The following is a 202,915-nucleotide window of genomic DNA, read 5'->3' on the forward strand; positions in this document are numbered from 1 at the left end:
GTGCGTTCTGTGAACTCACTCCGACATGAGAGCGCACTTTGGCGAGTGCACTTATGTTGCGCCGTTTAGCTGTGCTAGAGCGCACTTTTAGAAAGTGACACTCTTCGTAAGTGCACTTTATTTTGCGCGCTTGACAGGGGTTTTAGAGTGAACCCAACTCTCAGAGTGTTTAGTGTCTGCCTCCATCTAACCCGTGGTGCTCTGCGAAGCCAAAGGTATGCCACTATGCGACCGCTCACCAAGCGACGGTCGTCCCTCTTCTATTCGCCTCACGCCCCCTTTTGGGGGGTCCCAGAGGCACACAAGAGAGTCAAGCGGATGTCAATCAGCGGCTTCCCCCTCTGCCATGGCATGCAGCAGCCGATGAGCTTCCGCAAAGCAGAGCGCGGATCGCTGATGAAGACGTCACGCGTCTGCCTCTCCGTGTGCTTGTGGCTCCGCTGCTGTGACGACGTCCTCCATTGTTCGAAAGCGTCGCCCGGTTCTCGGTCTGAAAGCGGGCGGGGGCGTTGCGTGCCGCAACAGTGCGGCCCCGCCCACCACCTCTGGCGGCCGGTAATTAATTAACAGGCTGGGGCGCTCGCTATTCAAAGCACCCGGGCGCCCATAGCGGCGACGTCGCCGTCGGGCCTGCCCGCGATGTGCCTGGGGTGAGGTGCTGAAAAGAATGCTCTAGCGCTGGAGAGCACACGTGGCAAAACATTTTATTCGACCTCGTCGACCTCGGAGCCAAACTTGCTTACAGCCCTTTTAAAATTAAATAGGCGTTGTATAAGTCATGCGGTCTGGTATAATGCGGTATGGTATGGCAAGGCATGGCATGGCATGGCATGGCATGGCGTGGCGTGGCGTGGCGTGGCGTGGCGTGGCGTGGCGTGGCGTGGCGTGGCGTGGCGTGGCGTGGCACGGCACGGCAGGGCACAGTATGGTATTATGATATGATATGGTGTGGTAAACATATATGGCACCTCACCGAAGCGGAGGGTGGGCTACGAGAGACGCTTCAGTGGAGGGATCCGAAATACATATCGGTGAGCCGCCGCGGTGGCTCAGTGGTTATGGTGCTCAGCTGCTGATCCGAAAGACGCGGGTTCGACCCCGGCCGCGGGGTTCGAATTTCGATGGAGGAGAAATTCAAGAGGCCCGTGTGCTGTGCGATGTCACTGCACGTTAAAGAACCCCAGGTGGTCGAAATTTCCGTGGCGCTTCACTACGGCGTCCCTCATAACCTGAGTCGCTTTGGGACGTTGAAACCCATAAACCAAACCATAAACCAAACATAGCGGCGACCTCAGGTTATTCAATTTCCGAACATCGCACACATGTGGATGCTTTTTACGCTTCGCCTCCACGCGGCCGTCGGCACTGGGATTCAGTCTTATTTGCAATGAAGGAAACGTTACTCCTCTTGAGACGTAATTTTATTTGGTCCCAGGGAACCAAAGATAGCATAAAACAAAGCATTTGGCATTTATGCCGCCCATTCTGGCCGGGCCTCTCAGGCAGCGCTGCGCGAAGTCCACAGTGCACATGCACCCATGTTCATTTTCATAATCCGCGACTGTGTACTCCACACGTTAAACATTTATGCCAAAAAAGGAGGCATGTTCTGCGGCAGATGTGTTGACTCTCGAGGAAGCAATGACACTTTTTTTTCCACGCACAGCCCTCTCTCCTATGTCACGTTAGACAAGCGCGCCACACGAAACCGCACTCGACGGTGACCAAAAAAGCTAAGCGCCGGCTGATTACTGACTGAATGGAGAGACCATGCACAGCATTCACAACCACACACGACAGCTAGTGGCGTATGCAAAGGCGAGCGATGCTCGAACAATGAGCGGTGGATATACAATGCCGAACAATGCGCTTCGTCGAACAATGCTCCCCACTGCGCGCTCGGTGTGCCAAACAGACGGCCGGGTGTGCGGGGCTAATACGCCCCGTCGTCGGCTGTCGTCGCCTCCGATGTAATGTGGGCGGGCGCGAGTTTCAATAAAGCCGTGTGTCCCTGGGGCGCCTTGGCTGATTAAGACGTAATTCGGTCCGTTGCGCATGCGCACATTTGCGCCTCGGTGCTCCCATTCTGTTGCTCCCGCCCCTTTTGAATGGCACGCGTAGATGACCGGATGCTCAGCAATGCTCTGAGTACGTTATTGCAAGCATCCTGATATGAACGTACAGCTTGCGTCAGAAGTTCACAGGCCGCACAGCAGTATGTTTTGGCACTTAAGATGAAGCTACCAAAGTTGTAAGAGGCGAAAATGAGTCTTCCCCTATCCCCTACAGAGATTGCATGGTTAGTCGGTCTCCCAAATGCCATATACCACTCAAAGTACACCCTGTGGTCCGAAAACCACCGACGCAGACTAAATTGGCGAAGCTTTCTTCAAAAACAATAAAAAGTTACCACTTCCTGTGTCCAATGGATTACCTACACATTTAGCACCAGGCAAAAATGGCAGAAGGTAATGGGCATAAAAAATATATATGTATCGAGTGTTCTCTGCAGCCCACGTACATTTTTTTTATATGAAGGAAGCCAACAGCTCCGAAACCAAGGAGCATAGGAGAATGTTTCCTTTTTTTAATTTGTTGTGTCCATCAATGACAAATTAGCAGTGTAGGTATTTTTGAAAAATCACACTATTATCTGCCATTGACGAAGACCGCAATTTTTAAAAAATGACTCTTGGCTTCCTACATATGTATTTCATAACGGGCTCCTCATTTCGTTTTCCTTGTTTGCTCAGACACTTTTAGTGATCATGGAATGCGTCATAAAACGAGGCAGCAAATGCTTGTGAGATCTCCAAAAAACAGGAAAGAAATTATTTCTAGGGCAGCGTTTACTGTTCGCATTTATTTAATAGTATAAACTCATTTGAACCCCAATCGAACGCCCCTCAGAAGTTTGAAGCAGCTCCGCAAGTAATATATATATACATGAAGTCAGCCACTGTGTACAAGCCAGTTCGAATCAACAGACCCTCTCCACAAGAAAGGAAAGAAAAATCGTGCCACAGGAAGCGTGATCTCAGTCTGTTTATTACAGGTGGAAGGAAAAACCCTGCAAATTTAAAATCCTCGGAGAAATAGAAACTTGACAGCACACTCTCCACATCCCTTTGCGGACTGGCTCCAGGATTAGCCATGATTGGACTCTCTGAAAAAAGAAAAAGAGGTCAGGTGTGAGTTTTCGACAAAGTTTGATTACTTCTTTAACCTCTCAAAACCTTGTCTGACTTCACAATACAACGCGCTGTAGAAAACCTCTAAAACAGACTCCGCACTTCTACCAACTGTGCGAATACATGACAACGATACATCACAGATTACATGGCCGCCTATATCATACAGGCAACCTGCAATCAGGCTTGCCGTGTCAACCGCAAAGCCGTAGCAGACAGGTTGAAGAGAACAGGAAGCATTTTTTTTTGCGGAAACGTAGATTATAGTGCTTTTTCACGCAACCTTCCTAAATTTTAGGCATGTGCAAAATTTTAGGCAAGGTCGTACCTGCGTCATTAGCAGTGTAAGTTTTAGTTACCTGCGATTTTCTTCAACAAAAAAAATTAACAAACAGGTAAGGGCGCATGATGAACAGGTGCGCGCACAAAATGGGAAATAGAAAGGTTACAGATGGTAGTTGTTGTAGTAAAATGTATTTATTAAATAGTTATGAATTAAATAAACCCAAAGAAAAGGAAGTGCATGCAGTAAAACCTTGCATTTTACTTCCTGTCGGTCCGGACAGGTGAAAACACATTAGCTTGATATGGTCTTGTCGGCTCTAAATTTGGTTTCGCTCCTGTCCCGTTTTATCCTTGCATTACCATCTGTCGAAACGCTAGTCAGCCCAGCCTTGCATTTCGGTCACAACTATGACAACACTGTCTCTTATGACCTCTCTTTAATGAATGATACCATTAACCCTCGGTTGAGACGTCCGGTGTAAAATACTTTGGCGCGTGCCAGAGGGCCCTCTTCGTATATCATATTTTTCTCTTCAATATCTTCCGCTACTTCGAACGCCATCATGTTGTTCGCCGTGAGCACCTTGACTGATGGCAACGAGCCTAAATAGCCATGAGTAGAGTTGTATTGCACAAGGTTCGAAACCACCAGCGAGATGAACTGTCTGCTCCTCCAGCCGAAATGCGGATAAAAGCCGTTTTTGATATTTTGGTGACGGGAAGAAAAAAGATCAGGTTGAAGTTGGGAAATAAAAGGAGGAAGGAGGCAGAAGGAAAGAGGGTATATATTTATATACATATATATATATATATATATAAGATATCGAGATTCTTCAAGGCAATTGACAAAAAAAAAAGATTGCTTTATGGGGGTTTAACGTCCCAAAGCAACTCAGACTATGAGGGACGCCGTAGTGAAGGGCTCCGGAAATTTCGGTCACCTGGGGTTCTTTACCGTACTCTGACATCGCACAGTACACGGGCCTCTAGAATTTCGATCCCGCGTCTTTCGGGCCAGGACTAAAAAAGAGTAAGTTCAGGAAGTCACATTGAACCTCTAACGGAGTTATTCAACGTTTAGACCGGAGATCGACCTTGAAAATGGTCGTTCTCCTATATAAAAGTTGAATAAATCCGGTACGTTTTTCAATGGGGTTTCCTCAACTTAAATAATAAATCTCCACCAAAATGAAGTACTTCTCAACCTCGCATTTTACCTCAACGTTCCAACTGAGCAGTGGGAATTGAATAGAGTTCTCCAAAGGCGACTGAAGGAGGCAAACAAATGTTTAGAATTAGAAAATGTTTCCGCACTCGTTATTATATGTGACTGTGAAAGCAGTGGTGAAACAGCAGCACCATCCCGTGTTCCAAGCTTGCCTCTCCCGGCAGTGCTAGGTCACGGCCTTAGGGCTCATGGCGAGACAGGGTTCCTGACGGCCGGGTACGGTGGGGGTGGGGGTGAAGGCGCTGGCGGGGGCGAGGGAGGATGCTGTAAAGAAGGCAGGCGAGGAGGTGGGGGGGGGGAGAAACCAGTTTGGTGAGTCGTGCTAGTGGGGAGGGGGTGTCTGCCTGCCCCGCCGAGCGCCATGTGGGACCGCCCTTGCTCAAGAAGCAACTCTTCTCCTTGGCCGAACGACTTCGTGCCTGCAGCACTTCATTGGCTGTCCGCCTCGGATGGGTGGGTTTATGGGGGGAGCGGGACGCTGCCATCCCAGGGAGGAGAGCTGTTTGCCTGCCTGTCTGACGCACGTTGCACTCGCGACGACCCCCCTTCCCATTTAGACCAGACGCCACGATGGCAACTGTTGCCGGCAGACCGCTTGAAAGAAACGGAAAAAGGACAAGGAAAGAATGAATGGAAATGAGAGAATGCACGTGGTTGGTCGTGTCTGTTTCCACAGCTGTCTCGGCTTTGGAGAAGTGCAAATGTCGTAGTTGCGTAACCTGTCGCGCAAATTCCTTCTAGTCTGTTTCCCTATGCACGCTGCCGCCTCAGGCTCACTCAGCAGTCTTGGAAAGATGTCAAGGGATGTTGAGAAATAAGAGCGCTTTCTTTACTTTCTAAGTTTTTTTTTTTTTTTGCGCCACCGTTTCCTCTTTCACTTACGTTTCACTTCGTCCAAAGCTCTTCGCACTTCCTTCACGCTTTAGCTAAGTGTGCTGTCAAGCTGTCTTGTTTGCAACTCAGTGGCTTAATGGCCGTTTCAGAAGACCACTTGTTCAGCCAGTTGCTCGTATCCTTTTTCCCGGGCCCTAAATTGCTGAGTTGTTTGAAAATAAACTAAACGAGGTACAGGCGTAGAGGAAAGTAGAACACGCTACTGCCTTGTTTTCATGTCCGATAGGGAAGGCAGGATTGCAATAAAAAGGAAAAAGTGTGCTCCGTTTACTGGAATCCGAACATGTATTTTACTGTATTGATGTAAACAATTACAGTAATGTACGCACATCACTTTGCTTTCTTTCATGTTCTCTGAAGTTTACACAGTGTATATAGGCCCACTCATACGTGATAAACCGTGAACTCTTGCGCTATACTATTTGTTATCGGCACTCCATTTTTAAGCAATGAGTAAAGCTTTGCCTTTGCAGTCGCTCTCTATGTGGCATGCTGGAAGTCGCATTCAGATGCTTGCCCAAAGGTTTTTTTGTCACCACATGAACACTTGTCTAATAGACTCTTCCTTCTTAACATTTTGCCGCCGCGGTGGCTCAGTGGTTATGGTGCTCGGCTGCTGACCCGAAAGACGCGGGTTCGATCCCGGCCGCGGCGGTTGAATTTCTTTGGAGGAGAAATTCTAGAGGCCCGTGTACTGTGCATTGTCAGTGCACGTTGAAGAACCCCAGGAGGGTGAAATTTCCGGAGCCCTCCACTACGGCGTCTCTCATAGCCTTAGTCGCTTTGGGACGTTAAACCACATAAACCAGACCAAACCTTCTTAACATTTTAATAGGAATTGTTAAGTACCTCTGCCGTTAAACTTTGCGACCAGCTAAAATTTCGTCTGTCTTTCTACGTGCTGTTTCCGCTCCGCTGGCGCATGCGACAGGATTATGTTAATGGCGCAGTCGACAGGACGGAAACATAAGTGGCGTCTCTTTTTCTTAACACGCGTACTGTAGTTTTAAAATTACTTGTTGCACTTATTGCCCAAATTTTCGTTTATTACTGGTCAATGTCTTACAGCTGCGCGTTCAGAAGGAAATGTTATCAAGGATAAAAAAAGTAACGGAAGGTAAGTGATGGCACCGTAATACAAAAACGCTAGTGGAAGTTGGTTCTAAAAGGCAGGTTGCCATGACGTATAGCTGAGTTGTTCCGCTAGGCTAATCGAGAGGGCGGGGCATCATGTGACTGCGTGTTGACTACAGCAGGTGAGTTGCCGTTTAACCGCAGATATAGCCAGAACATGCTAATATTTTGTGACGCTCATGTATGGCTTAAAGTGTCCTTATGCGCAGAACAGAAACATGCTTTACCGAACAGTACACTGCAGCACCAGGCCCATAGCCCTCGCCCTTTGATATTTTTTCTCCTATGCCTGGAGTGTAACGATCCTGCTCTATAGCCAGCTATAGGTGCGGTGTAGATTTCAAGGAATACTGACCTTTTGTGCAGCTAAATCCGAATTAAAAAATTCAAATTCGGCGTATTTTTATCGTTTCTTCTCAGTCAAAACCGAAAAATCCACCCCTTTAAAACACAAAAAATTGATTTGCACAATTCTACATTTAATATATGGTTATTCAGCCTTTGCTAAGCCTAAAGAGACATGTTTTCATGGCCGGTAATGATTTCGGTTTTTGCGCATCTGAGGCTTATGCTATCGCTACTTTCGCCCATGCACGCTTTACTAATCGTGCTCATGGGACGTACAGTGTAAGGTTGTTGAAATTGCTTTTATGTATACCATAAACACGTGAACACTATTCTAAATCTGAGTGCATAGTTATCACGTTGGACTATGAGGGGCACGAAATGTACGTTTTGATGGGAGCCAAACAGCCACCATTGTTCAAAAAAATGGCTGAGGCTTAACTTGGTTAAGCCTGGAGAATGCGAAGCATCATCGTGTCGCGTAATTTGGAGGCGCACAAACACAGCGACGGCGCGAGGTGGGACCCCCTTTTTCCACTGCCGTGACGTCATCGTGTCACGTGGTGTGACGTCATGTATCACGTGATTTGGAGGCGCACAACCACAGCGACAGCGCGAGGTGGGCCCCCGTTTCTCTACTGTCGTGGCGTCATCGTGTCACGTGGTGTGACGTCATGTATCACGTGATTTGGAGGCGCATAACCACGGTGAAGGGCTGAAGTGGTAGCTAAAGTAGTATGCTTCGCATAAAAACATGCAATATTCGGAGATCAATGGCAAGTCCTCTATCTGCAGCTGACTCGCATCGACGTCATAGCTGTCGGCATGTTGGCGTACCAGGACCACCGCGAAAGCCTGAGCCCTTATGCTAACCGCTCATCGCCATCTTCTTCAATGCGCCCAGACAAACGATCCGTGACGTCACATGCAAGTGATGTCATGCGCAAGCCATCTATAAACCTGGCTGTCGATGATGGTGAGGTCTGTGGTTAAGGTAGGCGTAAGTATGACCCAAGGCCTGCATCTCGACCACTGCTGTACTGTCGAGTATAACCACGCGCTATTCATGCTCATTGACTCGATACGCAGCCGCACAGCACCATAGTGCGCTGAGGGCGCGAGCTCATGAGTGCCCTCCCTCAGGGCACGGAGTGCCCCAGCGGAGCGGCTGCGTGACTTGAAAACGAATCGGTGCAGCGCGAGAGCTACGGCGGTGCCCCTCTCGAATATATGCATGCACGCATACGTAACACGTGCACGCGCACTCGAGGGCGGGGCCACGCGATGGATGCGTTCCGTGCCAGGCGCTGGCGCACTGCGGAGCAGCGCTGCTCTCGTATGCGAGCTTTCCGGCAGGGTCCTCCTCGCCAGTGCTGCAAGAACTGGCAGGACTGAGCATGCGCACTCGCATCAACACGTACTCTGAACGCGTGCAATGAAACGAACAACTATGTGCGTAACTAATGAAGCAGACGGATACGGAACCAACCGGTCGCTGCCTATGCGAGTTCAACAAAAACGCAGCTACAGCTGGCGGTTACCCCATGTTTGTAAGCCCGTTAGAGCTGGCCATCGTATAAGAAAACCCTTGTATTACCTACCAGATAAAGAGCAAATGCACGATACCAGCGTGTGGTTTTTAACGATGAGACTGCGAGCTCATAAAGAAGATAAAGAACAAGACTCTCTGCCCCCTCCTCACCACCACCAACCCACTGCCTCGTTCTTTTTCACGGATGTATTTGATAGTGGTAGTAGCTCCATACTATTCCATTTTGGGCTTCCTTCATAGCTTCAAAATGTGGTAATAAATTGGCAAGACGATCATGAAACCTTCTGTGAGGAAGCTGTGAAAGCAGTTGAATTCACCCTCGTCGATTACTTTGGTCATTTTACACTACTAATGACTGCTTTTGCTCTGAAACTAGGCTTCACACACGCGACAGAATTTTTCAAGGGGATGAAGTTGGGAGGAGGCGGGTACTCCGAGGCGCTTTTGCAGGGTATTTGGATGAAGAGCCGCGTCGAGGGTGGGTGGAAAGGTATACCCTCTTAGATAGGGGGTTGTGACGAGGAAGTGGCTGGCGGGTGACGCTTCTGTCGGGTTGAGGCTTCATTCACTCAGGCTTCAGCCAGACAATGCTCGCGTTTTCAGCAACTGCTACTGCCACTGCTATCGCAGCAGAGAAAACCATTAACGTTCAGAATAACGCCTATATATACACAAAATGCAACAATTGTTTCTTCTCACTCGACATCGTGCAACCTTATAACTGAAGCACTACGCGGAGTTCCAGGACCATAAAATCTCATACTGTTCACCAATTACTTACATAACATTAAAGAGCCTGTTTGTTTATTGTAGCCTACGGCCAAGAATAACAGTTGATATTTATTTCCGCAGGCTGTACCAGACTCTTAGCCCTTTAACCGCCAAACTAATTCCGGAAAAAAGGAATCGAAATCGCGAAAATGACTTGTAAGGCTAAAAACACGCGCTAATGACTCAAAACGCAGTTTCAAGGGACAACTGCCATCCTCTAGTGCTAAAAATTGCAATCAATGCAATTGCCGACCATTCCTCGTTTTTGGTAATATTGGTACAATTTCCCGTGACGATTGTTGTAGGTACGAATTGCGCACAAAAGACACACACAGGAAAAACACGAGGGAGACTGAAAGAGCCTATAAAGCCTATAAAGCGGCACTGAATCAAATAAACACCAGTTGACAGTTTGCGCTCTTTCAGTCTCCCTCGTGTTTTTCCTGTGTGTGTCTTCTGTGCGCAATTCGTTCCTACAACAGTATGCACCAACTCGCCCAACAAGAAGTTCTTAACTACCTCCCATGACGAGTACAGCTCGGGGTTATAGGTGTAGGGAACACATAGGACAACTCCACAGAATTATATATAATTCTCAACAAAAACTGATTTCCTGGCTCTCTCTGCATATGAAAACTTTTGTCCGGCAAGAACGCGCATTTGTCGCTGAGAAAACTCAAAAATTTTGGCGAAAATCGATTGAAATTTGTGACATCTACAGCAAGAAGAACTGGGTGCCGCAGCTTCGAAGTTAATGGCTGCGCATATATTCTCTGGTATCCGCGAATTAAATTTTTGTCTTTTCTAGCTTATGAAAGCTCCCCTTTCGATTAGAGAGTCCTCATTTTCTTTAGAATGCCGCAGTCTGTTGATGCAGAAAAACTTTAGTATGTCCTCAGGGTACAGTTAAGACCCGTTACTCTAAACAGAAAAGTGTAAAAAAGCACGTGTCCTTTAGCGTACTCCCTTTTCTTAAAGGTGCACTAAAGAGGAATCTGAACCGCGGGAACTCGGTCTACACGTTCCGAACAGACTTAGAAACTTCGAAGTATTGCCCTGAGCGTCCGGTTCCCCTCATTTAAATTGTATTAAACGTCCCGGCTCTCGTCTTTTTTTGAACTCGCCGCTGACGGTGGGAGGAGTCAACCGATCTTTCAGCCAATCCCGTGGCGGCATGCCGCTCTCCAATCGGCGGAGTGGTACATAGCGATCGGCGAAAGCAAACAGTCCACGAGTATTTTTTTATTTCCGTGGGCCTAATTTGCAGCTATGCTGTCTCTGACTGGATCTATTTATTCCCGGAAACCTAAAAAACAAAATAAAACTTAAAGCAAAGCGAAGTAGCCACACGACTGCGTGAAAGGCACTCCTCGCGTTCATTGACTCCTCCTGCCTTCAGCGGTGAGGTAAAAAAAAGGCGGGAGCTTAGACGTTTAACCCGATTTTAATTATGGAAATCGGCCGCACAGGACAAAAATTGTTGGTTTCGAAGATTGCTAGGAATGTGTAGATCGAGTTCCAGAGGTAAAAAGACAAGTTCAGAGTCCTCTTCAGTGCAACATTAAAGAGGAAAGGGGGGGGGGGGGTGGCTACAGGACAGCTTACTCTCGCATAGGCGTATTCATGTATAGAGTACTGGTTCATGTCACTTTGGACACCTTAGAGAGAATAAAGAAAGTCAACATGCTGCTTTTAGATTACAACACTCCTTACCATTTTACAATGAAATAAGAAATGAGATATGCAATTTTTCGCCAGCAGCTAGACTGCGAAAACAGATACATACTATAATAACCTCGTTCACAGGAACACCTTTGGCTGCCGCTAGCACGTAGTTTGAATTTTGGACGCCTGCACATCGAATGTTGCCTTGAAAGATTCTTTTATTTATTTAAATCAATGCAACACAGCTCTTCAGCAGTAAGGCACGCACCAATGCAGGAATTTTGTATACTCAAAACATGAATGCGCCTGTAAGGGAGTAGAAAGAGGGTAAGCTGTCCTCTGCTGCCTTACCTAAAGTAACCTCCATATTTCCAAAGCACGGTTGCCTTCGGCGCTGTATGGACCAACGAATTCTGCCTACATTGTGCCAAAACACATGCGCTTCCCGGAAGCTTGCAGGCGAAGCAATCTCTCCAGTGCACTGCACTAACTCGCCGAAATAGCCAAATTTTGTTGGTCCACAGCACCCAGGGTGACGGAACTTTCGAAATTCTAAAAAAACTGATATAGATATTACTAACTGTGGGCTACATGCGCCTGTGTAATTATTCAGCCAAACAGTAACAGTGAAAAAGTAAACTATTGGTTTGGTTTGGTTTGGTTTGGTTTGGTTTGGTTTGGTTTGGTTTATAGGGTTTAACGTCCCAAAGCGACTAAGGGTATGAGAGACGCCGTAGTGGAGGGCTCCGGAAATTTCGACCACCTGGGGTTCTTTAACGCGCACTGGCATCGCACAGTACACGGACCTCTAGAATTTCTCCTCCAAAGAAATTCAACCGCCGCGGCCGGGATCGAACCCGCGTCTTTCGGGTCAGCAGCCGAGCCCCATAACCACAGAGCCACCGCGGCGGAGACTAGCTCAAGAAGCCTATTTCTAAAAATTGTGTACCGTCTTAGGTGAAACACCCTGTATTTGGATCCGCCAGGCAGCAGTGACTGTCATAAACGCACAACACAGCGCCCTAGACAGGCCTCTGGACGGCTGCACTAATAGATTTCTTCTCTACAAACTTTCTTAAGCAATTAACCAGCAGCAAGCGCACATAAAGCAAACAGGTTTGCTTAAACCAGCAGCAAGCGCACATGAGGCAAACAGGTTAAACAAATTAAATCAGAAACCGCAGCCTAATCCGCCGGAAAACCTTCCGGACGCGTGAAGGTGAGTGACGGTGAAACAGTGGCTCCTTTGAGAATCGCACCCGCAATAAAACAAAGCACGAAGCAGTCGTCGTGAATCATGGATATCAGGCACGTCGATGTCACCGCGTGACCGACGTGCGGGGAATATCGAACAACCACCCTTGCGGCCCCCGGAATTATGCAAAGGGCGAGGCAGACCTCCAGCACGTGCGGCCTACATTCGAGTCGGCATACTCGCCTGCGTGTTCTGCCTACGTAGGTTTCCTTTTTTCTTTTTTACCCTGTGGGTAAGGAGAAGGGGAGCGTGCGTGGGCGCAAGAAATAATGTAAACTGCGTTTTAATTTCCGTAAAGATAAACCCGAATAACTGCCACGTAGACGAAGGTTTTTTTTACACTCTCCTCGCAATATGGCGCCCGCTGCTTTTCTTTATATAAGCTCGCAGCGCACAGGTTTATAAAATTAGGCGTTCAGCGTTGCTCGTTGAAGTTGCCCTAAAGACACACAAAGACAGCTATTTAGGTATTGAAATTACACAGCTTATTACAGTGATTATATGATTGCATATAATCCCCCCCCCCCCACTCCCCCGAGTCTGTTGCATCAGCGTCGCCTATGACTAGAGTGCCTTTTTTTTTGTAATTTTGTGCACCAAAACAGCAGTGCCTATCAGAGAGTGAGCGAGTGCATTGATACGCGGCAGTTTACGGCAACAAAAAATTCTATCCATGGCAAATTCGAATTTTGAACATGAGCTCAAAAGTTCGAACTCCGCGGTAATGAGTTCCGTCAGCATAACGGAATACGTGTTCAATTACCATCTATTTTCAGAATCTTTCTAGCGCTATATGTCACCCTGCAACCTTTCTGTTCGTTAGTTTGGCAACTGTGTTGGTATTAAGGTATAAGAAAGGACTATTCTTTCAAGATAACGACTCTAATAATCCTTCCCTTGTCGCGTAGTGAGAAAAAAGTATCATTTACCACTGGCCCAGAGGGTCAATGTCCTATAAAATTTCCCATGTATAGCCTCGCTACCACTCGTGGGCTCTCAGCGAAGCATGAACCATCCGTGAGCGGCATCGCTACCACAAGGGCGCCACCGGAGGCCCTTCTGCAGGAACAGGCTTCTGCTGTATGCCATCATTCTTCCCATGCCTTCATTTATTTCCTTTTTGTAGCTTCCAATCCCTGCATCTTTCCCAGTAACTTCTGCATACACTTCTCTTTATATTTCCGTCGATGCAGCCCCCCCCTACACACTTGCCCATGATCGCCCCTGCTATAGCCACAGGCAGGGAGCTCCCCGAGCGAAAATTCGTCTTCAGTTATAATTGCCGCCGGTCTCGAAAGCAGGAAAGGTCAGCAGACGCGGCGGAACCCGGCGCATACGAGGGAGCCGCGGTGCCGAAGACTGTTGTGCAGTCAAGCCGTTTCCAAAGCACAGTCGAAGCCGCAACGATGGGGAGGGAGGAGGAGGGGGGGGGAATAGAAGAAGAAAGGAAACTACAGGAGCACAAGAAAAAGTAAGACAGCGCAGAGGAAACCCTTCAAGCATGGAACGCGAGCTCTGGCTAACTCCCGCCTTGGCGCTGTTGTATAGCTATATACCAAACCGGCGATATAGCCCGAGGAACATAGAAATAGCTGCCGGCAGAAGCGCAACGGCGTGCTGTAGCTGTTGCTGGGTTTGCAGGAGTGGAGTTGTCTAGAAGGAAGGAGTCAGGAGAAAAAAAAGGGGGGGGGGGTGCCTCCTCAGACATAATGAATAAGGCAGCACACATATCGGGCCGTGGAGTCATAAAATATGCCCCGCAACAAGAAGAAGCGTGGCTTCACTCCGTCTCTTCTCTTCCCTCCTTTCCCCTTCGTATTTGCTTTGTTTATCGTTTTTTTTTTCTTTTCGGGCGTGCCCACGGACGGCGCCTATAGCAAGCCCGCTAGCAGAGCGGCCGCCAGCTAGCAGCGTTATGTAGCCTTTCGTGCACGAACAAGGCTGCACGTGCGCGCGTGCGTGCGTGAGTGAGTGTGGCCACGTACGAGCATCAAGCGAGTGCACGAAACGTGATTGGAGTTCCCGGGGCGGTGCTTCGACGAAGCTCCGGGCAGTCCTGCGTCGGCTGCTGCTGCGGTCCATGCAGCGGGCAGTCCAGAGCGCGCCCACAAGCAAAGTCGAATCACGACTTTACGCCCGGTGCAACAGGGCCTGCGAGGCCTGCGGGCTTGAGCCGGTCCACTCGCGATGCCGCAGTGGGCGAAGAAAAGCAAAAACGGAAAGGAACGAAAGAAAAAGCTGGGAAAAAGAAAGCCCTCCTCTTCGACCAAGCGAATGCTCCCTGCGTATAACGTGATGCTTGGAAGGAATGCCCGGTGTTTTTCCGTTTTATTTGGTTTACTTCGTTATTAGATTTATCTTTGTGACGTTGTTCTGCGTTTAATCGTCACTTTCGTCTTTCTAGCCAGCTTATACATTTTTCTTTCTTGATATTTTTGGACGGTGAGGCCTCGCCTGATCTGTGAGACGAGTGCATATTTCTAATAACCGATCACCCTTTTTGGGATGGGAAGACCTGTCGGCTGCACAGGCGCCCTCATTGGCTACCTGTGAAGTCTACAGGCGTAGCCGATGACGTCACGCGAGTATCCTCGGTTGGGTTAGGCAGAGCGTGGGAGGTGTCTGATCTGGAGGAAAGAAACCACTTCAAGAATTTTCCCGCAAAAATCTCAAGTTTAATTTAGCTTAATATTCCTTTATTTAGTATTGCTTTCAGGCTAAATTCGTAGAAATACTTGCTTTCTGTGCCCTTACACAATACGGCTGAGGATAGAGATTATTTTCATCATGGTACTCAGTTTCTCCCATAATCCATTTCGGTCGCTCGAGTCTCTACCACCATATATACTTTCTGCCGCGCACACATTACACATATTGAGAAGCGCTTCATTTAGGTAAACATTTATTTCTAGTCGTTTCGGGACCGAGCCTGTCCTTTTTCAAGACTGAAGATACCTCTAGCAACCAAGTACGTTTATCTTTTCGTGCTATATATATATATATATATATATATATATATATATATATATATATATATATATATATATATATATATATATATATATATATATATATATATATATATATATATATATATATATACACACACACACACACACACACACACACACACACACACATTGTGCATGCCGTCCTGGAGCCGATTTAGTCATCCTTGGAGCGTTTGGTTGGTGCGGTTCCTTCTGAGCCATGCATTCTGACTTTTTGGGCAAAAAATCGGGTTCGGCATGGTTTTTCTATGCAGAATTTCTCGCTTAACGGGGAATGGGGCGGGGGGGGGGGGGAACCGCCCTCGTCCACAAATCAGCTCCTGATGACGTCCAGGTGTGGCGATATTCCGGTTGACCTTGAAGCTATCTTTTCAATTGAAATTTTCACGCAGTCCTCGAACGTTCAAAGAAATTTTGTGTTTTTTTTTTTGCGCAGGTCCAGGCGCTCTCAACACCCGCTGCGCAGTTTGTGAGTTCGACCAGCAACTCGAGCACCGATCGAACACCACGCGAGGTAAAGCATCCTCTTCTACGCACGGGGTCGCGGAAACGGAGGCAAACACGAAATCAATTTGAAGCGCGCGTTGGCGTCACGGCCGAGGAAACAGCACTGCACTTACAGCAGGGCGGCGTAGTCTCCGAAAGAAGAGTAAAATCGACTCAAGTGAGGCGAAGCGACGTGTCAGGGCATGAGAGACGGGACGGCCAGGCGTAGCGGCCGTACGGGACAAACTTAGGCAAAGTGAAAAAAAAAAAGATATATACCGTATTATCCACATTACAGTCCGTGTATCACATCTGTTTAACGGACAAGTTTTCGTCGTGCATTTTAATAGGACATTAGAACTAGAACTACTATACCACGCACTCCAAACAAGAAGATGCCTATACTGGTTTAAAAAGGGAGTCAGCTGACCTTAGTACACTCACTTTTAAGGGCACGGTATGCTGACCAAGTTCCGGAGCAGATTTTAATCACTATATATATATATATATATATATATATATATATATATATATATATATATATATATATATATATATATATATATATATATATATATATATATATATATATATGAAATGCTTACCCTTCGCAACGTAAGTATATTTTCACTGAAAGCATCGTAGCTTGGTGCGGTTAGCAATGGGAGCAGGCTTTTAAACCTGGCACCGGACGTCTTGAGGCGAGCAAATAAAGGAGGCTGTAAACTAGCTCGGTTAAAATCTTCGTAATTTTAGAACTTTGCACGTTTTGAAGAGGGAACTTGTTTCGTTGCCAACAGTAAGTATTCGGTATATTTGGTGATGGAAATCTACCCGCAAAGGGAGTGCGCTAGAGGTCAACTTGGTTCATTTTTACTCCTTTCGTGTTTAGAGTTTAGCGGGTGTGGTACAGATGTTATTAAACGCCAGAACATTTCCTGTGGATATAGTCCAGCCGGATTTGAACATGAAGGCGAAACACGCACCCCCAAAGAAATGTTTGGATGTTTCGGCTAAGCAGGTGTTCAACTGTAAAAAAAAAAATAGAAGTTATACAGCCGGATATAATTGATTCGAACACACCGTCAACATCAGGCTGCCAACATCCACGGCCGAACAAATTCCTGTCCCATTCACCTCCAATCAATTGCAACCCCCCTTATCCTCGCTAACTGCGTAATCTGATCTCCCTGCTTTACTCCTCCTTCCTTAATTTCCTGCTGCTAATTCAAACTCTCACACACTGACTATGAATTAGGTACCTTCAACGTGTAGCGTATTAAGGGGAACCGGGTCAGTATTCTCTTATTTCGAACTCTGCTTGGTTAGAACAATTTTTCCGTCCCGGTCGTGTTCGAATTAGGCAACTTCGACTGTGTTCACTTGCACAAGCGTCACAGAAACGAAAACTGACTAAAGTCATGGAAAATCTACCCATCTAACGCTGCTGTTAACGGTTTCGCCAAAGGCAAACCTAATTTTTCTGGTTTCGACGCAGATGAAAACGGTGACCTATTACTTCTGTATAACTTCTGCTGTCTGCCTGACATGTTTTTCTCGACAGACCCGGAGATAAACAATATAAAGTATTTTAGTACCATTTCCTACATGCATTAGTTAAATAACTTTGTTGCCAAGTCCTTCTGATTCGGTTGCTATCAGCGCATTTTACAGCAAGTGCATGCAAAATTGAAGGAATATTCTCTCTTCATTTTTTTTTTTTTTTCCCCAAATAGACTGTTCCAAACTGCACCTCCATAGGCGGTCTGTAGTCCGCGATATACGGTAAGTAACAACGTGCGAAAAAGTGAAAATAAGGAAAGGAGTAAGGTACGGAAAGCCGTACCAGCGAGCCGTGCGCAACAGACCCGACGACAAAGCGAGCAGCGAACGGCGGCAGTACTGGGCAGGCGAGCGCTTCGATCGAGCGCTGCGCCACCTCTTGAGCGGGACGCGAAGCGAGAGCGTAGCGGGTGAAGGCTGGTGGTAGGGGGGAGGCGCGTTGTCGGCAGTGCTGCACCATGTAATTTACTCGCGTGCGGGACAGATACGGATCGGTCGACGCCATCCGGGCCTGCCTTCCAGCGTGCCTGCTGCAGCTCTAGCGTAGCGCGGCCATAGCTGAGCAGAGACACACAAACGGCGCTTCTCTCAGCGAAGCCGCTATGGTACATCGGCTGGCTGCAAACCCCCTCCCCGCCACCCGCCCCTTTTATTTTTCTATGGCCACTGAAGGAGCTCTGTTTTCCGGCATATCATTTTATTTTTTCAAACAGGTTCAATAATGCTGCTTTACTGGGTCGACTCGAATTGTGCATCTGAGTGCCTGCTGCGCTGTTCAGCTCTGTTGTGTTGCTCGGGAGTCGGAACTGCTCTCAGTTTTCGGATTGAAATTTATGTCTTTTGTTCATCTTCGCTCTGTTTTCGCGTTCTCCTAAGCGGCATTTTTCTGCCCTGTCCACCCTTTCCGTATAGTTTCCTTTCTCAGTATATACAGTTTAAACTTCAGCGCGCTTTATTTGCTTGAATTTCAGTTCTGCTCCTTGACCAAAATTATCTTTTGCCATTGTTGTTTATTGAAGGGAATATTGGCTACAGGATTGCGTGTTAGTGTTTCATCGACGGCAATGGGTATAAGCGTAAATAGAGCTTGGTCCCATTGTAAAGTGGACTGGTAATATTAATAACAATAACATTGACCTCAGAGTCGCGTTTACGGGGTGAATTTGCACGTACCAGTGAGTTACAATGCGATATAATGGCCAGAGGTACACAGCCATAAATGCTGTCATAAACTGAGTGGCTCACGGCAATAGCGAATCGACCACAACATTGAAGAATTGAAGGTTACATTGCGCCTGAGGCCCTAGACGCAGAACTCAATGAAGGTTACGTTCTACAAATGAATCAGTCACGAAGGTATTTATTTCAGCGATTACACTCTCTCGGTGAAATGTCCTTTTAAAAAATGTTTCCAATTGCCTTGAGAAATAAATAAAATGAATGACTACTCCTGATCAAAAGAGGTCAACTGTGAACAGACAGACAGCAAGGTCTCCTTTTGCAGTGAATGCCATATGCAGTCACTGATGATCAAAAACTTCTCGGCATATTCGCGAAACCGCCTCTATCCACGCTCCACGGGTGCTTGAGATGGCTCTCAACTGAATGTCGCTCCACCCAGCTGAAAGACTTGTGCTCATGCGCAATAGTCTTTTATGGCATTGATTCAAATGTCATTCTAGTCCACGGAACGCCGCGAAGATATTCGAGGATTTAAAATCCCTTCCAGACGTGAGTGAGTGTACACATCCTCTTGTGCGGCGCCTTTAAGCCACTATTTGTGCAACGTGTATGTGTGCTCTAATTCAATAAAGTTTAACAAAGACTACATGCAATATGTTTCCTTTTCTTTGCTGAATACGACTTAAGTGGCCACACGGCGCCCGTGCCGGTCATGCAGGCGAAGAAATGTGCTTTAATTTTGTGGCCTTCGCCTTTGTAGCCCGATGTTAGGAGTCTGTCCGTATAGTAGAAGCCATCTGTACAAGTTAACGCCTTCACCAGCGGCGCCTCCTTCGACAATGTTTACATTTGTAAAACAGCAGAGCTTAAAAAAAAAGCGAACCGGCAACGACGCGGATAGAGAGATAATAAAAGTCAATGTGGCCACAAACTATAATAAATGCGCCTGGATGACAGCAAGACTTTCCAACCTTAATTTCCAACCAAGTAAAGCAATTACCAAATTATATAAAATAACTTCATTATCGCCACCCTTGATGCCTGGGTAGTTCTTCTGTATGGTTCAAAATTTCAACTATAGAGTTATCAAAACAAATCTTGGCGAGTACACATCAACACGGCAAGTGAATGCTGAAGCTTTGCCTGTCTTAATAAATTCTTGTGAAACACTGAGGAACTCTGTTGAGTAGGAATGTTATTCCATGCTTCAACTGTCAGTCGGCTGTACTAGAGTTAACGTGTCTATGCATAAGACTACCAGACCGTTGCAATGTTCTATATGTAATCAAAATGTGTAGGCTGGGCGAACAGAAACTGCGAACAAACCGCCGAATACAATACGGCCTGAATAGCCCAGCATTACCTCGACAAACGAGTCCAACAAAGTCGTCTCCTGGCTGTTTACAAGCCGTTAGGAGTTTGAGAAAGATGATCTGTTGGGTGGGCCCACGCATCTGACCGAATCTTGTCACGACGCTGTTCCCCGAACACACCTCTTCGCTTCTCCTTCGAAACTCCCACCCCCCTCTCCAATTTACAAAGCATTTCGCATCTTCCACACCTCCTCTTTGTTTCCGGGCGCCCAAAAGTCCTCGCCACCCCGTCGCCTCCGCACCTCTTCCCCTCAGCAGCGCAGAGAGCAACGGCAAAGCTGACGTCGGTGGTCCGAGGAAGCGAAAACCTTCCTCGCATCCTCACCACGCAACAAGCCCCGAAGCCACGCCGACGCTACAAGAATACAACCAAAAACAGAAGAGCGGCTCGCAGAAATCATCCCCTCAGGGCCCACAACCAGAGCGGCAGATGCGCCGACGGGGACCATGGAAGGGGGATGGAGGGGATGCTGGAAGGGGAGGGGGGGGGGGGGGGGGTTATATACGGGCGGCTGTGTTAGCCCCCCCCCCCCCCCCCTCCCCTCCTCAACTAGGCACTACAGAAGTAAGAAAAGCAATACAGCAAGCGGGAGCCCTCCGCCGTACCCGCCCATTTCGGCGCCGTCGGAGGAACGGACCTAGTCGCCGACAAAGACCTGACGGCGCCACCGTGTCTTGCCGCTCGCGCCGTGGAGACTGCGCCGACTTCCGACGTGGCCGCGGCAGACGCGCTCCGAAAATGAGGCAGAGGTGTTGTTACTGGCAGCAGCGGCGGCGGTCATTGTTCTTCGCCTGCTGCAGCCCCCTCTCCCGCCAGGCCCGGCGCAGAGGAGCTGTGCAGGACGCCTCCCGAGCGCTACCCCCCAAAGAACCGGTGGCGTTGCAAAACAGAGAAGGGAGAAAGAGGTGTTTCCTTTTGAAGCTGTCAGTGGGAAATTCGGGCCGGCTTCGGCAAACACGCTGCCCTACGCGCACACACACACTACGTGCTGAAAACCGCCCAACACCGGTAGTAGTGGAGGTGGAACGGCGGCGTGCGCGTCCAGTTTTGAGAACAGTGCGTGCGTACGGGCAGCGGCAGAGTTTCCTGAGACAAGCGTCGCTGTTTCATTATTCTTGTTTTGTTACTTTGAGAGATGCCGCCGCAGTCGGCAACACGCTCTCGTTACGTGCGCTAGGCCTAGCGCTGATGTCCTGGAACGGACACGAGAGATGGACCAGACATGCGTGCGCACAGCATCAAACTGATTCAGCGCCACTGTTGACCGCGCGCGGAGCAGACCATGTTCTGCCGAACACTGCGTGTCTGACGTCGCGGTTGGAATTCAGATCGTCAAGTGGCGCCGCAACCGGCGCTCGGGGCGCCGTCCTTTTGACCTGCCACTGTTCAACGCCGGCCGGCGGTAGTTTGCCAACGTCGCCCAGTCGACTGGGCGCCTTCCCTTTCCCACCCCACCGGCTATTACCGTTGGCTGGCTCCTGACAGGCCTGACAGCTTTTCGTGGTCTTCGATCACTAGAGAGTCCTGCGCTTCGCCTGGCTGATATGGTAGCAGTGTTATACCATGTCTTAGACGGGGATTGAATGCAGTACACTATAAGGCAGGATGAAAAGGGCACAGAGTCAGACACAGCGCCGAAACGCAACTCAAGATTTTTATTGACTGTGCGAAATAAAGAGGAAAAGAAAGCAGACAAATAATGTTCTTTCTGATTCCTCATTTTAATTCGTGCGTGCCAGAAGAATCAAAGCGATTAAGCGCTGTGCATATATAGGTCGTTCGTGCCTCATCTTAGAGCGCTTTTCAGTTTTCGTCGAATAACTTGCAAACAAGCTCCGCAAGACACCATTTTGCAGTTCATAACATCGCTTGTGAAACAAAGAGGAATAATTCTGGGATGCTTGACTGATTGGCTGCGACAGGAATTATCTCTGTAGACTATAGATGTTGCACCAGTGCGTCTCATCAAATTTGCATTGTCCCAGTTTCTAACACCTAACTGGAGTAATGGTTTCAAGTAAATTGGAATGCACGAACAAGCAAACGGTGCTCATGCGTGTGAATGTATTCAGTTCTTTGCATCAATTTGCAACTTTCGTGTGGATACAGCTAATGTTTGCGAACTCTATTCAAACAGTCAGGTCAGCAAGAACTGATATCAAGCGCAGTTGTTTAAGGACGAGCTTGAAAAAAACTTTAGGACGCGTACTTTAATTCCACCGCCCTCCGATACATAGGCTATACACATGTATAGCCCCCTTACATAGCCCTAACGATCAACGTCAACAATGACAACAAGCCCAAACACGAATTGGCTATGAGATTTCCAGTCTTTCCGGATGTTTTGAGCCGTATTCATTTGTAATGGCCGGGGCAAAGACGGGTCGTACACTTGTATAGAATGCTTTCTTTTCTGAAGGAGTCCAGATGAATGCGTCTTGCACTCACCAGAGCATGCATGGAACGAGAGCATCGCGTAATTTTTACTTTCTTAAAAGAATCTTCGCACTTCGAACAAACGAACGGTAAAGAGAACTATAAGAAAAAAAAAAGATGAAGACAAGCAAGGACAACAAAAGATGGAGGTAAGAGGAGGAGGATGAGGTGGTGTGAGCGGTGTGAGCAGTTCGGCGGCAGCCTATAGTCCTCCGGTGCTAGTGCCTCTCCAGCGAACTTTCCATTCAATCAATACCGGCTCGGAGCTCATCAATAACCAGCCGACGCCGCCACCGCCGCTGGCGCCACACGGACGAAGCACGCACGCACGCATCCGCCAGCGACGCCTCGGGTCTTCTTCTCGAGGATGGCAGCAGTCCACGATGCTCCCCGGCGCCGCCGCCATTGTTGGCGTCGTCGTCGGCGCCACGGCAACCCTCGACTTGGCCTCGTGACGTGTCAGACTGTACGGACGGACAGTGCCGCCAAAGTCGTCAGCAATAAGGTATCAGAAGAAGAAAAGAAGGAACAATGAATAGAAAAAGCAAGAACAAATGATTCGGCGCGCACGAAGAGGATCTCGCCTCGCGTCACGCGCTTCTACTCTCTGCCAAAGGAGGGCGGACTGCAGACGCACACACACACGTTCCGTGTCCGACGCTCCGTCCGTCCGTCCGTCACTCGGTCCGGAGCCGTTCCGCCTTCGCCCTTCAAGAAGGCAGCCAGAGATCTGTCTCTGCTGCTCGCACGGAAAGCCGCCGCCGTCGGCTGCGCCACCGAGACTGGCGGGCGATTTTCTTTTCTCGGCCAGCCTGAAAACCGGTGCGGTCTCGAGAAGACCAGACGCTTCGCGAGGACTCTCGCGGAAGCGGAGAAAGCGACGACGCTGCTGTATTGGAGCTGGGACGTGGAAGAGAGAGGGGGGGATGCATGGGAGGAATGAAGGTTCGGTAGAATGGCAGCTCGAGCATATTGCTTTGCTGCGCTTTCTTTCGCTTGTTCTGGAGTCTCGCTTTATATTTTTCCTTCTCTTTTCTTTTTCTCTGACGCCGCCTTCCGACCGAGGCTATCCCGTGGACGCCTCAAAGACAAGCCGTGAGCGCGGTGCCGCGGTCTATCTTGTGCGCTGTAAGGCGAGCGGTGGTGGTCTCCAGCTATAGCTGCTGCGGTCGCCACGCATCACAGGCTCCCAGGAATGTTAGCGCCAGCGCGCAAGCTGCGGCCGCTGTTGCTCTTGAGGTTGTTTTCTCCTACTGCGGCTGCGTGTGTGCAGGTATTACGCTTCGCGCCAAAGCTCCGCGCGTCAGCGGCAGGAAACGTCGAGAAGGGCCGACACCTTCTACGGCGAATCTGGGACGCCATCCAGTGTCAGCCGGCGGTGGGCAGAGGCGGCGGCCTGCATGCCGTTGCAAACGCGAATACCGGACCGGGCTAGGTCGACACAGCATACGCGTTGGCACGCGGGAACACTTTGCTCGACTGTTGTACATGGTCTGTTCTGAAAGTAGTAGGACTCATTTTTTTAAACAAAATTTATTCAAGAGAATAGTACAAACGATTACAATTTTTCAAGGTAGCGCCCTTCCGCACCTACTCGGGAATTTTATTCTCGGGAATAGAAAAAAGTCTGGCAGGGTCAAGTCCAGGCTGTAGGGGGGCTGAGACAGCGTTGCCACCTTGTGCGGGACAAAAAATCAGGGTCCCCATTCAGATGACGAAGAAGATCCTACCGGTTGGCCTTTTCCTCCTCTGACAACACTCCCGGCACCAACTTCGCGCACGCTTTCCTCATGGGTAAGTTTTCTGTCACGATCCCAAAAACTTGGGTTTGAGGAATGCTCAAGTCATCAGCAATCATTCTGATAGATCACTGTTAAGTAAATGTTTCCCTCGCTACACGTTTTAGTTGGTCTTGCTGGTCGAAGGGCGTCTGAAGCGGTCGTCTTCCTCCACTCTTTCCTTACCTTCTCGGAAAAGCTTGTGCCTATCAAAAACACCTGATCTACCCATGGAAGCGTCACCGTAGGCCTCCTTAATCATGTTTCGAGTCTCTTTGCCCGTTTTACCAAGATTTACTCAAAATTTGATCGCGTATCGCTGATGCAGTAAACGCTCGACGATTCTGCGTGACGAGACGTTTCGACAGGGGTTCACAGTACAAGCGACCTCCTCTTTTTAACGGCCGAGAGCCGACTGCCGATTTTCCACAGCATTCCCAATATCCCCCTTCAACGATCCTGCACGCGCAGACCACCTCTCGTCCGCCCGTTCGCCCAGGAAAAAACCAGTCCTACTACTTTCAGAACAGACCATGTATCAAGCGAGCCTCTGCTTTTCCATTGCCCCCCTCCACCTTTCAAACATACACATGCCCATGTATTTCGTTTCGTTTGTGGAGTTCAACACTGCAAAGCGACTCAAGCGATATATGAGGGATGCCGTAGTGGAGGGCTCCGGAAATTTCGACCACCTGGGGTTCTTTAACGTGCACTGACATCGCACAGTACACGGGCCTCTGACACTTCGAATCCATCGAAATGTGACCTCCATCACCTGGAACGAACCCGCGTATTGCGGGTCACCAGCCGGGCAATGTAACTATTCAGCCACCACGGAGGCATATGTTTACTATTCCTTCGCATACTGCCGCCATAGACATGGTTGTCAATGTTCGTCCAGGCTTTCTATCTGACGGCTGCGGTTTGCATGTCGCGGGGCCCGTGAGAAGCGGAACTGCGACGCGTAAGTCTCAATTGGAGTCAACTGACGCGTCTACAGCGCGCACACTTGACATGTGTGGAGCGACTATACTGTTCCCAAAAAATGCTCGCCAGAACACTTTGCAGTGATGCAGCCTGTCCTATTGCATGCCTTTAACCTTTAACAGAGTGTTTGTATCTATAAAATGCACCTTATAAGCACCGTGCTTATACTTTGAGCATAATCATCCCGAATGACTGCCAGAGACCTCTATTGAACCCTGTCTTGTGCCACCCTGTTTCCACACATTCCGGATGCTGATCCGAACGTAAAGGGTTCGATCCTTGGCCGCGGCGACCATATTTGGATGGAGACAAAGTACGAGAACGTCCGTGAGCAGTGCGATGTCAATGCATGCATGCAGGTAACATAAAAAATCCCAGGTGTTCTAAATAATTCCGGAGCTCTCCCCCTACGGTGTCCCTCATAGCCGAAGTACCGCTTCGGGACGTTATACACCACAATTTACAAAATGTTACAATTCCGTTGTTACATACTGTTATTGTTAAGTATTCGCATGCGACTCGGTCATTCATCGCTAGGAGCTCGAATTGCACGCGTGGTGTATGCACTGCTCGGTGGGTAACTGTGCACCAAATGAAAGAGTGGTCAGCGCGCCTCCTCCAAGAGCTGGAGCTCAGCGTCTCGTGTATGTGTACTGCAACGAGCCCCACAAGGTCACTAGATTATCCACAGGACAGTTTGTTTCCGGGCCACGGTGTTCCGGCTGACTGCATAATGCCGGCAGTCGTTTGCATAACGTGCTCTTCCCTCGTCTGCCCGCCTTTGCTCTTACCTGGACCGTGAGGAGACCCGCCCAAATTTTTGTTTTTGTATAATTCCGCCTTGTCCATAATCACTGCGTATACAAGATAACCAGTTAGACGAGTTAGTGACTGCCCATATAACGCCCAGCCTCTTTACATAGTGGTGCGAGCTGAAGCAACATTCTTTTCCTTTTTTTTTTTAAAGCTGGCCATACTTTCCGTGTCGTACATCACTGCGAAAAAGTGGAGAGACCACGAGAACTGATAGAACAGTGTGCCAACGCTTTCTCACGGTGCAGCGCACTGTTTTTTAGACATGCATAAGGTGACTGATAAACTTAGTCTGTTTGCCCACACACTTCTGCCAGGCACACAGAAAAATTAAAATCACCCCCACTCGTGCGGTCTCTCTACTTTTGCGCTCGACTGCACACAATGTCGTTTGCACATGGCAAGGAAAGAGAACAGAGACCAGCCTGATCCTTCCGCGTTTATCCCTGCGATATCCGCGGTTTATCCACCTGCGATACGAACAGTAATAACTTGAATAATATCATTTCCTTCTCGCAGAACCACATGAACCTCTAGCATACTTGAAGGAACGGTCTTCTTCAAATGATTTATCAAAGTCAGGCTGATGTGCCATCTGTCAAAGATGCAGGAGGCCTACTGAAAGATAAATTCAATAAAAAGCTAATCCTAACGGAAAAAACAGCCCGAAATTTTCGACAGTTCTAATGCTGCAGTGGCATATGTTGGGGAAGTTATCAAATTAACTCTGAATTTATTGCTCGTATTTCCTTCCGGTTTTACCTTGTTTAGATTTATTCGGAATTCATTAAGCTAGGTAAATTTCATCACGCTGGCCTTCATCATTTTCCCGATATATCGCTAGACAACAGGACGAACTTGAAGAGAGGTAACAGATCGAGGTAACAGACCTCCCGCTGAGCAATGGCAGAGAAACCGAATTTCCATTCCACGACGCGCTCACATCATAACCATCTTTAACAAAAACAACAACAAGAATCGACTTGCGGTGGCATCATTGTTTAAATGTATACCTCTTTTCTTTCGTCCGCTCATATAGCACATCTGGGCGCTTCTCACAAATGCGAACTCAATATGCACTCAAAAGTGCAAAAATATAAGATGAATAAAAAAAGTCACCGCTGGCCCCCAGTTCCATAATAACGGAGACGGCGCGTCTGTGCGTTCAGTTCTCCTAATTATGAAGGTAATAAGGCAGAATTAATCAACGCCACCACCTTTACCGTTCCTTTAATTTTCTTTCCCGCGCTGATTTAATTCCATACGTCTCCTCCGCGAGCTAGGGCGTTCACGCGTACCTACAAAGTAGTGGAGAAGAGGGGGGGGGGGGGGGGGGTTCTTTCATAGCCCCTGCACTTAGGAAGTCCCCACTTTCCCTCCCATCCCCATTAATATACACCTGTGAAACACGTAGCGTGCATCGGGCGTAAGCCACAAGACCCTGCCCCGCGGTTTCCGGCATGCCCTCCATTTGTCCGCATGTAAACATAAGCGCACACCCTGTTTATATACAGTCTCGAGAGGCAGGTACTACATACGACACGCCGGAACCCTTGTTTAACGTGCGGTGACAGGACAGCAGTCATCTTTTTTTCGTATTTGTTTCCTTCTTTGTCTGCCTCAGGTTTCGTGCCCATACCGTTCGTGGCATGCTATACAAGGGACACGTAATCGGCAACGGTGGGGGACACCAAATGGCCATGTACGGTGACGAGTAATTCGCCGACATTAGCGCTGAGATGTGCACTTAAGCAATTAGCCCGGTCGGGTACCGCGCGCCGGTTGTTGTTCGTTAAGTATACATGGCGAAGGGGCGACAGCCAGGCCCTAATTGTCGATATTACTCAACGCCCAGTGCTGGCACGCTGGGCGCGTATGGGAAAAGGACAGGATGACGGAGGAGTCCCTGAATTGAAAGATGTATATACAGAGTACGGCACCACCTGCCTCGTTTTACACGCGAGGAGGAAAACTGGGAAGCACACCTTCTATCACTCTTTCCTATAACTTCATCTCCCAGGCGATTGCGGTGATTTTTTTAAACCCCTTTGATGACGTGCTTTTTTATTCAATTTTTTTCCCGCTGCGCCCGAAGTGCTTGAAAACACTTTCTCTCCGCACTCTAAACAGAAAGGAGTAAAACAGGAGTAAAGCGTACACCCCATTTACTCCCATATAGGCTTATTAGTGTTTAGAGCGTACAATAAACGCTCCAGTCTGAGCTGCCACATGTATAGAGGCACTGCGAATTTTTAACCCTATGAAATGTGCGCTACCATCTACTTGAAGTATACGGCCATACAAACGTCAGTTTAGTTTACCTTGGGCACTGAATACACTCAGACGAAATTAGCTCGTTCACAGAATTGCTAGAAAATGAAAAGTGTAGCAAAGAAAGTTAACCGGTACGACGTTCCGCTTGAAATATCTGGAACGTAGTTTCAGGGGTAATATGTGGGACACCGTTCCAGTCAGAAACTTGAAAAGTGTATTTCACCCATTTTAGGAATATGTGGATCACAGTTCCTGCTATGCAGATGGAACTTTGCAAGAAAGTTCCACCTACTGAGTGGATCCGTAGGTGGAACTAGACTAAGAGTGCACCGTCGACGCAAGGTGTTAATAAATTTAATATTCTCCGAAGGTTCCAGATGGAAAGACATACCTAGAGTCGATCATCACGTACGACTTCATTTTTGGCGACTTTCTCTAAAGATCTTCAATGTTTCCGACGCATAGCTCCATACAGCGCAGGGTATTCGGTATAGACACTGCAAATACTGCAGTGAGGAGTGATTCGGATTGTAGCGAGCATTTCTACTTGGAGAAGTTTTCACCTTTCTATTCTAGCTTTCTTTCACTTGTACCGCGAGTCAAATTGAAGGATTGACGATCTGTATATACTTCCGAGCTCTGTATGCTTACATTAACTCTCGCCTCCCAACTTACCTGGGATTGCTACATCCACTCCACAGCCTACTACTTCAAACAGAGACGTGTTAAGCATTCCGGAGGCCATGTCGAGTAGTCTTATAATCTGTTAATATGTTTTATACTTAGCCCACAATGCTGCTGTTTACACTTAGCCCGCAATGCTGCCCGCAAATCTAAAGCACACCCGTTTTCATTGCCCCCTTTGCGTTCACATAGCATCGCGTCACTTATTCAATGCTTAAGAACTAACCGTTGAATAACTAACAGCAGCAAGTGAAAAAGATTGAGCACGCATGTATTTGCTGTTGAAAATATGCCTAAATGTCGAGCACTGAAAAATTTGCACATTTTAATTTCTACCTGGCTATTTTGCTTTAGCATCTGGCTATGTTTTCTTTTTTTCTGCGACTCTATTCTGAAATGATCACGAAGTTACTCCTGCATGTGTATACGAAACAGTGCACACTGGAGAACAATACTGATAATGCAGACCGCCAGACATGTAGCCAGCGGCGCGGCATTTTCGAATTGACCGTCGAGTACACTCCGTCGAGTTTCAATTAGCGTGGCATTTTCGCATGTAAAAATAGATCCCAAAGACCGTGCAAGCTTCAGAACGAAGACAACAGAATTGCCTAGCAAGTGAGTTCAAATCAATGAGCTTCCACTATAACAATGCAATATGACAATTGTTTATTTTGTCACTCTCAGTAAATAAAAAATGACTTTCTGCCCCGCTTGACAATGTTGTGATTGGCTGAGGCACCGAAAACCTGCCAAATGTGCTTCTTCTCGCGTTACTTACCATGCAAGCAAGTCATTCCAATCACAATTTCATGACCAATGTAAATTACAAAAGAGTAGCGTCACATTTCACCAATCACTACAAATCGGGAAAAATTCCAGAAGCGAGAAAATAAACCAAATATATAGTGTGAAATGGTGTACATTTGTATTTACAATCTATATACATAATTTCGGCGGTGACCTTGGTACGGCTTACGCCTTCGGTGACTGGAACCAAGCGGAACAAACCTGAGTGAGCAAGACGAAGTGGACGGTGCAGGCCCGCTTCCACAACACGAGAGGAGGCCCGGAAGATACGAACTATAACCTTGACTTTGCCTTCCCGCAGTTTCGCATACACAAACACGTGTCAGCGGCCCGGTACTGATTACCCCAGCTCTTCGGCCACGCTTGAACGAACTTCCTTAGAGCCGACGATCGTTCAGCTTCCTTTCGAGCTATACGCACGGTTCCCTTCTGAACAAACTCTCTCTGCATAGCTCTGTACACACAGAGACGAGCGTAAGTGAAGCCGTACACGTTTCAAACACTCACCCCCTGGACCCAGCATAATTGATGCCGCTTCCTGACGAGTTCTCACTACGGCTGCTACCACGGCTGCTCGGTTTGCACAACCAGTGCTTCCTCAGCGGCAGCGCGGCGTCTTCCGTTGACAAGGTGCCGCTCAAGAGAGCTCAAGTACAAGTCCCTTCCCCCGCCAATTACGGACTGACTCGCAGTAGGGCTTCCTGTCGGTCCGTGTGTGTGTGTTCGCGAGTGCCTCGGCTTCAAGTTCCTGCAGTCGAGAAAGGCGCCAGGAACACTGAGTGCGCGTTACCACCACAAACTGAGTGAGAGTCTGTACATGTATACTCGCAGAGCTCGTTTCGCGCTCACTCCCTACCGGCTTTCATCTTCAGTACTTCGCGTGCCTTTGTTGAGAAAACGCAAGACGAAGACTTGCTTGCAAGAAGAATGTCTTGCGTGCGGCTGCGTGTGCGTGTTGCCCTCAAGGAGCTCGCTCATGCGTATGCGTATACCGTCCTAATATCACTGTACTTGTGTGCAGTAGCCGTTCTAGGCTGGTTAAGGGGCTGCGCAGCGGCCTAGCTGCGTTTTAAAGCTGTCGCATTGTACCTGCCAGCGTAACATTAATTGTGCACAGTACTGTTCACTCCGTCGTTGTAGTTTGCGTTTGGACTGTGTAGTTTCGATGACGCCTGCTCCGACCCGCCGCATTATCTTCTTTCTCATTATTTTCCTCCTAAGCCAACGTTTCCGAGTGTTAGGGCGCTTGAACCATCCTTAGCGGCACGCGTGTATATATATACGTACTAGTATCTGCAGCCACAATTGCAGGGGGGACATAGTAGAAAAACATATGGCCGAAATGAGCAGGTTACAAAACAAAACACAAAACGAAGCAAAGAAAGTAATAAAAAATAGGCAACGCCGAGAAGTCAGCGCGGCAACGATAGGCTCACAGGCGCCGTGAATAAACAATCACAATACAGTATAAGGAAAGGTACTCTATCCTATGAAGCGCAATGCCGGCCAAAATAAACAGCGTAGTACGCGTCTACGAAAAATTTACAAGAAATGAAACACTGAAACCGTTTCACATTGGAAAAGGGTACCTGCAAAACCTATTCCATTGTGTGGAAGTATGCGACCGAAATAAATTGTGTAAGACACCAGTCCGACAGCGCGTCTCCATAAGTATCAGCTCGACATCACAGTGTTTAGATATGAAGTGAGGAGATGCAATGTACAAGCTCATGTTTATTCCTGTGAGCTCAGAGTGAATTCGTAGAAAAAGTTCTAAGCTTAAAAGCGTACGTTGTTGGGCTAGTCGGTCAAGCTTGTGGCTAATTCGTGGTGTGCTACATATTTCGATGCACTCGGAATGGCACATTCGGGGCACATTATCCACAGAAAAGGTAAAGCGCTATCAAGCCTGTCTTAATTATTTTTACGGTTGCTTTGGTTTTGCTTTTCCATCGCACAAACGGTTAGAGAGTAAGGGAAAGGAGGTTAACCAGAGGAGGATTTCGGTAGGCTACTCTTCACTTTGGGGAAGGGAAAGAGAAATTTTAAAGAGTAAATTTGAGGGTGAAGAAAGGACTGAAGTAGTTAAATGACTGACTCGAGAACGGTGAAACATAATCACAACTTGTCACGGATACAGCGCCTGCACGACGCTATTAAGAGAGTGCCTAGCAAGCTTTGAGGTCTGGCGCGATCGCTGTGATAACCCACCGAGTATTCGGTCTCTCAGCGCAATGCTTACCCCCCAGCGCAGGACTGTAAAAGTACGAACAGAAACAGTTTTCACGAAAGAACGAATAGTGTGGTTATATCTGCGCTGAAGTGATGTCTTTTCGATATTGTATACGCCCAGAGGAAAACGATTTAGTACGAAGGAAAAAGTGCTTTTGAAACACACTTGTGCAGTAATCATTGCTTGAATTCGGATAATGTGCTGCGTCTCATATTGGATCTTCCTTTAAGTTCACATAATCGCGTTCCGCGCAAACTTCCCCCGTGTTTATAACAGGAAAGTGTTACAAAAACTTTGAGATCACTGCGGCGACCCGCACTAGAGCAATGCGAAAGCAAAACGACCGCGTACTATATCGACGTCCATGGCTTTTTTTAACGTCTGAGTGTATCAGTTTGCGTTTTTTCGCGTTTAAATAATTGACTAATTAAACCTCATCAACCAAATTTTTCTCTCGGCAACATTTTATCAAGCAGTGTCTGTCACAACCACACTTTCAAACATTTGTCCTGAGAGAAGGACGTAATCATGCGGACAGATTTGCGGACACTTTTTAATGACGCGACAGTGCCATATAATGCTCTTGCATTAATAAAGCGCAAATTGTGAGATGTTTCGTTGCGTCACTCGTTACGCCTCCAGGGTTCACTCCGGTGGCACGCACAGATAAAGTATCAGTTGTCAGTTCAACGCCATCTTGCCTCTCCCGTTCCTGCCACACTACTTTCAGCCTCGCGCCCAGCCTGCACGAAACGCCGCAGCAAGTCCACGTTTCCGCCGGTCATCCGGATCAGTCCTCCACTGCATGCAATTGCAGCGCGACGCGTCGGTCTAATTTCACTCGCACACACACACACAGGCGGAGGCGCAGATCGACGCCAGGTCCTTCAAGCAAACGCAACCTCTTCCACACACATGCTTCATATACGATGGCAGACCGGGCCGGGTTGGTCTCTGGCCTGTCAGAACTGAGCTGTAAGGGAGACGGATGGGAGATCCGTTTCGACTGGTCCCTCGGGCTTCGCGAGTCTATGTGTTTGTGTGTGCGTTCGTGAAAGCGTCGTCTGACGCCACGCTCGGAGTCTGGAACAGGTGTGGCTTAACGAAAGTCTATCCTCCGGCCCTTCTCGCTTTCAGCCAAATACGCTTTTACTCTCACCGGAGTCCCTGTCGAGCATTCTGCGGGACTCCTAGCAGCACGCACCTGAGAAAGCACACAAGAAAAAAAAAAAAACTAAGAGAGGAGAGGAAGAGAGTTTGTCCGCAACGAAACCACTCGGCTTTACAGAAACGCACGCGCGTGTATAGGGAAGGAGAGCTTGCGGCAAACGTGTCTACAGACAGTGCAATGAGGAACGTGCAGCGGCGATATTGTGCCTTGTCACTGGAGCGTGACGGCGCGGTGGAGACGCGGTCTCTCCTGCATGTGTACGCTCTATCAATGCGTCTGGAACTTGCGGATGCCTTCGGCTTGCTGGGCCTACAGTTCGACTGAAGTGTATAGCCGACAGGCCAGAAATGGTTTTCCTTCGGAAGAAGGTGCACAGGGTTGGCTTATGTTGTGTTCCTTTAATTCCTTGTTTGTTTTTTCCTTATCACAAAAAGATATAAGCACTTTTTTTTTGTTTTAGGCATGTCGGAACAACCGCATGATGATATACCGCTGCTTTGGGACGCTGTCATGGTCTCACTAGTACGAGTCGTGTATCTGCGCCATGTTCTACAAGTGATCAGCTATAAGAATACAGCTGACAATGTGATCACAGCCATTCCTCTTTCAGGCATCCCTTTGCGTGGTCGCGTATTCTTTGCTTCCATGGATGTTACTGAAGTGTAGCAAAGCAGTACAGTCCGAACGCACCACACAACATTCTGTTTTATCATTCCTTCTGCTTCTTTTGCTTGTTTTGTTTTGTGATATGGTTATTTCTTACACTCTCCCAGTGATTCCAAAACGCCAGCCCGTGACAGCCTAGCATCAGGTAACAGTGTATTTGAGCGGCACAGCAAGAACAGCTGGCACAGATTCATAGCCATAAGGACCAGTAACGCGGAGTAGCTTATATAGGTTAGCACCCATGTCCAAGGCCACATAAACAGGGTGTGCGCATTTGATCAAACGTCTGCACGCAGGTACAATATATCCGTTTCGAGATTAATGGACTCGCGCACTGAAAATATACATGACCAAAACTTTCAACACCTATGCCTTCCGATCAGCCCAGGCTGCTTCAACCGCTGCTCTTGAGGTTGCAACGAAATATTACGCATTGTTTTTAACCAGTCGAGGGCACAATAGCGCCATAAGTCACACGCTTGGAGAGAATAGGATTCTAGCGCCAAGAACGTATAGAAAGGCAAACACACAGAGAGCCATATCCAGAGGAAGGCCTCATGCACTTAACACTTGGGCGCGCATAGTTCGTGTATAGAGACGTATGTATACATAGGGTATACACAGGAACAACGTAATTGTGACGCGTACACAACGCCTTACGCAAGGAAGAAAAATCAATGCCACGAGCATGCATGCGCTCACACACACATACAAAAGCGTTCGGTCACGAGCTGTTCCTGACCCTAATGAACGGAGCGAAGCGTTGGTTGGTCGCCGCGCTGAGCTCTCGATAAGCACTTTCACTTGCTGCCGCTGCGAGTGTTGCGTATCAATAACCGCGTCCCAAGGGCATCGGATTGCGTGGACTCGCAAGGCGGCTGGCGGGAATTATTTGCCTTGTAGCGAGGCCCCCTGTAAGCCTCGAACGAAAGTGAAATGCCTACGCGTGCGACTGCGGAGAAACAAGCAAAAGAGCAACGATTGAAAAGTGCGCGGTGGTACCGGGGAGGCTCGTTGATTGGTTTGCCCTGGATTAGGAGCTGATCGCTGTAGGGGCCTCTATGTGGTTGGGAGCCAATGGGCGACGGCCTTGTGTGATGTGCTGTAGTGTGTGTACACGAAGAGATGCATGCAACGAGAGTGCGCAGTTCGCGTATACAGCAACAGTTCATACAAGAAGTGCATTAAATATTGGTTGGGATTGAGCTATATACAGGACAGCAGCTTGGGCATGTTGGTTATTCATTTGTGACGAAACAGCGCAAAACAGCGGGGCAAGAGACAAGCGCTTGTCTCTTGTCCCGGTGTTTTGCACTGTTCGGTCACAAATGAGCTATATAGTCGGTTAAATACTCACTGTTGTGCATTCGCTGTGAAAAGTTTGTTGAAGGTAATATTTGTGGGGAAAAAAATGGCTTTATTGATCTTTCATGCCTCGTATATCCAGCCTAATAGGTGCGAAATACACAGTAAAGCAATGAAAATCAATCAAAACAGTTTTGGTGCTAAAAATTTAATTTTTGTTTGTCAGAGTCGCCTTTCATACACTCTTGATAAAGGGGGGGGGGGGGGGGGATGGGGGGGAGTCAATTCGTGCGCTGCACGGCAACACTTTTTCAGAGAGTTAGATCGACGCGAGATAGTACACCAACGTTTCATAGCCTATTAAGAGCTCGTCATCAAGTGTTGCAATGAATTAGATTCCTTATTTCATGTTTTCTTTCATGTGAAAGAATCGCGGATTTAAAAAAATAATAATGCATCGAAATTAAAGCAGAGTTATGAATCGCAAGAGGTTTGGCAATGAAGGGAACACACTATGAGCTTTAAAAAAACAGGAAATATAATTAAGCAGGAAAATATACGGACACATCGTCATCAACTTGACTACGCCCACTGCAGGGCAAAGGCATCTCCCATGTCTCTCCAATTAACCCTGTCCTAAGCAGCATAATAAGCAGCATATAGGAATCACAGCATCAATGCAGTTCGCTTTCAGTGTAGACATGACACTGAAAGAAAGTCATGTTTGAGAGAAGGAATCTTTGAGGAGTAGGAACTCTTTACTGCACACTTGCGGTATAAGTTGGAAAACATCTTTTGTCTGCGTTGCCACGAGGTCGTTTAATGTTCGGTAAAAAAAAAAAAAAGGCACTGGTAAGCGAAGGTTCAATCTTGGCACGCTTGCATGTCTTCTGTTACGGACAGCAGTCGTCGCTTAATGATTAGCAAAAATTGGCTGCATCATTCCCTCGCTTACCTTAGAGACGGGCAGGGATACTTGGGTTTAGTTTAGGTTAGGTTTGGTTTTATGGCGTTTAATGTCCCAAAGCAACTTAAGCTATGAGGGACGCCGCAGTGGAGGGCTCCGGATAATTTCGACCACTTGGGTTTCCCTACCATGCACTGACATCGCACAGTACACGGGCCTCTGGCATTTCGCCACCGTCGAAATGCGAACGCCGCAGACGGGATCGAACCGGCGTCATTCGGGTCGGCAGCAGAGCGCCATAACCAGTGAGCCACCACGGCGGCTTTGGGTGACCGTTCTTCGTAAAAGCGCTTAGTTTATTTTATTTCACAAGCGCATTATGCAAAGTAGTCCAGTGAAATTTAATTTATTTACCATATCAGTGGTACACTGAGAAAAAAAATGGCTGAGCTTAACTCGGTCAAGCCTGGAGAATGCGAAGCATCATCGTGTCGCGTAATTTGGAGGCTCACAACCACAGCGACGGCGCGAGGTGGGCCCCCGTTTCTCCACTGCCGTGACGTCATCGTGTCACGTGGTGTGGCATCATCGTGTCACGTGATTTGGAGGCGCACAACCACAGCGACGGCGCGAGGTGGGCCCCCGTTTCTCCACTGCCGTGACGTCATCGTGTCACGTGGTGTGACGTCATGTATCACGTGATTTGGAGGCGCACAACCACAGCGACGGCGCGAGGTGGGCCCCCGTTTCTCCACTGTCGTGACGTCATCGCGTCACGTGGTGTGACGTCATCTATCACGTGATTTGGAGGCGCACAACCACAGCGACGGCGCGAGGTGGGCCCCCGTTTCTCTACTGTCGTGACGTCATCGTGTCACGGGGTGTGACGTCATGTATCACGTGATTTGGAGGCGCATAACCACGGTGAAGGGCTGAAGTGGTAGCTAAAGTAGTATGCTTCGCATAAAAAGGAGATAAATATCAACCCTGGAAGCATGACAGTACACCAAGGCGCTATTCATAACTTTAAAGCAGCATGTACCTTCCTAACAATTGAATTTCGCAAACGCTAAGAGAGTAGGAAAGGGGGTGAGGGGAAGGGCGCTCATATATGGTGTTTTTTCCTCCTTTTCATTGCCGCGTGGCCAGTGGCAGTTCTTTTCCGCAGCCATGTCATAGCGGCTGCAGGTTGTTGCGACATAGCGTCAGAACTCGGGATTTTCCTCGTTGACCTCAGCCCTCATGAATGTCGCTGCTTTCGTCATCCTTCTTGCAGGAGCAGAGATATACCTTCCCTTGCTGCTCGGAGGATTGGATTGGAGGATTGGATTGGATTGCTGCTCGGAGGGCCAGAACGTCGAACGACTGAGACGCCCCCAGAGGGAGCGGCTGACCACTGCGGCACCGGTTAACAACTGTTTAGAGTACAGTACTTTCCGGTATGCAGTCCGTTATATGCAAATATATATAGGACGAAATTCTCAAGGCTCATCTTATAACGAGTTTTGTGATACTTGCGCTGGGCGTGTGCAAACATTGTTGAGTGCGGATGGTAGACTGGTTTCTGGGAGCTACATGGCGCGGACGATCCAGTAAAACAGAAAATTAAAACAGTAAACAGAAAAGTGAAAACTGGGGCCTCCTACTTATATACCGAGTGAGGACTGTATGCCAGAAATTGCGGTGTCCTCTTTTCTCCACAACTACTTATGAATGAAACATACCTGCAGAAATGCCAATTGGCGTGAGGAAATGGGGACAAAACCAAACTCTTCCCGGTATGAGTGAAACACAAACTTGACAATGATTTAGTTTGTGTGAGATTTTTTTCCCCAAGTATCTTGTTCTGTGCCCCTTCATGTGACTTTCATGTCGGTTTATTTCTTTTTCGTACCAATGCAGTTTCGTGTCACGTGATATGCTGATTTGCCACGTCTTCAACTTGCGCTTGTTTCATATTAATCGAGAAGAATACAATTAGTTGTAATTACACACTGCTGGACTCTTATTGCTCTATATATAAGCAAATTAAATATCTCAAAGAAAACAATCGACCTTTTATTCTTATTTCTTATCAGCACGAGAAAAGACACATGTACACGACCGATCCCGCGCAATCAGATATACATGTCTGGTTATTAAACGCTTTCAATACTCATGGGTGTTAACAAGAATTCAGGTAGTGCACATACAGGATGAAGGAAAGAATTCGAAAAAAGCAGCCAACCAGTTAACGAGACCTGCAGGCATGTAGAGTCGAGAGAAGTTCCTAATCGCGAGAAGTGCCTAATCGTGAGAAGTGCCCAAATTTACACCAACTGGATACTGAACTCTTAAGCACGTCGACACAAACAAATCGCGAGCAGCATTTATACAATGAGAATGCGCGGAAAAACAAGAAGGAGTCAGTTCCACCTCACGATAAGAGTATAGAATTCAAGACGTGGGATACATTGCCTCCTGCTTTGAAAATTGAATCAAATAGCCCACGAAGAAGAACGCGTGGGAGCGTTAAGCGTGCGACCGGCTACCAACTCCCACATACGCCATAACCGCTTCTTCAATGTATCTTCTTAGCGAGCTTATTGCAGCTTCCAAGTCTGCGTTGAGCAACAGGCTTCTAATGGGCGAAGCAAGCGCCCTGACCACTTCTTGGCATCTGCCACATTTTTCCTCTTTTAAATCGCTACAATTTTAGAGTCGTGCATCTTCGCATAAGATAAACAGAAATGCAGTAACAGCCATCGCGCAATCTTTATGCTGAACATACAAGGAAAAAAAATAACGTTTCCATGGTTAACATTGCTAGTTTATTTATTGCGTAAAATAATAGCGCAGGTAAGCGAGACGACAGAATGGTAGGCGACCAGGATGCTTCACTTTTACAGGCCTTATCAGGCAGCAAGCGTTATGCAACCTCTTGAATATTTTACTCAAAGCACGTGAATACATGTAACGTAACTAAGGGGAAAAAAACTGCGCTTTCTCTAGTCACTTCGTAGACATCCCTGACACGGACTTGCATGAAAGCGGGTTTAACCACGGAAGGAGCCAGCCAGGCCTGTCCTAGCATTCTGTGCATAATAGTCGTACGAACAAAGCGTGAGCCAGAATTTCTCGAGAGCGGGCAAGAAACCTAAACGACACTTGGGAGCGTGCCGGATTCTGATAGTAGGTGAATCATAAGGCTGCAAAAGCCGGAAAACTGCCAAGCTTTTAGGGAGGGGCTAGAGGAAGGACGGACACCATCGCTCTGACTTTAGCTGATTTGTAAACTGGAAAATAAGTCTAAGTCAGCGCATCGGTGTTCGCCGTCTTCTAATCCTTCTCCTAAAAGTTGGCCAGTTATCATTTTTTCAATGCTGTATAAACGACATGACATTACATTAACTTTCCTTGCATGCGTTTGGGCCACTGTTTAAAAAAGCTACCCGCGAGCCATTTCGGCCGCCCACAACAAATTCCCCCTCATTCCGGAAACAGTGGCTCATGCGTGTCTCGCGACCATTTTTCGCTCTGTTCATTTTTTCCCCCAGAAATCTGCCCCACAGTTCCAGACCAGTGCGCCTCAGGCATGCCGGCGGCACACACACAAGCGACCAGGAGGAGCGTGTCTTCGCTTCGGGCCCAGCCGTCGACGAGGAGACTTTAACATGCGAGGCGGCATCCAGGCTGCATACATTTGCGGCCAACCGGACGGTCGAGGAGCTGCTGGGGCCTAGCCTGCCCTTTCCCTCCCCCTTATTTTCTCCCTCCTCCTCATCGACCGAGCCGGCGAGCGACGACTGCTGCGACGTGGCTCTGTATACGAATGGCATCGCTCTTCTCTGCCGCCGGCCCTGGAGACCCGCAACCTGTAATTACGCGTCCGGACTTCTTTCCGACCCCCCCCCCCCCCCCCCCCCTCTCAAAGCATTCGAGGACCAACCGCGCAGCTTGGCCCGCGTAGCACACACATACACACGCACACACAAACTTCGACAGAGAGCTCTGCCAAAGGTCTGCTCCGCGAGGCAGCCGAGTTCTAGGTTTGCGTGCGTATGGGGGGGGTGTCTCCCGTGTTGCGTTTGTGCATGCGTGTGTTTGTAAGCGTGTGTACGCATTCGCGGAGACTTTTTCGCCAGATGGTCGAATGGGCATGCGACTTCGTGCGTATACGCTACGTGTTGTGAGGTGGCCCTACGGCGTCGACCGAGGATGCCGGGAGAGCTGGTTATGCGGTGTAGCCCGAGAGCTCATAAACATATCTGCAAGATCGCACGTTTGTTTTGGTACAGGTTAGTGGGCGAAGACGCGCGGGAAAGAAAGAAATAAAGAAAAGGCACGCAGAAGGCGCAGAACGTGCCGCACTTCTATAGGGTTGGCCAGAGAAACATGATCCTGCCTGACATGTCTCCGTTAAGAAGAAAGAAGAATCCGAGGAAGACTGATGATCGCATTGCCAGAGGTATTTCGCGAAAAATATGGCGGGTGGGGTGATGGAAGCGTGTACGAAGAAAGCGAAGAGAATGTGCCAGCTGATCATCTCAGGTTGTTCGCTATATGAACTTCCAATGATTTCGGTACAAGAGGGACGCCTCTAGGAACTTGTATTTCAGTTCGCTCGTGCTCTTTTCGCGCGATGCCGATCTGGCGGTTTTTAATCATTACACTCTGTATACAGAAGCGGCCAGCGTACTACGGAGCACACTTCGGCATTCCGACGTTTCCCTCGCATTGTGCAAACGAAATAGCAAGGTTCGCTGCGTGCGCCAGCGCAAGTGCTCAAGCGCCACTTACGTGTCTGGGAAGCAAACTTTCCTTAATTTTTGCTGGGCGATTCATCAGAGCGATATGATCGCCAAAGCGTGCTTCCTGTTATCCTGATCGTCACTATATGTCCTTGGTAAAAAATGAACAGTCAAAAAAGCCTCCTTCTGCACTGTGCCGTGTGGCTCGGTACACACTGACGGTGTTCCACATCTCTTAATGACGAAAGCAGCTCGTGTCCTCCTCCCTGAGAAAGATAAGACACCTACGGTTACTAGAACCCTCATCCCCCCCCCCCCCCCCCCCTTTTGCTTACAGAAGTAAACCACATGGGCTCTATAGTCTGAACAAAAGTTGTCACTGAGTCACTGTGCTAATTGCGGACAACAGACGGAGCATAATTAGAAAACCGAATGAACATGAGGGCTACAAACAACTCTAATGAGTAAGAAGACTCCGCTTTCGATGACTGGTTTATGGTTTATGAGGGTTTAACGTCCCAAAGGGACTCAGGCTATGAGGGACGCCGTAGTGAACGGCTCCGGAAATTTCGACCACCTGGGGTTCGCACAGTACACGGGCACCTCGTAGAATTTCGCCTCCATCGAAATTTGACCGCCGCGGACGGGATCGAACCCGCGTCCTTCGGGTCAGCAGCGGACAGCCATAACCACTGAGCCACCGCGGCGGCGTTGCTGTCCTATAAGAAAGACATGAAACAACTCACTAGACAGCAGAACTGCATGGAAATGAGCTTATTTGAGGTGTAACGTCTAGTCTTTGTAAAGTAAGTGGCGCGAGTGGCCGGGCCTGGAGGAGAGGCGAAATATAATGGGTGTATACATACGAGAAGCAACGATATATCATTGCATGCATGCATGCGTAACACCAATCCCGTATTTTCCTTACAGACGCTAATGATCAATGTCTAACTCGTAATATTTCGCAACATGTTCAGCCTCTGTCAGAAGTAAATAGTCCAGTGGGTTTTGCTTCAAAGTCACGCAACTCTGCTTTTTTAGCATCCGTGGAAGTTCTGACATTCGCATCGGTGAGTGGGACATCAGTTCGTCTCGCCGTCAAGACGTTCGTAACGCTGGCGATGCATAGCGAGCCATGGAGCATGGCCCAAAAAGAAACCCCTTTGTGACCTAAGCCTTTCCAGCTCTAAATATCTTCCCTTTACTCACTTTAGGCCTCACCCGCGAGGCTCAACTCCGCTTGACGCCTGGAGGCGCGTCAGTAACGCCCACACAGTTGCGCACCCTTTTAAAGGGAAGCGACGTTTAATGCCGTTCTGCGGCATCGCTTAAAAAAAAAAAAAATGAGCGACTCGTGGGCGTGTCTTCGCAGGTGCTCACCACCTACATAACCCTCGCAGCATGCGAGCTCAGCAGACCGTAAGACCATTCGGTTAACAACCGCGCTCAACATCGCAGTTCGTTTTGCGCTGGTCCGGTGCTCGCACGCAAGACCTTCCTTCACGCGCCTTTTGGGCATGCAGGCGAAACAAAACCAGACCCCGCAAGCGCTGTTGGCACTGGTGGAAATGCCTCATTAACGACCCCGCAGCTAGCCTAGGCGGCAGCATGGCCTCCGAGACGAGTGTGCGTGTGGTCAACGTCCGATGCGCGCGGAATTTGCGGACATTGTTGCTACTACAATGCGGACACAATGGAAAGCATATCAGCGAAAATTTATGCAATCTAAGCACGCAACTAAAAAAATGTGGAATGGCAGTGTTTTTTTTTCTTCCTTTTTGCCTTTTTGTATGTCTCGAGAATAGAAACCGCGATGATATGCATGTTTACATTAAACATCCACCTGCTTGTCCACGCACGTGACATAAATGCGCATAATATGGGTACCTTCGAAAGTATAGAAGGTGAGAAAGCTAGGGGGGTGATGCGAAATGAACTTTCATCTTGAGTATACGTTCAAAATGAACATAATAATGGACCCTTGCAGACAGATGTACAGTTGTGCGTGAGGGGAACGACGGATGATGTGAACGCAGTAAGACAAGGTACGGTACTCTTGCGCGCCAACTAGCCCAGTAGTGTGGCAAGGATGCCACGACAAACGTATATCCCTGTTGCGTTCGAAGTGCAATCACGCTTTCTCCATTGGTAATGAAGAAGCGTTATTTGTCTACGAGAAAGCCCACCAACCTCCGCTACCAGCATGCACGCACCACTGCTGGAAATTTAAATTAGGTGACGGGTGAAAAATATTCGAAGAAAGTTGCGTGCTCCGTTTACTTTTGTCCGCGCCTGTACATTCCTGAGTAAACAAGATTAGCACGCATGACGGAACACCGGAGCGTCGGAATGGCAACGCGTGGCTCTGCGGGTGACGAAGAGGCTGATAACGAGAGTGCCGGGCCGTTCCCATTCTACATTTTAGGGGGTTCAGCGGACTGCCATGGACTAGCAAACTTTATTTTTCTGTCTCGCCGTCTCTTTTTTTTTTAATACAGCCTATTGTTCCCGCGAGTTCCTTTTGACAAAAATCACGGTCATAGAAAAAATAGTAATAAAAAAGAAGCCACCTTTACTCATGATAACCGAACCAAAATCAATGCCGCATGCAAAGTAACGTAGGGTCGGCACTTCGACGCTCGGGTGGTGGCACGCTTGATAAAGCTCACTACTGCATGCCGTCCCCCCTATGCTGCAAACATGGAAACGGCCCGATCTGCAGATCTGCGAACCGCAGCGCCGCGTGGTGATTTCGCCAGTTCTAATCACCAGTGATTTGTGCTAATATTTTTTACTCGCGACTGTACTTCAGAGAAGTACTTAATATCCCTGCCTTCCTTCTTCCTCTTTATCTATCTCTCTCTCTCTCACTGAAGTGCGCGATGCGTCGCCGAAAGTTAGTGAGCTGTACACTTAAGGAAAGGATTAACATCAGCTGCTGAAACAAGTGGACATGAAACGTACAATGGGCAAGAAAATATAAGCATTCGAGGAATATGGGTGCGTATGTTCCATATTTTCGTATAGCGAATCACGCATCGTTGTACTCCTGTCGGTCTACAGACTGCAACACTTAGTTTTTAAAAGTCTGAACTTTTTTTTTCGAACAAGTACTGAGTTGGCCTGCAAGGTTAATGAGGCTTTGGAGCAGACACATGGAGGAACAGGCATTAACTTTTCGTCGTGCCACAGTGGGTCTGGAGATGAAAACATCTTGCTCATACGTTGTGGAGCCACAGCGCCCCTTGTGATGGATCCTTAATTTTTTAGTACATAACAATAAATTAATTTAAAAGCAGCGGTCAAAAGGGAGAGGGGATTCGTGTTCGGTTCACAATACAAAATTATTCCAATCGCGCACACCTATAGAGTGTCGCAACGTACTCAGGAGTTCGCACAACCTATTCTCGTTTCTGCTTTTTCCTATGGCATACAACAAATTAGCTTTCTGAGACTGCTTACTTGGAGGTATAGCGCTTATAGCTAAACCGCCACCTGCGGGTTATGCAAGCTTCTTCAGGCCGCACAGAATCAAACTATGCGCGAACAAGATACGAACAAGATTAATCTATTGTTACGCAAGAAGAAAAACAAAAATGAAATTGCGATCAAAACGAAAACGCTATAAGCCGTTCACTGCCCAGCGTTGAGAATTCGCTACATACCATTTGCTCATAATGCACTCATTGCCACTACATGGACCTTAGATACCAAGATTTCTGTCGTTATGTTCTCGGCAGAAAAGGCTTTCGAGCCAAACTGTTTGGCGTCACTGTCAGCAAGCTTTGCGAAGAAAATGGGGACACGAATGCGCAAGTTCAGACCAGAGACCAGCAATTCCTCGTCCCTCATTTGCTGACTGAGTGATATTGCGGGGGAAATGGGAAGGTATTTGTTGGATAAAAAAAAATGATTATTGACTTCGTGCTAATAAGTTCGTTCGAGGCCTTCGATGTGGTAGGTTGCATAACTCGCACTAGCTGAACAAAACTGACCAAACGCTAATAGTTTCTAATCGGCGACTTACCGAGTTCGGAAATTTTAGCGGCGCTAACAAAAGTTTTATATCGGCTTTTGAACGCGGGTAGATTAGTTAACGTAATGGGGAAGTCATTAATTTTTTTTCCCTGATTCCTTAGTGATTTGGGCATTAGGTAGTTAAGAAAGCACAAGTGCTTGTAAGTTGTTTGAATTAATTGTTATGACGCTACCCACTTTCGTAATACATTACCAAGGAAAGCTGACATGCCATGCAATATCCACAACAAAAACTCCGCCTAAGGATTACGCTGCAAGTGCACCTGTGGTAAACACGCATAAGAGTCATGCAGAAACAAAAATGAAACAGCGAAAATAGGTCACACATGCAAAACGAAACTACGGTAGAAGGAACATAAAAAAATGCAACAAAATTCCAGCACCGTCTAGCTAGAAAATTTTGACAGTGACGAAAACGATAATATGCGTTAACAGAATAATACGAATAGCAAAAATAAATTTATCGAAATCGACACTTTCATGCACTCCTTCGTAACGCCACAGTAATAACGGAAGTATTTCTAAACTGGCTTCCCAAAACCCTCGTGTTGAATATATGTTCGGAAGCACCACACCCGACTATTTTTTTTTTCCTTCTAGAAAGCTAGAAAAGACACTTCATGTCAGTAGTGCTTAACAATTTACCACGAAACTTCTAGCATGCCAACAATCATTTAAATTACTTTTGCTTATGTGTATTTCGTTTTAATAAACCATAAGCAATGTGCTTGAATCTATTTTTAGGCCCGTAAATGCGAATTATTTGCCTTTACTCAGAGTGAGCCTTCTCCAGCATGCATTATTGCCTATATTGCCCTCGTCTTACTTTTGTTTAGCCTTACGGGGTTATTTACTGGTTGAGTAACAACATGAAAAAGCCACCCAGGGCTGCGCCAAGACATGAAAACCACCCTTCGTTAGTTTTCCTTAAAGTGACGCAACACTCCGGTGGCGGAGACACTGAACAATGCTATTCATAAGTGAACTTCGTGCATTAATAACGGCGGGTCTAAGGGAAAGCACTTGCGAACCGCAAATCAAAACGAATTAGGCACGATAAGGTTTGGGGCGGTCTCTTTAGCGAATCGTATTCTGGCTAATTGCCGCGGACTTTATAGAGCTTAACTCGCGTTGATTTGCTTACTCTTAACGTCTTTGCATTCTTATGCTTTGCTTTGTCGTTGTTATACTTAATGATCGTGCGAAGGAACAAAGATAGAAGAAAGGCCAAGTAGGTAACGTACGATTTCCGTTTCCAATTACGAGCGACGGTGCTTAGATAACGGGTCGATATAATCAAGGTTTATTAGGGAACTGATATGAATCAAAGGGCACCGGTAATAGGTCATTAGCTTATGACATCGGTTTGAATAATGGCATCGTAAATTCTAAGACGCTTTGTGCTGTCGAGTTATCCGCAATCTCCGCTTATTTTATTCTATACTCTGCTTAATTATCTGCTTCACCTGTACATGCAAAACAGCGCAGAATTCAAGTACTGTAAAACAAATCGTGGCGAGCGTATGGAGGTCAGTGCCCAAATACGGCTTAAAGCAGTACAAATTTCGCGACAGTTTCAGAATAAAATTAAGATACCATTGCGAAAATAAAGCTAACTACAACGCCAAATGTTAGTCGAAATGTCATAATTTCCCAGTCTGAACAATCACTAACGATGGCGCTAACTTGAACGCCTGAAAACTACGAAGATGTACGCGTTCGAGGATATACACAAAACTCGTTGCTCCATATATGGAAGTAAAATACCGGATAAAATACATGAACTGGCCTACATCCCAGCTAGCGGTCCCTGTGTAATTCAGAAACGTAAATTAATCACTGTTATATTTACTAAGAAAATTATGATTACTGCATTAGTAAAATTCTCCCACTTATAATATATAACTGTGCAATACTCGTGCCGCACGCCCATAAGGTATAGTAGTAAACGCTTAAGGCCGCAAGTTTGCTATTACAATTTTTTCTGAGTTGTAGCTAGACGTACAGATATAATGCTATTATGACTATAGGGCCTGCAAGTCGATCAGAAATTTTACCTGAATATAAGCAGTGCTAATGAGCGCAAAATTCCGCCAGTGTTGTCCAAACGAATGTTGAAATTGTTATGCATAAAATGCCGCTGTGCTTGATTGATAAGTCGAAAAAGTGGCCAGAAATTATGTGTCGGCCCCCAAGCCGAGAGGATCTGCCAGCAGTGTCGGTAAAAATTGCTCTATACGCATCGAAAATGTAGTAGAGCTGCTTCATATGACTAAAAGCTGGGAATAAAACATTTTCTACTTGATAGCAAGGTGTTTCTAGCAAAGGCGCATGCTTTTCTACGTGTGGAATGGGGACAAGAGTAGGCATTGCTTGGGCGAATGAGTTGTGGCGAACCAGGTAATTTGCGAACAGAAATGAGGCTATAATATCATTAAATGAGTGTGTAGCACCGAATCGTTGCGAAACGAATCCTTAGCAAAACAAACAAATATTCTAAAAAAAAGCATTTCAATTACGGTCTACTTCTGTGCATAGTAGCGGACAATGAAGTAGAAATTGGGCAATCTTGGAACCCCAGGTGCAATATTCTTATCGCGATCATCTTTAAAATAATGCGCTGCAATCAGACAGTTTGAAGCGCCTGGAGGACCATGAGGTTGGTAATGAAGTCTCATGTGATAAACTTCATCCTACTACGACTGTTCACATCACAAGAGCTCTGTGCTCAATGGCTGCTGAATGTAGTTTCCAACTTAGCAAAGGCTGCTAAAGAGATTTTTTTTTTCTCGTAGCCATTAATACAATGCTGCCACTGTAAAGCATGAAACAGCACACACACAATGGCCATCAATACTTTGATTTGAGCTAGTTGGTTGTAGCATGACATGTTTGCGCAAAAAAGCGTAAGCGCCAGTCCTGTCTTGTGTGTATTGTCTCCGTCTTTTAGCGCCAGTACGCTTTTTGCGTAAACATGACAAAGGCGATCATTTGAGCTTCCTCACTGCCTTTCGCAGGTGCCCTGCACTCAAAACACAAGAAACGAACGTTTTTTTCGGGACAGTCTGGATTTTGTTCTCATCGCTGTCCATATTAACGTGATTAAAATACATGGGCACCAAAGGGCGGCGTGAATTTTCACCATGTCCATTGTTCTGACAGCGTTTCCGCGTTAATGATTCGTAAATACATAGAAAAAAATTTGGTCCCTAGATAAACAGTCCGTAATTCGAGTAGTCCGTATTAACGGGGGACATATTAACGGGACTTGACTGCACTGTTCGATCGCCTGCCAACGTAGAAATCCAACCACAGGAATTTTGGGCTGCTCAGGCGTTAGGGATAGCTCTTTCAGTTAGCTGATAAACCGGAGGTCTCTAGCATATCTGAAAGCTAGCACTTTGACATTGATTTGATAATTATATTGGTAAAGACCGATTATTCAATAAAGGGAGAAACTAATATCCTGTAAGCGTAAGTGAAAACCATCTCCATTTTTACGGTGTGCATCGAACGAGATACGCAGCACATTGCAAGATCAAACGCCGTCCTCTTTGCCTACATAAAACATTCTGACGCAGATACAGCATGTGGCCTAAGTGGAAGATTAGTGTGGTTACAGAGCTTATTCTCAATTGTATTGACGAAGGAAGTAATACGTGATCATCATTCGATCAGTGAAAACCGCTCTTTCCAACTACGAAAGCGAATTATATCTATCCAATCGATTGTTCTCCGAAGACGCGCGGCGTTGCCGAATACCTTCTACGCCTACTCGTCCGTAACCATCACTCATGCGCCAGACGGACCGGTGCCGCCATCTAGTGCACGAGAGACGCAACAACGAGCCCTCATCCACCCTCGCCCATGGTGAACGCTCTCGCCCTCTGCAACTTCCTCTCGCCTATGGAGTAGGCCTCCTTCATGATGTACGTATTGCAGCGAAGGAAACTCATTTTGTGCGCTCGCTCACCAAATCTCGATGCTAACTCGCAACGCAACTTGTAGCGTTAATTACAGGTATTCCACTGACGATTACCGCGAGCTTCAGAAGTACTGCTAATGATCACGAAGAATACATAGGCTTTACGAAAGTCAAATGATTGAAAATTAATGAAAACACAAAAACAGGCTGGCAAAAAACCACGTCCATATACTGCAGTGCTTTCTGCGCAGCGCGAGGAACTAGTAATGGTGGTAGCGACTGGTAGAAACCAACTTCGTCAGTGGACGACAGGAGTGCAATTTCTGCATATCTTTTAAAATCCTTGTATTTCAGTTTTTTAAAAGGAATAACCTTCCCTCGCACATGCTGCTTTCTATGATGTTTTTGGCTATGTTCTCGGCAACTCATGAGAAATATTTTGGGCCCGTGTAATAGGCAGTGAAAAAATACCGCAGTGCCCCTTCAACCACCGCCTGGAGCGAACCTCTAAGCTTTTCTTGTAGTTCATTTACAGAACAAATATTATTTACTTTTAAAACACTGGGAAAGCACGAAAGGGGTCACGTAAGAAGTGATCCCACGTGACGCCTGCCATGAACTGCTGCGCATAAAGGAATTGATTTCGAAACACTGCAGTCGGCTGTGTTCAGAACAAGAAAGACCAGGCTGATTTATCACTCAAAGGTTAAGCGTTGCATTGTTCAAACTGCTGAAGGTGGTTAAACGGCTTCTGTTTTTAAGTCGCGGAGCTGCAAAAGAAACCGCCAGTTGCATAATTGTCCTGACAGTATATCGAATACAAATTTTGTCAAGCTTAGGTCAAAGCGCGCGAAATTCCAATTGTCCGCAGCAGGAGCATCTACTCTGAACGTCACGTGCTTGGCAAAGCTCCCCTGCTGGCCCATCGAAGCACCCTAAGCCACATTGTCAGCCATGCTTGCACACAGCGCGCCCTAGCGGCCGTAATCACGCTCCCTGGAGGTGTTTGGCGTGCCTCCTGGCAAGGCTCCAAGGCTAAGTTAAATTGCGCAATTAGTGCGTGGACTTATTCTGCGTTTGCGACCTCCTAACTGAAACCTCTGCGTGCCTCCAGAGGCATAAAAGGCTGAAGTAACGTCATTTAGTAATTAATTTATCTCCATCGCTAGTGATTTTGGCTACATGTAGCCATTTTTTATAAGCCGTCGCGTGCGGCGCCCTTATGTAACGTACAAGTGACTACACAAAGTACAGCAAAACCTACAAAATACGGCTTTGCACGAATACAGCTGTTTCTGCACTGTACGCTCAGGACCATGAAAGTAAAATTCGTTAGCGTGTATATTTGCACTGTTCATCGTAAAGGCCGTATCATTGCACGCGACTCCCTTAGTGTAACTAACGTTAACAGACGTTAACGTAGGTACATATGACATGCAAAGCTGAGGTCATAGGTTGAAAATAATATTAAAAAAACAGGCAACTAAAGGTACTAACCTTGGTCGTATTCCTGCTGATGTCTGAGGCGGTATGGGGGCACTCCATTTTCTCTTCGTTATTCCGCTTGATGACGACGCCATGAACGCAAACACGCTGGTAATCCCACCGCTTTCTCCGACGTCGATCACGTCACGGAATGTTGCTGAGAGAGGGCGCTTACACGTTTTGCAGTATTACTGCAATAACACGCACTTCACACGGGTGAGCTCGCCTCGAATTGAAAGCATTGTCATTTTATCCTAGCGTGTAGGTGATAAACTTGTATTTATAAGTCATATCACCGGTACTTCGAGGACCAGAGACATCTAAATATATTAACAAATATTAAAGCACGCTGGCGATCTAGAACACCAAGTAGCACGTAGCATGCTAAGTTTCCAATGCGAACGCCAGGCGACACTGAGTACAGCTTGAGTTGCGGTAAAGCCCCCTAAGGGCCATTCTCTACCCTCCAATTTCAAAGAAGGTTTCGTCATCACTCATCTATGCACACTCACACGCGCATTCAGGTGACTGAAACTCCTCCGTAGGTCAGCTCCTCCGCAAAGTCTTGTCCAACGGTGGAGTTCGCAAACAGAAGTTCTTGCGCCGCTCATGTGACGGTGTCTGTAATCAGTACTGGATGCAACACGATCGAGATTTGTCTGCTGAAAAATTGCTTTCTTGTAGCAATTTGAAGGACGAAACTGTTGCCTTTTTGCGGCTGGACACAGAACAATTGAAATATCTTTGTTTTTTGGGCCGGCAGTTTGTGCCTCCACAGTGAGGACTACATCAGTGCTGCCACATCACAGCCGCTAGTCCAGCGAGGGTAGAGGTGGCACCCGAGTGTAGTTTCTGTCCTGCCGAGAAGACAGTGGAATGCCAGTTAATAGCAGGAATCGTTAAATGAGTCAGCGGGCTTTGACTCGCATTCGGCGACGTTCTTAGTCTTGTCATGGGGGATTTCAGATGGGATCTCAATTAAAGTGCAAGAAGACGTAGTCGTTTCAGTAGTGTCGTCGCTGTGGTTTTAGTACCTGAAGACTTTCCGCAGCTGTCCGTTTCACATTCCGCACATGACTCCGCATCGCATTCATTTTAAGGTGATGAGCACAGACCATGACAACATAGGTAGGCAGTAAGACGCAAGCGAAGGTTTCAGGTGCCACCGTTCTTCGGTACCAGCCAGTACCGGGAGCCACTGCCCAACCATGCTCCGATTCAGTGCAGAGAAAACGCTTCATCAGTACCTCTGACGCGAGAAGGAGAATCCCTTCCACTGTCTGCGTCGTCAGGATGCCTTCAACACGTTTCGCACAACACACAAGAGCCGTACATTGCTAATTCCACAGCGCAAAGAACTTGTCAGAGTTCTCTATTTCAGAGACTTCGTTAGATGTGGCACAGTCTTTGTGCATATTTCAGACGGCAAGCGACGATCAGGACCCCTTACTTCAATGGTGGGTTCCAGAAGGCGCCATTCTATCGATTCTGGGGAAACTTGCGGAGACGTTTTCAGAACTTGGGTGCTGACAGTTCTTTTGATTGCCCATATTTTAGAACTTGCAAGATAAAATGCCTGGGATGTATATTGACTTCGTCGTGCAGTGCAGCCTCCTTTCCGTGAACGTAACCCATGCTGCCTAAAAAGCACTATCACGGTGATGTATTTTTTTTTGGGGCAACAATTACAAGAAACTGATGAATGCCCTATTGCTTCCTGGCCGGTATATTGGAGACTGGCTTTCCTTCGTCATCTTCTGTGGAAGCAGGAAATTTTTCTCCTCGGCAACCGATACTCCACTGGCGACGTTCGTCCCGTTTTCATGTCCCATTTTCTGACATGAAGTTGTCTCTTGTTATTTTGCTCTTTGCGACGCTTCCTTATAACAAGACCACCGTGATCCCTGCCGATGGGGTGAGAGCCCTCACCTAGATGCTCTAATGACCTCAGGCACAGAGCTCACATATCGAAACTTGTTTCGCTGCCTCGGTTATCAGTTATCAGGTACATGCACATTCATGTGGGTCTAACTTCGGGTCACCGTGAACGGAATTTTCATCGCCTGCTGCATAACTAGTAGTCCGGTATAAAGAACAATAGCTGTGTCGCACGCCAGTCGTTGCTTACTTCAGGACCCTTCATCCGTGGCGCCCTCTTCTCGTATCCTTGGAGAGTCGTCGTTCATTGAAGTAATGCTTTCTTTTTGGTATTGTTGCCGCTGCCTTCACTGACAAGGCATATAAGCTGTCTTCACTGTGACATCCTTGACGTGCTTTTTAAGTCCTCCGTCATGATTTGTTTTCACCAACCACCACCTCTTTTTTTTGCTCCCTAGGCGCTAGAACAGCACATGTCTCTTTAATGTCGTCATACGAGGTTTGGGTCCGCGTTCCATGTGAATCACATTCGACGCTTTTGTCTGGTACGGCTTGCTTGAGAAAGACCCGCAGACGTATATTAATGCAGCAACTTTCCCGCGAGAAGAGCTAAAACCACAGTGATGGGCTGGTCATATAAGCACCGGCATGGTTAACATTCTCGCTGCGTTCTAGCCCAAGTGTTTTTATGCACCCTTTCAGGCCTTGCGCCCCTTGCATGAAGAATCCAGTAGTCTTGTCAGGAACTTGACGCTCCTGACGCAGGCAAATGAGGTCTCCAACTTCTCCGTGCTTTTACGCAGTTGGTCACGGTCACGACTGCGGCGTCGTCACAGTAGCCGAGAAGGAGCTCCAGGAGATAGCTACCGCATCTACGTTGCCTTTGTCTTCAGACTTTACCCCATCACAGAAGTCGGCACCTTCGACACAACACACTTTCTTAAACATGCTCAGGTATCCCAAAGTTCACCACAGCTAGCTTGTAGTCTTACACAAGCAGGCTTACACTCCAGAATGTATGGACCTAACAGGAAAGGCAAGCGGGGGTACGATGTCCATGTGACATCCTTCAGATTCCACTGGATTGTACTGGCTGGCCTGGATCCGGTAATATTTGACATAGTCGGACGTCACTTGAAACAGCAGTAAAGAGTCCTTGAGCGCTCTGTAGAACCTGTGATGGTATCTCTTCCCGTCTGTTATGGTAACAGTACCATGGAGTCTAAGGCGTTGCTCGCACTCACTCTTCAGGCACGACGGAGTCGAGCACAAAAACTTTGTCATCTTGTACTTGATAACCAAAATACCACAAGGCCCGAAGCACAAGAAGACATCTTGGAGCCAGTGAAACAATTCCTGCTTCCTCTTCAGGCACTGCTGATTCTGTCACACCTGGTTTGCAGACTTGAACATCACGGCCGAATTCCACAAGCTCTAGAGGAAAGGTGGACGTCTTGATGATGGCGGAGCGATTCTCTCTTTAGGCTTAGGTAACAACGAAACCATGACGTCTTGTTTGGAGTCTTGCACAGCACGTCCTGAACTCCACGAGATTCGGCCAGAAGATGGAAGTATTGGCGACGACGGAGGGAATCTCACTTCCTTCTTAGGCCACACGGAGTTCAACACCACTAGTTCGTTGCCTTTCACTTCATGGGCCAAGGCCACCTCGTTGGGGTAGGATGTGGTTCATGGGCCAAATCTCACAAGGTGCGGTTCGCAGCTGGACAGGCTTAGAGATGGCGACACTGGTGCAGTGCTGATTTCCCCTTATGGTACGTTGGCGTCCGTCACAGGAGGTTTGTCATCTTCCGCTTCATAACTAGAGTCCCACAAGGTATGGTGAAAAGCATAGCGTCCTGGGTAGGGGAGAACAATTCTTCCTTCCTATTCAGGAACCGCAGAGTTCACTATCACATTTGGTTCGTCGTCTCGCACATCGTTGCCGGAAGAGTCCTCGATGGCCTGGTCCAAGCAGAGCGCCATGGACGACTGCGGCGAGAGAGCCGTGCGTGCCAGATCCGGGGCTCGCCGGAGCCGTGTCTCTTCTCGCGGTGACGGTTCCCGGCTCTGGCGTGTGTCTGCCCGCGGCGCGCTAGAGCCTCGCGCCGGCCGGCAGTGGCGGCGGGCGCGCGCGTGTTACTTCTGCGGGCCCACTCTTCCACTATCATTTGTCCGCTCTTCCCCACGTCCCCGCACTTTTCTTTCCCCCTCGACGTCGCTCAGCGCCGCTTATTTCCACGCGATATCATAAAAGTGCAAATTGCCCGCACGAAAAGTACCGTATAATAATAATCGCGCGCCAGTGCGCTCGCGGGAGAGAGACACGCGAAACGCGTAAGTACACTGCCCCATAGAGAGCTGCCAGCCCGTTTCGTCTCGGCTGGCAAGAGCCACAGAGAGGGGGGGTCCAAAATCGGCCCGTGGATCCTTCCTTCTCGCCATCCTGGAGCCCCGACGTCTTCTCCCTCGACAAAGCAACGCTGGCTGCCTCACTGTCTCCTTCCACCCCGGGCCCTACGCGCTCATCATCTCTTTTCGTGTTCCACAATTAACAATCGTGTCTGCGTGTGTGTGTGCCACGGAACACTATCATTTCGAGGAAACGCCGGTTCTCTCGCCACCATCACCTACATCCCTTTCCCCCTCACTGCCGCCGCTTACCACCCCCTCCCTTCCGCCTACAGCGTTTCCCCCGTGCAGTCTCAATGCCCTCCTCACACCCCCCTTTCCCTCTTTCTAGGCGGAAATTACGGCGCTGCAGCGTCGATATTTCGCCCCGACGGCTCTTTGCGGGCCGCGCGCGCGGCCTCAAATAACGCCAATCGTCGTCGTTTTCCGTTGGTTAGTGTGCGCTGTTCAATTTTTGATCCTCAATAGGCGGAATATCGCCCTCTCCCGAGCGGCGTTCACAGTAAGCGGAGTTTCCGGAGATTCGGGAATTGTCAGCGAAGCGATATTACGAACGGAAATAGGGACTCGTACGCTAGTAATCCTTACATCACATTTTCACTCATTAAACAGTTGCGTCGGAAAAAGCCGTCTAGGAAAGCTGCTAGATACGAGATTTCGCCTGTATCTATCGATGACGAACTAAACGATCGATCAATAGCTACTGTTCACTGTGATCCAGCTAAATGGACGGCACATACAGGGTAATTATGTTGCTAAATTAACTATGTTCGCAGTACTTCCATAACTCGCGCAACTTCTCGAACAAGCGACGCCAGTTTGCGTGTCGGCCAGCAGCAACTCGCGAAATCGGCATTACCTGCCTTACTGCTGCCTGAAGGCAGCCTCACAAAACAAGCTGAACGGAAGTCTCAGCAACCTTCATTATGATGAGTGCATGTTTTGCTGTTTGGCTGTGCATCATCGTGATCGCGCGAAAGTAAAGACGCTGTTCACTTTAGGAATCAACGTTTGCTTCGTTGCCCGCTAAAGTGCTCGCACAAAACAGGTCGCAATAGCAACACTGGTGTTATGAAGGCTTCCAGCAAACCCAGCAACGGTTGCTAAATAGCACCACGAGCGTTTGAGCATGGAGAGACTGTGTCGCACTTACCGCCTTGACTGTGTCACTCTTGCTTCTTTTTGAACGCAGGTACGGATACGAAGAGAGTTGGCACATGCTGCTGACGGCGTCAACACTTTCTCCACAGACTTGAACACCTCCATTGAGTAATCTGCGCACAGAAGCAAGAGGTAGGTATTTATAGTGAGTAAATTCACGTACAGTCACTGACTACAAAGACAACAAATAAAAATGAACATAAGCCTCACACATGTCTCTTTCCTGATGTCTTTTGTGCACTTTTTATGCACACCGGCATCCCGTTTAACGGTTAACAAATGTTTTTGCACAGTGTGCAAAAGCGATAAAGAGCCGAGGATCCAACGAAAGGAGCGACGCATAATTCCGCGCACATACGTAGCAGCCTCTCAGAGCCACTCATTCTTTGCGTGTCCTAGTATAATTTCAGCTGTGATAAGAGAATCGCGTACGTCACAAACGCTGCCGAAAAACTATGCTATGTCCTCTCTCCCTTGACTACACGCAAATCACAGGCGCCTATACAAGTAAGAATTCCCAGAGTGAACGACGCTATTGTAAAGTATCTATGCCCAATTCGTGAATGTTTCAAGTTATCGTAGTTCGCGTTATCGAAGTGCTTGCTACAATGTCACAAGTGTCGCAGTTTGTGCTATGTATAGTTACAGTTTCGACATAAAGCTTGTCGAGAACCTCGAGCGACTTCAGCAATATGCCAAAAGCAGTACCAAGCGGATGACGCAGCTGGTTATGCTAGGGAGTCGAGTAGCGTCTGTGCCTACGTTTACAATAGGCGAACTCGAGTCGCCTTCTCCCAGTGTGGGCAGTGCCTCCATAACGAAAAAATGAAATAAAATTCCGTGGGAGGTGAGGGATGGTGGTTAAAGGGGAGGGGGGCAAAACCGTCGTCTCAAAAGCATGCTCGCCCTCTGCTCGCCGTTTTGCAAATCAACAACCGGCCATTTTGCATCCGCCTATAATTTGACTCGGAGAGGAAAATCGCAAAGGGAGGGGGGGGGGGGGGCAGTCACAAGCCTCGCAATATAAGCACCGCCATCTGCCGCTGGTCTGCCCTCTCCCGAAAGGAGAACACACGAAGAACGGCCCAATCATATTCCCTCTCCCCCTCACGGCGTTTCAAAATTGGATCCTTGACTATCATTACCGCATTACTGCCACCCCTACCTCCCCCCTCCGGGTCGCTTTTCCCCCCGTTTGCTCACACAACAAAGATCTGGGCCTCTGAGCTCGCTTTTCTTTCCCAGTCCCTTTCTGTTTCCCCCCCCCCCCCCCCTCTCTCTCTCTTTCTGCATTTCGTCCAATACCCGCCCGACGCGGTACGCGAAAGGCCCAGCGCACGAGAAATGAAAAAGATGAAGCGAAAGTGTCTCGGGGAAACAGCGAGCGGGTCTCGGGCGATACAGCCGAAGCGTAATCGGCGGATCGAATTCGCCGTCCCGACCGCATACATGCATGAACAGGCGCAGTTGGGAGGAGGAGGGGAAGTTGCGCTGGCAGCGTCGTGCGATATAAGAACGTATACAGCACGCTGTTTCGGGCGCCGTCAAAATGCGGGTAGCTCAAGGGGGGAGCGGTCCACGGCGCTTCAGGGTACAAGACACTTGTTTCATGTTTAGCTCTCTAGCCGCCGCGGTTGCTCAGTGGTTATGACACTCGGCTGCTGATCCGAAAGACGCGGGTTCTATCTCGGCCGCGGCGGACGGATTTCGACGGAGGTAAAACTCCTTAGGCGTGCATACAGTACGATGCCAGTGAACGTTAAAGAACTGCAGGCGGTCGAAATTTCCGGAGCCCTTCACTACGGTGCCCCTGACAACCTCAGTCGTTTTGGGACATTAAACCCCTTTAAAACCATATTTATCTCTTGATGATTAATGAGAAAAAAACGGAAGCTTATAACTAAGGTCCTGAATAGATTGGTTTTGGTTTGGTTTTTGAGGAAAGGAAATGGCGCAGTATCTGTCTCGCATATATCGGCGGATACGTGAACCGCGACGTAAGGGAAGGGAGGAAGGTAGGAATGGAATAGGTAGGAATAAGGTAGTAAGGTGAAGTAAGGTAGTAGGAGTAAGGATTCCTGAAAGGTAGAGAAAGAGGTGCCGTGGTGGAGGTCTCCGGAATAATTTCCACCACCTGGGGATCTTTAAAAGTGCACTGACATCGCACAGCACGCAGGCGCCTCTTCCATTTCGCCTCCATTGAAACGCAGCCGCCGCGGTCGGGTTCGAACCCGGGTTTTTATCAACACATTGGAAGCTTGGCCAAAAAGCGCCTTGGCTGACGTGTTTATCTGATCTGCACAAGATGGGGTCAAATAGTAATGTTTCGAAATATATTAGGCACTTTTATAATAGGGTTACCCTATCGGTTAAGGGTGTAGGGGAATAGCGGGACCAAGTGAGTAGGCGCAGGACACAAATTGCCTGTGGCTTAGCTCTAGTTAAATCTGAAGTGACGCGAGAGCTCCGCCGAGCCACCTACTTACAGAGCTGCGGCACCTCTCCCCCTCTCCACTCCCACTCGACACGGCACATGCGCACAACGGTGGCAGCTCGGTTTCGCCGGCGTTGCTCCGCACCACGTGACCAACCGGCTCAAGGCCACGGCGCCGCCACGGAGCTCAAGGGGTGCCACGCTGGTCGAAGAGCTGGCGTAGTGTAGCTCTCGCTACAGTAACTGGAGGGAGGGGCGTTATTATACTGCGCATGCGTACTGCCGCCCCGCTGTTTCCCTACGCCGTTAACAAATAGGGTTACCCTATTTTAAGAATCTCTATTGCGCCAGCGAAGCCGAGCAACAGGCCAGGGGAATGCTCGTGCCCATTTGAAAACAGTTATTTATAACCCGGCAGCACGGGCGATAAAACCCTGAGCATCTGCATAAGAGGTAGATGCTCAGAAAACAAAACAACCAGTGCAGGTGATTAATACCTGCGTGGCCACATCCTTCAAGAGAAAGTCGTACAATAGTTTTATCTTGAATGCTAGCAGTGACTTGTGGGGCAGAAACTTGGAGAAGGACGGAAAGGCTTGAGATGAATTTTCGGGCACACCAGTGCGCTATGCAAAGAAAAAATGGTAGGGGTTACGATAAAGGCAACGAGAGAGAACAGTGGGCTTGGAAACAAAAGCGAGTTAATGATGAATCCCTGGCTGAATAAGTCTCTCGCCGTCCTGGACGTATGCGCTGTCAGCAAACCTGTTAGTGATACAAGCGACCACCAGTAACATTTTGAAGTATTCATAGAAGAGCTCTTCCAAGCGATATGGCCCCTTAACTTGGTGTAACGGTCGACAATTTGAGAATACATGCTCAGCTCGGGTGATATCGCTGCCCTTCTAAGTGCTCTGAACTCGCATCTGCTGCGTGGACTCTGACCTATAAGTACTGGAGCACCCCGAAGGTTTCGAGCAAGCGTTTCCAACAGTCTACGCGTGCCAGTGGGTTACGGTTGACCACAGTGACGTGTAGTCCGAGGATCTGTGTACGGTCACATTATTGACGTTATACCACTGTATGATACGCATGCGCTGTGTGTACCAGCTAGCCACGCTCCGTATCGCCCGCTGCCGATGACGCCGACACGGTCTGCTTCGGACAGCCCCTGTAAAAACGAACCACGACTACCATTAAACGTTCATTCTCTCCTGACATGTCCTGACTGTAACAAACATGGCCGCCTTCATAAAAAAAAAAAGGAAAGGATTCCTCTGAAGGAAGTCACAGCATTAATTTCAATAAGCTTTTGGAGAAGGCAAGACTGGCAAGGCGGAACAGGTCGTGTCTTCAAACGCGCGCGTTTCAAGGCTTCGGGAGAACAATCTTCGCTTGAATGATTCGTTACACGGGCAACTGACAAGACTCTGGTGAGGAAAAGGTGGTTCTATGAGGTTTTGTAAAGAAACAATCGGGGCTTGTTAAACACCCTACCAGAAATTCCACTGCGATCAATGCTGGAAATGTTGCCAGGTGTTGTGAAAAAGTTGACGGTCGTAATACAAACGATGATGGTGGTAAGGACGGAAATTATGGTGGGCAGGCTGGCAGACGTGATGGACATCATAAAAATTATGGGCACTCTGGAATTCACGGCAGTGGTAATGGCAACAGTGCTGGTAACAATGGATGATTTGGTCGGCACAGCTGAAGTGAGGATGGGCGTGCTCTAAAAGCCATACCGATAATAACTGCAACAAGTCAGCTGCTGGAAGATGTATCAAATTGGGGATGCTGGCTAGCAGAACTGGATTGGTCAAGCGATACTGAATGGTCATTTTTTTTTTTGCATTTAGAACTGTGACTGGGCATCGATACAGCGGTAGCTCGGGCGCGAGCTACCAGCAAACTCCGTTCTCGTCAAGGTCGACCTTAATGTCGCAAGTGTCAACGATATGCAGTTAATAAGTGTCAGCGACATCGTGACATGAAGCGCCACTTTGGGCGCACAGGCGGCCCGTCACCTCTGACAAATCGATGTCAAAAAAAAATAAACTTCACTTCACTACGTTACGTGCACGATACGATTCCCTCTTTTTACCCACTCTTGAACCAATCGCCCTTCACTCACAGCTCGCTGACGCCGTGAAAGAGCTGGCTGCGGAGTAGGCAGTAGAAGCGGTGGCCATGATCGGGAGCAGCATCGGACTCGGGTGACCCACAGGCCTGGCCTTGGCAGGTTCGTGGGCGTCGCCAGGGGTTCGCTGGAGTGCTCTAAGGTCGGCGCAGTGTCTTGCAGTCGGATGGACTAGGCGAGGACTGTTGTCTGCACGACATAGTTTAGCGAAACTTACTGCTGGACTACTTATAGAAGATCGCTATTAAATACGTTACAATGAAACTACTCCGCAAGGGAGCAGGGACGAGGCCGACGGCCTAAGTGCTATACCGTAAACGGGGGTACTACAGACTGCTGCCTTGGAATATGCTGCCCGAGCATGCGCAGAACCGTCCAAAGCGACAGTTTATCAATGACTGTGCGTGTAAGCATGTGCTATCACTATCGCAATAGAATTGGTAGATTATCCAGTCGCCGAGAGTATATGTTAGCATGAAATCATTGCGAATACGAGAACGGCTCATAGACGGTGCGTCCTCAGTCGGGTGTTGGTCAGTCTTTTGGCTCGTAAACGTGCCCTCCCCTTCCCATCCCCCCCCCCCCCCCCCCCTCGCCGCCTCGCTTGTTTTTTCTAGTAGCTGCGGGCAGCGTGCGTGGCTTGATTTCGCGGTATCAGGAGCCTCCGTCATCAGCTGCCTTTCCTGGTTCCACAGCGCGCTCGGCATTCTACTCCGCTTCGGTTTATCAATGTACCGCTGTGTTCAGCAGCTTTTTTTAGTTCTGGGCAGCGTGCTCAAGTCTCTCACTGTCTGATGCGCCATAGCGCTGGCCCGCTCATCAGCAGGCTTGGCAAACATTAGCGGTGCAGAATGAAAGCAAGAACGATGACAATTACTAACACATATAGCGCGAGAGCCTACCGGTTATTACAGAACAGAGGCTTATCACAGTCGCTTGTCATCTAGGCAACACAAAACATACTAAACAGGAAGCATGGCACCTGTATCCTATCTATGCCAAATCACTGAAAGCGCTATTAAGAGCTACAAAACCCAGATGAGTGCAGCTGTTTCTCCAGTGTGTTCGAAGGAGCCGCATATCGCTTCTAAAACTTCGTTTTTTTGTAGCGAAAGCTACACTGGCCACGAACTTGCGATTTCGCTGTGGCGATGCTCCGAGGAGGCACAGAGACCGACCTTGAGACGCTGCCTAGCAACCGCCGCAGCTGGTGGACGCCGCGCTCTCGCGCGCCATCTGGCTTGACGTCACACCGCGCGCCTCGCCGCGGAGCCACCGCCGCCGTTTGTTATGACGTCACGCCGCTTGCCTCGTCGTTGCGCTCGCTTACGCTGCGTATATCTTGGCATAGCCGAGCTAAGCCACTGCCAATTTTTCCTTTTGAGTATGGTCAGCGACCTGCGAAATTCATCTCACAGAACAGAGGCTGCGGCGACAGCCGAGATCATACATGGCCATACGTAATTGCGCTTTTGAAATGACAGGAACAAAACAGGAATGACGCAAACAGTGTTGCCCAATTTGAAACCCTCTTAATGACAGCCGTGATGTTTGCCTTGTATGTTTTTTTTTCTTTCTTTGTAAGAATTGTGCATATAAAACTGTGCATTGAGTGCCTTGTAAACATGTGTGATATGAATCGCATGGGTGTTCTTTTCGTCTTTTTTCGTATTGTCGTTTCATTACCAATGGTTCCATATAAATGTATAACGTTACCTTGCCTCTCTGCTTTTTATCTCGCTGTATATTTGATGACCACGTGCTAACTTTACTCGTTAACCCCCCCCCCCCCTTATGTATTGCCGAACCCAGGGCCCTTAAGGGACGATAAATGATGATGATGATGATGATGATGATGATGTATAGTACGCAGTACGAGGCATGGCCATGGCCGCACCCTCTTGCGCTACTTGCTCTAACTGGCGAGTAAAATGTTACTTTCTGTTGTGTCCCCTTATTGCTTTTGTGTGTGTGCGCCCCCTCCTAACGACCACTCGCATTCCCCTCCTAACGACAGTTCGCATCCTCCTCCTAACGACCACTCAATCCTCCTCCTAACGACCGCTTGCCCTTCGTCGCACGCTGTCGCCAGAGGCCCCCCCACGGTGCGCCCCCGCACCCTCCTCCTGTTCTGGGAAGCCACTCCCTCCCGTGGACGCTTCTCTACTCCCTCCTTTCTTCGGGCGGCCAGTTCGGCTCCTGCCTCGGTCGACGCTGGTCGCACCCTCATCGGCTTTAAATAAACGAGTCTTAAAGTACCGTGTGCGTCTTTCGCTGCATTCAACACAGCGACCGGACACGACACTTTCATCGTGCACCAAGACTTCTACAAGTTGCACATTGAGACATTGCCTGAAAAAGGGCGTTTTTGCGTCGTCGGTTAATAGCGCCGCCTTGTTGAAGTTCCTGAAATAAAGCATCATTCCTTCACCAGTTGTAAATACTCATACTGTTCTGTGATGTTTTACACTGGAGCTTGAAGAAGCGAAATAACTTCGGGTCTCGTACTGTTCGGTACATGACTGTTTTGGAATATGTTGACGAACACCTACACATGTTCATATTTTTCACTGCACGGACTTTTGATAATGGTCTAGCACTGTGTTCTATCAACAAAATCCTTTTTCAGGTAAGTGACTGTTCATCCTATAAGGAATTGTATGACATTATACACTTCGAAACAGAATGGCACTCCCACTGGGCCTCCCTTCTAATATTATGTTGCCTCAACGCGTTTTTTTTTTTTGTCCAAATGCTATCCTTTCGCCCAAATGCTCGTTCGTCCAAATGCTTTGCAAGTGGTTCATGCACGTAGACCGTTAATAAACTCTAATAAACAAAGCAACCTGCGCCGATGGGCCGAACGGTAAGGCATCGGGGAACAAGCCGTGTTTGCGACGCTGCTGGTTTGAATCGCGCTTGAAGCAGTGGTAGGCGATTTTTTTTTCCTGGAAATAATTAGGGCAGAAAATTTCGCAGTATCTCAGAGAAGTTCTGCGTGATTTTCGCATTCATGTTCGGCTTCATGCCGGCATCCTGTCCGGCTTAATGTCGGCTTCATGTCGGCTTCATGCCGGCTTCATGCCGGCTTCATGTCGATGTCATGTTCGGCTTCAAGTTCGGCGTCATGTTCGACTTCAGGCTCGCCGCGGTTTGCGGCAATTGCTCGCTTTGTTTGCCGAAAGAGAGATTAAAGCATTTCATGCTTAAAAATAACCACATCAAGCATTCGATGGCGCACTACTTGGCCTGGCTGCACAAGCTACCACGCCATGGCGTCAAAATCCTAAGAAGTTTGAACGCCAACGAGAGGATAGAATCTTAGTTAAACTGCTTAACCTAGCGCATGACCCTATTTTTATGAGCAGCAATGCTCCCGTCTGGTGCGTCACTTTTATCAAGCCAGTGGGCGGATTTTATGAGCAGCGCCGTATTATACTCCCACAAGGCTTATAATGTTATCCCATTCAAATGGCACGCACACTTTGGACGTAATAGCTCGCCACTGGTCGGAGTGCCGCACTCACACCGGCAAGTGAGGCACGCACCCGCTTCCTGTCGGGGCATGGCAGGAACAATGAATACACTCAGCAGTGTTTTGGCGTAAACTTCCCAAATGTGACCTGACCGAGCTGATATGAAGGAAGCAGGATGGATCTACCGCGACTTGCGTGTGCGGTTGCGGTGGTAAGTTTTGTTTGAGAGGTCTTCAATCGCAGGGGAGGGCTGTAAGGATAAGGCTAGACTTGGACTCCCGAGTGCGATACCTCATTCCGCCAGCTGAAGTTTCTCTTGGCCTCACATCCCTTACTCCGGCATTTCGAGCCCATTGCACCAACAGCAGTTCATACTGATGCTAGTGACGTCGGTATCGGCGCTGTTCTGGTTTAACGCCGCGATGATCGGGGCACACCATTACATACGCGAGCCGCACCCTCAGCAAGCCAGAGTGCAACTTCCACTTCTTCTATCTCCAAAAACAACCCCTCGTCCTTCTACTACCTTGCCTTCGCTCGTCCTGTGCAATATTGCAGATGTTCAATGATAGGTGAAAAGTATAAAACGGGCGGAGTGGTTTTGTACGGCTCCCAGCTTGCTAACGGGCGCAACATCACAGACACACGCCTAAATATTTTGCCAAAAATACAAAAACTGCACTTGCCAATTCTTTGCTTCCTTTGTTTTCTTTAGTAATATTGTTAGCTCTCATGAAGGCAATGAAAGCCGCTGGCTGTGAGCAGCAAAAGTGACTTCCATGTCCAACCTAAAGCGTACATAAAAAGCCGGATGTTCTTCAGTGATATCTTGCCGGGGCTGTAAGGGAGGATTCAGGCCTTTGTCATGCCCCACAAAGTTGAGTTGACTAGTCTTCTCCGCTGCATTCCACACTCGGAGAGTTTTTCTCGGCTCCGCCATTCAACGCTCGCCTTGCTGGTATACTTAGAATTCAAGCAGGCCGCCAACTCTTGTGCGGTTTCGTGCGTGTGCCTATCACCCATTCCTCAGCAGTGATGACGGATTTGGGGCAATACAAACACGACCCAGATTATATGACAGTTTTGAGCACAGTAATGTTACAGAACGCCCTCACTTCCAGCTGCTTGGGTAAAAGTTCAAAGCCCTTTTCACAAAAGCACAAAAGTCCGGCCAAATGATTCATCACTTCCTTAAGCTAGGTGGGATGTGGGAAGACTTGAATTAAACACGAAATTTCGGCGCAGCAGCTCGATTGCGAAACGTTCCGGCCAGCTGCTAGCATTGCCATAAACCCGTGTAAAAAGAACCGACCATGTTTCACATCCTGCTCTTGAAGTCTGAACGCCTCTTGGAGGATACAATCTAGATTGAACTTCTTAATTCTTGTTCATATGGCCTATGATTTGCAGTAAATGCATTCGACACATCAAAAATAAATGCTTTAATGTATCTTTAAGCTGACATTTTTCTCCACGTAAGGAAATGCATCAAGACACTCCTAAGCTGACATTCCTAACCTGCATGTAATAATGTTCTGTGTAAAATTTCAGAACACTGAATTAAAGCTAAACCTTCAGCAGAGAGTTCAGCTGATCTGCCCTTGACAAAAATACATTTTACCCTTCGTTTCTTTTCCTAAGTCATAAAACACATTTCAAATAATGACTTCCTACCCTTCAAAGCGTATTATAAATGTGCGATCTTCCTGCGCGTTTTAATATTTTAAAACCAATGACTCGAAAATTTGATTCTTGCTTAAAATCACTTGAGGGGGGGGGGGGGGGGGGTGAATATACGATGTCACATATTGTTTCAGCATCTTCGAGCGTCTGCAGACTTGCTGGAGAAATGAGATAACGATCTCCCGGGCGGCACTTGTCCTCTGTTTGCTCGCTGCTCTCAGTAGCACCACATTCGTGCCTTATGAAGACAACCCCAAGCACTTTCGCGAGCCACAGATCCGTTTGGTAAGTAGAATAGCACTCGTTAAAATAGGTGCTTATGTGAACTGGGGTTAGTGATAGCAGAAGCAGCTCGAAAGAAGGCACACTGCAGACACAGCAACCGGACACACACAGCTGTGTCCAGCGTGCCTTCTTTTGCGCTGTTTTGGCTATCATAAAATAGCGACTTATCTTTGCATCACATTTTATTTTTCTCGATTCTGCGCTGCAAACTAGAAGTATGCTTTTCAAATCACTTTATGCATGAAATACGCTTTTCAGCGACTGCGGGGTTGCACCGCAGCTATGCTATCTCGCATCGCTTAGTGACTCTAGCCCCGCTTTAGTGTTCATATGCTCCCGCAAGGAGAAGAGTTGCGCGAAGGTTGCGCGAAGAATTGCACCAAGTAGGATAACAAAGCAGACTGCGCTCAAGATGGGAGTGGCTGGCCCCATCTAATTTCCAGGATAATTTCCAGGCTCCGGAGTTCACCCCATCACGGCAAACTCACCGAATGATTGTTTTACAAACCGCATGACATGTACTACAATTTCAGTTACGTTCGTAACCCTCTCCCTAAAATACATGGTGCAAAAAAAAACACCAACTCACTTCAAAAAACCTTAAAAAAAATTCTGCTTAAATGCCATTGGTTAGCGACTGCACCCTGTATTTTTCCGTAAAAATTTTCAGCAGAAAGGTGCATGTTCGGAAATGATTTCAAGTAATAGTGAAACTTTCCACACATTTTCAGAAAAAAATTCTAAGTGAGCTCAATACATTCATAGCCAATCGTTTTCATGTCTTCAGTTCACCAATATCTGAGAGAGGCTGTACGTCAGGAGGGGCAGCTATGCCACTAGAGTCAAAAGCCGTTGCCAATCACTACAGAAGCAATACTACATTTCAGGCCCAACGTTTGTTTACACCGTTCGCAGCAGATACCCAAGTATACGGAATTACATGTGAGTAAAAAAGAAAAGAGAAATGGCGATATGCCTCAGTTGTGAAACCCACTAATTGCAGTGTTCTTGTGCGTGTAGCCTAGCATTCAATACGTCACTGACTGCCTCGACAACCCATCCGCACATGAAACGCAGCAACGTTCAGCAGTGGCAAAGGTAGGCTCACACTTTCCGACTACGGCGTATATGAATGACAGGAATACTAAAAAGTCAGCGTTATGACCAACTTCTGTGGGCCGATCTTCAACGCGCGCTTTCATGGAATATTCGTCGGTGAATGTTGAGGCTCATTCTATTTATGTCGGTCATTGTGACTACAGACCGTTAAATAGAGCACCGCTTCCCCAAGTAATACCATTTTTTTATGCTGCATTATAGGCTCTAGCTACATATGCGGCAACAAGTACAGCATAGCTTAATTCTTCCGCGTAGTTTCACCTTCATGCTTGTTAAAGTTTTTTCATGGTAGGAGCATATCAAATAAAACTTTGCCTTTTTTGCTCCTTCGTACTGAAGACTAATGTTTCTTTTCTTTGAGGTTATCTAATGCGGAAGGTAGAACTAAACAAGCAAGGGGTAAACGATAATGCACTCCGGACAAAAGTAAATGATTCGGTATACGTTGCAAAGTGAACAAAAAATAAAACCCTGTTAACCAGCTCTTTTTTCAAGTACGCTACAATCATTCGTGCGTTCGTGTATTCATGCGCGCGTGCGCGCAGGGGCACGCATGTTTATACGACACAGGAGATAACAGTACAACATTTTTTTCAAGAGCTAATAAAACACAAAAGAGACCTTGAGCTTGGTTGGTCAAGCAGAAATTACAGACAAGCGCTTCTAGTTACCTTGGCTGCCACCACGCGGCGGGCGGCATTTAGCATTCAAAAATAGCACGTTGACGTAATCGGTGACGTAAGAAAGAATGAGAATGACCGAGTGGCTGCAGAACAGAACGTGATAGGCCGCTAGGCTTAGCGGCACTGACTGTGCGCTGTCCCGAGCTAATAATGGGCTGGTAATGGAGACACGAAGGGAGCGGACATCCTTATTACATCTGCCTATACCCTTCCCCTTCTGATTCCGCTTTGACCGCTGCTGTCCCAATCGTCATGCTCTGCACGCGTATCTCTAACGCTGACTTTTTGTCATGAACTGTCGACAGAGGATTAGCGTGTGCAGCCAAGGTACGTCCAAAACGCTGTGCAAAGTTTGTTTCCCGCTCTTCATACACAGGCTGCCCAGGCGTTCTCTACAAGCTTATGCATATCGACAAAATACGCGGCTGCTTGATCCTGGTTCAAGCCCTCAAGGGAAGAAGAGAACGCAAATAAAAAAAATAGATGACAGTTTAGCATTGATAAGTACGAATAATTGTGCGAAAGCACAGCTTTTGCAGGTGGTGGTGAAAAACATTTAGCATCCATTAAATTTTTACAGAGAGCTGATTGGGGTAAGGCCCTATTGGCCCTTTCCCCTGGCAATAGTGGAGCCCCTGTTCCGGGGCCCCATTGGCAAGCCGCCGCCCGCGTCCGTTGAATCAAAGACTTTTGGGTCACCACCACCACGTACCTGAAAGCGCGATTGAGGTGTCCACTTTTTCATCGTCAATGCCAATGTACGCCGGCGAGTATATACTGCAGTGCCGCGTTCCTGCAGTAATGCTGTCAACGCCGACCCGTATTGCTCTATATAGTGTCGTTTCTGCCACAACATTGTCCACGCATGCAGCGCACATCTCTCTGTCACTACCGCCACAGAGCTCGAAGAGCGAATACTAGTTTGATAGTAGTATTAGTTGATGAAGAAGACGATCTGTAAAGCATAGCGCGACAGCGTGTTGCAGTTTAACGCGCCGGCATGTGGATCGCCCTCGGTTTTGACGAGTAGCAGCTGACAGGAACGGCCTTCCCCACGATATCGCTGCCATCACCTTCCCTGGAACATTCATGACTGCAGTGAACGCCTGTACTTCATAAAAACCCACCCCTTATGTAACACCCCGCAAGGGGTCTTTAAGGAAATTAAAGTGATGTGATGTGGTTATGGGTTAGAAAATTTTGACCATCTCGCGCCAAAAGACTCGTGCTTTCGAAAAGACCGGTGCAAAGCCAGGCCACGTCAATCCTTGGAGCGTGTGTCACGTGACGTTCTCTTTCCCGTGCGGGCTGGAGCCATGAAGGAAAAAAAACTAAGGAGGGAGCGGCCGGCGACAACCTTGAAGCCTAGTCTTGACAAGTAAACATATAGTAAAAAAAGAGAGTGTGTCCCCCCGTGATCACACCACGTGATAGCGTGCGGTAAAATCTAGGCCCGCTGCGCGCGCGCATGCGCAGATTAGAGCGGCAGACTGACTGTAGATCACTCTCTCTGCTGTAGACGCCCGCGCCGCGGGTCGCTCATACGCGCGCACTAAAACGTACCAGAATCAAAACATAAAGGACAGACTTGGAGAGCGAAAAACTGAGGGAGAAAACGGCTTCGTAAACACTCGGCTTGCGAACGCTGGCCGTGTGACGTCACGCTCCCTCCTTAGCTTTTTTCCTCCATGGCTGGAGCAGTGAGTAGCGGCGAGCATCGCAGCACTGGCGGGACAGAGGAGGTCACGTGGCACTTGCGTCATGCAGTGCCGTGCGCTGGGGGAGTTGCTTTTGAGGTTGGATTTTCGAAAGCAAATGACTTTCCCGGCGAAGTGGGAAAAATTTGCTGAGCCCCAGCGCACAGGAAAAACGCGGTTTCGAAATTCTAATGACTTCTATGGCTATTACTAACGGCCCTCTAGAAATATCTAATTTCAACCAGGCGACTGACTGAAGTACTAGGAAAGTTTTTTTGCAGAATTTATTTAACCAGCTAACTAATTAACATTATTCAGCTGTTTTTCGTTGACCGCCAACAACTGTAATATCGTGCCCCAGAAGCCACCTTCATATTTTAAAAACCTGTCTTTAAACGTTGTGGTGGGCTTCCTTGAAACACTGGTGTACATAAAAAGCGTGTTCGTGCGTGCGCAGAGAAGGTAACGAGTTAATTGTCATCAGAATTTCTTACTTTTCCTCGCATAGGTTGCCTGCTTCCGCAGACCGCAAGCACCGTAGATGGCCCTGTTCCTTAGGGCTGTCTTGATATATACCACAGTAACTGTAATGGACAAGAAATCACCCTATACGAGAAAAGCTGCAAAACCGCGAATGACTTGGTTATGCTCCGAAGCTACTAAAATCACGCTAGAATGTGATGACCACTTCAACGTCTACGTGATTGGTGAAACACCATGTAAATAAATTATAATGATTTTTTTATGGTGCAAGGGTATCTGTCGCCAAAGAGCGCCGTAGCACAAGGTTGCTTCTTCTACTCAAGGTTGGGTCCAAGACCCATTTCTCAAGCGTTACACACTAAAGAAGCCGAGCACCAGGCAGGGGAAAGCTTGTCCGGCGGTACTGGGGATCGAACCCTGCCCCTCCCGCATGCGAAGCGGCCAATATGATGAATACCTTTTGAAGGGCATTAGCGGCTCGACCTTCCAGGCTATCTCATCTGCCCTTACGCGTTGTAATCGCCAAACATGAGTACACTCAAAGTCGTTTCCTATAATGGACTATAATGGACTATATATTCCTATAATGTCATAAGGAACTACGGTCCAGTGCAATGGCATCGGCCCAGTGCAATGGGAGCGAACTGAACTGGCTGAGAGGTTCCTGAATACCTTCACCGTAGCTTCACGGAGGATGGAGAGAGGAGAAGAGACGAAATAAAGCGTTATTAGAAATAATAACTTGGTGATGCGCTGTACTTAGCCTGCGAAATTTAATTAACGCGAAATTAACGCGGTATTTTTCAGTGAGCGGAAGAAGTGTCTTGAAGCGCTCAGTAATACATAGGCAGAACATTTGATACTTTCCTGTCAGATGTCCATTCTCCATTGTCCGTTGTATCCCCGATATAGAAGAGAAAAATGAGCGAGTTTAAGAAAATAATAGAGGGATGAGACAAGTCTCCTCTCTCCTTCCGAGAAGGGGAAGCGAGGCGGAAGGGTGAAAGCAATGAAATGAAAATAAAGGAGGGGAAGTAGACATCTGCAGGCAAGACGCGTGGGTAGAATGCCGAAAAACTATAGACATCCAATTTTAGTTGCTGGTTTTCTTCTCTGCAGTGATGCATAAGACATTAGAATACATGGGGCATCACGTGGTGCTGGCCAACGATCGCTGAATAGTTTGTCTGACAGTAACCTGCAAGAAGTGCTTATGTCACGTGAGGAACGAAAAAACTGCAGTATGATTGCTGATACGTATAGCTTTAATGCACTATAACGCTTTAGCCAGCCTGCTCAAACAGCTGGAATAGCAACAAACGACGTATCAGAGGTTATATTGGAGTCGCATACATATACTAAACAAAAATCCACTCGTCGTATCGTAGCGGTCGACCCACAATCCCGCACGGGTGAATATTTTAGCGGATTTAATTTAGCTAGTGTACATGATCTATATTTACATACATAGAAAGGCAGGGGTTCTGCACAATTTCTAAGCCGCTGCCTTCGTTCCTGTATAGTCTTTAATCTTTCATTCAGGTACTGGCAGATTTGGCCGTTGTGTTTGTTGCCGCAGGAAAGAGTAAATTTGTACACAAAGTCAGGGCTCGCGGGCGCTTTTTCTTTCTCTGTTTTTGTCTGTGTGTGCTTGATCGTAAACTAAAGGAACGAGCCCACAATCGGGCACCGTTGCGAATTGTTCAGTGTAACGCTGAAAAAGTGGCTCCATTCGATAGCGCATATGTTTACAGGACAGATGAAGTAGATCTTGAAGTACTCATACGTCGTATGTTACAGCGTGGCAGGTTTCATAAAACTTGGGAGGTGAGAGCATTTTTTTTTTTTGCCTCTTGGTCTCTTTGTACTACCAAGCTGATCATAGCAAGCAATGCCATCATTTAATGAAAGTTGGAAAATTAGACCGACACATTTCACCCGAAGAAGGTCACATGTATTAATGTGAGCAATACAAAATGCAGATATGAAAATGGGTGCGACGATTACTTCCTTAATCAGTACGTAACATGGCAGCTAGATATGACTTCACGTTTACTTGCGACCTGTTCTACTTGCGTAGAAAAAAAACACTCGTTTACGCAACTTTTTTCTTTATATTCTCTTTTCCAGCAACACAAGAACAGTTTATGTGTGTGCATAAAAATATAATTACCATTAAACACAAGAGATACAAGAGATAATAGCTAGTTCATGTCGTTTTCGCCTCCCCCTGGTAAAAATGCCACAACAGTGTCGTTGATATAGCGCGCTAGTGCGGTTACAAAGCGAGCCCTAGAAAGCCAAAGAACGTGGTGTTGATCTTCAACAAAACTTGGGTAGGGCCTAGTTGGTACATGATGTTGTGAAGGTAAAGGATGCGCAATCAAATGACGAACCACGAAGAAAGACACAGGGACAAACACAAGCGCTTGTGTTTGTCCCTGTGTCTTTCTTCGTGGTTCGTCATTTGATTGCGCATCCTTTGCCTTCACAACAACGTGGTGTTGGCATTCTCCTATATTTTCTTATGTAAAGCCACTCATTTTAACGCGGTATGCGTAAAAGGAAGGCTTGACAACAATTAGCTTCATTCGCAAACTTTCTCTCTATGGTACGCAAAAGAACAGCTTAATTGGAAAGGCGTGAAATGAACATTCTCGCAGCATGTTGCTTTCCGAGACCCGTCACGCAGGCAAAAGACAAGCAGCGGGCACTTCAGATCGCAAAATGACAATTCTGAAACAGAACACATTGCACAAACCGCCTGTAGCCTTTTTTTCCTCGAGCGCTCATGGATGACTGGATCAGCCACAACTTTGAAAAGCGCGCGGCACACGACGGCGGTAAATCCCCACCTCGTGGGAAAAACCCGAACTCAAGCCTTTCTATATGCTATCCAGAGGGCGCCAGCGCAAAAGAAACTAGCGGCGCGTAGTGGACAGCATGCGAAAAAGCAATTGCGTTTTTCATGCAGCCTAGCAGATGGCGCCACCAGTCCACTAGCCGATAAGTTGACGCGGTTTGTGCAGCGGCGAAATCACGAGTTGTCGATCCCTGGTAATAACGTACTATAAAACAGCACAGAATACGTAACGCGTGACGGTATGCATCAGCAGTAGCATTATCAAACCTGCTATGAACTCTGTGCTTTTCAAAATAAGAAAACAGAAAGCAGCTGCCGCAAACAGCTGTTATGCAAGCTGCAACCACAGTCTATTCTTTGCACACAAAATTCACTCGCAGAACTCACCACAGTATGGCTGCGGCTTTTACGTAATACTAAGAAATTACTGTTGTTTGAATGTGCACAGAAAAATATCGAGATACCACGATTGTCACTGCGAGTATTTAAACTTCGCCAACTGGCCAGTGAACAATTCCCCGAAGGAAAGGTAGAATGATATTTAAGGAAACATAAGCGAAAAGTGATAATGAATAATTTTTATTTTTTCTCATTTTCAAAAAAATAGAAAAAAACATTATCACAGAGGTCCAATATGAAAAAAAAAAGTCTGTTTGATGCCTGAACACATTTTCTTTTTCAAATTTGTTTCCATGTGTAACTATTCCTTTTATGAGCATCACTGTGAAACAATATGCACACTCCAATATTTCAATGAATAGAAATTCCCCTTCACGTAAAACTGAAACACAACACCAAACTTTTGTAAGCGTCCAAACAAGTTATCGACGGTGACAGCACAGCCAAAAATCAAACCACACATTACAAAACATCATTTTCTTGGCAAGAGACGGAAAGTCACTAGAAGATTTCGAACCGCCTCCAAACACACTAGCTGGGTTTCTGTGCAGGAGACATGAACAGCCTGATGTGAACAGCAGACGTCTGTCGAGTTTGTGTCATCGGTTCCAGGTCGTCACCGAGAGGCTCCAAATCATCCACGACGTCGACTGTGGAGGTACGGACATCAAGTTCCACCAAACCTTGATAATGGCTCTCCAGTTGCAGAGCTAGGTTGATTGCTCTGCCCACAGCAGCTCCCATAGCGTGCACAAATAGTTCAGTTTTGCCACTATCAAAGAGCTTACGGCAACGTTCCAGCTGCCCTTTGAAATTTGTAGACATGTTCACATACACGTCATTCTCCCTACGTGGCAGCTGGCCGGATGTCTTGCGCTTTCGCATTTGGTAGTCATCTGGGTCAAACCTCGGCCTTCGAGTCCCAGCAGGGCGCTCACTTGCTGCTTCAGCTCCCTCCATTGTCAGGTCAGTGACGCCTCCAGTGGATATCCTAGGAACAAAATGCTTTCATTACATCATATGCAGGACAGCATACTTGTTTATTCTTTTTAACAAATACGCACACGCACGCATGCTTATGCACACACAGACGAACAAAAGAAAGCACTCACTAAAGTACTTCCTGCTTTGTACAAGCAGCTTCGTTTACTAAGGGATACCTACAAGACGCTAAGTATGCACCTCTGCATGATGAACGTACCAACCCCAGTTTTCTAAGATATTTACCACACACACTGAATGTGTTTACTTAGTTAGCTAACAGACGACAATATTAAGGAACAGCAGCTGCACCACAAAAAGGCACATCACGTTAACTATCATCCACATTAACGTGCCCTACTGGGCAGGTTAGAACATAACTGCACTGAGAATGGGGAGCACCACAAATGCGCTTGAAATGTAAAATAGACGAGCAAAAACGTTTGCACATAAATGCAACAAGTCAGAGCAAAACATCAAAGAGCCCAGCAATAGATGTGCTAAAATTAAACGTATAATCGTGTATGTGCTCAGTAAGTGCACATGTAAGGCTCATCTGCGCTGGCTACACGCTGGGCGCTATAATAAACTTCCGAAAATATGCGGTGCGAACTCTGAATTCATGTGTGTTCACGGCGCCAGCGACTTCACGCACTACTAGGGGTTACGAAGTTGCTGTGCAGTGACAAACAAGCTACGATATCATAAACGTCACACTCGCCTATATACTGCAGAAGAGTAGATGCAGTGCCTCACGCATGCTGCATATTCCTACACCAACAATATACATCACTACGCGCCGAGTTCGCAACTTTACACTGGCCTCAAAAACAAAAACGGGTACCAACACATGCATCCGAGCGTCGCACGACAGCACACACAGAGCACAGGCTATTGGCAAACGAAACTGCCGCAGTGACAACCAGGAAAACAAAAACGGTACGTCACTATACTTACGCTTGTAGGCTTGAGGTTAAGGCGCTGCGAGGCCTTTCTTTTCTTCAATAAACAAAAGCGAATTTAGCTGACGGAGCTTGGAAACATAACAACACGGTTGTAGTGGAAGCGGCCATGTTGAGAATGCTTCCGGTGACGATAGAGCTCTACAAAACGTGAGAGGGCACAGTTCTGGTTTCGGTTTTGCGATGGCTGTCGTAAGGTGCTGTTTCGTTCTGTCAAAAAAGGCAGGATAGAAAAGACGGAGTACTTTAACACAGTGCTGAGGGAAGGAAAATTGCAAGTGGGCTTGGTACCTTTTCCGGGCGGCACAAACAAGTGTGTGGGTGCAAAAAAAAATATATTACTTTGGTCTCTAGCGCAAATATGTACACGTTCTGGTTTTAGGAAATGAACCTGCCATCTTCGAGAAAACTACCAAACAAGCTCCTCTTACAGCTTCGCCATAACAGCACACACTTGCAACTTCCAAGATAGCATTCAAGGACGCCTGCCAGCTGCGATTAGTGCAACTTATACTTGTGTTTGACCATGCGAGAAAAACTGCTCTACTTTTTTTTTTTCATACCGAAGCCTAGGTTTCCAGTGAATTGTCGTATCTTTCCCTTTTGCTGTGGTGACAGTTTCATAATTTGTGTGGTTCGTGCTCACAACTAACTGTGAATTTTTTTTTGTTTTCATGCTGGAGATAAATATAAGAGCGTGGCAATTGGTTCTCGATGTTCTGGCTACATCTGCCACCTAGTCGCTTCTGGACGGAATAAATTAGGATTCAGGTGCAGCCTATTTCCGAGCTGTTTAACGAAGAACTTATGGTGTCTTCGGCTGACGGCACTCGTGGAGTTTTCTACGCACTCGTGCGGTGCCCCACGTTCGGCTGGATGCCACTCGTGCAGTGCCGTACATTCGGGTGGGACGAGCACGACACGCGTGCGCGCCACCGCGCCACCGTGGAGACCGACGGTGGAGCGCGGTGCGATCCCGTCGTCCCGTCGTGCAGCGCGCGCTAGCAGACGACGCTCGTTGGTTGACGCAGCATCGACGAAGACGAAAAACGGGCGAAGCATTACAAGTGGGCACATTTTAAAGAAAGGTTGAAATTATAGCAGCTGCAATACATTTATTCGCGCTGCAATCACGCAGCCACCGGCCGGCGAGCCATGTGCCTTGCGTTATGAGGAAATTAAAGGTTTGTCAATATTTTTAGTCTTTCAAGTTCTGCTGTAGCTCTTGCAGCGAACGGCATATACTGTTCATCCGGCATGCCTGCACTTTACAACATCGTACTTTTTGCCAACGTATGCACAGGTTAAAGGATATCAATAAAGCGACAATGTGGAGCGCTTAGTGGATTGAGAATCACCTGCTGATATCTTCGGAAGTTACTCTAGCTGAAGCTCTAAAGGCGTATGCATCGAAACCGGCAAGCATAACACCTTTGTGTGGTGTCTTGCAAACCTGCGCCCCCATAATTAATCGCAGTATCTCACGAGCAGGCTCGTGGGTCCCGCGTTTCCCGCCGATTCTATCAACGCCAGTAACAAGCGCGTTACTGCACTGTTCTGAAGAGGCTGTTGCTAATTATACAAACTGTTGACTGCGCTCGTTGGCGTCGGCCGATCGTAGGAATAGCCTCTGAGATCATCGAGAGTCTCGGAGGCCTCGGTTAACAGGCGGCAGAAAGAGCAACGGCACTCGGCGAGTGTTTCGCACGTTCAGCTGATGTGCAAGGAGACGTGCCACTCGTGTAGTATTTGACGTCACTTCCTGCGCATCGGCACGGAGGCAGTGCGTGTCAGCCGAAGACACCATTAGTATTATTTGGCAGTATTTCGCAAGCCATTGGCTCACACTTAATATCGCACTCGTATTCAAGAATGTTCCTTATCTAAACACGAAAGTCAGCCTTTCGAAAATAAGACAATTATAAAAAAAAATAAAAGTACGACGACCATTTCAGAAACGCCAGCTCACACATACTTTCGAAAGTCATCCTTTTCTGGTCATATACCCTCTTTCGCTTCAAAGAAAATAATTTTAGTTGAGACCATTTGTAACTCTAACCCTGAATGGCTAGAGTTTGCTCAATATTTGCTGAATGTCTCCCACATCAAGTACTTGGGTGTTGTCTTCGAGTCTGATTATATGCACTGGAAACAACAAATTAAAAAATTTTTGCTCTAAATTAGAGCACGGCTGTCAAATATTTATTAATGGCAAGAGAATGTTTTCGTGGACGAATTTTGCGTATACTGCATTCTTGTTTGTGCTGCTGCCCGGGCACATGGGACAGTACCTAAAAATATTTCTTACAAATCGTTCGCTTGAAGAAACGTGATAACCTTCGCAAAGGCAGATCCCCCTAGCCGGTCACTTTTTCAACAAGTGCGAATATTGCCTATGTTATATATTGCATACAAGCTTAAGATAACTCAAGTAATAAACACAGTAATTACAACTAACGATCAGTTTTCTCTTACACTGTTTAGATCACCAATGAGACAAAGATGAGCCGCTCCTAATAACAGATTTAATATACCACCATGCCACAGCACTTATGGTCATATCCCGGCACTTACGGCCATATCCATATCCCGCCACTTATGGTGCCGGGGTATGGAATTAGGTTCTTAATGACATCAAACTCAAACATATTTTTTCAGCCTTATTGAGACGCATTTTTCTTGACTGCCTGGAATTGTAGGAGTGAATTAGTTTGCGTTGGAATTTGAACGTTCGTAAACTTTTCTTTGATCCTTTTCCTTGCACTCGTCAACTTTTTCCACTACATTTCTGGATTTTGAACATTTGCAATACCCTGACTGTAGTGTTTAACGCCTTTTTGTATTTGTTGCTGGAATGTCTGCCTTTGCTTTTGTGATTATCTTGTATTTGGACCCTGAACTATAGCCAAATGGGCTAGAAGTCCGGTGAAGTTTGTGTGTATTGATCTCACAAAATAAAAACGGAAATGAAATAAAAAAAACTGGCCTGTATTGATAGACTGCCGCACTGTGATGACAAAGGCGATACTTTCACAGCAAGCGGAGGTTTCGTGACACAGTAAATAAAACAAAATAAATTATAAGTGTCGCTATAACCCTGTTTACGTGAACTCCATAGAGTCGAGTCGAGTTTGCTTATCGGGTAAAAAAACCAGTTGTCGGGTTCATGTAAACGCTGTCGGGTCGAGTAAAATAAGCGGCAGAGCCAGTTGAGTTAACTCGCCTGTAGGGGGTAGGTTAACTCGTTTAATTGACCTGCCTTTTCTAAAAACCTCGATGCTAGGCGCCGCTGCGATACTTACGCGTTTGAAACGAGTTCATGTAGACACCAAGCGGGGCGAACCAGGGGCTAGTCACCTAAACCCGACGCTGACTCTACCCGGTCCTGTCGGGTTCATGTAAACAGGGCCTATGACCGGCATATTTCGCAAGCAAACTGTTGTGCGTGAACACTGTGAACGCGAATCTCAGAGCCTATAGGTAAGACAGCCATTCACAGCAAAACTGCAATCACTGAGTCCTTTTCGGCGTAGAGGTCACAAGTTTGAATCGTGTGAAGACAGAGTTTTAAATTGAATTCTCTCAGCAATAAATCTCTCCGTCGCTGCCGGACAAACATCAACTCACCCAGAAATAACCACAAAAGGCGTCATCGCGCCTTTCCCTCTTCTCTCGTCAATTTTTGCACGCTGGAAGGTCGGCGCTCCTCCGCGGCCCCACCTCCGGGGGCGGAGCTTAATTCCTGACCCGCCGGAGCTACGTGGCTTACTGGCCACGGTCATGGCAGCTGCTTGAACTCTGAAAGAATCTATCCAATATAGCCATATCTCAACTTGTATACGCAGGTGCGAGGACGGAGGAGAGTGCGATAGTGATGCAAAACTATCGATAGTACTATCGATATTTGAGTCACTATCGAACTATCGATGGCAAGAAAGGCTATCAATAGTACTATCGATAGTAGCATCGATAGTACTATCGATAGTTCTATTGATAGTACTATCGATAGCCGTATCGATACTACTTGTTATATATAGTACTATCGATATATAAAATCAACCACGTGTACCCACTTCATCCTAAACTTGGTTTCCAGAGTGTGTGGTATGTAGGTGATGCTATGAGTTGCTGACAGGACTCGCCCGTTTTCGCGGCCCACGCGTCACCGAGCTCTGCAGACGTTCCCTACATAAAGTTGCTGGGTAAAATGTTAGCGTGCGAAGTTGCGAAGCATGTGTGCGACAACCATTTCTGCAGTGGTTAAGTCAGCAAGCCAGCACAACTTGTGGTGTTTGTTCTTTCATCGGATGCAGTTCGAGGTATTTTTCGAAGTGTCCCAGTGCTTGCTCTTCCATCGGATGCAGTTCCAAGTGTTCTTTCCGAACTGTCCCACTGCCCGTTAAAGAACCACAGCTGGTAGAAATTTATCCGGAGACCTCTACTACGGCATTCCTCATAGCTTGAGTCTCTTTAGGACATTAAGCCTCATGATACCGTCAAACTAATGAGGTATCGCTAACGTTTTGGTTATATCGCTGGCCAAAAAATGCATAATATCAATATTGTTACCATCAATAGTCTTACCATCGACAGTTTCACTATCAATAGTCTTGCTATCGATAGCGGTACTGTCGCTAGTAGTACTATCGATAGCAACACTATCGATAGCAATACTCTCGATAGTAGAATCGATAGTACTACTATCGATAGTAAACTATCGATAATACTATCGATAGTCTATCGATAGTAGCACTATCGATAGTTTCAAAAAAACTATCGATAGTCTGTTTTTCGATAGTTTTGCATCACTAGGGTGCGAGCATGAAAAAGTCGCCGGGAAGGGCTCGCCAACTTTCGCAAGTGATTGTGGGCACTCTGCTTCGTCTACAAGTGCATAATTTGGCTCAGGTGTTCATGACAACACAACTCAGTACATAATTGAGAGCGCTGACGTGCTCTTCTCGAATGATGTTCCAGAGCCCCTTTAAGCCCAGTTCAGGTGCCCAGTTTTTTCATCGATTTTTAGGAAACTTCGACCGCGTGCCGGGCGCGTCTCTGGAGAAAAGAAACCTCGATCTAATTTCCCTAGATTAAAGCACGCGATAAAGTCATGTGTTTCTGGAGGGACCGAGATTCTTGTAATGCCGACGGCAGATCGAACACAACCAAAATAGGCATCGCTAAAGCTGCATGGATAGAGACTATCACGATACTTACTTATGGTAAAGTCTCCGCAGATGTGAACAAGCCTGATATTACATGTTCACATGACAGCTTCTTGAGCTGCTTGGTGGGACTCTTTCATGGCCAGCAGGTCGGTGCGTCGGGCTTAAAGGTCCACTAAAGAGGATTCTGAGCTCGTCTTTTATTACGGGGGCATGACCTACACGTTCCGAGCATTCTTAGAAACATCCAACTATTGTCCTGTGCGGCCGATTTCCCTATTGTCGTGAAGATGCATCGAAACGTTGCTGTCGCTTCGGGTCTGCTGCTTCCGATCTGGTGACGTCACTTCTGATCCTCCGAATTATGTGATCGACGACTCATTTTTTTATGAGGCTTCTAATGCTATGGGCGTATCGCATTAAAAATTCCTGAATTCAGGTTGAACAAAAGCGCTAGCGCGGATCTGCTGAGGCAGGTAAACACCGACCAGACGCACAGGAAAGAAAGAACCCCAGGTGGTCGAAATTTCCGGAGCCCTTCACTATGGCGTCTCTCATAGCCTGAGTCGCTTTGGGACGTTAAGCCCCAATAAACCAATAATGGCAATCTCCCAATCTCCCGAACAACAACAACGAAAAGAATTGGTGAACCCGAAGTTGGAAGGCGAGATTTTTTCGTACATATGAATAAAGGAAAATAAAGCGAACGTCTCACTCACGAAGTCGGCCCTACTGGCGTCGCGTCCACTTCCGTCGTCAAACGAACGTCCCTTTATGCGTTGCTGCTGCAGTCATGAAAGAAAAAAAAAAGCAAAAGAAAAGAGCAGGGCATTGGACCCAGCAGAAGAAGAGAGAGAGGAGAGGTAAAAAAAACTATCACAGGAGCAAAAGTTTGGCGCGCGGCCACCAATGGCGCACGTCGCCGGAAATTACCGGGGCACTTGAGCTTAATTTCCTGTCCCGACGATTCTCATCAGAGGCCCATTCGCCGAGACTGCCGAGCAAACAGCGCTCCGCGCCTAATTATATTTATCGCTCAGCTCGACAGAGGGCGCTGTAACGCGCGCCGGACAACGAGTGCTGCGGTGCGGTGCCGAGGGAGGGAGGAGGACGGGAGAAAAAGGGAGAGGAGGCCAAGATAGGGAGGATGCCCACACCACCTCCGCCTTTCTCCCCATGCTTCCCCATCTTTTCCCTCAAGTTTTCCCGGCGCTCGGACTTCGATCCCGACGCCACACCCGCGACCAACCAACGGCTCCCCGTTTCCCGTTTTTTTCCTCGCCACTCCCTGATGAAGATTGGGGAAGGCACATTTAGGGACTTCGATGCGCTTTAGAAGGCGTCGTTCGCTTGCTCCCTGTCGTTTATTGTTTCCTCCTTCTTTCACTTTCCCTCCATCGGCACAAATTAACTCTGAGAGAGCCAGTTTGTCGAGACGGTAATGGGCTCGAGCTCAGATGGCTAAGCGAGAATAAGAGGCGCGAAAGACGTGACTCGCCGATTTCCTTGCTCTCATTGGCTGATGGAACCGCAGTCGAGGTGCTTGTTGGTTCGGTGCTGTGGCTGTAGCGGTCTCCATGGCAGGGTGGGCCCGGTTAACGGCTGTCTTCTGACGTGGAAGATGCACTGTCACGAGCGAAGTCATTTGAGACGAGAGGTGTATTGCATCACAGGCTTGGTCTAGCAAATAGCTTGTTTTTAGTTTTTTTTCCTCTTGTGTTGGGTTTCCTACTTTTCGAACTGGTAAACAGGACATGTCCCTGTCGTCTGTAAAAGTACGTCTCAAGCACGAAATGTAATAAGTCGCGGATACATGTTCAGACGCTCCCTATAGGCAGTCATACATTCAGTGAGAAGGCCGCTCCCTAGAGGCAGTCATAGATTCACTGAGATGTCGCCTCGTTGCAGGTCAGTCGGAGACCATGCTGTCTTTTGGGAACGTTACTCATGAGGTCAGAAGTATCCTCTAAAGGGACAGTGAGGCTTCTTTATGGCTATGCTGGCGTCTGTACGGCAGCAGAAGACGCATTTATCGGCGAGAAATTTTGATTTTAAAATCTCACCGCCAGTCGGTTCAAATCCGTGGCATCCCTACCGAAAAGGAAGGGTTGCCACCGCTTTCAAGTCAAGGGCGGTGTAGCGTAGCCTCTGAGATCCGCACTTAAATATCGATGTCGACGCAGGCACTTTACTTGTGGAATCAGCCGATGATAGCGACACCTGTATTTTGTTTATTTTTCTTTTCTTTTCGATAAAGGCTCAGTTTTCGGTTAGTACTCTTGGTACTTAGAACGCTGTAACGTATCGTTAAATGCCATCTTCAGTTTGCCGTCAGCGTTCCATTAGCCGCTTGAACTCCCCGTCCGCACGCACAGCGTAATTTGAGCGAGCGCTTAGCGCCGCTGGAATGTTGCCCATTTTCACTGACGCTGCTACCGATAGGAAGCACCACCGTATGGTTTATGCCTACGGGTGTGCGGAAAACTGCCAGCGCTACGGCCTATTGCTTCCTATCCATTCCTATCTTTTGGTTTGCATATGAACAAAAAATGGGCTATTTAAAAAAAAAAACTATTACTCGCACAATTTAAGTACGGTATGTAGCTGTATCAGGGAGGTTTTCCAAAGTATCCCAACGATTAAAGACACTGTCGAATGAGTCCTCGACAGATGAGTCGTCGTCGAATCAGTTGTAGCTGTATATATGTGTGGTTATATGTGTGGCAATAAGACGCTCCCAGACGCCCCTTCTGTGCATAAACGTGACCAATTCTTGTGGCATGTCCAGCCAGAAAGCTTGTAACAAGAATACGGGCCATTTAGAGAGGCCTAATAAGAATGCGCCGAGTCAGTTTGGTATATCGTGGCCGCCTTTACAGAAATTTCAACTGCCAGTCTACAGGCTCTGTACAGACCGTCTAAAAAATTTGTTGGGGCGAAGACAGGGCTGTCCTTGCACAGGGAGCCTCGCTGTCGCGTCCCAAGCAACACCTGCCCATAATTGGAAACGCATTGGCAAAGGCCGCCCTGCACAGGACCATGAGTGAAACCATCCATTGGGCCGATTACCAGGGCTGCTTAGGGTAGCCTCAATGGTAGCGAACACTTGAGTGTTTTGAAGTTTCAACGAAACAGGCTAGTGACTTTAAATTTGATCACCTGTATTAGGAAGCGTGTGAAATTGGCACTGTTTCCTGAAAACCATGCAGGGAGCTCTCACTGAATTGTTCTGCTGTTTTCATGTGTGTGCGTGTGAGAAGTGATATTCCATACCTGATACCTGATCTTTTGATAAGAAGTGTATAAAATTTATTAATTACGCGTTATGTTAGGAGAGCATTTCTCATTTGGTGCGCTAAGTTTGTTTTTGTTTTACTGTGTTATATATAGCACAGATAAAGACTATTAGACCGGTCTTCATTCAAATATTGTCACGGTCCTAATAATACGTGACACACGATGCGATATACGATTGGAGACCCAACGCGAAATGCGGCATAACTCGTGTTATGAGATAGTCTTTCCCACTTCATTTTTTTCCCAAGCCACTCGCAAAAAAACGGAATAAGAGGAGACGCAAAATTTCATTCCCATCGGCGAAGTAAAACGAAACTGACCGGGCAGCCACCACAAGGGGAGAGGGCGCTGAGAAAAGTCAACATGGGCCGGTCGCCAAATCTGATAGGCGGCGCCTCTCAAACAGAGAGGCTTACGCTCTTATACAACTCGCTGCGACGGCCATAGCGCCGCTTAGAGGCGCTGAGGGCCTCGTAATGGATGAGCGGTCACGGGATACGCTACAGCAAACACTCGTGCGCACGTTCAATGTACTATGGGGGGGGGGGGGGGGGGGGGGGCGACTAGACTGCGCCGACCTTTCACTTTGCACGCAGCGCAGTTACGGGGATCGCACGCCGAGAAACGCGTTCACGACGTAATGCGGTCACTGCACAGTCACACTCAGCCAAAGAATGACTGCCATGCAGCGGAGAGAGAGTTGGTGTGTGTGTGTGTGGGGGGGGGGGGGGGGGGGGGGCGGTGTTCTTAGCGCTGTTGTGTCACTGTTTGACTGAGCAAATTTGTGAGTGTGCGCGCAAGTGCACGAGTTCGCCTGTGATTGTGTGAGTGCTTGATTGCGTTATAAAAACAATAAATAACTGCGCAAATAGGTCGGGACAAGAGAAAAGAAGCACACGGGACAGACGCAGGTCTATATTTCACCCTTCTTGATTGCGTGAAGTGTGATCTCTGTAAATGAGCGGTTGTGTGAGAGACAAAGTGTTTGTTAACGTGATTTTTAAGCGTTGGAGTGTGTGTTTGAGAGAGATAGACCTTAAAACGCATTGCTTGTTATCACACCTCGTTTTCGTGCGAATCATGTTTGTGAAGTTTGAATGCGCGCAGTTTTACAACGGATGGACAAAAAACAACAAGAAGCAAACAAGCTCCCAGACTTTATGCCTTCTCTGGAAGCGCCAGCGATTGCGGTACCATATGGAAGTTAAAGTCAGGCATTGAAGAATCTGAGGACGGGTAATACAATTCCACACTACCAGCTCCCACACTAAAGTGCTTTTTTCTTTGTACAGTCGAGCTGTTGCACTCGAGCTCCTTGCAAGTCAAGTGAAATCACACATTCATTCAAACGACAGTTTCCGGCACGCTTCGCCCACTGGCACATTTCATCACAGTCACATCAGTCAGATTCACAAGTTCTTTTTTCGTAGATAAAAACCTTCTATTAAGCGATTATATGTTGTTTTTTTATCACCTTCCCCATATTGAGCAGAAATGCTCAGTATATGGAGTAGGCCTCTCATTTCCCCCCATACTTATTATAACGTCCGCACTCTGTACACAACGACACGTTCTGAATCAGGAATACTGTACGCAGAAAAAGTGATGGACATTAAGCGCCATTGCGTGGCTCTCTGTACTTGCGCCAAGTTTCGGCGCTTTCGCCAAGCAGGGGTGCCACGGACCAAAACGAGCAAACTTGGCGCCGCAGTGAAGTCTAACCGAAGATAGAGGGGTACTCACCCCTTTTTATTCCCTATAGGGCATACCTTTCTGCCAGCTATGCATTACAAAACGCTTCAAGACTAAGTAAACTTACAGGAACTATGAAGAACAATTACCGCTGGGCTGTATTGATAGAGGACAGCATTCCAAACACAGAGACGATACCTTCACCCAAAACCGAGCATTCATGGGCTAGAAACGTGTCAAAGAAATTAAATGCAGGTGTCGTCTTCATCGGGCGATTTCACAAGCAAAAAATTGCGAAATAATTACAAGTCTCATTACGAGAAAATCTAGGTTAGTGTGTTAGTGTCTGTACTCGAAGATGGCACAGAAAATCCCAGCGACGCCAAGAAAGATAGGGTGACGTCATCAGGCGGCTGTAGGACGCACACAGCATGGCCGAGCACCGCCATTTCAGACTATCATATAGACATGTCCGTCTGTTTATACTCCATACTGACCGACTTCATTGTGGCGCCAGTTTTCCTGACTACATTCGTGACGTAACCGTTTGTCTTACCGCGTGCCGGATGGTGTCGCATGATTTCCAGTTGAATATACCTTACATGCGCTATAGTCAAGTTGGAGGCTAGCTTGTGATAGGGATTCGAACTGACGACATGCGCACCTTCAATTCCTTTCCGAACTTTCATATCAAAACTGTGCTACAACTGTGTGTCGTGCAGCGTTCCGGATGGCGTCATACGAGTTCTCGGTGCACATATAGCATACATCTGCTTGTCAAGTTTGTGGCTATCTCGCGACAGGTATCAGAACCGAGCGTCCGAGTGTTTCACTTGGCTGAAAATATGTAGATTCAGCATTTGTGGAATCAGCGTTCGGAGGCGCATCTTCGTTTCATTTCTAAGGGCGCAATCTGCGACAAGGTTGAATGCCCGCGATGACACACTAATGCATTCGCCTGCACAGCCTGTAAGCAGTCTAAAGTGCCACCTGAACATTTTTTCCGCGTGGATCTCAGAGGCTATTGACTACGCGTTATTCAATTCTCAACGGTGGTCACGAAGTCCTTCTCGGTCTTAAAGTCATGTGTTCGAATCCAGTGAGAGCAAAATTTTCAGATTCATTTTTGCAAGCAATGAATGCGTGTTTTGGTGACGTAGAAAAAAAAAGTGGGACACCTGATTCCATTTTGTGTTGGCAATGCGATAGGAACGAAAGCTGTTGATGCCTTTGCTAGAAGTGGCTGCCGAGGCTTGTGAGATTCAGGTTGCTCTTCCCGTATACCACCCGCCACGCCTGGCAGGAGAAAGCTTCACACGGACGAACCTGTACAGGGGACATCACTGCCGGTCTGACGACGTCGAGTACATCCATCCAATGGTATTTTCCTGCTCTGAAAACGTCACTGCCAGCCAGCCAATCACGAACTTTATGTACGACGCCGGACGGCGCCGGGTTCTTGCTCCGGTGAGGGCTCTATGCTAACGCAGAACTTATCCTAGAAAGATGAACAGATGTCGATTTTGTACTGAAAACAAAAGTTGTGTAGACTTGTTCTTAGTCTTTATTTAAAGAAGTATTATTGCATTCGTGAGGCATTTGAGCAGATGCAGTCAATGTCGTGGACACCACTAGAGACGACACTAACTCACGCAAGGGCACTGAAAGTGCCTGCGCATAACTGCGAGACAGGCAAAACTGTAAGCAGGCTCAAAACAGCCCCAAAAGCAAAAAGGGTGAAAGGTAACAGTTAGAAGTGATGCTAAAACGAAGTACACAAGTTAAGCCGTTCGTAAGAGACGCCGAAACAACGGCCTCGTCACGAGGGTATTCGCCGCCTTGGAAGCGTGACATCAGGCTGCTAACGAGTTAACGCATGCCGCGGGCTAAGTATACGTAAATACTCCTTCCTTAGCCGCTTCCTTCACGCGTCGCGTGCAAATTGTGCATTAGCTTCTCTGTATCGTTAGTATACTGGCCGAATCTCTTAATTAGGTGCGTCGGCACTCATTAGTATACGGACACAGTTTCTTACTGCTCACAACAAAGCGTGATCAGAATCGAATTACGTAAGCAAGGCAATAACAGCGTCTCGCTAAAGGGGTGCAAGCTCCACCTCTCGAAACACGCTACTCGAAAGCTAGAAAGCTGTACAAGGCGCTGGTGCAATTAGCCCCATAAATTGCGTGCAGCAGCGGCTTTGAAAGTTATATAAAACGCAGGCGATCCCTTGCGGGGAGGGGAGGGGGGGGGGTATACTTTACGACGACGAAACTCACGATGTTCTCGCTGAATGACAAGCGCGTATACAAACGTTCGATATTTGAAGGAATAAAAATTGTTCTTACGATAGAAAGAACGCCTTAGACGAAAGGCGAGCATACGCGGAGGAACGGCGAAACGGTACCTGAGCGCTTCTTCCCGCGCCTTCCCATTGGTCCCCCAATATGAGGAAGTGCACGCAACTTGAATGCAACGCAGCTCCTCGCAACAACCTCTCCCTGCGGAGCCCAAGGCGGTTCATTAGCGAGCGGGAGCTGCCGGCAGCGGTGCCGTACTCTCTTGATACGCCGACTCCAGCAGCCTTTATGAAATTGACCCCTTTCTTCCCTCCGCCTCATCCCTAGGTGCCCTTTTCCCCCATAACCCGAAAGTCTTCCCCAATGAAGCGGCCAACCCTTTCCTCGGGCCCCGGCCGTGCTCCGTCTATTTGCATGGGTAACTGCCTGCAAGCGGTTCGGCGAACGCCTTTATGGAATACATTATTGCTCAGTCTCTATGTGTGCCCTAGCCGAGTAGTCTTAGCCTTTTATCTTTTTTTTTCTTGTTTTTAGTTGACGCGATAAGCGGTGCGCTTGGAGCGAGAGCTCCGTGAAAGAGATCGAGTTAAACGTCGGCATATGTACATGCGCGTCTGAATCTTAGATTTTTTTTTCGCGTATAAATTGCGCGATATATATTCAAAGTGCAAAATATAATGTGAATTTCTGGAGCTTCAGAGCAGTCTCGACCCCTAATCAAGTTCTTTCGTCTTTTGTCTCATTGTCATTTTTATCTAATTCGTTGTTCTTGCTCTCGGTTAAAAAAGTGGGAACTGACTTTTGTGAACATTTTCACTATTGACGGGTTATGAGGCGGGAACGAAAAATGACTGGGTTTATATTTATTTATTTGAATTGTCGAAAGTACCCTGGAGGCGTAAAACATATATAGAGGACCACGTTGTTAAGTACGTAATATTCAGTTCCTGGTATCCAACCCGCAAAACTGAGCAGGTGGGGAGAACGGTCGTACCTCCGGCATTTGGGATAGTAATAAATTAGATATCACAGCATTTGCTAGACTTTAGCTTGATGCGAACCTACAGCGAAAACTAGCAGCCAAATATTTCGGATTAACTTAGTGGCAAATAACGCGTCAGTGGATGTAACAGCGTGGTCTTGGTTAGGCCAATGAAAATCACACTTATGCTGGAGCAAGCAAAAAGTAGCAAATTACATGACTACACGGTTACGTTAACCGCGGTTAACTCTGCCTGTGCAAGAAGGTTAGAAATCTGTGCGAACCAGTGCCTCATACATGTATGCTGTATGGCAGCCTTGGGGAGAGAGGAACATGTTAATTCAGTGGTGCTACACCATATCATCTCTATTCCACTACTCCTCAATGGCCGGGTGTATATAAGGTCCAAATGTGACGAGAGCAAGTACATACATGCTGAGAGGATGACTGTATATGGGAAGAAATAAAAAAAATGCATTATTAGAACAGCGCTATATGGATATTATAGCTTAACCAAGTACTTGAAAATGCTAGTCTCCTATTTTCGTGTTTTTGCAGCCATGTTAAAACAGCGCGTGCGGCAGTTCTGACAGCCACGAAAGCTCTCGTGTAGTTGATAAAAGTTTCCAAATATACCGTCACACTGGACAAGAAAAGGTACTTCTTTCTGAAAAATGAAAAGCTGTATATATCCCCGATATTTTCCCTAATTTCCTTATCAAATTTCAGCGCACTTCCCAGAATTGCTCGGCCTCAAAGGCGTATGAATATATGAGACGAGGTCGATTCCGACCTCTCGCACGCCCGGCAAAAAAAAAAAAAGAAAAACAGCACGGACACCTCGCACATTCTCCCTTCGTTATAGCCAATCAGCCGTTATGCTCTGCTGTGCGCCTTTTTTAAACTTCATATATCCTCCCCAAATGAAGTTGGCAACAAAGTGTGCGGGTTCTCGTGAGACTAAGCATCCAAACGAGCTCCTCACAGCCCCGGTGCTCGTAACCCGTGCGCATATGCCTTTCCCCCTCTCCATTTTTCCATCAGCTCCCTCCTTCCTTGATTGGTAACACAGCCCCCGTGCGTTACGCGCCTTTGTATATCCATAGAGGAGTTCACGACAGTGTATCGTTACGTACGTCCCGCAAATGAAGAGGAGCACTCCGTAGGCACAAGCTCTCGCATGAGTCGTTTTCTATTCCATATTTCCATTCATATCTGCTTTAGTCGAGCTGGTACTTTTCAGCGCAGGGAGTCAGGCTGACTCTGTAAAGTAAACGAACCCCCCCACTCGGCGGACCGTAACTCCTTTAAGCCTCGCGAAACGCGCACACGGGAGGCGCCAGAAATGAACACGAAGCACGCTCGAAAAACACAGCGCTGCCATATTCGGATGTGCCTCCCGCCATTGTTCTTCTGGTAGGCATCTTCATCATCGCCGTACCTCAGCGCCTTGTTCGTTTGTGCGCACGCCCCGAGAACTGGATTATATTTCGTTTCGCGCGAGAGCGCCAGAGAGTGAAAAAAAAAAGTAGAGATGCGCGCGCACTGTGTGCAGAGGGCGCTGCGCGCGGTACGGCGCGTATCAAGGCTGCGAGTTCGTTAGTCCTAAAAAGGTGCGAGCGGAGAGGGCACCCCCGCTTCACGCGCGCATTTACATTCGTTTGCATACGAGATACGGGTGCTGCAAGGGGTGCATGCCTTTCCTTCTGCTGTATGCTGCTGCTAGTATAGAAGCAGCGCCGCTGTTTCGTATTCTGGCTCGTGAAGAAATCCCTTTGTTCAGGATTCCGGAAGGTGAATAGCGTCTGTAGCTGGGGCTGCTTGCTGACCTGTGTCCTTATTTTTTTAGTCTAAGTTCGTTGATGTAATGTAAATTATGAGGAAGCGGTTTTGAGTTGAGGATACGTCTGCGCCTTCTGGATTAGTCACCGAGGAAGGAATGGTCTTGTTCCATTAGGCCAGTTGGTCCTCTAACTCTAAGAGGCCAACAATGCACTCCGCGGGAATGGGGTGGGTAGAGAAAGTGGGGCGATATTATGCCGACCAGGTACTTGTAACAGGCAATGCTCCAGGTTTGTGCAGGATTCAGGGCAGTTGGAGAAGGCCAGGGCATTGTGTAAGACGTATAGATCAGGACACAACAAAGGAAATGCTGCGGATTCCAGCGGGCAAAGTACCATCAACGCAGCTTCAACTGGACCTGCAATCACAGCGTCATCTAAAAGCTATACGGTATCGTGTGTGTTCGTTACATGTAAAAAAAAAATGGGACCTACAGCCTCTATTATGCAAAAGGACTATGTCAGTGCTATCCGTACCACCGGTATTGCACAGTAACGAATGAAGGCCATACCAGATCGATCACCGCAACCGACTTGCGTGCCCGATGAGTAAGCAGAAATAACTCATAGTTCAATGTTCTGAGGAATCGGGTGTGTGTGTTTTTTTTATATTAACGCGAAAACGTCAAGGCTCCCGTTATGCAGAAAATCAGGCATTGTCGGCGCTTCTGTCATCGTCGTCGGCGGCGGCGTTGTGAGCTGAAAAGCAGGTGGCCCACCTGCCAACTACGACACGTGACCTTGTGACGTCATCAAAACCTCCCTACCTGTTTGTGAGCGAACAGCGTTAAATTAATGACTGGAGACGAGAGGTTGCTCAGGAACAGCAACCTGGGTCTCACGAGCACCACTATGGAACAGACACCTCTCGGGGCAGTGGAGCAACGCTTAACCGTTGCGCCACTGCACTAGGAGCGGTATGAGGACTCCTCGCGACATATGAATGTAAAGTAGAGAATGGCCGATTCCGCATGTATGGACATGTAGGTAGAACCACCGCCGAGCGGCCGCAGCAGAACCTAGGCGACAAAGAGGAAGCACTTGCACTGGTCGAAACTGTTCCGGAGCCCTCCACTACGGCACCTCTTTCTTCTTTTCTTCTTTCACTCCCTCCTTTATCCCTTCCTTTCAGCGTGGAGCGGGTGTACACAGAGATATGCGAGACAATTAGGACGCCATTTCCGTTCCTCAAGAAAAGAATTTTCAATTTTTCAATTGTCAAAACGAAGACGTCTGCCAGTGACCTCCGGTCAAGTGAACTTCTTCCCTCGCAAGTCTTCTTTATCATTTGTTCCCAGTCGATCTCGGCTAGGTGTCCTTTTTACCATAATTCCCTCTATAAATCTGGGACCACCAGCTGGGTGTCCTGCTCCAATAAAACTCTCCTTTTTAACGTAAAGTTTAGCCTCGGCTTGACCTTGAAACTTTCAGCACCGCATGTGAGTGTGGAGCTGGGAGTATCTCCCACATGCACTCTAAGTAATTCTTGTTTTCATTTTAATTTATTACTCTCGGTTGAGACCAGAAGTGGTGGCTAGGTGTTTTGAGCATCCGCCTCGTATGCGCAACGTTGTGTAGTCGGATACAACTCAAGAACGAAGCCGCTTTTCCCCGTCAAGGGACCCCCCCTTCCATCCAGTGGCGTCGGCCGATTCTCGTGAACCTGCTGGCGTGACAATGCAATGAGGGGACCACCCCCGACCATGGAAGGAGAGAACTATCCCCTTTCATCTGCCACACTGTCGCGCTAGCAGGGTCATGAGAATCGTCCGACGCCATTGGCTGGAAGAGTGTCATTTGACGAAGAAAAGCCGCTTCGTTCTTGAGTTGTACCCCACTGTAGGAGGGAGGGGATGGGCTCGTAGATGGGAGGCGCATTTTTGCCGGTGAGTGTTCGGCGGTGGGTTTGTAGACACCGACACGTACGCCAATGGCACAAAACTGAAGAAAGAGCGAAGAATAGCTAACGCTGAAAAAAAAAAAACTATGGTACTCGCGTCTCTTTCGCACCATTTTGGCCTCTTCTTTCTTCTTCCTACTCTTTTCGAGCGATTTGCTCGCCGTCTCGATGGCGCCTACACTGCAGGTTTTGTAGGCTCAGAGTGTCAACGCCACTGAAGTCCCGCCTGACACATCGAATGTCCAATCTCTCTTCTCTTTTTCTGAAACTAAGCGAGACTCGAGAAGAAAAGCCCCTTCGAAGACTGAAATACTGCCCCGAGGCATCGACTCATGAGTATTCACTTTACAAGCGGTAACAGCGGCCGAAAACAAAAGAAAAAAACAAACGAAATTGAGTCAGAAAGAAAAACAGTGAAAACAAATGAGCACGGGGATTCGCCCGGAGCTCATCTTTGTATACACTGCGCACTGCTTTGCGTCGGGTCGCGCTAGGGGGCGCTGCCGACCGGTGATGGCGGCGGGGGAGAGCGCACGCGAGCGGCTAATTCGATGCTAATCCAATTGAACGAAAAACTCTGTCCTACGATCTCGGTACGCTCTGGGAATTCCGCGTCGACGCCGAAGAGCTAGCTGCCGAAGCGAGATCCCCACGGCTTGGACCTCACGAATCGATGTCGTCCGCGGTGGCGGTTCTAGATGGCGCTGCGAGTGCGAGTCCCCAACCGGCTCGGCTTGACTTGGCCCGGCCAGCCCCTTGTAAACTGGACGCTCGCGCCGCTGTGCCCGCCGCCGGCGCCCGAGGAGGTCCTCGAGTCGAGACCGATCCGATTAGCTTCGATTCCGAGCGCGGCCCCGCTCTCGTCCGGGAAACAATTGGAGAACACATTGCATCAGAAGATGGGGGGCTGATCTCGCCGCTTCTGTGAAACCTTAGAGCTCGCTCTTGGCCTTTTCTTTTTGCTGAAAAAAGAGAGTTCATTATCGATTCCGAAAACTTGGCAGCTGCTTGGAGAACCGGGCCGGTCGCCTCCTAAAAGGAGCAACTCCTGCTCGACTAGTCCACCGTGTTTGCGTCGTCATATATCCGATATAGGACGCCTAGAAGCACGTTCTTGGCGATGGAGGTGACGGCCTGTATTTGGCCTTCCATGTCGAGTGCGGAATGAAGTCTGTATTTAAAAGAACAACCAGCCTCGCGAATAATAATTATGACAGTTAACACTTATGAAGAAAGAATACAAAACCCTACACGAAAAAAAATGTGTAAAGCCGATCGTCAAAGGAAACGTTGGTGTCAGCTTCCCTCTGGTACCCAAGGCAACAAGTACCAATTATGGGATCGCACTGTTTCTTTTACAGCATGCAGACAGGTCACGGATTATTTCTTGTTTCAAAAGAACGTGCCCCTTCATCAACAATATTTCTCACGCCAGCCAATAATGTTACCACCCAGCGCTCTACAAAGACGTTCGGAGGCTCTGCGGCCTTTTTCGCACATTCATGCATAATACATATTTGCCCCCTTTTGAGTGGCAGTGGCTATTTCTGCTCATGATTTTGTGCCGATTCTGTCTCTTCTTCTTCTTTACGTAGCTAACCTCAAACTAAAGGGTTTGCACCTGCCCTAGAGGGAAGTGATTGCCCCCTTGAGTCATACTTAGGTTTATTGTTTACTTAAGAGCTGCAAAGCAGCAAGAATTAAAGTAAGCGAAAGCTTAGTTCGGTATCTGTGTGTTTCTACTTCTTCCTGGCGGGACAAACAAACAAGATGTATATGGGCCGCAAGTAGGCGAATGCAGCCATTATCATCTCCATACAGCCTGTAGACAATGTGAACCGCCTTTCCAAGTGAACTTCCGCATCTTGAGCAAGAACTTCAGCCACCACAATGCGTGGCGCCATTCGTGTTCAAAAGAAGCACGTTTTCCCAGTGCTGTATCGACCCTATTCAAATTATTTGCTTTGTCGTGTGCAGGGTTGGTCAAAAGTTCCCATGCAACAGGTTCTTATGTTTGCTTCGCATTGGGGGAATGTCGACACCCCCAAAGCTCAAGTTCTGTAGAGGGAGTTGCAGCCCCACACGTGATGACCTTGGTAGATTCGCAGGAGCGGTAAGTGCCCGATTATTCTGCTAAAAAGCAGGTCCCATAGCCTGAAAGCTTATTACGTCAACCCTGTACGTCATAAGCACTGTTTATCGTGATCATTATGCCGTATATGAAACGTGTGAAACCTAATCTGTGGACGACTAATGCTCGTCGGTCGACATCAGAGGAATGCGCTCCGCAAAGACAAATACGAGTTTACACTCCGTTCAAAGACGGACAGTCCTCATTAATTTCGATCTCTTTCCTCCTCCTGGGTGCATTCTTAATCCGGTCGCACATAGCTACAGTTAGTAAGTGGAACTTGCGTGGAACCTATTTGATAAAAGTTTACATATACAGTCGTGAGAAAAAATAGTGTACACCACAAGAGCTACGATTGGATTATGCTGCCATGCCACTTTCTGGCAACTCCCGCTGTGGAGACAGGTGTTGAGGTGACCGTTGCTGTCTAGAGGGACGGCCCTTTCCTCGATCATTTCCATTCGCGGCGCTCCTCTTTGGCGAAAACGATGAAACGTCGTTAGAGCAGCCAGTGACTCAAGGGCGCGTGGTATCCACCACTTTTGATCATGACTGCACATCCCTTAAAATTATCTCTAATGTCCGATGACACTGTCCTCAGTCTCCTTGAGGAGTAAATGCCAGTTCTAGCGTAAAGGAGCTTGTTATTGTTGCCTTCACTGGCACTTTAATTTTTCGGATAACCTTCGTTCCTTCGAGGCTATTGTCATGCCTGCCTGGTCGCAGTGAACAGCCATGAACAAAGCTTTCAGCATAAGCCAGGGTAAGTAAGTCTCCAGGATGACAAATACCTCTCCTATAGTGACTTTAAATTACTTTGCTACTGCCTGAACACGGGTCCAGCCAAACATCGTCGCTTTACCCGAGTCTACACTTCCGTCAATGTGCAAAAATGAAAGCGATTCTATTGCTCTCGCGACATACATGTAAGAGAGGGGACGCAATGGAAAATAGCTGCGGTACGCACCTTGAAGATCCACGGAGCCCTATGCAATTTCATTTCTGCAGGGAACCATTTTCGCACTTTGAGGTATTGGTACTGCTACACAAGACGAAAGAGTTGACCAAACATTAGGGTCAACCTAGAGCGACTGCTTTAAAGGGACCCTGAAATGATTTCGATTTCGATTTCGATGAAATGAGACGGAGTTCCGTAGGGTTAAGCCTACGGCTAGGTCGTCTCCACCGTCCTTAGCGACTTCGCGTCAAAAATATGGTATAAAGGTTTAGCGCCTAAAGTCGACACGGGATATTAGGGGCGCCCTAGTAGGGGGCTGCGAATTAATTTCGACCACCCGAGTACTCTAACGCGCACTGGCGGCACACAGGAGATTGGCGCCTTCATGGAATTGAGACCACGTCTTGGGACTCTGCAGCATAGTGCAGCTTAGACACCGCAGCGGGTCAATTCCCTCTATTTAAAATGACAGCGATCATCTTTCGTGCTCATTAAATGGCCTGCTGAGGTCCATTTTCTTCTCTTACCAATTGCACTTGTCTTCTTAACATCAAGGTGACCAGTTGACATTGGTTTCCTATTCCACGCTGTGTTGAAGCACCAATCATGTATACCGTCGTCCGAAACTTGACATGAAGACATGAATGCTAGCGGCTTGGATTAAAATTTGCACCGCGCAGCGCTGGCTGCTAGGTACAACGCTATGCTGGGACGGCTGCAGGACATCCGCAATCGTGAACCGCCACAAACACTTCCGGAATTTCCGGAGGGCTCCGGAAATTACAACCTCATGGGGTTCTTCAACCTACACTGTGCGCATGTGCTTGTGGGTGTGCGTGTGCCTGTAATTGTGCGTGCGCGTGTGTGTGAGCTTGTGCTTGTGCGTGTTTGTGCGTGTTTGCGCGTGTGTGCGCGTGTGTTTAACAGAGAGATTATAATGAGATAGTGAAAGGAAGGACCTGTGCGCTGTCATGTGCATCAGGCTCCGGACGCTGTGCCCACAAGACGCTTGGAACCTGTACCTGCACTGCCGACGACGGTAATACGGCGACTTAATAAACAAATTCCGAACCACTATAAGGCGAAGACAAACACCGCGTGGAGGTGGAAACTCAGGCATTGGCATAAAAACAGCCCACGCTCTCGCTACCCATACACCGGGACGAACAACAAACGCGAGCGAAAGAAAAAGAAACAAGAAGAAGCGGCGACGCTGATTAGCATATAACTGCTAAATGATAACAAACTGTTCCAATCATGTCGGCAGTGGGTGGTCGCCAGCGCTGCATATAAGCGCAGGCTTTCCAGCCCGCCGTTATAAGCCCGCCTCGCGCACAGCAGCAGCAGCAGCAGCCTGACTAATGACGGCAGTCGAGGGAACGTTCGCTAATTGCTAATGAGCTAAGCCTAACCGGCGCTCATTTGCATCAGCGGGACATTACGGGCTCCGCGTACACCGGCACATGAGCGGGCGCTAATGCGTGCGCACCGTGCCGCCGAGTGCGCGGCGGCCAAGGCGGGTCCCCCCGCGACGATTAGCCGGCTCGTTACAAGGCCGGCACATCAGCGCGCGGCCACGATCACGGCGGCCCGCGCGATGGGCTCCGCCAGCGCGGTTCTCTATCACAGGCGATACTAGCGCCACCTACACACACGAAATGCCGGGGGCTCCAAATGCCAGCTCCCACAAACTTGCTGGGGCTATTCGAAGCAGAGTGTCTAAAATAGGCTTAATTATATAACAGTTTAACTATTACCCTAACTATGCTAATAATTCATCTTCATCTTGTGCTGCGGATATTTTTCTGCATTACATATTGTGTAGATGCATGCAACGCCTAGATGGCGCGCTACATACCGAGCATCGTGGCACCTGCCACTGCAACGTTTCAAAGGGGCATATGCAATCTCCGTTTTTTTTCTCCTTCTCTCTTAATTTGCCGCATTGTGTTCGCTGTTTTTTTTATTTTGAGTGCGTTTGCTGTTCGAATATGATTGTGGAAAAATTTATAAATTCAGATAGGAGGTCCCGATACAGCCTTGAGTTCTGGGACCTCCTTCTGTATGGTTTATGTAATACCTGTTTTTACTGAATAAATATTCCTCTTCACACACACACACACACACACACACACACACACACACACACACACACACACACACACACACACACACACACACACACACACACACACACACACACACACACACACACACACACACACACACACACACACACACACACACACACACACACACACACACACACACACACACACACACACACACACACACACACACACACACACACACACACACACACACACACACACACACACACACACACACACACACACACACACACACACACACACACACACACACACACACACACACACACACACACACACACACACACACACACACACACACACACACACACACACACACACACACACACACACACACACACACACACACACACACACACACACACACACACACACACACACACACACACACACACACACACACACACACACACACACACACACACACACACACACACACACACACACACACACACACACACACACACACACACACACACACACACACGGCGTTTCTCATAGCCTCAGTCGCTTTGGGACGTTAAACCCCATAAACCAAACCAAACCAACACACACACACACACACACACACACACACACACACACACACACACACACACACACACACACACACACACACACACACACACACACACACACACACAATCTACAGTATCGGGTGTGGGTGGTTATGCGCGTGTGCTTACACGGGATGTACCGCTTTCTCGATGGTTTTCTTCTGTAAATGTGCCTACTAATTTCCTCTATTCATCGTTCTTTCTCTTACAGGCTGAGACAACTTAGCCATCACATCACCATCATCACCACGCCGCAGGCTCCAAATGCCGACTGTCACAAACTTTCTTAGAATGTACAGATAAGGAAAGTAACTTATAGACTAGCTAAACTAGACCCCGTCATCTTTCTGATCTCGTACCTCCTCCTGAATTACATATTAGTGTGTGCCACAGAATAAAAGTTGAATAAAACAGAAAAACTAAAGCAAGCCTGCCAACTTCAGTGTTGTTCTAACAAGCTAACAACCAAGCTGGCGAACCAAACTAATAGTTTAAAACACGACCTTCAAATGATGCTTAATACAGCCAACAGGTAGTGTGAAACGGACACTGAGGAGAAATTGAAGTTGGCCTCTGTCGATATACTACGGCATCCATTCTGATCAGAGAGAGGTCACTCGCACCGAAAACAGAGCTGCTAAGCTAGAAAAGACCAAAACACTAAATGCAGGTGTCGCCATCACCGGCCGATTTCGCAAGTAAAATGCCTTCGTGAACACGCTGCGGGCGGATCCCAGAGGCTACGCTGCACCACAATTCATTTCATAACGGCGATCATGAAGTCCTTTTCGGTGTAGACGTCACGTGTTTGAATCGATCGGAGAGAAAATTTTTTAATGATATTTCCTCGGCAAGGAAGGAAGGAAGGAAAAACTTTATTTTACTCTAGTCCTTTTTCCTGCGGTTTGGGAGCATCTTCAGAGACGTTTTCTCCTTGATTTTACCCCCAGGAGTCTTCTCTGTCGAAGTCGTCCGCCTCTAATCAGTGGTCGGTTGCCCTCAGTCCAGGGCTCCGCTGGCCACTGCCGCCCGTTGAGCTCGCTGTACCAGACCTTCTTGGTCTTCACAGCGGTCGCTGGACAGCAGAGTCTCCCACTGCTCCGCACTCGGGTTTTGTATTTTGGGGACCACGTCTATCTTTTGGCAGGCCCATGTGATGTGATAGAGAGTAGGTTTTCCGTCGCACCAGGGACATTTGTCCGCGTATATGGTAGGGTGCATTTTGTTTAGTATATGTTGGTTTGGGAAAGAGCCTGTTTGTAATTGTCTCCAAGTGACAGCTTCCTCTCTGCTGAGAGATTTGTGCGGTGGGGGATACCGCAATCTTCTGCCTCTGTAGTTTTGTAGTATGGCCGAGTAATCCCTGGGTGCTGGCGCGAGTTCCGCGGGCTCATCGGATGCTCGGAAAGTAATGTATCCTCGAGCTATCCTGTCGGCCTCTTGGTTCCCTGCCACCCCCGTGTGCCCCGGTACCCACACAATTTTGTGTGGGATCTTGTCGCTTTGTTCTTCCTGGTTTTTAATTCTGTCGCTCGCTGCGAGGAGTATACGGAGCGTGTGACGACCTATCCTGCCATTCATGTAATTTCGGCAGGCTGTTTGAGAGTCGGTGAGTATTGTTAGCGACCGCCCGGTTCTATAGCCCTCCGCCACCGCTAGAGCAACGGCTACTTCCTCGGACTCTGCAGCTGTGCAGCCTCGGAGAGACGCGCTGGTCATTTCGCGTAAAGACGAATCGACCACCGCCGCCACAGCGATTTTGGTGTCTCCTCCTCTCCAAGACGCGTCTGCATACACGGTCGTGGCTTGAGGAGCGTATGTTCTTTCGATGAAGTCGGCCCTCGCTTCTCTTCTGCCTCGATGGAGATTGTGATCCATGTTTTTTGGTATTGGCGCTACCTTGAGGGTCTTGCGAAGCTGGTCGGGGATCGTTGCCGTCCTCGTCATTTCTCGCATCTGCTCGCGGTATCCGAGCCTCTGCAGGAGCGCTCTTCCAGTCGTTGTCTGCAACAGCCTGAGTTTTTGCGACTCAAGCTGCGCCTCTCGTAGCTCCTCAAAGGTGTTATGTAATCCCAGGGCCATGAGTTTTTCGGTTGACGTGTTGCGCGGAAGTCGGAGCGCTGTCTTATACGCTTTGCGTAGCAGGGCATCCGCTTGTTGTATTTCGTTTCTGTTGAGGCACTGGTAGGGTAGGCTGTACGTGATTCTACTAACTACAAGGCTTCTGACTAGTGTGAGTGTGTCCTCTTCACGCATGCCATGTCGCCTGTTGGTGATGCGGGTGATCATGCGTGAGACTTGTAGTGTTGTTGCTTTGAGCAGGGTAAAAGTGTGAGTACTGCGCTGGTTGGATTGAACCCACATGCCTAAAATTCTTATTGTTGTCTTTTCGGGTATGGGTGTCCCGTCAAGGTAGACGTTGAGTTTTAGGTCCTCGTTGGTTGGGACGGTCCGGTTTTGCTTGCCTCTCCAGACTCTCAGCAGTTCCGATTTCTCGGTCGAGCATGCGAGTCCTCTTTCTGCGAGGTATTGCTCTACACAAGAGGCCGCTTGCTGTAGCCTTTCTTCCTTCTCTCCGAGACAACCCGTGTTTGTCCAGAGTGTTATATCGTCAGCATACATTGCATGCCTGATGCCTTCGATGTTCTCTAGTTTTCGAGCTAGGCCTATCATAGCTATGTTGAAAAGTAAGGGGGAGATAACTGACCCTTGGGGTGTTCCCTTATTTGGAGTGCGAATTTTGTCCGATCGAAGGTCTCCTATGCCGATGGTGGCAGTTCTGTCGGACAGGAAGGCTTTGACGAAGCCGTGGATTCTGCGCCCGCAATCCAGCTTGTCTAGGCCCGTAAGGATCGCTTCGTGGCTGACGTTATCGAATGCCCCTTTGATGTCCAGGGCCATTATGACATTTTCTCCCGTCCGAGGTACGTTTCGCAGGACATCTTCTTGTATTTGGAGGAGAACGTCCTGCGTCGAGAGCTTCGCTCTGAAGCCGAACATGGTATGTGGTACACAGTCGTTGTCTTCCATGTAATTTTGCAGTCTTAAAGTTACCACCCGTTCGTAAAGTTTGCCAAGGCACGACGTGAGTGATATGGGCCTGAGGTTTTCAATTTGTAGCTTTTTACCAGGTTTAGGTATCATTATTACTTCGGCGTGTTTCCAATCTTCGGGAACCGTCTCCGCCTCCCAATGTTTGTTAAGAAAGCTGACGAGCTCTTGTATGAGGTCGTCGCTCAGGTTGCGGATTGCGCTCAGGTTGCGCTCAGGTCGCTCAGGTTAGCGCTGGACGGTTGTACGCTTTTTCCCTAATGTTTTCGGTATGTTTTTGTTTTCGAAAAGCGCTTCTGATCTCTGCGATCTGCCCTTGGAATTGTACTTGAATCTGTTGCATTTGCGATTGGATTTGCTGCATGATATCCTGCATCATCTGCTGCATCATCTGTTGCATTCGTGTTTCATGGTCTCCTTCATTCGATGCCTGTGGTTGTTGTTTTGGAAGGGCTCTAGTCGTGTCGAGTTCCCGCTGTTGGTCCTTTAGTGTTTTTGTGAGTTCCTCAACTTTGCGTTCGAGCTCGTTTTGTTTGATTCGAGCGAGTTCTAGCTCGCGTCTGAGCGCATCGCTGTTCGCGTCCTTCGGTTCTGTGACGCGACTGTCTTTGTTGTTTGTGTTGTCTATGTTACTACCCTTTCCTACCGAGTGCGAAGCAGTGGTAGAAGCCCAGCTCACCTTGCTGCCGCTTGTCTGGGAAACCTTCTTCTTTTTCTTTTTCTTTTGCTTCTCCCCCTCCTGTGGGCCGGCTGGTGGTAGAGGCGGGAAGGAGTTGGACCTCGATCGGCTCCTCGATGTCTCTCCCTCTGAGCTGAGCCATCGCTTGGGTGGTCGCCCGCGTTGGTCGCTCCGTCCTCTTTCTCCTGTGGGTTTTGGCCTGGCTTTTTTCAATCTCTCTCGGCACTCCTTGGATCCGGTCCGGTGTGCCTCACCACAGATTATGCACTTGGGCGTGCACTCGTGGTCGGCGGGCGGGTTTGAAACTCCACACAGTCCGCACACAATAATGTTCGGTGTGGGGCACACGTCGGAACGGTGTCCTTGCTGGAAGCAGACGTAACACACTTGCCTAGTGGGGCGGTACTGGTAGCATGGTACTTCACCTCCGTAATAAATGACGAATTTCGGCAAGACTGGGCCGTCGAACGTGAGCACTGCCGTCTTGGATTTTCCGAGCATCCTTGCCTGAAGTATGGTCACTTCTTGAGTTCTGACCCGTAGGTGTGCTTTAAGTTCTTCGGGAGGGGTACCTGGCTCCACACCGTGGATCACGCCGCGCAGGACGTCTTCCGGTGCTGCCACGTAAGCGTTTACATCATAAGGCTTTCCGTCGAATTTGAGACGGGTAATGTGCCGCACTAGCTGAGCCGTTTGCTCGTGCGGAGTGCTAACGATAATGATATTGGATCCGGAATGAAACCTTACAAGTAGGTCCTCGTCCTTACATTGCTGGCCGCACGCCATGACAATTGCGCGCGCTACTTGGTGGGTGGTGAGGGACTTCACCATGAGTCCTTTCTTGGGTCGAATAATGATCTTGTAGTCGCTTCTGGGGAGTGGCGGCATTCTTCGCCTAGGCCTGCTCTGCTCCCTTGATCCATACTTGTTGCAGCCGGTCGCATCACCCGGTAATTTTCCGTCGTGAGGATTGGCGTCCGGGCCGGTTCCCGTGCCTTTGCGTTCCTTTCGCCTTTGAAGTTTTCTCTGGCGCTTGGATTGTACAAGCTCCCAGCTGGCATCGTTGTTGTACCCGGCTGGCTTCGACGAGGAGTCGGACGGGATCTCGTCCTCACTTCCCAAGTCGGCGTCTCCGAAGTCGATAAATGCGTCGTTTGCTGCCGCACAAACGCCAATATATATTCAGAAAGTGCCAGAAAACCAATTCTTACTGAGGACAATAAATAGATGTAGTAGGCACGAAGAGACAAGGAAAGTTTGTGTCAAAAACGACGACGACGACGAGACGATCGATCATGATGATGGCGAATAGTCCAGCTAAACTAACTTAATGACTGAACAGTCCACTAAACTATACCAATAGACAAAGTGACCAAATGAACTAATGGCCAAACAAGACTAACCACGGCACTGGCTCGAATAGTAACAAATTATACGAGCAGTGAAGTACAACGTCGAATCTCAGCGTATCTCTGCGGAGCGTTACATCTTACATTAAAATATATGCATATATTTTCTGAGAAATTTTTAGGACTTCGAATTCTTAATGCCATGTAGTCGCTAGATTGCAGCGGCTGATGAACTTGGTTACTTTATTTAAGCAAGCACCAGCTTCAAAATTTCGACTCCTAGGCTCCTGCAGGACTATTCGATACTTGTAAGCTCAGTTAAACCTCCCTATAACCAATCGAAGTAACGGAACATGGCAATTCCTTAACTATATTAACACTGTTTCGAAATGCTGGTAGGGAATGTCCTTTATGTGTGCAGCGAAATTAGATTTCATTCATTCTAGATGAGCTTCGTCGAAGATTCAAATGCATACCAAAATACACTGTACAGAACACAAATACCCAGCTCACAGCTTACATATTTTCATTTGTTCTTAGAGAATGCGTTACCAGCGAGAGAAAAATGAATATCGATTTGACGAAAAGGGGTCCACTGAGAAGCCAACGGTCTGGTTCTACGTAGAGTGCTGACGTCACCCACAAGCTACTCTTGGCGGCTCGTGCGCAACGGTGACGTTCACCAGTAACGCGTATGCGAAATTGCTTGGCGGTCTGGCAACACCGCGCCCACAACTTCCGGTTTCCATCTTGGTTCGGTCGAGCTCGTCAAGCTGGTGCATCGTTTGCTATGCGTACTTTCTTCTTGCGAGTGGAATTTCGGCAGGCAAGCTTCAGCTGCTGCGTTGTTTTCACAGCTGATCTTTGACCAAATGTAGGTGCTTTCAATAAGCGCCAGCTTACTCGTATACCGCGTCCTCAGCTTCGCTTGAAGTCTGGCGTTGATGGTCGCAATAATCGGCACTCGAAAGTGCGTTGGAAAGTCGAACCGTGACCGTGTGCTGTTGTCGTTTTAATGCTCGCATTAAAGCACCAGTTCAAGCGTCACGCATTATCATGGCTATTTTATTCCCAGGTGGACGCGAATTCATCTGGCAGGGTAGCGAGCGATTATTTTGCGCTGAGTGCACACGTGTGTTGGCAAACTTCTCTGACAGTGCGAACTTTCGTTCGCGCCGACGCCAGGAGCTTCGTGCATTGCAGTATAATCACACAAGACCCTCGACCAGCTGCGTAATTCGATTCCTTTACTGTAATGTGCATTGCGCATCCGCGGTTTTCAACGTCACCGTTTCAGAGCACGGCGTCGGTTGATTTTCGCCACAATTCGTTGCAACCGCGTCCTTCTTAAGACGCAGTCAGTCAGTCGACATTAACAAGAGGAAAGTAGGCATGCACATATAATTCAAATTATTGTAAGCAAAGACGCAGCTTTTTTTTTTTTTTTTTCAGATAAGCACTGAGCCACCGCGGCGGCTTGATTGGAGAAAGATGCTACAGCTGTAGGTGCATGAACGGACTCGATACGCTGGTCAAGCTGTGTGTGCAGGGGCGAAATTAGCATGTTCGGTTGCTTCCGAAACTTAATTAGCTTACTCCCAAACTTGGACAAATGGCTTTGTTGCGAAGAAGCTGTTGGAGCTTGCCACAACGATAATAAAATCTGATGGCCTGAAGGGTTTTCAGAACACTGTTGCACGTACTTTCTAGCTTAGAAATGCGTCCCTCCTTCATAATAAAGTTGGTTTATGGTTTATGGGGTTTAACGTCCCAAAGCGACTAAGGCTATGAGAGACGCCGTAGTGGAGGGCTCCGGAAATTTCGACCACCTGGGGTTCTTTAACGTGCACTGACATCGCACAGTACACGGGCCTCTAGAATTTCTCCTCCAAATTAATTCTAGCCGCCGCGGCCGGGATCGAACCCGCGTCTTTTGGGTCAGCAGCCGAGCACCATAACCGCTAAGCCACCGCGGCGGCCCCTTCATAATAAAGTAGCTATATTATTCGCGGAATCCTCAAGAAATAAAGCATTCGCACCTCAGTTTTTATACGTAGGGTGTATTGCTTCACAAAGACTCCTTAACGCGCATAACATATGCGTATGGTCCAGAGAGTTTGCTCGCCCTTCTAAAACTAGTTTAGTTTAGTTTAGTTTAGTTTATGGGGTTTACCGTCCCAAAGCGACTAAGGCTATGAGAGACGCCGTAGTGAAGGGCTCCGGAAATTTCGACCACCTGGGGTTCTTTAACGTGCACTGACATCGCGCAGTACACGGGCCTCCAGAATTTCTTCTCCAAAGAAATTCTAGCCGCCGCGGCCGGGATCGAACCCGCGTCTTTCGGGTCAGCAGCCGAGCACCATAACCGCCGAGCCACCGCGGCGGCCCTTCTAAAACTAATTGAACACGGGAAAAACTTAACTGAGCACGTAGCAAACTAAGCAGTAATCGGCATATGGTTCTTCGAGTGAACTTATTTCGCTACGGCACGAGCGATTGGCCCGCTCAAAAAAAATTACCTTCTGTATTACCTTGTTCAAGTATGCGTCTATATATATTTACGCCCGACCGGAGACTTGATAAATGCACGAAATCGGCTTCTAATTTTGATCAGAGACAACAAAGGCTGTGGTCCCTATCTTAATTTAAACGCAAATCACCTCGAAAGCTTTGTCAAAAATAAGCGCAGAAAGCGAAAGCTGCGCACTGATCCGCGTGCTGACCTCGCATGGCGTTTTGTGTTACTAAAACGTTGGGACGGAGTAAAAAAATAGAAAAGCGAAAGCTGGAACGCACCTAGTTCTGGCAAGCATCGTAGTGTCTTTTCAAAGTGGACAGGGTAGCGCAACACTGCATCGGCATTTTACTTTTCAAACGAAGCGCAGCCGTTTTAACACAACGCTGAGCAGCGGTTTCGTTTTCTGTACCGAACCAACATGGAGGACTTAGTTCTCGGAGCGCCGAGAAATGGCGCTGCGCATTTCGCATATCGTCTATTGTCAGCCCGCCGTGAAACTGTGTTCGAGTGTCTGTTGTTAGCGAACTGCGGTCGCCGATACTGTTCGCAGTTCAAACCAATATGTCGCATTTGAGCATTTGTCACGCGCCGGAGCATATGGTATACCGCGCCGTAAATTTTGAGTGAGCAGGTGTAGCCATAAAGTACAAAACAACGGCAGGCTTGGCTTAGTATTAGATCATCCGACCTGTACACAAGGTGTTTCAGGGAACACTTTCAAAAATTTTCAAAAATAGGCTTTTTGGGGGTAAAAATACAGCTTTCGCGGCATAGCGCTACCAGTGTTGGCGGAGCATTCAGAGATTTGTAGTCTTCGTTAGTAATAGCCATATTAGTTTTTACAATTTCGAAAACGCGATTACCCTTGCCGCTGTGGCTTGACAAAATATGGCTGCATCGTGCGAAAATACATGCGCTTTCGAAAGCATGCAGGCGAAGCAACCCCTCCAGTGCACGTAACTAGTCGAAAAAGCCAAGTTTCGTAGAGCCACAGAGCCAAGGGTAACCCCGTTTTAGAAATTTTAGAAACTGATATGGCTATTACTAACGACCGGCTAGAAATCTCCAATTGCAACTAGGCGCCTAGCTCTAATAGTTAAAATGTTAATTATTAAAAATTAATTAACCAGCCTATACCCAAGACGATTCACCGGTTTCCTGGTGTCCGCCAATACTGGTAATACTATGCCGTAAAAGTCATCTTTTTGTCCCCAAAATCCTATTTTTTTAATTTTTGAAAGAGTTCGCTGAAACACCCAGTATGTAAGCTGGAGGTAAACACTGGATGAGAATCGTCGTATAGCAAGCGGCTGCCAGGTGCCAGGTACCAGGTGCCAACAGGTGCCAGTGCGAGCCCACGGTTTTACCAGAGGAAAAGCGCGCAGTACAGGTGCCATGTTTGTGCTGAGGCGTGGTCCCTTCGAGACCGCTGGTTACCAGAGTGCCCTCGACATGTACCGCCACCGTCAGACAACCGCTCGATCGCTTTGGCTTGAGTTGACCTCCGAGCATTGGCCAGTGGGTCCATGACCATTTTGCAGGCCGCCCAATATCGCCAGCCGTTGCAAACACACTGTGCAGCATAGTCTCAGACACAGCGGCCAGTGCTCAGTGCTGCTACGCAAGTCCAAGCTAAGCTCTTGAGCGTTCGTGCATGTTTGCGGACGGCGGTACACGTGCAAACGCCGCAGTGTTTCGAACAGTGTAGCAGCGTTTAGTCAATCACCGACATTAAGGCGAAATCCGGCGGATTCCATGAAATCAAGCTAAATACAGGCTCAGTTCATTAAAAGGAGAATCCCATCAGCTTCCCTGTTCTCGCAGTGAAGGTCGCCGACGCCAAGCCGCCGCGAGCTACGTTGTATAATGGTATGGAAATGACATAGGGAAGGAATGCACGTTCCGATGTATCGAGCTATATATATATATATATATATTTATATAATGCAAGTAAAGTTTACAGTTTACATCTGATGAATGAGCTATTCTTGCGCCTAGAATAGATGGTTCAGAGTAGGGCCATCCGCTATGTTCTCTTAAACTGCGACACTGCATGTAAAAATGCAAAACGTATATTACACTGGCCAGTTCTCAGACTTCACAGAGGTCAGAGATCTAAGATATCCAATAATGTGTATTGTTCTAAAACTGGTACAAAAAATAATATGGACTGTGTCACTAAGAAAAAACCACTATTTAAAAATTAATGTATTTTTCTTTCCAGAGTAGCGTTAATCGTTAATGTTTTTTTGTAAGGTCAGTTCTTGAATGCTCCCCGCCCTATTTTGTATGAAGCATTTTCCTCGCACCATGTTCGTTATTTTTCGTTTTGTTTATGTGAAAGAGGCACCCCTGTTGTAATTCCCCTTGGCGATGCAGGTATTAAAAAAAATGAATTACCTAGACAGCCATGTATAGTCTTCGTGCCATTGGCATAAAAAGGGGCGCCCGACAATACTGTATATACTAAGCACCGACTTGCGAAGCACTCTTGTCTCACTCTCTCCTGCGTATACGCCAGCCTCAGGATCACCAAATGGCACACTCTCTAAAGCACCCTCCTCATGCTCACACGTTCCGTTTGCCCAGATCCATACCCTGGTGTGGCTAAGCCCACGTGAAGAACATGCATGGTTTGTGGACATGAGGTGGAAGCGATATTTTTCGATTACAACATACTACGACGCTATCTGCAACATCGTTTGCCGCACTGAAAGTCCCTCGCATGGCTATCACTGGGTCCCTCTGAAATGCGGCCAGCAGTTTGCGTCTCTATTCACTTCCAAGCGCCGCCCTACCGTATCCACGGTTCCCCACCGCAGCTGTTTCCTGCGGCGCATGTGTTTAGAGGCTCGCCAAAACACGAACCAAAGCAGCTGATGTAAGTTGGATCGGCCATGCGTGGTCAGCAGACCTATTATTAACGCGATAGTGTTAAGGCCCCCGTTGTGCAGAAAATAAGGCGTCGTCGTCGCAGTTGTGAGCGAAAAATCCCTGTAGAAGCAACCTGCAGCCTAGGTGAGCAACCTATGTCACTAGACCATGAGGCGTCGTCGCAACCTGCCCACCGGATTGTGAGCAAACTGACCTCCATGTCAGGTGGCAATTAAGCTAATGATTGGTCGATCGGGAAGAGCAACCTGGGCCGCACAAGCCCCACCGGTGGCAGCACCTGACATCGCAGGCAGTGGCCGCTGCACTACTGCTCCAGGAGTGGTCTCCCAGGGATCTGTGAATGTAAAGTCGAGAACGACCCATTCCGCATATAAGGGCATTAACCCACTAAAGCTATCGCGTCATATCCTGAATGACCCCTCCATTTTTTTTGCCTCCCCCCCCCCCCCCCCCCCTCCCACACCCAGGTATTTTCTGTCCCTTTCAAGCCGCGTCGTTACGGTAAACAAAAATGCGTGGTAGATAAAACTGAACCGAATTGAATTAAGGTGCCTACTCTGAGAGGGCCAGTTACCGTACCTGCCCTTTGTTCGTGACCTTTTCGCCTGTCTTCCCCTCCACTTTTACGGAGATTTAATTAAAACTTGGTGCCTACACCGTCGTGCGGCACGTCCTCCTTGAAAGACGCACGCGAAAGCTAACGCATGCACGGAACAAGACAGGATGAGCGGACATGCTATCTGCGCATGCGCACATAGAGACCCTCTCTAAGGAATAGCTAAAGCAACCACAAGAAAGCGTGCAAGAAAGGTCGTGTCTCTTGGGCTTGAGCACAGTCCGTCGGCACTCTACCTTTATTTATGGCCGGCCATAAAGACAAGCTCATGGTCACAACAAGCACGGCACGCGGAAAGTAGGCCATGGACGTCTCCACGGCTCCGCATGTGTCCTTTGGGTGTCTTTATATTGGCTGACTTGTGTGGTGACGCGCCATTCATTACCAGCTATAGCGGTTACGAGGACCCCTCCTCTTATAAACCATGGCTGGGTCGATACGCGTTTGAATACGGATTGCTGGCTGGCTCAGCGCTGTGGGAGAGGCCTAAAGAAACTGAACTGGGCCAATCAATGGTCATGTGGTTGCGGAGATTACGGCCAGCCTATCAAGCCTCCCTCTCTGGCAAATGCCACGTGGTTCACCGTGCGCTGGCGGTGGTAGGAGTCCCGGACGAATGTAGACTCTGCACGCAGTCGCTAATCATGGATGTGTCGAGGTGCTTGATTCGAATCCATCACCCACTCCCGTGATTAGAATCGCTGCATATGTCGGACAGAGCGATATATTATCAGGAACAAAAGTGCCCAGGATGCATGAGCTGCAGACGAATATGGTATTTATGTTAGCCGTGGCTCGCGACCACACTTGTGGGGGTGACAGTCAGACTCATATGCAGGTAGTGAAATGAGGTGGTCACTGAAAAACGTGGTACCTATGCACACTGATTTCTCTTCGCGTGCCCAGGAAACTCTTGTCCCCGCGGTTGTACATTGGCTGTCCAGCCGTCAAGCGGCACGTTGCCCGGTAGCAACTCTATAGGTCTTCATTTCGCCATCATTACAATCTTCTACCTTCTCCCCTTTTTAAAAATCGTAGCAAATTCATCATGTGACTTAGCATCTTTTTGGTTTGGGCGTGCTTGGGCGAACTAAAAGGAAATGACTGCTTGAAAATCCTCTCTAAGAGCTTTACGTGGCAAGTTTTACTGAAAAGTGAAGAAACGAAAATGGGGATTACAAAAAAATATCACGCGCGGTTTAACTTGGGGCTAATCACAAATTATCATCCGATAGCACGGTTAGCATGCGTGGTTTTGCATGGTACGTCTTGAGTTTCTATTGTTCTGCTTGATTTGAACTGGCTTACGTTGGTTGATATATCATATGATGGAAGTTTGCGTGATATTGCGTCATCTAGTACTTGTATTGCAGTAGAATTGGTTATTCTCTTCATTTATAATACCCCTCGGAGTCCTCATACCACCCCAGGCGCAGTGGTGCAGCGGTTAAGCGACGCGCCACTGCCCTGCAATGATGGCAGGTGCTGCCATCGGTGGGGATTGTGAGATCCAGGAGGAGCTTTTCGCGAACAAGCATTAATCTAACTGCCACCTGCCACGGTGGGCAGTTTGCTCATAGTTCGGTGTGCAGGTTTCGCTGTCGTCACAAGGTCACGTGACCAAGATGGCCCACCTGCTGGCCAAGCGGTTGGAACTGTGGGGTTTAAATTTGGGAGTAAACACGTTCTCCCCGTTTAAGCGCGGCTGACACAGTTCAAAGCCGCGCGGACCCCACCCCGTGGTCGCGAGCGCTACCGAGCGCTCGCCGACCACGGCGGGCCTTGCTCTGCGGGAACAAAGGAACGACACACTGGCTGACACAAACAAGGCATTTATTGCTATAACAACAATAACGCCAGCTAGCAACAAAATACACTGAGGAATCGAGGATGTCCGACTCACCAGCACGGTTACGAGCAAACGTTCGCCCACGTTAGGGCAAAGGGAAGCTCCGAGACCGGACGGGACGAGCTGAGGGGAACATGTTTCCACACGAAGTCGCCCGCCGACGAAGAGCGAAGCTGCGCGCGGAAACGTCCGCTTGCGATCCCGGTCCCAAGGAGAAGAGACCCCGTCGCACCCCGCGAGTGCGCAGCAAAATGCCATCCGTGGCGCTGGTGTCGCTGCGACGCGAGCGCCCTCCCCTGTTAGTTACAGTAACCTAACTGAAAAGAGTGCGTTTCGGAGGAGCTAACTACAGTAGGGGGTGCAATGCGGGAAAGTGAACGCAGGGGACGAAAGCGTCCCCACAGCACATAGCTCTTCCTGGTCGCGGAGGGACCAGACAGACAGAAAATGGCTTTTCGGCGGAGTGGAAGCCCTTGTGCTAGCTCCCTAAAAAACCCACAATTCTGTGAAACCACTCGGATTTACCTCAATTATTACTTTTATTCCTTTAGTCTAATGAATGATTTTACTCTCAGCCGATGGTGCATATATGTGCGAGAATTTTTCTGGAGGGTCTCAAGTTTTGCGGAGGTTGGTCTAGGGTGATGGCGGGTGAGTTGGTGGGCCGTCCACTTGCTGGGGGTGGCATGGAGGGGTTTGTGGTGACTCGTGAGTGGCGCTTCTGGAGAGCATGCAGCTAGCTTCCCCACTGCGTCTTTGAATTCGATTTCACTGTTGCTTTATCATTCCACTGCTGCGTGGGCTTCAAGGGGATGGAGGACTTGCGGAGGGAGGATGTTGGTGAATGACGCATCTGGAGTGTAGACTTGGGTGGTTGACTGGCGAATGACGCTTCTGTGTGGCGGTGGATCGAGGGTGTACAGGCCTCTGCCAGGGGAGTGCGGTGGATGGGTGGCTGGTGGGTAATGCTTGTGGAGACACACGCCGAAACTCTGTCGTGTCGGCACTAGTACCGCTTACGCAGTCAAAACAAAAAGTTACGGACTAACCGAAGGGTCTGACCATCCCACCTTGCACCTATATGGGTCTCGATGTTACGTATAACTGACGCTGGCTTATAGGTTCAATATTCGTAGCTGGGTATGGCCTTGCCGCTGCCGCTAGCGGTGCTGCAATCGTGCACTGCACAGCTTTCATCTATTGACTTTAGGGACACGCACTCTCGTGTTTGTTCTTCTCCACTGTCTCCTTCAACGTTGGCAGAGCTGTCACCAGCACGGCGGTCGAAGTAGAGTCCATTGCCTCCTACTTGGAAATACAATTCAACTGCCGCCCTTCACACCAACCTCATCACCACATCTTTACCCTCCTGAAAAATTGTCTCATGTCTGAAGCCTCGGCTTAAAGCAAAATCGTTCATAAGAGACGAAGCATCAAAGGAATCATCGAGGGTAAATCCAACTGCATTCGCAGAATAAGCGCATCATATGTGTGATCGTCTGATAGTTTTTTTTTTACCCCCATTACTACGGAGTTAATGGTACTCGGTGTATCTAGAAGACGGAGAATAACGATGGGAAGGGGTAGGCCAGGGCGCAATCATGAGGGGCTTAAATTTCCCCCCGTGCTCTTGCACCCTCACGTTCGGCACCATGTTCTAAACCATTTCGGTGCCTGGAAATTTTTAGTTCTCATTACACGAGTACAAGATAGTTCTTATTCCCAAGCGGATGTGTCTGCAGCTCAATGGTCCATTTGAGCCGGCAACAAGCCAACAAATGTGGCACTCGCTTGCCTTTGCACGTGTGGAGGTGTGAGCCTTCAGACGCAGTTCTTCTCTTTCAGTTTGAAGAGTTTCCAGTTGGATAGGGTAGTCTTTGTGCAGCATCGCATTTGCAGAAAGTGCAGAAGAACGGCCGCAAGTGCTTTCTTTATAGGCAACATTTACATCGTCATCACCATCTTAATAATGAGAGTTCAGCAGGAGCTGAACGAAAGGGCTAGAGCGGCTGCAAGATCTAGTGGACTCCCGTAATAGGGACATCGACCGACCACCAGTTTTAGTTCAGTCAAAATGTTTTCATCGTCACCACCAGCAGCAGCAGAAGTGGCCGACTGTATACACTATACAAAGGTAGGATCTGGCCAAGTACACAATACAGCAAGGTTGCCATATGTGCACGGTTCCATTTGGTCGCCAAACCATCGAACGTGTGCTTACCCACGTAATGCTAAATAAATAGGCCCACACATTCCCAGTCAAAACGAAATTCCCTATTTCCGTCGTCACTATTTTTCATGCCATCGCTGGGATTGTCAGTACCACCTGTGAGTAATAATACTAACATACGCCGCCGGCTTTTCTCTCAGTGGGATATAGTAAGGCTTTCGTCTTAATATAAGCAGAAATTAAGTTGTTTTAAGCGTATTATCAAAATTAGTACTCCATAATTTCCCTATTCTGTATAAAGCCGAAAAACCTTTGATTATAAAAGGTTCCTGCGAAACCACTATTAGTATGTGTTTTTTTTTACATAAGAAGTTGTTCGAGGATTTCTTCCTCTCCAGATTTAAAACAAAAAAAATCAAGCCTCCTTCTTGCCTTTGTTACATTCATCATGGGGAAAGAAAACGAAGAAGACGCGACCAGGGGGACAAAGAAAACACACAAACGACAAGAACAACGCCAACTTGGAACTGAGTTTTTTTTTGTATTTTCATTCAATTTCAAGCTGTAGCGCTGGTCTCGACGCTTGTGTGCCTTCTTTGTCCCCTTTGGTCGCGCCTTCTTCGTGATTTCATTCACTATGAACCAACTAGCCCAAGCAAGCGTATTACATGAGCATTCGTCACCGACCCACCTTTGTTCAAATAAGCCATTTTTCCGGTGTAACCCTGCGATGTTTTTACTCGCATTTTTTGTCGTTTTAAGCACGCTCTGCGTAATAATACATTTCAGCACTTTTAGAAAATAAATAAGTAAATAAAACTCGCAGAATAAAAAGCCTATTTGTCTTTTACCAGCCAATAAGCTAAGGGCTGCGGCAGTTACAGCTGCTAGGAAACGTAGCTTGGTAAATGCGCAGAGCAGCTCTCTGCAAGGAAGCCAAAAAGAAGAATTGTGAGAGCATAGTAGTACTAAACGACAGTAAAATATCTGTGTGCAGGTTACAGAGGTAAGTGTTAGAAACTATTCAAGTAAGCAAAGAAATAAGCCACTTCCCAGTGGCGAACCCCCTGGAACTGGTGCCGAACGTCTCAGTCTACACCTTATCTATCATCGGCACTGGGACACTGGATGTTATTACGGTGCGACTTGTACATTGCATTTTTTTAATTTTTCGTTTCTAAAAATAAAACATTTTTCGCTCAAGAAGATAAAAGGGGAGAGGTGATATGTGGCGCTTTCTTCTCTTAAATTCTTTCGCGTTATGTGCACTGAATTCGCCTTCATTCTGTGCATTTTGTCGCTACATATACGATCTTATTCAGAAGCATCCAGGTTGCCTTACAACGAGCATTGTATATATCGTAGCATCCAGTTTTTGTCCTCTCGCTTGACAGTCCAGAGCGCTTCCGAGAATCCTTCTTCGAAGCTTCCCAGTGTGGCGTCCCTTTCAGTTTCACAACTGAGTTCATTGCACAGGGTTTTACAACAGAAAAGAGTATACAGGTGGATTCAGCGTAGTTTTAAACAACCCCGTAGAATCAGTTAGGCTTCTTCAATTTAACACATTATTAATGATTCCATGGATGACCATACACAGCTTTAAATATTCACCACTCCAACTCCGCACAATATGGAGTTGGTCAGACAAAAAACAAACTACACCAACTCCATTCAATCGCACTGATAATACTTCGCTTCTCTCAATTCTTTTCTGTTTAGGAAGACCCTGCAGTAAAGTCCATAAAATACCTTGGAACAGTTTAGTTTCTTAATAGATAACAACAAAACAATGTAGAATGATACTACATACGTTAACCAGCACCTGAAGACAGTTTTGAGATAGTGTAGAGAAGCTACTGAACGCATCTTGAGTGGTATAGCGCCTGTAAAAGTGAGGAAAAACGAAAATTAACGGTGGCACAAAATTAGTCATGTCAGATTGTTTTCCGAAGTACGTATGTATTGCTTCTATAACACTCACTACGAGAGCTTGATTGAAAGTATATAACATTATTTAAACCCGCACCACGATGCGACACCACTCAGGAACAACTTTCCCTGCCAATCTGGAATACCGCACAGAGCGTGGCACGGTAACGACCGCTGACGTCACGAACCTTTAATTGGGCTCTTTCTGCCCTTTATCGACGCGACGATAAAAGAGTATATATCTTCCCGTCCCTTTCCTAATCGCGCCAGAAGGCTCGCCGATCTGTGTGTTCAAGAGCGCCAACCGCAACAATCAGCCGAGACCCGGCGCGCTGATCGTCGTTTGTTGCGCTTTCGCTTCTCTCTCGCCCTATCCGTCTCTCCTTTCTTTCTCTTTGCGCGCCTCTTTGCGACTTTTTTCTTCTTTTCTGCCCCTTCCTCCTCTCCGAGCCGTAACCGTTAATCGCGGCCATCTTGGAAAATGAGGCGGGGGCACATTATTGTCCCCGACGCGGAGGAGTCCCCGCCTCCCGCGGGTATCGGCAACGGAGCCCAGGCTCCGCCTCCGGAGAGGTGACGTCACGGAAAAACGCTCCGCCTGCATTTTTTTTTTCTTCCGCTCCGACGGAGACCGCCGACGGATCCGGTCGATGACGCCACGTCTGCCGTTATCCCCCGCCCACACACACATATACAACTCGCTCCGCTTTCAGCTTCGCGCCAAAATCTCTCTCTCTCTCTCTCTGCTTCACTCGCCCGCTCCTTAGAAAAAAATAATACGGGGCTTTCTTTCCTCCGATGCTTTCGGAGCAGCCTGAGCTCTTGCTCGCGTTGACGGCCTGTCTTCTTCATCGTCATCAACTGCATTCCGAAGACGTTTCTCCTTCGCACACCGGCAGAGCTATTTGTGTGGACGTGATGCCGCGCTAAGCAGAAATTTCCTCGGGAAGGGGGAGCACTTTTACTGCTTCCCGTTCGCCATCCCCTCCCCCCCCCCCCCTTCCCCGCAATTTGCCCTCTTCCTCTTACCACCACTAACGCCACACTCTCAGCAGCCATCATCTTATACGGTTATTGTTTCGACGGAGAGGGAAGTGTTTCGTTTCGGCGGCGCGCAAGCGTGCTTTAATGACGTCGACAGCAGTCGTAATGAATGCCCCCTCCTCCTTTCTTCCTCCTCCGGCGCTTCTCTCTTTCCCTCGTTGCCTTTAGACGTGCTCCTTTTCTGGCACGGTGATTTATCGGAAGAGACGAGGAATGAGTGAAAGAAAAATGCCACGATGGTGGCTGGGCCGCTGTGCACTGATGCGTTGTTGAATTTTGTTGATCGCAGGACGCGTACAATATATCCCCATCTGACCTACACTCAGAAAAAAGGGAGATGTTTCTTTTTTTTATCAAACTGGAAATTTCGTTGTTTCCCGGAATAGAAATGATTGGCTTTGGTTTTTCCTAAGTGCATTAGCTCATTGGCTTTTTATTTTGCACTTTTCCTCCTCTAATGTAGGCACAACGTTATAGAGATTTTCGTGTCTTAATGGAAAGTGCGCTTTTTGTATTGTTCTCGGGTACGTTGCTACGCGGTAACAGCCGTAATGAGCGTTGAAGGGAAAAAAACCCCAAAAACTCGGCACTATTTTTCCGGAGGCTGGTACAAAACTACATAGAAGGTTTTAAAAACATAAAACTGCGCGGGGAAAATTTTCGAAACCTTGTAGGTTGCTAGATATGGCCCCGACAAATGTGTCGGCGAGACTACGGTTCAATTATACAAAAAAGAGCTAAGGTTTCTTCGCTTGATACGGTAAATCATTGTGTGAGTTTGAACGGTCACTGCTTGAATTTACAGAAAGATTTGACTGTCAGCAGATGAAGTCGTCACTTTTAAGGGGCGTATCTAAACGTCACCCTGAAAACAATACCGCATATGTATCAAGCGGGAACTAAATAAATCGGAAAAATTTTGGAGAGAAAAAAATTTCTTACGAATATAATCTGCTAAGTGCCCATCTTGTCGTGATTCCGAGATATAAGCGACTACATGGAGACAATGAGGGCATGAAATAGGATCGAAACGCAAGAAGGGTACACTCCGTCGCATTGACAAAACGCGAAAAAACGAGAATTTTCTCATTAGTTTTCGTATTGGCTTTTAACTTATTGACTTTGTGTAAGAAATTTCTATTTTCCCAGATATCAGGCGATACAGCCGGCCAAGTTTGTCATAAAATAAAAGTAAAACGCCTCACAATAGTGGCACAACAGATACATACGGCACTGCCTAATTACACTTGATACACTTGAACTCAAATTATTGCTGAACTAAACTCAATGCCCATGAAATACACTACCGTATAGCAAAGGAACTCGTTCAGTGGGTAGTTCTGCGTAGCCAACTGCGGGGTGATGCTTCATCTCGGTGTCAGTGTATTACACAAGAAACGAAGGGGGAAAGATGTAATAGAAAAACCGCACCAGCATTTGAAAATATAATAGAATCAATGCTTGCATTCGTGTAGAGCTGCAAAATAAATTACAAATACTTGCCAGCTGCACTGCGTTACAAAGTTTTTGGATTGAATATACGCCGTCTATCTATTAGCTACGAAGAACACCGCGGTGAAGGACTCATGACTGACTTGCACATCCCGGTGTTACACCAGCTTGTAGGAAAACGTAAAAAACATTCTTGGGCTTCACCTCCACCGCAATGCAGCCGCCGTGGCCGGGCCAAGCATGAAAAGATTATAAGTTATCCTTCAAGTAGGTACAAGGCTGTCACAGCGTTTAATGAAGCGAAAACCATGAGCGGCTACATTACAGGTTCATTTCAGTTACACATCCATGAAAGACAGCAGGATACACGTGAGTCGCTCGCCCTCTGCAACCTCACCCATTCCCTCCCAGTGCCAGCCCGTGCTACGCGCCAACACCACCGCAAAGTGGCGGAGGATTAGCGCAACCACGCCATCTGCCCACCTCACAAAACTGCGTTGCTCAGGGTGCCCATTCATCCGCAAGTAACACGCCAGCTCCACAGGCTTGCGTGCTACACAGGACTACAACAATGCGAGTCCAATTGTGAGCTCTCACAAATCCTCCCGGCTTGGGGCCGCAATCGAAGCCTCGGATCGCGCGAGCCTCCGCGGAGGCCGAGGGGCGAGCGCCGCGCTGGAGTTCGAGAGAGGGCGGAGGAGAGAGATACGTCGCCGGTCGAAAGGGAAGAGAGCAGCGCTTTTCCCACCTCCACATCTTCCTCCTCCGCCTCCGGCGCCTGAACCCCGCCTTCCGAAAACCCTGCCTCGGAGCAGCAGCAGCTCTCCAACAGCGCCATCCGCAACGCATTAGGCCTAGCGGTTAGGCCTAGCGCCGCCCCTTCCGCTACGCGCAGAGCTCGGCGGCCGCTCCCGGAGCCAGCGCGCGGGTGCGCTATCGCTGAAGCGGGTCCCCCTCTTCCCCCCTATTCTCTCCCATCCTCTTCCCGGCGCCGTTCGCGCCGACGAGACGCGACCGAGTCCGCGCCGAATCTCTTTCCTGTGTGTGCGTGTGTGAGTAGAGAAAACGGTGTAGCAAAGAGCCGCCGGCGTGTTCCACGAGCGAGAGATACATACATTGCGCCGGGAGCTCGAAGCGGAGGCGCGCTGTTCCCGCCATCTACGAGACAGCTCCGTCCAGCAGGCCCCGTGAACCTCTGCGTCGACGGCGAACTGTAAGCCGAAGAGCGTTCGTGCCTGCAGTGCTCAGGAGTAGAGGAATTCGCGTTCCTGAGAACGCGAAGGGTGTTGCAGAGAGGACGGCAGGATGGCAGACACTACCGTGGCTGCCGCGGCGGCTGCAGCGGCCGCAGCGTCCACGACCAAGTCCTTCTGCATCGAAGCGCTGCTGGCCCGAGACTCTTCGGGCCGGGCGACCCCGGCGTCCAAGTCGCCCGGAAGTTGCTCCGAGGGTGAACACGGTAGCCCGCCTCCGCCCTCCGTGCCGGCTTCAGTGGCGGCCGTCGTTGCATCTCAGGCAGCCGGGAGACTGCTGGGCGCCCTTCCGGGCTACCATCCCGTGCTTCAGGCGGGACACCCGTTGTATGGACTTCAGGCGGGCGGCGGCCTGCCCGCCGGTTTACCCGGACTGTTGCCGGGCAGTGCGTTCCATCCGACGCTGGCCGAGCACGGCATCAAGTCGCACGTGTCCTTAGACTGGCTGGCCAGGACTGCAGGCTTTTACCAACGACCGGGTGACGTCATGTCAGGTTAGTTGACCCCTTTTTGTTACCCTTTCACAAGGTCCCCATTTCCTTCTCCCATTTAATGCGGTGGTCCCTGTGGGCGTGACGCAAAGAACGGTTGAAGTTGTATAGGCTACCGTTGTAGCTACCGTTGTTCATGAGCAGCTGCGTTTCTGCTGGTGTATTTCTGTTATTGATGCATCAGATGCGTTCCACTGTATGCCTTGTAGGGGGCATGGACCTCGTCAAGCCCATTTAGGGCTTTTTGTCCGTGCCCCTAAGCATCGTAGGATGTTTAAATTGATTTGATTTGAAGCGATGGAAGGGTCCTTCTTCACAGTAGTGCGTACGCCCGAGGATACACGTAACCGTACCTCCGCTTCACCTATACGTTTACTATCACTTGATTTTTTTTGAACGTTCAGTAGACTGCTCGATGCTCTTTTGGTACATCAGTAATTATAGTGATAGATAATTTTAACACCTGTGGAGACAGTTACTGTTCTCAAAGTATACTGAAGTGCCCATATGTAAGATTTGGTGAATCAATAAAGACCGCCATATTTACGAATTTGCTTTCCGCTATGTTCTTCTGTCGATATATTTTGCGAAGAATTCTTTTCTTAGTATTCAAACCCCGCAATGTATTATAATGCAACTTCACGTGCTGTTGTTTCAAGGTTAGCTAATGTCGAGTGTTAAGCCCTTTTTTTACAAGAAACGATTGCAAAGCGTCAAAAAGATTGCAGTGAATATCACGCATCATCTCAATGTTATAAAACAAATGAACGATAACCATTTTTCTGCAATCACAAAACAAAACAAATATATTTACAGAGATAACTAATAGGCTAAAAATCTATTTAGAAACAAACGTAGTTCGTTGATAATTTCAATGCTAAAAGAAAAAGGCGATGTGTATAAAAATATGAACAACATCTAGTTATTTGAGGATCATGGTCACAATAAGTAAGTTCTGAGGACAATTTAACCCCGCAGAAAAAGGTGAAAGAAGATTCCTCAGGTAGTTAAGAAGTTCATTTCACCACAAGTATATGACAAGTTTATGAACCGTCACCAATGATCCACTAATTGCATTTTAATGCTCTTGCATGTGTCTATACATGTTCCTAGACTTTATCAAGGCAAGTATTTGTTCATAAAAACACCACTCCACATGGCTTTGATTAAGCGAACATATAACCGGTAGTTTCGCTTTTTAAGTTAGGCTTACATTTATCTTTCTTTTTGCACGTTGCGTAGATGCATCCATACACACCAGATGAACGGTCAAAACTGATATTTAGGCTAGTAAAGTCTTCGAAATACAACATTAGTTGTATACAAAGCATGTCGAAGCATCAATCAGAGATCCCCCCCGCCTCTTCCACTAACATCCGATTGCGAGATCTTTGAAAGATGAAAATAACATCCGTCCCTTATTGGCAGCGTCCAAAAGCTGACCGCGATCGTCACTGAATTAAACTGTTTCACATGGGCATAAAGTGAGTAGTCGGGTTATATAAATTATATAAGCCCCTAGCCGTCTATCTTAGCTGCGTTGTGAAGTTGGTTATTTCGTCGGAAGTGTGTCCTAAAAGCTGTCCTAAAGGATACAACCATTTGGACATATACAATGCGCTAATCCTATATATGAGCGCTCTCAACCGCATTACTACATTACGAGACGTTGGTCCATTTGCTTCTGTCAATCGAAAGGTTCAGTGATATTGACAATATGTATGACCCTCAACGCATCAAAGCCGCACAGGATGGCTCGTCATGCACTGAAGTGCGCTCCTTCTTGAGTGAGAACGTGCAAATACTGCTCACCTATAAATCAATTTCAGTAACAGCCCAGTCTTGCAAACAGCTAGAACGCACGCTTATAAAGCATACCTGAACATCCATAAAGTCGAGAGTATGACGGAATCCTGTCTGGCCTGGGGGGATATATTGCATAAAACAGAGACGCCGACCAGAAAATGAAATTTGATTTCATTTTCTGGTCAGCGTCTCGGTTTTATGGAATTGAACATTCATAGAAACGAAAAATGTCCTAAGTAACTTCCAGCTCGCACTTTGTCGCGTATTTCTCATCATTACTAAGTGAACTGAATTTACTCATGCTGTCAGTCGTTTTCTTCATATGCGCGGACAGGTTTACGGCATATTCGTAGACTACCCGAAACCATTTGGACAATTTTTCAGAGTGGAAGCTTTGCACAAGCTTAAATGTACCTTTTTACCATCCAGATCTCCGTACCAAGATGCTTCTAGCCTTTTCCAGCGCTAACAATAGTTATACGTTCCAACTCTACTAGGTTGTCGATCAATATGCTTCATCAAACCTCCCGTGGGGCAGAATTTTGGGCCCGCTATTTTTTATTACTCATGAATAACAAACAACTCTCTATCTTCGGCACGTGGTTCACTAGTTGGCAAAAAGCATTGATTTTTCTAAAGCTGACTTGTTGTCCTTTTCAAAGTTCTCCGATTTCTTTTTAACACATTGATTCCATGACAATCATTTAAAAGTAGTGCTTGATTATAAATATCTTCATCTTGTATCACGCATGGTATGTCATGTGATATCTAAAAAAGCTCTTAAAACATTGGATACAAGTACGTGCCATATTTTACGTGCCTTCGCTATGGAAACTACATTACATGCAAAATCGTGATCCGTGGAATCCTTCTGCATGGCTCTGTGTCATTTGGAATACTCCCCAAACTAGCTGACATTAGCAAATTAGAAATGGTAGAAAACAGCTGCGCGCATAATTTTTCACAAACGTTAGAGATGGTTCTGGCATTGTTTTAATCTGCTTTTGTTCGCACAGCACTTAAATTTCTTCAAAACATTTTACTTACTCCTGAATGTTCTTTAACATTTTAACTGCTCCCCGCGATTCAGTCATTTGAAGCAGTACATAAAACTGTCTAAGCCATCATCATAGGAAGCTATCATGAGCCAAACATTAGCTTTTTATTTTCGTGCTCGCATGTATAAACGCAGCCTTTCCTGCATGCCATATAAATTCAATATACCTTGATGGCTACACTCATACTTCGAAGGAATTGTTTTACTCTGCTGCACGCCGCTCAAGAGTTTGCACTTTTTGTTCGTGGTTGTCCCCGCATGCCATAACTTTGTGCGAGGCTGCAATAGGAGAAAATTAATAAAGAAATGCTTGCGACGCCAGAGAGATCTGCACAGTGTTCGACGATATTTAAACACTTGCAATGTTCTATTGATTACATTTATTGCAACTCGAAAGACTGTCAAGGAAAGCCTACATTTGAAATCGCAGAGATGTAAGTAATAGTTAAATGCAGTGTTTTGTTAGATGCCTAACGTAGCGTGCATTTTTACTATAGATTATTGCAACGCATGTGCACAGAGTGGAGCATGTTTGAATGACACAGAATAAGGAAAGCGCAAAAACTTTTTTTTCACTACATCTCCACAGATCATCATTGTGATTATTGTCATTGGCGAAGTTAAGTACGCTGCAACACAAAGGGCTCTCTCACTACTCAAATCTCCAATCAGCCACCGTGCGCTTCAGCAAAATCCTAAACCTCATAAAGTTACATGACTTCGCCACCTTTCATATAAATGTTTTCTCCCCTTAGTACTTGTTCTGACACGCCAATAAACCACCGGCTATCTCCACTCCGAATTGCCTGACATACCTGTATTCTTCTGTAAATGTGAATTATAGATATCATCAACGCGCTCTTGTTCTTTGATCTACTGTTTTCTGGAAATGCTACCCTTTAAGCTCGTCGCACTGTCCATTGTTTCATTCGAAGTTTTATCATAACCTTGCACTTTTCGGGCAGTAGGTCAGTGCTAACGGAATTGAATGGTTGTTTACTTTCCTTTTGAATGATATCGGTAATCATATCTTCATTACTCCGCAATGTCTACCAAATGCATTGCAACCCCGTCTTGTCCACCGTTCTCCTGTTATTTCTAAGTTCCGTGCCAGCTATGATTACTTGGTATGGATAGATGTGCCACATTACCCGTTTCTCCCCATGTACTGTGAACTGTTGCTTTTTTTTTTGCCAGACGGCGAAGCCTAGATTCACCCAATGACTATCTCGGTGCAGCTTGACAGTTTAGATTTTCGATCACTCGCTGCAGTTGATTCCCAGAATTACTTAGAATGAAAATAAAACTAACAGATGGCAACTATTCATTGCTATGCATAATTCTTCGCAGTCCTACTTTCTTTTTTCATTTTTCGGCAATGCAGCGAACAAGAGCAGCGACATTTCGGTGGACAACTGGTCGGCAAGTTAGGTGCTGATATTGTTATTAAAACCAGCGCTAAGCAAAAAGCGGACACGAAAGAAAAGCTTGCACAGCGGACTCAACATACAATCAATTCTATTTTGAAAAGTAGATATGTTTTGCACATTTTGCAGTCTGTGCTTTTTCATAATTCATAAAGAACATAATACATCTCTGTGTACAACCATATTAATGAAAATTATAGACCGATTAACCTGCTGCTGCCTGTTTGTTACAGCATATTTATTAAGGCGACCATGAACAGAATCAGGGCAATATTACACGTCAGTCCACCGAGGGAGGAAAGGCTTGTGGGAAGGAACATACTGAACAAGTTATATCTAAGCCAATATTTAGCTTTCTATATCGCCTTTTTTATGGATTACCATTACGTTAGTAATCTGCCATGCTGCAGACACACTTGAGGTCATGCGACATTGTAATGCAAGACTGAAAAATGTCATACCACAATATATTCGCCGCTCTTCACCACATCGGTTGTCCACCCGCCGGTTCTTCCCAGTTTCACCGTTTATAAAGTTTCTTCAGAAGTTCTTCTTGAGTGCAACTGCAATCGCCATTTCTTCGGCAATGCTATCTCAGGAACATATCCTTCGGTTCGTTGAGCTGCTGAAGATTGCAGATTGCAGTGTAATACCTTTCCTATAATCGAGACTGATTGATTTATTTGATTTGATTTATTGAGCTTTAACGTCCCAAAGCGACTCAGGCTATGAGGGACGCCGTAGTGAAGGTCTCCGGAAATTTCGACCACCTGGGGTTCTTTAACGTGCAGTGACATCGCACAGTGCACGGGCCTCTTGAATTTCTCCCCCATCGAAATTCGACCGCTGCGGCCGGGATCGAACCCTCGTCTTTCGGGCCAGCAGCCCAGCGCGGAAACCACTGAGCCACCGCGGCGGGTTATAATCGAGACTAGTAATGGAATTACCATCTGTGTCATTTACATCTGGTTTCCGCCTAAGAGTTCCTCTCTGCTTTCACACTTCCTCCTCGCCTTATAGTGCTTACTCAATTTTTGCGTTACAGGCCTCTGGGTGTCCCTTTCTCTAGGTTATTTATTCATTTCCACAACTCTGTTAGCTCTATACACCGACTTTTGCAGCTATGGGCCTCCATGTCGTGGCGGAACTTTTATTCATTAGGTCCATTATTCTCCGGCGAAGCTTTCCCACTGCTCTCTCCCCTTTCTCTCTCTCCCTTCTTTCCCCTTTCCACGTGTAGAGCAGCACACCGGGCGTCGCCTAGTTAACCTCCCTGCCTTTCCATTCTTCTTTCTCTCTCTCTCTCTGTCTTGCTCCTGCCGTGCCTACCTATTCTTCCTTTGAATTACACTAATAATTCATAAGTTGCCATTTACAGCGTCTACAGTATGCTCGTCGAATGCCGAATGTTCGCTCTCGAGCAAGAACGTGTAGTGATATGCACTTTTATCTTTCTGCTAACTGGTTAGCTTCTTTTTGGCAACTTATTCCTGGCTAGTCGATCTTATGGTCACTTCACTCAAGCTTGCCTATCACCTGCACATCCTGCACAATGGCGCCATTGCAGCCCAACCGCTTCTGCGGTTCAGAGAAATTCTGGTCTACTATTGCGAACGCCATCGGCTTTTCCCGGTCCCGGCTAAGGGCCTACGTAAAGCTGATGAGCGAACTCTGAGGCGCTTGCAGACCAACACTCTGTTGTGTCCTGCAATAGTGAAACATTTCGACCCCAAAGTTGATGGGCGCTGCCCTCACTGTGGAGAAGTATCCGATACCTTCCACATGGTTTGGGCCTGTCAAAATAATCCTTCCCTTCCCCCCAATCCTTCCCCTTCCCTAGAGGCATGGGAGGCAGCCCTGCTCAACTGCTCGGGGCTGGAGTCTCAAAGGGCTCTAGTCCAACGGGCGCGAGTAGCGGCCTTGACCAGCGGGGTCCCGGACTAAGGACTCCACCTATGTAAAGGGCCATTTTTGGTCTGCAAACTCTCCTTTTGTTTATTAAAAAGTTTTCACCACCACCACCACCACGAGGCCCAAACCTACTTCCTGATTTACGTACGTGGGGTTGCAGTAATGATCCAGTTCAAGGTTCAAGGTTCGTTTATTGCATGTTTATGGTACAAGAAGAATAAAAAACACTGGAATACAGAAGGAGGTCCCAAAGTCAGAGACTGTGGACGGGACCTCCTGTGAGAACAACTGTAAGAATAAGTATTGGGCAGCAGATGCAAAAAAATTAAAAATGTTGGCATCAGTAAAGAGCAGTAAGTGAGATACAAGAAAGAATGCAAACAATTATTTGAATTAAAAAAGATTACACACCTAAAAGCGTACAGAAAAACACAAAACAAAAATCATAGAATGATATAAATGACAAAACTAGTACCATGTACCATGAGAATTACAATTAGGGGGATTGTAAAATGTGACGAAGAGCGGATTTAAAGGCACAGATATTGGATGATTGCTTAATGGTAACAGGCAATGAGTTCCATAAACTGGTTGCGGAGAAACGATCTGTTTGTTTACCATAATTAGTGTTAGGTTTAGGGAGTAAGAAGTTATTGTGATCAGCAAAACGTGTGTCGTTGCGACGCGGAATTTGGTCATTGGTAGTTAGCAAAAAAGGAAGTAACTCTCTAACAGATTTGTACATGATGATACATAGTTTGTATCATTATGATTGTGATTGTTTCTTTTGTGAAATTTTATCAAAAGTCAAAATTTATGCTGAAGTTTTCAACTCCCCTTTCTCCGGACGTCATCTATGCGTTGACATTCACGTCGCGCACCAAGTGATTGTATACCGCATTCCTAATTTCATCACTGCTGATTGGGCATCCTCATAGCACCTGTCGACGACGTCGCGCGGCTGGATTTTGGTACATAGATCCATGCTTACTTCAGTCTGCCACTTCAGTAAATTTGCGACAACGTGCACCTATTGATCACTGTGGCTACCATTACCCTCGTGTTAATGCTGAAGAATTCGTTGATGTTCACTGACATTCCCTTTTATCACAAACCCTGTTCTTTGTTCTTCTCGCTACCGGCAGGTAAAAATAAAATAATTCGCTATTGTTCTTAACACTGCTAACACCTCGCTGCTCCTTGTCCCGTCGATAAACCTTATGACGTCCGATTTAATGCCTGATAATTTTTCAACCACCCCAGTTAGGCACCCTCTCCTGACATGGAGCGCTATCGATCATCACTGGTACGCATGTACGCTTCATCTGGTCCTTTTCTTATCGTCCTATAGTTTGTCAAAGCGCAAAAATGTAGCTTTGCAAACTAGTTTTACAGTGGAGCAAAAGTAGTCCAGGATTTTGCGACTCTTATAGATTTATTATGAGTAACAACAATGCTTAAACTTTTTTCGATGTGCTTTTTGCTAAAAGTGTATCAGTCATGCTGATTTGTTTCTGGAAATATGAAACTTTAATAGAAACACCCCACTTCAATAGAAGGTGTGGAAATTATAGCTACTATGGACAATATTGCTCAAGGAATGAAATGGGCTTAGCGTGTGGCTATACTCTTGTTGAGTGCGTAATTTGTGCAGTCGTCTGGGTGAAAGAGGAGGAGCCACAGTGACGACGATTTGATTCACGGGTACATAGATAAATAGCGTGCGAAGAATCTACCACTTCTGTGAAGCGAATCAGCTGAGAATACTATAGTATTCACGTTCCTAAAGGTTATCAGGGTGGGAGTACTGAATTACACTCTAAAACTTTCAGAATAACGCTTTATACTGATTCTTAGGCATGCAAGCAGCTTAAACTAGCCTCATGTACAAATTAAATGTTTTCGATGACGCTGTATACAAAAGGGTACCCCTGCTCAACAGCCGAGTCGTTTTTGCTTTTGCAACGGAGTTTACAGGGAAAACAGCCTGCGGAGAGCTAGTTCTATTGTTGGTTCATAGAGCTCAGCCCAAATCCATTCCAGCCCAGAAATTAGAAGTTCCAAGAGGACATTTCAATGAAACAAAAGAGAAGAGCGGAAGATTCATGAACGAAACAAAGTGGAATACTGGCCGGCCCTCTTCTAACAACATGAACGATGCTATCTGTTCGACCTCATGACACTTTGTGTACGCTATTTGTGCAGGTGTTTGCACGAAAACAGTTCTTTCAAAAAAGAGGACGCTCCCGCACCTTTAATGAGCACTTTATTTCTGCAATAAGTAATCTCTACTGGAACAACTTGTTCATTCGGTCTGTTCCGACTTCAGTTGGTTTGCATACGAACACATTCCCTACACCTCGATGTGTTTTGCATCATTAAGGACAACATTAAATTCGCTGTCTATAAATATCAGGAATGAAACAAAGTAGAACATACATAACGCAGAATATTTTTGTTCGGTGTGGACCGATGCACCTCTAATGTGCACAAGAAGACAAACTTATGAGCCACTCATGGAGAACGCATGATCTGCATAGTTCTGCAGACCACTTCATTAACTAATTAACTACACATATCAGGCAATATTAGCGAGGAATTATAATTACGCATAGCGTACAGCGCTTAAACTATGCTGGTGCTGTTGACACAGGATTGAGTGCGAAATCTTATTTCTATTTCTAGCGCACTTTATCTTCTTACTACCGCTTTAGTTTTGTAACAAATATTTTCTTACAAACCTTAATAGCAAAACAAAAGCACACAACAAAACGACTGCCACTGTACGGTTCCGGAACACCCGTACTACTTTTGCGTTAATGTTTTTATATGAACTCAGTTCGTTAAATTACCTACCGGCTTACTCCATCGGTTAGCCTCTGAAATGTGTAGAGCGCTTTCCTAAGGCAAAAAGACAATGAAACGACGTCTTACTCATACAATCAACACGTTCGTACACTGTATGCTGTGGCGCTATTGTTTTTTGTTTTACTTTAATTATAGGCTTCCACGGCAGCAATTCTCGAACCGACATCTCTGATGCAAGATGAAAGGCGTACCGCGGATGTTTATTGGTTTATGGGGTTTAACGTCCCAAAGCGACTCAGGCTATGAGGGACGCCGTAGTGAAGGGCTCCGGAAATTTCGACCACCTGGGGTTCTTTAACGCGCACTTTCATCGCACAGTACCCGGGCCTCTAGAATTTCGCCTCCATCGAAATTCGACCGCCGCGGCCGGGATCGAACCCGCGTCTTTCGAGTGTACCACGGAGGGTATGAGGCGTCGCTAAATACTCACTCAAATCTCGACTGTGTGCATTGTGAAACGGCATTGCCGCTGAAGGATTTAACGCGTTACCAATAGCGGGCTTGTCTTGTGGTCCGTTACAACAAACAGCGGAATGAACACAAAGACGAAAAGAAGGACACACGACGAGGGATGTTTCAAAAAACATAAGTCAAAGTTGTTTCTTCAGCCTCAGATAAACTGCAGAAACTATAATAATTGACAAGACCAGGCCGTGGTAAGGAATCGCTTGTGGATAGCGTACCGTTGACTTGCGGAAAGAAATATGTAGGTCAACGAAAAAATGCCTGAATGATAGCCTTCGTGAACATCGTTATAATGTCACAGAAAATAAAGGTGGTTTTCTTGATGTGCTTTGCAGGAAATGCCAATCTAGCTATAAGGCATACAATGTCAACACTATAGAAGAGTGGTTGCAAATTCACTCTCGAAATCATTCAGGCAGATGTGATGATATAGCTTGACGTGCATCGCTAAACCATTTGTCGGACTATCTCTCAAAGGAATGGAATATCTGAGAAACCACTAAAAAAATCGCGCTCCCGCAGCTATGCAATTTATGCGCACTTAGCGCACATTTACCGCCTCGCGGTTCACAACAAACTGTTAGAAGCTAGCACTCGTGCGTGTTCTTTCTGATCCTTGTATGATGCTGCGTGCTATTTTGTATGTCGTGTGTTTCCAACACGCCCAAACGGCCGCTTCACAGAAGGAAATGGTGTTGGCCGCTCACTTTAGGTTTTGGGAAGCTTTATTAATTACGTGTATTAATTAATCAAAAATATATCTCTAAGAAAGTAAAGCGCACAATGTCGCACGTTATGCGCGTTACCGCATTTGCCAGATAAACGAAGCCATCCGACTGTTGAGGAGGACACAGGGGCGCAATTAAAGACACGGACATTGCGCCCCTGTGCCCTCCTGAAAAGTTATGAACCAACACGCCCAAATACAAGTACATCCGACTGTTTACAAACAGTTCGACCCTATGGGCTCCCAATGGCAAGACAACCACAAAATTCTGCAACTTTGTTTTTTTTTTTATGGCGCACTTGGTTTCGAATACAATGAATCACAACCCATGAGGTCAATTAGTAAAAGTGGTCGCCGAACTTCGGCAGCGCTGGGTTTTAAAAACGTTACAGGTTAGCGAACTTCTTCAATGCTACGCCGCCGCGGTGGCTCAGTGCTATGGTGCTCGGCTGCTGACCCAAAAGACGCGGGTTCGATCCCTGCCGCGGCGGCTAGAATTTCTTTGGAGGAGAAATTCTAGAGGCCCGTGTACTGTGCGATGTCAGTGCACGTTAAAGAACCCCAGGTGGTCGAAATTTCCGGAGCCCTCCACTACGGCGTCTCTCATGGCCTGAGTCGCTTTGGGACGTTAAACCCCGTAAACCAACCAATCTTCAATGCTACCGTCAGCTCTGAACACTCTGCACTTTCTTTAGGTAAACCGAACTTTTGATGAAGTACTCCCTCGCTGAGCGAGCATCCAAGTTTGCGTGTCTTACAGCCGTTCTAGTGTTCCATGCACTGGGGATGCAGGACAACATAATTTAGTCATATATGGCACACATTTAATTGTCGACAGATATGTGCCCTATATGTTATATAGAGTGACTGGCAATTCTTTTCCTGCAGCCACTTCTCTTTATACTATACGAATGCCCGCCGTGGCAAACTCAAGATAAAACACGTCACGTCGTTTCGCCAGTCCCAGAAGTCAACACGTCATGTATTCTGCCCAGCTCAAATTTGTTACTTTGACGTCCAGCTTTCTTAGCAAAAGGACGATCTAGAAAACAGCAGAGTAAGCTCAAAATTTGTAAAGCAGTACAGCATATTGCCGAGACACAACTCTGACGCTGATAGTACTGCATGAGATGCACACTTTGCATTAAAAAATGCCAGATTATGACTCATTTATGCCCAAAACTCAAACTCCCTAACTGCCAAACCGTTCCTTCCTTTGTTCTCTACTGCCGATATCGAAAAAGGAGTACTGGAGAGCAGGCATAAGCATTGATTTGTGCCCACTGCCATAACAAGAGCGCTACATACAGAATGCCAAAAAAGCAGCAGCAAAATTCAAAGCAGCACATCAATAAAAGCAACAAATACTTAACACTTAACTTTACTCAGTCCACGGCATTACCAAAAATAGAGCGGATAATCATTTACAGTATATGAAGCAGTCACAATGCGTCATGCACGTTGGAACGTCGGTGCTATATAGAGCAGCTGTTTATACCTGTACCACGCGCTAATTCAATCCCCTGTTGTCCGCTGTTACATGTTCTTTTCTTGTTTTTCTTGAAGAAGGACTTGAAGAATTACAGAAAGATCAGCTTACTGTCTGTTGCCTATGAGGTATTGACAAAGGTAATCGCTAATAGAGTGAGGGCAACCTTTGACTTCTGTCAACCAAATATGACCACGAAGGCTTTCGTAAATTGTAGTTGACAATAGACCACATTCACGCTATCAATCAGGTGATAGAGAAATGCGCAGAATATAACCAACCCATAACCCATATAATAGCCTTCACTGATTACGAGAAGCATTTGACTCAGCCGAAACATTCGCGGTCACCCAGGCATTGCGGAATCAGGGTGTAGAAGGGCTCTATGCAAAAATACTGTGGGACAACGATAACCGCTGCGCAGCTAACATGATCCTCCTTAAAGTCAGCAATAAAATTCAATTAAGAGAGAGTGTCAAGTAGGGAGACACGATATCGCCAATGCTATTCACCGCCTGTTTACAAGAAGTATTCAGAGGCTTGGATTGTGAACAGTTGGGGATAAATTTAATAGAGAATACCTTACTAATCTGCGATTCGCTGGTGACGATTCCTTGTTAAAGGGAGACTGAAGCACTTTTTTTGAAAATCCGGCTGGCAGCGGCGTCCTATAGTTTATCATGCTGTATGCTCGAATATCGCATCCAAATAAGGCAAAAACAAGCGCGAATTGCCTTTTTTAGCAGAAATATGCGGCCTGTGCCGCGGGGCACGCCGCGCGGCGCGCCGCCGCCCGTGATTGGTCAAGAGAGGTCGTGACGTCACTTTGAGGACTGGAGAAGCTGCCGATGCGGATCCGGCGCTGCGCTGAGTGCAGATCGCAGCTTTCCGTGGCGTTGTAAAAGCGCATATGGCGACTATTTTTTTACTGACCTCCAAAGAAAAGGATACTACAGTTTGTTCATTCCACGTATCACCTGAAAGCAAAAAAGACACGAGCAAAAAATTGTACGCCTAGCACAAGCGTACGCTAGCGTAAAGACACGTATGCAGACCATGCGTTAAAGGTGCCAGCACAACCTCGGCTGGTATTCTCGGAAAGGAAGGGGTGCGAACAATACTCAAGTCAATTACCACCACCGGACGCCTCCTAGCTCGCCCGAAAGAGCGTCATCCTAAAGAAAAGGCCCAAAGCACTGTGTACAAAAAATCCTATTCTCACTACCCGGCGTAGGTTGGGGCAAAAAAGTGTTTCAAGGAAACGATGAAGCAGCACAAAGCTGATGTCAAAATTAGCGAAGCGCAGTGGCCAAGCACTGCGAGGCATGTGACCACAGGATATTGAAGGAATCATTGTGCGCTGGAAACCAAGCTAAATACGCGCACAAGGCTGCTGCTTCACTCGTGGCGCGTTCAGCAGATGCCACAAAATATTAATCTCTGCCTCGGAAACGTTCGCCCTTCCTAGATTTGCAGTTTAGGTTCAGTGAAGTAGTGGCCAACTATATGTGTGTTTAAAAGCCAAGCTAGCTGCAACTCGTTCGCTGCCACAACTTGATGAAGAAACCGACTAAGGTTGCGAGACATGGTGTTTTTTTTTGCACAAACTTGGTTGGCATTCATTTCTCTGTTAAATTTGCATCCGAAATCATAACGTCGAACGCTTTCATTTTAATCGCTCACGTACGATTAAACGAGATGCCGCATATGAAGAGCTTCAATGCTTGCTTTCTTTGCTTTATTGTGTTTTGCTTTGCTTGCTTGCTTGGACACGTCGAACCGAGTATAAAATCACTAACCGAGCCTTGCTGAGCACGCCTCAGGTGGTCTGGCCGCACCTAAGCTGAGAAGAGCAACACATGCTTGATCCTCTATTAGGTTTCTGCAGGGGCATGTTTCTAGTGAGCATGTTTCTTCTTTTAGAAGAGGCGCTTCTTCGAAATGGTGACACGCCTCTCATGCGCGAGGAAATGAAAGGAACTGCGTCATGGTTCAGCCGCGACCGAAATCTCCAGATATCACATTAGGGACAAGCTCTGCATGTAGCCGGTCTCACGAAAGGGCTTCGAGCAGAGTACGCTTGCTTTGGTCGGCTTGAATTCTTCGTCAAAGCAGCGAGCGCTTGCGCTGCGAGCGTATGATCTTGCGGAAAACAGTGGAAGACGACACAGTCGCGGGCGTAGTTGTTCGTGGACACGAAGGCAGAGTAGTACCTCGTGTTGAATCTGATTCTCAAGGTCGGCTGACACGCTTTGTACGTCACAACGCACGCAGTATGAGGAACAACGCATGCAGCACGAGAAACAACGCGCGCTGAAAGCTCTCTCGGGGGCGCCGAAGTATCCCCGGCTCCTCAACGTGACGTCACGCTGGCCGACATGGACGAGGTTTCCCTCTCCGCTGTTCTCCTCTCCTGCGGTCGCGCGGGGCGCGGGAGATTTAAACATCGCGTTTTTAATTGGTGATTGCGCCACTGTTTTGGCCAAAATCGAAAAAATAATTTCACAGACGTGATCAGCAATGACACTACTTCAAAACCCTAAAAAATTAGCTGATTCGAAAACCACCTCAGTATCCCTTTAAGTCACTCAGGGGATGAATCGCAAAGCACAACCAATGACTTTGACAGGCAAAGGAGAACGATGGGTTAAGCATAAATATCCAGAAAACTAGTAATTTTCAAGTCTCTGAAAAAAACAGCAGTTTACAGTTGGTAGCGAGCCCTGGATGTGGTTAGGGAATACGCCTACTTTGGGCCGGTAGTGGCCGCTGATCCGGATCATGAAAGAGAAATAACTAGAAGAATAAGAATGGGGAAAGCGAATCTGGCATCCAGACTTAGATCATGATGGCAGTTTACCAATATCCCTCAAGGAAAAAGTATATAACAGTTGTATATTACCGGTGCTCACCTATAGGGCGGAAACATGGAGACTTATGAAAAGGGTTCAACTTAAATTGAGGACAACGCAGCGAGCTTTGGAAAGGAAAATGATAGGTGTAACGTTCAGAGACAGGAAGAGGGCAGAGTGGGTGAGGGAACAAACGCGGGTTAATGGCATGCTAGTGGCAATCAAGAAGAAAATAGGGCTAGGGCAGGGCATGTAATGCGAAGGCATAATAACCGATATTAGTTAAAGGTAATGGACTGGATACCAACAGAAGGCAAGCGTAGCAGGGGAAGGAAGAAAGTTAGGTGGGCAGATGAGATTAATAAGCTTGCGGGGATACAGTGACCGCAGCTTGCATATTAGAGGGTCAGTTGGAGAGCTATGGGAGAGGCCTTTGTTCTGCATTAGACGGGGTAATCCTGATGATGATTATGACTTTAGAAGCGGCCTAAAAATTTTTTTTTTTTTTTCATTTCTCTGCGTTCAAGCTGCAAGACGAACGAAGCGAAGATAGGGTTTTATTCATTTCTTGGCGTCAACATAAAGTTAGGTTTGTATATCCATGGGGAACAGGTATTAAAGGTGCACTGAAGAGGATTCTGAACTTGTCTTTTTGCCGTGGGAACTCGATCTACACGTTCCAAGCATTCTTAGAAACTGCAACTTATTGCCCTGTATGGCCGATTTCCCTAATTAAATCGAATTAACGTCCGGCTCCCGCCCCTTTTTTTTGAATTCTGCCTCGTACGATGGGCGGAGTCGACCAACGCATGAAGTTCCTTTCAGCCAGCTCCGTGGAGGCTTTGCTTTCGCTTTATTTTGTTTTTTAGGTTTCCATGAATAAATAGTTTCATTCGCAGATAATATAGCCGCAAAATAACCCCGCAGAAATAAAAATACGCGCGGACTATTTGCTGCTACGGACTACTACGTATTACTCCGCCGATGGCAGAGCGGCTAGCCGCCACGGGACTGGGTGAAAGGCACTCCACGCGTTGGTGGACTCCGCCCACCGTAGGAGGCAGAATTCAAAAAAAAGGGCGGGAGCCGGCCGTTAATTCGATTTAATTTGGGAAATCGGCCATACAGGGCAATAAGTCGCAGTTTCTAAGAATGCTAGGAACGTGTAGATCGAGTTCCCGCGGCAAAAAGACAAGTTCAGATTCCTCTTCAGTGCACCTTTAATCACAACTACTGCTGCATTATTATCGGTCACCAGGGTGCAGCGAGCTAAGAATAAGACTTCTCTACAATCATGTAAGTGAACACTGCGTATAGCGAAACGTGCTAGAACTGTGCTCACCTCAGGCAGTCCCTGGAAATGGGCTCAGTTCACGTGACAGCACTGTGAACAATTAACCTTCAAGGCAAGGGCAGTCAGTGGCTGTTTCAGACACCAAACTCAAACTTCTCGCGTTAAATACCAAATACTATTAGAAATGGACTAACCCTCGTCAGTGCTCTTGACGAAGTGCTTGAAATTAGCACATGAAGAACGCAATCCGAATGGACGAGGGCAGAAAAAAAAAGCGCTCATAGACACAACGCTTCTGTCTGAGCGATTTCTTTCTTCAATCCTCGTTCACTTGTACTATGTTCTCCGCGTTTCACAAGCACTTACACGCCCAAGTTTCTACTTTTGAAATTGATGCTTCGCAAGTGCTTCGCCAGTCTAAATTTTTACATCAGTGGAGGAGGAGAAGGAGGTAGAAGAGGAAAGGCGGGAGGTTAACCGGAAGAATAATCGGTTTGGTATACCCTACACGGGGGAAAGGGGTGAGGGAATAAAAAAAATGAAAGAGAAAGGAGAGTAGCAGAAAATTGGTCACTAAGAAAAGTCAGCGTTCGTTAAAGTCACAGCCTATCATGCAGGTCAGAAATTCGCAAGAAGCGGAGCAATGCCTTGGAGGCCTTCACAGCCGACGATCGCCGCGGCCAGTGGCCGAGAATCTTCATTTCCGTCAGTGGGCGTGGATCTGGACGCACTAGCGCACGGCTGAGAGACTGTCTTTCGGCACTGTAGGCAGGGGAGTCACAAAGAATGTGGGATATAGTCTCTTCATACCCGCAGGTGGCACATGCAGGGCTATCAACCATACCGATTAAGAAAGAGTAATGGTTGGTGAAAGCTACACCAAGCCAGAGGCGACACAGCAATGTTTCTTCACGTCGTGAATTGGAAAATCGGCCGGAATTCCACGCGGCAAGAGTGATGTCCCGCGCAAGTGCGCGAAGCCTGCCCTGATGCATATGATCTTGAAATGGGGATCGGCACAAAATCGCCGTTGTCATGAGCAGTTCGCGCGACCTCATCCGTGCGGTGATTGCCTGCTATGCCGCTGTGCCCGGGTAGTCATTGGTAGATAATGTCATGCCCTTTATTGATGGCAGAGTGATGTAGATGTCGAATTTCCGCGGCCAGTTAGCTGTTCATGGGCTCCACGGCGAAGAGAAGCTTGTAAGCCTTGGAGGGCAGCTTTGGAATCGGTGAAAATAGACTACTGCTGAGGGCGCTGCTGATGTGTTCAATGGCGGCACGAAGAGCGGTGAGTTCTGCACCGGGAGCATCCAATCCCTACCTACCCACAAGTTGACGCACTGAGGGCACTTTTTCGACATATATCCCGGGTTCCCTCTCACCATATTGCCAGTCTTCCCATTACCAGGCCGCGCACATCGTTTACAGACATCATTGATGCACATCGCGCCATTCTGCCGTCCCAGTTTACACCCGCCTCTAGACCGCCCTCGCCACTTTGGAGCCTGCACAATCCCCGTGCGCTTCTTTCAATACCTGGCACCAGGAAGAAGATTGAGTTATCGCCCATAGCACTAAAACAAGTCACTCTTGAATATTTCCACGAGCACCATTAAAACCGGGTGCACGTCTACACCGACGGCTCAGTGAACCCTATCAGTTTTTCGGGCTCCATGGTCATCCCCGCACGGACTGCAGAAATTAGAGTTAGGATAGCTTACATCAGTGGAATTTCACACTTGTGTATAAGGCCCCTTTACAGGGACTGTATCAGTGCTTGATGGCCCTTCATTGTTTCTCCATCTGTGAGCAATGATTGTTCTGGAGCGAAGAGGTGTCTGCACAGCTCTGCTATCATATCTTCTAGTCTGCGGCTTAAGTACAAAGGGCAAGTGTCATTAAGGCCGCGGAACCTCTCACCCTGTCAAAGATAATTTCTGCGGCATCTTTCCTTATACGTCTAGAACAAATGAATGATTGAGAGGTTAAGCTGAGCTACAATACTGAATGATTAAGCAAACAAGGGAAGGGGAATGAGGGGCTCGTTATAAATATAAAAGAAGCCAACAGCCACAGAAACCAAGGGGCACAGGGGATTTTTAATTTTTTTATTTATTTTGTGGTGTTGATCAATTTAGAATATTACTGAATATGTTATCGCTTAAAGCTAATTGATTAGAAAAGCAGAAGAAAAAACAACCACATGCCGCCGGTGGGATCCGAACCCACGGCCTCCGAATTACGCGTCCGGTGCTCTACCTCTGAGCTACGGCGATGACTGTCAAATCTTCTGCTTTCGGGGGTATTTATGTTTGTAAACATAAATACCCCGAAAGCAGAAGATTTGACAGCCAATACCCCGAAAGCAGAAGATTTGACAGCCGTCGCCGTAGCTCAGAGGTAGAGCACCGGACGCGTAATTCGGAGGTCGTGGGTTCGGATCCCACCGGCGGCATGTGGTTGTTTTTTCTTCTGCTTTTCTAATCAATTAGCTTTAAAGGGAAGCTGAAACGGTTTTTTGAAAATTCGAGGTTATTCAAGAATTGGAATCTATCTGGCTTCTAGATAAACCATGCGAAGTATTTTTGCACTAGCATTTAAAATGGTGACGTAATCGTCGTTTAAAACCGCGACGATGTTCAGGCTTCTCCTCACTACGTTGGAGGAGTGCGAGGAAACTCGGCTGTGACGTCATTATCGCCGAAACTTCAGATGTCCGCTGCTTACGCCTGCATGCTGCTGTGCGTCGTCAGATAGCGACAAACAATGCATCGTGAGCTTCACCTTCGATGGCGTCGGTTTTCTTCCATGGAATAACCGTTTCTTCGCTGGAAATGTAGTGCCGTCATACGTGACGTCATTATCGGGGCCTCCGCCCGTCGCTGTGCACTTCAGAGAAGCCTGAACGCCGACGACTGCTTTATTCGGCGATTACGGCAACATTTCAAATGCTAGAGCAAAACGATTTCGCAGCCTTTACCAGCACATTTCGCACATTCGTCAACCTTAAACTCATGGAATTCTAAAACCGCTTCAGTTGCCCTTTAAGCGATAACATATTCAGTAATATTCTAAATTGATCAACACCACAAAATAAATAAATAAATCAAAAATCCCCTGTGCCCCTTGGTTTCTGTGGCTGTTGGCTTCTTTTATAATACTGAATGATGACATTTTGCAAACATTAGTGATGCTAAAATGATCAAAGGTTAATTGGCTTTTCTCCGCCTAAACAACACCGACGTTTATGTGCAGTGGTGTATGGTGCCGCATTGTCTTTGGATACCTGAGGTTCTTTAATGTACACACTGAAACCTGAGCGCGCGTTAGAAGACGTTGTAAGCCTGCAATACAACTGCCTAGGCTGATCATGACGATTGTTAAGGTGGCGATGGAATTTCAGTACACGAGGATTTCTGCATTTTGGAATTACAACCAACACTGACAGCTAGGACATGAGAATAAGCATTCGTGTTAACATCAACCGTAAATATAACGAAGAATTTTCATGTTTTAAAGAACTTAGTACTGGACATGATGTTAAAACCAACATTGTCATTTACTGATGAGAAAGTGCTCAAACGAAGTTGTACTTTCTTCATTGTTCAGTCGCGATCGGACTCAGGCAGGATTGATGTTCCCAGTATGACTACGGTATAAGATTCCTGAGTCAGCTGCATAACTGCCTCCACCCTGCATATAGTGTAGAATAACGGTAACAATCCCTTCTCCATTTCCACTTGTGGTAGACGCCACATACGCCGCACTGAGCAGCTTCATTACATGCCGATATAGCAGCGTTGCAGTCATCGATCGCCTATAGTCGGATACAACTTAAGTCTGCAGTGAAGCTCCGCCCACATTCAAGCCCGCCGCACAGAATTCCTCCACGGGAAAAAAGTAGTCCGTTGTTAAAACTTTTCTTTTTGCCTAAAGAAGAAAGTAATCAGGAAAAAAAATTATAAGCTCTAGAATTTTGATACATGGCCTGTTTATTATAGTCAAACATTAAAAAGTTAATTTTGTTCACAATTCTTAGTAGCCAGCGGAGTAATACAGCACGTCGCGGACCGCAGCCCAGTGTTAGCAACTGCTGTTTTTTTTTTTTAAGTTGTATCCTACTGTAGATGTAGTGGCCACGCAAACACTAATGTGTTGCGTGCATATACCATACTGGCTGCGGCCACGAAATGGGTTGCTACTGACATTCGCCATGTTGTAGACAACAGTATAGTGAAAAATCCTGGAATGCACGCAAACAACGGTTACATGAATGGTATAGCCGCTAGCGCAACTCTGAATGCTTGTACTCTTTAGTCGCACCACGAGAGTTCATAGAGGAATAGTGATGAGCTGCGAACAAAATAGACCATTCATACGCAATACGCTTTTGCTAAAGCTGTCTGGCTGCAGAATAGCGGTTGAATGAGTGTAATGCCACTGATATTATGGGCCTTGAGTTAATACCCTGACGGAAATCAAGGCAAGCATATGGACTTGGACAGCATATATGATGCAGAGAACATCCAAAAACCTGTAATAGATAAAACAGGTAAATTCATAGTAATGTACTCAGAAACAGCCTGTTTGTCAAAGATATTCCAATATTTCGCCATTTCTACGGCCAAAGTGACAGTTATACACCTCCTCTCCAACCGCACAAGCACGAGCTCACACACGCCTCATAAGCGAGCTTAGCTCATTTCCAGCATGCCGTTCCTAAATACCCTTTATGGCTCAGACCAAATTTTCTGAGACCCATTAAAGAACACAGGCAACATGACGTCAGCGTCTCTACGACATTTACCCCCTCTGACGGATAACATTTTGTAACAGCTGCTTAGCCGTCGGGTTCTCCTTTGGCGCCCAGCAGGCAGTTTAGAGTGTGTGTTGAGAAATGCCTGCATTGCCTGCAGTGGCAATAAGCTCAGAATGGTCGACTATTAATAGCTTACGCCAAACGGGCTCACGGCACCCAGTTTAAATGATTTCTTCATTTCGGCTAAAAAAAAAAAACTCATGACAATTACGATGTAACGCGTTATTGCACCGCAACTGTTGTTGATTTCTGCGGTCAAATAACGAAGTTATGTTCTGATTCGTTTTGTTGACCAGACTCATAGCTAGATCTTGGCGGCGCCGGCGCTGTGCTTCTGCTCAGATAACGAGCTTTGTTGCAGCTGGAAAGAGAACAGCACTGACAGAGGGGAACATGGCACTGACATGGCATGGAACATGGCACTGACAGAGGGGAACCAACCTGAAGCTTTGTCTGCAGCACCGAAATATAACGTCAGGGTTTTGAGAAGCATTCAAAAGCACTGCACGAATGACGTGATTGGTCAGTGGTCACGTGATCTGCTCATGGAGACGTGATCTGGTTACGCCACCAAGACCGACGCAGCTCAACCGACAAACGAGCCATACACCGCTGCGCTGGAAAATAATTTCGTCATTTGATTGCTCGTAACCACACGCCTGTACTACAAACAGAGGGGTCCTTAGGGGTAAGGGAGTGGATTCCAAGAGAAGGCAAGCGTAGCAGGGGCGACAGAAAGTTAGGTAGGCGGAGGAGATTAGGAAGTTTGCGAGGTTACGGTGGCCGCAGCTGGCAAAAAAAAAAGAAAACAGGGATAATTGGAGGGACATGCGGGAGGCCTTTGCCCTGCAGTGGGCGTAGTCAGGCTGACGCTGATTATGATGACTACGAGAGGAACACACTTATGTTTTTCATACAAAGCAAGTATATTATATACATATACTCTCGCACGAAATGGGGGACAATTTAAACAGTATTTTAGACCGTAGCGACGACTTTTGTACGACACATATAACTTGCGTGTCGCGCAGTTCCTTGCCCGAGATTCACGAAAGGCTTGAATGGTGCCAGTGCTCGAGAAGATATGACAGGTTCGAACAGAGAGCGTCGCATGCTCGAACTTTGCAAACACTTTCATACGCATTTGCAGCACTCCAAGTGTCTGTGGCAATTACATAAGATATGGCTGCATGGCTGTCAAGTTGTCAACAAGCATTCGCACAGCAAACACGCAGTTCCGGTGCTGCGAGCATTTCGAGGCAAAGCGATTGATAAGCGGTTCTTCTGGGAAAGAGCTTCTTGCGGCTACACGCCCGTGTGTGCTTACAGCTCGCGGCAGAGTGAGGCCAGTCGCATATAACACGCATGGTATAGAGATGCCTTTCCATTAAACCTCCCGCTATCATCTTCCAACATCCGCTCATCAGGGCACACAGCGATAAGGGCCTAAGTGCCCGCAAAGTATCCTTAAGGGGAACTGAACGACTGGCGTCAACAGGAAAGGGGGGGGGGGGGGGGGGTCATAATCAACTAAAGTCGATGTGGAGACACTTAGCTCGATTGTAGTCCTCGTTCCTCGGAGTGAAATACCATCGACCGATGATAATGCAATCGCCTGAAAATGTGACTGCGACAACGAGGGAGCCGGCTTGGCAAGACATCATGATGCCCTACATTTGCAGTGCTTATAAAATTGTTATCCACAGGACGTCGAGGTCAGAGAGATGCAAGCCCGGAGAGATGTGTGGCTCTAGGTTCTAGAGAACCCACGTAGTAATGCTTCCCCCTGTAGCAGTGCATTCGCAAGTGTTACCTATATGTCTGCGTCCGGAAACAGAACGAGTTTTGGTATGTCAGTGTTGCAAGGCTTAGATCTAGAAAAGGAAGAACAAGCGAAGAAAGATAAATACTTATGTGCCTTCCATTTTAGTTGCAACTATAACGTTTTCACCATCATTTATATGTCTGCCTCACCTGCGTCCGTCCTTTCGTAGCGTAAATTTTGATTACATCGCGCCAAAATACGTGCGCTTTCGAGAAGCTTGCAGGCAAAGCAACCTCTGCAGTCGTTGAAATAGCCGAAATTTGTTGGGCCATAGCGCCGAGGGTTTTTGAAAACCTAGAAACTGATATGGACATTGATTACGGTGGGCTATACGCCACTCAATAATTAAAGAGCCTAACTGTAACAGTTAGAAAGTTAGCTATTCAATTAGTTAACCAGCCTGATAGTTAGCACGTCTTATGTGTATTCTCATGCACTACACCGCTGACAATGCTATGGCGAAAAAAGCGCTCTTCTAACTCAAAAAGCCTATTTTTAAACACTGTGTAAATTCTTAGGTGAAACGCCCTGTGCACTAAGGTACGTGGTATGTAGGGTTTATCGCATCGTAGTGAGGCGTGGACTATGAAGGACACCGCAGTGGACGACTCGGAATTAATTTATACCACCTGGCGTTCTCTAGCATGTGCTGACATCCTACAGCACACGGGCGTTCTTTCACTTCGCCTCCATCTAGATGTCGCCACCACGGCCGATATTCGATCCCGCTACCTTGAGATCAGCAACCGAACGTCAAAGGCACTGATACACCGCGGCAGGTAACACATGCATATACCATGCAAACTTGAATACGCCGAGTACATTTCTGGCATTTCTGCAATTCCAGGAATTTTTTCTGCATTCGCCTGATATATAAAATGACCAGCATTAGCATAAATAATAAAGTTATTTGATGGGTAGAAGAGTACCTCCACGACAGATTTCAATCAGTCATTACTGACGACGTTAAATCCTCTCCTCAGTCTGTAAAATCTGGTGTCCCCCAAGGATCTGTGTTCGGACCAACATTAGTTTTAATATACGTAAGTGATATTGCATCCAGTATTACATCATCAGTCAGATTGTTCGCCGATGATTGTGTAATCTCTAGTCCAATCTCTAATCTCACTGACTGTGCAATGTTACAGAACGAGTTGTCTAAATTAAATAGGTGGTGCTCTGAGTGGCAAATGACCGTTAACACTAAAAAAAAAAACTAAGTTAATGCGTTTTAGTACCCGCTGTCACGTTTTGTCAAACACCTACACCATCAGTAATTCTGAAATAGAGTCTTAAATCTTTCAAATACTTAGGAGTGTATTTAACCCCTAATCTGTCCTGGAGCACTCATATCAATAACGTTCTGACTGACACATATCAAATTTTAAGTCTTATTCGCCGGTCACTTTGTAAAGCTAAAAAAGATACATGGCTAATTGCTTATACCTCGTTGGTCAGACCGAAGCTATAATATGCGTCATTTATTTTGTGTCCTCGTCAACAGTACCTTATTAACAAATTAGAGACACTGCAAAACAGGGTTGATTAAATGTTTAGGGGAATCCCCTAAGGTGGAGTAGATTTGTAATAAGGGAGTAATTACTCATTGACGTCCACCCGAGCGCAGCCATACGGCTACAAAGGAAAGCTAAACAGCTTTCTCAGAAACTTCGTAGTTAAAGAAAAATTCGTCCTGGTCCGGGGTTCGAACCCAGGACCACCGCTTCACCGGAGCAGTCGCTCTACCAATTGAGCTAACCAGGACGGCAAGCTTATGGTAGGGCGAGAGCGAATTGATCAATAACTCGAAGTGGGAACAGTGTTGATCAAATATTTTGGGGAATCCCCCAAGTTATTGATCAATTCGCTCTCGCCCTACCATAAGCTTGCCGTCCTGGTTAGCTCAATTGGTAGAGCGACTGCTCCGGTGAAGCGGTGGTCCTGGGTTCGAACCCCGGACCAGGACGAATTTTTCTTTAACTACGAAGTTTCTGAGAAAGCTGTTTAGCTTTCCTTTGTAGCCGTATGGCTGCGCTCGGGTGGACGTCAATGAGTAATTACTCCCTTATTGCAAAACAGGGTCAGTCGATTCATCGTGCGTCATTGCTCGCGTTTCTCAAGCGTCACTGTAATAAAACAGAACCTTAACCTCCCTACGTTGGAAAGCAGACATAAGATATCATGCCTTGCCTTCTTTCATAAATTATATTTTGACTCTGCACTCTACTCCGCACCGCTAATTAGGCCTGCCGTGCGCACATTTCATCGACCTGACCACAATAAAAAAATCGAACCTCCATTTGCGCGAATAAACGCAGTCAGATTTTTATTTCTTCACGTGGCGATAAGAGAATGGAATTCCCTCCCCCATTCTGTAGTTAAAACACTATTGATCGCAGCCAATTTCTTTCAGTACTAAAAGATAATGGGACAAAGTAGGTGTGTAAGGTTCATCTTTTCATCAGTTTGTTTGCATTCTTGATGCTTTTGTGTTTTTTTCTTCAAAAGTCATTGAGTAATGTGTATTCAATGCGTGTTTAATTCAGGCATATTGTATTTCTTATTGTTGACTGCTTATTGATGACATGTTCCTGCATGGTCTTTAAGTGTCGTTATATTACTACTGTATTTTGTTCTTTGTACTTCTTGCGTGATGTTCCCCTCCTAAGTGGTTCAGTGGTTATGGTGCTCGGCTGCTGACCCGAAAGACGCGGGTTCGATCCCGGCCGCGGCGGTTGAATTTCTTTGGAGGAGAAGTTCTAGAGGCTCGTATACTGTGCGATGTCAGTGCACGTTAAAGAACCCCAGGTGGTCGAAATTTTCGGAGCCCTCCACTACGGCGTCCCTCATAGCCTTAATTAGTCGCTTTGGGACCTTAAACCCCATAAAACCAAACCAACCAACCTAAGTAATGCCCACATGGTCCTTTAGGGTAAATAAATGAAAAAAAAAACGCATTCTACCCCCTGAGCCATTACGTGCCGGTTAGGAGACAATTCACACAGTCATTAGGTGTATATAGAAATGTGCAGAAAATAGCAAGCCCCTATGTGCAGCGTTTTTATATTACGAAAATTATTTCATTTGGTTCAAACAGCAGCACTCCTGCATAAATCACTCAACGGGGGCGTGCTAAGGTTGGTTTGGTTTTGTGGGGTTTAACGTCCCAAAGCGACTAAGGCTATGAGAGACGCCGTAGTGGAGGGCTCCGGAAATTTCGACCACCTGGCGTTCTTTAACGTGCACTGACATCGCACAGCACACGGGCCTCTAGAATTTCTCCTCCAAAGAAATTCTAGCCGCCGCGGCCGGGATCGAACCCGCGTCTTTTGGGACAGCAGCCGAGCACCATAGCCACTGAGCCACCGCGGCGGCAGGGGGCGTGCTAAGGGCATATGTAAAGGTGGTAGATATTGTAGCGATTGCACAACGGACACATGCCTCCACAGGAAAAGTGATTAAACACCAATCTGGAATTGTGTGGGACAGTGAGAAACAATACCTCCACTGCGGTACACTGCATGTTTGCCAGAGGTATTGAAGGGATTCGATAGCGAAGCGCTGAGATTAGAGTTCATGGAGAATAGCTTTGTAATCGCCGATTTGCTGATGGCAATGCCCAGACAAGAAATTGGGGTGAGAAACAGCAGCACATGCATGACAGAGGTCTTAAACGGTCAAAGCAGAAAGGTGGAACTGAGAGTTAATATGAATAAAAGTAAAATGATTTTTAACAATTTTGGAAGGGAACAACAATTTATGATAGGCAGTGACCAACTGAAGATGGTAACGGAATATGCATAGGTGTATGCCGGGCATATAGTCACACACGTCTGGGCCATGAGAATGAAGTAGGTTGGGGAATAAGAATTGGGTGGAGCATGGGCTTAAGCGTATGTGGTAGGTTTCTGTCCTTCTCCCAGTCCTCTCCCTGTCCTTTTATTCCCGCTAGCCGCAGCTCAGGTGCTCCAGGCTTCGATGGCAGATGCCGCGGCTATAGCAACACCTGTTCCTTCGCTTTTTTTTATTTTCTTATGACCAATAAATAGCCACTAACAACAACAACAACACTCTCTGGCTATGAACTGCAGATTGCGATTACGCCTCAGAAGATAGGTATTTATTAGTTACACTGTGTCATCCGCTCGCCCTGGAACCGAAATCGCACTAAATTGCATAAAGTGGGAGTCGTTCTTCTTTCCTGTGCAACTGCCCTTGTGTGATTTAGTGCGATTTCGGTTCCAAGATGAAACAGGAAATCGCCCTAGCCTTTGCTTTTTTTTTACAAAAGTACCTTATGGGGCAGAAACTTGGAGGCTAACAAAAAGGTTTAACATTAAATTCAGAAATACTCAACGAGTTATGGAAACAAGAATTATGGGGCAAACATTAGGAGAGAGCAAGACGGCTGAACAGGTTGCAGACCAAACCCAAGTTAACGATCATCATCACCATCAGCCTGACTACACCCACTGCAGGACAAAGGCCTCTCCTATGCCTCTCTCCAACTAACCTTGCCCTTCGTCATTTGCGGCCACCCTATCGACAAAAAGCTTCTTAATTTCTTTCTTTTGATCCAACGAAGCGGCTAGTGTGAGGCGCCTATACGTAGTCATGTCGTCGCTTACAGAGTTGTCATCCCTGATGAGACTCCACATCGTGCAAACTGACTGAAATAAAAAGTATTATTTTCATGCCGGCGAAACATTATACGATGCCTCGAAAGGTGCCTCGCGATTTGCACACTGCTCGTCAGTATTGTCACTTGTGAGTTGAAAAAGGGCGCACTTATGCAAGCACTATTGCATACATGTTTCTTTATCGATACATGATTGTTTCCTTATCGAGCGATAAAAACACTTTGCATATTCGATTGCGGTCTGACACTTTGTCAGCCCCGTGCGGCGCAAATTGTCAATCAGCCAGCGTGAGGCCCTTTTTTTTCCCCTCTTTTTCGTCTTTCCTTATCACTGCGGTGACCACGGTGTTTGCCTTGTCGAGATACATTACGAGACTCCATTGTTTCTCAAATCAGCCGCGGGGACAAAAGGACAGCCTGGATGGAGACCCCGGTATCGCAGGAATGCCTATTAAGAAAACAGTGTCAGCTAACAGAGTACTCGAGTGCGCGAATGGAGTTCGATTGCGACGAGTGAGTTGTTGCCGAGCAGTCTTTGCGTGCTGCCGCAACGCCCAGCCACTCGTGGCCGCACCCCAACGACGACCGCGAAGAGATGATCTGCTGGCCGGGTAGCGTGTAGCTGCTGCTGCTGGCGCTCCTGACATGTCTAACATTCTCGGACAAAAATTTTGAATATGGAAAAATTGTAAGACAATCTTATGGAAATATTGAAGGTAATCGTCCATTCTTCTGATGTCTGACAAAACCTTTCTTTTAGCGCGTTTCCATCGATCGCATCGAGCAGTTAATACTGCCATAAAAAACCAATGGGGAACGCTTTTTACTGCACCAAAAACGCTAACAGCAAAACAATTCAAGACTGCCGACGGGTGGTAGGCGGATGTATTGATTGTTATACTGAAATCTTACAATATATGACAAAACTGCGTTTATAAACTGTTTATCGCTCAAATTTTTTTTTTGTCCAGGATTGTTGGGTATGCTACACAGAAGCACCTGGGGCTAACTGCCTTTGAACTTCCTGACACCCCTCCCCACCTCCTGAGGCGAACGAGGAGGTGCAAAAAATGATTGGACCGCAGGCCAACACCATGAGTAGATTCATCCCATATGTGCACAGCTGGCCCATTCTTTGGAGCGGCCATTAATTAGATTACTTGTTTCTTCAGGAGGGCCGCGGCTTTCAAGGCACGAAAATCTCGGAAAAGGAAAAATTAAACTTGAGAAAACGCCCGATTTCGAATCTGTAAGGTATCTTTAGGTACATTAAAAACACTTTGTATTCCAAATTATATTCCGAAAAACTTACCGAAAAACATTCCCCTCAACATTTGACCAACACTGTTCCCACTTCGAGTTCTTGATCAATTCGCTCTCGCCCTACCATAAGCTTGCCGTCCCGGTTAGCTCAGTTGGTAGAGCGACTGCTCCGGTGAAGCGGTGGACCCGGGTTCGAACCCCGGACCAGGACGAATTTTTCCTTTAACTATACGAAGTTTCTGAGAAAGCTGTATAGCTTTCCTTTGTAGCCTTATAGCTACGCTCGGGTGGATGCTCATTAGTAATTTCTCCTAAACATTTGAGAAAGCCCAGAAGTGAGTTTATAAAATGTTTTTGTGATCGTAGGTAGCAAAAAATCTGGTTGAAATTGCCATGGCCGAAATTGCCATGAAAATGGCCGTTTTCTCAGAAATGTTTTTTAACTTGACTGCCCTTCTTGCAAAAAAGCATAGCCTGACAATGTCTTCACGGATTTTTGTGTGGTTTTGTTGCACTGAGCTGGGTGATAAATTCGTTAAGCGGTGTCATCCCCGTATTACTGAATAATTTTTTTCTTTTTTCATTCTGTCATTTATTTGACATGACGATAATGAGGGCATTGTCTAAGCGTGCATAAAACATTATGTGCAGAAAAAATAAGTTGAAATATAATGTTGAAATATTTGAAGAATTTCACTGCATCAACCATTTATTTGAGTAAAACTTAAGAGTGAATATCGGCTCCTAACTTTTGTTGTACCCCCAAGCTTCCTGAAAGTTTGATACAGCAATGAAGCATATACAAATCTATGTTGTGAAAACTGTTTCAGATATTTCAGCGACATTTTGTATTTAAGCGCGCCACATTTCAATGCTCTATACCAAAAAAAAAAAAGCAGCTCCGATCCCCGGCGTCCCTCTTTAAAGGGCTTGTGTGTCGCCATATATGTTTGTAATTATTGCATTCCTTAATATCCGCACTGTTCCACTTCAATCGATTGTCGCCTTCAGACATGATCCAAAGTGCAGTTTTACAGCGTTGATGAAAATGTATCTCTCAATCCTGGGTGCTGTGCAGAACTTTTTTTTTTTTCTAGCCGTAGGTCCAACCGTTCTTTCTTTGCGAAATTTCCCCGTGTTTCGTGCTTTGTGCCCTCAGAAACATAAAAGAACGCCTTATGGTGCATACTGATTTAACCATATGCACGGCAGAATAGATATCTAAATGAAAATTACAAATAATCGCACGATGAAGAGGGAGTCGTCATTCGCCAGTTAACCGCAGCCTAGTGGCTTTAGCATCATGCGGGAGTTGCGCGGTTCGATCCCCAGTGCCGCCCGGTACCCACCGGTGATACAATGGGTACAAGATTTCCCCTGCCTGGTGGTCGGCTTCTTTAGGTAGGAATGCTTAGAAAATGGGTATTGTAACCCCCTCCCCCTTCAGCAGATGAAAAAGCCTTGTGCCACGGCGCTCTTTGGCCACAGATGCCCTGGCGCCATAAAAATTCATCATCATCATCAACTCGCGAGTTGTTAGGCCACAGGGTACACAAAACTGGTTCAGTGTATCCAGTTTGTAATGCAGCTGAGAGTGACCCTGTCACTACGCAATTCTTGAAAAAGTGACTGCGTTTGAGCACAGCGAGTGCGTAGTTTCAATGGCAGTAAGCTTATATAAGCTGCTGCAAAAATGGTGCGTTTTTGGAGAACGCTGGAAAAGACAGATGCGCATCATAGTGTACCGTCTTTTCCAAAAGTAAACCAAGCAACGAGGTTTGTTTGTTAGCTGCGTAAGGCAGCACTTATGGTCCCACCTAAGATCTACATATGTGTATAAGATAAGGACAACCCTTGTCCTCACCTTTCGAGACCTGCTCTTCAGGGGTGCCTTAAGGGCTTCGCAACGTGGCTAAGAAACGAACCGCGTCACCTGATTGCTTTTAGCAAAGACGACATGTTGGGCCTCACCCTTCGGCCCAAGTACACCCTGCTTGTGTAGCAGTTTGGCCTCCTGGGCTACTTGACATGGGCCAAATAACTCAACTACATCTGCATCTGTGGAACTAGTAACTATATCTGCTGTAAGAAACAGCAGTCCGATGCATATCTAATGTACCTTATTCTCATCCCACTAATGCTCTGTTTTTGAAATATATTCTCCCAGTATTATATTTGTATAATTACAGGCTGCTGCTATACACTACAGAACCTTTACAAAGACGAACACCAGCATCATTACCTCCCTTGCTAAACTACACTCTAAAAACGAATACGCCTATATGAGAGTAAAAAAAAAAGCCATCTGTCCTCTAGCGCACTCTTTTTTATAAAAGGCAGTGCGCTAGAGGAGATCTTACTCCCTTTTTTATCGTTTCTGTTTAGAGTGGAGGGGGAGCTCTTTCACTTCGACTAACACCACAGGGAAAAATAATACATCCCTACACCCCGGACGCACTACAATAAACAGTCACTATGTGACTGGCTACTTTCTTAAGCAAATTTAGCACACTGTGTTTTGACCCATCTAAAAAGTCTAACCTGCCAATAAAAAGTTTTATTGTCCTGAATCTTGTATTTTACTGCTGTTTCCTATTATACGATATGAAGTTTGTTACTTTTCTTCTCCCGTGCAATAATATTTTGTTTGCTTCAGGTTTTTTTATAGTGCACTTCCATGCATCGATGTCTTTAGAGACGCTGCCGTTACCTTCAACTCATCTGTGTACTGTCATGTTTACAACGGTCTCTTCTTCTCAAGCTGTTCCAACACCTTTTAGCCCCGGTTTCGTTCTTTGTGAAAAGAAAAATAAACTGAATTGGACTAAACTGAACTGAGCTGGAATGATCAGATGCGGCGACGTAGCAGGAGATAACCAAGTGAAGGCTTGCTTACGCAAAAAGTAAAAGTCAAAGAGCTAAAGGTTGTACGTGCAAATATTACGATTTTTGTCGAAGGAAAGAGCTCAGACACAAAATCAGCGTTAATCGCTCAAGCAGCAGAAGCAATAGGCCAAATATTGGTAACGGATGGTTTCACTGACGTTCTTTGTATTGCCGGCCTTTGCCAATGCATTTCCAATATTGGCAATTAGCTGTACAGCCTGGAGTGGGAATCAAGTGCGATCTTCACGGGCATGCAGAAAGGACACGGCTGTCAGGTTCACTCGCGAACTGTGTACTTGACTGTGTGCTCGAGCATCTGCACGGGCACTGCCAGCAACGATAATAACGTTTATCTCTTGTTCTCTCTATCTCCTGCCGCGGTCTGGTTTGCATAACGCTCGTCACCTTGCGCGTTGAAGGAGCTAACGATCTGCAGCTCCTCTCGCAGGCCGATAAACGCAGCTGTACGGCGTGTACTGTGCGATGTCAGTGCACGTTAAAGAACCCCAGGTGGTCGAAATTTCCGGAGCCCTCCGGTACGGCGTCTCTCGTAGCCTTAGTCGCTTTGGGACGTTAAACCCCACCAACCAAACCATAAACGAAACCAAACCATTAAAAGAAGAGGTGGAAACTCTCGGCTTAGCCTATATCAAGTTGTTTAGCGAGAAGAGAGGAAGTGCCCTGAATATTGCTCCTTTCTTTTTTAATACGATGGCATTAGTGGACCCGTTCTCGAGAAAAGCCAGCGTCCATCCGTCCGTGCGTGTCGCGAAAAAGCAGGTGGCCGACCTACCACGGTGGGCCACGGTGACTAGGTCGAAAGAGATCACGTGACCTTGTGACATCACTACACCCTGCCAATTAGGACATGAGGCAACCTGCCGCCCCGTGTCCTGTGGCGATTAAAATAATTCAATTACACTGAAACACATTGGCCGAAAAGAAACGAGTCAAGTATAGACATAATAAAAGGTTTGGTTCTTGGTTTGGTTTATGGGGTTTAATTAACCTCCCAAAGCGACTCAGGCTATGAGAGACGCCGTAGTGAAGGGCTCCGCAGATTTCTACCACCTGGGGTTCCTTAACGTGCACTGACATCGCACAGCACACGGGCCTCTAGAATGTCGCCTCCACCGAAATTCGACCGATTTTAGTACCAAGACGTACTACACGCAAGAAAGAAGACAACACGGGCGCTGTTGTCGCCAGTGTTGCCTTCTTTCTTGCGTGTAGTACGTCTTTGCACTAAAATCCTTTTATTATGTCTGACAACCAACTAGCCCAGCAGCTAACTCTTAAAGTATAGAGTAACCTAGTCATCATACATTTATTTATTTTAGACTACATTTCAGAGGGCAAGGGTAGTTTACAGCAGCGAAAAAACGACAAAGCACTTCGTATACAAGAATAACAAACAATTGAGGTCAAGAGCAATAACACTAACTATCTTCTTAATACACTACATCAAGACTAGGCGAAAGAGAAGGAGCCCTTGCGCTGGGGGGATCTCTAATCTTATTTCATTGTAGTGTTAATGGTAGGTTAAGCGTCGTGCAAGTTTTCCTCCCTTGGGGAGTTGAGGGATGGGGGGTGGAAGCGTGCATTGCCATCATTCTTGGTGGGAATACTGAGGAAAAAGTTTGTGTGCTGCTTGAGTGAACCCAAAAGCCCATGACAGAAGCTTGAAAAGCGGGTGAGCAAGACCCATGCCAAGCTAACTAATATTCACAAATCCGCTTCTAATCAAGAGCATCAAAACCCACCTTTGCAACTGCATAACTGGACATAGTGGTTATAAAGAGTAATGAATTCAATTCTGTGCCGCCGTGGTGGCTCAGTGGTTATGGTGCTCGGCTGCTGACCCGAAAGACGCGGGTTCGATCACTGCCGCGGCGGTCGAATTTCGATGGAGGCGAAATTCTAGAGGCCCGTGTGCTGTGCGATGTCAGTGCACGTTAAAGATCCCCAGGTGGTCGAAATTTCTGGAGCCCTTCACTACCTGAGGCTAAAAAACAGCGCAAACGGGGACGAAGCAGAGAGAGGGACACGACGCTCTCTGCTTCGTCCCCGTTTGCGCTGTTTTTTAGCCTCAGATCATGCACCAACCAGCCCAAATTTCCACCCTTTTGAAGTACCCTTCACTACGGCGTCTCTCATAGCCTAAGTGGCTTTCGGACGTTAAACCCCATAAACCAACCAACCAATTCAGTTCTATAACCTGACATCAGCTCTGTCTTCTCGATATCTTCGTTCAAATTGTACAGCGAAAATCGCTGACACTGGCACTGGCATTATCAGCGAGCCGAAAGAGTCGCCTTCAGGGAATTCTAAGGACTCCGTCTGTTATGTACGCGTAGTGCATACTCCACACACTCCGCTCTGAGACAGGAAATCAGATAGCGAAGGCGCTTGTCTTCTCTGCGTCCCGACCTGAGATTACGGCGCGAACCGTTACGGCCGACAAATGCCAGGGGGATAACGGAAGTGCAGCTCCTCGCTACGGCTCTCCGTGACTTCGAAAACATCGCTGCGACCGAACTCGCTGATGACGTCATCACCAAGAGCGACGCCAAGGACGGGGCAGCGCGCTGTCCTACACACTCTCTTCTTTGCGTGTCTGTAGACGCACGACTACGGGACGAGATGAGCGATTTCTCAATGCGGAACCTTTCGCTTTCGTAATGCGCTGACTAGGGACCTGTATAAACTGTAAGCAATTTCTCCTCCTCTCCAGACTAACCGTGGCCGTTAATGTTGAGTGATGACGTACAAGACGAAGCATGCTGTGTGCAAATCTGAAAGTGAAAATAATTATTTGCACTTTGTAGCAAGGAGACGAATGAAGGAATGAACGATATGATCTGTATAGGTCAAGTTACTTCCCCTACTGTGCGATGTCAGTGCACGTTAAAAAACCCCAGGTGGTCGAAATTTCCGAACCCCTTTCACTACGGCGTCCCTCATAGCCTGAGTTGCTTTGGGACGTTAAACCCCAATAAACCAAACCAAACTTCCCTTACTACGCTGCTCAGATGCCATGAAAACTGAACTCTTTGTGAATTGGTGGTAGCCTCTGGTCATGATGCTAGGAGCAGTTTGAATAGCCTTTAAAGGAACGTTCAAGACCAACTGACGTTGACCTGTATCTGTCGATTACCCCGTTCTAATGACAAAGACGTAACTTTCACAGAAAACAGGTGTCGTAATGGGGCGACACAGACACAGTCAGTACGGACGGCCACAGTCCTTGTTTCAGCGGTGCTGCTCAGCAGGCCAGCGTTCGGAAGCGCGAAACCTGAACTTCGTCTGCGTCGGCTTCCTTCTTCCTCTTCTTCGTCGGCGCTAGCTGCTGGGGCATCAAACCCAAACTGTCTTGCTTACACTGTTTATTTATTTATTTACAAACACTGAAGGCAGCACCGCTGCTCAAGCAGGAGAGGGTAAAAATTCAGCAAATATATTTTCATTTGAATACTCAACAATAGATAGAGGCAAACAGTTCTACTGATGTGTTGTGTGGGGAAAGTATGAAATCTGGTAAAGTTTTGTCCTGGCGACATATGGGTGTACTACTTTGGAGTGGCTCAGTCTACTGGATCACTGAGGGGCAGCTAAATTATAGGTATCCAAACCAGATTTGTTGTTGTACAGCATATGAAATAATTTGAGCCCGGAGACCTGACGGTGTATTTTAAGGGCTTCCAAAAGTTGAGCTGACTCAGCATAATAGCGACCGAAGATGTTGCACGGTAATCACAAAGAATAAATCTGGCAGAAAGACGCTCGATGCGCTCTAGTTCAACAATGTCCTTATTATAGTATGTGTCCCATACTATCAAGGCATACTCGAGCACTGGTCTGACTAGAGAGCGGTATGTTTCAAGCTTGACGCTAAGAGTTGCGCCTCCTAGCGTCCAGAAACAGGAAAGGTAAAAAAATGACAGACAAATGCCACCAACACAACCCGTTAAAGCAAGCAAACTGTGGCGCTCAGACGAAGTGCTTTGGGGGTGCACCCCAGAGGACGGACAAAAATTAGATGGAGTTGTTCAAACTGTATCTTTGTGGTGGTTAGGCATTACCGAGAGTACCGTTGTTCGTTGGTATGGGGTGTTATATTGCGGAATACCATACAGGCGACTTGGCAGTGTGCTTGGTGTAACCGCGGGGGAAACGCATGGTCCAATTTGAAATACAAACGCTGCCGTTCACGTTTCCTGACGGTAAAGCTTCGGCTAGGCACGTGCCGAGAGTGACTATGCGAATTAAAGGCAGTCACTGCCTCGATTCCATGTTATCAGAGAGGCGAAAACACTTCAATCTCCAGTTTGTTCTCTGTTAATAAATCGGTGGAAATCTTTTTCATCGGCTCATGCGAAAGCTTAATTGTATATTGTGAAACAAGAAGTTCCTTTCCGTTGTTCTTTCGATAAGAAAATTAATCCTGACTGCTCTGGTTTTGACACACGCACTCAAGAAGGCAAGCCATATAGCTCTTTACATTGCACGCCGGGTTCCGAGGCCAACGGCTGCGGTATCAAGTGCGTGGGAGAGGAGGGATACGGTGCGCGAGAAAGGGGTGAGGTCGGACCTGAATGGAGTCCCCGTTTAGAGCGGCGCCGCGCCCTTATCGTTAATAGGCGCCCGGAACACACGCATTATCGCCTCCTCCGGCACTCACTTCCCAGCGGCAGGCTCCGAATGAACCTGACAGACCTTACGCACACGCACACACAGGCTCCGCGCACGCCGCCGCCGCCGCATGGTTGACATTACGTAGCCTCTTGTGCTGCCCGTGGCCGGGTTTATCGCAACGCGGCGGACGGCTTATCCGGCCGTCGCCACTCAGACGCCAACCGCGCACGCATCGCGCGCGACGTGTCGGTAAGCACGCCTGCCGGCGTCGGTGGTGAGCTAAATTGAGTTACCTGTGCGCGGCCGTGTGTTGCTGGCCCGTACTGCGTGACACAGTGGGCAAACGGGAAGGCTGTGAACTTGCGAAAGACTGTATGCACACGCTTTAGTTTCGGAGAACTTTCGTTGCGAGCTTATCGTGATGGGCTTTCCTCGTGTAAAGGAAGATCGGCTTGATGACGTTATTTTCATGTCCAGTCTGAAGAGAAATACTATTTAGGTTTAGTTTTAAAGTGGTTTAACGTCCCAAAGATAGACTGGCTATGCGGGACGCCGTAGTGGAGGGCTGCAGATAATTTCAGCCACCTGGGGCTCTTTAACGTGCACTGACATCGCACAGTACACGGGCCTCTAGCATATCGCCTCCATCGAAATTCAGCCGCCGTGGCAGGGATCAAACCCGCGATAAATACCATTTATTACATTACAAGGCTTCCAGAATATTGGCTTGTGCCGCACCCGGCTGCGTACCAACTGAAGAAAATAAATGATTTGTTGATGGTTTGGTTTGGTTTGGTTTATGGGGTTTAACGTCCCAAAGCGACTAAGGCTATGAGAGACGCCGTAGTGAAGGGCTCCGGAAATTTCGACCACCTGGGGTTCTATAACGTGCACTATCGCACAGTACACGGGCCTCTAGAATTTCTCCTCCAAAGAAATTCTAGCCGCCGCTGCCGGGATCGAACCCGCGTCTTTCGGGTCAGCAGCCGAGCACCATAACCGCTGAGCCACCGCGGCGGCTAAATGATTTGTTGAGGTGTCCTTCCTTACTGAGGTAGTTACTAATAACCAACTGAAATTGAAACTGTTCATTTGCAGTCTCGTGGAAAATAGAAAAAAAGCTGTCCTTGCACAGCTTGGTGGGTCTGCAGTCTCTTGTTTCTACAAAAGGCAGCATCACATATGCGCACATAGAGATATGCATACATATGCAGAAATATACGTATGCTACATCACTTACATAATCCTCAGAGCGTCAATGAAACAAATCTAGAAACACAACACCCGCTGCAATATGTCACCCATACTCTGGGGTTTCTTGGGATCCTCTCGGATCCCCGAAGCGGAGGACTGAGTTTTGTTCTTTTTTTGTTTTATTTAGCAACGGCAATGACGCCACACATCCCAGCTTCTCGCATTTATTAATTAGAAGGAGGCTTGCAGCATTCTTGACGAGATAACACCATGTGCAGCAATCCTGGACAAGCTATTATGTCCGAATCTCCGGCCTATCGCCTGCTATACACGTATAAAGACGGCTGTGTTGCGTCGCACGAAGCTATTTGAACGCTTGCGCAGTAATGAGAAATCAAAAGGAGGTCAAACGATGGGTGCCCTTGCGGACATCGTTCTCTCGTGTGTCCTTCCTCTCCTTCACGTCCCTATGTACATCCTCGCAGTTCAAACACGAGAGTAGCCAAGGGTGGCCCAATGATGGCCCAATGGTGGTTCAAGAAAGGTCCAAAGGGGACCCAAGCAGGACCGACGGAATATGCCCCTCTCTCGAAATCGAATCCTGGCTACCTGAGCGCGCGAGCTTCCATGTCTATCTTAGAGCGGCTCACCTCTACGCGTCTCTATAGATGAACATTTAGGAACCCACTAGAGCCAATGCATACCCTACACAGGTTGCAAAGATTGGTTTAGGTTTGGTTTACGGGGTTTAACGTCCCAAAGCGATTGAGGCTATGAGAGACGCCGTAGTGAAGGGCTCCGGAAATTTCGACCACGTGGGGTTCTTTAACGAGCACTGACATCGCACAGTACACGGACCTCTAGAATTTCTCCTCCAAAAAATTTCAGCCACCGCGGCCGGGATCGAACCCGCGTCTTTCAGGTCTGCAGTCGAGTACCGTAACCACTGAGCCACCGCGGCGGTACGCAGGTTTCAAAGAGGAAATTAGCACTGTCATTAAATAATTTACCACTTTCTAAACCGTCATGAATGAAATTAATGTCGCATAACTAAATGAGTGTGGCATTAGCCTTAAAAATTCAGTGCGAAATTAATATACTCAGTCAATAGAGTAATTACTCATTGGAAGAAATGAATATAATACCGCATGCATTGGCCGCTTCACCTGTCTATAGAAGGGCTGCCGAAATAGAAAAAAAAATCAGAACACGAGGGATGCAGGAAACTTGAAAATAAAGACGCAAAAACCCGTCAACGCTAAAACCACTCCACCTTTTCCCAAAAATGGCTAAGCATCAAGGCGGGGATTTTTTTGTTGTTGTTGTAATTGTGTTTTAATGTGCTGTTCAAGACGGCCGAAGGCGACCTATGGTAGATGACTAGCGCTAAACTAACTAAGAGAATTTTGAACCTTGTCCCCTGGCACCCCACTTCGTGTCGTATAACTTCTTGCAGCTAATGACAGAAGGGCGCAGCATTCTTGAGTGACGGCGTTAATGTTACAAGAGCTCCCATTACCAAGCCAATAACTGCTCTTTGGGCTGCGATAGCGGACGTTTGCCTTGTCGGTGCCGATACTGGTGACGAAAACATTCAAGCTGTCGGCCCTCGAAGCTGTAAGTTCAAGCTTATCTGGAGTTGAGGAAAAACTTGGTAATACTGTTTCTCTCTGCTCTGAATCTTGTGGGTTTCTAAGTGGACACAGGCCACCAACCACCGCGGGTTCGGGCTTCGCGCGAGCCAAGGGCCCCGATCAGCCGTCACCACACACACCCTGGGACACCGCTGCGGCGCACTCAACCTCCGCAGGGAGGAGAGCGATTCGCCGCAAAGGAATAGGCCTCCAAGTTCACAAAGGAGACGTTTATTCACGTCGTCCTTCAGCAGATACACAAACACGCAATAGTCACCCCGTCCCGGGGGCGCGCGAGGAGCAAGGCTCCGCTGCGCGCACGAAGCGACTAGAGCAATGCGCGCCGCTAGCACGCCGCTGCAGGAGAATGTCCCCGCGGCAGTGCTGTGATCTCTCTCTCGTGTCGACCGTTGGGCCGGTTGCGAGAGAGAGTGGGCAATCAACGCAAGGTACGCCTGTCGGAGGTCGCTGTACCCCGCTGGACAGGCTCGAGCCGCTGCAGGTCAGAGGACACGTGCGGGCGAGTTCGAGTATGCACTGGTCCGAACGGCAAAGGCCGGCTCGGACGAAACAGTAGCGTGCGCACCTTACGCTGTCTCGGAGGGATCTCTCTCTCTGGGCCCCGCTCGGACGGTCGCGCGGCGCGCGGCCGCTCAAGTGGGTCCCGAATTCCCGCCAAAAGGCGCCAATGGGCGGAGCTGTGGCCAAATGACAGTGATTAGTCACTCAGCCGCCTCTCCACCGCCTGAGGCGGGAGCAAGGGAAAGAGGAGAAACAAAGCGGGAAGCCGGCAACAGCCACGCAAAAGGCAACAGCGGGAAGCCAGGATTCCCACAATCTCCTACAGCTTATCCAAAAAAATGTTTAAACCTTGTATTGTTTTCTTCAGGACGGTATCCGGGAGAGGGGTGTGGCGAGGACCCCCCCCCCCCCCCCTCCCATTTTCTAGCAATGCTCTTGCTTTACTTGCATACCCCTGGCACAAGAAAATGTCTAGAGCCACTCCTGAAAAAAAAATCCTGGCTACGTGCTTGGTTTTATTGAATTGCCCCGTTGTTCACAATCCTGCTAGGACGGCAAGCATTCTTCGCAGAGTACGCTGATTTTATTGTGTTAACTTGTGTAAATGGTGACTTTCATTTCATTTCATTCCATTCTATTACCTTAAAGACCCATGAGGGGTATTACATAAGGGGTGGGTACATATATTTTGGTGAGAAAGTATTAACACAACGAAACATGACTAGTAACATTACAGGCAAAGTTGGATGAGCACATGATGGCTGCGATGTCGTTGGGTTGGTCGTTCCAGTATGCTGCAGTACGGAAAAAAAATGATAAGGCAAAGGTGGTAGTACGTGCACGAGGTGGAAAAGAAGGCACCCCTCCTTTTTGTCTCGGTCTCTGTCTCTGTTTTTCACTTTGCCTCCGTAACTCACGTATCGCGTCACCAACGCCACTATACATAACTCTTCATGATCTCGACCAGCCTGTGTCGGAACGCGGCTCGCAGCTTTCTGACCCTAGTTAATAAAAGTTCGTCTTGCATTCCCGAGACATAACAGTCTCAGTGTGCTCTAAGGTGCTCTGCTACAACTTGCCCAGCTCTGTTTGGCAGGCTGTGCAACGGCCTGCTAGCTTTCAAAAAGCACTTTCAAACTGCTAGCTTTCCGTCCGAGGTCCTTTCATTCTTGTTAAGCTCAAAACATATAAAGCTCTTCATTCACACCCAAAGTCTCGCAAGATCGGACAAGTGTTGTTCACCCGACAGCATTATTCCTGGAACGATAAGAGTCCTCGTTCCATTCTCGTTGAGTTTCGAGCGAGGCGAGACGGAAGCGAGAGGCGCCCGTATATACACCGATAACCGTGCCCTGCACTAGGTCTCGGCGGGGACGTACGAAGCCCCTGCGTGCGTGGTCGGCTCCGCGTATGTGAACGCCGTCTCCGGCCGCTTACGTGTCGTGTGTCCGCGGTCGACCACTCGATGTAATTGTACAACGCTGTACGCGCAGTGGAGATTGCGAGCCCCGGTTTTCGAGCATCCTCCACGGGCTTCACTCGTCGACAAGGTGCCAAAGATAGCAGCGGTTGCAACTCGCGGCTGTTTGCTCAAAACGCCCTCGTCTCAACACGTTCCGCGAAAAAGCCGTACACAAACAGTCCGCCTCGCCCTCCGCGTGTTTGTCTTCTGGACACGCCGCGGGAACGTCGTTTAAAAGTACTTCCGCTCTGATTTGGGACGAGGACCGCAGTTGTCAGACCCTTCAAAGTGATTTTGTTCTCTTTTTGTTTTTCTTCGGGGTCATCTTTGCTGGAGATTTTCCCACACTGTGAGAGATGTCGCCATACTTATATATGATCACGGAAAGCTTCAGGAATGTGCACTCTTTAACCTTCAAAAGACTGAGTGAAGAGGCAAGACGAGCAATGCCGGTGCACTTTACAACAGGACAGGTACCCTACTGGTGTTCAAACAGTGCCAGAAAACGGAATTGTTATCTTTAATACTGTAGCCTCCACTTATGTATTTGTGGAACTTCGCTGCCTCGGAGCTCGTATTCCTGCCTACGGACTTGGCAACAGGGGAAAGTATATAGGTCACGCTTGGAAGGGGCAGACCCATTTGAACCGTATATATTTACTGGCCTTTTTCCTTGAAGAAATGGGTTTCAGCATGGCTTTCCTATGTATTAGCTTCTTGCTTGTGCCCCCCCCCCCCCCCCCCCCACCTTCCTTCTATAAATCCGCCGTGCGCGTGTTTATAGAGCTGCCTGCATCTCGCCCGCGCTATCATCCTTATCAGGGAACCGAGTAGGCTTCGAAACGTCGGGTTTTCACACAAGAAGTTGGTTGGGGTTCCCTTTTTTTTTCATTAACTATACACCCTAGTACCGCCAAAGGCGTTGCAGAAAAAGAGGCAGGTTTTTGGAAATTATCCCATTCTCCTCAATATTATTCTCCTTCAAAAAGTATCAGTTCTAGCGCTAGTGACTCAATGTGAAGCATCATGAAGACGCTGTGTCCCAAATAAATCCAAAACTCTCTGTATATATATAAAAAAAAGGAATGCTTTCTTAACTACTCAGTCATCAGCAGATCTAATGTTGAGAGCCTGTATGGCGACGTATTGGCACAGAATGTGCGAAACGGGAAGCCAAAAAAAGGAAGCATCTCAAAGAAAACGGGAATGGAGAAGTGTGAGTAGAAAAATAGTCAACCGCAGATTTTTCTCCAGCCTGAAGCGGGAAAAAAATGACACAAAAGAAAGCTGCAGCGCCCTTCCCGTCACCCCTGGCCACAAGCTAAGCCATGAAAGCGCCAATCGCAGGGCCATACACGATAGCCGGCGCGCCACACTGTTGCAGCGCCCCCGCAGTGCGGCGCTGTAACACGAACACACATTCTCTATTGCTGCCGCTGCATGATGCACCTGGATGGCATGTTCATTGGCCACCAGGTGAGCGCAAGAGTTTCGGTTCAGGACAAACTGCGACACTGACAGCAACGCCATCTATCCGAGGGGGAGATACTCTCGAGACCAAAGCTGTGAAAAGAGAGCAATATAAGGAAACAAGAAGCGTCGACCAGAAACAAAGGCCGCAGCGAATGTGATCGGCCAACGAGATGAAATTACCACACATCGAGAGCATAAAAAAGCAGTGAGGATGGAATGATGAGAAGGGACGAAAGAAGGGAACGGTGGACCGCGGACCCCCCCAACGCCTCCGCTCTTTCTCGGATAAAAAACGAAGAAGAAGAACGACACAAAAGAACGCTCGTCGTCAGTCCGAAAGTCGTTCATCCATTTCACACTTTCTGCGCGCTTTGTTCCTGCACCGAATGGCGCTTTCCTCCCGTGTCTGGGATCACGTTTTCTCTTTCCAGAAAAAGAGAGAGAGAGAGAGCCGGAATGGGCAACGGGCTGAAGGCAGATCGGGCCAGCGGTCCGTCGGGCGTATCGGAAAAGAAGAAAGCGTTTTAGGCAAGAAAATGGGGAACGAGGGAGAGGCCCGCAGAGAAACTGCACCAAGATGGAGGAGTGGGAGGGGGAGGTCTCGGGAAAGAAGGGAGGCGTCTAGGGTCGCGCCGCGGCAACGCTGCGAGCGAGCAGAGGCGCTGCTACAGTGGCGTCAATACATGGATCGTACAGGATCGATGGGAGGGTTTTTTTCGCGATGGAAGCCTTCCCCTCCCTTCCTGCCTTTCTTCCCCACAAACGCAACGCTTTCCCTCGCGATCTGCTCAGTATTTCTCGCTGCCCGTCTTCTTTCTCGCCTAGACCGCTCGCGCGTCGCTGCCAGCTTTCCTGCAGAGTTGCCTCCTCTCGGCGCGTTGCCATGGAAACGCTCTTCCCAAGATGGTGCCTCCGGTCCCTTCGTCTCCACTTCCCTTCTTTTCCCGTGCTGCTGTTCCCTCTGCCTCCTTTCCGGTGACTGCTATACTCTAGATTAACCTCGAGAGAAAAAGGGAAGCAAAACAGGGAACCGCAAAAATATATATACACATATTAACGGGCGAGCTAGAAGGGTCGCGAAAAAAAAGGGAAAACCTATCCCGAATTGCACATCTCTCCTCGCCGCTCCTTTCCTCCGTTCAGAAGAAGGAAAGATGGAGAGAAGGGTATGAAACGCGACGTGGAGAATCGCAGAAGATCGGGGAACGCGCATAAATAACAAGACAGATTAGGCTACAGGCGCTCCACATTCAGCGGGAAAGAAAAAGGATGCGGGGGAGAAAGGGACGCGATAGCGAAGAAAAAGACAGCTCGGAACAGCGATTAGCAGATTGCACGGACGCGCGTTTCATGCGCCGAGCGAGGAACGGCCGTCCTCGTCGGCTTCTCCGTCTCGGCCGGCAGACAGGCGCTCAGAGCATGCCATGCACCTATCGAACCAACCCAGAGCGAGCTAGGATTTGCCTCGGTGCCGCCGCGGGTTGTGCAGGGCTTCATTTCGCGGAAGTTTGTTAGGAACGACATACACTGTGGCAAGGGAAAACTGAGTAGAGAAAAAGAGCTTGAAAGACTCGCCGACGTTTCGATAGCCGGACGTGTCTTTTTTCAGTAAAGGCGACTTTGCCGTCCTAGGCCGTTTAATTTGCGACGTGATGCACTTTGTTGTAAGAGTCCGGTAATCATCCATCTTTCTTTTATTATTTCAGCGCACATAACGTTGTCAATGACAAGGCTGAGGAGTTTCGGTAATGAGGGCTGAGGACATTACATTAATAATCAATGCGTTCAGAGCTTGTCTTCTTAAGCAAGAAGAGAGGACTACTAATTGAGTTCATTTTGCAGCAGAAATACTCGGTGCATGAAGGAGCCTGAAAATGATAGATCGATCAGCTGGCAAGGCGCGTATCCGTTTGCAAGGTTATAGGACTTCCTGTGCGGCCTCTGCAAAGTCCTCCTCTAAATTGCTTTTTCTTGCTGTGTTACCTAAAAACTAGGGTTATAAGTGCCCATCCATGTTATGACTCCTGTCAAGACTCGTTGGGTCTCCATTCCAATTTCAAATTATATACCTTTAACACCGCAGGCTTTGACACAGAGGTATGCTCGAAAACTGCTTGCATCTTTTACTACCATCAAGGACCGCTCTTGGTATTTTCATGCCACAATTGTTTACCAGCTCTCACCACTTCGCTTCTCTTGCCAAATTATCGGGGCACTGCGGCTGTAAAAAAAAAAGAAAAAAAAACTCTGATATGGCCGTAGCGGAGACACGATTAAATAGCACGCAATAAAACTTTAAGCAAGGCGCTACACTTCGCTTCCAGCCTGCCATATACACACGCCACGGAAACAATGAGCAACCTGTTCCAACACGGTTATTCCGATAGCCTGGAGATCCCCACTGAATGAATGGAAGGGCGCCGCTGGCGGAAACCTCAAAGCGAGTGGGGTCAGCGTTGCGTCAATTGAATTGTACGGGTAGGGGGCGTGTCCGGGCGATCTCGGTGATCCAGACCATCGCGTCCTGCTTAACGCTACAAAACGAGATTAGGTGAATCTGTTAACTCTGTCCTGCTGTGCGTACGCGTGCGTGTGTGGATGTGCATATATATACACCAACCCCATCTATAGCCCCCCGTGCAAACGCGGTGGTGAGCGACCGTCCCCACTTAGTCGATGAAGGCTATCGGGCAGAGGAAGGCGGAGTGTGGCGGCGGGGACCGGATTAACGCACAACGCCGTGTCTGTAAGGGATCTGCTTCATAGAGGGGAAGGGGGGGGAGGGGGGCGAGGGTGCAGTGAACCACGCGACTCTTCCCCTGGGTTCGGGGTCCGGTGCGGGAACAATCCTCTCCGTGCTGGTGGGGAGGGAAGGAAGACTCGCCAATTAGCCGAATCGAAAAGCGTCGGGAAGTGGGGGAAGTGCCGATGGGGACGGCGCAGCAGTGTGCCAGAGGCAAGAAAACCCCGCCAGCAAAGCGGCAAAAGGCGAGCAGCGGGCGGCACACGAAGAGTGAAAGTTAAGCGAGCACAGCCGCCGCGCCACCGCGCGGACGGTGGACGAACGCTGCTCCCCCCTCCCGAACACCCCCTCTCCTTTCAAACGTCCGCTTCGAGGCGCTGCTGCATACAGCCTCGAATGAGGAGAAGGAAGAGGGTACGGGGACAAACAGCTCAGCCAGAGTTAGGGAGTAAGTGAAGAAAGAGGGGATCTGGAAGGGGGGAGGGAAAAAGGGGAGGACAGCACGCGTGTGGTATGGGTTACTGAACAGGTCTACGCGACGGCTAATGAATTTGCCGCGGTTTTTACTCCCCTCAGGTCCCAACTTCCCTTCAGTGGCTAAGCCTACTCCCGACCCCCATCTCTCACCCGATTCCACCTTCATCCTTACGCTTCGCCTCCCCCGGCCACCCAAACCAGTGTAGCGCTTGCCGAAGCTGTGCACTTTGGAATTAATGAGTGAAGAGGAAGAGGGTATCCCCAGAGTGGGGGAGGCGAACACAGCGTGGTGTTTAAGGGTGGTAAGGGGCGCCCCCTCGCGGCGGGTGGTTAGCAGTCCAGCTTCCCGAAAAGGGTGCCCCCGCTTTCTCCCTAGTAAGGAAAGATCCGCCTCCGCCACCCCCACGGACACCAGCGCTGTTAGGTGCCGGTTCAGCTATTTAATAGCAAAAAGCGGGAAGGCGCCAGAGTGCGCACGGACCACAGTTGCTCGCGCTTTGGTCGCCTGTCCCTCTCGCCCACCCCAGTGCGTCCCCGAAATTTCGTCGACCTGACAGATGGGCCATGTAAACGGGCCCGTTATGCCGAGCCTGATTGCCGACACGCGGCGGCCAGCTCTGGTGCGCTCTTCTTTTATGCCTCTGTCATCGCTGTGGCGTTTACGAGGGACCCGCACGGGGCGCAGTGGGGAGTGCGCGGGGGAAGTGGGGAACACTGCGGCAATCACGCGCCGCTCGAGCGAGGGAAAAAAGGTTGCGGCAGATGACGCGCTCGGCTGAGCAGCGCGACCGCGTACTATGCACGTGAGCCGCGCGTGTTATGAAAGTGGGTGGGGAACGAGGGAAACCGCGGAAACAGCGGGGCAAGGGAATTCGCGAGCCATCGCCCGAAGTGTTTTTCGGTCGCGCAATTACACGGCTTTTAGAGTGCGCGAGGCCGCGCTATGCATGACTGCTTTCCGAGAATCGTCATTGGTTTCAGGATGTGTTTGAAGCGTTCTTAGAACGGCTAGAAGAATCACAAGTTGCACATCACCAGTTGCGCTACAGGTGCACTCTAACAGCTGTTCAGGTAGCGAGGTCCAGCTCTGCCGGTAGCGATGGCGATTCGCTCATAGTCTCAGAGCTACTTCGGTGGCGGTGGTGACCTTGCACCAAAGAAAGCAGACCCCGCTTGTACCGGTCCTTGACAAGGGTCAACTTGAGGCGCGTATTCTAGAAAAGTCATTGCATTCGGACCCCAGCTCTCCGAGGGAAATGGAATATTCTTGCCCCTGCATTCCGCTCAGTGCAGAGGATGAGAGAGGATTGTTCCCCCAACGGCGCCATTGTGCGAGTAGTTACGCACCGCTGTGTCCGCCTCGCCGAAGGTGCTTGTCGGTGAGCCCTTTTTCTCCAAAGAGATGTCGCCACCGCGGCTGAATGCCGTGTTCGGTGCCCCGCCGACGCCTCTTGATCCATCCAATATCAACTCACAGGAAAAGCCGCGTGAAAATTGTACGCAATCTAGAGGTACCCGTTCATAACAGCGCTTCTCAACTGGAGACCTCGGTCACGGCGACGTCCTTACAATGCTACTTCCTAGCGTCTGAGAATCTAATATACTATCAAATTTTCTATTTGATGCATTTCTTATTGTACTAATAACTTATAGTTGTCGATAAGCAAATAGGCTATAATAGTTCTGCTATTAGGATTTTCGCTAGAGAGTGGTGAGGCCTTAAGAGAATCGATGAATTGGGCGGTTGGCATTATGGGTTATTCCGCTAACCAAAGCACCAACCAGTCAACCAATCAGATGAAAAGAAAAAAAGAAACAAGCACTAGGCTAACCCAATCACCACGCAAACCATCTCGCCTCCATCTTCGAATCGACGCGCCAACGTGCTTTGCTCGCTACGCGGATTCAATCGAAGCAAAATCGCTTCGGAGCAACGCAACACACCGCGCCGAAGCTGACGCGCAGTAGAAACGCGAGCCGCGCGCGAGCGAAGACGAGGCGAAAGCCAAGCCAAGCCGTTCGGCGCGACAGCGGCAGTTGCTCGGCATCCGGCATTCCTGAGCGAATGCGCGCCGCTTCCATCAGGGCCACATTACGCATGCATGTATTCGCGCGCCAACTGGGTTCCGTGCAACGAAGGCTACCCATGGGACACACCACGGTGGGCAAGGGAAGCTTGGAGGCGTTGGTCTGGAGCATCGTTTCTTCTTCTTCTTCATGCATGGCTCGCCATGTTTTCTTTGGCGTCATTTCAAGCAGCACGCCTGTGTTCTCCCTCCCAACGCATGGGGAATGCGGAGCGCGTTGGTGGCATTCTTGTCGTCTGCGACGCCGCTTGTTGATTCGTCCGTTGGGACGCGTCGCGGAAAGCTTTTCCCGTGATTCCCTGCGACTCGAGGGGGCGCTGTCTGTCTGCTGGCTTCAAGACACCTCGGCTGCATGCGGGGAAGTGGAATGTGCGGTGAGCGGTCTGGAGAATAAGGTCGGAAACGAATCCTGGGCTGATGGCTTATACGTGCTGGCGAAATTGTGACTTGCATTCGATCACAGATCAAGGAATGGTTGTACTGCTGAACGCGACTGGCAGCTGTAATTGGATGTGGTGCATGGTGTTGCGACGACTACACGCATGCTGGGCGCTTTGCGTATCACGTGAAACGACCGCATTTTTGAAGCTAGCACAACTTCTTGCGCTGTTTTCCATGCCAATACACTTATTCTTTCAACACACTTTGAAGGATAAAGCCTGAGGGCAGATTTCATTAAAAATGACCGGTTGTGTATTATGGTAGTGAGACGTTGGTCAGATAGTCCTTGATAATCACTAAGTGAACAAGAACAAGGGAAACCCTCACGGTGCTTGCCAAAGTTTCGACAAAAGAACTTGTCCTCGTCAACAACAAGGCGTCTACTTAATCCCGATTTTTAGCAGCAATACAGACGCTGCAGTAGTACAGTATAGGCCTAAAAGAAGAAACGCTCTCAATTTTATCTTGCAGTTTCGCGAACTCGGAGCAATGAAATGTACACATACATATTAATATTTCCAGTTGTCACAAAATGGCTTCTTGATGTCAGAATACTTTATCTCCGACTACACAAGATGGCACTACACGGCGATCGAACCTTGAGCTCATCACAAGCACTGTAAGAACTGGAACCCCCTCAACAAGTATAAACAGCTCCTGTACTCTCTTTAGCAGCCATTTAGTTCCTCTAAATTGCTTAAGGAGCGAAATTCCTCCTTTGGCAGAGAGTAGAACTGCCTTCTCACTCCCTCTGCAGGCAAAAGGAGTTGAATGATGGCTGTATTTTTTTAGCTTAATTGTGCAATGAAGTAGAGCTATAGTATGTGGTGACCTGCATCCTCTTCAAAAACGCTTCCATCACTGGTTCTGGCCAATAGAAAATATACAGATCTCGTTCCAAGCGGCAGGAAGAAGTGGCATACCTCAGCCAAGGTTCTCAATTACAGCGAAGATATGCACTTACGTGCGTACGTTTGAGGAGAGACTGGTTCCTAACAGTCGCAGTTTCTGCGAAACAACTACAGTTCTATCGCTGGGCAAAAATATTACATGCCCTTCGGGAGCACTGTTCACGCTTTCTTGCATCTGTTTGAAAACAGCGACCTTTTGAGAAAAAAAAATTACAGGGACACCTTCGGCAGTGTGATAGCGTTAGCAGCTGTTGATGTCTTTATCAGAAGTGACGTCACTTCCTAAATGGTGACATAACCTGCCTCCAACCAATGGGCGAAGTTTATGCCCGACATTGCATTCCGGACCCATGGGGCTTCTTCCGTCACCAGACCGGAAATGGCATCACGTTCGTTAAAGGCATCAACAACTGCTAATCATTACCAGCACTTAAATAAATTAGGCGTCTGTGAATTTTTTTCTCCGTGTTTCATTACCCTTAGTGTCATACGCTGCGACGACGATAGCATAACAATGTCAGAGATATCATCTTGTTGAATATAAACATATTCTTTGTGCTGCTGTACGAATAACGGTGTATATATAAGTATATCTATACCGTATGTTACCCCCTACCAACACGTGGTATGGGGATATACAGGGTGTTTCACCTAAGATTGAACACAATTTTTAAGGCGAAAGCCTTTAATGCCTCATACTGTCGTGAGCAGCCGTGTCATGTGTCCGCGTTTCAGTTACGTGCCTTATATGGGCATATGCCAATCATACTTAATCGATGGCATTCGAATGATATCGGAACGCGATTTAAAGCATTCAATGATATTTTCATCATAATCGATGACTAATTAAGTAATAATAGTTAAGAAATTAGCCTAATTAACTTTTCTATTCAGACCAGATAAATAAATAAAACCGAGTAGGCAATTGGTCGAATTGGGGAATCGAACCAGGGCCTCCGGAGTGCGCGCGACGAGCACGCTAACCACTCCGCCATGCCAGCTCGATGGTTTGGAGTGAACAAAGGCGCGTCTAGTGAATACGGAGTCTTCGTTCATTCCCGTCTTCCTCGTCTTCCCGTTACGGCGCGACGTGTACTGCGCACAGTTTCCGAACGGCGTCTGTTATTGCGTCCTATCGGATATTAAGGGAAGGAATGCATTCTTGGTACCAACCGAGGGTCATTTGAAGCGGCGAAACTAGAGAATTTGTTCAAATTTTCCCTGCAAATATCAGCGTAAAAACAGAAAATAAAATCTGAACTGAACTGAAATGCATGTCTGCGGCTGGAGCTATGGAGGAAAATTGGAAGGCCTTGGAACAGGTCTATTTTGCAGCGGACACAATGCACGTTAAAGAAACTCAGGTGGTCGAAATTCCCGGAGTCCTTCGCTGCGGAATCCCTCATAGCCTGAGTCGCTTTGGGACGTTAAACCCCCATACACCAAACAATTCGGATGATGATGATGATGATGATGATGATGATGATGATGATGATAGCGATTGCCGGCTGTGCCACTTAATTCGGTCAAGAGCGGAAGTTAGCTGGACTTTCTTTGATTTGCATATATTTTCTTTCTTTCTCAACCACGAGACGAGAACCATGCGTGCGATGGACCTGTACCCCCCCCCCCCCCCCCTCTTGTTCAGTGCCTTTGTCGATCCTCCCATGCCTCGGACGATGGGTCCTCACAGAGTGGGACGGTTACTGCCCCTCTCCTTTTTTCCCACTCTCCTTCACCTCCTCCCTCTACAAAGTCCAGTTTTCCTTGGACCGCACTTCTACGACGGGCCTGGCAAAAGGCACTGGAGTCGAACCGCTGTTTTCTTACACGCCTCGGTGTCGCGACCTTTGCCCTCGCCGGGACAATCCTCCTCGGCTTGTCTTGGCTCGTCTCGGCCAGAAGCCGTAAATCATGCGCGCCCACACCGTAGCTCTAGCCAGGCCGGCGGCCGCAGGGCGCGACGGTGTTTGTTCGCTCAGTGACAGCTTCGAGTACCTGTTCCCGGGAGAAATGATGCCCGCTCCGCGCGCCCTTTTCCTCCGGGCGTCGCTGATTAGCTCGGCGGCGATTACAGCGAGTGGCTGCTCGGAGCGACAAGTGACCTTGCGGCCGCGCGCTAATGGCATATGCATGTTCGCGTCGAGTCGCCCCGGGACTGTTCCGGGACTGCCCATCTGTTCCATGTTTCATCACCGCCTGCGCTGCTCATATCGCGTGTATTGCCCCGAAGGCGACGTCGTCTGAGCGCGAGTCTGAGTACTTCAGAATACTGCTTTTTGTAATCACCCTGAAAATCAGGTTAAGCAGCCGATCCTATTCTGTAATTAACCACAGTTGCGAGTTCATGCTTCTCTGCGTCGTCTTGTCCGTCTTTCATCTTCTCTTCGCACAGTTTTTCATCATGACCCTGAAGATCACACATTCTGATCTTGACTGCGTTCCTGAAGTTGAAGAGAGGTTGCCCTTGTATGGTGCGCGTTGTTTATGCTGTTCATTGGGTCTACATTGTCAACTTTAGTGTGCGTATAGCACGCCTGAAAGCTTCAAATACAGAGATACCACACCATCATCGAAACATAGTCGAGGGCCGCCTCTGGCTTCTTCTGTTCGGAGCGCCCATTGTGGAGGCTCAGTGGATATCTGGTGCTCTGCTTTGCAGACCACAAGGTGCAAGTTGCGATAACGGCCGCGGTGGCCGCGTCTCTATCGCGGCGAAACTCGCTGATATCTCGCGCAACAACATGAATTTGACCCTCCAAGATCCTCAGATCCCGTATGGTTCCTGTTATATAGGGAGATTTAGAATAGTAGCGGAGATGTATTATGGCATAGACGCATATCGTATTACCGGGCGCCTTCTGCGCACGCCCAGTGTCAGAGGCGCGGCCAGACAGGGCCATGGCCCTGCTAAGCACACGCAGTGCACTGCGTGTGCTTAGCCAGTGTCTGGTAGTTAGGCAGAGGTCTAAGCTTGTACGTCTCCACTATATTAAATCTATCTGTCTTATCTAGAGAGAACAGCGTGTGCCTGGAAAACTCCAAATGTCTACCTGCTTGGTCGCCGTCATGCGTCTCCCTGATTTTAATCCTGCACCACATAAGACGAGATTTCGACGGACCACTAAATCACTCTAAAGATCATTAAGCAGCTCTTCCAAGTTAATAATAATAACAATAATGTTTATTTACATCAAGTACAACATACAGGATGCTGGAGGCCTGCAGAAAAAGCAGTCGTGAAGACATGTTTGAAGCAGAAAAGGGGCGAATGGGACGAGGAGAAGAAGGAGCGTAAAGGAACAGGTCAGGCGCCACGTTCCTTCTTGCCCTGGTCCCATACGCACCCTTCTGTTTCAAGCATGGCTACAAACCAACTGGCCCAGACCAAAATACTTCCAGTCATGAAGACCGCTTGAAAAGGCAGCAGGCCCCCGCGCACTGGTCATTTTACAGCGTCACAAAAACAGAAGTTATAGCAGTCTTGAAAATAATAAAGCCAGACTAACAAACAGTTTGTCCGTGACATCGTACAAAAAGCAGCTAGTTAACAGCAGTAGTAAACGGCGTAGCACAGCATTCATTATACGAAGATCGAAACCACACAGTAACTAATACAATAATGCATTGGGCGAGTAAAAAGGAAAACACAAGGCACTACCTTCACTTGGGTACAAAGCAAGTAAATGGACAACAGTGAGAAATTAACTTCCAAGTCATAAAATGTGCTAATGGAAGATATCCCGGAATGAACTATGGTTAGGCTTCTTTTTGCCACTATGACGCATCAGGAATTCGTACGTCTCTCATACAGTCTCCGCGTTCCAGCAGCACCGTGCACGAAAACAGACTTCATACGTATATTCGGAGTCGACGCACTAAACGAAGTGCCACTTTTCCCTGCTCGCAAATTTATGACCTTAAACATGCTTGTTCAGCAGCGTAGCCTAATTCGCATCGCGCGCGAGTAGACGAACCGCTATCTCGAGTCAACAGGAGCACAGCGAACGGCCCCGTAGCGGCGGGTTCTGGTAGGACCCAAACGAGTCTGTCAACCACGAGCACTCCATTTTCTCGGCGACAAGCGCTGCACACACACACACACACACGAAGCGAAGGCAGAGATGCATGGGTGTGAAAGCGTTCCGCGAAGCCCACTCACTGTGGACGCCAGATGGGGGCGCTGTCGCGTCGAGTGCGGCTTAAAAAGAGCTCCGACCGGCTGTCCGGAATCGAGCGAAGCCCGGCGCCCTAATCTCCGCGCGGGCGTAGTGCGACGCGCAGTGTGTTAACCTGTCAAAGCGTATCGGCTCCCCTCGGCCGATAACCCTCTTCCGCCCGCCCTGGCAACATTTGAAGGTTGCTCGCGACTGCAGCAGGGAACAGATGCATTTGCGACAAGGACCCTCAGTGCGGATATAATATACAAGACGTGCAGCCTGTGCTGGTTGCATTACATTGCCGTGTGCTAGAAAGAGGAGGACGAAAAAATTGGAGAGGACACTTAAGCCCCGCCCTGAGGGTATGACACGATAGCTTTAATGGGTTATTGCCCATACATGCGAAATTGGTCATTCTCTACTTTACAGTCACAGATACCTGGGTGTCCCCATACCAGTCCTGGTGCAGCGGTGCATGCAGCCGTTAAGAGATGCGTGCACTGCAGTCCCTGCGATGGCAGGTGCTACCTCCGGTGGGTCTTGTGCGACCCTGGTTGCTCCCTCCGAGCAACCTCTCGCGAACCATCATTAATTTAACTCCCATCTGATGCGGAGAGCCGTTTCCTCACATTCCTGTGGCCGCGTTCTGATGAAGCCACAAGGTCACGTGACTAAGATGGCCCCTTATGTTGCTTCTCTGGGGATTTTTCGCTCGTAATGCAGACGACAATGAAGCCGGATTTATTGCGCAACGAGAGCCTTTACGCTGTCGCGTTCAAACTTTGGCCACAGGTGTTATGAAGAACAACCCTGATGTTTCTGGACCGACTTCGCCTCTTAGCGTACTCCTGAAGAAGGTAGCGACTTAGGAGTGACTCCTGAAGAATAGAGCCACTCCCTTCTTCAGGAGTGGGTCAAGAAGGGGCCAAGTCAGCCTCGAACCGACTAGGTTGGTCTTGATGACACATAGGGCTGAAGTTTTTAGTTCCTTCCAATTAGCCTCACGATCTCGCAGACCTCTCTCAAAATGCCCGCGTTCCAAACTGCTCTGTCCTGCGTTAGATCATCATCATCATCAGCCTTACTACGCCCACTGCAAGGCAAAAGCCTCTTCCATGGCCCTCCAATTAACCCTGTCATTTGCCAGTTGCGGCCACCCTATCCCCGCAGATTTCTTAACCTCATCCGCCCACCTAACTTCCTGCTGCCCCCTGCTACGCTTGCCTTCCCTTGGAATCCACTCCGTTTCCCTTAAGGACCAGCAGATATCTTGCCTTCGCATTACATGCCCTGCCCACTCCCATTTCTTCCTCTTCATTTCAACTAGGATATCATTAACGCACGTTTGTTCTCTCACCTACACCGCCCGCTTGCGGTCTCTTAACGTTACATCTATCATTTTTTCTTTCCATAGCTCGCTGCGTTGTCCTTAACTTAACCTGAACCCTCTTCGTTAGCCTCCCCGTTTCCGCCCCGTATAGGTGAGTACCAGTAAGATACAGCTGTTGTATGCTTTCCTCTTCAGGGTTATTGGTAAATTGCCATTCATGACCTGAGAGAACCTGCCATATGCGCTCCCCCCGATTCTTTTTCTTCTAGTTATTTCCCTCTCATGATCCAGATCAGCAGCCACTACCTGCCCTAAGTTGACGTACTCCCTTACTACTTCCAGCACCTCGCTAGATAGTGAGAATTTAGGGTACAGTGTAGTTTCGCTGTGCCACCTCTTTTGAGTACGCAGAAAAATAAAGGATAACACAGTGCTGTTATGGCTGTGGCAGGAATGTCAACAGTCATCGACGGCATCAGCCATTATTCTGAAGTGATGCAGTTTTGAATAATAGTACAATAACCTAGACTCACTAGCTTGCGCTAATGGGGTGGGGGTTGAATAGGTGAGACGAACTGCCTCATCCAGGGTGTACACGTGAACGACGTCTTGAGGAAAAAAAAAAATAGAGGATAAAAAGCGATGAAAAAGGGAGAGGACAGCTTGCATTGCGCAGAGGTCTGCATTAACTTTTTGCCTTTGGTTTGGTTTGGTTTGGTTTAACATATCAAAGCGACTCAGGCTGTGAGGGACGCCGTAGTGAAGAGCTTCAGAAATGTCGACCACCTGGTGCTCTTTAACGTGGACTGACATAGCACAGTACACGGGCCTCTAGAATTTCGTCTCCATCGAAATTCGACCGCTGCAGCCGGGATCGAACCCGCATCTTTCGGGTGAGCAGCCGAGCGCCATAACCGCTGAGCCACCGAGGCGGCCACTTTTTTTCCCTGTTAACATGAAATTTACTGCGGTCGAGAGTTGTATACTGACATAAGCCATGCTGTCCTCGATTAAAGACAATCTCCATATAGAATATTTAGATGCAGCAACAGTTCTGTGCCGCTTTGAGCAAGTCTGTAACACCAACGTAGCATCTATTTGAGCACGCCTGAGTTGTAGAGACTAGAGAGTTTTAACACTCTGTGACTTATGTCACTCAAAACATCGCTTTTTTTTTTTTTGCAAGATTTCAGCACACTATGCAAGCAGCCCCACAAATGCAGCATCTTACGACACTGAGGATCTTACTGCGCTTGTTCTCATGCGCGGACTTTCGGGCAAGTTCTTCATCTTTTATCCGGGTGTCGCAAAAGATATGGGGATTCGGTTTTGCTACAAAAATACAGGTATAAAAGCGAACATTGCCGTTTGAGCGAAGCTGGTAGCATGGGTAAGCGCAGAAATAAAGCTAAACCTAAAATAGCAAGGCGCTGCGCTTCACCGCAATATAACTACGTAAATCCCTCGATTGGCATGAGCTAGACAAAATTAATGGGTATTTAGGAGATAAGGCTGCATAGTGGCCTATAAGGCCGAGTGTAAAGTGCAGAGCTGCAGGTCATTAAGGAGGCTATACACCGCAGCAGACACAGGACAGAGGGAGGTGACGACAATGGGAGGAGATGTCTCACCGCCTGATGTCTCACCACCTGATGTCTCACCACCTGATGTCTCACCAAATGGCCTGCACATATACCCTCCTAAGTTACATGTCCCTGACTCCCAAAGATCAGTGTGCACTGTGCTCTTCAATCATCGCTTCTTCGACGCGCAGAGCTAGGGCTTATGCCTATTGCCTGCGAAATAACACCTGCCCCCTTGATGTTTCGTCGATGTTTGGTTTGCTTGGACCATCTATCGGACATTGGAAGAATGTTTCGAAAATCCTTAAAGCAGAATGCTGTCGTCATGTTTCAGAGACTGGCGTACACAACTACCCTCCTGGTCACTAACATATGCCACGTGGATTTCTCATAGTTGAGAGTCTGGATCCTATGCCACAGATGTGGGGTTCGATCCCCATCTGCTGCCGGGAATCATCATCATCAGCCTGACTACACCCACTGCAGGGCAAAGGCCTCTCCCATGTCTCTCCAATTAACCCTGTCCTTTGTCAGTTGCCGCCACTGTATCCCCGCACACTTCTTAATCTCATCCGCCCACCTAACTTTCTGCCGTCCCCTGCTACGTTTGCTTTCTCTTGGAATCCACTCCGTTACCCTTAAGGACCAGCGGTTATCTTGCCTTCGCATTACATGCCCTGCCCAAGCCCATTTCTTCCTCTTGATTTTGACTAGGATGTCATTAACCCGCGTTTGCCGGGAATATCCACATTTCAAAAAATCATCATCATCATCATCATCAGTTCTTCGACGTGCACGGAGCTCTTCGTGCACGTAAGTCCTTGGTTTTTCGGTCTTGTTTGGTTAACTTCGTCGGCCAGATCTAAATTCAGCGGCCGCGATCGGATTCCCATCCCCACCGAGTCCAGGTCACGGAGGTAGAGAAGGCCAGATAGATCAGTTCAGCTGCAGAAGAACATGACAGAACTGACTGATTCCTTCATGCGCTCAACAGAGCAAGCAGGTACTACGACAGTCACCCGTGTTTTGTATTTTTTTTAATCTAATATAAATTATTCGAAAATCCTTGCGCAATTTATCATCGGAACTAAACTTCCATAGACCCGCTGGTCGCCGCTAATCGCCACCAGATGGCGGCAGTGGGCAGGTCTCCAAATATGCCGGGCATTCTGTTCCGGCCTCCCGGCTACTTCACCTCGGGGCGCCCGTCGATGTCTGCGCGAGTGGCTTCTTCAAAAGGTGTAACACGGGGAGCACGTATGTACGTGTAGTCTCAAGAAAGGGTGATAGCCGTGGCTGTTCGTCTCGCCGATAGCGTTGTTGTCAAAGGGGGCTCCCGGTGATATCCGGAGTACGTGAATGATGTCGTATACACTTGCCGGAGTTTGCGTTCTCTCGCGAGAGGGTACCGTCGCAGCAGAGACGAGTGCGAGTTCCCCTGACTTGAAAAATCTGCACGTGGCCGGAAAACGCACAGCATGAGCATGCAACAGTGGGCGTTGAGAGCGGCATCTCTTTTAACGCGACAGCATTGAGGCGCTCGTTGTCGGCGCCGCCGTACGCGTCGTCGGCGTTGTGAGCGAAAATTTCCCGGAGAAGCAAACTAAGTGACCCACTTGGGTCACGTGACCTTGCGGCGTCAGCGCAACCTGCCCACTGAATTGTGAGCAAACTGACCTCTGTGGCAGGTGGCATTTAAATGACTGGTCGCGGGAGGTCGCTAGGGAAGACCTGGGTCTCACAAGCCCCACCGGTGACAGCACCTGCCATCGCAGGGCAGTGGCGCACCGCTGAACCGGTGTGTCAGGAGTGGTACGAGGATTCCCAGGGACCTATGAATGTAAAGTCGAGAATGACTAATTTCGCATATATGGGCATTAACCCATTAAAACTACCGCGTCATACCCTTAAGTAGGAGCTTAAGTGTGCCCTCCATTTATTTTTTTTTTTTTTTAGACTCCGAACAGCTGCCGGCATGTGTTGGGCATGATGCAGGTGCTGCTGAATACCTGCTCTCCCACCGTGGCATCATCTACATTTTCCTCATCCACCCTCAAAATGCCACCCTGCACTCCCTCAAAAAACACAGCCTGGCCTTGTGAACCCGCCGCGATGGCTCAGTGGTTAGGGCGCTCGGCTATTAAGCCGGAGTTCCCGGGTTCGAACCCGGCTGCGGCGGCCGCGTTTCGATCGAGGTTAAACGCAGAAGGCGCCCGTGTGCTGTGCGATGTCAGTCCACTTTATAAGCGACCCAAGGTGGTCGAAATTATTCCAGAGACCTCCACTATGGCGCCTCTTTCTCTCTTTCACTCCCACCTTTATCCCTTCCTTTAAGACGCGGTTCATGTGTCCACCGAGATATGGTAGTTGCGACACCTCCGAAGCCCTAAATCTATATAGAGGATAGGAGAAGTATCATCCTCATCTCTGAGAAACTTGATAGTTTTGTTGCTGTCATAAGTGGCAGAATATGCTGCTGAAAAGCAGACCTGGTGACCTGGGAACTTTTGCCCAACCCTGTACCTGCTACGGACACTTTTCGCCTCCTGAAATTTTGAGATGCGGCCGTAGTGAGCTGTACAGTGCAGTTAGAGGAGATGCCGAGATCGCAGAATATTTCCCGGTTATGCGATTTTTCATGCAATAAAGCAAGAAATTGCGGCGACCTTAATGCTGCGCTGAGACGTAGGTCGAGCAGGGTGCTGGGTTCACAACGGCGTGGGTTCGAATCCAGCTTGGCCGGGCCCGCTTAGAATTTTTATTCGAAAGCTACACGTCACGAGGTCAAGCCGGCTCCCTGAGTTTATGCGAAATAAAATATCACTCCGACTAGGATTCGAACGCGCGGTGGCGAGAAAAGATCAGCTCTGCTGTCCACTGCACAACAGCACTGCTGATAACGCCGCAGTCGTTCACGCCTAGTGTTAAACTGCAACACACTCTCGCGCTGTGCATTGGAAAGCGTCGTCTTCATCAACTAATAATACTGGTTTGGTTTCGTTTATAGGGTTTATAGGAATTTCGCCTCCATAGAAATTCAACCGCCACGGCCGGGGTCAAACCCGGCGCGTCTTTCGGGTCAGCAGCCGAGCACCATAACCACTGAGCCACCACTACTATCTAACTAATACTGTTGCCAGACGTGCCGACGACCCAGCAAAGCAAAATCATGAGCCAACCATCTTAAGCACAGGCTTTCGCACGTCTACTCCGTTGAACTACGTTAAAACCCTACCCTTCCCTAATTTTTTATCGCATAAGACTATCTTTAATCGGACGGACATTTCCTCTATGCATGCAATTCGAATTAAAATTAGAAGGGAGAATAAGTACAGAACACTCAACGTTAAGAACACAAGGGTTGCATTCTTTTCTTCTACGTATATTTCTCACGAACTTACACAATAGCTTTATTTTGCACTCCTTTTAACAGTACACGGGCCTCTAAAATTTAGCCTCCTTCGAAATTTAGCCGCCCGCCTCGCGAAAGTTTCTCTCCACAGCCCTTATCTTTCTCAGCCCTTACATTAACCTAGCATTCGTGGCACCACAAAAACAAATCATTCCCGCCGGTTAGTTTCTTACGCTAAAAAGCAACACATTCAAAAGCCTGTCGTCGAAAAAGATGAAAAAAAAAATGGCAGGCGATCATACGATTTGACGCGACAAATCTCTGTTAGTAGTAATGGTTGTACATTTCCCTTCTACAATGGCCACATTCGCATTGCGTCTTTTAATTGTATTTCGCCGTCGTCTTTTTGTTCGAGTATTGCGTGGGCTTCTCGTGGGTTAAGGGGGTTGCAGGTGGGTGGTTTGGTGGTGGGTAGGGTTTTCTAGAGGATGGAAATGAGCTGCACTAGAACCACTAGTACTACACTGCTGCTACCGCGTGAGGTGAAACAGCACAATTTCCCTGGGCCTTCCTTGCAATCAATGACAGAATCTCTGCTGCAATGAGGCCTTCATTAACTGCTATCTGCCTTATGCGTAAAGCCAGCCATAGTGAACGAAAATATACGGCGCCAGTGCTGGACCGGCAATGACCCTTACTTCGTACTTCCAAGCAGACTTCAATCCGGTTAATCATGGCACCTTCTCGAAGGCGCCTTTTCGTAGGATTCCAAAGCCCGCCTCATTAACACTCCCGTTAGTCGGCAGAAGCAAACGGAGGTTTTTCGTTAGACCACATTACGACACCGCCATTATATAGGCGGAAGTGTCTGATACAGTTATTGCGTAAAATACGAAGCATCGCCACTATCTAGATGAAAGTGCCTAATACAGTTATGGTGTAAAATACGAAGCTAGTTTTTTTTTTTTTTTACTGAAGAGGCCACGGTCAGCGCACAGTACGTCGCATCTCTCGCACCGCAGCCTCCGCCGCCACCTTCACCACCAGAAGGCGTCACCGCCGACCCTCGCATAGCGGGGCGACATCTGTGTTTGCGGAGTGACCCGCGCTTCGTTAACGACGCGTGCGCCCCCTGGCGCGAAAAAATAGCTGCGCGCGCGCCGCTCTCTCGCATCGATGGAGCGTTTTACCGCTCGCGTGGTCGCCGTCGCGGGGCGGCGCTGTATGAATGGAGGCCGGAGGGGGGAGCAGACGGTGAAGGAGGGAGGGAAAACATGGCGCGGGGCAGCTTTAATTGGCGGCGAGTGGGGCGCTAATGGGATGAAATCACCGGGACGCACCGCTCCACCCCTCTCTCCCTCGCCTCTGTCCGATGCTCTCCTGGGTGACTGACTACCATGGCGAGAGGGGGAGGAGGTGAGGGGCGGTTGCAAATCTGCGCGTATGCGGCCCCGGACGTCAGCATATATCGTCTCCGCGCAACCTTGCACACATGCATAGTGCGTCGTAAAACGTTGAGTGAACCGTTCGTTTGCAGTCCGGTTCGCTGGGCGCCGATGTTGGACCTTCGGATCGGGCCCGACACGTACAGCGTTCTGGATGAGGGAGGAAATGGCGGAAGGATTTGTAGCCATTAGCGAGAAGTTTGCTTCGCGCAGACTCCGCAGATCGGTGGGTTGTAGTGGCGCAGGCGAATGGCCCCCGTTGTGCGTTAGTGCGTGTGAGCTTCGGTATAGCGCTTGAAATAGCCGAAGAGCGGCAAGTGTACGTACGGATCTACTCTAAGTGACGTCAGAAGCGATGATTAAGTGACGTCAGAAGCGATGATTAAGCCACGTCAGTAGCCATACTTGACGAGGAGCGATGATTAAGCCACGGCAGTAGCTGCTTGACGTAAACCAACGCCCTTCTTTTGGGTACAGAGTTGCTGTACACCACTTCTTTTCACACGCTGCGACTTATAACTTAAGCCAGCACGAGAGGACACGTTCATTAGCCAACGCTCAAAAAATATCGCGAAAAAGATCAAAATGTTTGTCTGCCAGCTCGACCAGCGATGTATCAAAGGTTTTTTTATTATTATTATTCGCTTAATGGCCGGGAATCGGCTGTTTTGAGCTGTTCTGTACGAGGCTTGCTTACGTCATCTGGACACGTATGTCACGTCAGCATTGTATACCATTGCGTAAAGTACAGTTTACTCAGATAATGCACCCGCGGCTGCTACAGGAAAGGGCAAACGATGATCAGTGGGAGTCCTTTGGAGCAGCTGTGTTCTACTCGAGGAATTTCCCCTTTACAGGAAATCTGAGGAAGAAAATTTTGCGAAAAGAGTATTTTTTTACAGGGTTTCAGGGAATCATAACAGACGAAATTGCCTCACTTTTTCTAAATTGAGGCAGATTTCAAGTTTTTGCAGGCGAAGGAAGCTTTAAATTGGAAATTTTTAGTTCTAATTCAGATAATTTCCAGTTTCGTGCATGCGTTATCATCACTTTGGAGAGATCTTGGATGTCTCTTGGCTGCTAATCGTGATGGCCGGCAGTTGGATTCCGTTAATGGCATAGGAAATATGACATTTCCTATAAGTCATTAACGTTAATGAAATATAGGAAACGTCCGCAGCACCATTTTATACCGCTTCGCAATTACACTGAGAGAGGCTTGACGTTTAAACTCAGATTATCGATGCATATTTACGCTATTTTTCTGCGACCAAAAACTACGACTTATTTCTTATAAACAACGCGCTTCATTAAATTATACTTCTCTGAGCGGATGCGTTAATTTTTGTGTTCAACTTTCCAATCACTAAAAGAAAGAGACGACGCCCAGGTTGTTCGCCTTTTTCCGAGCCTGAGACGTTTGGCTTGGTTTGTGGGATTTAACATCCCAAAGCGACTCAGGCTATGAGGGACGCCGTAGTGAAGGACTCCGGATAATTTCGACCACCTGGGGTTCTTTAACGTGCACTGACATCGCATAGTACACGGGCCTCTATCATTTCGCCTCCATCGAAATGCGACCGCCGCGTCCGCGGCATCGAACCCGCGTCTTTCGGGTCAGCAGCCGAGCACCATAACCACTGAGGCACCGCGGCGGCTGAGCCTGAGATGTGGAAGCGCTATGATTGCCGTCTGTAATGCGCTATAATGGCCGACAAGGTTCGATTGTGTATGATCTGGTGTTCACAACCCTTTCTTCACGTCGGCGCATTGAATGTCTAAAGCTATTGCACACGTTAATAAACACTCCGCAATTTCAGTCACTTGGCGACTATTTAAAATATTCTAAACTATCTTCATAAAGAAGCTGCCATGAACTAAGCATTTAACCTTTGGATCATCGCACTGATGAGTTCAATATATTTTTTTCCCGCGTACCGTATAAGTCTCGAAATCTTCTCCTGGATCTAATCGTCCTCCTCTGAAAGAATTTTTTTCATTCTGCGATTTGTAGCCGACTTGCTTTACTGTGCTTTTCCTTTTACTTTCATGGTATCGTGCATAGTGTTGATTGTTACAGTTTGCGCATTTTTATCTCTTTCTGCTACACAGCCTCATGCGTCACTCCAGTATGTGAAAATGAGCAAATACACTCCAAGGCAACGCCTCAAAATAAACTTTAGCGACAAACCAGCCAGAAAGTATACGAATAAGCGAAGTTGCAGTTCTCAACATTGTATGAAAAGTGAGAAAGCCGACATGCACATATCAGTTGCATACCCACAGCACAACAGATGCGCGGTCGGCAAATCAGGCAGCTCGGGACCGCCGTACCTTCTTATTTATGCAGAGTCATGGTTCAGCCCCAGGCGCGTTTTCTGACCAATCACAGACGCTCTGGTACGTCGTTTGCTGTCATATATCTAGTGTGGTTTACGAACAAGGTGTCATAACCAACAGCCGATGATGTTCACGGCTAGTAAGTGCTGTTGTTAGCGCTAACAAAAGGGACAACAACATCACTCTTGTTATTAGAGCTGCAGGCAACGTGACGCAACCATATGATCAGTTCTTGCTGTCGAGCACTAGCCAGAAACTTTACAGCAAGTTTTCTGCCTTCCGATACTATTCATTTTGCTTGCTGTACTTCCTGGACACACCTCCTCGTTACTTGTGTAAATGTAACACTTACCGCTGAGTGAACAATCGACAGGCGCTGGATATACATTACTTTAAGCTAAAAGAATAATAGAAACGGTGACTTAAACCGATTGCAGAAAAAAAAATATACCGTATAGATAACCTGTAATGCACAGGCGGCGCTGCAGTTCGTTCCAAGACGCGTGTGAAAACTGCTGCCGACAACCGCTTGGGTCGCCCCAAACGCGAGGCCACAATCAGAACCATGAAGGCAGGGGAAATTCTGGAGAGGCGGTTACGTCATATTTTTTGAAGCCGACTCCCCCATGCTACCCATGCTCCCACCCCTACTAGGCCGCCATCTCAGCGCTCTTGCGCATGCGCAGCAGGCATTTGAGCAGACGACGCCGCGGCGGCCGGCATTACTATTGGCTGCGCCGTCGGCCAAAACTCCCAGTAGTCCTTGCGAAAGCGCGTCACTTCCGGCACACTTTCTGGCGAGCGTCTCGGTATATTCTAGGCACTAAAACCTCTCCTGAGTTTTCCTTCAGCCATGTCCAGAGCGATCAGAGTCCCGCCGTTTGGTTGATAACATCCTTTCCAGAGGTTCTGTCGACGTAGCCCAGTTGGCTGACGCACGACACCTGTGGCTTGAGCAGAACACGGAAGCTAGTGCCTATTAACTATAAAAGCGCAGGCAGATGGCGTGAAAAGCATGACGGGTGCGCCTAAAAATGCATGCTTCCCTCACTAGGCTGCATTACGGCGCTGCGATCGGCACGGAAAAATTCATAGCAGGTTGCCTATATATAGGAGCTATAGCTTTAGGTTATGAGGATTTCGTCATACGAACTTGCTTTGGTTACTAGGAGTTTCTCGTGAGAACTAGTCCTATAGGTTATAACGAATAAGCTATATAAACCAGAGATGGAAAGTGCGCTGCTTTCTACAGAATCCTTACGGCGCGTGGCCGCGAAGAAAGACGGCGAATGCACAAGTTGATCTGTACAACCGAAGGCGTCACCACTTCGTGAAAGGACAAGCAGCGCCAGCTACCGACAGAGTAGAAAAGTGGGACTCGCGGGCGTGCCTAGGAGCCGAAATCTGCACGCGAGGTTCCCTGGAGACTCATAAGTTAGTCCTCCCAGAAAGGGGCAGGGGGCGCTTCGCTCCCATTTCTTTTCTTACAACCAGTATATGCTCCCTCGTTTTCCTTTTTTTCTCCGTCATTTACGTTGCCAGTGCTTTAGTGCATTTTCGTTCGGCATAGCGACATTTCCCGGGTGCAAAAGCAGCCTGACTGCGGACTACCCATACGGTCCGTAGTCAGGTCCTTCCTTAGCTATAGGTCCTTGTAAAAAGCGAGGAGTTTAGTACGGTCGAAGAATAGGGAGAATAGAGAAAAGTGGGGAATACAAACAGGGAGCCTACCGCGATCGCGAATATGCGCAACTTTCCCGTCGGTAAGCGCACAACCTTTACGCATCAAAGGACGACGGCCGGTCCTGTTCCCTAGCCTCCCGTTTTTCTGGACCGTGTAGGATGCACTCCAGCGTATTCTATGAAAAGAAAACGTCGTACGCCTTTCTTTCTTGTGAAGTTGCTCAGTTCGAGGTACCCATACCCGTCTTCTGGTAGCGGAATGGAAATAATAAAGTATATGTTTTACTCTTTCAGGAAGCCGAAAAAGAACTAAAGGAAGCGTAATAAGAGAACTGGAGGAAAACCAAGCGATTTATGGGAAGGAACAAAGGCTCAGGGAAGCCGAAGTGTACGGAGAGACGAAGGGCGGGGGGGAGGGGGGAGTGAAGGGAAAAAAGCTCGGCGAGTTCTCCCCCAGTTTCCCGCGGGACTTCCAATCACCCGTTGTTTGCGCAAGCACCTTTGGTTGTGTTTACCGTGCACCAGCTAGGGAGCGCGTTCCCTTTTTTTCCATTCCGCGTCGACTCCCTCCTTTCTTTACTGCCACCACTCCTCCCTCATCTCCCCATTTTTCTCTCCGCTTTTCCATCGTTGCCGGTATCTAAAAACTTTGCTCCTTTTTTTCCCTCGCTGCCACACGGTGTGTTAAAGCCATCAGTGTTATCCCTTCCACGCGTGCGCGGTGCCAGAATTTCGCTTTGCTTTCCTGCTGTCTTCTGCTTCCGTCGTTCTGCTCCAGTGGCCGTCCGTCCAGTTTCTTTCCGCCTTCCTTTTCTTCCCTTTTATTTTTCCTCGCCGTCCAAGCTCGAAGTGCTATTCGCGAAAGAGTTTACGATTTTCCGGGTCCTCCGGAGTCCCATATCACGGACGGAGGGGGAGAAACCGGCGTCACCAACGACGACGTCGTCCTTGTGTTCACGTCCCGTACACTCGTATACAGGTCGAACCGAATCCCTTACCTCCATTCGCTCCCTTTTTCCCCATTTTATCAAGGGTCGGGACCGGGGCGTAATCATTACCTAATGCGATTTCCTCTGCCCGTTTCCTTCTTTTGGGCGTCTTTGAGGCCTTCACTGTAGACCTGCCTTTCCTAGGGACTCCTGCTTCTGTTCCCTTTTTTTTGTCTCGTTGATGTGCCACTTTCCCCAAACCTTATCCCTTTTCTCTCTGAGCGAAAACACGTTTGCGTCGAGCCAAAAAATAAATAGGGAACTTAAACTCGCAAAAGGGAAAGTCTTCCCCACCACGCTACCACGTCCTTTGTGTCGGGGCGAACACACACATATGTTTGCACTTTCGCTTTGCATCCAATTGCGCGCCGCGCTCACCAGCTCGGGCGGGCGCAGGTACGCGACATTGGTTTGGAACAACGGGTCGCTCCTCATTTCTATTCCCTCGGGAAGAAAGCAAGACCCACACACGCGGGCTGATTCGACTTCGCGGAAGGAAAGATTGGAAACGCTCCTGTTTTCATTCGTATTTCTTTTTTTTTTTCATTCCGGTCTCGACCAGTTCTGTTTGGAAGCTTTAGTCTGAGTCGTCGCGGCCTATGTAGCCGCTTTTTGGAGCTCCTGGGGCTACGTTCAATTCGTGCGTGTGCAGCGGCGATGTTTAAACACGTCTCTGAAGCGGGCCGCATGAATTGAGGTTGCAGTACTGTGAGGGCGAGGATTGTGGAACAGTGTAGAGAACATTTGTGGCTCGCATGGATATTATTTGGCCTTTGCGATGACGAATCGCTGTTTGCGCTTTCAGTTTGCGTTCTAAATCATGTCCCGGGACGAATTATTCTCCCCTGGATCGATGGCTACCATGTGCAGAAGATTTCATAAAGAGAGGAAACAACTTTATTTCAAGCATCACTCAGGCGCCAGTGATGGCGTTGAGTTTCACACAGTTTCATTTTGAGAATTTCTGCCGTCGTGAGAAGCAAGGCCACAAATAGAAACAGATACAGTTTGTATCTTTCTGTTCCCAATCTCGACGCCACCGCGGTGGCTCAGTGGTTACGGCGCTCGGCTGCTGACCCGAAAGACGCGGGTTCGATCCCGGTCGCGGAGGTAGAATTTCAATGGAGGCGAAATTCTAGAGGCCCGTGTACTGTGCGATGTCAGTGCACGTTAGAGAACCCCAGGTGGTCCTAATCTCCGGAGCCCTTTACTAAGGCGTCCCTCATAGCCTGAGTCGCTTTGGGACATTAAACCCCCATATAACCATATAACCATGTTACCAACCTAGATTCTAAACTTTCAGTAATTTTGTAGCAAGAAGTAGAAATGTTATAGCGCAAACAAAGACACGGACAAGAGAGACGGATCACACACACAAGCGCTATAAGCAAGAAGTGGTTCAAACAGAACCTCGCGCGACTTTTACACGCAGAAGTAGAGAGTGAAAAAAAATCAGACATTGAATCAAAACCTAATTATATGCGCGCAATCTATGTGTAAATGCAGCCACATTTTAACTTGGATATATGCGTCAATGCGACCAACATGCCTCCTTGCATTCGTTAATGACTGCGACATTGCAACTAGCGTTGCAAAGTCGCAGTCATTAACGAATTCATACCAACTAGCCCAACTGTCTTCCATGATCAGCCTCCTTGCATGAACCACTGCTTGATTCTTTTTTCCCTCCAGTGGACTTGGCTTTCAATCTAACCATGGAAGTCAGGTGTGAGCAGTCTTCGATGCTATGTGTGTTAGTTCGCTCTGTTCTTGACCTAAGTGCAAAGTAAACACCCTATGACTGCGGCTGTGTCGCGATACTACCTTAGGGGCATTCTTGCATAGTTGAAAAGCCTTCTCCCATTCGGCGATTTCAGGAGAAAAAAAAACTACTTCACTTCTCAGGTGGCAACCTAGGAAAATCTCTCAGCTGCTATCCGGTCTAATCTCAACAATATAGATATAGAAATTGTTGGTGCCATTTACTTCTTTGTTTGCTCTCTAACAGAAGCGCCGCGATAATCACCACAAGTTATCGACAAAATTGTGTTAAGATGTAGCAGAACGTTCTTGCGGGCTAGTTGGTTCATTTCATTAAAAGCTAGGACTGCCTATATAGCATGAGCTTGTATTCATCAATAAACAGTTGGAAATCTGCTCTCGTGGTGTCGTTTTCGTTTCTATGTCTCCTATCCTCGTCTTATTCGCGCAGTCCTACCTTTCAGTTCGTTGTGATTACTGTTCATGACTTTTAATTTGCTAAAAATTATGCAGAAAGCAAGAAAGACGGTACACTCTCGAATGGCGTGAGGGCAAGAGTTTGGCAACAGGCAACACCCAGATTTATTCGTGCGAGGCAAAAGGAAAAAGTTTCAGAGTTACTCTTTGTTACGATCATCTGCATTTCCAATGAGGTTCCAAGATGCCGACGCATGTTCTCGCAGACGTTGCAGCTTATACGCTCAGCTAGCCGCGAGATGCTCTGCACGCCGTCGTCATCATTGCCCAACACCCGAATTTCAACAGAGACAGACCAATGTGTTTCAATCGCCGTCCAATCTCTCCCGCGGATACATGTAGAAAGAGGTTTCCCAACGTCAAGGCGCGTCGCCCTATAAAAGCATTCGGCAGGCGACCCACGTCCGCACTGCCGAGTTCAGTTGGCCGGATCGTGTCGTCAAAACGCCAAGATTCTTCTCAAAGGCCTTCCCATTGGCCGGGCCCGTTGGTGAATTTTTGAGTCCCCAACGACGTCAAACAGAAAAACCGCGACGCTGTGCAAAATTTTGCGGGCGCTGCAGCTTTGGCACGGATACAAGAGCATCCGCTGCTGCTGACCAGGATGGTACGTGACGATAATACGACAGGGAGCATCTGGTGTGAGAGCTCAAACACCTTCGCGAAGCAAAAATGTCCGCCCCAAACATACAGACAATTCAGAACCTACATGTTCGCAACGAAGGATCCTGGAGGAGTGTGCTAGCACCCGCGAACGTTTTTTTTTGTTTTTTTTTTCGAAGAAGCTACGGCTGACACCGAGTGCTTTTTTTTTTAGTTCCCACCGAAAGCATCGGCTGTCAACGCAGTGTGGAATGTGAAACAAGTGAGCCGTTACAGAGCTGACGCGACGAAAAATCACCTCACTCTCCCTACGTTCAAGTTTGTGCTTCGAAGAACCATCTTCCGTTCTCTTTTCTGCCCTGGACTATAGCATTATTTGAGCGCTCATGCACTGAAGTTTGCTTTTGACGAGCAAAATACAAACACAATACTGTTATACGTAAAGACATTTGAAGCACTTGTTGAGAACCGGTTATGACTTCACATAGGTTTTCAAAGCCTAGCGAAAACTGTTTCCCACCGTCATCTTAATCGCTTGACAAAACGTGGGGCTACTGAGACTTGGTAGAGAAAATTACTCGAACCTATTTTATACGCAAGACATACTACCAGATGCATTTACACGAATGAACAGCGACTGCAGCTCCACGAACTTTCTTCGCGCCTGAGTCCATGTTTTCTGCCAAACACTTACTAATCAAAACCATTGAAGAAGCTTGCACTTCACGGTATTCCCGAGGTGGATGAAGCTCTATGCAGGAAACTCGCATAGACGGTGGCGTAACTTTTTCATCTAAGCGATTCTGAGCAACGGGTGCAACGACGCTTTTAGTGACCATGCCACAATCAGTGAGCGCTTCGTGTTGCTCGAGACGGTGAAGTTAGACTCTGTGCCCAAGCTGTGGTCTTTCACGCACATCACCCAGCAATGGCGGCGCAGAGCTATAAGCGGGACCTTGACGCAGGGGTAATGGAGAGAGCATCAAACGTCACACCGATCGACGTCAGACTCAGGCGTCATAAAAACAGGATATGACGCCTTACAGGCGCTCATTTGGCTTGCCGAGATTCTAACTCTAAACCATTTCTGTGGCTTCCGAGGGCGCACGAACGGAACTCAATGGAAACTGACTTCGAGTTGGTCATGTTGGTAAAGATTAAAGAACATGCGAGAGTGTTTGTCCCGTGTCTTCTTTTCTCCGTGTTTGTCAGATCTTTAGAGGAATCCCCCAAAGTGGAATAGATTCTTGCACTAAGGGAGTAATTACTCATTGGCATCCACTCAAACGCAGCCATAAGGCTACGAAGGAAAGCTATACAGCTTTCTCAGAAACTTCGTAGTTAAAGAAAAATTCGTCCTGGTCCGGGATTCGAACCCGGGACCATCGCTTCACCGGAGCAGTCACTGTAGCAAATGAGCTAACAGGGACGTCTAGCATATGACAGGGCGAGAGCGAACTGGCCAGCAACTCGAAGTGGGAACAGTGCTGGTCACATGTTTAAGGGAATCCCCCAAGGTGGAGTAGATTTGCAATAAGGGAGTAATTACTCACTGGCATCCACTCAAGCGCAACCATACGGCTACGAAGGAAAGAAAGATTGGGTAATTACTCCCTTATTTCTCCGTGTTGTTTGTGCTGCTTCTTTCAGATATCACGGAGATTGTTGTCCCGATTTCAAAGCTGTCGTGGGTTGTTGTGCCATTTGCATGCTGTATATACTTTCTGTGTCGTCCTTTAAAGTCACTTGAACCGTTTTGTTGTCCTTTAGCCCATTGCTACGGCCCGTGGGAGGGCGGCGAGCAACTGCAGCAGCCTGTCCACCTGTTGTACGCAGGGCAGCCGCAGGCGGCGCTACTGGGCAAGACGCGGCGTCCGCGGACGGCGTTCACCAGCCAGCAGCTTCTCGAGCTGGAGAACCAGTTTCGCATGAACAAGTACCTCTCCAGGCCCAAGAGGTTCGAGGTGGCCACGAACCTCATGCTCACTGAGACACAGGTGAGGGGAGAAAAAACTGCGCAAGGCTGGCAGAGAGCGTGGCCTATGTCCTGTCTTTGTCCCGCGCAACGGCTCATTAAGCTCCAAACCAAAACTGTGGCACGTCCTGAGTGCGAGAAGTGTTTCGCTGCAGCCGTAAACAAAAAATGTCTACAACCCAGCCCCTGAAAAGTTAATACTGCATAACTTCCCAGTTGTAACTGTACCAGTTGGGCGTGGTTTTCCGAGATTCCTAGGCCTTCGCACCGCAGCTCTCTCCCATGTCTCTCAAATTAACCATGTGCTTAGCCAGCTGCAGCCACCGTATCCCCGCAAACTTCTTAATCTCATCCGCCCACCTAACTATCTGCCGCCCCTTGCTGCGCTTGCCTTAGCATGGAATCCACTCCGTTACCCTTAAGGGCCAGCGGTTATCTTGCCTTCGCATTACGTGTCTTGCCCAAGCCCATTTCTTCCTCTTGATTTCGACCAGGATGTCATTAATCCGCTTTTGTTCCCTCACCCACTCTGCCCGCATGCGGTCTCTTAACGTTACAGCGATCATTTTTCTTTCAATATCTCGCTGCCTTGTCCTTCACTCAAGTTGAACCCTCTTCGTTAGCTCCACGTTTCTTCCCTGTAGGTGAGTACCGGTAAGATACCGGTGTTATGTACTTTTCTCTCGAGGGATATTGGCAAACTGCCATTCATGATCTGAGATAGCCTGCCATATGCGCTCCACCCAATTCTTATTCTTCTAGTTATGTCCCTCTCATGATCAGGATCACCAGTCACTACGTGCCCTAAGTAGACGTATTCCCTTCCACTTCCAGCACCTCCTACCAATTGGGAATGGCTGTTCGCTTGCTAGACTGTTGGACATTGCATTGGTCTTCTGCATGTTAATTTTAAAACCTCCGTTGTGCTCTTCCTGTCTAACTCGTTGATCATGCTTTGCAGCTCATCTCCTGAATGAATACGCTTTGTCTACCGAAGTGTTAAAGGCCTTCAAAAGCGTCGCGAGTACATGTTTCCTCCCACATAGCGCTCGTGGTGTTCGTCTCTCGTCTCTTGTGTCCTCGTCTTTTGCTGGGCTACAGTGTATTGGAACTATGTAGCAACAAGCCCAATGAGCCACGCTACTGAACTATATTTCTAGTACAACGGGCCCGCTTTTTAATGTTCGCCAGAATCCCTGTACTAAAGTTTCACTCATAGCGTTTGCGACATGTCGTGCACGCTCAATGTCGTTCTAAAAAAAATAGCGCTCGTGGTGTTCGTCTTCCGTCTCTTGTGTCCTCGTCTTTTGCTGCGCTACCGTGTATTGGCACTTTTATACGTTGTTTTCTTAATTATTCTCCGATTGGATTTCTACCCGGCCACGTGACCAAAATGGGATTATCCCAGATTCCCAGTAGGCAGCTGGTAGCTGAACACGGAATGTCATATCCAGCACACAATATGTTGTTCTTTACAAGTGTTTGAACGTTTAATGATGGCAATGGTGGCCAACGACCAGTATCACTGCTGAGAATTTAGCCGATAAGATAATCCCGAAGTGTTGACGGCACTAAATTTTCTGCTGCCATAGACGTGCTACTATTACAAGGAAGAAGACTTTAATGATGGAAATGGTGGCCAATGACCAATATCACTGTTGAGAATTTAGCTGATAAGATAATCCCGAAGCGTTGACGTCACTAAATTTTCTGCTAGACGTGTTACTATTACAAGAAAGAAGACTTAAGCCCCTTGAGATATTTGTACTATTACAAGAAAGAAGACTTAAGCCCCTTGAGATATTTGATAGCGCTTTTGCTAAGAAGTTTCGTGTGACAAGAAACTTCTCAGTGATGCCTATTGCCGTTTCTTTTTCCTTTCTCTCTTCCAGGTCAAAATCTGGTTCCAAAACCGCCGCATGAAGTGGAAGCGCAGCAAGAAGGCGCAGCAGGAAGCCAAGGCCCGCTCGGCCGACAAAGGTTCCGACCAGTGCCGCCAGAGCCCGACACCGTCCTCGGGAGGCGGCGGTGGCGCCACCGCTCCGTCGCCTTCGAAGCCCGCGCCTCAGCCGCATCGGCACGCGCAGCACGGGGCGCCCCCTCACCACCGGCTATCGCTGAACGCCAACGACTACCCGGACTCGCCTGCCGCTGCTAGGGACCTCCAGCTCCGACTGCACCAGCACCAACACCAGCCGCACCTCCAGCAGGACAACGAGAGTGTGTCCTCGAGGGGCGCGAACAGCGACGCCGAACCCGACGTGGCCCTGTCGCCAGGACTGGCAGACTCCAATGTGGCGCTCTCGCTGTGTTCCCAGCCCACGGGGCGAAGCACGGACCTCATCTACCGACCGTACGTGGTGTGACGCTAGGCTGCCTGCGGCAAGGGGGACATGGCGCCCGCCGTCGGCATAGCACGCACAACTCGACAGTGACCGCGAATATTTAAGGTTGCGGTGGGCCGCGAAAAGGTGGCTCACCCCTACTCACTCTTTTGCCGATCGCAGTTTGTACACGGCTGATCTCTGACGACGTCTCTTTAGGCTTGTCTCGGAATGATTGTGTGTGGGAGTCATTCAGGAATTTGCAGCTTGTACGGCGTTCCACTAGATGAGGGCATTTACCGGTGACCGGCTGGTTATGTATGCGAGGGAAGCAAATGCTGCGTCCGATCGAGTACTCTTTCACGCCTTTCACTTCGCGGCGTGAGGGAGAAGTGAACTTTATTGGCCTTGTCGCCGAGTCCGGCTATAGGGAGTATGCACCAACATCACAGTGGCAGCAATTTTCGCGTATATTGAGCACAGCGAAAGACCACGAGCATGTTTAATCGGCTCACTGTCATCTGCCCCGACTTCCACACTGGAGCTGCGCTCCGCACCACAAAATGGTGCCCGTGTGGCCACATGGATACCTCCTACGGCTTTCTTTTGCCGCACTATCTTCCAGCAGATTCCGCAAAGCAGGTTGGCAACTTCTTAGCGTTAACGATTTCGTAGACAAGTATCAGACATTGCGCACAAAATACGCGTTGTAGTCAGGCAGAAAACTGAACTAAGCTCGAAGGTACAAGATAGCATCTTTCTCTGCTGCCTATAGTGCTGATCGCGAAATGGAAACGGCAAAGAATGGCACGCTCATTTGCTTTTCGAGTGCTTCAAATATGCACGTACAGTTCACATTTAAAGGGAACACTTCGTTTGTATTCAGGCCAATGTTTCTTCAACATTCCACTTTTAGGCAAAAATGGTCAACGCTTGACGCATAGGTGAGACATTTTTTTAAAAAGTGATCCTACAAAACTCCACGCTACATTCGAGCTGTAACCACCAGGGGTATACTCACCAAATGTTCCCTTCCTGTGTGGACCGTACTGCACATCCAGTGTATCGCAAGAGCCATCGGCTTTGGTAGCAGGAAAGACACCATCACCCGCAACGAAGTAAAACTGCACGGCGATCTGACATCGCCAACTGTTGCAAGATGGCTGCCACAGACTTCATTCGGAAGAAGGGGCCACGGTAGAGATGAAGCAGCATTTCGCGACTATCTTTCTGCACTAGCAAAACCAATGTCTGTCCTCAGAAATGGTATCAAAAATAGACCGACCTTCACATGCGACCACGTTACTAGATTGTGTACTGCTGACGGGACGCTGATGGGAAGGCGGACGTTTTTTCGATATTACTTCCCAGATGACCACCATGTTGAGAATGAAAAAGTAACAAGAGGCTGCAAAAATTGCAGGCAGTGCATTGTCTTCCAAAATAGCCAGCAATGGCGGCTGCAGTGTGTGCGCATGAACGCCACCATTCTGCGCAATACGCACGGGAAGGTTAGCAAGCCCGAGGTCACTCGAGGCCAGCCAAGGCTCTTAATTGGGTTAGTTAGTTACTGATTTCAGACAATATATTAACTAGCACAAAAAGACATGCAAAATAAAGTAAGGACTACAGCGCGTGTCCCGTCCTTAGTTACTTGTACTTTTTTGCGCTAGTCAAAAGCCTACGGCCATAACGGAAGGTGTGCACATCACGCAGATATGCAATGCGCAGGTGTGGAATCGAATTGCCTGCAAGAAATAAAAACGTGTTGGCAAACTTGTTTCCACAGAGACAGCAGAACGAGAGAATGTCTCAAGCTAAACGGCGTCATAACATGCTGCGCCATCACATGGAAACAATGCCCCGTACGTGGCCATGTTGAAGGAAGGGAAGCACGACTTTGGACAGGACGCAAGGAAGTGTGCAGGCCTGGAGAGCGCAAGACCAACTGGTCCGAATTTCTACACTCCTGTGGTCTGTGATCAACGTAAACCCAGGAGTTGGAGCAGTGATGGCAGTGGACAGGGGACAGTCGCGCGTGCGCGACAGCTAGTGATATGTCACTCTTCCGCTGCAATTTGAGGCAACCGGCGGCCGCAAGATGTAAGCACAGACCATCCTGGTTTTATTTCCGAAAACACCGTGACAAGGCTTTCCAACTTCGATCCCTAGTGAGAGCTTGGAAGAAGCGCTCCCCGGTGGGCTAAAGCAGCAGAAGCGGTAGTAGCGCTCAGTTGCAAGGAAAATCATAAGGGGACCGGAACTGTGAGGATAGTGACACGTGAGTCGCTATAGAAGCGTGCTCAATTCGGCGAGTGTATAGCCTCCGACGCAACACTAAAGGTCAGCTGCAGCAATCAGAGTCCTTGTAGCATATTCGATAAGCGACCTCGGCGTACACCGGTGCGCACCAGTGATCACCGGTGCGAATAAGACTTCCACTGTACCATGGTTGCCTACGCACCACTTTGGTTTCGGGACAACTCCGGCACAAGTTTATCGAAGATGCCATTAGAAGCATGCAGGCATATGTACAGGCCCCTACCCCGTCGGTGCCGTTCCAACGGCACTTTCAAGGAGCAGCTACGACCCAGGATAAACCCTAAATTATTCACGCAGGCTCTTGATGTGGACGTTCGCCACTTGTAGCCGTGCGCATTGATCTCAAGGGTATCACGTTATTAAAGGAAACTGAACTTACAGCCAAGAGAGAGGATGACAGAAAACAATAAGAGCTGGCGCCTGTTTGGGTTCCCATTTTACAGTGGTCTCTACAACTATCTAAAGCACATAGCCAATTTGCGATAAACAGCCGTAGCAGGTCTTCACGTATTAAAAGTAATCGACAGCCTTGGAAGCGCGCCAGTTCAGGAACAGTCGGCAGGGGCGTCAAAGCAGCTGGAACACCGAAATTGTTTTTACTGCGTAAGTGGGATGAGTGCAATTAGGTGAAAATGCCGGCGTGTGTCTCTGCATAGCCAACGAGCGAAGCCTCTGGCACCTGCACCTAGCGTAGATCGAGACCCCCCCGACGAGAGGCGAGAGGGAAAATCTGCGTCGGCAGAGGCAGGACGGTGAGAGCCGCAGGCGCTGTGAGGCTCCTAAGCGAACGGCGATTGCTGGAGAAGATGATGACTTTATCTGGACGTATCAATTTGTTGTTAAATGCGTCGTGTTTTCAGAAAATTTTCTGAAGCAGAATTCAGTCGCACCGTCTGCGCGCATACGGTGTGAAGGAGCGATTCGTGTCTCTCAAGAGATCGAAATCAGAATATGGGCACAGTCAAAATACAGCAGTATAGTCCGCAGCTGAGATTAGGCCGACGGCTGCTCACTCTACCGTGGTCCACTCAGCACACTAGAAGGCCACCGAAAGCAGGAAATCGTGACTGCATGGAAACAGTACACAGCCATTGAAAATCCTGCATTCCTCGCGTGCCAGAAACAGAGGTACGGCCGCTACTTGGTTCACTAAGCAAATGATGCAATACTACTGCCCTTTGAAAGACGTCGCTCCTTGACTGTTCATGCCTGGTGACACTTTTCAACATCCCAGCTGTATCCTAGTCGAAACTTTACAGCATACAAACAAGTGTTCAACCATTCACTGCAGCGCGAGGATACCGAACATCGGCCAGCGCTCACGGTGCTTGCATCTCCTAAGTCGGCCTGGTGTCTTCTTTCAGACCATTAACATCGCTACTAATGAAGCTGACAGATGGCAGACATAAATTGACGCGAGCAATCACGAGCTTCTAACTGACAATGCTGCCCAATGTGTCCTCCTTTCTTTTTCCTTTGGGAGGTGGGAGTTAATTTTATTCTTCAAACATTGTGGAGCAGGCCAAAGAATCACCTAATTACTATTCAGAAAACGGTTACTGCAAGCAAAACCAGACATTCGCATCTGCTTCTTTATCTCTAAAATGCAGTTTTTATTTTTCTTCAATCACCTCAGGGCATAGCTTTTAGTTTTCTGAATTCGACGCAACAGTAACACCAGTCGCTGCTTTTATACAAATGCTTTGCATTGCATGACGTAACGGACGACGCATCATTATACTGCAGTCTGTGCACAGAACGTCAACTCTAGTCCAAATGGCTGTAAGAATGTCTTCAAACACTTCACGGAAGGTCCAGTTCCAACTAGGTCAAATTAAGTTGCGAGTGAAACAAGCCACGAGGAACACACACAGGAGCTGCGACGAACAGTTTACTCTTCCAGAAGAAAAAAAAGGGTCGTTCGAAAGGGGCCGAGTTCTGGTGACGTTCGATCACCGAATCATTTAATCCTTCCTGTCGTTTCAAACACTAAGCTCTTTATGCCTGACGGCGGTGCCAGCGACATCGTCAGCCTTCGTCGAACTTGAGTGCCATTCCTACAGACTCGCGGAGTCGGCGTCCACATCGATAAACGTACAGCGTCGGTCGGAGATAGCGTAGGGTTATTTATTGAGTTCCTCACTCTCACGCGTTCTAGATCTTGCAAGCTCATCTCGTCTTTTACCGAAAGCTGCTCTCAGGTGACACAGATACTGTCTATTTCGTCCACATCAGAGAAAAGGAAACTATACCGCTGGTGAACAGTGTGTGTTTTGGTACAGGCATAAAGAAGCGAAGGTTTCGCCGGAATATGATTCAGCAATAAGTGTTATGCTTCGCATGCCATTTACTGAGAATATTTAGCACTGAGTTCGTTGGATGATGCGTTTCCACACTATACAAGACAATACAAGCCGAATTTGCAAGGTTTGCTTCAGAATGCCTGCCGTACACGGTATACTACCAATTTAGTGCAGTACAAATTTAGTTGCTATATCGCTGTCGGGTATGAAAATCATGTTAAGTGTTTCGATTCGTGCTTTTCCGGGTGATTTAAATGCTGTGCAGTGTGTGATTGTAGTGAAACTTTATGAAGTTCTCAAAGGTGGCTACATACAGTCGTGTGAATTTGACGTTGAGTGAAGAAAATTTATTTTCACCACTATATCGCCGTAATAGAATCAGTAAACTACGCGCGCTGTCGAAAATGATTGACTTGTTCTAGGCGTACAGAAATGGCTTTTAGATGAACAGAGCAAAACGTTAAAGCAATTTTCTCTTTTTTGTAGCGTAAACAGCAACCGCGTAAAGGACCTGCATAAAATATTTCGATGTCTGTATTTGCAAAAGACCTGTGTATAGTAAACTGGGTATAGGTTCTGTTTCGAGCGACGAGGAATTCATTTAACCTGTTGCTTCTAGTGCAATATCCGAGAGCGTTTGCAGTGGTTCAAATGAATTGCAATCTTAACTTCCCACAAAATTTGCCAGACGTAATTTTCTTGTAATGAAGTAATTGCAAACTGAACCCTTTTACACGCAGGCCCTGAAGGTACGTGTGCGACCTTTTCAAATCATCTCTGGGAAGTTTCACCCTTTTTAAGTGTGATTCACCTAAAATGTTACAAATTTGAACGGAGCAGTTCAGTCTGAGTGAATTGGGGAAAAAAACGGCGTCATCACTTCATTTCATGCCTCATGTTGTACATAACCTGTTCATTAAAAGTTCTTCTATAGGGATGTCTTGTCTCATGTCTTTCCCACTTTTAACGAAGAAGCTGAGGAGCGAAGGAGAAACAACTAGCCCTACGGCACGGAGCATGAATATACAGGAGTGGTTACTTGGCTTACAGGTGCAGAGCGGCGCGATGACGTCACAGACGGCCATTAGCCAATTGCACGCTGGCGCTACCTGGTGCCTGATGGGCCTACCGTTCTGGTGCACTTGTCGCATCTCTTTATGCTGAATTTTTTCACCGTGCATTAAATTACGGCTTCTGATCACGTGTGAACACACATTAAACTAGCTCGACTGGTGGTGCGTTCTGATATCGCACCCGTAGGTGACGAGCGCTGAAGTTTTCACTCGGCACCGCTAGGTGACGGCACTGCATCAGTCATTGCACAGAATTGCGCCGAGGACGATTTTCCACGCCTGTCTGCTGTAGCTGCGTTGCCCTATTTCAAATTACGCGGCTACTACTGTGACGTAAGTACAGTTAGATGCAATATAAAAAATTCGCAGGACGCTTACGAGTGAGTAGGCGAATTTCATTCAACGTTAGCTGGCGTGGAAGAAGAGATTTATAGATCCCTCTTCGCATGGTCATAGTGGGTTCTAGTGACGTGTGTGACGTCACTCCGTGTTGACCAATCAAAGTGTCTTATCGCGGTGCGGATGCCACCGTGGACAACGACGCCGCAAAACAGAGCCAACAAATGGCGACAGCTATTGATGTAAAAAGACCATATCAGCAAACAACGAATGATTTCTCCGCTCATCTATGAGTAAGAAGCGTACATTTTGCCTCTGCTCAGGAAATTTTTGGTGTTGATTTGCCCTCACAATAATTTCTCAGCTGATCCAGAAGTGACAATGTATTTGGTTCTTGAGGGCGAACTAAGGATTCCCCTTCATGTTCCTTCGATTATCGCTCTGGAATCAAGCATTAATGGCAAAGCGCCTGGATTTCGGCAGTCAATGCCATCCAGAGAACCGCGTGGACATTCACTATTTGAAGAACGCACAGGATGAACGCTCGAATCAAGTGAAGAACGGCTGCACTTGTCTCCGATAGCCGCAAAGGAGTGTACCATCAGGCATTAATCTACAAAGTCATGCAAACCGCGTGCATCACCCAAACACGTTACTGCGGAAAATATCTCCGTCACCACACATTAGGTGGTCGAAATTTCCGGAGCCCTCCACTACCGCGTCTCTCATAGCCTTAGTCGCTTTGGGACGTTAAACCCTATAAACCAAACCAAACCAAACCAAACCAAACACATTGTTATAGGCCCTCTGCGAATTTTAGTTAGTTTCGCACCTGCAATCGGCAGAAATTCCCTGCCGCATGCTGCAAGATCACCGCATGCAAGGCCTCGTCTGCAACCTTACTGATCTAGCGACAACATTATCTTGCCATGTTAACCCAAAATGTATTAGTAGGAGATTAACAGGCTGTGCGGCAGGTAGCGTACGCTGAGATCTTTGTGCAGAGTCTTATGGTAAAGGTCGTGGTTTGACTTGAGTGACCTCACACGATTAGTCGCGACAAAGTTACACCTGCTATGAGGCGCGCCACCATAGGGGGCTTCGAGTGAATTCCGATGACCAAGGCTTCATATACGTACATCGTGCACCAAAACATCAGCACATCAATAATTCTTCACTTCGCCTCGGACGAAATTCAAAATAGAACGGCGTGCCGCACCAGACAGCTTTGAGCGACAGTGAAGAAAAATCAGGGATATAAGGTGAGACCTACTACAATAATGTATCGTGGTATGCGCGATTCAACGTCCCGAAGCTTCACGCTGGCTGAGAGACACCATAGTGAAGAGCTCTGGAATTATTTCGACCGCCTGGGGGGGAAGGGGGGGGGGGGGGGGGTGCTTCAAAGTGCGCTGACACACACGAGTTCTTGCATATCACCTAAATCACAATGCGGCCGCCGCTGTGGGATGCGATCCTGTGTCCTTGGGACTGAACTCCTTAACCACCAGGCCCCGCGGAGGGTGTTTAGAAAGGTTGAAAAAAAAAATTTAATAAGCCGAAAAAAAATAGGCTGACTTAACCTTTTCGTCCGGAAACAACTGGTATCGCAGGCCCAGCAACATGCCCACGTTTAGGCTTTGTCAAGCGGTAGCGAAGACGAGGAGGAAGTGAGTAATGCAGCGGGTGGAAAAGACAAGGAAGTCTGAGAAAGGATTGGCTAAAAATTTCAACAATTAATATATTTTTCTAATTTGTCTTAGTTTTTTTTTTCCCACACACATACTTCCTTGGCATTCACCACCATCCCTTGGCCAATCCCCCCGCGTGGGTATGTGCCATGTTTACTGAGGGGAATAAGAAGAAGAAGAAGAAGAAAGCTAGGCGTTCGAACGAACGCCCGCGTTTCAGCTTGAGTCCTTTACAGCTTATATGCATGAGTTAAACCGAGAGTCTGCAAGCGGTCATTCCATGCATAGAACAGAAGTTCTCAAAGTGGCTTCCACGAAACCCTTCGATTCCTTGGGGCATGTTTGGAGTGCCCCGAGCACGTAATAAATCCATGCATCCCTCAGAGCCCTCCCTCGCTTCCTTAACCCATTTTTTATTTTAGTTTGGAAGTGAACAGTGCAGAACGAAGAGACATATAGACAGGAGACAACGCTTACCTCCTGTCCATGTTCCTCAGTTCAGCGCTGTTCACTTCCAAAAGGGTAACTAACCAACATGCCCCGAAGCTGCTGGTCTGGAAAATTACGTTTATTTTTGGGACTAATCATGCAGTAATGGTCTACACCAGACTATTTCACTGCACACCACGTAATTATATAATTGAATCTGGACACTTTTTTTAGATCTCTCTACTTGGGTTCTCTTTTTTTTTACATTCATAGTAGGCAAGAAGGGACAGAAAGCAGAACAATCGGGTTTCTCGACATGTTTTGAAAGCCGTGTTTTTTCGAGAATAGTTGTAATAGAACTTCCTTTATTGAACTCCGCGTAACATATAAAGAGCAGAACAGACCGCTTAAGTTTAATGGTTTTCTTTTAGTTTCTGTTCTCGTTTTGTTTCATTGAAGCACAACCGAGCAGAAGTTGCAGCATCTTCGGAACGGCAGAAAGACGCCAAATCGAGGCCCCCTTTTACGACATGCCTTCCAGGAAGAAACGACCGCGCGTAGTCCGCAAATCTGCGATGAGCAAAGCATAGAGCGAGGCCGATCGTATATAAAGGACGGGAAAAGCGGGAGAAAGGGAAGAAAATGCTAAATATGTGACGTCACGCTGCAATGCGAATGACGACCAAGACACACAAGCGCGCACACACACCGCAACGTCAGGCCACAACCGAGCGCCAGCCATCGCTAGCGCCCGTCGCGCATCCTGGCGGCAAGGCCGGCAAACAACGCCCATTAGGCTGATTGCCAGCCCATCTTTCCCTCTCCCCGCCCCTCTCGCGTTCATCGGGTCCGCAACAAATGTCCGCTAAGCATAAAATTACGCGACCCATTTGCCTTCGCGCAAGCGCATCGCCGTCGAGGGGACGTTCCGGGCGTGGGATGGGCAGCTATATGTCGCGAGCCCAGAGCACGAAGGAACAAATGTGCTGTCAACAACCATCGGGAGATCGGACAGGGCTGGTTTCATTTTTTTTTTTTCCCCTTGCGAAATAAACCGCGCTCGCGTAATGCCCATTTGCCGCACAGAGGCATATAAAATGGGGGGAGATATGTTGACTTTATTACTAAGTGTTTGCGAGCGTATGAGTCACGTAGCCCTTTGACGGTCGGCCTTCAAATCTCGGGAACGCCGCGCCGCGAATCTGAGCGTTTTCAGAGCTGACGAGGCTTTTTTTCCGTCGGTGTCGCAGCCTTGCAAGTCTGGGAGGGATGCTATCAGTGCAAAGGACAGAAACCTGGGGCAGAAGTAGTTGAAAAAAAAGGCGGCGATAACGCTATCCTCGCCTAAATACTTGTAGCCAAAGTGTAGAAACTTCTTTCGGACATACCTTCGGTGTCTATCTCGATTTACTTGCGTATGTCAAGCATACAGGATCTCTATTTAATGACAGTTTGGAAGGAAAAAGAGGTGGTCGTTATGAAGTACACATGACGGAAGCCAACATTAACCGAAACCAAGCAGAGTATGGGATAAAACATCCCCTAAGCTCCTTGGCTTCGGCGGCTGTTGGCTTCCGTCATGTAGGCTCTGTATTTGTCAGTATAGCTCCACTTTTGGTTGATGACTTCTGCTTGCTTTTTCCGATGCTTTTCAGGTGCAAGTTGCGAATGAACTTGCGATACTAATTCTGCTAAAGATGCAAAACTCTGCCGATGTCGGAATCGTAAACTTAAGTCAGAATAACGGGCTGAGGGGCAAGTTGGTGCATGTTGAAAAGAACGGCGGCGCAACAAGGACACAAACAAGTAAGGGACACCACATGTCACCATGTAAGCCAGATTTGATGAGAAATGACTTCAGCGGTATCCTAACGCAAAGAGCAGCAATTCGGCACAAATTTTAGGCGCAGAAGACGAAACATGCAGGCACTAATAGGTGTTTGTCAAGTGACTTGCATTCCATTCTTCCCCTCGTTCGCAAGACCAAAGAATTATTTGAAAAAAAAAAACGTTTTTTTTTTATATAAGAAACAGCATAAGAACAATACTTACCAGGCGACGTGTAGTCACCGAGGTCGTCAGGTGCCGCTGTCTACAGGCAGGTAACCAGGCGTTTAGAACAGTTCGAAAAGACTTCAAGCTAACACACAGACTGGCGAAGCGGTGGTCGTCGCTCCAGAAAGTCGCACCCCTGGGCCGCGCGCTGCTGTGAAGTCCAGACGAAGACTACCATTCCTCCCCGCTTCCAAATCGGACAGACAATCCTGTTTGCTGTAGACAGGAGCTGTAGTGCCCTGTTGCGCTGTCGCACTTCAGTCTGGAACTGGGTGACTAGGCCACTGACTCGGCTCCCAACGCGCCCCAGAGCGGGCGGCGCAGTTATCAGTTAGCACAGCGACGCTCGCAAGCGCCCGCATCTGCCAGTCAGCATCACGTGACGGGCCAGAAGATACACGACCAGAATGGCGCACCTTCGCCAATGGAAAATTTCCTTCTTTTCCACGAATAATTCTAATTGCTTTCATGCTCAGATAATTCGAGTTGAGAAAGCGAATCACACTGCGCCTCCATCCGTCGTTGAGCGCACTGTCCTTAAACTTGAAGCACTTCAGTAATGCCACTCTTTCCACCACCGGTTTCCGTTTGTATCCGAGCGGCGGAGCAGGTGTTGCTTGGTCGGCACTTAGTCAAACTTAGCACATCATCCGCCTGCAGCGCTGAAAGATCCTTCGAGAACAAAA

At 47.8% G+C, this 202,915-nt stretch overlaps 1 protein-coding gene and 1 long non-coding RNA gene across 3 annotated transcripts; one reads left to right on the top strand and one right to left on the bottom strand.

The window, feature by feature from the left end:
- Window positions 1-3,030: 3,030 nt before the first annotated feature.
- LOC149330924 (uncharacterized) lies at window positions 3,031-202,650 on the bottom strand. The gene is made up of 4 exons (XR_016285526.1): window positions 202,227-202,650; window positions 60,198-60,392; window positions 55,622-55,742; window positions 3,031-3,166 (listed from the first exon to the last, which is right to left on the bottom strand). It is a non-coding gene; the product is annotated as an uncharacterized LOC149330924 (long non-coding RNA).
- LOC149330925 (uncharacterized) lies at window positions 118,385-193,322 on the top strand. Of its 2 annotated transcripts, none has more exons than XM_089561635.1 (3): window positions 118,385-119,088; window positions 189,489-189,715; window positions 191,586-193,322. In XM_089561635.1, the coding sequence occupies exons 1-3, from the start codon at window positions 118,647-118,649 to the stop codon at window positions 192,057-192,059; spliced, it is 1,143 nt and encodes a 380-aa protein (XP_089417761.1). In that variant the 5' UTR covers window positions 118,385-118,646; the 3' UTR covers window positions 192,060-193,322. The 2 variants fall into 2 exon arrangements, with proteins under 2 accessions (XP_089417761.1, XP_089417762.1); XM_089561636.1 differs by having other exon boundaries at window positions 189,555-189,715.
- Window positions 202,651-202,915: the final 265 nt, after the last annotated feature.

This window comes from Amblyomma mixtum, chromosome 9, assembly GCF_055824585.1.
Source record: "Amblyomma mixtum isolate Tamu chromosome 9, ASM5582458v1, whole genome shotgun sequence".
Classification (NCBI taxonomy): domain Eukaryota; kingdom Metazoa; phylum Arthropoda; class Arachnida; order Ixodida; family Ixodidae; genus Amblyomma; species Amblyomma mixtum.

Excerpts from the sequence above, each read along its gene's own strand:
- LOC149330925 (XM_089561635.1), top strand. The coding sequence starts at position 118,647 with ATGGCAGACACTACCGTGGCTGCCGCGGCGGCTGCAGCGGCCGCAGCG. Across the intron at positions 119,089-189,488 it reads ACCGGGTGACGTCATGTCAG|CCCATTGCTACGGCCCGTGG; the intron begins GTTAGTTGACCC and ends GTTGTCCTTTAG. Across the intron at positions 189,716-191,585 it reads TCATGCTCACTGAGACACAG|GTCAAAATCTGGTTCCAAAA; the intron begins GTGAGGGGAGAA and ends TCTCTCTTCCAG.